The sequence below is a fragment of the Prionailurus viverrinus genome, chromosome E1 (assembly GCF_022837055.1).
Source record: "Prionailurus viverrinus isolate Anna chromosome E1, UM_Priviv_1.0, whole genome shotgun sequence".
Classification (NCBI taxonomy): domain Eukaryota; kingdom Metazoa; phylum Chordata; class Mammalia; order Carnivora; family Felidae; genus Prionailurus; species Prionailurus viverrinus.
In genome coordinates, this window is record NC_062574.1 from 18,706,316 (window position 1) to 18,961,578 (window position 255,263).

Sequence of the window (255,263 nt, forward strand, 5' to 3'; positions counted from 1 at the left end):
ATCCCACTAAACCTAGAGTGAACATATGCCCAACTCAACGACTCTCTCTTAGCCTGACCCCCGAATTGGCTTCTCCAATACCACCCGACTCAAGAGGCAGTATGATAGAGGGGACGCCGGAGGGGAAGGAGACAGTAGTGTTAATCAGTTTGCTTCATACGTCTTAGCTCTCACGGGGCGACTGGACGGCTCAGGAGCTTAAGTGACCTACTCTGGATTTCGGCGCAGGTCATGATCTCGCAGTTCGTGGGATCAAGTCTCACGCTTTGCTGTCAGCACAGAGCCTGCTTGGGACTCTCTCTCTCTCTCTGCCCCTCCCCTGCTCATGCTCTCTCACGCTCAAGAAGTCAACGTTTTTTTAAAAAATACATCTTAGGTCTCTCAAATGTTGCACACACCTCTAGTCATGGAAACCCATTGCCTAGGCAGAGAAGAGCCTTCAAGTTCAAGCTTTTCGGGGACCCCACCTCCGGATTTGGTTCCTAAACCAGCTGGGAAGACAGATGACGGCTGGGGTGCCAGCCGGTGACGCTTGCCAAAGGAAGATGAAGCCTGGTTATACCCTTCCTCTGGAAGGCTTCCCTCTGCCTCCTTCCTTCTCTCCTCTCCTTTCAGGAGCAGAGTCCCTCTTCCTCGACCGTGAACGCTCCCCAGGAAAGGAGCCAGTGTTTACCGACGCCAAATTGCCATCTGCCCGGCACGGGGCCAGGGATTTTACGTCGGTCATCTCTGGCCAAGCTCCCGGCAGCCCTTGCTGGGCTGAATAATCGATGAAGAATCAGAGAAGCGCCCAGCACCACACATGACACGAACAGCCAAAGACAGGTCAGCCGGGCTCCTTGGTCTATGAACTAACCCCCCCCCACTCCGCCCCCAGCGGCCCCTCCCTCCACTCTGGTGTCTGTTGAAGGGATGACCTGGGTAGCTGGCCACCAGCTCCGGGCTGCTGAGCGGATGCCACCAGGTTCATCTAGCCCGTGTTCTGCTTACCTACGGCTGCATAAAATTACCCGAAAACTTAGTAGCTTAAAAGAATGACAGCATTGCTCCGGCTCACAAAGCTGAACTCGAGGAGGGCCAGGTGGGGGCAGCTCATCTCTGCCCCAGAGCGGGGAGCAGAGGGTGGAAGCTGTGTCCTTTTATAACCTAGCCTCAGAGGTCACCATTTCTACCACATTCTGTTGTTGAGGCAGGTTCAAGGAGAGGGGTGAGACCTCACCTCCTGATGGGGAGCAGCGATTCTGGAAGAGCTTGGGGACAGTCAAGAAATAAGTGCTGGGTTCCTCCTGGGACCTGGGGTGCAGGGAGCACTTGATGGGCACAGAGGAGGGAGTACTCAGAGATTTTTTTTAAGTTTATTGAGAGAGAGAGAGAGAGAGAGAGAGAGAGAGAGAGAGAGAGAACGCCTGTGCACATAAAGGGGCAAAGGGAGAGGGAGAAAGAGAATCCCAAGTTGGCTCTGTGCTGTCAGCGCCGAGCCCAACGCCGGGGCTCGTCAACCATGAGATCATGAGATCATGACCTGAGCCGAAACCAAGAGTCAGATGCTTAACCCACTGAGACACCCAGGCACCCCAAGATTCTTTTTCAGTTAACACTTGTTATAGCGTTGATTACATGCTAAGCAACCATTCTGGGTGCCTTACATTTACTTCTCATCAGCTTTACAAAGTAGGTGCAATTGACTATGTCTAGTCTATGTGGGAAGAAACGAAGGCACAGAGAGGTGGAGCAACTTGCTCAAGGTCACACAGCCAGAAAGTATCACAGTGGGGATTCAGCCCAGGCAGTGCCGTACCGAAGCCTGTGCCGCTAACCACCTCACCACCCGCCTCACTTCTCACATGCCTCTTCCTAGGGCTTCCGTTCATGGGACACAACCCCTGCTGCAGGGAACATCGGCCCATGTGACTGCATTTTGTGCCCCCAGGGGCAAGGAGAGCTCTGCCACAACCTGTCTCCTGGTTTCATTTCTGATCTGTATTTTTCTGTGCCTGGGGAGTGAGAAGCCCAGAGCCTCAGGTGCTGCTATGGGTCCTGTCAACACCTTCTCACCCAGGGCTCATTCCAGAGGGGTGGCAGGGACCTGGGGCTGGAGGCTGCTCTGCTGAACAGAGAGGAACAATGAATCTGTTCTTTTGTAGCTGGGGACCTCTGGGGAAGAATGCAATGTGGAATGAAATGGTACTTTCCATGGAGTGGAACATCATCTTATAGGGGACCCCAGGTATCGAAGCAAGAGCCAGAGACTTTAAGAATCAGCCAGATGTGGGGGCGCCTGGGTGGCTCAGTTGGTTAAGCATCTGACTTCGGCTGAGGTCATGATCTCACAGTTTGTGAGTTCGAGTCCCGCGTCGGGCTCTGTGCTGACAGCTCGGAGCCTGGAGCCTGCTTCGGATTCTGTGTCTCCCTCTCTCTCTGCCCCTCCCCTGCTCACGTGCTGTTTCTTTCTCTCAAAAAGAAATAAACATTAAAAAAAAAATTTCAGTGAAGTAACTTGTTATTTGAACATTGTTTTACTCATCACAAAACGCTGATTTACATGAAAACACGTAAAGTCTTCATGATCCTGTGGTATGAACCTGTAGGCTTATATCAAATAAAGGTATATTGACTGAAGACTTGGCAAAGTTAATAACATCAATTCAAGTTAATAGAAATCTCCCAATGTGACTTGGAGGAAAAAAAGGACAAATGTGGCTTATGGAGAAAGATTTAAAAAACCCAGCAGCTAAGGAAAACATGCCGGATAGGGCAGTTAGAAACAAGCCCCCCAACCAAGTCTCCAGAACTGGGGACCCTCAGCTTTACCACTGGATCTTCCAGAACAAGGTCACATTTTTAATTTTCCTTGTTCCCACCCTTACCCATTCATTTCTACAGCAAATTCTTCTTGAAGGCATACTGCCAGGCAAGGTCTCCCTGCCCATGCGGTGCTCACCTGGATGCCCCCAAGCATGACCCTCTCCCCCCTCCTCATCTACAGGCTCACCTTCTCAGCGAACAACCCCATCAATAGGAGGGCAGACGTCTGGGGAGTTACCCTGGACGCTCACCTCTCCGCCACATTCAGTCAAAGCTCAGGTCGTGATCCCCTGGCCTCTAGTTTTAGGCCCACTCCAGTCCGTGCTATGTATCTAAGACATAAATCTAATTATAGCCCTCCCTTGCTCAAGAATCTTCAATGGCTCCCCAGGGCTGCCATGTTAAAGTCTAAACTCCTTGGCTTGGCACCTACAGGATCCCTCCAGCTCCAAACTACTCCCCTGGTTCTACTTTACAACAGCTGGAACACTCGTGATTTCCCAAGCACACCCTGTGTTCCCAGACCTCTGAGCCTTTGCAGATGCTGTTCCTACAGGGCAGAATGACCTGTTCTCGTTTATATGCACCAGACACATTACTCACCCTACAAGTCGGCTCCAAGGCCACTTCCTCCATGAAGCCTGCCGGGCAGACTGAGGGACCTCTTAACGCAAGGGCACTACCCCCTTTTTATCTGTGTTCCAGCACTCGGCGCCATCTTCCGGGCACAGGTGCTCAGCAAATGTCTGACTTGGGACGTTCCTCGGCTTTTGCGGAGAGGAAACTCTGGAGTCAAAGCCGTTGGCTGAGTCCTGGACGAGCCACCTTCCAGCTGTGTCATCTTGGGTGAGTAGTTTAACCTCTCAGGGCCTCAGTTTCCTCGGCTGAAACACCACAATTCCCGCCTCGTGGTGGTGTTGTGAGGGCTAGATTAAGGGAAGAGGATATATGAAGAGTACCTCCCTGGCTCAGAGAGGCCTCACGAATACTGGCTCCTCTTAAAAAAAATTTTTTTTTAATGTTTATTCACTTTTGAGAGAGAGAGAGAGAGAGAGAGAACGAGCAAGGGAGGGGCAGAGAGGGAGTCACAGAATCCAAAGCAGGCTCCAGGCACCGAAATGTCAGCACAGAGATGGACGCGGGGCTCGAACTCACAGACCGCGAGACCATGACCTGAGCCGAAGTCGGACGCTCAACCCACTGAGTCGCCCAGGCGCCTCACGCTGGCTCCTTTTTTCCTCCGCCTGTTCTTACTCCAACCTCCAAAGCACCTCTCTCCATGACCGGCCAAGAGAGGCTCCTACAAATAAGATTCAGGTAGGAGATCACTCCGCTCCCCACCCCGCATGGCTTCCAGGAGGCAAGGCACCCTCAGCCCAGGAGACACTGAGCGGCTCTGGGTCTGTCACGAGCTGTGTCTATTGCTGGCTGGATGACTGTCCTCTGGGCATCGTGGGCTCTGACGCCATTTTGTCTCCACTCCGTCTGTCTTCAAAGTCCATGGGTAACTTCTTTCTCCGGAAGGGGCTCCCAGAGGGGGTCCAACCATCCCAGACCCCCCCCCATTCCTATTCCCCCTCGCCATCCATCTGAGCAGCCCTTCGCACTCATCTGGAGCTGACCCAAGTAGACACGAGCCCCAGACACCTTGGTACAATTTTATTCACAAACTCCAGACACCCAGGCTTGGCCTGGCACAAAGGATGTGTTCTTGCCAGCGGCAAAAAACTGCTAACAGCACGTTCATGAATACTAACCGTTTTAATTTAAATTAATAGCATTTCTGGAAGACAAATGCGGTTGATAGAAAATATAAAAACTTTTACTGTACAAATTTTACATCACATTCAAAAAAAAGCAGGCATGTGCCTGGGGCCACGGAAGACGCTGGCTTTACACACACTGATGAAATCCTGGCTAACACTGCAGCATCGTACGAGCTCCCTAAATGGCTTCACATTTGTGTTTCCACCCCGCCCCCCTCCCCCCCCCCCCCCCAATCAACACAGAACCACGGCAATACAGGCTTACAGGGCGCACAGCTGCCCCCTGTGATCACAAGAAGAAAGGCCACCGACGGGGCAGGATTCCAGCGCCCTGCGCGGATTTGGTGACGCGAGAGAGGTCAACATCGCTACACTGCCCTCAACTAACGGGGAGCTTGCTAGGATTCGGGATCTCGAGCTGGATGGAGACCCAGGGACTGCGGCTTGGGGGAATAAAGGCAGCGGGGACATGGGCCCTAGGGTTTGGGAGGGGACATTGGGGACTGGGGGCCCGCTGTAAAGAAGGACCAAAGCTTGGGCTCCACTCTCAGACCCCGCTGGGGACTCCGCAGCCCCCAGAGCTCTCGCCAAGGAGGCCCTCCCAGCTTCTCCGTCCCCTTCACGGCTGGCCGTGAGGGCTGAATTCACAGTATCTGCCGTCCTTCGTGTGTTTCCATGGCAGACAGGGAGAGCACACAGGAGGGCAAGCACGTGTTCCCAACCTCAATTCACAGTCACTTGAAGAGACGGAAGGAGAAGGGGACCACGTTTTTTTTTTTTTTTTTTTTTAAATGACAGGCAGCACAGAGGCTAGGCCAAGAGCTGGCGGGCCATCCAGGGCCCTGAAGACGAAGGGGGTATCCCCCAGGCCTTCAGCTCTCCTTCAGGGTTCCTGGCAAAGTGTCAATTCCTTAAGGGCAGGGACTGTGACAGCTCCCATCGCGGGTCCCTAAACTTGCATAAGACACCGTAGGTATTCGACGAAAGCTTCTTGAACTGCAACCTGTGGGCGTGATGCCCACGGCGGGGGAGGCCAAGGGATGACAGGATGAGACCAGCAGTCTCATGGAGGAGGGAAAGAGCCACCCGGGGCTGACTCTAGCTGGGTGTCAGCTCCTGTCTTCCCCGGCCAGGAAGGGAAAGGAGCTCGGGTCTGGGGCGCTCATGGGGGGCGGGAGCCTGGATACCTTGCCCGGCTGCACAGCTGCGCTCTCCAAGCGAGTGTGGGTCGGGCCGGTGGGGGCATCTGACCCAGAGACAGGAAGGTGGCCCTACGACTTCGAGGCCGCGGCCCACTTCCCAGGGCATTGTGGCCAGACTCCAGGGAAGGCTCTGAAGATTGGGAGCTTTGCTGGGGGAGTCTAAACGAAAGGGATGGGTGGCCCACACACCTCCCCATCTTGGCTCAGAGCATGGACACAGGTTCTGGGTCTGAATCCAACCACGTCTCCACCCCCGTCACCCTTGGTCAGTTCTGGCTTGGGGCCTAACATGGCGTAACGTCCACTGAAGGCTTCTCTCCCGTTTGGAACTTTTCTCTTTAGGTGACGGCTTCTGACGAAGACAGACAGGATGCTCCCACGTCACCGACTTTCCCCAGTCAAGCCCCTCCTTCTGGCGCAAATGTACGCAAGTGGCCCGGACTCGGTTCACGGAAGGCTCTGAAGACTGGGGGCCGGGTGGGTCCAGATGAAAGGCGTGGGGGGCACGGGCCTCCCGTCCCAGCCGAGAACTCAGACGCGGGCAGTGGAAGAGTCAGGAGTGGCAAGGACTTCGAAAAGGGCTGGGGGAGAAGAGGTGGGCAGTTCCGAACCTTGGCATGACTGCTGACGGGCTCCCAAAGAGCCAGGTCACCCTGTGGCTGGGAGGGTGGGCTCAGGGACCCTACTGCCTGCCACTTCTCTCTCCCCCTACCTTCTTTCTTCTCACCAATCAAGCCTTCATGGTGTCCACAGCTGTGGGGCTGGGCCTTCGCTCTTAGCCTCTTCGCTCACATGTGAGCCAGGGACACGGATGAGTCCCAGCTCCTTAGCGTCTGCCTTCCTGGAAGCCGCGGGAAGAAAAGCTCTCTACAGGCCGTACAAACCCTGGCTACCAACCACTGGGTCAGCCCAGATGTTATTTGGGTTTCAGCCGTCTCTACTTTTCTGGCAGGTAGGGGCTGGATCCCTGGGGCCGAATGAGAACCCCAGCTCGCTGGGAACCCCCGACCCTCATAATCCAGCTTGGTTCCTAGCCAGGGTTTCCTCTGCCGGAGGAAAAAGGGACAGTGTCCTTCCGGTAGGACGGGGGAGAACCCTACAGAGGGAGACTCCCCACGGATGGGGTTTAGGGCCAAAGCAGAGTCCAGGTCGAACCTTGTGGTCCCCATCCTACCCCGAGAACAGCCACAGTCACCGTGCTTTTCTTCCTTCTCACTGCCGACAGGGGCCTCCGGGGAGGGGGGGGGTGGGGTCGCTTCCACCAGCCTGGCAGGTGGTGCCAGCCCGCTTCTGCAGAGCACTTTTTCTTAGTACCTGTTGTAAAACAGCAAGTTCACTCCACAGAGACGTATATGTAAACGTTTGCTCCCTGTCAGGGTGGGTCTGGTTGTTGGTGATGTCACTTTAAGACAAACAGCAGGTGCAGCTCCATGGCCAGCCCGGGTGTTTCCGTGGACGAAAGGTCTGAATCGATGAGTCGCGTTCCTGGTGTGCGGCACTTGGGAGGGTGGACCGATGTCTCGGAGAGGGTTTTTGTTTTCGTCGTTGGCGGTTGTCGGGATGTTTCAGGACCGCGTTTAAGAGAGAAAGAAATCGGCAGAAAAAGTGCACAAGTTGGCTACATCTTTGGATTACTGGGCTCCAGGACGCCCAAGCCAAACCTTTCGAACCGGGGTACAACTTTGCTGCTGTTAATGCTGCAAAGAGGAACAAAAAGAAGGGTTACGGCCACGCTGGTCTCCATTAGAAGTGGGGCGGTGTTAGCTAGGTCAGTCTCAGAAGCTCCGCGGAGGACCCGGCCCCAGCAAGAAGCGAGAGTGACTGCATGCCAACAGCCTCGGCTGAGCTGCTCCTGGCCACACGTGGCCGGGGTGCTAAGACTTGGCCACACACCCTCCCGGGGTGGGGGTGGGGCAGTGGGCTCGTTAGTCTCCGAGTCCTCAGCACCAGTCACTGCCGTGGCCTTGTCCGAACTACTTTCTCACCTGCAGCCCAGCAGAGCTCTGCTCCGAGCACAAGCGGGAGGAGAGAGAAACCTGTCCCCAAGTACCGAGAGGGACATCCCACACTCCTTTCGGACAAGGTCCCCAGGCATCAGAGACCATGTGGGAAGCAAGCTGAAATGCAGATTCTCAGGGCCCACCTCCGGAGACCTGGGCTCAGTTGTGGGAGGGACCCCAGGAATGTGAATTTGGTAAGCGGCACAGCAAGTGCGTGTGGCCTCTCAGCCACACTCTTGATGAACGCTGACCTGGGGTCTGGTACTTTCTGTCCGCACTGGGCGGATGTAAAGGGAGTTAACATCGTGGGGACCGGGGGCAAAAGCTTCGTTCTCATCAGTGAAATCGTCTTGGCGACAGCCCTCCCCCACCCCCCGCTTTGTTTTAGGACAACTTTCCTAAGCGCGCCACTGAGGACAAAGCCCTGGCAGGCTAGTGTCTTTCACGGCAACAGGACTTTTGGTGTCCACCACCCCCCCCCCCGGCCCTCCAGGGGGGCCTGGCCTTCGGCAGCTCTGAAATCCTCCCGCTCCTTGCTGGACGAGACCTCTGCGGTTCAGCAGCCAAGCCAAACCTCTCCGCTGTGCTGTGGGAGCAGTACAGCCGGCGGGAGGCCGAGGTGCTCAGGGGGGCACGAATCTCACTGAGGTGTTAGTAGGGAGACAGCACCACCCAAACACAAACAGTGCCGCCCCACAGAAGAAGAGTTAGACAATGAAGTCCCATCCGGGAGGCAGTTCTGTTAGGGGATCCTCGTGGGCAGCGGTTACTCAGGCACACAGAGGCCGTGGAGAGGGGTGGGGGTCAGTTTCAAAAACAAAGCGAGAGAAGAAGTCTCGGGAGAGACGCTCGGAGCAGCAGAGATCGCATCCCCTGGGTTAGTGCCCGCATCTCAGTTTGCGCTTGAGCAGAAGTCACGGTGCCACGGGTCGATTAGGAGGAAGAAAGCCCCGAGTGCATGCAAGGCAGCCAGGCCTACAACCTACGGGAAGAAAGAGAAGAGGGGAGAACCGAGTCAGAGGCCGAGCCCACAGAGGGGCAGGGGGAGCGGCAGAGGCCTGGCCAGGGCAGGGGGCAGGGGACCCTCTTTCCCTGCAGAGGGGGAAAAAGGCATCCCCACTCCATTCCCAGCTGGGCAGCCCAGAGAGCCTGGAAGGGACCTGGCACGAAGCACCTGTCCAGAGCTCCGCCGGGACAGTCACAGAATGTTTAGACAGAGGTTGGCCAATGGGCCCACTGCCCCTCAGCCCCAGACTATGCAAAGTGACTTCCTAAAAGTTCACTGTTTTTGCTTACTGCTTTCCCTTCTTTGAAGCTCTGGCCAGAGGGCACCCTGGACTTGGGCCACTGATCTGAGATCGCTCCCACCCAGGGACGGGCCATCATCTGCCACAGTGGGTAGACGGAGGCCCTGCCACATGCTGTGGGTCTTCTCGGCCCAGCGAGAGACACACAGGCCTGCGGGTCCCTTGCCAGTGGCCATTTCAGCGACAGGAGTATCACTTCGGTTTATGCGAACAAAACACACAAAAATGGGGAAGCCGGACACAGAGACAGAGCAGGAAGCAGGGTGCAAACAGGCAGAAAGACACACTGTTCCTCCAGAACCGGAAAGGAGTTCTTAAAGTCCAGGTGGCCGTAACGTCCTTTCCCGTAGTAGCGGCTCCGCCAGCGCCTGGGGGGGCCCCGCGGCCATTTTGCCAAGTGTGGGAACAGCGCAGTCCAGTGGGTGACGGGAGTCGGGCACCCGGTGCAGACGGGTGGAGGAGGAGCCCCAGGAATCAGGACGGCAGGGAGGGGAGGGACGACAGAAGGGGCCGGCGCATCCGCCACCCCCCGAAAATAAACAAAGCAGCAAGACGGATGGAAAAGAAAAGAGAAGATGAGAATTAGACACTGAATGTGTTGAAGAACAGATCCTGAGCGGGAAGCTTGGACTGAGACTCATGCGGGGCTGCTGGCATTCTTTCCTCCCAGGGGCTAAAACGGATGGCTCTGGGCACGGAACAACGTCCATGTGGGACTCCCGTTTCCCACCTGTGAAATGAGAAGGTGGGGCTATGTGGTCTTTAGGGAATCTGGAAGTATCTCCGGAATGCCAGACCCACCCGCTGCGGCCTTCTCTTCTGTGGCTGAGAAAACCAGCGTCCAAGACATTAAACAAGTCGCCCAAGGTCTGACAAACCAGATCCTTGAACTTTTTGCAAGTCCAGGGGAACCCCAGTCTCTTGGCCTCTGCCAGGAGAGCTCCTGCTCAAAACCCAGTTCCAGTGACCCCCCCCACCCCACCCCCCCCCCCCCCCCCGCTTCTGGAGACCCTTTCTCAAGCCCCCTGGGTGGGCAGAGAGGCCCCTGCGTGTGTTCCCACAAAGGCTGTTCTCTGTCACAGCCCTTAGCGTGTTATAACCATTCCCTTCTTTATCCAATTACACTATAAACTCCTTGCTGGACGAAACCTGGCCTTGGCCTTCAGTCTCCCCAGGTGTGTAGCAGGTACCCAGCAAAGGCTGGCTACAACCCACACCACCTTTAATGGTCACATTAGGTTATGGAGTCTGACTCATCTTAAGAGCAAAATATCGAAACTACTGTGTCATTCTAACAGACACAGCCCTAAACTGTCATTCCTCTAGACCGTCCCTACAAATGACCTAAATCAGCAGTTCACCGCATTTCTTCACGGACTTCTGCCTGCAACCTCTGGCAGGTCGGGCGACCCTGCCAGGCCTCCCCTCCCCTGCAGCTTGAGACCCCGTCTGGCTTGTTTTCAGATGGGAGGGGCTGGCGAACTATATTGATGCCAAATCCAGCCACTAAAAGATGTGGACCACTTTGAAGCTTTGTCCAAAACAAAAACAGAAAAACCAAGAACATATGAGAGACCACATGACCCACAAGCCTAAAATATTTACCGGCCGCCCTTTCTAGAACCATGGACAGTACAGCTGCCACCAAACACCTGGGCAGCAGACATGGGATCAGGTGCAGCTTCTCCAGGGGCTCAGCGACGTGGCCGCAGGTGCCCCACGAGCCGCTTGGGGGTGCGGACAGGCTTCTGCCCCACAACTAACAAGGGCAGCTCTACTTTATCTGTTATCATCAATGGGGACTTGGTGGGAGATCGTACTTTTACGAAGTGCCCTTGGCCTTCAAAAAGTTTAAAACTGTTCCTGTCACTCAGGGGTCTGGTCACATAGGGCCTGCCCAACCCGTTTCTGTATAATCCATAAACTAAGAATGGTTTTTACCTTTCTGAATGGGTTTGGGGGGGGGGGGGGAATCAAAAGAAGACTTCACAATATGGGAAAGCTGCATGAAGTTCAAGGGTGAGCGTCCCTAAATAAAGCTGTCTTAGAGCACAGCCATCCCCTGATGTAGGTGCTGGGGCTGCTCTTGCATCAGACAGCAGAGCTGAGTCCTTGTGGCGGGGACTGTATATGGTGCTGTCACGGCCTCACACTGCTGCTGGGTGCGCTACCAATCCTGGGGGCCTGCAAAGCCTAACACAGCTCCCTCCGCTAGAAGCCCGTCCCCGTTCACAAGTCGGCCAGTGTCGCTCTGGCCCAACCCTCGCTTGCTAAAGCCGTGGACCGAGGCCCGGAACAAGGAAGGACTTTCCCGGATTCTCACAAAGGGCTCGCAGCAGGGCAGAGGTCCGTTTCTGAGTGTTCTGGCAGAGAGGGCCAGAGGGGCAGAGCACGAAGGGAACGAGACGGAATGGAGGAGTAAAGACCACCCTGTACCAAAGGGGGTACAAAGGACGGTGTGATTAAACAGAAGGGAGCTGGACTTCTCGCGTCAGAGGAGCACACAAACTCAGGCCATGCCGTCCCCGTAATAGGTGGCTGATCTGGGGGCTAGAAACCGGTCTCGAGTCTGCACCCTTTTAATAACAGTCACTTGGCCGATTTTGGTGGTGCTGTAACACCCACGCTGCTCTGGCTTCCTGTCTGGCCCCTTCTATGGTGGAATCTTCCCCAGGCCTAGCCTGGGCCCAGTGTCAGCCCTGTTCTGATAACAGCGATGCTGGGTTTTCACAACAGAGTACCAGAGACGCTCATCTCGCAAAAGGAGTCTCTGAAACAAACAAGACCCTAGTATCACTTGGACAAGGGGACTCGTCGCCTCTGGTGAATCTGCTCTGTATATTCCCCAGATCAAAGTCGTAGGCAGACAGAGCCGACAGGGCCCTTTAAGACACCAGGTCAGGCTGCAAAAGGCCTGCTTGGCGGGTGTGGCCCACGGAGGGGGGACTTACTCAGCGGACTTCCAGAAGTGGCCGGGGTGGGAGAGCCGCCGGTTCAGCTTGGGCAGTTTCTCCAGCATGTCCATCAGCAGGGTGAAGCTGGGCCTCTCCTGCAGGTCGAAAGCCCAGCAGGCAGACAGGATCTCCTGCAAGCAGAGCTGACATTAGTGGCATGAGAGCTGGCGGGGAGCGAGGAAGGCACAGCTGGGCTACGCGGCATAGGACCCCTTTGATGCTCTCAAGCAGCAACCCCCCTTCTGTCCGTGTCCCCTGAACATCCTGCCGATAGTAAGAAGACTGGCCATTTCTGGAGTAGTTATTTCAGGGAAATAATTGAATCTCAGAAGAGCTCATGCTTCTAGTTGAAAACAAAGGGCATGAGCTTGTCTCCCCTCTTTTCTTCTTAGACCGTCCTGGAATAACAGGAATAAAGCTGAATAAACAGGTAATAGGAAAGAGATCAGAAATGGGATTGTAGGGGCACCTGGGTGGCTCAGTCGGTTAAGTGTCCGACTCTTGGTTTTGGCTCAGGTCATGCTCTCACGGTTTCGTGAGCTTGAGACCTGCGTCAGGCTCTGTGCTGATCGTGCAGGGCCTGCTTGGGATTCTCTCTCTCCCCACGGCCCCTCCCCTACTTATGCTGTCTTGGTCTGTCTCCACATAAACACACTTAAAAAAAAAAAAAAAGAAAAAAGAAAGAAAGAAACGGGGTTGTAGATTTTTCGAATGGAAAGCAGAAGAAACACAAGACGCTCAGAATAATTGTGGGGTGGGACCGCAATGGAGGCAGGAGTGACTGCAGCGTTCTAGGAATGGAGGCTGGGAGCGACCAGGATAAAACAGAGGGCAGAACTTGAGAGTTAGCACAGCACCCTTCCCGAATACCCCCTAAGAGTGAAGGCCCTCTGACATGGGTAGTTTGCTGCCTATCTCAGGATCTGCACATCTACAGCACACCCTGCAGCCTTTCAGTTCAGCAGAGCCCCTGTGAGAAAACAGGCCTGTACACACGACCAGGCAGGAAATGCTCACTGACTTAGGCAGCTCGGGCTTCTGTTCTCAACTGAGTGTGTGTGTGTGTGTGTGTGTGTGTGTGTGTGTAGAAGCTACTCTATCCATAAAACAAGAACAAGGTGCAATAAAAAAACACACCAAAAATAAGGGAGTGCTTGAAATTAATAATACAACTTTTGAAATGAAACATTAGGAGTACTGGAAGATAAAATCCAGGAAATTCCCCAGATTGTGTTCTCAATTTTAGGTAGGGAATAGAAAACATTCAAGAAGGTCAAAGAGGAGCGCCTGGGTGGCTCAGTCGGGTGAGTGTCCGACTCTTGATTTTGGCTCAGGTCATGATCCCAGGGTCATGGGATCGAGACTCACGTCAGCCTCTGCGCTGAACGTGCAGCCTGCTTAAGAGTCTCCCTCTCTCTCCCTCTCTCTGCTCCTCTCTCCCACTTGTACTCTCTCTCTCCCTCTCTAAAATAAAAGAAAGAAGGTAAAAGACACAGAAGCTCACCAAGGATCAAATTCTGTCTAATGGGAGTTTCCACAAGAGAAAACAAAGAAACTATAGGGCAGGAAACTATATAAAAAAGAAAAAAAAAACATAATAAAAGTAAATTTCCCAGCAACTTTCAAGGGAAAATTGGAATCTTACTCTGAAAAGGCTCAGTGAAGGGACCCAACTGAAAAAAGAAAATCAAACCAAGAAATAAACTTATTCTAAGGTATATTTTAATAAAATTTCAATATAACAAGGATAAAGAGAAGATCCCAAGAGGTTCCCAGAAAGAATAAAACAGGGCATCTATAAAAGATTGAGAATTAAGATTAATATCAGATTGCTCAGCAATGCACTGGACACTTAGTAGACAGCAGAGCAAAAATGTCACATTCTTAGGCAAGGTTATTGTGAACCTCTGGTGTGAATGTGAAGCAAGGACTTGTTTAGGCATGTACGGATTCAAAGACTCTCTCTCTTATGCATCTACTGGGAAGGAGATCCTTTAGGTTTCACTCTCATTTCGCTGGAGTGCAAATAAAGAAATGGAAAGACATGAGATACAAGAAATTCTAGTATTCACCCAGGAATGAATGAAAAGAAATGAAAAAATGACAACACTACAGTAGGCCTAAAATTCCATCATGCAAATTATAAGAAATCAGTGGGCCCTGAAAAGAATGAAACAAATTCCATTCCATAAGCAGTGTGTAGGAGATGCAAGACCTTAGGAATACAGTAAAGGTGTTTATTACCTCTCTCAATGAGGAAGAAAAGAAAGGCCATTAGAAACTATGGGAAAAACATAAAACCACACAAGAAAACCATGGTCCACACGTGAAGCCAACAAAATCGTGGTGAGCCTTTGAATAACTGATAGAATGGAAGAAAAGAGTTGGACCCACAAAGAAGAAAATGTAATCCCCGTGAACTACTTAACTGGTATCTAATAGCAATTACAATCTATTATAATAGTGCACACATTGTTTACTGTCTTTTCACTTTTAGCCTCTATCTATAGATACAGGATGGAAGATTTAATCATGGCAACACAAAATTAGTCCTGAGAAAAGCATAAAGAGAAAGCGATGCAAGTTGAGCAGAGAAGAAGGGGCAGAGGGTCCTGGAATGAAGACCTGATGGAACAAGAAGTCAGTCTTTTGGAGAGTGACCAGAGGAAAGGGACTGCTGGTTTTCATTAAGAAACCTCTGGCCTTTTGATGTCATCCTGTGCACATTAACTCACCATGGCTGCCTTAACACAGAAAGTAGTGCCTGGTGATAAACTTACAGTAGTGTGGCTGGAGGGACCGAGATAAGGTGCCCTTCCGAGGGTACTTACTACTTTTGACTATGAGTCAAAAATCACTTTTTATTGCCACTGACCAACACCCCTCTACCCTCCAATGGCAATGTATTAAAAAAAAAAAAAAAGAAAAGATCAAACAGGAAAGTCAACTTTCATGAGCCAGAAGCTGACTGCTGGAACGTTTGCTCTCTGCCCCCATTTCCCCACCCCCTGTGCCTAATCGATTCTTAAGAAGCTTCAAAGGTCACATAACCCCACGCTGCTAGAAATCCTTCCAAAACACAACTCTGGCTGTGCACTAGGAGGAGCTTTATTTAAAAATGAAAAATAAAAACAACTAATTATGATCTTAGCCCCAACCCAGGCCAATTAAATCTTTCTGTCCGGTGGAGGCCCTAGACCTGATATTTTTAAGAGCTCGCCGGCTCAGTCGGTTAAGCACCCAACTCTTGATTTCAGCTCAGGTCATGATCTCACAGTCGTGAGATCAAGCCCTGTGGCAGGCTCAGCGCTGGGCATGGAGCCTAACTGAGGCTGATTCTCTCTCTCCCTCTCTCTGCCCTTACCCTGCACATGTGTGCACATCTGTGCATGTACTCTCTCTCTCCCTCAAAATAAATAAACATTAAAGTAAATAAATAAAAGCTCCCAGACGATTCTGACTTGTAGCCAGCATTGAATCCTGACTCCCTTGTAGTCCTCTGATGGGCTCTGCACTCTGTTCCAGGCCCTCACCCACCACTCTGCTCTAAGACTCTAAGTGTGTAGAAATATAATTGTGATTGTTGCTAAGAAGGCAACTAAGGCTATTTTTTCTTTCCAATAAAACATACATGCACGCATACTCTGGCTTATACAAAGTGTCCTTAATAACTTTATTGTAAAGTTATTAGAAATTGGAAATAACCTAAATGTCCAACAACAGAGAAGTAGGTACATTATGGCGTAAGCCATGGGACAGGAGGGTAGACAGACTTAAAAGGATTTGTCAGTGACTTAAAAATAATAAGCACAGGGGCGCCTGGGTGGCGCAGTCGGTTAAGTGCCCGACTTCAGCCAGGTCACGATCTCGCGGTCCGTGAGTTCAAGCCCCGCGTCAGGCTCTGGGCTGATGGCTCAGAGCCTGGAGCCTGTTTCCGATTCTGTGTCTCCCTCTCTCTCTGCCCCTCCCCCGTTCATGCTCTGTCTCTCTCTGTCCCAAAAATAAATAAAAAACGTTGAAAAAAAAATTTAAAAAAAAATAATAAGCACAATAAAAGGTCGTGTGGAAAAAAAGATCATGATTAAGAAAAAATTAGCTATGTGTTAGGAGCTTGATCTTGCTAAAGGTATGTATTTAAAAAAAACTGGGGGGAGATGGGCACCGGGGTGGTTCAGTAGGTTGTGCATCCGACTTGGGCTCAGGTCATGATCTCGCGGTTTGTGAGTTCAAGCCCCACATCCGGATCGCTGCTGTCAGCCTGTCAGCGCAGAGCCCATTTCGGATTCTCTGTCCCTCTCTCTCTGCCCCTCCCCTGCTTGCACTCTCCTCCAAATAAATAAATATTTTTTAAAAAAAGAACTTAAAAGAATTTTTTTAAGACTGTAGGGTAGTAGCTGCTTTAGCTGCGCTCTGAACTACCCAGCAGCCAGGAGCCCGGACCCCTCCTAGCACTACCCTGCTAAGGTGTCCAAGGCCATGTCATGGGAAATGTGGTTCTGCCCGAGGAGCTGGCCAAGAGCATCGGGGAGGCACTCGTCACCCACTCGCCTTGCCTGACACCCCAGCGAGGTGGTATCAGTTGGCCAAAGAGGAGCCTGGTGTCTGTGCTGTAGATTAGCATTTTGGTGTCATTCCTTTTTTTTTTTTTTTTTTTAATGTGTATTTATTTTTGAGAGAGAAAGAAACAGAGGGCGAGTGGGGGAGGGGCAGAGAGACAGAGACGGGGCGGGGGGGGGGGGGGGGGTGGTGGAGGGAGGGAGGGAGGGAGGGAGGGAGGGAGGGAGACACAGAATCCTCCAGGATCCGAGCTGTCAGCACACAGCCTGACGGGGGGTTTGAACCCACGAACTGTGAGATTATAACCTGAGCCAAAGTTGGACGCTTAACCAACTGCGCCCCCATTTTGGTGTCACTCTTGGAGGGGCGTCCCTGTACAAATAGTTTGCACTTCAACCAGATGGCCTGTACTCCTGAGGAAATAAAGTACACCAAGCACAATGTCAAGCGAGTATTCCAAAGATGCCCTACCAACTTGCTACCGGTCCAAGGAGGAAAATACTAAGATCTGTTAAGATCTTGAAAGAAGGGGCACCTGGGTGGCTCCATCAATTAAGCACCCGACTTCGGCTCAGGTCATGATCCCACGGTCCGTGGGTTTGAGCCCCGCATCGGGCTCTGTGCTGACAGCTCAGAGCCTGGATGGAGCCTGCTTCAGATTCTGTGTCTCCCTCTCTCTCTGCCCCTCCCCTGCTCACACTCTGTCTCTGCCTCTCTCTCAAAAACAAACATTAAACAAAATTTTTTTTTTAAAGATCTTCAAGGAAGATTAGGTTGCATTTCTCACTCTGCCTGTCCCAGTTTGCAGATGGGGATTCTGCCAACACTGTCCAGGACTTCAACAAGAAGGTCACAGCCTAGTTAGATCTCAACCCAGACCAGCATGAGGTGGTCCTCCAATGTTATGCCACCCAGATACCTACTGGAGCTTATTAACATCCAGGCTGGCACCTATCTGCTCAAAACGTTGAGCCCTGGGTTCCTTTATGTGTCACTATGCCAGGGTGAGGAAACTTACAAAATGCAATGCAGAGAAACCATTAGAGGTATTCAGAAACACGAGATCAGCACCTGATTTGGCAACCCAAAACGCTGTGGAAACTTCGATTTATTCTTTAACAGTTGAGAAGAACACTTTAGAGAAAGATCCGATACCATGGTAACCCCCCATCCATTTGTGCTCTGTGCATCCATCACCTTCTTTCATGTAAGTAACAGATGGGGTTTTACTATCTTTTCAACTCACAATTCAGTTAAAAGCATTACCTTTATTTTTATTTCTTTCCAGTCTTTTTTTTTTTAACATTTATTTTTGAGCGACAGAGGGAGACAGAGTGCAAGCCAGGGAGGGGCAGAGAGGGAGGGAGACACAGAATCCGAAGCAGGCTCCAGGTTCCGAGCTGTCAGCCCAGAGCCCGACATGGGGCTCGAATCCACGAACCGTGAGATCCTGACCTGAGCTGAAGTCTGATGCTTAACTGACTGAGCCACCCAGATGCCTCCCACCCCCCCTCCCCCGCCACCACCCACTATTTTTTTTAAAGACCATGGTTTTGTATAAAGAAAAACAGTTGGGTAATAAAGGACACAGACCTTTTAGCCAGCAACAAAGAGGCCTGCCCAGCATACTTCTGCCTCCCGGTGGGTCCCCTTTCTCAGGTGAGTAAATGAAGAAGGGTACACCTGCTGTGTGCCCAGCCTCCCTCCCTCTAGCCCTCCGTCCCTCTCTAAGAACAGGGGGCTACTCACAGTGACTTCCTTCCCCAGGCTGACGGAGGCCAGGACGCGCTTCATTCCCTCTCCACTTCCAATCTGCCAGATCAAGGCCTCTGCAGCTTGGTTCTTAAAGGGCCAGTCTCTTGCTTGAAGTTCATACCAAACAGTCCTGTGGGGACCACCCATGCAGCGTGAGCTCCTGAACCGCTCGGCCCAGCTCATGCCCGGGGGAAGGGGCGGGGGGGGGGGGTTCCTTCTGCCACAGTGCGAGGAACCCAGCCAGAGCATCCGGGATCCTCCTCCACCTTTCCCCACCCACCAGGCTCCCAGAGATATCATGACAGCATCCCAGCAGCTCCTTCCAGTCACAAGGGGACCCATGGTCCTACACATCTGTTGTGATGGAAGGTCTGAGGCTGCACAGGCTCCGAACAGATATCCTGGTACAAATGTCTAGCCTCAGTGGGGCTGATGCCTACGTCCAAGGTTGGCTGAGGAGTAACAAAGGCCAAGCCCAGCGCCTGGCACGCACACAGGTGCTCAGGAAGTAAGAGTTCAAGGTAAGGAGAGGAAGAAACTACCCTCAGAGGAAAGGACACCCAGAGACGACAGGGTGAGGCCCTCACTCAGCCTCTCCAAGCTCCCTCACCTTTCCTGACTCATCTTGACCTTCTCCGTTAGACCCCCACTGTTTAGTGCAGGGGCCACTAGCCATGGGGGGCTATCGAGCAACTGAAATGTGGAGAGTGGACCCGAGATGTGCTGCGGGTGCAAAAAGTACTCTCCAAAGTTTGGAAACTTCGTTGGGTAAAATAGCTCCTTAATTTTTAAATTTAAAAAAAAAAATTTTTTTTTTCAACGTTTATTTATTTTTGGGACAGAGACAGAGCATGAACGGGGGAGGGGCAGAGAGAGAGGGAGACACAGAATCGGAAACAGGCTCCAGGCTCCGAGCCATCAGCCCAGAGCCCGACGCGGGGCTCGAACTCCCGGACCGCGAGATCGTGACCTGGCTGAAGTCGGGCGCTTAACCGACTGCGCCACCCAGGCGCCCCCTTAATTTTTAAATTTTGATTACGTGTTGAAATGATAATATTTTGGATATATTGAGCTAAACACATTATCAAAACAGGTTTTATCTATTTTTCTTTTTTTTTTTTTTAGCATGGCTAAGAGAAAACTTAAAATTCTGTATCTGGCTCACGTTATGTGTCTATATTTTTATTTTTCTCTTGGTTAGCTTCATGGGGGCACTAGAGGCCGGCTGGCAGGACCCCCTGGTTCTCCCAGAGGGAACAATTCTTAGCTCTGGTCAGCATCTCCACAGGGCACTGGGTGAGACAGACACCCAGAAATGACCTTAGTCCTCATGAAACCTTAGAGGAGGTACCATTATCCTTCCCATTTTACAGCTGGGGAAAGAGAAGGTCAAGGATGTGGTTCCTTAGCCAACAAGCGGCAGAATCAGGACTTGAAGCATGACATCACCCCCTCCCTGCCCCCAAGGTCAGCCGTGCCCTTTCTTTCGGTCACTCTTGGCCTCAGAGCCCCAAAAGAGGGGGACGCGTGGGTCCTCCTCACCCAAATGCATAGACGTCAGCAGCTTTGGAGAACGGCAGCTGGTCCTCGTCCTTCCCGGGGGTCATCTCGCGGACAATCTCCGGGGCCAAGTAGCACAGCCAGTCATGTGACAGCTTCAGCTGGTTCTCACGCCTGGAGGCCAAGAAGCCAGAACGAGGGCATGGGAGCCTTTCAGCCAGCAGCAAAGAGGCAGCCCGGCACACGGGTGCCCCAGGGCCAGCACCCCACCCATGCGTGGCCCCGAAAACAGCACACTGATCCTGCACTTGGCCAAGGCACCGGTGCTTTGGGGGGACGTTACAGAAGAGGGATAACCCGGTTTTTCTAGGAAAGCAGGTATTAGCAGGGAGCTGATTGATTCTCCAGCCTGGGAGAGTGGAGTGTCTACAAGAAAGGAAATCAGTCTGCCTGTGTATCTTACAACCTGGCCTGGGGCTCGATCTCCAGCCTGACTGCCACTCTCCCTCCTGGAGGTCCCCCAGGTTCTCGAGAAGAGCCTTTCTCCCCACCCCCACCTTTCAAGATTTGGGGAAATAAAACCTGATGCTCTTCCTCGTACTGGGGACGTGAACCCTCGTCCCCTGTCCAAGTCAGTGAGCAAATAGGTTACGTGTGAGCAAGGGGACCCAGCCTCCATGGGGTCAGCCTGAGAATGAAGCGCCACGTATGAGGGACCCAAACGTCACCCGTGCCTGACTCGGGACCAGAACCCTAAGGATAGAACCTGGCCTTTCCTGTAGGGAGGGCAGCTCCTCAGCAACAGATAGCAAGTGCCCAGACCTCAGCTGCACCTCGGAGCCTGGCCGGCACCACCCAGTTCCTCCTCGTTCCGTCCAGACGCCCAAGGCCAACTCACCGTCCCTCTCGGACCACGCCCGAGATCCCAAACAGCCCGAAGTCTGTGATGACCACTTTGCCGTTGTCATAGAAGACGTTCTTGGATTTGAGATCTTTGTGCACAATGCCCTTGGCATGTAGATATCCCATGCCCTGGAAAACAGCGAGCCTCACGTCGGCGGGGCGGGAAGACGAGTGACAAGGATTCACCTTGGGCTGCCCACCTGGGCTGGGCAGTGAGCTGGACACCCTCCCCACGTCCCTGCATGGGATCTTCAAAATCCTATGCGGTCGAATTATCTCCATTTTACAGATGAGGAAACTGAGCCTCAGAGAGGGGAAGTCACTTGCCCCAGGCCACACAGCAGTTAAGCAGCATTGCTGAGGCCTGGTTCAGGCTAGTCCATGGCACTGTGCTGTCCAACGGGCACTGTATGCTTAGCTAAGGTGTGGAGAAGGTGGCGGGTGGGGAGCTGGGGGGTCAGGAAGTGTATAAAGAGCCGTGATATCCCCCACGTTAAGTCATACAGCAATCGGGTGATCTATAGGGTCTCTATCAGGCTTCACACCAACTGGCCTCTACCCGTAAGCTAGGCAAGAGATGAATTCCCAGAGAGGGGGCCCCCAAATTCAGGTGGTCCCAGTGTCTGTATGGGACACAGGCCACCTGACGCAGGCACGCTCTCACCCAAGGTCCAACTGTCTTCTGACACGAAACTCAGGACTCCCGCCTACTCCCCCGATGCCCTCCAGAACGGGGGCAGCTGCCACCGCTGAAGTGGCCATCCCGCCAGCTCAGAAAGAGGCGCACGTAAGGCCACCTCCCAACCGCCCACGTGGAGGACGCCTCCCACATTACGAGAGTCCTTCTGGCTTTAAAGCTACTTGGGGTGGGAAACGGAAAAGTAAACAGACCACGTTTAGGGAACAGAAAGAACGAGCCGCGATACAGAAGCCAGCTGAGGCCAGAGCTCGGTCTGAGGGGGTCTGGAGAGCATCAGAGAAGAATTTACACGAGGCCGGAGATGGGGAGGGCGTGGGGTCTGTGGTAGCACCCCCCCCACCGCCTCCCAAGGCTTATAGGAGAGCTCTCACCCACGCTGTGCAAGCAGAAAGCCCCGGGAAAGACTGACTTGCTCCTTCCCCAAAGTCCATCCTGAACGCAAGAGGGTCATTCCTAGACTATCTGCCCATTTCCCAAACCCAACCAAGGCACAAGCCTTCCTCAGGGACCAAAGACACCACCCGGGGCCAAACAGGGACCAGCTACATGACCGAGGACGAGTGGCTGTGCCACTCTGAGCCTTGTGTACAGAAGAGGTGCCATGGGCTCGAAGGCCAGCTTCAAGAGATGAGATTTAAGTGCCCAGGTCTACAGGGCATCCGGGTGGCTCAGTCAGTTAAGCGTCCAACTTTGGCTCAGGTCACGATCTCGTGGTTTGTGGGTTCGAGCCCCGTGTCGGGCTCTGTGCGGACAGCTCGGAACCTGGAGCCTGCTTCGGATTCTGTGTCTCCTTCTCTCTCTGCCTCTCCCCCACTCGCACACTCTCTCAAAAATAAATAAACATTAAAAAATTTTTTTTCAAATAAAATAAAAAATAAATGCTCAGGTCTGGAGCACAAATCCCCTCCCTTCTCACGCTATCTCAGGGTCTCCAGAGTAGCTCCCCAATCACAAACCTAGCCAAAGGTCAGGACCCTGTTCTCTATTTTGAACCTCAAGACGCCAAAGATGAGAACAAAAGAAAGTGGCTTAGAGAGGACAGCGTTTCAGCAGGTGGAAAACCCAACGAGCCAGCAGAGAGGCGGCTTCCGGCTCTATGGCTCCAAAATCTTTGAGTAGCTTCTTTCGTCTGCGCCTAGAATCTTCCAGATGGCTCCTTCATCTGACCTCAGCTGGTCAGCAACCATACAGACGCCCCAGAGTATGGAGCGTAAGGAGAGAAAAACAGTTTGGTGCAGGGGAGGGAGGCAGAGCAGGGGAGACAGTGGGGAGCAGGGGAGACAGTGGGGAGCAGGGGGGACAGTGGGGAGCAGGGGAGACAGTGGGGAGCAGGGCCCAGCAAGTCGGGGGACAACATGAAGTAGGTGTAACACCCAGCGGCTCCCTCCACCTCCTCCAAGAGGAGACATGCTGCAAACGAAGGCGTAAATGTGGGGTTTTAACGGAGAGGCTTTGAAATTTAATTCATTAATTTAGCCACATGGACATGTCATGTCACGTGGAAATCTTGATGTGCGCATAGAAGTCACTGGTGACTTGTGTCTCTTCCTTGCTAAAGACACGCACGCATGCACACATGCACGGTGGATGGCAGGAGGGAGGGAGGGAGGGAGAAAAAGGAAAGGTGGGAGCGGAGGCGGGAGACAGGGAGCTGCAGGGGGGTCCTGAGAGCAAGCTTTTCAACAAAAACAAGAAAAGAGGAGCTCCTCCCCAGCAGCAATCTGGCTTTTATCCAAGCCTGCTAGGTTGCTGAATGAAGCAACTTATCAATAAGCTTTTCTTTCATTTGTGTTTAATTACTCTAAATAAATAAATAAATAAATAAATAAATAGAATTTAAAGCCACCAATAAACAAAAAACTTAATAAACAAAACAAGGAAGGGAGGGTGGGAGGGTGGGAGGGAGGGAAGGAGGAAGAGAGAGAAAGACAGACAGAAAGACAGGCCAAGAGAGAGGGAGGGAGGGAGGGGAGGGAGGGAGGGAGGCAGGCAGGAAGACAGGAAGGCAGGCAGGCAGGCTGCCTGAGGGCCGGTCCTCACGAAACTTGGATTTGGAAACCTGAAGGCAGAAAAGCGTGGGTGCTTTCACACCGCCCTCAATCAGTTCAAAGGTGCTCACCAAGCGCCATGCCCTGTGCCCAGTGGGCCCTCAGGGGATTATTCCATTCTGCTCCAGCACTAATCCAACGGGGGAGGCTATATTGGAAGCCCCATCTTACTGGCTTACTGAAGAGGAAGTCAAGGCTCAGAGAGACTCAATGACCCGCCCAAAGTCACACAGCTGGTGCGACCAGGATTCAAACCCTTAAAGCCTGCCGTGCTCCAATTCATCCGTCATCACAGACTGGGCGTCTAGCTCCTGGCTCTGAGTGGATGAGACACGGACAGAGGGAAGGAGACGGGGGCCCACCCTTGAGGTGCTCCAGCTACAGGAAGAGACGGAGCAGGAGGAAGGCCAGGAACCCCGGGACCAGCCGGCTCATCCTTTACCTTGATGATCTCCTGAGCAATCTGTCTGGTCTTGTTGATGTCCAGAGACGTCTTGGGGTCCCTCACAAATGAGTGCAATGTCCGTCCTTTGCAGAAGCTGTGGAGAGTGGTGGGGTCAGACAGAGGTGTGGGGCCAGCGCAGCTCGACCCAGCCCTTGCGGCCAGAGTGGTGCCCCCAGCCTCTGGAGGACCCTCTCCATCCCCTGGACTGGTGAGCACCGGGATCCTTGCTCTTACCCAAGCCTGACGTCCATTCCTTCCTGGCCAGGCCTGAGCGTGCAAAATCACACACACATGCACCTTGTTTCCCGAGGCCCAGGGCCTGCCCACCCCAGAACAGGAAACCCAGTGCACCAAGGCTCGTGGCAACCCAGAGAGCAGCCCAGCCTCGGGGGATTCAAGGCGGGAACGTGCCCCCTCAAACTCAGGGAAGAATCTGGCTTTTTAGGACTACAACTGGATGACATTTGGGGCTCTCCATGATGATGCGCACAATCTTTTTGCTGTTTTCTGATCACAGACATTTTATTACCATAAAATGGTAATAAATTACCATATAGGAGTGTGCAGGAGGAGGGTGGCATCATCAGGGGTGTCAGAGTGATTATTGGAAAATGGGCTCACATTTTCAGGCCTCCTCCTGCATTGACTCCTAAAACCTGGGCTGAGCAAGGACCCGGAGAGAATGTAGAGCTCACTCCCCTGTTCCTGGGAAAAGTTCAGTTAAGGCATCTCATGAAGAAGCTAGTTTTAGGAAACTTCTCCAAGGAGATAGGATTCTTAGAGCCTCGGAGACTTGGAGAACCGGCTGAGGGGTCTGGGATAGTGACTGACGGTTCCTCGTCTGTGTTCTAACGCCCTCAGCATAATCTGGTAATGGATGTTTTGTTATGTGTAGTCCCTTTAAGCAGACTCAGATTCTCATGGCGTGGCAGGGGTGAAGAGAGACGGATGGGGTGAATGGAGGGATGGTGCTGAAGGTTCTTTCAAAGCACCGGGTCTGGCTACAGGGGACATCATCAGAATGTTAATGAGTGGGCTCTTGGTTGATAGGATTAGAGTGATTTCTAGTTTCTTCTTGAAACCTCCATGTATATATTCCAAAATGCCTTCACTAACCTCTCGTTACCGTTTCTGGTTTTTTATCTTTCACTTATTTTTATTATTTTTTAATATTTATACATTTACTTATATATTTATATATATTTATTCATTTATTCATTCATTTATAGGCTTCACACCCAGAGCCCAATGTGGGACCTGAACTCACGACCCTGAGGATCAAGACCTGAGCTGAAATCTCAAGAACTGGGTGCCTAACCACCCAGGTGCCCCTTGCAGTTCCTGATTTTAAAAGTAAATGCCCGGGGCGCCGGGGTGGCCCAGTCAGTTAAGCATCCGACTTTAGCTCAGGTCATGACCCCATGGTTTGTGGGTTCGAGCCCCGCGCTGGGCTCTGTGCTGACAGCTCAGAAATGGGAACCTGCTTCGGATTCTGTCTCCCTCTCTCTCTGCCCCTCGCCAGCTTGTAAAATGAATAAATGAATAAATGTAAAATGAAAAATGAAATGTAAATGTAAAATGAAAAAATGAATAAATGTAAAAAAAAAAAAAAGTAAACACCCAACAACAACTGTTTGAATGTCAAAAGGTTTCAGCCTCCCACGCTCAGTGCTGGGGGAATGGACAGTCATGCACCAAAGGCTGGGGGGGACGGGTGAGCACTTTCTGGGATGGAAACAGACAATGCCCATCAGACCACCACATTCGTACACTCTCGCCCAGCACAAGTACTCACAGAAGTTCACCAACATACGGAAACAAAGATGTTCATTACGGCAAAGTGCCCAGCAAAAGAGGGCGGGCTGAATATACTGGGGGTAACCAGGGATCCGTCAGAGCCCAGCCCGCTTTCAGTGAAGTCATGGTGGCAGCTTGAAATCAGCTGTGGGGAGAGTATTTGCACCACAGGAATTGACCCATGCACAAACAAGGGCTTCCTTCCCCACCACCCAGGAATCGAAGGTTCAATGTTTACGAGCACACCACTGGGTTCAACTATGTGCCAGGAATGTGGGGTGAGCATTAAAGATTGCACTCAAGTGGAGAAAGCAGGTGCGAACCAGTGGGACCTGTTTTGTTGTTTTTTTTTTTTTAATATTTATTTATTTAGAGAGAGGGCACAGGCGGGAGAGGAGCAGAGAGGGAGACACAGAATCCGAAGCAGGCTCCAGGCTCTGAGCTGTCGGCACAGAGCCCCGACATGGGGTTCGAACCCACGAACCGTGAGATCATGACCTGAGCCGAAGTCAGAGGATTAACTGACTGAGCCACCCAGGCGCCCCGGACCTGTGCTATCTTTACAAAGGAATGGATACTTGAAAAACCTGAGTGTATACAAATTTCTTTATTTTAACAGAAGGCGTGATAAGCATCTGTTTACAGTATATCCACCTTCGGGGAGAAGCACCCAGGCGGGGTGGGAGGAGACTAGCTTTCATCTTGTACCTTTCTGGAACACCTGATATTCTCTGTCCTTAGGCATCATTTTGTTTCTTTTGTTTTTTAATGTCAATGGGGTTATGTGGTGGGGAAATCAGACCCCGTTTTGGTTTTCCCTGTTGTACCTCTCCACATTAAGACCGCCACACAAATAACAGGGCCCCGGGGCGAGGTTACCTGGTGATGATGGCCAGATGGGGTGGGTTCATGCAGGCCCCCATGAAGAGCACCACGTTCTCATGCCGCGTCTGCCGGTAGTTCATCACCTCTTTCTTGAACAGCTTCAGGTGGTCCTGGTTGTGGCCGTCCATCTCCAGCAGGCGGATGGCCACCTCGCCGTGCCAGCGGCCTCGGTGCACGCGGCCCCAGCGGCCCTGCCCGATGGGCTCGCCCAGCTCCACCTGCTCAAAGGGGATGTCCCACTCCTGCAGGTACACGCTAGTCTGGCTGGCCTTGCGAGAGATGGGGCCCCGCCAGGGCCGGCGGGAGCTCGGCAAGTCGTCCACCTCGTCCTCGTCGTCCTCGGCCTCTGACTTGCCGGCCTCTGTCTCCTCGGCCTGGAAGGAGGGGGAAGGGATAGGGAGGGCCAGCAGAGCTGGGCTCAGCCAACTCGCCCTGCCCAGAGCCCCAACCAGGTAAGGGAAGAAAGAGGCAGGGGCTCTAGCCGCAGCTCTGCTCCGGCTTGCTGTGGCCAGGGGGCAGGTCACTTGGCCCTGTGGATGTCCTCATCCACAAGCTGTGGCACCTGGCCCAGGTGGGCCCCGAGGCCCTTCTCGCGAATCTCCAAGATCGACTGATGAATGACATCTAACCGCTAGGAAAGCAAATTAGCGTCCGCTGGCATAGATGAGTCCACCCCCATTTATCCTTTCTGGGCATTTCTTTGTTTAAACAGAGTTTCTGACTGTCCTCCGGGCAGAAATAAATCGGTCTAAACCCCAGTGCGTTGCTGGGAGCCCGGCTCGGTTGACACTTTGGCTCAAGGATGTAGACGGTGGTTTCTCGGCCCTGGCTCCAATCAGAATCACTTGGAGGGCTTTGACATCGTGGAGATGCCTGGCCCCAAGCCAGACTCACTGAACTAGAGTCTCCCAGGCTGGGCCCCAGGCCTCCGGGCTAGGGGTGGGAATCATGGGGATGAAGGGCTTACTTTAACCTCAAACAAAACAAAACAAAGAAGGTCTGCGCTCATCACTCTTTTAGGCTGTGCACCTGCTGCAGCGGGCTCCTGACGGGGCCCTTCCCAGGGCCCGGCGCCCACGCGCTCCCCACACCCCTAGGTGCGCAGAGACGAGGAGGAGGGGAGAGAGAAGGGACCATCTCCGGGCTGCGCGTCACCCGCACTCACCTCCCCTTCACGATCCTCCAACACGTCTGCTTTTGGCTGGTTGTCGAGCCTGAGAGTAAAACACGGTTTGTCAAGGAGACCCTGGCGGCGGGTCACTCTGCTCTCAACTGGGCAGGGCCCCATCGTGAGGTCCGAGGAAGGGCCACCAGGCCTGCATCCTTACTGTGACCCACTTGGCTGTGGGAAAGGCAGCCTGGAGGTCGTGGAGGCAGACAGGAGGCCAAAGACCAAACCCCATCTCCCTTCTTCGGCCTCAGCCTTCTTTAGACTAACCTGAGGGTGGTGGGGGACAAGGGGTGGGCAGGAACCACTGAGACCCTTTCAAACCTGGTGCCCAGTCAGGGGTTCTGAGCACAACGCGGGACTTGAAATCATACTTGAGAACCGGCTCTGTCACCTCCCGTGGGACTTCGTGCAATTTTTTTTTTTTTGAAAGATTATTTCTTTTGAGGGTGAGAGAGAGAAAACGAGTGGGAGAGGGGCAGAGGGAGAGGGAGAATCCCAAGCAGGACCCTCACTGTCAGCGAGGAGCCCAACGGGGGGCTCGATCCCACGAACAGAGAGATCATGGCCTGAACCCAAATCAAGACTCAGATGCTCAATTGCCGGAGCCACCCAGGCACCCCTAATGTCTTAACCCCTCCGTGGGGGCTTTCTCCTCTGTACAAGGATGACAACTACTTTAATACCTACCTCCACCAGGCTGAGCAGAGGGCTCAGCAGAGCCGGACGTGGAGAAAGGGCTCCATAAACAGGAGCTATTTTTAGTAGGCACCTCTAACTCTGAGTGGCCTCTGCCCACCTGTCTTGGGTTACAAGACTGCTCCAGGTTCACATATGTCCCTACCCAATGTTGACTACACCAACAGGAGACAGACAAAACCCTCTGGCCAAGGTCGGTGGTCCGGGGAGTGGGTGAGCCCAAGGAGTGCCCCCCGCTGGCTGGCCCAGAGCAGGAGCTCAGGGACTTAAAGGTGGAGTGGGAGGTGGTCAGGGATGTGGGTCCCCCTTTACCAGGTCTCCATGGGAAAGAAAGCGAACGCAGTGGGGGGATGCCTACCGGGTACTGTCTGCTGCCTCAGGGGACGGGGCCGCCTGCGGAAATGCGGAAATGTCTGCGGGAAACAAAAAGCAAACACAAAGCATGAGACCCCCTCCCCGCTGCCTCACGGACACGGTGCTTACCAAGTGCACGCAGCAGAACGGTGCCTCCCCGAGCAGCCAGCCCCTCCCAGCGCTGCACCTGTGAGCTCCAGGCCACTTCTCCTAAACCGGAACATGGACACAACCTCCACGGCACGTGGTTTTGCTCCCACAGCTCTGTGCAGGTACGCGATTGGGATTCCCCAGTCAACCCCAATTCCTTGTGGCCAAATGACCCCATATAAGCAAGCGGTAAAAGCAAACTGCGTATTATTTACATGGGGGTCAGACTCTCCATCTTGGCTCAAAGGCAGTAGCTGGTGCAACAATCCTCTGAAAGCAGTGAAACTCCTTCTGGGAGGCCAGCGGAGGCCCAGGGCAGGGCTTGCAGATGGCTCATTAGTGACACCTGGTGTCTGGCTCAGCTGCTGGAAATTTCTGGCAGGAGCCAGAGGCCCTGCCCCCTTGACTTCCGGGTGTGGTGTGGGCCGAGGGTGAAGCAGCTCTCAGGGGAGAGGAAGAAACGCACAGTCCACACCTCCTGGAACCCAAAGGTTGGGCAGGTGGGGCTGACCCTGAGCCTGGGGCTTTCCCAGTTTTAGCACTGAAAGTCCCACATCCGGGAACACCAGACAGACGGTCACCCCAGTGTGGAACCCCAAAAGCGTGGCTACTTCTGTGACCCTTCACTCCCTCCTCTTTTGCTCAGCAAAAGAAGAAAGACCGTAGGTGGCTGTGGCTGAGCTGTCAGCACCCTCTCCCTGCCTTCCAGGACAAAGAGCCCCCCAACTCAGCCATCAACGCCTCCCCCCACTTCAAGCTTTCTCTAAAGCTTTATCCAAGGCTACCTCTGAGGTCATCTGAATCGCCACATTCTGGGAGCTCACACCTGGAGAATCTGATAGAGGCTGTGAGCCTTCCTACCAGGGAAACGCACACATGCACCATTCCTGGGGGATCTGGGTCCTGGAAGCCTCGGCCAAGGCCCCCCAAGATACCACTACACTGTGTCCACAGACTGCCCAGGGCAGCCTGACCTTCCCACCCCTCCAACACAGCTCAAATATTTCCACAGAAGATAACACGTGCATAGGGGATGTCTCCACACCGCACCCCAAGTGGGAGGGAACAGCGTCTCTGAGGCCTCATGCTTTTCCTTAAACATTTAGAGTGTATTTTGCGTTCTGCTCCAAAATGTGTCCATGTTTGTTTTTAACAGGTATATAGTCCCTCTCCTTCCCCAACATATCTTCAAGGCAAGATGGATCCTTCTGGAAAAAGAGCCATGTTTTCCCAATGCTTTTGAGTACTCCCCTGCACACTGGGCCTTGAGCTGGTAACCAGGGAGGCTCTTAGAGAGGAGCCACAACAAAAATGGGGGTGAAACCACAGGGGCAGCTTGGAGAGCCTCCTGGGGGCAGTCTCAGGGCCCTGACCCCTGCCAGCCTGCTCACGCCCAGGCAAAGCCACACTAATAGTTCTGTAAGAACTTCACAAATGTTCCAAATCACTCCCCTAATGGAGCTGGGCTGGCAAACAGAAAAGCCTGGAATAACCAAAAGACCATGACGCCAAGACGGGCCTGTTTAACCTATGAGAAAAACAACTAGCTACAGTCCTTGTCTAAACACAGAGAGACTTCATATGGCTAAATTAAGAATTAAAGTTGCAGATTACTTATATGAATGCTTGTCACCCTCAACTGGAGAAATAAGTACTAACCACATGAATATGTGGGGGCATGAATATGGCCAAATGCGAAGGTTGGCACATAGTAGGTGTACAAAACAGTTTCTGTTGGAAGGGAATCAATTAGAAGAGACTGAAAGTTGTCGCCTTGAAAATTTCTAAAATAAAGCTGCATTCTACTTGATCGCCAGCAGATGGCGCCACGCAGCAACACTCAGGCAGGTGAAGCCCCAGCAAGTGAAGGCTGCAGACTTTCCCCAAATTGGCTTCCCTTTCTGTAAGCAGTTTCCTCTTCACGGTGTAGGAGAAGATATTGTAACAGGTGCCCATAAGGCATCAGCAAGAAGGTCTGTCCCTCCCTTCTGCAAACTGGATTTCCGCCACCTGTCAGTTGTGTGACCCTGGATAAGTTGCCTATAGTCTTTGTGCAACAGGCTGGACAGGATGGAGGCCAAGGTCCCTCCGGGCAAGTCACTGCCCCTGTGAAGGGCCCACCTCAAGCCTACCCACCCCGCTCCCTTTTCCCAGCTGTGATACACAGTCAGCTCTCAAAATAGGTGCATGTGAGGCTCAGGCACCATGGAGGTACCCGGGGGAAGGTATGCCCAGGTGGGCTGAACACAGGGGCCACAGCAAGGGCCAGTTAGTGGAACCATGCAAAGGACTCACCTGGAAAGATAAACTGTTGTCTATGATGAATGAAGTAGGCAGCTTTAAACAGAAGAGGAGGTGAGTCACACACACAGAACAGCAAATGCAGCGAAGGAGGAGGGGGGCCAGGCACGGGCTGCTTACGGGGTGGGGTGGGGCAGAACAGGGTGATCCATGCAGGAAGGAGAAAAAGAACTGGAAGGAAATGGGTGCTGGCAGGAGACCCCAGGAAGGAGCTTTCCCGGGAGGACTGGGGTTGGGAGCTCGTGGCCCCACTGCCGCAGAGACCTGGCTGACGGCATTCACCTCCCAGGCTCACTTCTCTGTGAAACGTGCAGGGGCCCAGAAGGGTGAAATACCGAAAAGGGAACTGTGCCGAGTGCAGAGGAATGGTCTCCACCCCCTTGGCCCCACATTCACCTCCAGAGGTGATGAGGCTTTAGCAAACTTTCTCACCATCCAAAACAGAACAAAAACCCACCTGTCTTCAGGGTCCCCCTGAAGGGGACGCGCTGGGGGGTCTGGACTCTGACACAGCTGTCGTGTTGTAAAACAGGGGTACCGGGCAGCCTTTCCCCATAAACTGATTCGCTCCCCCACAGTGAAAGCTGAGCGGCTCTGACTGACCTCACAAAACGGGCTTTTTCTGTGGCTATTGTTTTTCAAACAGGCCCTTCCTTTTAGAAAAACCCAAACTAGGCATTTAGCAAAAGACCCAGTTTCAGAGCATAATGACGGAGCAGAATGGGAGAGGAGGTCATTCTAATGGGGAGGGCGGGGTGGAGAGGGGTGTGCACAGGATGATGCAGGACAGAGCCAGCCAGCCAGCCAGGTGTGTGTTAAGGCGAAGGCACAGGCAAAAGAGAAGATTCTTACAAAATCTCGGTCTCCCAGCACCCCTAGAAGAAACCCCTGGTGAAACGGGCCCAGAGAGGCTGTCTGGCCTCCTGCAGGCTGCATGAGGGTCCCTCGGCACAGGAAAAGCTGTGCTTCTGTCCCCCCGGGCCTGGAGCCCCAAGGGCGAGGCCTGACCTGACCAGGCCCGGAGCAAACTGGAGTGTCCCAGTGGCTGCTTCCTCCTCTGGGTCTCTGCCATCCGAAATACGCGGAGGGCCAAGGCCAACTGCAAGGAGCTGCCAGGGTGGCCGAGGCCTAGGCTCATCCTGAAACAGGCGAGTGGGCCCCACTCTGCTTCTTGGAGATATGGGACACCCCAGGCCTGGCCGAGAGGAGGGAGACCCCGGCCGAACAGAGCCCGGGGCGGTGGCGGAGTCAGAGGTCAGCTCTAGCATGCACCTCCCCTGAGACTCAGTGTCCTCATCTGCACAGTGGGCATAACCTAACCCTAACTTCACAGGGTCTCTTACTTTATGGAAAAGGGAACAAAAGCTTCCCGTTAAGTAGCTTATTCAGATCACGGAGCAGGTAAGCAGCAGAGTCTGGGGCCTTCTGGGCCTGCCTCAGCTCCCTGGGCTGCCTGCCATGCTTCCTGGGAGCTCAGCAGCCCTGAGTGAACAGTGCCCACGAGAAGCCACCCCACACACGGGACGGCAGCGTGGGCTTGTGTCAAGACCCCAGGCCTTGGGCCAGACAGACTTCGCTTTGATCCTGGCTCTCTCTCACGTGGGCAAGCCACTTCCTCTGAGCCTCAGTGTCCCCATCTGTAACACGGGTACGAAAGCAGCACGTACATCAGAGCGCTCATCAGGTTTAAATACCGGAACGCACTTGAGTTTGGCACAGTGCCTGGCTCCCAGCAAATGCTCTTAGTGGCAGCAGCGTTTGACCTTGAGCCTGCTAGGGCGTGCCGAGAAGGGGTATCCCATCCCATCGTGAACGCACGCAAAGACCTGAGGGTGTGGTACCTGGGAAGTTGAACCTGCTGTCCCGCTGGCCGGGAGACGGGTTGGGGGGCGTCGTGGCACTGGATGGATTGGACGATGTCGGGAAGGGTGCCGGCGAGGAGGGCGTGGAGGACGTGGTGGAAGACGGGTTGCTGCTGGAGTCCAGGTGGTTCATGGCTGGAGGGTGCTCCTGCAGGACCAGAGACGCCAGAAGTGGGCAGGGACTGTCACTGCCCTACCCAGCCTGCTTCCCATCTCCCACGCTGGGGCCTTCCCCTCCCTGCCTAAAAACGAGGAGGTGCGCTCGGGGCATCCTGACGTTTTTACCTCATATTTGAGGGGATGATGGCACAGAGAGTCCCTCACCTCAGTGCCCATCCCCTAGGCGACCCCTGCTCATGCTTCTTCAGCTCAAACATACTTTCCTCCCAGGAGCCTTTCCTGAGCCCAGCGAGGACCACACTCCCCCTCATGCTCCCATAAAAGTTAGCACTTTTCATCAGGGCACTTGAACTACAGTTTGTCAAGGGAAGACATTTTGGATGGTTTTCTGCAGAATGTCCTGTGTGCCCTGTGAAGGCAGGGACCCTATTCATCATACCCCCCAGTGCCTGGCTCTGAGCCAAGCACATAGCAGGGTTTTTAAAATGAATTAAATTCAGCCTCCGATAAGTGTTTATTTAGTGTGTGGTGCACAGTGGTGTCTGATAAATGCTCCCCTCACTCTTCTGCAGACCTACTGGCTAGGACTGCCCAGTGGTTTGGGCCCTAGCAAGGTCAAAGGACCAGCTGAGAGAGGGCTACGGGGGAGTCAGCGTTCGGTGGGACCCTGGCCCCGACCCCTTTCCCAGACCCAAACTCCAATCCCTTGGTGGACAGGGTTGGAACTCCTTGGTCAAAAACACTGGGGCCAGGGTCACCCGGCTGGCTCAGCCAGGAGAACATGTGACTCTTGATCTCAAAGTTCTAAGTTCAAGCCTCATGTTGGAGGTAGAGATTACTTAAAAATAAATCTTAAAAAAAAAAAAAAAGAAAAAAAAAGTTGGGGCCAAGTTAGGTTAAATGCTCGGTTCATCAGGTTTTTCTTCCGCAGGCCCAAAGCGTCTGGGGTGTCCAGAGCACTCCAGAAGCTTCCAAAGCTATGCAGTGGGCCTCACAGTCCAGGGACAGCCGCCACCACTTGGTGCCATACGCGGGATGGGGAGGGAGCTGGGTCCACCGAGGTCCCATCCTATTCCTCAGGGCCAGGCCGGCCAGGGCAGGGGGAGGGACTACGAGGCAGACAATCCCAGCTCCCCCACTCAGCACCTGTGTGACTTCGTTCGAATCCCCCCACCTTCCCGAGCCACAGCGGTTCTCCATAAAATGGGGTACCAGCTGCTGCTTCACACGGTTTTTCACGTGTTCAGTGTTTGATATGAAGTTTTCCTCATGCTCACCGTGTGCCAGGCCCAGTGCAGGCATCAGGGAGCAGACAGGAGCAAGATGATGGCCCCGCCCTCCAGAGCACCCCTCCGCTGGGGAGACAGGCCGTCAGCCAGGGGTCCCTCAGCCCGCACTCGGGCAAGCCCTCCGTGAGGGTTGAGTGGTGTAAACGCCGAGGAGGGGGTCTCGGGCAGAGGGAACGGTGGGCACTGAAGCCCCGCGGTGTGAGCCAGGGCGGCTGGAGAAGAGGGTGGAAAGACAGGCTGGCCCCTGAGAGATACACAGGCCAAACGCACGGCCCTCAGCACAGCACCTCGGCACTCAGTAACAGTTAGCTCGTGTTATGGCCACAAACAGGGAAGGATGAGAGGCGGTCAGTGCCCTTGGTGACATAAGAGAAGGCACCACCCAGAACTCTATGGGGCCGGGGCCAAGCAGGTGCGTGCAGGAGGGCTTCATGCAGGAGGAGGGGCCCTGAGTGGGTTCCGGAAGAACTGACAGGGGGAGAGCGAGGGGGTATGGGGACACGGTGCAAATAGGGGTGCACCTGGTATTGCCGGAGAGCGGAGGGCAGACAAGAAAACAATGCTGGCAGGGTGGGAGTGGCAGGTCAGGGGCCCGGCATCCCTCCCGAGGAAATGCGCCTAATCTGTGACAGGCTGGACAACACACGCTGCTCCTGACAAACGAGTTCATTGCCCTGTTACCCTCACAACACCCTGTGAACGAAGCATTATCATCCCCACTTTACAAACTAGGAAACTGAGGCTCAGAGAGGTACGGGAATTTGCCCAAGGTCACAGAAGCAAGGAAGGGGACTCATCGGGACTGGAGCTCAGGTCTGTGGTCCTTCACCCCCACACCCCTATTCCTAGAGGGAATGTCACGGGCGGGGAAAACGCAATGACAGGTGGAGGGAGGCAGGAGACAAGGACAGGCAAATAAGAGAGGTCACCCCTGAGGCAGTGGCCTCCCTTGTTGGACAAGGAGATGTGGCCATGGTCCCTCCAGAACAGCACCTCCCCCCACCACCACCGTCCCAAGCTGCATCATCAGCCACACCACCTGCTTCTCTTCTTTCACGGCGAAAGATAGGATCCCTGAAGGCCACCCTCTGGTCCTGGACCCCAGATTTCACGCCCCCCTCCCGGCCGGATCTCTGCATTACAGGGAGGAGTCCAGGGCGAGAGGGGGGTTCTCCTGCCGCCCAGCGTACCTTCTTTGTCAGTGCTTTGGGGAGGGTTCCGAAATGGGGCTCAGCTGCTCTGTCCACCGGGTTGTTGATGTCCGAGGGGACAGATTCTGTCCTCCGAAGCCTAGGTTCTATTTAAAAAGAAAAAGGGGAACCATTAATAGAGAACAGACCAGGCAACAGAGGAGATTCCCCCCCAAATCCAGAAAGCAGAGAAGGGCAGAACACTCACGTGGAAGGAAGGATATTCTACAGGCAGGGGCTTCTTTTGTACACTTGTTGTGACACTTCAATCTGGTAAAGAAGGCAGGGTCAGTGCACGGAGGGTCACTCGGGGCTCCCAGGGCATCCACGGGGCCCTGAGCCTTGCCGGGCAGCTCTGCGCAACACCCACTCGTGACCGCCTCGATCGCCACAAATTCCTCAGCAAACATCACTGTCCATCTCACGTGGACAGTGTTAGCACGACCACGTTCCCACCGTTGTCTGCCTGATCTGCACAGCAGACAGTTTAAATCACACCCATTTAAACGCTGTGGGTCCCTAGTCTATCCCTCTCCTCTAAAGAAAGGGAGACCCTCCACCCACATTCAGAAAGCTGAAGACAAATCTGAACTTCCAAAACAAGAGAGAATCATAAGGAGGAGAATGTCTGCATTACCCAAGGATCCCAGAGATGCAAGGGGCGGTCCCTCCCGTTGCAGTCCAGCATGGGCCTCATGGTCAGACGGCCAGCATGGGCCAGAGTGCAAAGACCTCGACCCTCAGTTTGGTCTCACCTGCCCTACCACATCTCGGGGTTCTCAACGACTCAACGGGTTAACAGTTAGGGCCCTACCAACCTCACTCTACAATCGTAGGAGAGCGCGGGGCTGAGAGGGCACTCTGTGCTCTCCGCGTGAAAAGCATTACTTAAAAGGGAGCAGGAGGTCCCCGACTTAAAACCAGGAGCCACAGGAGACCTAGGCTGGCGGAAAGCTCTGGCGTCCTCTTGGTGGTCTGGGAATCATTGGGAAAACACAATTTATCCAACTGACATGCATGAGACCCGTCGCCTCTGGTCCGGCAGGAGCCCAAATGCTTGTACTCCACACACTAGCTCGGAATCTTGGAGCAAGCCCGGTAGACAAAGAGGCCTGGAATCATCTTCCCAGTTGTAAAAATGAGGCCCAGAGAGGGCAAGCATCTTGCCCCAGGTCACAAAGCAATGGAGGGCAGTGATCTGGGAGCAAAGACTCCAGGCCCATGCTCCGTAGGGTGAGGGTAGTTAGACAGTAGAGAACATTCTGCACCCCCCACACTGCTCCCTATCCTTGTCCTTCTGGCCTACCAGAAAGCACAATGGTACGAAACAAGAAAGTGAGATCTGTATACACTCTCCCTTAACTCTCTTCTGTGAATACCACTAGCCATCTCTGTTTTTTCCCACCGCCTGTCCCCTTCTCCCCATCTTGTGTACTAAGGCTAAGGCTAAATTTTGTGTAAGGCTAAACTTCAGAACTCCTTAGAGTTTCCAGAACGGCCTTCCCCTTCCTCGCCGATGTTGTGCAAGGTAAAAAGGCCTGGAATTCTTTCTTCCTGGGTCTCCCTGGTAAACTTCTGCTCATCCTTCAAAGCCCGCGTCAAATGTGCCCTTCTTCTGGGAATGTCTTGCTCGATGCGTCCTTAACCTCCCCCGAAAGGGCTGGTCACACCATGGTGTGCCGAATGGGGTCACAAATAGACCACAAATAGACGTACGAACTCTCAAAGGAGTTCCCTGGAATTCTGACTTAACCTCAGGCTAACAATCGAGTAGTAGCACTGTTACTAGCGCGTGGGGTTTCCACCCTCTCCCACCGCTCCCACCCTCCGCCCCTCACCTGCAGTGCTTGCATTTCACTCCAAACATCATGGTCTTCTGGCACACGTGGCAGACCTGCGACAGCCAAGACTTGGTGGAGAACCTACAAGCGGTGGACACCGGAAAATGTTCACGCGGCTGGGAGACCAGAGCCCGGACAGAACGGGGCCCCGGGGAGACCGGGAGACCGGGTTCCATCCCGGAGCCACCGGAACCCTCTCCCGGGGAGGGCAGGGACGCCCGGGGTCACTGCTCCCCCTGGGCATTCTGATTTCCCAGCCACAAAGTCCTCATTGCCCGACTCGTAAAGCGTGCACGCCAAGCGATTCCAGTCTTAGGAATTTATCCAACAGATACGCCTGCGGGTGTCAAACGATGTGCAGACGAGGTTACTCCTCGCAGCGTGTTTGCAGCAGTAAAAGGCTACAAACGGGGGCGTGTGGGTGGCTCGGTTGGTTGGGTGACTGACTCTTGATGTCAGCTCAGATCGTGATCTCAAGGTTCACGGGATCGAATCCCGCGTCGGGTTCTGCGCGGACAGTGTGGAGCCCGCTTGGGATTCTCTCTCGCGCTCCTCTGTCCCTCTCCCACTTGCTCTCTCTCTCAAAATAAATAATAAGCAAACTTTAAAAAAAAAAAAAAGACTATAAACAACCTATGCTGTTTAGTGTATCGGCGACTGACTGTGTACAGGCCGGTCCGATCACACAATGGGACGCCATGAGGCCAGAAAATAAGAAAGCTCTTTTTTGTGCAAATATGGAATGATCTCCAAATTACATTATCAGGGGGAAAAGTACTACATGACCCCATTTATATGAAATTCAAAGACAGGGGCGCCTGAGTGGCTCAGTTGGTTGAGTGTCTGACTTCGGCTCAGGTCATGATCTCGCGGCCAGTGAGTTCAAGCCCCGCGTCGGGCTCTGGGCTGACAGCTCAGAGCCTGGAGCCTGTTTCGGATTCTGTGTCTCCCTCTCTCTCTCTGACCCTCCCCCGTTCATACTGTCTCTCTCTCTGTCTCAAAAATAAATAAATGTTAAAAAAATTTAAAAAAAATTTCAAATACAGAAAAAGTAACTTATGATGACAAATGAACAGTCGCCTCTGGGTGGTAGTGCTATCAAGGGCCAAAGGTCAATTCTGGAGGGGGCTGGAATGCTCTGAATCTTCACCTGTGTGGTACACATGGGTGTGTGCATATGTAAAAATTTGTGCACTCAGCACTATGGAAATGATGCCTCCGTTAAAAAAGATTTTTTTTTAATATTTATTTTTGAAAGAGAGAGATACAGCATGAACAGGGGAGGGGCAGAGAGAGAGGGAGACACAGAATCCGAAGCAGGCTCCGGGCTCCGAGCCGGCAGCACAGAGCCCGACGCGGGGCTTGAACTCACAAAACAAGATCATATACTGAACCCAAGTTGGACGTTTAACTGACTGAATCACCCAGGCGCCCCCCTTTTTTTAAAAAAAATTTTAACGTTTATTTTTGTGTGAGAGAGAGAGAAAGCATGAACAGGGGAGGGGCAGAGAGAGCGCGAGACATAGAATCTGAAGACGCCTCCATTTTTAAAAGAAAAAAAAAGCGAAGGGTAGAACAGTGTCAATAATATACGTAGTATTTGGTGAAAACAGAAAAAGGAGGCCAAAAAATATACATATGTATTTGCTTGTATAAAAATTATCTCCAACTGCCCAGATCTGCCTACAGGGGGACCTAGAAGGCTGGGGACAGCAGGAGAGGACTGTGTACATAGCCGCCCTTCTCTACCTCTTGAATTCTGAATGTATTTCAATCCAAAGTAAATCAAAACTTAAAAAATTTAAAACCCACAAAAGATAGACCGGAAGGATGGATGGGGGTTGAGCGGGTGGTGTCCTCCGGAGAAAGTCTAAGGCGGTCCACAGGGTGGGGAGGCCTAAGGGTGGAAAGAACTCACTTTTTTTTTTTGGAGGATTTTTCAAAGCGTGGAGTATCATAGGAGCAACAGAACAAACAGCAACAGTATTTGGGGAAGGGTTTGTAATGCATCCATAAAACATGAGCTCACTCAATTCTTACAACTACGCCTGGGGAGTTAGACGGGTCTGAGATTCTCAGTACACAGGCAAGGGAACCAGAGAAGTCAGGGGACTTTCCCGAGGCCACACACCGGGAAGCTACGAGGCAGGGTCTGGACCCCAGGGGCCTCCACATAGAGTGTGAGGGCTCCTCTGAGAGACCACTGGGGCAGAGCAGGAGAGAAAGAGCATGGGCTTTGGGGTCAGCCTGCACTGGAGAATCCTACCACCTATGGGCTGTGGGATGCCTCAGGGCCTCTGCAAATGCGGCCAACATGTGCACCTCGCAGGGACCTGGGGAGATCACATATGCGAATACATAGTGCCCAGAGGGTTACAGTCTCCACCCAGACAAGATGGGTGCTTTCAGGCACTAGAACAAAGGCACCCATGTGCTTAAAGGGCCTTTTTTTTTTTTTTTTTTTTTTAGTTTTTTTAAATTTATTTTGAGAGAGACAGAATCCCAAGCGGGCTCCATCTGCACTGCCAGCATAGAGCCCAACATGGGGCTTGAACTCACGAACTGTGAGACCATGGCCTGAGCTGAAATCGAGAGTCAGATGCTTAACGGACCGAGCCACCCAGGTGCCCCCCTACCCCATGAAGTGCCTTTTAGGGAGCCCTGATCCTGCCTCCCTGGGATCCACATACTCTCTCTGGGCTTTAATCTCCTCTCATGCCAAAAGCAGGGATTAGGGAGCAGCTCAGCGGTATCTGAGACGACCTCCACCAGGGTAATCATGAAAACAGGGCAAAATGGTGGTGAGATCCGGGCCCGAGAAGAGACAAGTGCTAGGAAGGGGTGTGGGGTGTGGGGTAAAAGCCTTCCCAGACCAGGGAAGAGCCACAGACAGCTTCCCCCTCCCCCCACAGGATTAGACCAAAACACTTTAGATCTTCTTAGAGAGGCCTGGAACACAGGTTTAAAAAAACCCAGAAGGTGGGGCAGTGACGTCACCAGGGTGGGGCAGCCTGGCAACATGAGACAAGGGGACTGCTGCTGCCCTAGCTGGAGGGCAGCTTCTGCTGCCCCAGGTGGAAGGAAGCGGCAGCCCGGGAAACACTCAGGGGCGAGCTGACACAGCCCACATCCTCTGTGAAGGCAGGTGCACCCAAAGACAAAAGAAACAGCTGATCCCGGCGTGCCCCAGATCCTGGCCGACACGGGCCCCTCTCGGGCTAAGGCCTGTGCTTGTCCACCAAGTGCTCCCCGGTGCCGGACACGTGAAACCCAGGTGCACATCACCCCACTGTATCCTCATCACAGGACGGGGAGGAAGTCTTGTTTGCGGGGGCGGGGGGAAACTGAGGCTCAGAGAGATTACTGGCGTGCAACCCACGGAGGCAGAATGGGTAGGGTTCTCGTCCTGTGCTGAGCGGCTCTCTCACATCCTGGGAGCCTTGGGTACAGATGAGGGAGGCCCTGGGACCTGCACTCGAAGGGCCTGTCCCGACTGTCAGCCAGGCCCTCTCGTCGGTGGTACTCTAGCGCCTGGGGACCAGCCCTTGACGAGTCTCCGGGTGTCTGGGTGCCATCCAGGGGACACGATCCCTATCTTACTGGCAGCACGACCTCAGGCAAATTGCTCAGGTCCTCGGAGCCACAGCCGGGTCTCCACCTCTGGGCAAGAGTTCCAGGCTGGCCTCCCAGGCTGGACGGTAGCTCACGCTCCCGGGGGAGATGAGAGGCCCTGCGAAGTTGCAAAGCTCTCAACAAGCGTGCCCTGCTGTGCTCACGGCAGGCTTTCGCAAGGGACGGCCAGAGCGCAGGCATCCCGAGGCACCCTTCTGCTGGTTGTCCGGGCTGGGGAGATGCCGTGCACACCTACTGTTGGTGCCACACACCAGCTCCACGAGTGTTGAGGCCACGCCTTCCGGCCAGGCCACGTCACGGGCCCATCTCAGCCTATGCCAGCTCACACCAGCACCAGCGCGACTAGGAGTTGTGAGAAATCCAGACTGCTAAGCAGAGAACTTTAGGGATGGGGCCTGGGGTTTGGAGCTTCAAAGCTCCACGGGCTCTGATGCGTGGCCGGGTGTGGGCCCGACGCGATCAGGTGCTGGACCCGCAGGAAGCTCTCGGCTCCTCCTCCGGGAGACTGTGAGCCTGTTTCTCCTGGGACCCGTGTTCTCCCTCAGCAGGGTGAGGAAGAGACACATAGAGGGGTCGGGGAGGACCCACAAGTCCATACGACCGCTGGTGACAGGCAGGGCTTCCAGGTGGGTGCAGGGCTATGTTCATAGAGGTGATGGACAGACCAGAGGCAAAGAGTCCCGGAGAAACAGGCATCAGGACAGACCGCCCCCCCCCCCCCCCCCCGCAATGAGGAGCATGGTACATGCAGGTCTCAGCCCAGCTGTGCCCCATCCCTGTTCCAGACTGGCTGGACCTACCTGTGAGTCACCGACAGCCCGATGTCCCTTCGTACCATCTGTGGGGATCCGTACGGGAGATCTGCAGGGAAAGAGGCCAGGTCGAGCAGGCTGAGGAAGCTTGTGCCTAGGACCTTCTAGATCAGAGATCACAGGCCGGGTGGGTGCGGGGACTCCCTGAACAGTAGGTAAATGTTTCCCTGAACGTTCAAAACAAGGACAGGCCAGGTAGACCAGGGCAGCGTGGTGACCCTCATGCCCGGCCTTCTTCTCCTATGAACGTTGCTGCCTGGCCCCCACAGATGGTTCAGAAACCACCGCCGTGTGGCTTCTGGCTGCAGTGGAAGGCAGGCTTGAAGGGAGGGCTGCAGGCAGAGCAAAGCTGAGGACAGAAGTCTCCGCCTACACCCCGTCCCACAAGAATCCACAGGTCACTGGCTTGCAAGGGCTAACTTCTGGTCACTTCCTATTTAGTGGGTAGGAGCGGTGCGGCCCTTGGCAGAGGATTTGAGACTGGTTAGCTATACAGCACATCTGGTACCCTTCCAGCCAGAAGCACCTGGAGACTTCTGCTCTGCGGACCACCAGTGCCTGATCTTGGCGGGTAGAGCAAGGACGACGTGGAGTTTTACCATGCTCCCAGGTGGCCCGGCCCCACCAGCCGCTGGGGAAGTCTCAGGCAACGAGCCCTGAGATGAGCATTCTGTCTGCCTTCCCACGGGGCACCCTGGGCTCTCCCTGTCCTAATCCTGGGCTTTCCCCATCAGAGTAGCATCCTCCCAGTGTTTACAGCATTACAGGTTGGGCATCAAGGAGCAGCAGGAAGCAACCACTCCATCCACAGGCAGCCCATGTGTCCCACTGCCCTTCTGCCCCTCCTCCACCAGTGCACCCCCTCTCCTCCCCTCCCCCACCCCTTCCCGCTTCTGCCCCCCTCCACCTATGCATCCCCTCCCCCACCTGTGCACCCCCTCCCCTCCCCCACCCCCTCCTGCTTCTGTCCCCTCTCCACCTGTGCACCCCCCTCCTGCCCCTCCTCCACCTGTGTACCCCTTCCCCTCCCCCCTCCCGCTTCTGCCCCTCCTAAGAGCTGCCTATCTCCTCCTGGGGGTGGTTCTCAGAGACCATGGATGGGCTTCAGGGGTTCTGGGAATCCTCTGGACTGGTAAGCAGAACTTTGTGGGCTTTTCCCTGGAAAGAAGGTCTAAACTTTTATCCAGTTATCAACAGGAACCATACCCCAGAAAGGTCAGGAACATGGCGCTTGAGGGATCTCTAGCTGTCTCCTGTCCTTAGAGTCAGCAACATCCCTGCACCCCCTGTCCCCATGTGCTGGCCTGGCACACACCTCCTCCTCCCACACCAAGGGGAGTTTGATCAGGACCAAAAAGCCCTTTCCTGCTCCCTGATGATTCAGGAACCCACCATCACACCCCTCAGGGCTCTCTCTGGCACGCCTGCCCTGGGGCTGACTTGTCCCAACTCCCTTCTGGGATCCCCTTCACTGTGAGCAGCCAAGGCCATCAAAGCATATGGGTCTAACAGGGGTTAGGCCGCCAACCCAAGAGAAACAGACTATGGAAAAATGAGATTTCAACCATGTATCTTTGAACACAACCCATGACCGACTTGTAATGAGCTGCGGTCGTAGGATAGGAGGGAGGGGAGACAGCACACGAGCTAGGCATCGACCGCCCCTGATCCAGACAAAATACTCACCCTGAAGACCCTGCTCTGCCTCTGGCAAGCTGGGCAGGCAGTCTCCCTGCCGCGGTCCCTGCACTACAACAGCAGCCAGGAGGATGACAGGACCAGGCTGCCCCAGAGATGCAGGGGCTGGATTCTCCTCCAAGGTTCCGGGAGGGGCCCTGAAGTCTGCACCCGTGCCCTGGGGAAGGGGCCTCACTCCTTGCTCACCCCATGCCTCCCTGGTGGTCCCACGGCCAGCTTCATCTTGGTGTAGCTGTGGCCTGCTACCCCTGCCTCATCACTAAGGCCCTGCTGACAGCTTCATCACTCTGCTTCGCCAGCTCAGGACGAAAGTAAGCTATTTTGCTCAGGCAAGACCCAGACGTCTCTGCATTTCCACTGTGCCAATTAAAAGGCTCCAGAGGCATGGCTGGTGCCCTCTGCTCTGACTCAGGAGAGAAGCCCTACAGCACAGCCATGTGCAAGGACCTGCTCCCACCCTGCAGGTGGAGGGGCAGGAAAAGCGATCTGGGGCTGCCCGGGCTTCTTCCTCCCCTCCCAAAGGGGCATTTCTATCCGCACCCCCCAATCTCTCGGGGCTGCATTCAGAGCCAAGCCACATTATTGCCCCTGGGGCTATTCCTCTCCCAAAGTGGGGGGTCCCCTGACATCAGCTGGGTTCTGAGGACGGCTAACATCCACTTGCTACCAGACAGATTGCGTGTCTCTCTGGGCTACCAAAGCAGCTCAGCAGACAAGGCTCCCTGCCAGAGGTCACCTGTGGGGATGGCAGGGTGCAGATGGGGCCTGAGGAGGAACTGCCCACAGCCCATGGCAACGTCAAGGTCCCTGCTTCGCAGAGAGCAGCTCCTGGCTGGGCTGAGACCACCTCGTGACATCCTAAGGCCACCTGTCCTAGAGCTATTTCCTGGGGCGGTTCCCAGCATCTCTGCTTCTGGGTGGTGGAAAGGCTGACTGGACTGAGAGAGGGTCAAAGAAATCCACCCCTGACGGGGACAGCAGCACAAACACGACTCCCGGGTGGCAGAGGGGATGAAAATGAATCACTCTTACCAAACCTGCAGGAGACAAAAAAGAGAAAAAGTGGGATGATGTCACCGTGCTGGCTCAGTGTGTTCCCCAGAACATCACTCACTGGGAGGGAGCGGGCAACGTCCTCAGGTAAGGACATTGAGCCCCTGGGGCATGGGGCCAGACTATGGGCACGGTTCCTCGATGGGAAGGGCTAGAAGTGCCCTCCCTGGGCCCCCTTGTGGGCACAGAAGTTACTCCTGCGCTCCCACGCTGCACGCTCTTGTCCATCAGCTTATCTACGCCTCGCCAGCCACGCAGCACCGTATGGTGTGCTCCGTTTCACAACTGAGGAAACAGGCTCACGGTCTCTGAGATCACCTCCCGCAAGCGGGGACACCTCGGGTGTCCAGAGCCCCGCAGGGAGGGGTGCTCAGGGTCAAGGCAGGAGAAGGGGAAGTGGCTGGAGTAGGAGGGCGAGGAGAACAGAAAGGGGTCCCCAAGGAGGGCCAGGTGGAACGTGTCCTGAGCAAGCTCGTCCCAGGGGATGCCGCTGGCCCAGCGACAAAGAAAGCTGGGGAAGACGCAGGCCACCCGGGGCCGCCCTATGGGCTCACTGAGTGTCCACAGTGCTAGTTCTAGTGGCTCTGTGTGGACTCGACTCAGAATCCCAGGGTGACGCCCAGCTCACCAGCTATGGGATGTGAGTGGCGCCATCTGCCTGAGGCTCAGTTCTGTGCCCAGACCCCTCCGGATGCTCCTCTCAGGGGAAAATGAGACACAGGTGCACTGGGTTTACCCACCGAGATGCCCTCTGATGACCCACTTCCATGTGTCCACATGGTAATCATACTGGGCTCTTTGGGAGAAGAGGACCCAGAAGGGGCGGAAGGCTGCAGTCCCTTCTGGGGAGGGGGCAGGGGACCAGGCCCCAGCAGGATGGGCTGACCGGGGGTGTCTGGGTGGGTCACAGCATGCATTCTTCTCCTTGGGTGACATACTCAAAACCATCAGAGATGTCCAGGGCCCATCCCATACGGGACCCAAGACAGCCTTCACTGGACAGGGGGAGCCAGCCCACCCAAGACCAGAAACGGAGAGCACATGTCAGGAAAAAAAGCCTGGACTCAGAGGTACAGGAAGGTAGGAGGCACCCAGAGAAAGCTCCCTCCTTCCCCTCTGCCCCGCCCACAAGGGTACACTGACAAGGGCAATTTTTGTAACAGCCAAACTGACAAGGACCTGAAGGTCGTCCTTCAGGAGGGGAGGAGTTAAACTATACAATGAAATGATACGAAAAAGTTAAAAAGATGAGGTAGCTCGAATAATTATAGGTATACACAAAAGCGATAACCTGTTTAGCTCTGAAAGGGGAATGGGGGTGGCCAACGAAAAATGGTGGGGGTAACTTCACACTGTCTACCCTACAGTGACAAACAACATGTGCTACAAAGCGTCTGCATCTTGGACCACGCGACACTTAGTACCTATTTAAGTATATAAATTAAGAAAAATTTTTACAGAAAGAGTAAAGTACTTTAAGATGTGGGGACATGACATTCTCAGAGATAAGAAGTTAAAAAAACTAGGTTATAGAACAGAGCCCATAGTATTTGATAATCATCAGAGATTTCAGCCAGATATTCTAGTTCTCTCCATCTGGGCACATGGGAGAATTGACATTGCTAGGTTGCTTTGTTTGAGTAGGGTCACAAATGGTGAGTGGAACTTGTAGGAAAAGAGCGTTTAACTGTTAGTGTTTAACATGTAAAATTCTTTCTTCCTCTGCCCTAGTGGAATGTTCCAGACAATGATCCAGAAAGTGGCTGTTCTGTCAGCCTGGGATCTAGAATGAGGCCAACCCATGATGGACAGGTAGCATAAGCAAGAAAGAAATTTTTGTTGTTTTAAGATGTACAGAGCTAGGGGCTATTTGTTACTGCAGCATAACCCGGTCTATCCTGATACATGGCACCGTGTGTGTGTGTGTGTGTGTGTGTGTGTGTGTGTGTGCGCGCGCACGCGCGTGCGTCCGTTTATATCCAGAAGGAACCTAGCAGGATTCAGTCCCCACTGTTAACGTAGCCTAGAGAGTGGACTTTGCACGCTTCCATGTTGATTTTATTTGTCCTTTTAAAATAAAGCCTGTGTTACCTTTGTAACAAGAAAGCCATAGGCAGAACTGGCAAACTAAGCCCCAGCCTGGCAGGAACACTCACCTCATTGGGGAGACCTCGTCAATGCGGTTCCCCAGCTGAGACTCATGGGACTTGCTCCGGGTGAGCGTGGGGAAGCTGGGCAGCAGCTGAAAGACCTTGCGGCTGGGCGGGGGCGGCGTCCGGGGTGGCTTCAGCTTGGTGTGCCTTCGCAGCTGGGGCGTGGTCGGCGGGGTGATGAAGCTGTGCAGGGCGCGGGGGGTCAGCCGGCCGCTGGCGTGCAGGGGGATACAGGTGTCCGCGAGGCCCTCACAGGGGCCTGGGGTCGGGGAGTCCGAGGTGGGCAGAGCCGACACGGAGATGGAGCGTGGGCCCTGGGCACCGCTGCCCATTCTGCCCAGCTGGGTGCTCCCTGGGGGCCAGGGCGGGCCGGCTGGCGGGAGGGTGTCCGCGGAAGGCCCCGAGCCACTTTCCCGCCGGGCGTCCAATGAACTCCAGCCTGAGTCATCTTTGTGCTCCCCTCCTGTGGGCCAAGAAGTCGAGTCACAGATGACTGGAGCTAGAGAGATTTACAGGTGAGGTGGCCGGGGCCCAGAGAGGGTAACACCTTGTCCAATGCTGCACAGTTCCTTACCAGAAGGCTTCAGCTACCAGCCTTCGTAAAGGCCTTCTCATGCACACATGTCATTGCCCGTGTTATCTGTGACTCAAGGGCACCAGCACAGATGTCACTGTCCCCATTTTATAGAGGGGAAATGAGGCCCAGAGAGAGAATGGCTTGTCCAGGGTTCTTGCTGGCAAGTCTGTGGGGAGTAAGCCAGGACACCCAACCCAAAAATGGGTGACCTCAGAGAGGGAAGTGGTAACTGATCTTTAAGAGTCAGGAAAGGGAAGCTGGGATGTGGGAAAGGGATAACTCCATGTCAAGTAAATTCAGGGGCGCCTGGGTGGCTTAGTTGATTAAGCGTCCGATTTCGGCTCAGCTCATGATGTCACAGTCCGTGGGTTCGAGCCCTGTGTCGGGCTCTGTGCTGACAGCTCAGAACCCGGAGTCTGGTTCAGATTCTGTGTCTCCCTCTCTCTCTGCCCCTCCATAGCTCACACTCTGTCTCTCTCTCAAAAATAAAATATTAAACATTAAAAAATTTTTTTAAAGAAAAAAAAATTCAAACATCAGGAAAGGGGTGTCCCAACCTTCAACAGTAATCTTCCCTGGGAATTTGCTGGGAAAGAGATCCAATGAGGAAAGGGTCAATAGCCACTTCTTTCTGAGAGGCTGTCCTTTTGGCCGCCCACACAGTTGGCCCTGGAGACCTTGGGGCTCTGTGCAGTTCCAGCTCAATGGCACAGTCTGTCTGTTCGTTCAAGCACATGCTGGACGTCAAGGCATGAAAAAGACATTCACTGTGCTTGAAGGGTCCAAAGAGGGGACAGCAGTGTGCTGAGACAGAGCTGTCTGGGCACTGGGGGAATATGAGGAGAACGCTAAACAGCCCGGAGGGCTTCCCAGAGGAGGAGGAGCCTAGGCTGAGCCAGCTAGAGAAGAAGGTGAAGCAGGTGTACTGGGCAGAGGGAACAGCACGTGCAAAGGCAGGGAACACACGGCACCTTCTGGGAACTACAGAGTTCCCTGTGCCTTGAGAGGTCAGGACAAGCCAGGGAGAAGCAAGAGATGAGGTCGGAGGGTCAGTCCCCCCCGGGGCCAGCTCAGGAGGGGTCTCGGAGGGCTCGCTAAGGACTCTAGGTTTGTGCTTACAGGGGATGAGGAGACTCCAGAGGGTTGGGGGCAGAGAGAAAGGAGCCCATAATCAGACACCCTGCTGCGGGGAAGGAAAAGACACCTGCCTCCAGTGAGTGGAAAGTACAGGAAGGCAGATTTTGACTCCAGACAAAATGAACTTCCACACTGGAGTTATTCTACTTTGTGCTTTGTACCCTGACTCAGGCAGGGCCACGTGAGGCCGCGGAGATTCAGAGAGGCCACATGCACTGCCGAGGTCAGGCAGCCCTCGATCCCGACCGCAGCACTAGGCCTCCTCCCACGAGGCCGTCCATTCTGAACAACCTACAAATCCGGCCCAGCCTTGCGAGGTAAAGAGCTCTCGGTCATCAGAGGTGGCCAAGCCCACGCGGCCATTTATCTGGCACAGTGGAGGGAAGCGACCTTCGAGACTCTCAGGGTTTCTTGTACATTCCCTCCGTCTTCAAGGACCCTTCCTCCTACCTTACTACATGGTGACTTTCTCTTCATGAATCAACTCGGCAGAGTGAGATACTCGGCCTGTGTGTGTGCTCCTTGTGTTTGCTCCCAGAGAACCGTAGCCATGACTTACACTGTAACTTACACAGTGGCCTACGGGAGGCGCTGGCATGCCTGTCACTGAAGGGATGAAAAAATGGCCAAGTCCGCCACCCAAGGAAACAAGCCCCAAATTCTTCAGTTTGCCATTTTTTAAATAATTTTTTTTTTAACTTTTTAACTTATTTTTTGAGAGACAGCGGGAGCGGGGTAGGGGCAGAGAGAGGGAGACAGAGGATCCGAAGTGGGCCCTGCACAGACAGGCTGAGAACAGCAAGCCTGATGCGGGGCTGGAACTCACAGACCGCAAGATCATGACCGGAGCCAAAGTCTGATGTTCAACTGACTGAGCCACCCAGGCACCACTGCCCTTTTTCTTTTTTTTAATGTGAGAGAGAGAGGGGGTGGGGGGAGAGGAACAGAGGAAAAGAAAGAGAGAATCTTAAGCAGGCTGCATGCTCGGCATGGAGCCCGACATGGGGCTTGATCCCATGACCCTGGGATCATGACCTGAGCCGCAAGTAAGAGTTGGATGCTCAACTGACTATGCCATCCAGGTGGTCCTAATTTACCCATTTTTAATCACCGCTGCTTTGAGCCAGCTCAGGGATGGCAAATGGGTCTTGACATGCATGCCAACGCCAGTTAACCAGCAGTGGCTCTTGAGAAGGACTCCGGAGTCACTCAGCAGGAAGAACCTGGGTGTGATTAGCAATGTGAGCTACAGACGAAGGATAGGAAGTATCAGCAGGAATGATCTCCCCTGTTCATCAGCCTCTGGCACAGAGAACCATCCTTCACTCACCTTTCTTAAGACCAGTGACCACAAGGCAAGTGGCTTCAACATTTTGTAGGACTCCTCGAGCCTCATACTGAAAAGAACACTAATATATGCCAGGCTCTGGTCTAAGCGCTCGACCTTAACTCAGTTCCTCCTCACAACGCTATGAGAGAATGTTGTTATTACCTCCATTGTACAGATGAGGAAACTGAGGCACGGTGGGGTTAAGAAACAGACCAAGGTCCCACGGATTCTAAGAGTGCTGAGCCCAGGCAGGCAGAATCCACAGTCCACCTTTATGGCAGCTAGACTGCTCTAGGTGCAATCAAGACTGATCGCATGATCTGAGACACTGGGCAATCGTGGTATCCACCTAGGCCCCAGAAGATTCCCTGGAGGTTTGGCCACCACTGGGCAGACCCACTGGGGTGAGGTGTGGCCAGGACCCTCTTGGGGACGTGGGGGTACCACAGCTGAAACCAGACGAGAAGGACACGGAAAAGACCCCCTCCTCCCCATAGGCCTCCTCCGGGGCATGGTAGAAAAAGCACCCTCTGAGGAAGAAACCCGAGTTCGAAGCCCAGCCCTGCCACGTGCCAGCCGTGGGACCCTGGACAATTCACCCAATGCTTCCGATGGTCTAGCTACAACAGGCACTTACCACCACCGCTGAGAAGGGTGTCGCCACATACACGTCAAGCGCCTGACTCAATAAATTTAGGGCCTGAGGAGTCAGTGGTCTCCCTATCTTGGCACCCAGGACGGGCAGACAGGAACCTTCCTAATACAAATGGGTCACCATCCCTCAACGGCTGGTGCCTCCACAGTTCTTTACCATTTGGGCACAGGGAGGGAAGGCTGACGAGTCACCCCACGGTCCCAGCTTGGGTACCAAGGTGTTCTACATTTCCGCAACGCGGAAGCAACCCTGCTGCCAACAAAGACTGAGGCTGGAATTCTGGCTCTGCCACCGACTGCTGTGTGTCCGTGGCTAAGCCTTTGCCTTCTCTGGGCTCAGTCCCCTCTGTGAGTGGGGACGCGAACGCAGGCTACGTCTCTCTCACGTTTATTCTTTGGCACGTGCTGGGAGGCCTGGTACGTGGAGGTCTTCTGAACCGAGGGAAGCTCTCCACGCTAGGCTCTGTGTCAGAGGAGGACTCGGTATAATGGGGCCGAGACAGAAATCAAGCCCAATCCCCTCTGGGAGGAAAAAAAAAAAAAAATCGAGCAGAATATAAACTTCAGTACCTTCCTTGAGCCTCAGGGAGCCAGAAATAAGACAGGTGGCTCCGACAATTAAAAACGGGGCTAATTCCATTCATTAGGCTCACTTTAAAGCCTTACTGGTATGGTAGTGAGCATGTTAAGTCACAGTGTTTGAAGTTGTTTCCAAGGCAAGATTTAGAAAGCCCGCAAATAACTCTCAAGGAACTCATCGTAATACCAGGATTACCCACTTTGCCTGGAGTGGCCACGTCCACACTCACAGCTGAAACACCATAGTTTCTCTCATCTGAGCACACAGCCCCGCAGCCAATGGGGGCAGGAGAAGGCAGGGGGCAGGCTGGGGGTGAGCTCGGGGTGCCGAGGGGGCTGGAATGCAGGGAGCCACTGGGGGTTCTGAGCCCAACAGACGTGCTCAGAAGAGGGAAAATCGCACAGGGCTCACCCAGTGGACCAGTGTGGGGTCTCTAACGATGTGCAAAAGCTTCCCTGGGTTCATACTAGGCTGAGCAGTAGGGATGCAAACCCTCTATCTCAGGTCAGGCCAAGCACGCGCACTCTGGCCTTTCCAAGTTGCCTCAGAAACCCTGGGCCACGCTTGCCCCACCCCCATCACTGGCCTCAGCAAAGGCAGGGGCCCCAGGGAACCAGGACAGGCCTGGGGAGGGAAGGCTGGCATTCAAGCCCAGGCAGAGGGACAGGGAGCCGACGGGGCTGGCCTTAGCACCGGGGAGGCCGGTCCTACCTACCCAGACCTGTCACTTTCCGCAGGCAGGCGAGGGCGTACTGCAGGCGGCCACACTCCTCGGCGTTGGCCCCGTAGCGCCGCAGCGTCTCCTTCACCTTGACCTCGTTCATGTCCAGCAGGGCATCCAGTGTGAGCTCGCTGAGGATCTCCTGAGAAAGCACAGAAAAGACCGGCAGAGAGCCGGTGAGCAGTCAGGCCAGCCCTGGAGCCCTCTTCATCCTCCCCGTGGCCAGGGCTGGGCTCCCCTGCTGAGTGGCAGGGGCCAGGTGCTGGCGGGTCCGCCTCCCAGAAGCCTCCACTTGTCAGAGGACACGGGCAGCCAGCTCTCACCCCCACCCCCAGGGCTACCAGAGACAGCAGCTGAGGTAGACCAAAAGCTTCAGGGCCAGGGTGGGGGAAGGAAGAAAAAAACCCAGAAAAGTTACGATGAGGGCATGGTGCCCGCCTGTTTCTTTTTATTTCTCTGCACAGAAGAATGATGAATCATGACAACTTTTTAGAATGATAAGAACTTCAGATAAAGAAGGCCCTTTACAATTCTGCTAATCTGAATTAGACAAGACAGATTTCAAGTGAAATTGGCTTAACAAGAGAAGGAAGAAATAGAATTAACCCTCAGCAAGCACTGCTAGGCAGTTACTACCCTTGCCTTATTCCTCGGTCAAAACCTTTCAAGGGTTCAAGGTGGCAGAGAGGAAGGGACAGGCCCAAGTGTGAAAAGGGCTCCACGCAGACTTTGACGATGGACGGCCAGGTGACAAGGGACGCAGGGGGCCTCTGGGACAGAGAGTAGCCCCTGGCCGGCCAGCAAGGCAAAGGGAGCCTCAGACCTATAGCTGTAAGGAACTGGCTTCTGCCAGTAACCTGAATGCACGTGGACGTGGCTTCTTACTGAAGCTTCCAGGTAAGAGGCCAGCCTTGCTAACACCTTGACTTTCTCGGCCCGGTGACCCCGCGCAGGGAAGCTGGCTGAGCCCGCCTGAACACAGCCATCTAGTCTTCCTCCTACACAACTGTGAGCTAATAAATTGGGGATGCTTGTGGTTATTTGCTCTGCGGCAACAGAAAACTAATACAGAGAGTGAATATTTGAATCAAGGCCTGACTTCAAAGCTTGTGCTCTTTCTCCTCATCAAGGAGGAAGGAACCCCCTCCGGCACTGATTGCTTTGAGCCAGATGTGATACCAAGCCTGGAGCAGACACACAGAAGGATGGGACAGATCTCTGGCCTCAAATGGCTCACAGGTGACCGACATAAAAACAAGTCACTACAATGGCCTAGCATAGAGAAAGCTCAAAGAGCTACCGAACAGGGTGGGGGGAAGGGAGCTGGGCGCTCTTCCCCTTTGCCTTCCCCTTCTTCTTCTTTGGCCCCTTTCTATAGTTTCCAGATTTTCTATATATCAGGGAAGGCCAGACATCCCACATCAAATGATTCATATAAAACCCGCAGCTCTTGAGAACCTAAGATGATTATCACTGATTTTGGCAAGCTGTGTAATTTTCTTTTAAAAGAGTGATGGTTATTGGGGCACCTGGGTGGCTCAATCGGTTAAGTGTCCAACTCTTGATTTCAGCTCAGGTCTTATAGCTCATGAACTGTGAGATCAAATCCCGGGTCAGGTTCTGCGCTGACAGCACAGAGCCTGCTTGGGATTCTCGCTCTCTCTAAATAAATAAATAAACTTAAATAAGTAAGTAAATAAATAAATAAAAGAGTAAGGTTATTGTCAATTCATGCTGCTGTAAATCTTAGACTTAGGTGTCAAAACTGAATCTGATGGGGGCGCCTGGGTGGCTCAGTCGGGTGAGTGACCGACTTCGGCTCAGGTCATGCATGATCTTTTGGTCTGGGAGTTCGAGCCCCATGTCGGGCTCTGTGCTGACAGCTCAGAGCCTGGAGCCTGCTTCGGATTCTGTCTCCCTCTCTCTCTCTGCCCCTCCCCCACTCATACTCCGTCTCTCTGTGTCTCAGAAATAAACATTAAAAAAAAATTTTTTTTAATTTTTTTTTTCAACGTTTATTTATTTTTGGGACAGAGAGAGACAGAGCATGAACGGGGGAGGGGCAGAGAGAGAGGGAGACACAGAATCGGAAACAGGCTCCAGGCTCTGAGCCATCAGCCCAGAGCCTGACGCGGGGCTCGAACTCACGGACCGCGAGATCGTGACCTGGCTGAAGTCGGACGCTTAACCGACTGCGCCACCCAGGCGCCCCATAAAAAAATTTTTTTTTAAAAAACGGACTCTGACGAAGGTACAGTCTGTGAGTCATCACAGCAATGGTTTGGGGGCTTTGTAATGCTGGTGGTGGGGGCCACAGCTGAGGCCTGGGGTCTGGCCATATCCTCCCCATCCCCACCTTTGTGTCTTGTCTGCATATTCTTCAGTCTCCACAGTTGTGGACAAGACTCTGACGGCTGTTTAGAATGATTCACATCAAAATTTAGAAAAACAGACATACACGAAAAAGCACCAAACCGCCCATCATCGGCTGGGCAAACCCTTGCTTGTCAGAAATCCTTCCAGATGATAAAACTAGAGCCTCACAGGAAACTGCTGATAAGAACAGCACAGACAGCAGGCTGGGGAGATAAAGGGCCCCCGGAGAAGCAGCTTTTGTTCAATCGTGTCTCCCTCCTCCGGCCTCAGGGACACTCTTCAACAAAATGCAGTTTTGACCTCTTTGCCCTTCATTTTACCGCGAAAAGCAATTTGGCAATATTGTCAAGAACGAATCAAAGTGACGTTGACATTTACACAACCGCACAAAACAACGCAAGGTCTTTCCCTGGAGCGTCCTCAGTTCTCACGAAACGCGCACCTTCCCAAGGCTGTGATGACTCAGCAGTTCTCAAGTGGGATTCCTAAACAAGCCTAGAAGCCCAATCCCAGATCGAACTGCCCCGCAAATGAGGATTGTCTTCATTTCTTTCTTTCTGTCTCTCTACTCCTCTCCTCCCCCACACACACCAAGTTTCCAGCTCCCAAACACAGTAAGTGCATTTATTATTACGGACCATCTACCAGTACGATGCGCCCAGTGCTTTGTGTAGGATCTCCAGTCTGGACAAATCAGCAAGGGTCATGCTGTCAAGTGCACCTTCTCTGAGCCTCAGAGACCATTAATGAGTGGCCGGCCAGAACTGAAACCTACATGGCTGGATCCCAGGGCTCCCTCAACTCTTCCCTGCCGTCATTCCCGAACCTGGCAAAGCCTTGGGATGCCATGACTACCTCGGCGGCGGGGGGGGGGGGGGGGGGAATTAATAATTGTTTTCAAAGTAAATTAAAGGAATTAATTTCTACCTGTTTTCTGAAAAGCAAACTACACGGTGAAATGGAAACTCTTTGTTCTCTATCAAGTGAAGTAACCCCCTAGAAAAGAGAAAAGAATATGTTGAAATCCATTCCCTTAAGAAAAAAAAAAAAAAAAATGGGTGGGGGTACTGGGATAGAAGGGTCCGTCCAGGATCGTACTTAAATTGGAGCTGCCCCTGCCTCTCCCAGTGATGAGGGGGCAAAAGGCAGGCTGAGGGCCAGATACAAGCTAGCACAGACCCCCTCCAAGGTGGGATGTGTGAGATACTCCTCAGGTACTGCTGGCTGCCCAAGGGCGAATGAAAGGAGACAAACGGTTAACTGATAGAGACTACAGTCATGTGGGCCAGGAGTCTCCATCAGTGTGCAAATATCTTAGTAAATTACAAGAAAAAGGCGACCTTATCAGTAGCCTTATCTCCAGAAACCCGTAGACTCAGTTTCCTGGAGCCCCAACATCCCCCTTCCATAGTGATGTGGGGAACACAGGCGAGAAGGAAATGGCAGGTAAAATTAAATTTCCTAACCTGCCGCCCATTGACAAACACTTGAGGCAAATACAGGGTAGAACATTTCTCCAGGAACACCCTGACCGTCCTAACGTTAATGTCTTACTACAGGGAAAACCACCTGAGCTAGACAACAGCAAGGCCTCAGGCATCTTAGGAGTCCTTTTTACTGTACCCAAGTCCCTCTGGAGATCTCCCTTTTGATGTTACTTCCCCCCACTTCATAGTATATAAGGAGCCACTCTTTACAACCCCAGCGCAGCTCCTTCCTGCCCACGGGTCCTGTCCCCATGCTTTATTTTATTTTATTTTAATTTTTTTTTCAACGTTTATTTATTTTTGGGACAGAGAGAGACAGAGCATGAACGGGGGAAGGGCAGAGAGAGAGGGAGACACAGAATCAGAAACAGCCTCCAGGCTCTGAGCCATCAGCCCAGAGCCTGACGCGGGGCTCAAACTCACGGACCGCGAGATCGTGACCTGGCTGAAGTCGGACGCTTAACCGACTGCGCCACCCAGGCGCCCCCCCCCCCATGCTTTATTTAATAAAATCACCTTTTTGCACCAAAGAGGTCTTCAAAAAATTCTTTCTTGGCCGTTGGCTCTGGACCCCACGAACCCCCCACCACCCCAAAACTTCATCACCAGGACAAGCATGGCTTTCCAGAAGTGTGAACTGTGTACATCCTTCCGCGAAATGAGAGTGCCGGCATACATCAGCGTCATTTCTGACCGCTCCTTCCATTCCCCCTAATGATGAGGGAGCGTGGGGCAAGCCGAGGGCAAGATACAGGCTGGCGTGCACGCACACACACACACACACCCCAGGTGGAATGTTCCTTGGACACTCCTGGCTACCCAAGAACAAAGCAAAGGGGTTTCAGTGCTTGCCACGGGAACGTGGGCAACTAAGGCAAGCGAAAATTAAATTCCCCTATTGCCTACAGCCCACTGACAAGTCCTTGAAAATGGTAACCGCCCTCTAGGAGCTCAGCTGCCTCGATGATGACACTTTGCTGGGGGCCAAAGGGAAATTGAGTTTAACATTATCCCAACTTCGAGGATCTGGTAAGTCCACTGCCTTTATCTCAACTGCCCCAAGATCTATGCTGGCAATCATGCTCCCAGCTTACTGGCCCCAACATCCATCTGAAGGATCTCATGACTGAGGCTTTATTAAACTGTGATAAATGGTGTTTCCCTAGCAACAGCTAGCCCCTCAGGGTCCTAGAAACCTTGGAGACTTACTCTATCCCCGGCCCCTTCCCAACCTGAAGGTATATAATGAGGACCCCAGCGCAACTCTTTTTGCCCATGGGTCCAGTCCCCGTGCTTTAATAAAATCACCTTTTTGCACCAAGACATCTTCAAGAATTCTTTCTTGGCCATCGGCTCCGGACCACCCCATCATCACCCCAAAACTTCACCTAACCCCTCCTCCCTGCAGGGCTGGATCACTGGAGAGAGGGACTACCCCGCTCTACCTAAAAGCTGCCGTTAACGAAGCGAGCCACCAGTCAGCAAATCACCTGGTAGAGTAAGGGTCTCAAATACACAAGCCTCAGGGCCAGGCCTTGGGAAGAAGTGAGACCAGTGGGGCTGTGGCCCTTTTGATCTATCTTTTAACGGAGACAGAAGTAGAAACACTTCTCTCCTTTACTGTGGCCTTTTTGATCTATCTTTTAACAGAGACAGAAGTAGAAACAAGAAATCCAACAGCAGCAAGGTCCAAGCTAACGGGAAACCTACCCTCTGCTTTCACTCAGTGCAGGGGTGTGAGGGGAGGCTAGGGGAGGCTAGGGGAGGGTTGTCAGATCTTACTCTGAAGAAATCTGGAGTTTTTTCTTTTTTTATTAAAAAAAAATTTTTTTTTTAACATGTATTTATTTTTGAGAAACAGAGACAGAATGTGAGTTGGGGAGGGACAGAGAGAGAGGGAGACACAGAATCCGAAGCAGGCTCCAGGCTCTGAGCTGTCAGCACAGGGTGCGATGCGGGGCTCAAACCCACAAATCATGAGATCATGACCCGAGCCGAAGTCAAACGCTCAACCGACTGAGTCACCCAGGCGCCCCTGGAGTTTTACTTTCTTTTTACATGGTGGCAATTTTTATGTAATGCAAGGCTGTGCAGACCAAACAATCACATCCAGGAGTTACACGTGCCTCCAGACCCCAGCAAGGAGGCCCTGTGCAAAGAACCTGATGCCTCCCAAAGTTCTGATCAGCAACTTCTAAAGCTTTATTTCTGTAGGCAAATGAGGAGGGAGGGCGGCAGCCTAGCAGCAAATGCCCTTAGCAACGTAGGGCGGCAGCCTAGCAGCAAATGCCCTTAGCAACGTAGCACGGGGTGGGGTGGGGGTGGGGGGCAGGGCAGGCCTTCTTAGTGAGGCATCCACCCCAGCTCTGGGACCCCACCACGAAAACAAAGTACCCCGGTCTTTCAACACCTACAAATGATTTCAGACCTGAAGTTCATTCAGTCAAGATGGGAAAGCGCACGAAGCAAGCGGGCCGGAACCAGGGGAACCAGTATACAAAGAGAAGGCATCCGCCCAGCTCTCAGCTGGACTTCCAGTTAGACAAGTCAGGCCAGGGGAGCCTAGGTGCAGGCCCTGGGAGTGGCCCTAAGCAACTGGCACCCCCAAACCTCACCCACGGGTGTGATGTGCCCACCCACAGTGACAGGCACAGCCAAGTGTGTTAGGAAGTTATTCCGGAACGTGTACAACTTCTCTGGATTATCTCTACACTGAAAGCGAATCAGGGAATCAGGTTCACCACTGCTGCAACTGAACTTCTACACCTGCCGACAACCCGGTGGGCAAAGCTGCTTGGAAACCCCTCAGGTGTGAGAGGCTCCAAGGTCCCAGGAGGGCCTCCCACCTGCCAGGAGGCCAGAAGCCATACCCTAGAGTCGGGGTGAGAGCAGAGACTCTGCTGCGGGGAGAATTCTTGCCCACCTCACCCCAGCTTCTGTCTAGGAAGAAAATACGGAACAGGAGGGGCGCCTGGCTGGCTCAGTTGGAAGAGCAGGTGACTCTTGATCTTGGGGTCCTGAGTTCGAGCCCCACGTTGGGTATAGAGATTACCAAAAATAAATAAATAAATAAACTTAAAAAAAAAAAAAAAGGTGGGGGGATATGAACCAGAAACCGAGAAGGGAAGACACGGCCGCCCAGGCATTGCCGGGGATGCAAAGCCTGGTCTCCGGCAAGCCTCCGGTGAGCACGTGAGCACAGAAGTGGGGCAGCAAGGACACGGGACAGAGAAAGAACTCCAGAGAACACTGGCTTCCTGCCTCTCACTGTTCCCTCAAGTCACGGTTCATGTTCTCCAGTAGGTGACGTGAAGTTATTCTTTCTGGTAACAATTAGAGAGGAGGGTTGGTTGAATGCTGAGGTCACTCCCAGTCTATGGTAATTAAGCTGCTGGTTCTGTTCTCTAGAGCGGCAGGCAGGGCCGGGCTAGGCGGAACACAGCTGTCCCCTCCCCTCAGCGGCTGACAACAGCTAGTGTCAGAGGCCAGGCTGAGTATCAGATGGTATCCTGGGACTTACCAGCAGCCACGGGGCTGCCTGGGGTCTATACTTAGAAGCCTGTGCCGGCCGACACTGAGAGCCGTCCACACTCGCCGCGGTCAGTCAGGACTAGAAATGCCAGGGGCTTCGATGCCTGTTTGTGGGCCATGTACAGAAGCTGGGGCAGCTCAAGGCAGAATTCCAGTGAAGTCCTGGATTAAAGGAAGCCCAAGTAGCAAACCCACACTTTGTGTTTCTATTTAGCCTTCTGGGCCAAGAGCACAGGAGGGGTCAGTAAAGGCAGTGACTACCTCATCGGTGGGGCTAGCTCTCCAGGTCCATTTGCAGAACCCGGATTTCTGGTGTGGGGGCACAGGGACATCCGCCAGCTTCCCGGAAAGGGCCAGGATCCTTCACCGCAGACACTTCCCTGGGACTGGTCACACCGGAGGGGCCAGGGGTAGACCCCCAGAGCCCTGTGCATGGTGATTCAGACCCCTGTCCACCCCTCTGAGGCCAGCGGGGCAGGCCGGGGAAAGAGAGGGAGAAGAGCAAGGCAGTTTCTATGGCAGTCCAGGCTAGGAGCCCACGTGCCTCCAGTTGGGAAGGGAAGACCTGCCCCCGTGTCTCTCTCTGCCTTCTGCCCACGGCTGGGGCTCAGGGAGAGGGACAGTGAGGCTTGGGTAACAATAGTTGGAAATTCTGGGAGGCACAAACAGAGCAGAGGCAGCGAGGGCCTGGGTCAGGCAGCCTTCTGGGGTTTCCATGGAGATCAACAGTAGGCTTTGTCCAGGGGTCACTGGCTTCGACAATGGACCGGTTCTTGGCCCAGCCTCCTCCTATCCCAGGGCTGGGAAATGAGAAATAGCAGCTCCTGGGAGAAGTCAGACACTTCCTGGAAGGCTTCTCTCCACCACTCCCCAGCTGGACTGGCATCGTGAAAGAAGGACCAGACTTGGTCGGTGGAATCCCATGACCCTGGACCAGTCCCTATCCCTCTCTCGGGGTTTGGTTTCATCACTTATAAGATGGGTGGGTTTGGCTGGATTAGACCAGTGGCTCTCAACCTTGGCTGCACCCTAGAATTACCGGGGCGGGGGGGGGCTTTTAAAAGGGATCCTGATGCCCCCGCCCCACCTCACTCGGGGTAGGGACCGTGAGAGAAGACAGGCTACAGGGCCTTAAGTCTGGCCAAAGTAGCCCAGGGAAGAAAGTGTCTGAGAATGCCCAGTTCAGAAAGCAGGTCTGGCGGCCAGGGCAGGAAGGGCAGGGCTGTGCCCTGGGGTTGACCCCTGCCTATCTTCTCATGAGCCCCACACTCCTTCAACTCAATCCCAGCCTAGTGCAAGCCCTCAGGTGTCCCATGGGAGGTCTGTGCCTGCCTCCCTCCCTCCCACCAAGGCAGGGTGGGGGCACACAGAGTGGGGGACCAGGCTGGAATCTCCAGGGAGTGGCTGTCTCTGGTCTATGCATTGGTATGTCTGGGCTTGAAAGCCTCAGAACGATGGTGCAGTGACGGCGTAAGGTGTGGACGTAGAGGAATACAGGTCAAAGGAGAAGCACTGAGGAGCAGGTCAAGAACCAAGGCAAGTGATGAGCATTTATTATGCATCTCCTGGGTGCCAGACGAACTACAGAGGTCAGCGCTGCAATCCTCCCAACATCCTGAGATGGGTGATAAGGCTCAGAGAGGGTAGGTGAATTGCTCAAGACCACACAGCCGGATTGGTAAGGCTGAGGCGTGGCCATCTCTACCTGTGCCCAGCCAGCTGGCCCTGCCTGCGCTGGTGCCCGCCTATTCGCTCTAGAAAGTGAGCTCTTTTGCCCAGGGTAGGGTTTACTTGGCATCACAGGTCACATCTGGTTTTCCTGGCTCCATGCACGGCCCTTCCCCTGGGCCCAGCTGGGTGCAGCTCTGGCTTCGGGGATAAAAGCACACAGGAGGGGGCGCCTGGGTGGCTCAGTCGGTTAAGCGTCCGACTTCAGCTCAGGTCACGATCTCGAGGTCCGCGAGTTCGAGCCCCACGTCGGGCTCTGGGGTGATGGCTCAGAGCCTGGAGCCTGCTTCCGATTCTGTGTCTCCCTCTCTCTCTGCCCCTCCCCCATTCATGCTGTGTCTCTCTCTGGCTCAAAAATAAATAAACGTTAAAAAAAAAAAAAAAAAAAAAAGCACACAGGAGGCCTCCCAGGGTCTTCTCTCCACATGTCCTTTCAAGGCCTTACTTTCCCCTGGTGCCCTCTGGATGAAACCGGCGCTTTCTAACTCCGCCTAGGACCAGATCTCCAAGCTGCCACCATCACCCCAGGGGCCGACCCCACCCTCCCGGAGAACCAGTCCTGTGCCTCCCAGGCCCCATTTCTTCTTCCTATAAACCCTGAGGTACCTGGTGCAGGGATTGGCGAGCTTTTTCTCAACAGAGTGAATGATCTTCAGCCTTGCAGGCCACACCGTCTCTGTCAGAAGTACTCAGCTTGGCCATTAGACCACCAACACGGCCGTTGACAACACGTCAACAATATGCACTCCGACACAACGTTAATAACGGACACTGAAATCTGAATTTCACGCAACCGTCAGGTCACCAAACAGTCTTCCCTTTTTTTCTCTCTGTCAAAACTGTGAAAACCATTCTTAGTTTACATGGCGGTACAAAAACCAGTGGGGGGTTGGGCTTGGCCCACGAGGCACAGTCTGGCAAGCCCTGATCCAGTGGGTCACTGAGCCGCTCAACAAACACACGCCAACTATGTTGGGCTCCATCTCCTCGCGGCCCTAAGCCTCACTGCTCCTTCCTTTCCACCTACCTCCCTCTGTGCTGACAGGTCTTCTCCCCGGCCAGCAACCCGACCCCCCGGTCCCCAGCCCCTGCCAGCATACAATCTGCAGAAGGGGACGCAGAGGAGAGGCTTCGAGGTAGGCCCACACCTGCCATCCAGGCCTCCTGCATCTTGTCACCTTTCTCTGAGTCATCAACACACACTTCGCAAACTGCTCCTCCCGGCTGCTGTCTAGAAACAGCCAGACGCGTCCGGCATTAGAGTAACACACAAACACTCACCCCAGCTTCGGGGCTGCAGGGTTACCCCTCAAGACATGCTACTTCCAAAACGGAGACAGGAGACAGGCTCCTACAGGGGGCGGTTCTCTACACCCAGGATGTTTGCTGATTATGGAAAAAAATAAATAAACACGCTATTGTCCACCAGACGCCACGGTAAAACTCAAGTCAGGACTGGAATACTGTCAAAGAATCAGACGGAAGAGAGAACGTTCAAAGATAAGACTGGGGTCAGAGTGGGACAGGGGGAGGGTTTGCCAGCAGCTGAAGAGCTACGCGAACCCTCAGGTGACAGGCTTGACTTCTGGGGAACTGGCAAACAGGAAAGTCCCTCCCCTGCACAAGTAGGGCAGGATGGGGGGGGGGGGGGGCGGGGTACAGAGCTTCCTCGGAGCTGCAGGCCCTCCCTGGTTGACAGAGCAGGTGACAGGAGGACAGGGAGGGTGGCAGAGGGTGGGGATGCGAGCCAGGCCAACGGCTGGGTGAGGAGAGGCTACTGAGTAAGGGTGGGGTGTGTGATGTGCCCTCCCCACAGGGGCACCTCTGAGAGGGGAAGGGGGTGCTGGAACTGCGGAGCAGAGTCTGGTTTGAAATGTGTCTCCTCATGGAAAACCCCAGCTCTCCCAAGGGCAAAGGCACAGACAGAAACCGACAGGGGCTCCGGAAGCGGCCATGCTGCGGCCATCTTTACTGCTTGCTGGTGCCCCTTCAATCTTCCCTGTCCAAACACACCATTAAAAAGAGGATTCACAAAGGGGCACCTGGGTGGCTCAGTTGGTTAAATGGCCAACTTCGGCTCAGGTTATGACCTCACAGTCTTGTGGGCTCGAGCCCCGGGTTGGGCTCTGTGCTGACAGCTCAGAGCCTGGAGCTCCTTTGGATTCTGTCTCCCTCTCTCGCTGCCCCTCCCCCGCTCACGCTCTGTCTCCATCTCTCTAAAAAATGAATAAACATTGAAGAAGAAGAAAAAAAGGATTCAGACAAGTCTACTAGCCTCCTGCTTCTGTCTCCTCTGTATCTGCAGGGCGGGAGCAGAGTTCAGCCAGCACAGAGAGAGGCCCACGGCATCAGAGTGCCCCCAGACTGGCACCAGGGCCTTAGGACACAGCAACTTTGCTTAGGCCCTCGGCACATGTCTGGCCCCAGGCTTGGAATCTAGTAGGCCCCAACTTGGGGCCCCCAGCCGAATCACAGACCCCTCTACCAGAGGGGCACGTGCGAGCGTTCAGTTATGCGGCCTGTCCTTTGGGGTTGTTTGTCTGTCTGTCTGGGTGGGGGATGCACGGGGCCACAGGAAGGGAGCCCAGGCTGGAGACCTGAGAACCAGGTTGCTCTGCTGGAAAACAGGGGCTGCATTGTTTCCAAGCTATCCAACCAGGAGACTAAGATCTGTCAGGAGATCCTGGAGGTAAGCAGAACCTTCTCTGTAGTTTTCCAAAAACCCTGTAAACAACTCCTGCCCCACAGCAACAAAGGGCCTCAAAGTATGGGAACCCAATGGAGCCCAATTGGGTGTCTCAGACTCAAGCCAAGGAGGCCATCACTGGTGCTACCAAGGTCTGAGGGCACGAAAGGAGCTAATGGAGATTCATGAGGTTAAGAAGAAGAGGATAAATCCTTCTTCTGCCAAAGTCAAAGAGCAGAGTTCTAAAGGGACTTCAGAGAGAATCTAGTCCAACTCTCATTTTAGGGAGGAAAAAACGGAGGACCGCAGAGGGGAGGGGACGTGCTTGGGTCACCCTGAACAACAGCCCAAGACCAGGACCCAGATTTCCAGACACCCCTGCCAGTGTGCATCACCAGGCTGTGCTGGGCCCCTAGGAGGGCTCACGGTTTTTCATTACGGGCCTTCCTTGCCCCGATGTAAAGTTTCATGCCTGCCAGCTTTTCTGAGCTGCTCTAAGAGGTGAGCCAAGGGTAAGAGCAACCCTGAGGTCTGCCCTGAGAATCACCTCTAAGGGCGCTAGCCTGAGGAATGCCAAGCCATGTGCTTGCCTCACGGGCCCAGAGCCCTACGGAATCCAGAGGGCTGGCAAGTCCCTTCCGTCTCGGTGGCTTAAAAGACAGCAGGTGTGCAGGAACTCTCAGCTCCATGTTCTTGCCCACCCCTCTCCACACCCACTGAGGACTGTGCACACTTTTCTTCTTTTGGAAAAGAAGAAGCAGGGGCTCCTGGGGGGGGGGGGAGGGGTGCTCAGTTGGTTACGCATCCAATCCTGGCTTTCGGCTTAGGTCATGATCTCGAGTTTGTGAGTTTGAGCCCCGCATCGGGCTCCACACTGACAGTGTGGAGCCTGCTTGGGGTTCTCTGTCTCTCCCTCTCTCTACCCCTCCCCTGCTTGATCTCTAAGTAAATAAATAAACTTAAAAAAAAAAAAAAGCAGCAGCAGCAGAAGCAAATCCCATTATCAGCAGCTACACCCCAACACCCAGGGCCTGAGATGCGGCCTAAGAATGCCCAGGGCCAAGGCACGCTGATTCTTCCTCAGCTTCTCTCCATGCTTCCTCTTTCCACAACCAGTCGCACCCAGTCTAGTCATAAACGTAACAGCTACTGGTACTGCTACTGCTCGTGAAGGGGCCTGGGCACAGCTGCTTGGTAGCTAAGGAGAGCGAGGCTCAGAGAGATTAAGTCACTCACTTAGGCCACAGCAAGTGAGCGCCGGAACCTGGACGGGACCCCGGTCTGTGTAACCCCAAAGCCAGCACTCACAGCCTCTCCCCCCTTTGGCCTTGCTGGCCTGGGTGACCAGAGGCACTGACAGGCAGGGCTGGGGCTGCCTGGACAACTTCAGTTTCTGAAGCCCCCTGCAGAAAGAGCAGGCTCAAAACAAGCACGTATCCTGTTCAAACCGAAAGCAGGAACAAGCCAAAAAATCATTCATTCTCTAGGAGGATGGGGAAGATCTATTTCAGTAAGATCCTGATGGTTCCCCAGCCACTTTCCCTCAAGCAAGTCAGGGAATAAAACAGTGAAATGGAAATCACAACCTAGAACTCTGCAGACGCTTTCTATAGACAGGAGGCATCGCAAGGACTTGGAGCCCAGCCAAACGTCCCCATTCTGGGGACTTGCGGAAGGGCCACCTGATCCCAGACCCCAACGCCTACCTTGCAACCCTCCAGCCTCGGCTGGTCCAGGCTTTGTGCTTCTTGCAAGACCACGGGTGGTGGGGTCCCTGTGCCCCTGGCAACCTTGGCCAGCACCCAGCTCCACAGGCAATGCATGGTGAGGGGCCCAAGCCCAGGGTCCCCGGCAGCCCCAGCCCCTGGTACGGTGTCTCCGAGAAGGACAAGAAAGGGAGAGGAGTTTCTGTTTTCATGACTGTAGTGAACAGTCACTGCAGCCAAAAATAGTTTGTGCCTGGGAGTCGGGGAGTCAGCACATACCTCCCGGAGCAGGTGCTGGTCGTGAGACACACAGGCTCCGGCGGGCCTCGGGGCAGGGGCCTGGGGACGCAGGCACCCAGGATACTCAGGATATCAGGCCACAGACAGAGAAGTTTTATCCGCCTCGCTGCTCACCTCCAGAAAGTTTGACCTGAGTCAACAGGAGCATGATCATCTCCCTCTTCTCGGTGAATCATCTGGGGAACCCCCACCCCCACACGAATTCCAATTACCCCCCCAACCTTCCTGGAGCTCTCACACATTTGTGGCTGGGTGGTTTGGACAACCACAGGAAGAGTCCTATGAACTACAGCGGATGCCCTAGATGGCACACAGGACAACCATTAAAAATGTAGCTCAGCTGTCAAAGCTCTTAGAACGATACCCTGACAACCTGAACTTTACGTACATTTAAAAAAAAAAAAAAATGTACAAGAAGTTAAGGGGCTAGCTATCAGTGGCTGGTAGAGCTGCGGAGGGATTTTGTTTTCTTTTTTGAGCTACTTTTTTATTTTCAAAGTTTTCTGTGATGAACATTTGTAATTCGATTTGGAAAACGTTACTTTGAAATGCAATTCTGAAAAAGGAAGAATGTTCAGGCCTCACAGAGTTCGGAACACATACGTGGTTCTATCTCTGGGAATTTTTTTTTTTTCAACTTTTTATTTATTTATTTTTGAGAGTGCAAGTGGGGGTGGGGTGAGAGAGAGAGAGACAGAGAGAGACAGAGAGAGACAGAGAGAGAATGAATCCCAAACAGGCTCAGCACTGTCAGTGCAGAGCTTGATGAGGGGCTTGAACCCATGACTGAGCCACCCAGGTATGCTTATCTCTGCGAATTTAAGGTAGGTGTGTGTGCGTGTGTGTGTGTGTGTGTGTGTGTGTGTGTGTGTGTGTGTGTGTATTTTGTGACTCCTGCTTTGAAACCAGATATCCTGGATATGAATCCTGGCCATACCATGTACCATCTGGGTGACCTCAGGTAAGTGACACTGTCAGTTTCTCTAGCTCTATTATACGTTGGGGATAAAAGCATTGCCTCCAGCTATAGACTAAATATTCGTGCCCCCCCCCATCCCCATCAAACCTAATCCCCAGTGTGATGGTATTAGGACATGGGGCCTCTGGGATGTGTTTAGATTAAAAGGGTGGAGCCCTCATGATGGGATTAGTGGCCTTTACAAAAAAGACCCCAGAGAGCTGCCCGGCCCCTTCCACCATGTGAAGACATTGCAGAGACAGCCATCTATGAACCAGGAAGTGGTTTCTCACCAGACACTGACTCTGCTGGGTCCTTGATCTTGGACTTTCCAGCCTCCAGACCCATGAAAGAGAAATTCTGTTGTTTATAAGTCACCCACTCCATGCTGTTTTTGTCACTGCGGCCCAAATGCCTTAAGATATCATCTCATAAGGTTACTGGGAGGACTGAATGAGACACTCCATGTAAAGCTCACAGCTCAGTCCCAGACATACTGGGAATACTCACTGAAGAATTCTAACATAGGGGCATGCATAGAGCATGTGACTCTTGGTCTTGGGGTTGTGGGTTCAAGCCCCATGTTGGATGAAGAGATTACTTAAAAATTAAAAAAAATTTTTAAAAATTCTTGGGGCACCTGGGTGGCTTAGTCAGTTAAGCATCCGACTCTTGATTTTGGCTTAGGTCCTGATCTCACGGTTAGGAGATGGAGCCCCAGTGTGGGGCTCTGTGCTGGGCATGGGAGCCTGCTTGGGATTCTTTCTCCCTGTGCCCATGTGCATGTGTGCAGTCTTTCTATGAAAGAAAGAAAGAAAGAAAGAAAGAAAGAAAGAAAGAAAGAGAGAGAGAGAGAGAGAAAGAAAGAAAGAAAGAAAGAAAGGGAGAAAGGAAGAAAAGAAAAAGAATTATAGCATAAATTCATGAATAAGCTACATTAAAAAAAGAAAAAAAAAAAAAAAGGAAACCCAACGAACAAAGAAGGCTGACTGGAAGGAAATGCACCAAGATGTTTAAAGCATTTCCATGGAATAGTACAATTAAGGGGTACACCATCCACAAAGGGTATTATTGTTTTCATTTCCATGCCTTTCACATTTTAAAAATGTACATCCAGGTAAATTACCGGATATTAAGGGGAAAAAAACCTAAAAAGCCAAGAAGCAATGAGTTGCTCTATGAAGGATTACAGATAACTTATTTCTTTGGCTTTTCTATATGTTCCATCCAAAGTAAATATGCATTACTTTCATAGTGAACAAAGTGAGAAATGTTATTAAAAAGCAAAGCCTAGGGGCTAGGTTCACCGATTATATTCTAGAAATGTGATTTCTGCTGGCCCCCGCCAGGGTCTAGGCCTTATGCACCATCTCTGAGCCCGAGGCCTTTGGTCTCCCACAGAGACACAGGAGAGTTCTGCTCACTGATGGAAATGGGGCACAGTGGTCACCCCTGAGACCCTCAGGGGAGAGCCAGATGACCCAGCCCCATGGAGAGTTCCCAGTGAGGGTGGAGATGGCGGGGAGGGGACTACGGTAGTGGCAGTAGCAACAGTTCTTGCCGTCTGCGGAGCGACAGCGTTTATTCACGCCTCTTCTGTCAGCAGGGCTAACTTTCCTCCAGGAATCCACTTCCGGAGTGCACGTGGCCCTGACCCTTCAGACCCCTAGACTCTCCGGCTCGCTGCTAAAGGGCTGAGCCCGTGACCCAGCGCGGACCAACAGGAGTGTTTGGTCTTCCCGGCCCTGTGACTGGTTTTGGCATTAACACGTGACCAAAGCCAGGCCATTCAGGGCCTTCCCTGGGATTTTCCAGCTACGGCTCTGGGGGAAGAAGCACTCCTTCTATGCGGGCAAGGGCTACGACTATGTTGGCAGAAAGAGGCCTAGCTGCTTTGACGGTGCCCTTGATGGCCTGCCCTGTGGAGTGGGCCTGGCTGAGAACTGTACCCTAACAGCATCATCTGAGTGCATCCAGACCATCCTGGACTTCTATCACTTAGGCTGACAAAAGCCTTGAAGCCCGTCGGTACTGGAACTTGCCATGGAAAAGTTCTAACCAGTAGTAGGAGAATATAACAGCTTGTACTCATAAGCACTTACTATGTGCCCTGGTACCATGGAATTCATCTACTCCCCCCCCCGCCCCCCCCCCCCCCCCCCCCCCCCCCCGCTTCATCCATCTCATCAACAGACAGCTACTGGATGCCAACTGTGTGCCAGGGACTCTCTGCTGCGCTAAGAATACAACAGCAAACAAAATATGCCGTCTTTTTCTTTAGGGAGCTTGCATTTTAACAGGAAACGCAGAGTAAAAAACAAATTAGAAAAATCACTAAAATGTGTAATTGAAATTGGTGAGTAAACACTAAAAAGGAAAGAGCACGCTGAAGTAAAGTGGCAGATATAGGAGGCATCTAATTTTAGACAGGGTGGCCTCTCTGAAGAGTGGACTTCTGAAGTTGCTAGCCCTAAAAGTATAGAAATTTCCAGGCAGAGGAAACAGAACATACAAAGGTCCTGGCCATGACAGGAAACCGGACGTGTTCTAACACAAGGTGAAGAGTGAGGAGGGGCGGGAGAAGGAGTGTGGAAGGAGGAGGCAGACGCCAAATATTTCAGAGCCTTGAAGGTATTGGTGAAGGGGCTTGGGTTCTATGCTGAGCGCAAGCCATTAAATGAAGGGCTGTATTCAGAAAAGAAAGACGATCAGAAAAGAAAGATATTTAAGAAAAATCATTCTTGGCTTATGAAAAATGAAATGAAGGAGAGGGCAAGAGTAGATACAGAGAGTGATGTAGGTGCTACTGCACAAGTCCATGCAGTAGCTCAGTAGGGGGGGGGGGGGGGGGGGGGAGGCGGCGGGCAGAGGCAACGGTAATGAAAAAGAGACATGGGTGGATTTGGGATATTCATTTGGAAATGGAGCCAGCCAATCAAATGTGGAGATTAAGGAAGTAGAAGGAATCACAAGTGACTGAGTATCTAGCTAGAGAACTGACAGATAAGGAACCGGAGAGGCTGAGAGGTAAGGGACTTGTCCATTAGCAAGGGGCAAAGTGAAGTTTCTGTCCGCCTCCCCACACCAGGTTCTGAGCTATTTCCAATCTTACTACCTGCCCAAAAACATACAGATGAGAATAGAGCCACCAAAACATGTATGTTGATTTTTTTTTTTTTTAAAGAAGGTTAGTAAGAGAAGGGATTTTTGTTTACAATAATTAAAAACAGTGTGGTTGTTGACACAAGAATTTCCCAATGATATCTGGCTGGTGAGGTCTGCTCTAGAGCAATCTTGCCTTTGAGGCCAGTCCCCAGAGGAGGAGAGACGGAACACAATCTGACAGCCCAGTAGCTGAGTGGCCCCAGAGGCAAAGTCATCTCAGAGTGGGGCTACAGGCACACAGCCTTGCCGAGGCCAGCCCCTCACCAAAGAACAGAGGCAGCTCAGGAACTGGGACCTCAGCGGGCCCTCAGCAGCCTCCAGTCACCTCCCCCAAGAGACCCCTGCAATTCAACCCTCACTAGCCCACATGAGAAAGCTCCTGAGACGCCTCGGCCCAACAGACCACAACTCTTTGGATGATCTGATCGGAATTCATTCATTCAACAAAGACACCTTCGGCATGCCAGGCAGCAGGGACAGAACAGTGAACAAAAGAGCCAGATTTCTGCCCACGTGGCATCTGCAGTCTAATTGCGATCCAAAGGATCAAGGAGATGGGCTCCCCATTCAAAGATGTGAACCAGTACGGGGGCTACCAGAACAGTCCTGCTCTAATCTTTTCAGATTTCTAGAAACCAGGGGCAACTTCACACTTGAAGCTTAAAAGAGGGCACCCTGGCTCAGAATCAGGAAATAAATCACATCATCAATTGGAGAGACAGATGTATGCGAGTTCAGTGAGGACGGGAACTCAAGCGCAGCACCTACTACAGGCCCTGGAACACAGCAGGAGCTAAGATGCACACCAAACGAGTGCATGGCTGGGTGGAGACAAAAAAAAACACAAGGCCGCCCTGCCCTCAGCTCTGTATCATGCCCCATCTCAGCCTTTCTGCCCTTGGGGCCATCAGTCTGCTTCCATGGTGGTTATCTGTAGACTGTTTATCTATAACAGACTGGTTATCTATAGACCACCCTATACGCCCCCAGGGAAGACTGTATTTTGTTCATCAATTAGTCCCCGGCAGTAATTAATATGGGTAAGTGATCAAAGGATGTAGAATGAATGGATATTAAGGAAAGAGGGAAGGAGGGGAGGAAGAAAAGGAGGAGGGATAGAGGGAGGGAGGGAGGGAGGGAGGGAGGGAGGGAGGGAGGGAGGGAGGGAGAGGGAGAAGGAGAGAAGAGAAAGAGATCAATTCAATTATACAAACTACATACAGTAACCCCAGGCTGGGCTATTCTAGATAAGAAACTGAGTCAAGGAGGGAAGACCTGTGTGACACCGCCAGGTCACTCAACTTCTCTGAATCTCAGTTTGCTCAGCTATGAGAGGGGGATCGAGGTGCCTCCCCCTCCCCCCCACCCCAGGTGTAAGGATTACACAGGACGGTACAGACACAAAATGCTGCCTCCCTTCACATCTCAACTCTAGCTCTTGGCTAGGTGACACCGGCACGCCAGCCCACCACCCGGGGCCTCTGTCTCCCCATCCCACTGGGCGGTACTGAGACCTCAAATTCCTCTGGAGCAAGACCGCCGGGGGCCGCCGGGGCCCACACGCTGGCGCAGATCCCTCCACGCGGCCTGATGAGGGTGTGTGCTGCCTTCAGAGGCGGCTCCCAGCTGCCAAAGAGCAAGGCTGTTGGAACAGTGGGGCCTCTGGCTCCCCCAGGGAGAGGGTGGGGATGACGGGAAGAGGGAACAGGAGGAGAGGCCGGGCAGAAGGGCAGCAGGACTCACAAGGATTAAAGCTGAACCCAGGAGCCAAATACCAGCTCACTTTTCTGGTTTAATCTTCCACAGCCTCCTGCTTCTTACAGCCCACCCGCCCGAGCCCACACGGAGCTATGGCCAACTCCCCGCCAGTGGGAAACCAAGATGGCGGCAGGCGGCAGGTAGCCTTCTTCCCCATCCCCAAGAGAAGGCCTGACCGGACTTAATTTTTTTTTAAGTTTACTTATTTATTCTGAGAGAGACAGCACGAGTGGGGGGAGGGACAGAGAGAGAGAGAGACACATACACACACACACACACACATACACACAATCTCAAGCAAACTCTGTATTGACAATGCAGCCTAACACAAGGCTCAAAACCATGGACCATGAGGTCATGACCTGAGCCGAAATCAAGACTCAGGCGCTTAACCAACCGACCGAGCCACGCAGGCGTCCCGAGAAGGCTGGACTTAAACACAGGAATGCGAGGGTAGTAGAGGAAAGAGAAATTTGCCCAGTGGGGGCCAGAACAAAAACCCCTTACCGAACTCACCTCCATCTTCACTTCAGAAAGCGCCACCAGCAAGGGCTCACCCCGGGGACCCTGTGGCCCGGGACTCCGGGCCTGCGGTCTTGGCCTCTGCAGCACCCACCGCTCACGGCTGGGACTGATCCCAGCCAGCGCTCGCCACTTCCTTTAACAACTTCCAACGGGGAAATTGCTGCAGAAAAAAAATGGCTCCACGCCAGCAGGCTCTGAAATCATTTCCCCCCAGCTGCAGCCAGAACATGGAGCTGAGATTTTTAACCTGTGGAAGGTTTGGGGGTGAGGGTGGAAATAGAGTGTAGGACTGCAGGTGGCTGGGGAGGAGGAGGGGCCCCCGCCTCTGAACCCATCCACATGCTGGTCCCCAGGGCCCTGCCTCCACGCGGCACCCCGAATTCCCACACCAGCACGGACTCACCTTTCACTGTCCTCAGGGTGAACCCAGCCTTCTCACTGGCAGGGGTTTTAATTTCCCTAAAACAATTCTAATGTCCTCTCTCTCCCTCTCTCTCTCACACACATACTGCAATGATCTCTAGGTAAGACCCCAACCCCTACTCGCCACCTGCCAAGACCTCCAGGAGCCAACTATTTCCTCACGAGTCTCCTCCCAGGCCAAGCTCTTTGCAAACACTTTCTGCGAGTCTCCACCACAGCTCTCTCAGACCTCAGGGTCTCTGCAGGTACTGTTCCCTCCATCTTGCCTTTCCAGCCAGCCTAGGTCCCGGCTCTCAGGGAAGCCCTCACTGGTGCTGGTCCTTCTCCGAGTTTGCCCGCTTGCCCCCACAGACCCCAGGCTGCCTTCTGTCAGGACTCTAGGTGCCCGCTCTCGGCAAGTGTCACGCACCCTGTGAGCTCCTGGGGCCAAAGGGAGTGTCTCCAGCATCTCAGCTGTGAGCACAAGGTCCCGCCAGAGACGGCCCCAGACCCGCAGGCTCAGTACAGCAAGGGCCATTCGGCTCCTTACATTATTAAAAGTCATCACAATAAAATAAAATTTTAATTTTGGTTTCTTAGTCGCCCTAACCATATTTCGAGTGGTCCATGGCCACGTGTAGTTGGCGGCTACCACGGTGGATAGGGCAGCACAGAATGCTTCTATCAACACAGAAAGTTCTATTGGGACAGTGTCGCTCTAAATGAAGCTCTGATGGTTTGGGTTAGCATTCCAAAGTGTCTCCCGAGCTGTCCATCCCCGACATCCGTGGTGCAAGAGTTAGAATCAAAGGCCATGCATGTCAGAAGCACCCACAGCAGGCTCTGGCACTCGGATTCGGGAAGGGAAGGAGGAGAGCCGAACCCCTCCATCCACCCCAGAAACCAGGAAGTGCAGCCACCACCGAGGCCACTGCCATATCCGTCCCCTCTCTTCGTCCACTATTTCCTGGGAGGGTCAAGATACGCAGAGAACTCAGAAGCCAAAGGGACAAGTGCCACCAGCCAAAGGCCACGCCCAGAGGCCTCGGGGAACAGCTCTGCCAGCACCGAAGGTTCAGCAAAGGAAACAGCCAGACTTCATGGTTTAGATCTCTTCTCCAAAAAAACCCAACAAAACATAAAAAGGACACAGAGAGAGGAGGACCGTGTTGTAAAGTCTTCGTCTCCAGCCTCCATCCTGTGAAGAAGACTTTCGTGCATTCCTCAGTCACTCTCTCTCCCAGCAAATACTTGCCAAGGGTTTCCACAGGCTTGCGACTGGGCACATGGGCCCTTCTGGGCACAAGCTGATGCCTTCTGTGTGTGCCTCTCTGTGCGTAGATGGGCACCCCTCAGTTGTTGCTAAGATAGCTTGAAGATACCTTATCTCTTAACTAGTCTAGTGTTAGAGAGGAATGAGATGATTTGTAGGACTCACACAGAGATGAGATTAAGACTAAAAAAAATACTGTAGGAGCCCATTTTAGCAACCGTAAAAAATAAAAAGGAAACAAATTTGTATGTAAATGGGAACAATGTGCTACCCTGGACTGGATCCTAGAACTGGAAGGAGACACTAGTGGAAAGACGGGTGAAAAATCCAAAGAGAGTCTGGCATTCAGTTAGCAGTAACGTACCAACGTCGTTTTCTTGGTTTCGACAAATGTACCGTGGTAACGTAGGATGTTAATGATGGGGCAGACTGGGTGAGGGCCACAGACAGAAACTCTGTGCAACCTCTACAAATCTAGAACTATTCCCAAATAAAACGTTTATTTAAGAAAATAAGCTGGCACAAACACAGACCCTCGGATCAATGGAACAGAATAGAGAACCCAGAAATGGACCCACAAACGTACGGCCAGCTACTCTTTGACAAAGCAGGAAAGAATATCCAGTGGAATAAGGACAGTCTCTTCAGCAAGCGGAGACAGCCTCCTTCCCACTCAGCAGGGCCTGGGGTTGCTAATGGAAACGGCCCTTCTTTCCACCCTTCAGAAAACTCTGGCCTGGGCCTAAGAACCAATCGGAGATGTGAAGGGAAGAAACAGAACAATCGAGAAAAGGGGTCTGGAGAGCTTGGGGAAGACATACTGAAACCCAGCCAATGGTTCCTTGGGATTCTTAAAACCCATGTGGAGAGCTGCCAGCCAGGCACTCTGGGGCAGCCTGGCCCACCCTCCTCTTGCTCCCCATGCGCTCAGGCCCCACTTCCTCCACCCTCCTGGTGAGGATGCCCAGGAGTGGCCTTTGGGATCAGCAGCGGGGTTGGGGGGGGGGGGGGGGGGAGGCTGACACTGGGGGCGGGCCCAGCTTCAGTCCCCTGCGCTGCCCTTCTTGGGCCTTGAGCTGACGCCCACTGCCTCTTGATTCAGAAAACCACCCCCAGGGGCCCCTGGGTGGCACAGGCGGTAATCAGCCAGCTCTTGATTTCAGCTCAGGTCATGATGTCATGGTTCTGGGAGATCAAGCCCCGCATGGGGCTCCATGCTAGCAACACGGAGTCTACTTGGGATGCTCTCTCCCCCTCTTTCCCCGCCCCTCCCCCACTAGCTCTCTTGCTCTTTTTCTCTCTCAAAAACAAATAAATAAATATTAAAAAAGAAAAGAAAAGAAACCTGCCTCTCATGAGCCCCTGCTCCTAGCCTTCCATTCTCTCCCCTTCTCTTCACTCCCCGTATGGCTATCTCGAGCTACCTGTGTGCAAACCTCCAGCCGCCTCTTTGGGTCTGGCTCTCACTCGGGAATAACAGCAGCTGAGGAGGAAAGGTGAGGAAACTGCCTGAATTTTCCCTCCTCCACCCCGGCGAACACCACAGTGCCTCTTAGCACTTGCCCCTCGCACCTGCTCATGGTAGTTGTGCAGAGCTGGGAAGGTGGATCTTTGGGGCTGGGAGATCCCAAAGTGGCTTCCCCTGCAGAGCATGAAAAGCCCGACCCTGGAGTAACCTGTGTCACCACCCACTCAGGACCAAACCCTCGACTCCCAGGACATCCACCACATAACGATGAGATCCACCCTTCCTCCCTCTCGATTGTCACATCAGGCCCAACACTCAGTGGGTTGTCCTGGAGCTTGTATTCCAGTGGGAGACAGCAGACATCCTGTACAACAAATAAGTTAGGGCCACCCCAGAAAGCGGTCAGCGTCCTTGAGAAAAATCAGCCAAGATGCACTGGTATAGAATAAAGGGTAGGAGTGATCTTTCGCTCAGATTATCAGGGAAGACTGCTCAGGGGAGGTGGCAGTGGTCCTGATGACACAGTGATGTCCACAGGATGAGGCAAGGAGAGAGAGCACTCCAGGGAGAGAAAGAGCGAGTGCAAAGGTCAGACCAGAGGGAGCAAAGAGGAGGGTGAGGGTGAGAGGAGGTCGGAGAGGCCGAAGCATGTGAGGAATCTGCCGTTTATTTGGCCAGAGAGGATGACGGCCTAGACCGCGCCACTGGTGGTGGGGATGGAGGGAGGAGGACGGGTCTGCAGATCTCGAAGCAGGGCGCACAGGGCTCGCTCAGGGCTTGCCCACATGAGGGCGGCAAGGGAGGACTCAGGGATGTGAGTCCTGGGGCTTGAGTAACTGGGTGGATAAGGCCACCATTCTCTGAGCTGGGCAGCGTGGGAAGAAAACATGTCTATGTAACTAGATGAGGGAGAACGAGAGCTCAGCCTGAAACATGCTGGTTTCTGAGCCGCCTCATGATCTCCAAGTCATGGGAGAGGTCACTGGGCAGCCGGAGACACTCTTGCTCTCTCACCCCGGCCCCTCCATCCCCACGGAGCTCTCCGTTCCGTTCTGACTCTACCCCAGTCCCCCAGGCCAGGTAGCATCCTGGTACCCAAACCACACCTGGCTCTTGGGCTCTCCCGCCTGCCTGAGTGATCCCTACATACAAAGGAGCCGGTTCTGAGGCGTCTGGGTGGCTCGGTCGGTTAAGCTTCTAACTTCAGCTCAGCTCATGATCTCAAGGTCCGTGAGTTCGAGCCCCGCGTAGGGCTCTGTGCTGACCGCTCAGAGCCTGGAGCCTGTTTCGGATTCTGTGTCTCCCTCTCTCTGACCCTTCCCCGTTCATGCTCTGTCTCGCTCTGTCTCAAAAATAAATAAACGTTAAAAAAAAAATTAAAAGAAAACAAAGGAGCCGGCTCCCCGTTTACCACCAGTTCTGATGCATCGCTCACGACCCTGTGATTCAAACATCACCCAACTCGGTATCTGTCTGCCACACCTCCGGGCTGGGCTGGAAGACGCTGTCCTGGCTGCCACCACAGGGTTCTCCGGGGGCCTACGCCCCTGCAGCCAGCCTCCATGGTACTGGCTTCTGCCCCGGGCACGCCTGGCTCCTCTCTCAGACAGACAGACACGGGTGCAACAGGGCGTCCGGTGCACTTCAGAACTGTGCAGATCCGAGGAAAATGCCTTGAGGAGCTAAGCCATCTGCCAGAGGTGGCTCAGGCCCTAGAAAGGCAGTCAGAAGGCACAGGTTGGAACCAGCAGTCCCGGGTCTGAACCTCAGGAGTGTCCCTGTTACCAGCTCTGGATCGTCACAGGGCCCCTCAGCCTCCCTGAACCGTGGTCTTTGTCTGTGAAGTAGGGGTGACACCGGGGAGACGCTGGGCAAGTCACTGCCTCTGTGGGGGGCCTGGCACCCGCCACCACAAGCTACAGACACGGGTGTGAGGAGAAGCCGCTTTCTACCTCCGAGACCGGGGAAGGGGAGGGGTAGAGGTTTGGGGCGGGCTGGGGGACGGGGGCGACTATTCAACTCTTCCTCGTTCCCAAGTCCAGGATTTTAAACACGTCGCCACAGACAGACATTACATGTTCAGATCTCCTTCCTACGTGGCAGGAAGCCGTTACACAGGTGGGTGGGCACAGAGACGTCGCTCATTACACACATGTGCGTGTGCAGGCGTTAATAACACCACTCACAGACGAGCTTCCCTAACCTTCACACAGCAGCTCCTTCCCGCCAGCTTCGTAACCGCTGGTGTGTGCCACAAATAGGAGAGTCGCCGGGGCCAGACCAAGCCAAGAGCCTGTGACGTGCTGAGAGCACCCCGTGGGCCCCCCATTCACCCTCACCCCTCCCTTTCCCCCGCCATGGCAGGAAACTTTTATGTTCATATCACTGCCTCTCCAGGCCTCTCCCCTAGGGAAAGTTCCTAAGTCTACAAATAGGTGCATAAATCCTATTAACCGCTAAATTATATGGAACAGCCGATGACTGGCATGAACCACTGCCTGATAAATTGCATCACATACACTCAAACATTATGCAGCTATGTTAAAAAGGGAGGGGGGTTACTAAGTACGAACCTATGAAGAAAACAGGCTGCTTAGCATATCAAATGAGAAGAGCAAAACAGAGAACCGTTTATGCAGTATGATTTAAACCAGCGCTGCCCAACAGAAATATAATGCAAGCCACATACTTAAATTTTAATTTTTGAATTGCCGCATTTAAAAAAGTGAACATATATGAAATTCATTTCTAAAAAATAATTTTTTTTTAATGTTATTTACTTTTGAGAGAGACAGAGACAGAATGAGAGCGGGTTAGGGGCAGAGAGAGAGGGAGACACAGAATTCAAAGCAGACTCCAGGCTCTGAGCTGTCAGCACAGAGCCTGACGCAGGGCTCGACCTCACGTGAGATAATGACCTGAGCCGAAGTCAGACGCTTAACCAACTGAGCCACCCAGGCACCCCTCATTTTTTTTTTTTTAAAGTAGACTTCACACCAGGTGCTGAGCCTAATGCGGGGCTTGAACTCACGAACCTGAGGTAAGAGTCCAACGCTTAACGGACCAAGCCACCCAGGTGCCCCTGAAGTTCATTTTATTTATTTTTGAAAAAAATTTTTTTACACTTACTTATTTTTTGAGAGACATATAGAGACAGAGCACAAGTTGGGGAGGGGCAGAGAGAGAAGGAGACCCAGAATCTGAAGCAGGCTCCAGGCTCCGAGCTGTCAGCACAGAGCCTAAAGCGGGGCTCGAACTCACAAACTGTGAGATCATGACCTGAGCCGAAGTCGGACGCTTAACCGACTGAACCACCCAGGTGCCCCTGAAGTTCATTTTAATTAACATTTTATTTAGCTTAATAGATCCGAAATAGTGTCATCTCAATAGATACTAAATACGAAAAGTTATTGATATTTTACTTTTTTTTCTACAAGTCTTCAGAATTCAGCACAACTTTGGATTTCTACCTTTAAAATTACAGCACACCTCAATATGGATTTGCCATGTTCCAAGTAGATAATGGCCACATTGGCTAGTAACTACCTTACTAGAGAGCACAGGTCTAACCCATTAGAAATTAAAAAAAAAAATTGGGGGGGCACCTGGGTGGCTCAGTCAGTTAAGCCCCTGGCTTTGGCTCAGGTCATGATCTCGCAGTTTGTAGGTCCGAGCCCCACATCAGGCTCTGTGCGGACAGCTCAGAGTCTGGAGCCTGCTTCGGATTCTGTGTCTCCCTCTCTCTGCTTCTCCCCTGCTCATGCTGTCTCTCTCTTTCTCAAAAATAAACAAACATTAAAAAAATTTTAAAAAAAAATTTTTTTTAACATTTATTCATTTTTGAGAGACAGAGAGTGAACAGGGGAGGGGCAGAAAGAGGGAGGCACAGAATCCGAAGCAGGCTCCAGGATCTGAGCTGTCCACACAGAGCCCAACGCGGGGCTCAAACCCACAAACCGTGAGATTATGACCTGAGCTGAAGTCGGATGTTCAACCAACTGAGCCACTCAGGCACCCCTAACCCATTAGAAATTTTAAAAAAGACTTAGGTATTGGGGGGAAAATCTAGAAGGAAGTATCAAAATCTTCATGATTACAGATTTTTGCTGAGTAGTGGAAATAGGTATGTGATTTTTTCCCCCTCTGTTTTCCAAAGTGTCTATATATAATCAATTCATATTGCTTTTAAAACAATAGCAAAAGTTGGGCACCTGGGTGTCTCGGTCGAGCGTCCAACTTGGGCTCAAGTAATGATCTCGCAGTTCATGAGTTTGAGCCCCACATTGGGCTCTCTGTTGTCAGCATGGAGCCTGCTTTGGATCCTCTCTCCCCCTCTCTGCCTCTCTCTCTCTCAAAAAGTAAATAAACATTCAAAAAAAATTGGGGCGCCTGGGTGGCTCAGTCAGTTAAGCGGCCGACTTCGGCGCCCCGCGTCGGGCTCTGTGCTGACAGCTCAGAGCCTGGAGCCTGTTTCAGATTCTGTGTCTCCCTCTCTCTCTGACCCTCCCCCGTTCATGCTCTGTCTCAAAAATAAATAAACGTTAAAAAAAAAAAAAAATTAAAAAAAACCAGCCAAAGTCAACTTTTTAATTTTAGAATCAAAGGGATTTAAAAGACCTGACTGGGTGAATTGCACCTGCCACACACTGATTTATTGATCCCCCACAAGAGATGTCCTGTACCCCTACGACCTGGCAGAGGGTATACTCTTCAAGCTCACCTGCTAATTAGTTGGTTGGTGGGTGGGGAGGTTGGAGGAAAGGGAAGAGGGCAGCAAGGAGGGAAAACAGTACCGTACAGCAGATATAAGAGAACACTAAACTCAGACCCTTGTTTCCAAACTCCAAAGCTATCACTTACTGGCTGTACGACTTAAAGCGAGTTACGTAACCACCCTGTGCTTTAATTTCCTCAAATATAAAAAGGCAGCAACGACAGTAATTCCTTCACGGGGTTTTGGGAGAATTAAGGGAGATTATCCAGACAAAGTATTTAACACGGTGCCTGTCACGCAGCCAATGTTTCCAGACGTGTTGGCTGTTGTCCTTATGGTGAATCAAGGAACGATCCCTGGGGTCAGGCTGTGTAGCTCATACGGCAGTGGCACCCAGGACACATGCCAGAGCCACATTTACCCTGGGTCCCTCCCGCTCCTGCTGTCCTCCCAAGTCCCCTTTGTGAGAGGACAGAGCATGGCTTTTCAGTCACAGTCACGGCGGAGCCAGTCCCCGGGTTTGTGTGGGGTCCCTTCGCTTGACAATCCCTCCCCTCACCCCCTGACCCGAGTTCCCGCAACCTGCTTACCTGCACCACCTCCGGCCTCACATTGAAGGTACACAGCCAGTCACTGAAGCGAGGGTAGCTGTTGAGTTCGGAGGTCCTCTCGCCAGGAGCCACACTCAGCTTGCATTGCTGCTGCTTGCAAATGTACCGAACCAGCTTCGCCTGCGGGGAGCCCAGGAAAGAAAAAGCCGGTTCATTCGGGGCTCATGCACATGGCGGCCCCGTACACGGGAACTCTGGCAAACACAGCAGTCGGCGGGATTCCCCAGCAGTGAAGGAGGACACGGGAAGGAGGAGGAGAGGAGAAGGGTCTGAGAAGGCCAGCGGGAAACCGGGACGACCACCCATCGGCCCCTCCTCACCCCAAAGCTGGCTGACACTGCCTCACCCTCGGGACTACGCTCCTCAGAGAGCGATGGGCAACACTGTTCAGAACAGAGAACGGGGTTAAAACAGAAGAAGGGCTTCCTGCCTGGGGAGGGGTGCGGGACTGGTTGGTAACTGAGGATAGAGAAGATATGGGGATTTGGAGAGAACAAGGAACCTTCCATTTAGGATGCTTCCAGCCTAGACTCGCACTGCGCGAGTTGAGATCCGGGGACTCGGGCGCACTTTAGCCCGGTGACCTTGGACAAGTTACTGAACCCCACCCCCAGAAAAAGCCTCCGTTTCCTCCTCCAGGAAACGGGATAATAACAGAACCTCCCTCTCGGGGAGGCTGAGAAGAAATGAGGCGCTCGGTGCATGACACGCAAGCACACCCAGAGCAGGCCATGCCTTTGGGGATGTGGCCTTACTGGCAAAGGTCCTTGACTCGGGTTCACCAATGGGCGGAACGTATGCAAATTTCAGATGCGTTTTCCAGGGGAAGAGGGTCCACGGTTTTCAAAAGCCTCTCAAAAGGCTAAAACTTCAATGAAGGAAGCTTAAATAAGGACGGCCTGGCTGAGGTCGGCCTGGAGCTCTCTCTGACAAACGCTGGGCTCCAACAGGCTAGCCCGCACGGTCCTGAGGAATGTAGAGGGGGGCGGGGTGGGGGCGGGGAGCAGGTCACGGCCTGGGGCTGATTAAAAAAAGAAGGGCTAGCTGACTGGAACAGATGGAAATGACCTCACGGCCCCCAAGAAGAGGGACGAGGGAGCTGCCCGGCTCGGCTGAGAGCCAGCGACCCAGGGACCCCATGAGGGCTGCCGTCAGGCTGACGAGACTCCAGCCACCTCCTCTTGGTGACTTTCAAGCTTCCTGGAAGGCATGCATCACCTTCAAAGTCCTGTGCAGGTGCCTTGCCATTTGGGGCCACCTTCCAGTTCTACCTCTCTTCGAGGGTTTATGTTGTTAATTCACATTCCTTTCTTCCTCCTCTGTAAGTACCTCAGTGTATTTCTCTAAAGGCTACGCACTGTTTTTGTCAACACGGTCACTATACTAAGAAGTAATACTAATTAATGACAACATTTCAAATATCTAGAAAGGATCCTAAATTCCAAACAGGAGCTCTTGACCATTTTGGGACCATGGGTAGCTCTGGCCTTCTAGAGAGGTAGCCCTGGTCCCTTTCTAAGAATACAGCTTCAGACAAAGCACTTGGGATTATAAAGGAGATCAGTTAGATCTAAAGACATTTCTCAAAATATTATTTAGAATGGTGGTAGAGTACTAAAAGCCTTCTTCATTAAAGCATCAAATGAAAGCTGCCCGTGGCTCTCACAACTATGATAGCTTTGAGGCTGCGACGTGTCAACTACTTTTTTAGATATGGCCACAACTGTAACGTGATATGCACACAGCTGTGCTTTTCGCTGGTGACTGAGTCGCACATATTTGCTCAGATGATTGGGCCTTGTTGCCTACATCCAAACTGAGTAACATATTAAATTTCAGTTAAGGTTAATGAAAATAAAGGCTCCATGTATTCCCCCTCCAAATTCACGGACTCCCTGAATTCTATGCACAGACCCCAGGTAAAGAATCCTTGTGGTCAGAGGGATGTGGGGCGTGAAATGAGACCCAAAATGACAAGAAAACCACTGCTTCTCCATCAGCCTCTCTGAAATGTGCCCCCAGCAACTTGTTTGGCCCCAGGCTCACAATCTGCTAGACTCAAGGGCACTGCCCCTCCACCCCCCCCCCCCTCCCGTGTGGCCCTGAGCACCGTGAAGTCCTGCTGTCTTCCGAGGGCTCCGCGGCCACCAGGCACAAGTGCTCGGGAGGGAACACTGAGGCAGGACAAAAACAATGCCACTCGATTTAGTTTCTTTCTTTTTTTTTTTTTTAATTTTTTTTTCAACGTTTTTTATTTATTTTTGGGACAGAGAGAGACAGAGCATGAACGGGGGAGGGGCAGAGAGAGAGGGAGACACAGAATCGGAAACAGGCTCCAGGCTCTGAGCCATCCGCCCAGAGCCTGACGCGGGGCTCGAACTCACGGACCGCGAGATCGTGACCTGGCTGAAGTCGGACGCTTAACCGACTGCGCCACCCAGGCGTCCCGATTTACAGTTTCGACGTTGAGTGAAACCTACAGAGAGGCAAACCCCTGGCCCCTCTGTACCACGTGCCCCTCAGGTACCCAAAGCAGACACTGTTAATCGAACATTCTCTGCAGAGGCCGGCAACCCCAACAAGAAGCACATTTGCTGTCCTATTATGGAGCCTAAGTCCCCTGGGGAACATCTTCAGAGCACAGTTAACAAGAAGGTGTGAGTGCCCCTTTCATCCTGCAGGGTTCAGTAGAGGCACCCATGTGCCCAGCCTCACCCCACAACGATCTATCCCTCCCAGTGTGACCAGAGGCCTATTCCAAAATCAGGGCCCTCTATGTTCCTTCCCAGGCTCATCTCCACTCCACTCCACTCCCTGCCCCCCGACCCTGTCCCGCAGGCACACACTCACCTAGGAGGTATTCCTCAAATACTTCTTGTGCTTTCCTACCCCTGGGCCTTTGCTCAAACTGCCTGCAGTGGCTAATTGCGCCTCCCTCCTCCCGCACCACGGGGCTGGGCAGACTTCCCAGGCCTAGTTACAATCCTGTCTCCCCGTCTGCACCTCTTACAGCAGCCCCTGATCACGGCCGCTTCATGTTCGAGCTTTGGCCCCAGTTGCCCCCGACACAGGTGAGTTCCCAGACACAGCACAGGCTTCGGGGTTGAACTGAAATCTGGATTCAAATGCAGGTTTGCCGTTTTAACAGTTATGTGACCTTGGGGAAGTTTGTTCATTTTTCTGAGTTTTGGTTCTCTCATCTATACAGTAGGCATGACGTTATCTAGCCCACGGTCTGTCGGGGGGATTGAACGATAGTACGGAAACCCCCCCAAGGCTACGTAAGTCCCCCTATTATTACATGTCAGGCCAGGGACTGTGTCCACCTCATTCATGACTGTCCCCACACACCTATTACTGCACCTGGCACATAACATGTGCTCAAACGGCCTGGAAAAGGAAGGTGGGAAGGAAACCCACAGGCCTCATCCCCACGTTAGGGCACTTCTTACAGCCGCTTCTTCCGTCCATCCAAGCTGCTCTCCAACCACAGCTTCGAAGAGCTGACCGAAGAGGGGGCCAGACATCAAGTTAACTGTACAGAGTCAAAACCATTCTGTTCCACATGAACCAAAACGGTCGGGCCACAGGCGCTCAGAGCAGCAGCAAGGAGGGCCATCCACCACTGGCATTGGGAACTGAGGACCAGACCCCTGGGAGCCAGTTAAGAACATGTCCACCCTACATACGACTTTGGCCATCCCAGGTCAACTTCAAGACCGGCCAACCTGGCCTCAGCAGTGAGCCAGGGGCTTTCTCGACCTCAGCCCCCAACATATCCGGCCCCTTTCAGCCTCGAGGACCTCTGCCCAAAAGGCTCTTCCCCGTGACCCCTGAGCCACAACTCAGCTTAGATACCCTGCCCAACCCCTTCAGCCCCGTTCCTTAGCCCGCTGTCCGTCTCCCCCACCAGATCTCACATCCAAGTTTTAATTCTAACATTTTACTTGTCTGCTTCCTTTTTGAGGCTGTACACTCCATAAGGTCAGGTGCCTGGTCTGGGTTCTGGGTCCCCACTGGGAACCGGCATCGCTCCTGGGACGCACAGTTTGCTACCGTAAAACCTTTGCTGGATGAACGGACGAACGAACACGCAATCCATCTTGGAGCCCTGACAGGCACACGTTTACCAGAGCGACAGTAAAAATACCAACCGCGTAAGTGTTAGCTCAGGAGCTTGAGAGTCTCGAAAACCAAGGCAAATTCCCAGAAGAGGAATGAGCAGCTTTTCTTAAAGGCTGCGAGAGATCCCCACTAGACAGCACAAAGCAGGGCCGTGGGTAGGACGGTGCAGAACTTGAAGTGACTCCTCACTGCACCCCATTAACAACCCATACGCCTGACCAGCTGCGGGAAAGGAAAGGGGGAGACACGCAGTGCGTCGTGACCTGTTTGCGGGCAGGTCTGGTGTCCTGGAGGCTTCTAGCCCCCCAGAGCTTGCAAAGAAACAGCATCTGTGGGCTTGGCTTCTGCTGAAGTAGCAAAGCTAGCCTCATTCACAAAGGATGGAGCTCCCTGGCCTGCAGCAGCCTCCCTCCATCTGAGCAAAACAAGCCTGCTCTCACTTTTTGGAAGGCTGGTCACAGTCACAGAAGCACCCAAAGGGCTATTTTCCCAGACAAACCACAGCGGGGCCTGCCAGCCCGGCCCTGGGGGCCTACAAGGGTACTGTTCATAGGGAGTATCATTTTTTCTCAACCACAAAACCACGAGACATAAATTTTCCGGAATAGAAAAAGCACCTGGGGTTTCAGCAAAGGGACCGACAGCAGGAGGGAAAGAGTCATTGGCTCTCTGGCCACCAGGGAGGGCCCTGGGCTGGAACTGAAGTCTCAAACCCCGCCCCCAATATTCTTTTGCTTCGCTGCATGTGTGCCCCACCCCTGTCCTGACACTCAGCCTGCCTTACAGAAAGTGCAGAAGACCTTCAAGGGAGCCGCAAACAGCTGGCAGGGAGTACCAGACACGAGGCACACAGCAGGCACTAAGTGTCCTAGGCCGAAAGATCTAGGCCCTGGTCCCGGCCCTCACATTCAGATCAAGGATCTTGGGGAAAGTCCCCCTTAGCTTGGCTCCAATCTCACCACCTATAAAAAGGGTCTCGTGTCATGGAAGTTGGGGCCAGAGGAGTCACCGTATACAAAATGGCCTGGAATGAGGGGGAAAAGAAAGACAAAAATGACAGGTCTTCATCTTACTACATTACTCTTGGTTACTCCAACCATATCCAAGAGGCAGCACTCTGGCTCCAGACAGATGGACCTGGCCCCTAACCCCCTTGCCACCACTCTGCCTCTGCGAGTGGATGCAGATTTCGCCTGTCAGACTCAGTTTCCCTGGCTGTTAAAATGGGGTTGATCTACCTCAAAAGGCTGCTGTGAAGATTTACATGAGAAAACACGGATGTAAGGTGTTCAGCAAAATGCCTGGGTGTGCACAGGGAGCAGTGACCTCACCTAGCCAAGCCTTCAGGTGCTCTTACAGCCTCCCTGGGCAACAGGGCAGATGTGGGTGAGATCGTACCCATTTCAGAGATGGGGTAAAGATGACCCTGAAGGCTGGCATTGGTTGTCCTCAGGGCAATGCTGGTGGAACCCACAGATTAGGTCCATTTCTCTTTTTGTATACATTTTTTTTTTTTAATGTTTATTTTTGAGACAGAGGGCATAAGCTTGAGCACAGAAAGGGCAGAGAGAGAGGATCCGAAGCAGGCTCTGCTCTGACAGCAGAAGGCCTGACACGGGGCTCAAACTCACAAACCGTGAGATCACGCTCTGAACCGAAGTCAGACGCTCAACTGACTGAGCCACCCAAGCACCCTCAGGCATGAGGGCCAAGACCTGGCTTACACACTGTGAGCAGGAGCCCTCCTGCTCACATAGCCCCTGGCAACACCAGAGGGCACGGAGGGAGTGGAGTGACATCCACTCCAGATCACCTCCTGCAGCTCTAGCGGGACTCCAAAGCAGGCCTCCCTGGTGGAGGCTGCCCTGGGCACGGCTCCCATGGAGGGGAGGCTGATCACATATCCCTGAAGAGCACACACCCGTCGAGCTCCCAAAGCACGTGCCACCGAGAGAAAGAAGCTTCCACAGGGGCAGGAAGCAGCTCCCAGAATGGCAAGGGGCCCAGGAACCCGAGAGGCCTCTCGTGTCTGCTCTGCTCAAAGCTTGTCCAAACCTCCCTCCGTGTAGGTGTCCATGGCTCCCAAATCCACCCTTCAGAGATCATCACAGCTGTCACGGGCGACCCACGGACCCAGTCATCTGGGACACGTGCTCCCCTGCGGCCACACTACCAACATCCATCGGAGGCGGCCGTGGTGGGGGGCAGCGGTCACGGCCGTGCCTCCAGAAGAGAGAGAGGGCGACACTGGCTGGAATGGTCGTCCAGCAGTGACCTCCCGGAGGCTTCCCCAGGGCGGTGGGACGGGGCCAGCCATTGGGCCTGACTGGCGGGCGGTGCGGTGGTAATGACCCGGGAAACATTCCAGTGGGGATAACTCGTGTGCCCACGCCTGCCGTGTACCACTGCCACCTGTTCCAGCTGGCCGGGGGCCACACCTCCCATTGTTCACTGTTCCATCACCGGGAGAGGGAAGCACAGGCTTAGCAGTCACCCAGACCTGAAGTTCCACCCCCTGGTATGCCTCACTTACCAGAGGCGCGGCCATCGTTAGTTTACTTCATCTCAGTGTCCCTGCCTGTAAAGTGGAGAAAGTGACACATGCCCCCTAGCACCGCTGAAAATTTACTGTAGGATTCACGGACGCAAAGCGCAGAGTCCGATGTCCAAAATACAGGAAGCATTCACTAAACAGGATGCTCTCGGTATTAGCCCTGCTCAGCCTGCAAGCATGGCCTTGAGGAAGAGTGTGAAGACTGTTGGCCAGTGCCACCTGGATTATACGTTATGCAGGCTTTTGCACCTTTGCAGAAAACACGCAAATCAACTGGCTTTGCAAAAAAAAAAGTCAGCCACATCCTAACACCGCAGGGCCCGGGATGGGGAGGTCCCCATTTGGTGACCCCCAAGTCTGTGATCCAGGCTATGCAAGTGGCCAGATGCCAAGACATCTGTAACCTTAACTCTGACTCAGACATCGGCTGCTCAAGCAGATAGATGCTTGCCCTTCCCAGTATCCCGGGTCTTCATGTCTCAAGCAGGGCAGGCTGTTTGGTCTATGGGAGAGATATGACAGATGCTGAAATATAAACGGACAAATGAACCCCACGCAAAGACAGAGATGGACACCAGATTCCTGAGAACAACAACACGCTCTCTCAATTATGCATATCATGTCAGTATTCAATTATCAGACCTAGTAGTTATAACGTCTCTTCTACTTATGTAGCAACTTATCACTTTCTCTCCCTTTTTACGGATTCTCAATCAAAATTCCAGGAGGAAGGAACTGCAGTAGACCCCTGGAGTGCACAGGAGTGATGTCCCAACCTTCACATAACCCCAAAGCTGGCAGGGTCCCCATGCATATCATTCTCCCCACAAAACACAGTCGAGCCTAAATGAAGACACCACAGACCTTTCTGGACTCTTGGTGGGAGGTCCTATGCGTGCAACATCAAGTCAAGAGAGAGAGAGAGTGTGTTGAGATGCGGACGCTGTTCGGCCTGCTGGGATCGCTCGCTAGCTAAAGGATGTCCACTCACCCTGCAGACAGCATCGTGCAATTCTAAGCCCAGCCTCAGCACGATGGTAAGGATGGCTCCTCACTGAGGGTCACTCACAAAGAGTCAAACCACATATGCCAAACCCACGCGACTTAAAGATGTGTTTTATGATTCCTGTCTTACAAATGAGGAAACAGGGGCACTGAGAGCTTTCTAACTTTCCCGAATCACATAATTAAGGAAGGTATTCAGACCTTGACCCAATGCTCTGTTTCTTACCATATCCTCTCCCAAAATAATGGGTCCTGCTACCCACCCACTTAGCTCATCAAGCGGTCCTAACCAGCACAAGCAAGATGCCAGTGGGCAGGTAACTCTCTCGTGGTCAGAAGCCCCAAATCCGGCAATGCCCAGATTGTTGCAGACGGTGAATCCTCTGAATAAAAGCCATAGACTTTCCCACTCTCCAAATGTGTCCAGTCACCCAAGTGGGCCACCGCTTCTGATCCAGATTTGCAAAACCTATCATCTGGGCTACACCCCATCCCTGGCTCCAAACCAGCTCTGAATTCATTACAACTAGCCACCACCCGCCTACTACCTGGAGCCACCCCTGTCAAGGAAGTCCTAGCATGCTTTGCAGAGTGAAGTGAGGCACTTGGATGGCCACTCCCTCCCACCTCCACCCCCTTCCCCGGGCTCACTCGGTCCTCCAGCCAGCAGACTCCCTCCTCCGAGGTGGGCAACACTGTACTTTAAGACGACACGGACAGCAGTCTTTGCTAATGCCAAGCCCCTGCCTATCCCATCCCAAACTTCAGGGAGTTATGAAAGCTCTTGAGACTTACTCCGGCCTTCCCTAGACGGTTCCTGACACTGTGGCTCCTTCCCAGGTACCTCCGGCCCTGCCCAGGCCTTAACGCTGTTCCTCTTACTTTTCCTACCCCTTCCCCACAGCTAGAGAACACTTCTGGGGACTTCCTGCCAGCCCAAGCCAGCTAAAGCTGTCTGCTCTGGCTGCCATGGCCAGCGTATTGCAAAATGATTTCTGAGAACATAAGAAGGCCTCTGAAGGTCGTGACGCAGCTGACGGCTCTTCACAGAGTCACGGGCCGACCACAGCACTCTGCTCCAAGAATACCAGAGGCAGCAGCCCTTGGCCCCCAGCACTGCTGAGCCTCCCAGAGCCCTCAAGGGGACCCAGAGGCTCCAGGGGACCAGGTCGGGGCTGTTCTTGGCGAGCAAGGGGCAGAGAAAGCAAGAGTGCCAAGCAAGTGGGGCAAGGAGAAGAGAAAGTGACCTCAATCCCCAAGCCGGTCATTTTGCAATCAGTCATCCTTCGCCCAGCTCTGTCCCGCGACGGTGCTCTCCTGGGGAAGCTGCCAGCCGTGTGCATTTGTGCGGAGACAATCTCCCCGCCAAGCCTCCCACTAGCAACCCCGTCCTGACGTCAAACTCAGAGCCGGGGAACTTCAAATACAAACAAACAAGTCTGCCCCAGACCACAAGTGGAGCCATTCCCAAGGAGGCCAGGGGTGACAGGGCCACAGCTGGGAACTCAGGGCTTTCTGCCCTTCCTGGACTCCCCTGGAGATATGGACTCCGAGGTCTCACAACAGGCTGCAGATGTGAGTCTCAAGGCCAGGCTGAGACAAACTGGGATCCATCTTTGGCCTCCATGGTGGGTGTGAATGCCCACCTGGGGCCCAGCACAGCAGTGGTGACCCCGTCCAGAAGCACAGGTCCCCATTAGATAACATCACCTGTTGTAACTGCCCCGGAGCTAAGTATGAGCAGGCAGGGTAAGGAGAGACTGAGGTGATTTAGAAGCACTTACAAAGCTTCCTGGGAAAGACGGAGCCGGAGCCGGGGCCAGGATGGATGGCCACGGGCTGGAGTTTTCTCGCCAACCCCCGCTCTCCCATCTCAGGCTCCACTGTGGTCATGAGACTTGATGGGAAAGATTTTCAAGAGTAAGGCATTTATTTCCCTGACCTAAATATCCTAAGATAGCTTCCACCTGAGAAGCCACGGGTGAGTCAAAGAAATGTGCTCTTCAGAAAGCAATCTTTAGCTTGAAAAGCTGGTGAATAAATGATCCCGGGGCCACGTTTCCAGTTTCACTTTGTGCCTCAATTCAAAACTATAAACCGGCCCCACCCTCCCCATCCCAGTACTCTGTGTGTTTTTTAGAACCAGAAGTCCCGGGGGGAGTGGGATGGCAGCGGGACGAACCAGACTAAAGCATGAGAAATCAAGATACCTGCTTCACCTCCTAACTGCCCTGGGCCTCAGGTGATTGCCAGATTCCTAACTGACGCAGCCTTGGTCTCAGTTCTCACACACCCCATAGGCCTGTCTGAAGTTCACCAGGCCCACAGAGGCTGGCTTAGCCTGTAACCCCTCAAGTACAAGAGGTAATCCCAGAGAAGTCCGGACACTGCAGGCTGCAGCAGACCTGGGTGCGAATTACTAAGCGGGTGGGGGGGGCTAGAAAGAAAGGCAGAAGGCATATCTAATGCAAAGGTGGAGTCCTGCCAATGGGACCACGCCCTTAACTATCCCTGAAGACCTGGTCCCCTGGAAGCTTCTAGAAGGGATGGGGGTAGGGGAGGCACTTCAAATTCTGATCTGAAAGCACCTGCCATGTGTAGATTGTGCCGGATGCTGGGGATATACTGTTTGCCTAGCAACTCGGGTCACCACAGAAAAGAATAAAGGGTTATGCAGGGGGCAAGGGTCAAGAGCAGGTGAGTGGCTCAGGTACCAGAGATGACCTAATGTGATGGCAAACTCCCCCAAAGTGATAACAGCCATCGCATCAGGCGTTGCTCCTTACCTACCCAATGTCCATTCCTGATTTGCTCCTCACTCACAGACCGATTTTGTCTTGTCACAGTGCCCAGTGATGAACCGGTCAGAGTCAGCGGTGCTCTACCCTGACTTCGTATCACAGGAACATGAGCCCCGGCCTAGATTCCCATGGGATGGGGTTCCAGCATGGCTGTCGTGATGAGCCCGTCCCCACTTCTGGCCTCCGTTGTAGCTATGTGTGACATGTGGCACTTCTGGCCCATGAGACAGGAAGACCCGTCTGCCGAACCTGCTGGGAAGTGTTTTCTTTCCTTACAGGTCGGGCGGGCTCTGGGGCTGTCCCCCGCCTCCTTCCTGCTTTCAAGACCTCAAGTGCCAAGAGTCGTCCGGAGAATCAGATACACCGGCACTGTTGAGCTGCAGCAACACGTAAGCCAGCTGACTGCAAACTTCTCACCATAGGAGGAGCCTAACAGCCTATTTGTTGAGTCACATTCTCTGTCACTTGCAAAGGAAAGCTGTCCTTTTGGCTGACACTTTTTTTTAAGTTTTATTTATTTTTGAGAGAGAGAGAGAGAGAGAGAGAGTGTGTGTGTGTGTGTGTGTGTGTGTGCGCGCGCACACACAAGTTGGGGGGGGGGGGGGGGCCGAGGATCCCAGGTGAGCTCTGCCCTGACAGCAGTGAGCCCAATGTGGGACTCAAACTCACGAACCACGAGATCCTGACCTGAGCCGAAAGTCAGATGCTCAACGGACTGAGCCCCCAGGTGCCCCTCTGCTAACACTTTTTAAGCCCATACTATTTCAAACCTCCTTCTAAACCTTCTAAGGCTAATGTTTCTAAGCCTAAGGCTTCCTGTTGGCTTCCAGAAAACCTACAAAAGGGAAAAGTATCCCTTCATCCTTCTTGGGACCACGTGGTGTCCAAAAACATTCCTTCAAAAGTCCTTTCAAATTTCAAAGGGCAGCTATGTTTTCATGAAGACCAGTTTGTCAATGTTTTTCTTTTTTGGTTTGTGCTTTTCATTTCCTAAAAAATTTTTGCCAAACCCACATTCACAAAGATGTACTCGTGTGCTCTATAAGTTTTGCAGTTTAATCTTTTTTGTTTAGGTGAGTCTATGATCTACAGAATTTGAAGTAATTTTTGTATTCCAAGACTGTTTTTAAGTTGAATGTTTTAAAACTGGATCTTCCTTTGTGCCCGGCACAAAGTGGAGGGCCTTCTTGGATCCTCCAACCAGGACAGCTGATGCCACATGGAGCATGTCAGCTCTGCCACAACATAGGTTTATGTACTTGCTGTGGGATCCCAAGGGGACTGGGTCTAACTATGGGGTGAGGTGCTAAGATCCTTGGGAAGGCATCAGCAAGCTGGGGTGGGCCATGAGGTATGGCACACAGACACAGGGTAAGGGGCTGAACCTGCACTTCAGGTAGGGGGCACAGCATGAGCAAAAGACCAGAGTAATGACAGAGCCTTTAAAAAAAAAAAAAAAAAAAAAAGACACAGCAAATAGCCAAAGAGTACAGAGGAGGGGGAAAAACAGGAGACCAAAGTCAGCCCACTCATGCAGGTCCAGGAAGGTTCTGGAAGGTCCCAGAAGGCCACACTAAAACATCTGCACGCAATCTCACAGGCATGGAGAGGGAAGCAAAGGAAAAAAACGTGATCAGATTTGCATTTTTGAACGATCATCATTCTGGAAACCATGTGGAGGACAGATTGAAGTGGGTGTGGAGAAACCAGAGAGACAGGAGAATCAATTAAAAAGCCACCGCAATTCAGCAAATGATGAGAACAAAAGGTAATTTAGTTAGTGGCAATGTGGGTGTAAGGGAAGGAGCAGATTCTAGAGAGGTTTTATTAGCATTTTTACTATAAAGAGAAGACTTCCCTGTTTGTCCAGGGAATTTCTGGCACGCCAACACCCTGGAATGCAGGAAGCTGAAGGGCTGAGTTTCTCCAGCAAAAAAGCTAACAGAGCAGAGAGCCCATGTGTCTGATTTACTGGGACTTGGTGCTTCACATGGGGGAGGGGGCCTGCTACCTGTTGGCAAAGCCACCCGTCCACGGGTAGCTCCCAGCCCAGGTATCTCCCCACCCCTGAGCGCTACCCCTTCCCCTCATCCTGGGCAGAGGAGAACCCTGTACCTGCCGAGAGCAAAAGCCACTCCTCCAACAGTTCCATCTCCAACGTCCCTGCAGCCGGAGAGGGGGGTCAGACAGACAGAGGCTACACAGGGGCGGCATTTGCCCAGGGGGGCCAGACCTAAGAGAAGCTTTCTCCAGCCAGCCTAGGGCTACTGGTTCTGTCTGGCCCTCCCCAACCCATACGTGCAGGAAACATGCTACCCTATTAAGGGCAGTGGGTCCAGCTGGTCATGGGGATTAGCACCAGATAGATCCAAGTTCAAATCTCACCCCCACCCCCTGGGTGGCTCAGTTGGTTGAGCCTCTGATTTCGGCTCAGGTCATGATCTCACAGTTCGTGGGTTCAAGTCCCACATCAGGCTCTGTGCTGACAGCTCAGAGCCTGGGGCCACTTCAGATTCTGTGTCTCCCTTGCTCTCTGCCCCTCTCCCGCTAGCATGCTCCCTCTCTCCCTCTCTCTCTGAAAAGTGAATACACATTAAAAACTAATAATAAAAAAAATCTCACCCCCATGCTAAGCTAAGGGACCATGGGCAATTGACAGAATGTCTCTGAGCCTTTATTTCCTCTTTTGTAAAGGATGTGGGGAGGGGGGGGGGCTCAAAAGGTGGCTGTGAGGACAAAAATGATATAATACATGCCCAGCAGCTGGACTGCTATAAGTGCCCAGCACATATCTGTCCCCATCTACCTTCTCTGCGGCCTCATTCGTGGGAAAGCCTGGGATCTGACAGCTGACGGGCAGACTGGGATTGGAGGTTGGGAGAAAGCCTCAAAAGGCAAGTGTCCCAGTGCAGGTGTCGATGATTGATCTGTTGACACACGTGCAGTCTCCCCGCGGGAAAAGGGAGCACCGAGCGACAGAAACAAACAGCTCAGAGCGCGAGGTATTCTCCTCCAACCGCAACCCGGGAGGGGACAGCATGATTTTCAGTCAGTAGATTAAAACCAAGCACCCCTAAACCACGGAGTCTCACTAGGGCCACTGCCCAGACGCCTCGTAGGGAGTCTGGGGGTCAGCTTGACAACACCGTCCACACACCTCTTTTCATAAGCGATCTGTGAAGGCCACGACCTTCCTCATTATAAAATCTTCATAGCTCTCGTTTTATCTGGGCAGAGGAAGGTGTAAAATGTATGTATATATATGGGGTTTGAGATGGAAATGCAGTGGGGCTGATGTGACGTCAGCTCTGGGAGACAAAGAGCAGTGGAAGACCACCCTCTCTAATGACTGGCCAAAGACCACCGGATTTCTCCGCCGAGCCCTGTGTGCCACAGCTGACAGGGCGCGAAGTGGGCTCACATCCTCCATAAGACCACTAGCGGAGAGGGAGAACGGGCTCAGATAACAGAAAGCCACTGACGAACCAGCCCAGGAATGCCAGCCAGCGGCAGTATGGTGAGGGATGGCCGGGCGCTCGGGCTTAAAGCCTAACAGACCCGAGTTCCAATCCCAGCCCTACCTCATGTCCAGTTGCCTTAACATGAGCAGCTGAAGTGAACCTCTGTACGCCTCCATTTTCTTTTTCTTTTTTTTAATTCTTTTTAATGTTTGTTTATTTTTGAGACAGCGAGAGACAGAGCATGAATGGGGGAGGGTCAGAGAGAGGGAGACACAGAATCTAAGCAGGCTCCAGGCTCTGAGCTGTCAGCACAGAGCCCAACGCGGGGCTCGAACTCACAGACCGTGAGATCGTGACCTGAGCCGAAGTCAGATGCTTAATCAACTGAGCCACCCAGGTGCCCCTGTACGCCTCCATTTTCTTGTCTCTAACATGGGGTAATAACAGTACTGCCTTCACAGGAGGGAAATATAAAGTGCTTGGCTCTAGGCCTGGAACACTGTTAACACTCATCACCAGCCACCTTTATAATAAAAATTCGAGTTCCGTGTTATCGTTGAAAGCAGCTAAACTGACATGTTTATTGCTCTAAGATTCTTAGACATGTTCCCGGGGCGCCTGGGGTGGCTCGGCGTCTGGCTCTTGACTTTGGCTCAGGTCATGATCTCACGGTTTGCTTGGGATCCTGTCTCTCCCTCTCTCTCTGCCCCTCCTCCGTCTGCTCTCTCTTGTCTCTGTCTCAAAACAAATTAAAATAAACTTTAAAAAAAGATTCCTTAAACATGTTCCTGAATGACTCCATTTACATGGCAAATCCCAAGCTACTCCCACGTGTTCCTTGAAAGGGGGCAGATGAAGACAAGGCCAGGTAAGGCAAGAGCACGCCAAAGGGCAGGGCCTTCCTGACCCTCTCTTTATTTCCAGGAAGTCAAGAGCAGGTCAACAACCGTACTACGTGAACCCCTGCGAGGGGACGGAGCAGAAGAGCGAGCCAACCAGGACCACTATTAAGATGCACACAACTGGGGGCACCCGGCTGGCTCAGTCGGTAGAGCAGGAGGCTCTTGATCTCGGGGTCGTGAGTTTGAGCCCCTCACTGCAGGTAGAGATAACTTTAAAAAATTAAAAAATAAACTTTTTTTTTTTTTTTTAAGACGCACACAACTTGAGGAAGCAAGGCAAGGAGAGCAGGGGAGGGGCGGGCAGAGCAACCACCGGGGCCTGGCACACAGGCTGTTAACGGGCGCTATTCTTTGACACAGCTTAAAGACACATGCTCGAGCACACCTGCCACCCTGGACGAGCTCCAGCTGGGCAGAGAGGACCCATTTCCAAGCAAACAGAGCAGGTGGCCTGCCAACCTCCCAGGAAATCAACTGACCACAACTTATTGCAGAAATTAGGTAAATCACACCGACACGACGTTTAACATGCGCCAGACACCCTTTAAGTGCTTCGTATATATTGTCACTTACTCCTCAGAACAAACCTGTGAGGCAGGCCCTAACACCAACCCCGTGTCACAGAGGGGTAAACTGAGGCCAAGGAGCAGTCCCAAGTCACATAGCTAGTAAATGGCAGAGGGAAAATTTGAACCCAGGCAGTTTACCTGCTGAGTCCACGCTCTAAGCACAGGCTCTATGACATCCTTGATTGACTGGCGTGTTTGGGGCACCTACTGGGAGCCAGGCCAGCGCGGAACATCTTTGTATGAGGATCCTCATTTATAAACAAGGACTCAGAGAACCCAGAGTCTTGGGTTGAGAGCCAACTTAAACCCAGGAGGACCTAATGCCCCTCCGCTGCCCCTCCTGACTCAACGCACTGGGTTTCATCTTATCCTAGGCCGCCCTACACCAAGCTCTACCCACTGTGCTCTACCGGCATTGGCACAGGTAGGCACAACACTTGTGCTGCGCCCAGACCCAGGTGAGACTCTGCCACCTGGCCAGTAGGAGGCCAGAACCTTCTAGAAGGCCTAGAGGACCAGCGGAACCTGGAAGAAAATCTCCCAGCCTTAACCCCCTTCCTCCACACACAGTCCTTCCCTCCTCAGCGGCCTACTCCTTCCTACCCGTCCACAGAGAGACACAGAGCAAGACCCTACTGCTGGGTCTCCGACTGCAAGAGCTGTGCATATTTAGCCGTCTGACGTAATAGCTCGAGGTAGAGAGATGCACCCAGGCTCTTGCATCAGACCCGATTTCACTCACACACAGACCTCAGGGCAAGCAGTGAGCCCTGTGGGCAGAGCTGGCCACACCTCAGCCCCACTCTGCCGTGCAAGACGGCACCTGCCTCACATCCCCAAGGAGGCCGGTTCTCTGAAAGTCCCTTTCCCGGTGACCCAAATACTTGAATTCACCCTCCAGATGCAGAGAAAACTCCAGACAAACCCTGAAGGGCTCCGGATCTCCTGCCTGCCTGTCTTTGCAGTCACCCCTGGCCGAGGACCGTGCCAACCAGGAGGAGCTGTTGGCAGGATTCGACCCTTCTTGACATCTCTGAAATATCTTTAAACCACAAAATCCTACAGTGTTCTAAAATTAGAAGAGCCTTTAAGGTCACTTCACATATGTAATGAACGAGGAAACTAAGGCCCAGGGCAGGACAGAGACCTAGTCATACAGAAAGTCAAAAGGCAGTGCCAGGACAGACTTCCCGGTCTCCTGGGTCCCGTCCAACGCTCTTCCCTCATTGCTGGATGGCCGAAGGCCTGGGTTCAACCTGCTGCGTGAACAAGAAGCTTAGCTGGGCCTCTGGTTCCCTATTCTTACTTAGCAAATTCAGGACTATTTACAGAAGTGTATAAATGCTAACTCATGTCATTGGAGGAGGTGTTATTATACCCACATGGGGACGAAAGTATGACACTGAGACAAACAACTGTCCAGGGCAGGGTGTGAGCCCAGGCAGTGTGCCTCCATAGCCCAAGCCCTGGGCTTTCGGGGCCTTTGTAACTGCAGCCCCTCAAGCGGGATCTTGGCGTCAGGACCTCAATGGCATGCCCCGAGCAGCTCTTCAAGCAGTGGGCTGAAGACAATTCGAGAACTGCTCCCATCCTGGCAGCTCTATAGGACTAATCCAGGACTGATCTGCCACACAGGACCCAAGTCTGGGACCAGCCAGGAAATGGACCCGGGTGTTCACGACAAACTCCTACGGGGACTTAGGAGAGAGACCTGAGCTTACTACCGGGGAGAGCATCTCTGCCGGGTCTGAGGCCTGTGGCCCCTGCAAAGGCTAAGCCTTTCCTCCCCTGCGTCCTCTGCACCCCGGCGCCTAGGAGGGCAGGAGGGGCTGGCCAGGCGACACTGAGGTCCCAACGCCCACAGGCCATGATTCTGCACTCCTGTGCGGCCTCCTCAAGGTGAGCATTTGAGTTTTCCTCCTACAAAGGAAGCCATTTCTCAACACGTTGCTACACGCGGATACTAAGAAACATGAACCAAGAGGCAAATGGGGCACCAGCCACAAAGGGAACAGAACGGAACAGAACGAGGGGAAGGGCTGGTACAGCTCTCTTACCCTGGGAGCGCAGCTTAGAGAAGCTAGAGAAACACTGTGCACAACCTGTACATCCCTGTTCACAAGAGTGACACAGTGGGAACAACCCAGAGACCCACCTGGGAAGCAGCGCCGAGTGGGTTACGGCAAAACCACTTACAATATTAAACGGTTGAACAAGTTTACAAAAACACAGGGAGCTTTTCTGTGTTACTCTACTGAGTGACGAAGGCGGGCCCAAAGAATCGCAGGAGAGATGCTTACAACACGTTGGCCTCGAAGCTGCAGCTAAAAGAAAACATGGCAGAATGTCAGCCACGAGCAAGACGCGTCTCAGTGGGAGGGCTACAGGTAATCATTTTCGCCCTTCCACTTCTCTGTTTTCCAAATGTTCTAGAATGACCGCATACTGATTTTTGTAAGGTGATTAGCGGTAATTCTACAGTTTAAATTGTCAAACGAGGAACATGGAGGCTGATGGTGATTCTGTTCCAGGAAGGGGACAGAAGTCTGGGCAGGCAGCCAGCCTACCTGATGCAGAGCTGTGCTGGGGCCACCGCGGCCAGCCTTCCCACGAAAGCCCTGAAAGGATCAGATGGAGCAAAACCTCACTGATTCAGAAGGGAAAGAGGAAGAAAGGAAGAAAACGATGCGACAAGATGACATTAGATTCATTTTTGCTGATTTTTTTTTTTTTTTTTTTTTTTTTAAGAACCATGTGTATCCATCCATCCATATCGAGCACCTGCTAGTCACCCAGCACTGTGCCAGGCCCTCCAGGTAATACAGAAACGCGTAAGACCCAGGGCGCCTGGGTGGCTCAGCTGGTTAAGCCTCCGACTTCAGCTCAGGTCATGATTTCAGGGTTCATGAGTTCGAGCCCCACATCGGGCTCTGCGCTGACAGCTCAGAGCCTGGAGCCTGCTTCGGATTTTATGTCTCCTTCCCTCTCTGTCCCTCCCCTGCTCACACTCTGTATCTCTCTCTCAAAAACAAACTAAATTAAAACAAACTTCCAGCTTCAGAGAAATGGCAGGTAGCAGGAGAGGGGTCATGAAAAAGGCGGGCTCTGGAATGGGTCTTGAAGAACGAGGCAGAGCCCACAACAGGGTCTGTAAAATAGCCAAGGAAACATACTCACTCCTCTCAAAGGAAAGTTCTAGACCCGGGCGATCCTAACAAACCCTTCCACCATAATCACAAGCAAGGAAACATGACATGAAAACAAATGGGAGTTGTGGCAATGCCGTAGAGCCACTCCAAATGGTCCCCGGCGGGCGCGGTGGCGGGAGCACAGAGCTGGACAGCCAGCCTTCCAGGAAGAGAGTGGAGAAGCAGGCGGTGGCCTTACAAAGTGGCGCTGATTCCGCTTCTAGGAATATGTCCTAAAGAAACAAATTAAGCATGCGCGCAGGGCTATTCACAGAAGTGGATCTTAAAATAGCCACCCATGGGGAAGTGGGGAACTACATTTTGGTGTGTTTCTATAGCAGAAAACTGCAGCAACTTAAAATTCCCATTTTTTAAAGAACATTTGGGGCACCTGGGTGGCTCAGTCAGTTAAGCGTCCGACTTCAGCTCAGGTCACGATCTCACAGCTCGTGAGTTCGAGCCCCACGTCGGGCTCTGTGCTGACAGCTCAGAGCCTGGAGCCTGCTTCGGATTCTGTGACTTCCTCTCTCTCTCTCTCTCTCTCTCTCTGTCCCCCTCCCCTGCTCATGCTCTATCCCTCTCAGTCTCTCCAAAAATAAATAAACGTTAAAAAAAAAACAACACATTTTTTGTAATTAAAAAAAAAAAAGAATATTTGATGACATGGGCGATGCCTGTGATATTACAGCCAGGTAACAACTCAAGGGAAGAAAACTACATTTACGCTACAATCCCAATCTATCCTTAAGCCATTTTAAAAGCATTCATTTTTCTTTTTTCAGCTTTGCTGAGGTCAATTTAGTTTCTAGCAAAATAAATGTATCAAAATTTAAACACTGGAAATACAGAATCTTATTTTGAGATTTTTTTTTTTTTGCATTTTCTCTAAGAACATGTGTTCTTTTCATAAACACGTAACGTTATTCAAAAATGAAAGAATGATGGAAGGGATTTTAGTGGGAGGAGAAGGGGGCATTGCAGACAGAAAACAGCAGAAGTCAGAAATAAAGACCAGGCCTATCTGTGGAGGAGAAAGGACCAAACTTTGGGGTCAGACAGAGCGGGGCTCAAATTCTGGATCCATTATTTTCTGGCCATGTGTGAAGGCCACCGCCTGCTTCTCCGCAGGCGTGGGGGGAGTGAGGGGAGATGAGGGGAGGGGAGGGGAGGGGAGGGGGGGTGAGGGGGGGTGAGGGGGGGCGAGGGGGGGGCGAGGGGGGGTATCAACTCTCTCTCAGAAGTCAACAAAGTCAGATCCCTTTCTACTGACCAAACAAAATCCACTCTGGATGCACACAGGTGAGGGAGGAATACTCATTTATGAAACACACCATGGATATTAAGAAGGGAATTTGGGGAAAACAAAAAGTGTCCCATTAAGCCAGCGTACAATGCACCCCCATTTCAGAAACATCACACTCTGAAAAGGTATCTGTCCTAAAATCTAGAAAACATGAACGTTTCTTGTAAGGATGGTGACAACCAGGATTAGACCTGGTCTAATGTTGTTCTTAATGTTTCTTGGGTGGTCTGACTTGTGTCCAAAATGAGGAAATGGGCAAGAAGTCAGTTTCTTCAACGTTTTTTTTTTTTTTTTTTTTTTTTTTTTTTTTTGGGGGGGACAGAGAGAGACAGAGCATGAACGGGGGAGGGGCAGAGAGAGAGGGAGACACAGAATCGGAAACAGGCTCCAGACTCTGAGCCATCAGCCCAGAGCCCGACGCGGGGCTCGAACTCACGGAGTACGAGATCGTGACCTGGCTGAAGTCGGACGCTCAACCGACTGCGCCACCCAGGTGCCCCCAAGAAGTCAGTTTCTAGTTCCTAAGCAGACCTGTTAGGCTATAGGGGGGAGGCCCCACCTTCCACAGTTCTGGATTAGAGAGTACGGCTCTCATTCTCCCTGGAACCCATCTCTCTCTCTCTCTCTCTCTCTCTCTCTCTCTCTCTCTCTCGTCTTACATTTAGGAAGAGAATTTAGGCAAAATTCTCAACAGCAAGTTTTGCCAGCATACCTGGGGTGTGTCCTTGGCCCCGACCACTCCATCATCTTTTCAGATGAAGAAAGTACCAGAAATGCCAAGGTCAGCTGCCTTAAGAGCAAGCAGACACGCTCCGGGAAAGCTTAAGATTTGGAAGGGATCCTCAGAAAGAAATGGCAAACTATGAGCAATCAAGAGCCCCATCCCCCCCCCCAAATGCCATGCTTTGGCAAACCCAACAAGATAAATCTTCAGAAGAGGAGACGGAAGCTCAGATCAGTCCCCAATTAAATTTAATCACAGCGGCTAATCCTACGGTGCCTACCATGTGCCAAGCACAGGTCTGAGCACTTAACATGTGATAACTCACTTATCCTCACAACAGAAGAAGAAATATGCACAGAGAGGTTACACAACTTGCCCAAGGTCAGGGCCAGAACTAGTCCTTTATCTCAGTTGAAAGAGGGTGCCTCTGCCTTTAGGGAGACACAGCACAGCTGTGCACAGGGCACATGCCTGGCAAAAGGGGGAGGCCTGGATTTCAGCATCTCTCAGCCCCTTGTGCAGTACACAACCTGGTTGACTATAGCCTGCCCCATCCAAAGTAGTAAGTGGTAAGTGGATACAGTTTACTATTAAATAAGTGGTATGCAAATTAACGAAAGCCAGGATTTTTGAAGCACTGATTTGGGTGACTGAGAGCATTCAATTCTGTGTATCTAGAATGATCAGATTTTCAGCCGTGCTAGGAATGCCCCGACATTTACAACTTCATGGGCCGAGACTTTAACTCTTTCATCATTTCTAACGAGCATATTCTAGAATATATCCCATCTATCTCTGCAGCTTAGGAAAGAGCACCAAATACAATTTAGCCTTGTCTGAACTCCACTATCACCCCTGCCCAGGACCCCACAGCCCCTGCCTTTTCCTGACACCCAGCCTGTGCCTCCTGATCTCGGATAACCAATCTCTCTCTGCTTCATTAATTGCTCTTGGAGAAAACTAAACGTGCAAGTGGGTTGAATCTCCTCAAAGTTCTGGGTTTGAACCTCCTTCCCGTGGCTTAGCAGTTCTCTTATTTGCTTCTACCTAACTGCTTGTCCTTGATCCCGGGGTCTCGCTGCTTCCCGCTGTATGAGACCCGACACAGAGCAGTTTGCCTCCCTGCATCCCTTGGAATTCATCGTCTCCCATGGTCACCTCCTTCCTTCTGAAGGCAGCTGGGGGTAGGAGAAGTGGGGTCTAGCTGTCCTTCGGCCTCTCAACCCTCATTCAAGTCTTTCTGACTTTAAGAAAACACGTTCCCAGTTAAGTGTCCGACTTCAGCTCAGGTCGTGATCTGGCTGTTTGCGGGTTCGAGCCGCACGTCGGGCTCTGTGCGGACGGCTCAGAGCCTAGAGCCTAGAGCCTGCTTCAGGTTCCGTGTCTCCCTCTCCCTCTGCCCCTCCCTGACTCACACTGTCTCTCAAAAAATGAATAAACATTTTTCAAAGTTTAAACAAAACAAAACACCTTCCCTCCTCTTCCTTCAGGCCCAAAGGTCCTGACACCATCCCTCAGCTGTTCGTTTCTTAGTATTCCATCTGTCTCGGGCTCTCCACCTCACCTGCTCTTGCAGATGCCCCCAGGCTTCGTCTTACTTCCACGTGCATCTTCTTGACCTCACTAGGGCATCTGGCACAGGGAGCCCCTCCTCCTCCACGACATGCCTGCCCCCCCGGCTTCCTGGTTGTCCTTCTCCTCTGACGGCTCAGCAGGCTCCTTCCCAGGACGCCCACCACCACCTGTATACCGACACCGCCTTAACCCTTAACCGGAAACTCTGGACCCCACCCCCCTCCCGAGCTCCAGGCCCATCTGTGTAACTCGTGAATGGACAGCTTGCCTGCGTGGCCCAGAGGCACCTCGCACTCGGCAGGTCTGAGCCACCCTCATTCTCTCTTGCCTTTCGTCATCTAGTTGCCTCCCACTTCCCACTTTCCACTCTTCCTACCAGAACGCTGAGCATTTGTTGGCCCGTTTCCAGCCTCTCGTGCAGGTAGGCGCAGCTGTATGACTAACGTCTGGCCAATGACATCTAAATGGAAGCGTCATATGGTAATTGCAAAAAGAATAAAGAACACATCCTTCCCCACTTCACCCACCCACTCCCTGGAAAGATGATGTGATAGCTGGAGCTCCAGCAGCTATCCTGGGACATGAGGACAAGGAATGGCAGAGGGGGTGAGCTGGAAGGAATGTGACTTCCCGATGTCTTTGCGGATCCACTACACCAACCCAGGGCTACCTACCTCCAGACCTCTTTTATGTGTAAGAAAATTAACCTGTTTGAATCACTGTGGTTTTACTTTGCTGATGTCACTGTGAATAAAGCTGAATATAATTTTACTAATATTCCATCCAAAGTGGTCTTCTTTTGCATTCCTTGTCTTGGTCAATAACATCAACATTCGTATCTGGGGGCTCCTGGCTATTGATTTGCAAATTTTCCCTACTAGGTTATAAGCAACTAACTGACAGGGAAGGTCTCTCACTTTTTAAATAAAATACTTCAAACATCCAAAAACAGAGAGGGATATAATATATATTCACCACTAGATTTAACAAATGTTAACATTGTATCATATTTGCTTCAGGCATTTTTAATAAGAAATGAAACATTACAGGGGCCCCTGGGTGGCTCAGTTAAGAGTCCGACTTCGGCTCAGGTCATGATCTCACAGTTCGTGGGTCGTGTCAGGCTCGTGCTGACAGCTTAGAGCCTGAAGCGTGCTTCAGATTCTGTCTCCCTCTCTCTCTGCCCTCCCCTGCTTGCTCGCGCACTCTCTCTCAAAAATAAATAAAAACATTAAATTTTTTTTTTTTTTTAAAGAAATGAAACATTACAGTAAGGTTAAAATTCCCCTTACGGTCCTCCCAGAACCTTCTACTTCCTCTCCCTCCCCACAGGCAGCCACAACAGTGAAACTGGCAGGTATCTTGCCTCTCTAGGATTTTATATTTTTTTTGCTACATTGTCTTGATTGTTTTAACTTTACAGAAACGGCTATCATTCCTACACAGATTCTGCAACTTGACTTTCTACCAATCTTCTCTTAAACGTAGCTGGCGACGGCTGATTCATGTACGTCGATCTCTGAACAGCTCTACATTATGTAAATACGCCATCATTGATTGACCTATTTCCCTGCTGACAGGCATTTAGTTGTTCCCAGCTTTTCATAATCAAAAGCACTGTGATGTGCATCTTTGAGCGCCTGCTTGGTAGTTTTTCTAACACAGACGCTAGAGTCGCGAAATTTCTGGCTACCGGGCACGTGCATCCCCCTAACTTTATGAAATATAGTCAACTTCCTTTTTAGAGTAGCTGTGCCCACTCGCAGGCCCGGTGTGAGAGAGGGGCCTTTCCCCCCCAGCCATACCACATTTATTTCCGAACCACCAATTCCTACCTAACATGATGGTGGCAGGAAATACTCCCATTTGCCTCCATATCCATCCTCCCCACCAGGAACATGCCCCTGAATACTCTGAATTAGCTACAGCAGACACCCAGGAACAGCCTCAGCCCGTGCTCCTCTCCCCAAAAGGCTGCCTGGCTGCTATGTGGGGATAGACCCCTTTTACAGACAGCAACCGAGCCGGGCAGCCAATATTCAGAATGGGTGTCTACATTATTCTCCCCGTATCAGATCTCCCTGCAAGGTGGATACAGACTCTTTTCCTTCCTGCAGCATTTGGTGCAAAAAAAGTCCTCTGAATCCACTCCCCCACAATCACTTCATACGAAACCCACACCCTCAAGGCCTTCCCCCCAAGCCAACGTGAATACAGAAAAGGACAGTTTGGGGGTGTCTGACCCACCGCGAGCCCTCCGTGTCTTCCCCAGAGTTCTCCAACCGCTGGAAAGAAGCAATCGCATCTTGGGTGGTGGCCTGTATCTCCTGATAAAGGAAAGTCCCAGGCAGAGAGAGGGGCCAACTTGTTTATTTCCAAACACAAGCCAGAGATTCCAGCTGCGACAAGTATCCTGGATCTTTGCCGCTGCCAAAGGGAGCTGAGTGGGAGGGCCAGGGGGAGGGAGGGCTGGGGCTGCACAGGAGGAGCTGCGGTTGTCACTTTAGGTAAGCCAGTCTTCCTGAGACCAAGGACACAGCCCCTTCCCAGTCTTGTTTGTCCTGACTCTGCCTGGCCATGCGTTTTTCATCTGGACTCGCTTCAGACGCAGAAGGGTAGATGGGAGGACGACAGAACCCCCCGGACAGGCATCCACCCCCCCCCCCCCCCACGCCACCAACATTTACTGAACGCCTGCTCTGTCCAGGCACTGGTTTATAACAATGGCCATAACCCCAGGAAGCTCACGGCCCAGAAAATAAATAACTGCGCTATGTGAAAGGATGCAATGTAAACAATGTGCAAGATAAAGAGAGCGCGGAGAACAGCGGGAAGACTAAACACTAATTGGGAGCTGCTGGCAAGCCTTCCGGGACAAAGCGACGCTAAGCTTGGTCTCCCTACCAGCATGGGTGACAAGCAGACAATTTATTAGCAACATCATCCCAAACAACCGTGCTCCTTTCCCACCACCATGAACACAAGGAGTAACAAGGCAGCAGTCGGTGCTTGGGGGAAAGGCTGAGTCCCACAACGGAGTCCCGGTTCTAACCCAGTCTGCCCCTACCAGGGTAGCGCCGGCCACCTCGTCATCCTCCTTGTAGGCAAACCCAAGGGCGGGACAAGTGACTGGAACAGTCTTCTCGGCTCTGGTGTTGTGACGATGTTCTCGTCCCTCATCATGTATAGGATCACCAGGAGAGGGTACAGACATAGCGGTGCCTGGGACCCACCCCAGAGGTGTGAAGTCAATCTGTCCGCGGCTGTGCCCCCAACCGCAGGTTTTAAAAGCATCCCAGGTGGGGGCGCCTGGGTGGTTCAGTCAGTCAAGTGTCTGACTCTGGATTTCAGCTCAGGTCATGATTTCACGGTTCCTGCGTCAGGCTCTGCGCCGAGGTCACGGAGCCTGCTTGGGATTCTCTCTCTCCCTCTCTCTCTGCCCCTCCCCTGCCCGTTCACTCTCTCTCTCTCTCAAAATAAACTTCAAAAAATACACATTTATAAAAGCGTCCCAGGTGATTTAAATGTGCAGACAAGGGGGCGCCTGGGTGGCTCAGTCAGTTGAGCGGCCAACTTCGGCTCAGGTCATGATCTCGCGGTCCGTGGGTTCGAGCCCCGCGTCAGGCTCTGTGCCGACAGCTCAGAGCCTGGAGCCTGCTTCGGATTCTGTGTCTCCCTCTCTCTGACCCTCCCCCATTCATGCTCTGTCTCTCTCTGTCTCAAAAATAAATAAACGTTAAAAAAAAAAAATGTGCAGACAAGGTTAAGAGCCACTGTGGCAAACAATGTTCTGGGAGGGCAGCGGCCACCAGTGCTGGAAGGCTGAGAAGCCCATTTCACAAGACTGACTTGTCCACGGCACTTCCCGCATCAGAAAGCTGACGGAGGCCACCGGCACCTCGGTCCTGGTGCCGTTCTCACAAAGATGTAATGATTTAAGGTCCAATCCTCCAAGAGTCCAGTTAGGAAGACAGGCAAATGGAAAATACTACACCGTCTCCAAAGCTCACCTGCCCTCTACCTGCTCTCGGCCGGCTAGATACCCTCTCGTGGGGGTGGGTCTCCCCCTCTCCTTTCGTCTCCTGGGGAAACAGGTAACCACAGGCTAAAGGCAGCCTTCCCTGCTGTCCGCGGAGCAGAGGGTCCCTTCCCTGTCAGGGAGCCCCTGAGGGAACACAGAAGGAGTTGCAGGCGGCTGGGGGTCGGGTGAAGGCTGGGAATCTCGGGCAAGCACAGCCTGGCCTCCTGCCTCTGAGTCAGCAGGCCTCTTTCAGACAAAGGGGCAGAAGAACAAAGCTCTATTGTGCTCGGCATGGAGAAGCCAACGAGACAAGGAGACTTCAGGGCCAACAGGGGCGTTATTAGCATTTTATTTATCTATCTATCTATCTATCTATCTATCTGCATTTTATGTAACTGTGACACTTAGTGGACACAGCACTTTGCGTGTGTCGGGCACAGTCCAAAGCCCTTCCACAATATATTAACTCGTTCAGTTTCTGGCCACACGTTCGGAGGTTTATGCTTTCCAAGGTCCCTGCCCAGGGAAGGGAGGCATGTAACCCTCCCTCGTGCACAGGCACCCGAACCATCACCGAAGGGTGCCGTCTACCTCCCGTGCTCGGCTACCGTCCGGCCTGCGGCAAGGTCCACGCGCCACCCGGATCTAGGGGCACACCCCAGATGGGAACGGGCACTTTGTCACGGCAAGGGAGAAAGAATCTGGGCGCCACACTCCACTTGCTACATGAACTTGGGCAAGTTCTGGCCTCAGTCAAGTGCCTAAGGAAAGGCTATATAGTGAAGGGAGGCGTCACTCCAGAGACAGCTGGAGCCCTGCGACCTTCAGTGTGCCACAGACTAGCCATCACCATCTGGCTTCTCGTTCCCGGCACCATGCCACCTCGGGCCAGGAAGTCAGAGAGGACACCGTGCCGACACCCCAGAGGCACCCGATGCTTTGCGTTACTGAGACTCAGTTTCCTCAGCTGTAAAATGGGTATGAGGAAGATTGTGGCTGAGCTAAACACCCGTGAAGGGACTTCCTGTCCTTCCGCCTCTGGGAGCCCTAAGAGAGTGGTTGATTGAACTCCAACAGTGCCCCACGCTTGAGCCCCAGGGCAGGCCTGGACCTGTGTTTGGACGGTGGAAAACTAGAAGGGCAGAGGCACCCAGATGCGCACATCTGAGGGCTGCAGACTCACTGGGGGATGTTAAGGGGTGGGGCCGCTCACGTAATTTACTACGCTCATTAGTCAAAAGCCTCATTTCCAAATCATCAGGACTGCCCCCTCTGCGGGGGAACCACAGCCGGGGTTTCAATTTGCTGACCACCACAAGCCACTGTCTGTGGAGGCCTCTGCTCAGGCATCACCCCGCCCACCCCACCCCTCACCAGCAGCAGCCTGCAAGGCCCAGAAGGGAGTTCTGCAGCCCAAAGTGGCTTCAGGGCCAAGCCATGCCACCACGGGGCAACGTGACCTGGACAGATCACCCAGTATCTGAGCCACAATATCCTCGCTCAGGGTTACTGATAGATACGTGTATCCTACCACAGTGTCCAACCAGGGCAGGCCGCGTGAACGTCCGTTCCCTTGAAGGCTCTTTCCAGTCTTTTAGCCACTGAAGCACAACTGAGGGATGTGGAACCTTCCCGCGCTACTGAGATCATGTCCTTCGTCGGGGTAGGGGGTGCTGCTGCACCTTCTCTCCCCTGTTACCATCACAGCGTTCAGCTCTCCCCACTCTTGCCAAAAGCTTCCTGCTCCCACTTGTGCTTTCCCACAGGACTCGTCAGCACAGAACATCGGTGGTTAACGCGCACGTCCACCCCCCTCAACACACCCTGAGGGCCCGGCAAGGACAGGCTCCGGGTCCCCGGCGGTCCCCTGGTAGGGAGTAGGCCCTCAGATGACAGACGGACAGGTGGGTGGACCAGGATGGCCAGAAACTGGGGAACGTCAACGCTTCCCAGAGAAAATATGGAAAGAAAACCTTCAAAGTACCTTCGGCCTTTTCTTTTCCCTTTAAGAATATTAAAGCTCGTGCCAAATTTCACAAGTGCAGCTTCCCCGCCCAGCATGAAATGCTTTAGAAATGAAAAGGCAGAGTTATTGCTTCACCTTGCTGCTAACCTAATCCATCCAAGCGGTTCCACACCTCCAGAGCCTTGCTAAGCAGGCCCCCCTGCTTCCCCCTCCAAAGCCTTTGATGTGGTGGCACCTCGCAGGTCCTCGGTAATGACTCAATGAATGCGTGCTTTGAATTGTCTGACTGCTTTAGCTCACAATGGTCCCTCCGCCTTAAATACGCACCTGCCTGCGTCTGAAATCGTTCCAGGCCCCCAATCTTCTACTCACGATCCCAGCTTACAATTATCCGCGGTTATAGCTCATAGGAACCCAACCACAATCCACTCAGTCCCGCAGCTGGACAAAAGCAGCATTTACAATTCGGGAGCGGGCCGAGGGAATTTTCCCGAAGATCACCCAGGAAAGCCAGTCAGTCTGGATTCTCAGTGGTCTCTTCCAACTCTGGGTAAAAAAAAAACCCACCTGATGGAATGCTGTGCAGGTGTACTTAACACAAGGAACATCCCCTCATGGGTCACGGTGCCATGAAAATGGGAGGTGACAGAGCAAGAAACACAGAATGGACCCAGCTTTCCAAAGTATTTTCTCTCTCCCCTCCACCCCACACACATGCACACACACAGGTAGAGGGTTTGTTTTTTTTTTTTTTAATTAAAATTATTTTAAGTTTATTTATTTATTTTGAGAGAGACAGAGACAGAGCAAGTGGGGAGAGGGGCAGAGAGAGGCAGACACAGAATCCCAAGCAGGCTGTGCACTGTCGGCTCAGAGCCCGACGCGGGTCGAACTCATGAAACTGTGAGATCATGACCTGAACCAAAATCAAGAGTCGAATGCTTAACCAACTGAGCCACCCAGGTACCCCCACAGGTGTTTTTTAAAAGTGATTTTAAATTTCTCTTTGGGGAGGGGAGAGGAGAGGGGGGAGGAGAAGAGGGGAAGAGAAAAGGAATAGAAGGAAGGAGAGGGAAGGAACTCGGGGCACCTAGGTGGCTCAGTCAGGTTAAGCCTCCAGCTCTTGATTTCAGCTCAAGTCATGATCAAGCCCCACGTCGGGCTCCATGCTTGGAGCCTGCTTGAGATTCTCTCACTCTGCCCCTGCCCCTCCCCCTCTCATGCTCGCTCTATTTCTCAAAATAAATAAACTTTAAAAAGAAACCCTTCACTCTGCACGGTCATAGGAAGGGAACAAGGGCAAAGACACACTAAGACATCTGTTCTTGGTTCCCCAGTGTTGTCCAAACAATAGATTTATCTCTGTCATCCGGTAAATATGCTCAGATTGGCATCTGTCCAAATACTTTCCCAAGCAGCCCAATCCCACACTCAACACACCCTATCTATAATAATGATGACAATATTAATCGTTTTTATTGTGCACTTACTATGTGCTAGGCACTATTCCGTTTTTTAACTCATTCTTCCTTACTTCTTTAAATGACTCCACAGCAATGAATGTTACCCTCCTTTTATAGATAAGGAAATAGACCCAGAGGGATTGGGTAACTGAAGTCACACAGCTAATTTTTCTTGATTTTCTCCTTTGTTTACTGCCTGAGTGTGATAGGTCTCTCAATCAGAAAGAAAACAGGTTTTATTAGATGTTGTGCTTATAAAATGGGGTTTTACATTCCCAGGGAAAGATGAAGCAAGGAGGAAGTTATATGACTGGTGATGGGAAAATGAGCATTAAGTTAGCCACGTGAAACAGATTATCTAGCATCGCCTTGATATGACTGGAAACTGCCCTTGGTTTTTTTTCTTTTTTAAGTTTGTTTACTTATTTTGAGAGCGAGAGTGTGCACGCGAGGAGAGGGGCAGAGGGAGAGAGAATCCCAAGCAGGCTCTGCACCCTCAGTGGGCAGCGTGATGGGGGGAGGCGCTCAAACTCACGAACCGTAAGATCATGACCCGAGCTGCCATCAAGAGTTGGATGCTCAACAGACCGAGCCACCCAGGCGCCCCACTGCCCTTGGTTTTTGTTTTTGTCTGGAAGCATAATAATTAATTCTCTTATCTGGCAGGCCAGAAGAGAACAAACGCCTCTGAGCTGCTAAAACAGACTGTACAGCCCGTGCAGGCAGGCTCTGCCTAACCTGGAGTCCATGCTGTCCCCAGAGCCGCTGCCTCCATCCGTGCGTGCTTCTGTCGCATTTGGTACCCGGGGGCCCCCCATGCACGGAATTGAGAAAGCAGAAAACGTGAAGGTGGGAAGGACCGCGGCATCTAGACGCAGGTGCACAGAGACCACATGATGGGGCTGCAGTGATGGAACAAGTGAGAGAAACTACAGAGTGGGCGGGCCCAAGATTCACAAAGCCTGCTTTCCTCGGACCTCGTACGAGGGGCAAAGCAGCCCTTCAGACGACACCTCAACGGAGGTACTGAGGCTCCCAGCCACAGCGAAGGGAACAGATATCATTAGATGGTTTCAAAAAACGTGTCTGATGTCTGCGTCTTGGTGAGCTTTTTAAAATTATTAAAGTAGAGGCGACCGGGTAGCGCAGTCCTTAAGCATCTGACTTTGGCTCAGTCCGTGATCTCATGTTTTGTGGGTTCGAGTCCCACGTTGGGCTCTGTGCTGACAGCTCAGAGTCTGGAGCCTGCTTCAGATTCTGTGTCTTCCTCTCTCTCTGCCCCTCCCCCACTCGCTCTCGGTCTCTCTCTCTCTCTCTCTCAAAACTAAATAAGCATTAAAAATTATTATTTTTTTTTTTAATTTTTTTTTCAACGTTTATTTATTTTTGGGACAGAGAGAGACAGAGCATGAACGGGGGAGGGGCAGAGAGAGAGGGAGACACAGAATCGGAAACAGGCTCCAGGCTCTGAGCCATCAGCCCAGAGCCTGACGCGGGGCTCGAACTCACGGACCGCGAGATCGTGACCTGGCTGAAGTCAGATGCTTAACTGACTGCGCCACCCAGGCGCCCCTAAAAATTATTTTTTTAATTAAAATACATTTTGATGCTCACAGGAATAAGTCTGTTACCAAGGAAATTGACTTTATGTAACATGACTTGCTCCCTAGCTATCTAGCAAATCATGTCACCTGCTGTTAGCTGCCTTCCCATATCCCTTCTCCCCTCTTCCTGAACTTTGGGGACGCTTGACTTTGTTCACAGTAACAGAGTGCTTGGCTCCCAGGCTCCCTTGCAACCAGTGGTTGCCACGTGACCCAGTCTGACCAGTGAAATGTAAAGGGAAGCCTACTGCTTGGTGCTTCCAAGAAGTTAGCTTTCCTCCTTAAAATGGGGAAGAGTCAGTTGGCCAAAACCAGCTTCCAGCTTCCCTCTCCCCTTCGTCCCGCCTGGAATGCAGCTGTGAAGCCAAGAGATAGAGCAGCCATTTTGAGGGTGAGGGGAAAGGGGACAGGCTAAGGATGATACAGCAAAGAGATACAAGGGGTCAACAGAAACCCTCAGGACTCGCTGCCTTTGGACTTCTTGTTTCATGAGAAAAATAACTCCTTTACTTGTTTACCCAGTGTTACTTGGGCTTTCTAAACATGGATCCAAGTGAACCCTCACGGACACATTACCATCGGGTCGTGATTCCAGGAGGATAAAAACGACTTCTAAATATCTTACTGCCTTCCTCCAAGCAGCCTGCGGAGGATTTTTGTGTCTCTGGGGGCCTCACTGAAACAGGCTGGCCGACCGTCATTTACTAGGAGCTTGCCTAGCTACTGCAAGTGGCAAATGGCCATTCATTGGTACTGTGCCTTTGCTAAGCTGACTTGCTTCTGCAACGTGGAATTTTGTTAGGGAACAAAAAGCGCTTTATGGCAAAGGCGTTAGTGCCACAATGGGACCTTTCTGCTTTGATTGTGAAAACACATTAAGAGCTTAGCTGCACCACAAGCAGAGGCCAGGAGACTCGGTTGAGGCCTGGGCCTCCCTGACCATTCTCCACGCAGCAGGCTGGAGGGGCGCCAAAGCCACTCAGGAGGCAACACCGCGGGCAGACGCCAAAGCTCGAAGGGGCCGGGCACTGGGGCCCACCCGGAGGGCTGTGACAAACAGGCTGCACCCCCAAAACTGCCTATCCACCCTCCTGACCAGCCTGCCACACACCATTCACCCAGCCCACCTGCAGTGGGACCCAGGCTCAGAACGCAAGCCTTACGAGTGTTAACTCCAACACCGGAAAGGTGATGTGGCCCCATGGGGACCTCACAGACAACCCGAGGGGTACAGAGACAGGACAGGAGCCAAGTTCCTCACTGGCTGAGCCGTCCCCACCTGCCGACATGGCTGATCAAGATGGCATGATTCCACCACCAGAAAGCAACAGAGAGCAGGGCGACTCACGCCCGGGCACGCACACACACAGGCGTGTCCAAAAGATAGGTCCCACGATGATCACAGCAGTTTGGGGAAACGTTTCTAAACTGTAAACAAACCAAATGTCCATCAACAGGAGAATGGATCCAAAACCTGTGCTAATCATTCAGTGGAATAATACACTGCAATGAAAATGAGTATAGGAGCTACACACAATAAGAACGCATACATTTCACAAATATAACGAGCAAAGGAAGCCAAATGCTAAAGAACACATGCGGGATTCTTATAGGAAGTCCAAAGAACAGGCCAAACTCAATCACAGTGCTTAGGAATGCAGATTAGTGGTGAACTGTTTTTGTTTTTTAATTTTTTTTTAATGTTCATTTATTTTTGAGAGACAGAGCCCAAGTGGGGGAGGAGCAGACAGAGAGGGAGGGAGGCACAGAATCAGAAGCAGGCTCCAGGTCTGAGCTGTCAGCACGGAGCCCGACGCAGGGCTCGAACCCACGAACTGGGACGTCATGACCTGAGCCGAAGTCGGACACTCAGCCAACTGAGCCACCCAAGAGCCCCATTTTCAAAAGTTTTGTTAATGTTTATTTATTTTTTAGAGAGCGGTAAAATAATTGTTTTAAGCAGCAAGGAAGTGACTACCGTAAAAGCCGGGCCAACGTTACTTTTGGTAGTTAAGGGAAGGGGTTACGATCAGGGAGACCTCTGGGGTACTGGCAAGGTTCCACTTCTTGATTTGGGCAGCACTTATAAGGGTGATTTGTGATCATTCATGGAGTTGCACCTTTAGGTTTCTGTACTTTTCTGTTATAGTCCACAATATAAACAGCTAAAAAGAAAAATGAAGGGGCACCTAGATGGCTCACTTGGTTAAAGTCCAACTCTTGATTGCAGTTCAGGCCACGATCCCAGCATTGTGGGACCGAGCCCCACATCGGGCTCCGCACTGGACCCGGGGCCTGCTTGGGATTCTCTCTCTCCCCCTCAGCCCCTCTGCCCAGCTTGTGCGCACTCTAAAAAAAATAAATAATAGAAATTTAAAAAACCAAGATGAAGACTGCTGTCTGGATAACAAACCCAGCCCACTTGGGTACTCAATTCATCCGACTTGAACCTGAACCTCCTGCTACCATATTACCGCCCCACCCCCACCCAGCCAGGGAGCCTCCCACCCTTCTCTTCAGAGAAAGAGGGGTCCTCACATTCGTGTGCAGCCAGAAACTGGCAGAGGTGGTGCGTTTCACCCTTCCCTGGACGCTCCAAGTATATTCACCGCTATCTCCCAAAACCAGAATCGTGAGCTCCGTGGAGAAAGCAAACAGTTTGGGACATTACCCATTTACTCCACAGATTAAGTGACGAAGGCCCAAAACAGGAGAGGCTCAGAAAGCACTAGAAAAGTCAGCACGGCAGGAGGAGGTGGAGGTTTTGCTGAGCCATCAGAGCAAAAGCTAGAGTGCGGTCCATAGCCAGGACCCCTCAGAGGAGACAGCGGGTCCAGGGTCTAGCCCACTCCCAGCCCTGAGGATGGGCCCAAGCTACGGGAACACACACAACATGGCCAGAGACTCTGCAAAGCCGCTTCCTTGTTTTTTTTACGGTGAAAAATTGCTGTCTCCGGTTCTGCTACCCTGCAAAGTCTGTGTGGATCAGTATATTCCCGCCTGGTGAGCTGGTGAGCCTGAAGCAGACGTTTGCCCGGCGAGTTTGTCCATACCCAACACCTAGTTTGAAGACTGCCAGGTTTGGTAGCATGGAGAAAAAAACAAAAACAAAAACAAAAAAACCTGGACGCTTGCAGCTAACCACAATGACGGAACGCACAGAGGTCTAATGGCTGGGCTGCCCTCTCCCCTAGGCAACCTTCCTAGGGCACTGCCAAGGCTCCCTGAGGGCCCCCCCCTTCCCTAAGCTTTCATGGCTGACCAAGCCCACCTTTAAATCACACATTCTCGGGGCACCTGAGTGGCTCTGTCGGTTAAGTGTTTGACTCTTGGTTTTGCCTCAGGTCATGATCTCATAGTTCATGACAGGGAGCCCCGTGTCGGGGCTCTGCACCGACAGCAACAGAGCCTGCTTGGGATTCTCTCTCTCTGCCCTTCCCCTGCTCGTGCTCTCTCTCTCTCAAAATACATAAAATTAAAAAAAAAACAAAAACCAAAAAACTGGGGGGCACCTGGGTGGCTCAGTCGGTTAAGAGTCCGACTCGGTTTTGGCTCAGGTCATGATCTCATGATTCAGGAGATCGAGCCCTGTGTTGGGCTCTGTGCTAACAGTGTGGAGCCTGCCTGAGATTCCCTCTCCCTGTCCTTCTGCCCCTCCCCTGGTCATGTTCTTGCTCTCTCAAAAATAATAAACATTTAAAACACACACACACACACACACACACACACACACACACACACACCCCTTTAAATCATATTTTCTCCATAGAGATGCTCAACCAAGCCACAGCCAACCCCTGCAGCCCCAGCGCTCTGCCACGGTCCTTCAGGGAACTGCCCAATCGCCCACAGGCCCATCCCCAGTGGAATCTCACAGATCCAGGCTCTGTCGTCCTTCCTTTCCAAGTTCTCGTCCCCAAGTGCCCACTGATGCCCCCACCCTTTTCTGTGTGTTAAACTCCTTCCCCGCAGGGTACAGGCGGCCTGCGCACGAGACCCCCTCACTCCCAGACACTCGCTTTACCACCCCGGAACCCCCAGAACACTCAGACTGGCAGGGAGACAAAAGCAGAGACCCTTCCTGGCTCTAAGTGACCGTGATGCTGCCAACACCCAACAGTCAGCTCCCTACAGGTGCCAAAGGGTTTCTCAAAGGCCAGTTTCCAGCCCCGGCCGCCCGTCCCCACAACAGGCTTTCTGTCCACCTCTTCACAGGCACCCACTCTGCAAGACCAACGTGCACTACAAATCTCTACCCCACCCTTGGAACTTTTCTTCTAACAAAGTGAACGGCAAAGAACCTGAAAACGAGGGTTTCTTTTAGAACTTCTAGATTGTTCTTCCAAGTGTGCACAGACATGCTCGCCCCGCCTCCTGAGACCCCGTCTTCTAAGATGGGACAGTGGCGGTGCAGCCCATGCTCGCCCCGCCTTCTGAGACCCGGTCTTCTAAGATGGGACAGTGGCGGTCCAGGCCGGGCTGCAGGGAGAGGTGTGAGGATGGGCGACGTGAAGGCACTCCGTGCCACGTGGTTACTGGAGCAGAGCAGCTGGCGGTACTGACAGAACGCCGGCCCAGAGGTGCCCCTGCGAGGCCGCGGCACGCCCCGAGGATTCAAACTCAGCCACTGCAGAGAACTAAGCCAGAAGTGGTATCTGTACACTTTCAAAAGGAGCTAGGCAAGCACTCCCCCAACAGCCTTCAGCCCAGCAGACCATAGCTCTTTGCCCGAGTATTCGGGAAAAGAGGGGCGACTACGCATCTGTTCTGCACAAGCCAGGCACACGACATCTCATTTAAACCCTCTTCGGCGACCCCACTTTACAGACCAGAACACGGGGGCTTGGGAGGGTATGTTAGCTAGGTGACCCTAAGCTAAGGCCACTCAGCTATTCGGTGTTAGGGTTCAGATTTCTCTGGCTCTGGTGTTCTTTCCAGGTCTTTCGTGTCCGAAGAATATCCATCAAACTACACAAACGACCAGGCGTCGTGGCACCACGTGCTTACCAAGCCTTCTCACGTGTTCTAAACCCTTACATCTCTCTTCAAGGTGTGTCTTATCGTGACCAACATTCCCCTTTTACTGATGAGGAAATGGAGGCTGAGGGAGGCAAGGTGACTTCCTTCCACAAGGTCGCTGAGACCAAGGACAGCGGCCGTGGAGGACAACCCCTGGACCATCCCTCCCACCTTCACCGGCTGGTCATCAATACGAATGGCATTTCCCAGCTCAGTTCTTTTCTAATTTTTTTTTTTTTTTAATGATTATTTATTTTTGAGACAGAGACAGAGCATGAACGGGGGAGGGTCAGAGAGAGGGAGACACAGAATCCGAAACAGGCTCCAGGCTCTGAGCCGTCAGCCCAGAGCCCGACGCGGGGCTCGGACTCACGGACCGCGAGATCATGACCTGAGCCGAAGTCGGCCGCTTAACCGACTGAGCCACCCAGGCGCCCCTTTAATTTTTTTTTTAATGTTTATTTATTTTTGACAGAGTGTGAGTGGGGGAGGAACAGAGAGACAGGGAGACACAGAATGGGAAGCAGGCTCCAGGCTCCCAGCTGTCAGCACGGGGCCCGATGCAGGTCTCAAACTCACGAACCGTGAGATCATGACCTGAGCTAAAGTCGGGCGCTTACTGACTGAGCCACCTAGGCGCCCCTCCCAGCTCAGTTCTGCCTCGGCTCACAGCCCTCAGGAGGAAGGAACGGGAGTCCATGGAAAAAGAGAAAACCACAGTGTTATCTCAGGTCAGGGTGGAGCAAGCAGGAGGAAGTGGCCCAGGTGGATTTGGGTGGAGGTAGGGATTGCCCAATTCCCTGGACACTTGGCGGGGGGGGGGGGGGGGGGGGGCTGCACGTCAGGCTCCCGAGCTAGGATTAGACAGTGACCCCCACTACCTGTGGGCAAAATCTGCCCCACCCCTGGCCCAGAGGGTTGAAGCCAAGGCCTCCTCAGCACACACCTACGAGAGGGCTCTGGCCTCTTCAACCAATATTTATTCAGTGTTTAAAAGGCACTTAGGAAGCAGGTTAGTACCCAAATGCCAGAAACACAGAAACCCACACTTCCCCGCCCCCCCACCCCAGCTCTGCAGAGGATCCGTTAGGGCATCAGGACTGGCTACCCAGCCTCGGGGCACCTGGGTTCTAGGACGGGTCTGTTCAAAATTCAGGCCAAAACTCGGTTCACACAGGAAAGAAGAGCCCAGTGGAGACACATGCACGTGTTCTCTCTCCAGGACGGGCACCCTGATCTAAAGCCTGCATTCAACCCCTGCCCCTCCTGTGCCTCCTGTGCACAAGAGGCCAGCCCGCCTTGCTTTCATCAGGCCCCTGAGAGTCAGACGGAAAAGAGGGACTGAGCCTCGAGAGGAGAGGTGTGGAGCAAAGAGCCTGAGTCAGACAGACAGGTTTCACCGTAAGCTCTGGCACTTACCAAACAGCAGGACTTTGGGCCAATACTTAGGCCCTACTTAGGCCCTGGGATTCTCATCTGCAAAATGGGCATCATGGAACCTCCCCACCAGGTGGAGGATTCAGGGGGACGATGCAGTGCCCGGCACAGGGCTTGAGGTGTCACAGGCACCCAATCGATAGTAGCCATTATTCTAACTGCTCTGTGTCAGGACTCCAGCTCGTGAAATCGTGTCTAGCAGGACACCCTTGACGTCCACACCCTCAGAGTCCACCCTAAGCCAGCCACTCCACCCCACAAGAAGTTCGAGAAGTTCCCTCAAGGAGCTGACCTCCTGTGCCCAAGACCCCAGAGATATTACCAGAGTGGCTGCCAAACAGGGCACTCGCTCCTTCTTTACCCAGCCGGCAGGTCTGGGAGCAGGCGGCACTGGGGCACACAGAGGGACTGGGGGTGCCCAGGTGGGTTTCACCTCTCCCCTCTCCAGGGCGTCAGCCCTTCATGGGGCAAGACAGCAGCTGTCAGTCTACACCCAAGAACAGTGTTGTCCAGCAAAAGTATAACGTTAGCTCCCGTGGAAATTCATATTGTCTAATAGCCGCGTTAGAAAAAGAAACAGATGATACCAGTTGCACAATCTATTTAACCAACAATATCCAAAAACATCATTTCAACGTGTCGTATAAAGTACACAAAATATTCAAAAGAAATAAGATCTGTTAGATTCTTTGGTTCACACGGTCTCCTAAATCTGCATGCATTTTTATAGTGAGAGCACATCCTCGGATGGACTAGCCACGTTTTTAGGGGCTCAACAGCCAGAAGTGGCTAATGGCTACCATATTGGAAAGAGCAGAATGAACGCTTCCGGTATTGCATAAAGTTCTATTGGACAGTGCAGACATCTGCGTTCATTACATTCTGGGAGTTTCTGACCCTGGGCCAGTAGGGAGTGGCATGGGTGGGGCTCCTCTTCTGAATTACCAAGGGGGCTGAGCCCTCTGCCAGCTGGGGGCTGACAGGAAATACCTGTTTGTCCGCTCTGAAAAAGTTTTCCCCTTCTTGGTCTTCAGGCCTGGGCAGGGCTGGGGGGTTTCCATGCCACCTGTAGGACCTAAAGCACCGTCCCCCAGGGAGTTAAACTTACACCCAGACCACAGTAGAGAAAAATCCAGCCTGGGGGCACACAGGGGTGGGGGGACCGAACAGATTAAAAAAAAAAAAAATGACCTTCAGCAGGACTCCTGGGGCAGGCTCTCAGCTGAGCAAACCCCTAAGAACACCAAGTTACCAACTTCAAAGGGTAAAGTCTGACTCCAGGGGCTCCCAGCTGCCAGCCCCTAAGACTGCTGCTTCCAGAAATACAATCAAAAAGGAATAATGTCCAACGTCACACGCAGGTTGGAAAAATCTGGCTATATGCATACAACCAAATATCAGACAGCCACTAAAAACTCTACCGTGTACATGAACAGCTTTTCTAATAAAAAGTACGCTTTGTCAAACAACTACACTAAGCTAGAATTTTTACCTATACTACCTCTTTTTATTATTACAAAGTCAGGAGTTAGGACAGTATTATTCCACAAAGTCCAATTAACTTGCCCAAGATGGCCCAGCCAGCAAGGGCTAAGGCCACACTGAGCCAAAGCCTACCAGACCCCAGGCCCCAAATTTACTACTAGTCTATTGCTTTCCGGTGTGTTTTATTTGGGGCGGTGGGGGACATAACATTGTCCAAACATGTGTCTTTGTTCTTTAATTATAAGATGTCTATCTGCCTGCAGACAAGGACAGGGAGATACAAAAGGTTAAGTTAGGTCAGGGGCAGTAAGCCAATTTTTTTAACCTTATTATGCTGTTTATGCAATGCCTTTTTTTTTTTTTTTTTTAAAGGCGGCTATCTTCTGGGAAGAGAAAAAAATGAGAGAAATACCAAGAAAACCAAGCATACACAAAGCTGACCCCAGGGCTGGAGTCCCATAGCCCCCACAGCAGGGTGGGGCTGAGACCTCAACTATGGATGTGTGTGTGCATGGTGCTCCCGGTAAGAGTGAGAACACCCTGTTTACATCAAAGAACTGGGAAGGGGCATGGCTGATGGCAACGTGGTGGTGACACCACTACCTGGCACAAAATGAGGGGAACAGCAATAAAAACATGAACAGAGGCCACGTTTCCGGAGGACTGGCACTGTTGTAAGCATCTTGCCCGTACCACACACACAACTGCCCTGCTCAGGTAGGTGCTATTATCATTTGCACTTTGCTGATGAGGCAACTGAGTCACAGGCAGATCGATAACTTGCTCAAGATCACACAGGTAGGGAATGACAAGGCTGGGATTCAAACCCAGGCAGTCTGGCTCCAGAGCGGGGCTCTTGGCCTCTACATCGCCTCTCTTAACAATAAAACCCCGCTGCCTGAGTCTGAATGAATCATCCAGCTGAGGTGGAGGCCGCTGGCACCTTCCTGGGTTAAGAACTAATCTCTCCTGGATTAATGAAGGCAGTGTGAAGGGGGAGGAGCCCATAGGAAGCCCACCCAGGCACCTGCAGGCCCACAGGCATTGTGGGAAAGGCAGGCTTGCTGGGCAGGTGGGGTGCACTGTGGAGCCCACACGGTGAAGACCAACTCTGAGGCTGGGAGCATCTAGAATGGGGAAGCCAGGGCTGCAGGGGGGACAACAGACCCCTCTAGCCAGCAACCTGAGGATTTAAGCAGTCCCACTGACAAGTGTTCCCAGCTCAGTCCCTGTCCACAGCCAGCATGGCCCATTCAGCGGTACCGTCTGAGCTGTCCCAAGGCTCCCGTCCTGTCCCCTCCAAGCCAAGAGTTCCTAAGATGTGAAAAGAGTGGCAAGGGATGAACAGGCCATTCCTCCCTTTCTGACTTGTAAGGGCATTTGTCCCTGGCTTTATAGGACTACTTCGGCGAAAGGCAGGCAGGGTAGGCTCTCCTGATTATGCCCCTTTGGTCGATGGGAACACTGAGACACTTGGGAACGTGAGTCAAGCTAACTCCGTTCTGTGCTGCTGGGAAGGGTGCTGGCTCTGTGCCAGGACAGGCCTGCTCCTGGCACCAAGTGATCATTCCCCGAGCCTCTGAGGGAGATGAGCACAATTTATGAGCCTCTGGAGCAATTCCTCTACAGCGACACCCCCTCCAAGGGCATGTGCTGTTCACGTCAGGCAGTACCTGCTCGGGCAGGGCCAGGGAGGTCAGAGGTCCTCTCCGGGGCCAACTACAGGAGGGCACCCCACCTTACAGGACTGCTTCTTCCCGGAGACCCTGGGATGGGGGGCTTCCCACACTACTGAAACCCAGAGAAAGGGAGAAACGCTCAGCCCCTCCTTCCTCCCTGCCCAGGCCCCACCCCTGAAAGCAGGCTGTGGGTCCCCGCGGGCCCTGAGGTCACCTCTCCCCGCAGAACCCTCAAAGCCCTCCAGCTGCACACCATCTGGCATTGCCCACTTTCTATCCTGTCCCCCCCACCACCCTCCAACTCACTTAACAAGGAATATCGTGCCAGATGCTGCAAGAGGCCCTAGGCAGGTAGAGGTGGACTTTGCCCTCGGAGCATTCCCACACCAGTAAACTGATTTAAGATCATTCACTGGGTGGGGTGAGCATCCCAGACAGGGACTCACAGACGGCTGGGTAAGTCACTTAACCTCTTTCGACCTCACAGAGGTCTGGATGGGCCTGACAAATCTTCCGAACTCCCATTTCTCCTATGAAGCCATCTGCCAGCATCCCTAAACCTCCCATGGGTTGAGCACGGTACCTTCAGAGTATACAATCCTCAAATCCTGGATACCTGAGCCTTCATCCACAGTATCCAGATGGATCTAAAACAGACCGCCTGCCCAATCCAAATCCTAGCTTATTTCTGTTCTACTTAGAATACACCAGTCAGGATCGGATTGGCTACGTCATAACAAACCACCTTGAAGTCTCAGCGGTGTCAGTAACACAGGCTAGCGCTCATTCATACGATATGCACGCAAGAGTTGACCGGGAGCTCTGCCTCGGGCCTCCTTACTCCAGGACACGGGCTGGCTCCACCATCGGGAGCTCTGGCGGTTGCCATAGTGAGGAGGAAGCAATGTGGCAATTGCACCTGAGCTCTTGAAGGTTTCCATGTGGGTCACGTCGCTTCCTGCTCGCACGTCATTGGCCCACACAAGCCACATCTCCACCCAGCTCTAGGAAGGCAGCAAGTGCAATCCCACCACGTGTTCAGGGGGAGGACCAGAAGTAGACGGTGAACTGCACGAGTGACCACAGCGGGGTTTGAGCAGAAGTTAAGGCTATCACACTGGGTGAAAGGCTGAATACTGTTTCTTGTTCTCTTTCGATCAGTTTCCCAGGCTCCCACGATTGACATCTAGGTTGGATAATTCGTGTCTGAGGGGCTGTCCTGTGCGTTGCAGGATGTCTAGTGGCATCCCTGGCCTCTACCCACAAGAGGACAGTAGCAAACCCAAACTGTGGCAACCAAAACTATCTGCCAACATTGCCAACGTCCCCTGGAAGGCAAGATGGCCCCCGGCTGAGAACCTCTGCTTTAGACTTCGAGGAAAGCATAACCTCTCCTATACAGAAAACAATAGCATCCTCCTCCCTCAAGATATCCTGCTCAGAACCACCCTGAGAGACAGCTTTTCTCATGTGTGAAACAGGTATAATCATCGTCCCCACCTCAGACGGTCCTTGTGAGGATTAAACCAGCAAACGCTCGTGAAGCACCCAGCCTGGGGCCTGGCACGCAGGGAGGGTGGGCCGGCGTGACAATGCTCGCACGTAATAAGGGACTCGCCATGTTACTGTCCCCGCAGGAGCTGCTGCTAGCACCACAGTCCCAGAGAAGACACGGGAAGGGCCAGGCACAGATTCTTCCCTGACACAGCTGCACGGCCACTCACTCAGCCCAAGGTCACCCCTGCCTGCCCTGCTCCCCGCACCCGGCCCCCAACCAAGTCCAAGGTTGGGAGACTGCTGCACAATTCTTGCCATTTGCTCTCCAGCTCCCAAGGCCTGAAGTCAGACATCTCGGTCACGATAATGCTGACTGTTGAGGTAAAATGTGCTGATGCTCAAGTGTGGGCAAGTGAAGGATGATAACTGAGCGTCTGCCCAGAAAGGGGCCCTGACCAGCGATGTGGTCACCCACCGGCTACAACGACCATCTGCTGAGGCCTCACAAGGCTGGAGGCCAGCCACCCCTTCCACACCCCTGCCCCACGAGTCAAGTAGCCCTTTCTCCGTGGCTGGAGGGCAGGGGAGGGGAGCAGAAGGTGCAGCTGACTTTAAATGAACAAAGGGAAAAGGAAAGGAATGTGAAGAAATGTCAGATTCTAAGACGGTTAAGTGTTCCCAGATGCCTCAGTTGGGTCACAGGCTCTCAGAATACGCAGAGAGGCCCGTCTCACAGTACCCCTTCCGAGGGCCAGCCCTGGGATGGTCCAGTCCACACTGGAAGGCTCCCATGGGTCTATGGTTCTCTCACTTGGGTGCTGGTTAGCAACACCAGCTCCCGAATCGGCAGACTAGCCTCAGAATTCCGGCTCTGCCATTTCCCTGCTCTGTGGCTTTGACAAGCTCCTCAGCCTCGCTCATCTTCAGGGCCGTGTAGTCTGGGCCCCGCCCTAAGGTACCAGGCCAGAAAGCAGGCATGGTGGCAGGAATCCAGCCCACACCATCCTCACTAAAGCCGGTACCCTGGACCAGTCCAACCCCGGAGACACCCTTTACGCATCTGCATGAAATCTTCATGCATAGTGACATCTGTAAGAATGACTACAATCAACACAAGAAACAGCAGGTATTGGCAAGGACGTGGACACAAAGGAACACTCACATGCACTATTGGTGGGAGGGCGAACTGGTGTGCCACTGTGGAAAATAGTATGGAGGTTCCTCAAAAAGTTAAAAATACAACTATCCTAGGGGCACCTGGGTGGCTCAATTGGTTAAGCATCGACTCTTGACTTCAGCTCAGGTCATGACTGATGATTTCAGCTCAGGTCATGATTATGGGATCGAGCCCTGCAATGGGCTGACAGCTCAGAACCTGCTTGGGATTCATTCTCTCTCCTCTCGGAGCCACCCCCCCCCCCAAACTTGTGTGCATGCACACACGTGCACACACACTCTCTCAAAAACTAAAAAAAAAAAAAAAAAACTATCCTACGATCCAGCAATCACACCACCAGGTATTTACCTAAAGAATACAAAAACACTAATTCAAAGGGATATATGCACCCTATGTTTATAGGAATATTATCTACAAGGGCCAAACTATGGAAGTAGTCCAAGTGTCCATCAACTGATGAACGGATAAAGAGCGTGTGGTATATACACAATGGACTATCATTCAGCCATTAAAAAAGAATGAAATCTTGCCATTTGCAATGACATGGGAGCTAGGGAGTGTAATGTTAAGCAAAGTCAGTTAGAGGAAGACAAATACCATATGATTTCACTCATATGTGGAATTTAAGAAACAAAACCAGTGAACCAAGGGGGGGGGGAAAAAGAGAGAGAGAAGCAAACCAAGAAACAGACGCTTAACTCTAGAGAACAAACTGATGGTTACTAGAGGGGAGGTGCGTGGGGGGGGATGGACGAAATAGGGGATAGGGATTAAGGAGTGCACTTGTGATGAGCACTGAGTGATGTATGAAATGTTGAATCACTATATTGTATACCTGAAACTAATATAACACTGTATGTTAACTGGAATTAAAATAAAAACTTAAAAAAAAAAAATTGCACACATAGGCCACAGTGGCCTGGCTGATCTTCAGTTCCTCCACCTCTAAATAAGGAAAATAATCCCTGAATCTCCATAAGGTTATTATGAGGGATTAATGGCAATGCACGCAAAGTACTTAGCAGTGGCTGGCATACAGGAAGTACTCAGTGATCGCTGTGATGAAAATTATGATAAATCCCAATGATGAGGATGATGACGACAATTTATAGCCTTGGTCAATGTCCTGTCTCCAAAGCGACCAGGACAAACCTAAATGCTGCCTTGTGGAGCTGCCAAGAGGATTAAATGAGATAACATAAGGAAGGGCTCAATAAACGCCAGCATTTAGGGGTGCCTGGGGGGCTCAGCCGGTTAAGTGTCCAATTCTTCATTTCGTCTCAGGTCATGATCTCAAGGTTCATGGTTTGAGGCCCAAATCGGGTCTGTGCTGACAGTGCAGAGCCTGCTTGGGATTCTCTCTCTGACCTTCCCCTGCCTGCTCGTTCGCTCTCTCAAAAAAGATAAACTACAAAAAAAAAAATTTTTTTTTGTAAATAAGCGTCAGCAATTATTATTATAGACTTGCACAGCTTTTGGTCTGAACTCTGCATCCTGGAGCTTCGCCCAAGTGTGATCTCCTGGTAAGGCTGTGCCAAGGATTCAGAGTTAACGCTCGTGAAGGGGCTGGTGCCAGGCCTGGCGGGGTCAGACCCAGGCAGGCCTCCTTGCCCTCCCCCCCCCTTGGAAGGCCTCCAGATCCCTTCAGGTGGAGATCACCATCTGCCCTCTACAGGCTCCCCTTTCTGCTTCTCTGTACCCTAATCGCAAGTTGGTCAACATCCTTCTAGAATGCAACCCCCAATTTTCCCCAAATTCTCAGGTGTTGCAATATTACTTTTAGAACAAAGGCTTCTAATTTAACTAAGTTAAAAATGAAACGTGGTACCGAGAACATGAACATCCAGGTGAGGTCCAGGGGGATGGAACACCAAACCTCCGCTTTGCCGCCAGGCACACCTCCTCTCTGGAGCACCAGCGTGGGTGAAGTCAGAGTCCTTTCCACACTGTCAAACCCAGACTGTTCCATGTATACTTTCATAGCCGCCACTTACTGGCTGGGTGGCCTTGGGAATGTCGCTGCACCTGTCCAGCCTCAGCTCTCCATCACCTAAGATCACCATGGCCACTTCTAACTCTAATGCTACAGGGCAAGCTTCAAGAGTGTCCCTTCTGGGAGCCTTCTGACCAGGTGCACAGCTTTGCTTATGTGGTTACGGGAAATTGCCTATGCAGGTCAGCCCAGAGACCCTGTACTCTAGAAGCTCAGACGTTGCCCATCCTGGCCCAATCTCCCCAGCCTTGGGCTTTTGCAAGCACGTGCTGCGGGGATACAGAATGGGGAAAGGCCAAACATGCCTTTCTGTAGACGGACATAGATCCACACTGTGGAGGTGAGGGTAGAGGGGGTACAGACATGGCAGATGGCTTCGGCCCCTCTCTGATCCCTGCCAGTCCTCCCGGGCTCCCCTCAAACAACAGGTAACTTCGACTGTCTGCTCACCACACTGTCACATCCCCTTTGCCCCCCTTCCAAGCAGAAAGTCTCACCAGACCCCTTCTACATCAAATTTCAGGGGCCCCTCTGCTTTGGTGGGGGAGCTGATGAATTGGCTCCAAAGCCACACAGCTGTATCCCTCCCACCCAGTCCCCATTTCTGAATCTTTGCCCGAGGATTTTCACAGGTGCATTGCCAAGTGCCCACCTGAGCCAGATCTGGCTTCGCTCTGGGGCAGGGGGCACGAAGACGATGTCACAAGGGCTCCTGCCAAATACTTTGCTGGGAGGCCTGAGGCACTCCCCAATCTGGCGGTGTGGGCTACCTACCACAATAGGAAAGGTTACCCTAACATGCTTTGTTCTGAGAAAAGAAAGTGGTCATCACCCTGGCCCAGACTGAACCCACACCTGCTCTGTAACACTTTCTGGGAGCTTCTTAGAGATGGAGTCCCAGCTCACCAGACTAAGGTTTCACTTCTAACTTCTTAAAAGCTGGGACAACTTCTGCAGCCCTCCCGTGTCCAGGAGACTGGCTCTCCCTTCGTAGCTCCATGACCTGATCGGTTAACGATGGAATGGCCACGTTCCCACATGCCCAGAAAACAGAAAATCCCTCCCGTGGGTGAGACAAGGAGGCCTCACTGAGAAGGTACGGCACCCCCCCCCCCCCCCCCCCCCCCAGCTATCTCTGTCTCGGTTCCCTCCTCCTGGTCGGCTTACCCTGCTGCCCAGGGGCCTAAAAGAGAACAGAGCAGTCCCATAGCTGCCCCTCACTTCTGTCCTCCTGCCGGGGGTTCCCCTCGCACTGCCCTGGGTGGGCTGCGGGCTTACTGCGACCTTATTCTCCCTCCCAACAAATCTGCAAGAGCCATTTTGATGACCTTAGCGTTCCTGCAAGCTGTTAACCCTCCTGACCCTGGTCTAATGGGTCAGCGCCCCTCTCACCCTGAGCTACTTGCCTGTCTCCATTTTCCCACGGAAGTCCTCCAGAACCTGAACTCGGACCTAAGGTTTCCTCTGCAGCCACACTAGTTTGCTTTTTTTTGTTTTTTTTTTAAATTTTTTTTTTTAACCTTTATTTATTTTTGAGACAGAGAGAGACAGAGCATGAGCAGGGAAGGGGCAGAGAGAGAGGGAGACCCAGAATCTGAAACAGGCTCCAGGCTCTGAGCTGTCAGCACAGAGCCCGACGCGGGACTCGAACTCACGGACTGCGAGATCATGACCTGAGCCGACGTCGGCCGCTTAACTGACTGAGCCACCCAGGCGCAACCCCCCCCCTTTTTTTTTTTTTTTTTTTTTTTACACACTAGTTTTTTTGTTTTTTTTTTTTTTTAATTTTTTTTTCAACGTTTATTTATTTTTGGGACAGAGAGAGACAGAGCATGAACGGGGGAGGGGCAGAGAGAAGGAGACACAGAATTGGAAACAGGCTCCAGGCTCTGAGCCATCAGCCCAGAGCCTGACGCGGGGCTCGAACCCACGGACCGCAAGATCGTGACCTGGCTGAAGTCGGACGCTTAACCGACTGCGCCACCCAGGCGCCCCCACACTAGTTTTTTTAAACACCTCATGGGTCCCTCTGCTTCATGGTGAGCACTCCCAGGTGTGAGTCGTTTCTCCAGGAGCCTCTATCAAGGCCAAGGGGTCTCCACCTGCCCGCACAACGAATCACCTGACAGTTTTTAAGTACCAGTGCTAGGCCCCACCCCACAGATCCTAGCGGGGCTGGCTTCTCCGGGGTGGGGTTCAGGCCTCAAAATCCTCCACTGCTCTCTCTCCGGGTGGTTCTCATGGGCAGCCAGAGCTGGGACCCACAGCCTAGCCCACGAGCTCACTGCTATGTATCGGGATCACCTGGGGCACACAGAGGCCCTGCTGCATGGCGTAGGGCACGTCCCAAGCCTTTGTCCCCCAGGAAGGTCCCCAGGCAATTCTGGGAACGACTCAAATTTGAGAGCCACCAGACTGTCTGGAAAACAGGACATCAGACACAGTTTAAGAAAGATATGGCTGGGTCATCTGGGTGGCTCAGTTGGTAAGCATCCAACTTCGGCTCAGGTCATGATCTCAGAGTTTGTGGGTTCAAGCCCCACATCAGGCTCTGTGCGGACAGTTCGGAGGCTGGAGCCTGCTTCAGATTCTGTGTCTCCCTCTCTCTCTGCCCTTCCCCCATTCATGCTCTGTCTCTGTCTGTCTCTGTCTTTTAAAAATAAATAAACCTTAAAAAAAATTTTTTAAAAACAAAAAACAAAAAAACCACCTCAACGGAATCATCACAGCAAGCTAGGGAGAAGTAGCGCCAGTCAGTCAGGAGGTAACGCTATGGGCAAAGCACCACTTTTGCTGAAGGGGGAAAAAAAAAAAATCAAAAAAAAAAAAAAAACCACGCACGCGCACACACTTGCAAGCAAGTACATGCGTGCACATTCATACCACACGTGTGCACGTGCACAAGTACCCACACGTACACATGACCATATGTACACACTCTCCCGATCTTTGCAGCAAAACCTGTTCAAGCGTGTCTGCCCATCCGGGAAAGAAACTACAGCCCTGACAGTCTCTTGTGCGCGCGCACATGCACCGACCTTCCGAGACTTCCCAGGACGATATAATTCTCGCTGGGTCGCTTGCTGAGCTTCCTTGTGGCATGCATGTTCCTGTGGCCTAGCAGTGTCACGAATGGTGATGGTTCACTTTGGGGGTAGGTCACCAGGGCTATTATTTATTGCTTTTTCTTAAATCTCCTCACTTTTTAAAAAAGTAACATCATTTATGCAAAGGGGGCATTTATCTGTGGCCAGACAGAGAAGATTTCCAGAAAAACAAGTATAACTGAAACGAAACAATGTTATTAAATCAGCCAACCCCATTCCCTGCAGAAGCCTGGATCCTGAAGTCCATTTCCTCCTGGTCCTGTGCTCCTTGCTCTATTTTTTTTTTTTTAAGGGAGATGGCCCTCAGACCTTCTCCTCAAGGCCACAGAAGGGCAGGGGGCTGGAGGGAGATGGCTTCTCATGGGACTCCAGGTAAGCAACACCACATCTGGGCATTCACCTAAAATTGTCTGGGGTGCCCACCCTGCCTGCATTTTGTCCCCGGCCGAGTTTTCTAGAAAGGACAGCAATACCAAGAAGTGAAAGATGCTGGGATTGCTCATCCCATGATGGAAAGGGGACAAATCCCACCCACGGCCACAGCGGCCCACCGCCCACCCCTGTGCAGGTTACTCAACCTACCCCAGATTCGGAGCCTGCCGGCCCCTCCGGCGGGTGTCAAGGGGTGGGGTGGGACCACGGAGAATGCACACAACAAGCCCGGATGCGTGGCCGCTGTCCCCCATGTAAAACCAAAGGTGCGACTGAGAGCAGACCGAACGTCTGTCCACCCGCTGACCTCAGTGAGCAGCCCCGCAGCCCCTTCTCCCAAGGGGGAGGGAGGAAAAGACCACTTACTGCTAACCCCCCTTGAAAATACCTGAACCGTGAGGACCTAATGCTTCCTGTTTACAGAACAATGAAAACAAATACGGACTTTTAAAATGATCTGAACTGAAGAACTTGCAGGGTAGGTCTGGGAGGGCCACGGTGGGGGACTCAGGCATCCTCACCCTGCGTGTTCCCACCTTCACCTCGAGAAGATGATGTGGCCTGGCCGTGGCTCTGGCAAATTCACTTGCCCTACAGCCACATTCCCGACCTCCACCCTGCTAGCCCCTCCAAGATATTTTTCATCCTCACTCCGTTGGAAAGACTAACATGAGGAAAAGGCACCCACATTTGGCTGGGGGGTTGGGAATCCTGAGGGCCACGAAGTCATCTCAAAAGCATGAAGGACTTAATCATTAACTTGAGGACCCCAGGCCTCCTGTGCTGGTTATCACGGCACCCAGGAAGTTTCGATCTGGATTCTTTCGGGCCCTGTCAACCATGCCAGCGGCACACCAGGGCCTCCCTCTTGTCCAGGGGCGCAAGGAAAGACGACCGGGAAATCTGGCTGTGACAGATTTCAAAGACTCAGAATCAGCCACAGGCTGGACAAAACAGAGAAAAGAGGGCAGCCAATTATGTGGGTTTTTCTATTCAACTCATAGGTTTTGGGGTTTCTAATTTTAAGGGAAATTGGGATTTCATTAACTAGAAGGATTTCTCATATACACCCTTCTCCTTCCACCCATCTTATTAAGCATAATTGGAGACAAACAAAAGAGGCAGCAAGGCTGTCTCTTTCTGGTCACATTTGGGTGGTTGGAGACAAGACGTCCCCTCAGGCCAACAGTAACCACCATCTGTGGGCCTCAATCTCTTACCCAGGATAAGACCTGTTCACACTGTGGTTGATGGAGAGACAGGCCTATCCTTGGAGCTTGGCCAAAGTAGATTCAAAATGTCAAGCCTGACCACTGGCCCCAAGAGGTCCCAACAAGCCAAAGGCTGGCGGTCCTCATGGGGCGGTGGGCAGGGCCCAGAAGGTTCCAGAAACATTTACTATCTGTTCATATAAGACCCAGCCATAAAATCAGGCTTACAGGCAGTAGTATCCCATCCCCAAAAAGGATGCATTTTCCAAACTGTTCCCTCTGGGCTCCCAGGAGCAACAATGGGAAACAAAATTTTACAAACCGTTAACAGGCAAATACAATCTCCCCGAAAACCAAATAAAAAGCACCATTTTAGGTTTTGAAGAGAATGTCTGTGCCTGATGGGGGACTCACTACAGACCCACCATCAACTCTGGTTCCGTGGGGACTGCAGGATGGACAAGGCAATGAACCCCCTTGTGAGAACCAGCTCTGGCATTCTGAAATTGCAGCGATTAAAAATACCCACTTAGCAGTCAGGTGTTACCTGGTAGACAGTCTTACTGTCGTTCAGAGAGAGAGAATCGTTCAGAGAATTTCAGAGCTGGAGGGGGCATCAGAAATGATCGCCAAGCCTCTCTCATTACCTGTCTCCACCCCTGGGGCCAGATGAGGGGGCTGTGTCCCAGGGAGATACAGGAAACAGGCCTAAGTCACCATCCAGGCAGATCCCGCGACCTTGTCCTGGAGCTCAGGCTCAGGCTGTGCTCTGCACCTCACCCCCCTGTGCTGAGGGGACCCTCCTCTTGGGTTAGCACAGACACAAACACAGGCACATATAGCCACACGGGGACAAACGCACACACTACTTTTCTGCCAAGACACTGGCTGAGGCCAAGGGCATGAGATACACCCCCCCAGCCCCTCTGCCTCTAAGACTCTCATTCTCAAACACCTCCAAGCTCCTGCCCTGCTGAGACCAAGCTCCCCACAGACACCTTCTCCAAAACCGAGCTCAGCTTTTCCAGCTGCTTCCCCTGCCCAACACATAAAGGTGACGGCCAGAAAACCACCCTGGCCTCCTGCTCTGAGCAAAACTCACACCCGGTCTGCACGCCCCAGGCCTCCACCCCCAGGAAGCCCTCCCTCACTTCACTCCCTGCCTCATCACCGTCCTCACTGGCTGTACCCACCTGGGATCTGTGTTACCAGAGAGCCCCTTCCCAGTGTCTCGCAGGCCGCAGCGTCAAAGCTGTATCACCTGGGGCACCTGCTCATGGGCTGGGCCAAGGGACACTGCCAGGGCCACCTCCCAGGCACAGGGAGCCACCCAGCAGGCTACACTGAGTCAGAGGCCAGGGTCCAAAATCGGCTTCCTGGAGGACTTGGAAGGGACGCCGTCCAATGGTGCTCTTGGGGAAGGAGCCTCCATTATCCGCTTATCAAGACAGAGGGGGCTGCCAACCCATTTATCAGAAAGCAGCTCCTGCAGAGAGCTGTTTTAGCTCCTCGGTTTTTAAATAACACAAATGCTGGTAATCTCCTTCCTGCTCTTTACTGCTTTTAAATGTAAATTAAAAGACCTGTTCATTCACGTCTTTGGAATCCATGTCCCCTGACTGGTCTGGAAGAAAACATTAACCCTGTGGAGTCACGGCAGGCTGAACTGGCGATGAACCCGGGTCCAATTAAGGCACTGACCAGGCACGTGACCCCAGGCACGTGACATTCAACCTTTTCGCTTGCTTTAACACCTGATAGATGCCTTCTCCTTAACCTCACTCAGAGGCGGGGCTTCCAAATTACTGCCACCTGCTGTCACCTGCCCACCTTCCCTTTCCTCCCGTTGGACCCACGGTGCACACCTGCTTGGCTGGCCAGGCAAAATGCACGTCCTACATCTCATCTTGGCACACGCCTGCTTCCGCAGGGATAATCCTATACACTCGCTGCCCAAAACCCCGTGGCAAGTTCACTCTCAAATTTCAAGTCTTTGTTTAAAGGGCCTTAAAAAAAAAAAAATCTCTAGGGGTGCCTGGGTGGTTCAGTCAGTCACGCATTAGACTTTGGCTCAAGTCGTGATCTCACGGCTCATGAGTTCAAGCCCCGCGGTGGGCTCTGGGCTGACAGCTTGGAGCCTGGAGCCTGGAGCCTGCTTCAGCGTCTGTGTCTCCCTCTCGCGCAGCCCCTCCCCAGCTCATGGTCTGTTTCCGTCTCACAAATAAAAAAATAAACATTAAAAAAAAAAAAATTTTTTTTTTAATAAATAAACTTCAAATAAAAAATAAAAAAATAAAATCTCTACTTGTTCCCGGAAGCTTGCTGTACTTCCCACCCCCACCGTCAGACAGAGGAGGGGGGAGAGGAATCCAGTTCCCAGCGACCAGCGAGCACTTCCGGGCCTCTGCTCCAAATGCTGGCGGACATCAAAGGCCGACATTGACAACAGCTGCCCAAGAACCCAAACCACCTCAGGAGCCCCAAGTTTCTCTCGGGTCAGGCGGAACAAGAGGCCGGGAGAGCCCAGCCAGCCCATCACACCACAGAATGGGAGCCTCAGGTGCCCCAGATTAAAGGGAGGCCATTCAACGGCCAAACCTCTTGGCTGAAGCAGGGGCTGTTTTGCTCTGTAACTTTTCCAGAAACAGGCACAAGCCTTCAACCCTGCTACCGAATATAAAACCAGCACAGCTTAGAATGCCCTGCCGATCGCATTATTTCCTATTCAGTGCCCCTCCCTCTCCGCCCTACCCCGTAATTACCGAGACTTTAGGGTTGGGATTTTTTATGATGCTGCTTTTTAAGCGTGTGACAACACAGAAGGAAGGGCTATTTAAATCTGAACCAGAGGGGGGGAAATCGGCATTGTTAAAAGGGCAAATTAAGAACACATTTCCCTGGGTTTTAGGTAATTCAAGGTCACTTGCAATAAACAAGACGGAATCATCGGGCCTAAATGTGCCGTGGGGCTCCCCCACCCTGCAGGGTCTGGCAAGCTGTAAGCACTGTAGGGAGCTAGTCATTCATGACTCTTAGACGTCCACCACATTAAAGAATTCAAGTGAATGATGTCCTGTCTGACTCAGGTGTTTCACTGCTTTTCTTGGTCCCCTGATACATCCCCCCACCCCGTTCTGAAAAGCAGACATTGATGGCTAAGGATGGGGGCTCTAAAGAAAGATGTGCTCCAATCCTCCCTTCACCATTTACTGACCGTGTGACCTTGGGCACATCACTTAACTCCCCAGAGCCTCGATTTCTTAATTTATAAAACAAGGACAAGAGTTCCTATTACTTCGCAGGGTTTCCTGAGGAGTAAAGGAGATAAGAGTTGTCACGGGCATTACACAGTTAACGCTCCATGAATGCCAGCCTTGACGAGAACAATGAAGGAACACACGTCGCTTTGGGAAAGGGTAGGAAGGCCCTGCGTCAATGCTTTCTATGAAGCAGCATCTCTGAAGCAACAGAATGTCCATTTCCCTCCTTACATGGCACACGTTTTCCAACTAAGACAAAAAGCAGGGTTGGGAATGCCGAATGTTAAGCATATAATGCCGTTTGACGAGCACCTACCATGCGCCAGGAATTTAACCGTATATTCACAAATCTTCATCGTCCTGCATGGCAAGTGGTGGTTAGTCCCATCTCACAGGTGGGGAGCTCAGGCTCAAAACACGCCCCGCCCCCTCCTGGCTCCAGGCGGGTGTCCACACAGCTGTGGTAGATCGGGATCCACACCCAGGGCCTGGCAACAAGCAGTAAAGCATGGTACGTCCATTTCTGAGCCTCTGTCTAGCTCATACTCTCTCCCTGCAAACAGCACACACATGTGTATTATTCACCGAATGTTCTAGAGCCGAGAGACCACGGGACTCGCCTCATCCAATCCCCTGATTTAGGAGTGTTAGAAATTCAGCCCGAGGAAGGAGACGTGGTCCGTCCAAGGTCACATGATGGTGCAGAAGCAGGGCTGGTATTCAGCCTCAGGTCTACAGACTCTGGAGAAGGATCTTGCTTGCCCAGGGACGCCCGGCGGTTCCTAGACGCATAAGCCGGCACCGGGAACAAGCAGGTGTACCTTTGAACAGCTTTCAAAGCAACGCAAAGGTGAGCTAAGCAGACCCACCTCCCTCTCCAGGCTGCTGGGAAAGCAAAGGTGGCCAGATGTGTGCTGGGCCGGCGGTCTTCAGCTTGGTCCACCCCTGAACCACAACCTCGAGATTATCAGTGCGTAAAATCACCTTCCTAGATGCTTCCTGAACTTCTTTTTTGAGGCCGCCCGCCCTTGGCTGTTGCACGCACCCTCCTGGTCCCGCCTCCCCTCCCAACGTGGAACTAATCTGCCTCTCAGTACCGTCCGTCTCCAGCAAGGGAGTTCCGTCAGGTGGCTGACCCCTGTAAATAATTAAAGGGTGATCCCGCCGCCTCCAGGAGGCCTCGTGAGAGCTGGGTGGCTTGTTAAATGAGACAGGCGGGGAGGCACTGCTAACAGCCTGACAACTGCTTCAACAGATGGAGAGCAGAGCGTACTGGGAACACAGCCCACGGAGCCAGCCTGCCGAGGGCACAAACAAGGCAGGAGGCAGGGGCCTCCGTTTAGCAGGCTAGCTTTAAGAACATCAGAGAGGCTGCACCCACGGCCCGGCTCTTCCCGCCAAGACCTGCGGGACCCTGGGCAAATCCACCACCCGCTGCCAAGCTGTTTTCTTAGCCCGAAGATGGCCTTTTTCTTAATTTGGAGGAAAACGTTCAGAACCGGAAAAGAAAGGAGAGAACAGCCAGAACTCTGGCACACCTGGACACAGGAATCAGCCAGCTTCCCAGGGATTTTAGTTCAGAGGGATAGGTGTGGGGATAAAGAAAGAGAAAGGGAAGAACAAGAAGGGAAAGGAAATAAGGAAGGAGCAGATGAAGCCGGCTCCAAAGAACTCGTCTTTCTTGGGCAGGGAAAGACTCCGTAAAGCGAGAAATGCCAACTTCCCCCTCCATCGCCTGAAAGTCAAGCCCTGTTAGCAGTTTGACAGGTACCCTTTCCACCTGGTTCCAATACTTAGTGAGCGATGGAGTGCTGTGTGCATCTATACACGGAGGTACGGACACATACACGTGTGCTTTTTAAAAACAGGAATACGCCATATATGTCCTTCTGTTTCTAATGTTTTTTACACTTTAGATCATGAAAATAATTCCAAGATAATCCATAGACCTATCTTGTCAGTTTCACAGACATAGTCTTTCATAATCGATTCAATTTTTCTTTTACTGCTGGACACTTAGGAGTCTCTACCTTTTTACTTTTTTTTTTTTTTTTTTTTGATTTACAACTAGAGTAACTTGTTACGATTTTTCCAATTGCCAGTGACAGAAATGGCAACTCAACCTAGCTTGAGCACAAAATTTAATACATTGCTTTACAAATGGAAAATCTGGTAATACACCTGACTTCAGGCATGGCTGGATCCAGATGTTCTACTGATGTTGGAAATCTGTCTCTTAGCAACTTTTCGTTTTTCCTTTTTTAAAAGTTTAATTTATTTATTATTATTTTTTTTTAATTTACATCCAAGTTAGCATATAGTGCAACAGTGATTTCAGGAGTAGATTCCTTAATGCCCCTTACCCATTTAGCCCATCCCCCCTCCATGGCCCCCTAACTTTTTACTTACACAGACAATGCTACAATGAACATATACCTGTATGTACATACACAAGCATGGTTTCTATAGGTGTCAGATTCCCAGGAGTTGGAATGCTGAATCCTAAGGAATGAACATTTTCAGGGTTTTTTTAATGATTTTTTTTAATGTTTATTTACTTTTTTGAGAGAGAGAGACAGTGTGTGAGTGGGGGGACAGGGGCAGTCCCTGGGGGGCAGAAAGAGGGGGACACAGAATCCAACGTAGGCTCCACTGGAGCCTGACAGCACAGAGCCCAACATGGGGCTCGAACCTACGAACCGTGAGATCACGACCTGAGCTGAAGTCGGATGCTCAACTGACTGAGCCACCCAGGTTTGTTTTATTTTGAGAGAGAGAGAGAGAGTTTGAGCCGGGGAAGGGAAAAGAGAGAAAGAACCCCAAGCAGGCTCCACACGGTCAGCGCAGAGCCAGATGCAGGGCTAGAACACACGAACCGTGAGGTCATAACCTGAGCCGAAATCAAGAGTCAGACGCTTAACTGACTGAGCCACCCAGGCGCTCCTACGTTTTCAGTTTTAATAAGAACTGTCAAAGTACGACGCAAAAAAGTAGTACCAATTTGCACAACTCGATTACGTCTAAGAGTTGCAACCTGCTCTCTTAGCACAGGCAAGGGGTTCAAGGATACATCGGAAAGACCCCTGAGCCTCCGCTGCCCACACCCTACCACTCCCATCCTGCCCTTTCAACCAGTGCCACTCTCGTTTCATCCTCCCTGTTTATTGGCTTTTCACTAGGGGAGAAAAGGAGGATCGCTCTGCCTGGAATGTTTGCAAACCACCTAAAAGATACTAATAACTGCTAACACTTATACAGCATTTACTATGTGTTTCACACTTTATAAGGTAACCTCCCTTCATGCTTCAACAGCCCCATTGCACGGATGCAGAAACTGCGATGTAGTCCTTCCTATAAGGTCCCTCCGGCGTGCTGACAAGCGGTGGGGCCTGGACAGACCTAGGCGACCCGATTCGGGAGACACTGGCTAAGCACTTTACTGCCTTCTGGCGAGGGGACTGAGCACACAGGCCCATGAAGACCCGCAACTATGACAATGCTTCCAGACCTAGGCCCGCTGTCCTCTCTGAACCAACTCTGACAAGCTTCCAGGTCCCCACCTTTCTGGCCCAGACGCGTGAACCAAAGGAGCACTGTCACTTTGAGAAGGTACCTGCACCTCCTTTTCTCCCTGAGAACACCCCCGCCTCCCAGTCCCTCACCCTCCAAAACCCAGAGGCCATCGTCCCTATTGCTTCCTGTTCATGACCTCCTGGGCAGGTCTGTCCTCCCCACGTCACAGCCACACACCCTGAAGGAGGAAGTAAAGAGACCAGTCTCAGAAGATCCGCTCAAAAGGAGAAAGAAGAAACAAAAGAGAGCCAAGGCCCTGATACCGCAGATTCACTGCCCTCGGACCTTAGTGCCCACCACCCCACGATTTCTTTTCCTTTTTTTTTTTTTTTTTTAACGTTTATTTATTTTTGAGAGAGAGAATGCAAGCAGGGGAGGGGCAGAGAGAGAGAGAGAGAGTGCAAGCAGGGGAGGGGCAGAGGAGGGACAGAGGATCCAAGGCTGACTGTGCTGACAGCAGGGAGCCCAATGTAGGGCTTGGACTCTCTCGAACCGCAAGCTCCTGACCTGAGCTGAAGACAGACGCTTAACCGACTGAGCCACGCAGGTGCCCCCCACCCCACAACGTCTAGGCCAGGACTGTCCACGTTCAGAACCAGAAGAGAAAGGAGAGAATAGCCAGAACTTTGGCACAGGTGGATGCCAGACTCAGCCAGCTTCCCCGGGGATTTTAGTTCAAAGGGGTAGGTGTGGGAGAAGAAAAAGGAAGAACAAGAAGGGTAAGAGGAAAATGAGGAAGGAGCAGACGAAGCAGGAAAGAAAAAGTGGGCGGGGAGGCTCAAAAGCACAGTGGCCTGGGCTTAAACACCCAAACCATCCCCCTGCCTCATTCCTGTCTGCAGAAAGATGAAGAAAAGCAAAAGAGCACATCCAGGCCCCTCACGGGGACATTGCATAATCAAAAGAAAAGGAACTTTCCTGCCTGGAGGGAAGCCTGCAGCTGTGGTCCCATCTGCGCCCACCTCACATGCCCAACTGGGGAGCCCACTCTCTTGAAGACCCAGCCCCGAGGGGCATCCGGGAGTGGGAGGCATCAGACAGGCGACACGGGTTCCAGGAAGGTGCAAGGAGAGTGGCACAGGACATCCAAGCGTGAGGGGACCAGAGCCACGCAGCGCTTCCTGCTAGAGCGTTCCCATGTTGTTCGAGAAATGACTGGCAGGTCAGGGAGGCTGGTGCAAGAGGACCGCTTACAGCCTATTTTGGTTCATGTCAGTTCCTGGAAGCCAGAAAAATTATTGCAGCATTGTTGGTGAAGACAAGATTGGAAACACCCTGAATGTCCAGCAAGAGGAGATTGGTACATCATCATCATCATAACGGCACATCCATATAGAAGAAATGTTATGCAGCTATTAAAAAGAACAAGACAGGGGCGCCTGGGTGGCTCAGTCGGTTAAACGTCCAGCTCCAACTCAGGTCATGATCTCGCAGTCTGTGAGTTCGAGCCCCAGGTGCTCTGTGCGAACAGCTCAGAGCCTAGAGCCTGCTTCGGATTCTGTGTGTGTGTGTGTGTGTGTGTGTGTGTGTGTGTGTGTGTGTGTGTCTCTCTCTCTGCTCCTCCCCTGCTCACACTCTATATCTCTCTCTCAAACATAAACATTAATTGAAAAAAAAAAAAAAGACAGCTCAGGGTGTATGGGTGGCTCAGTCAGTTAAGGGTCCGACTTCGGCTCATGTCATGATCTCGTGTTTCAGGGGTTCGAGCCCCGCATTGGGCTCGCTGCTGTCGGCATGGAGCCAGCTTCAGATCCTCTGTCCGCCCTCCCCTTCTCTGCCCCTCCCCTACTCACGTGCACGCTCTCTCACTCTTTCCCAAAAATGAACATTAAAAAATTAAAAAAATAATAAAAAGAACAAGACAGCTCTACGTGCACTGATGTGAGCCAATCTCCCAGGTATAACAAGTGAGGAAGAAAGTACAGAAGAGCGTAACCAGCACACTCATGCAAGTAAACGGGATGAGGAACATAGGGAACAGGATGATTCCCGCCTAAGGCGCTGGGCTTTGTCTATTTCTCAACCTAAGTAACAGGCACACAGGTGCTCAGTTTATGGTTCTTTAAACTGCACATGTTTTGTGCATGCTATTGTGGGTTTTCTTATGTTTATTTGAGAGAACACACATGCACGCACGTGCACACAAGCGAGGGAGGGGCAGAGAGGGAGAGCGAGAATCCCTCCCAAGCAGGCTCCGTGCGATCAGTGCAGAGCCCACACAGGGCTCTGTCCCACGAACTGTGAGGTCATGACCTGAGCCAAGATCAAGAGTCAGACGCTTCCCCAACGGAGCCACCCGGGTGCCCCTTGTGCATGCTTTTTGATATGTTAATATTTCATAATTCAAAAATTGTAAGGGTGGATGCATATGCATACCAAAAAATCTCTAAAAACTTCAAAGTAAAAGCCTCTGAAAATGGAAACTGGGGGGCCGTGGGGGGCAGTATGGGGGAGGTTTACTTTGACTCTATATCCTCTTATAACTTTCAATATCTTTTACCACATGCATGAATTGCCTACTAAAAAAAAAAAGGAAGAAAAAAAAAAAGGTCCCTGGCAATTCTCCAGGGTGTTTTGGCATCATAGATCGGGAAAGTACCCAAGGGGCCAGTTTCCCCATTTTGCAGCTGAAGGAAGAAGCTGCAGCCCAGAGCATCTGAGTGTCCTATCTGCAGTCACACAGCAAGTGAGCAGCAGACTCGGGAGGAGAAGCCAAGTCTCCGGGTGAGACCACCTTCAGCTCTCTCAACCAAGGGTGCCCAGGCTGCTCAAACCCCAGGACCACAGAGAGGGCAGGGAGAATCAGGGCAGGCGCCCCCCAGGTCCCAGGGTGGCAGTCACAGGGCACGGTTAAGGTTGGAGTCTCCAAATCTAGAGCCTCTGGACCCCGGGTCCCCCGGGGCTGCTGCCTCCAGCCCGTGGGAGCACAGACAGACAGACGGAAGGACAGGCAGGCGGGTAGGTTCCAGGGTTCCCAACCCAGCGCTCCAGGCGCTGTCCGCTGCACGGCCACTCCTGCGTCCTCAGCAGGCACCCTCCTAGCAAACCACTGCCCAGCAAACCCACTGGATGAGTTCCACATTCTGGCCACTCTGCAGTCATAACCACATGTGGGGGGTAGAAAGCACTTACTCTGGTGTCTTCATGCCAGAGACCAGGCACCAGACCCACCAGATCAACAGCCTTAGATCCCAGCCCCAAGCCAGCGGGTAGGCACCAGGAGCCAAACCAGACTCCGGTTGTAAAATACCACCCTCCTCACTGTGTTTACATTGAAGCAAATCCTTACGGGCTGTGCAGAAGAATCATAAAACCTCAGAGCCGGGGGAGTTTAAGAAAACCGGACGGTTTTCCCTGCAGTAAAAATCTACCGTGCCTGCTTCATTTATTGGAGGCCAGAAACCACTCAATCTCAATTTTAATACTTCCTTATTTAACAAATGCTAACAAACCCGGGTTCCTATATTCTTTTCAACAAACAGCACCCCACTGTGAGCCAGGCACCCTGGGAGCATGGAAGGTAATCACGACAGCTAACACTTAATTTGGAGAACGTTTACCGTTAAGATAAATACACGCCGGGCATGCTGGTAAGCTCTTTGCACATGGGACCTGTGAGCCAGCAGTCCTATGGGAAAAGTCTGTTGCTATCGCATTGTATAGAGGGGGAAACCAAGGCTCTGGGGGTAACTTGTCCAATGCTACAGAGCTAGCAAATGGCAAACCGAGGTCTGTCTGGCTCCAAAGCCCATTCCCGCCCACTGAGCAAGACGCAGCCCTGTCCACAGGAACTCGCCCTCTAGCAAGGGTCTGGACTTCCTCTAAATCTACTCTGCCCGCAAGAGGCCAATCGGGCCTGTTACTTCCCACTCCCTCCCAGACTCTGAAGCAGGGGCATTTCCCCAGGAGTTCCAAAGAAATCGAGAGCCCCAGGACCCATCCATGACGCTGCCTTCTCGGCTTCAGCTCCAGACCAAGGGCCCCGGTAATCTACACGCTGACACCAAGCCAGGGTGCTGGCCTGGACGAGAAGGGACCTGACACACTCACCCCCACTGACAAGAGAGCTAGGTCTGCAAGGGCCCAAGGGTGGCAGCGGACCCTTTCCCCACTTACCTTGCAGGGAAGGCCAAGCCAGCCCCTCCTGCAGGCAGGGGTGGTGCTCAGGGGTGGGGAGGTGGGCTGGGCATGAGGAGGGGACTGTAATCTAGGCTCAGCCCCTGGCCCTCTTTGGGAAGGTCCCTAAACCTCTCTGGGATGTGTCCGCATCTACAAACATGGGGATAAATCGTTAAATCCCATAGGGAGGAGAGTGTTAGTAAAGTGACTCAGTCACGTAAACTTCTTAAAACATCTTGAGTGAGAGACAGACGCATGTGACAGATTACCACTCCTGGTGTGCCGCCGCCACATTAAACAGCATGCGGCTCAGGGGAGGCCCACCCTCTGCCTGGAATGTTCTCTGTGATCTTCTGACTGGGAAGGTTCAAGGTTCAGATCAAGCACCACCTCCTCTGAGAAGTAGTCCTTGACCGCCCACCCCCTCACTCACAGGTACCCCGTGCTCTTCGGGCCCCTCCCCATCACGCTGGACAGGACTAGTGCACCTACTGGTCAGTTTTTCCCGAGGGCAGGGCTCCTCGACGTGAGGTCTTCTCTAGCACCAATTTGTGCTATCGTGTCCGGCCTCCGTGAGGTGATCAGTAAATGTTTGTCACATAAAAGCGTTAGTATCGTTATTATCACCCCATGGAACTTGTGAACAGATAGAACGTTCCTGGGGAGATAGCTCCCCACGGGGACCCCCAAGCACTGGGACTGACCCAGACCATCAGAACACCCCAACTTCCCCCTACTGTCTGCTTCCTGGCCGATGCTTCTCAGACCCGAAGACGAAATCCCCTTCAAGAGGCAAAGTCCACCTGATCTGTGCCAGGCACTGAGGAGGCAGGGGAGACACAATCCCTGACCACCTTCCCCCCCCCCTCAAGTAAGTTCTCAATTCAGGAATTCTAGTTCAGAGGCCCTCAGAGGGGGCCGCGTGAAGAAACCAGAACTCTCCTTATCACAGCCTCTCAAATGCCTAGTTGTGTAGATGTAGAACTTTAATGGACGAGCTAGGGGAGCACAGCAGCACATGTATGTAATTTGAAGGTGAAAATACCCCTGTTGGGAACATATGATCAAAATCTCTTTCCGGATAGGTAGGCAAGAGCGAGTCTAGAGGTCAGAGGGCCAGCTAGGAAATGCACCACACCAACACGGGGAGGAAAGGGCAGGAGAGAAGTTTCCAGCATTCATAGGGCAGGGGGCCACGAAGGAACAACGACAGGGGGAGTCTAGAAAACAAGAGGCTCGGGGGCCCAGGGCCCAGCACGTTCCCTGCTGGGGAAGATAGGACAGGAAAGAGAAAGGAAACAGATGAGAGAGGCCCTCCAGTGATACAAGGGGGGATTCCAAGCATTCCAGGGAGAGGAAGCTTGAAGGCCCAGCAGCAGGGCCCAGGGGAGATCAATGTGGCTCAAGGGAAGGGGAGAGGTAGCCAGACAGGGAGGCTCCACTTGAGAGGCAGGCAAAGTGTCGCACTGAAGAAGTGCAACTCTGTCCTGCAGGCATGAGCAGTGGTCCCCAACCAAACGCTAAGGAGCTACTGTCCCCCAGGAGTCCAACTACTTATCAACAAAAGGCCAGGGGCGCCTGGGTGGCTCAGTCCGTCGAGCATCCAACTTTGGCTCAGGTCATGATCTCGCAGTTGGTGAGTTCGAGCCCCACATGAGGCTCTGTGCTGACAGCTCAGAGCCTGGAGCCTGCTTCGGATTCTGTGTCTCCCTCTCTCTCTCCGCCCCCCCTCCAACCTCTCAAAAATAAACAAACATTAAAAAAAAATTTTTTTTTAAACAGAAGACCACCTGGTTTGGTAACATGTTGATACCTGGAAGGAGAGCAGGCAAACCCAGTGCTTGGACAACAGAAAGCAAAAGCTTGCCACAGATTCTGGCCTCAGAATGACAGACCTGCTTGGGCACAGGTAGAGACCTTTCAGGTCCAGACCCACAAAGCCTCGGAAGGCACGGCTTGTGGCAGGCAGCCTGTCCCCAGCGGTCAGGGACAGTCTCTGGGAGCAGCCACAGGAGGTGGATAGGGGGGCAGACACAGCCGGAGAGGCAGGCAGGCCAACGTCTGCGGCCGTCGGTTTTTACTGAGGACCCCGAGAATCGAAGCCGCTTGCTCTGAATGGGTCAAGAGGGCCAGGAGCCACCAGATGGCAATCCCTGACAGTCAATCTCCCTGCTTTCGCACCAGGAGTGCCAGAGCCTGGGAGAAGGGTTCCACTTTCTTCTCCACAACCCACTCACCGGAAGGTCCGGGTGTGAGGTACGGTGTCCCATGAAGTAGACTCTGAATGGAGGTCTGCCTGAAGGAGCAGTCCTGGCAGGGGGGCGGCTGGGCAAGGACATCGGTCTCCAGACCCATGGGGAACTCTGAGCTGGGATGGTGTCCCAAATGGAGGCCAGGGGTCAGCCTCCACACCCCATCTTTGGGTGGGGGGGTTACCAAAGGAGTTTCCTTTAGCAGAAGGCAATCCCCAGGAAGGGGCTCAGCTATAGGCCGTGAGTAGCCAACGCTCACGGGAGCTGGGATGGGGAGTGGACTCTGAAAGGGGTTTGGGCAGCACACCCCAGCCTTTCCGGCGCACCTCAGCCTTTTCATTGCTTTTTTTTTTTTTTAATTTTTTTTAATGTTTATTTATTTTTGAGAGAGAGAGACAGAGAGAGACACAGCTGGGGAGGAGCAGAGAGAGAGGGAGACACAGAATCCGAAGCAGGCTCCAGGCTCTGAGCTGTCAGCACAGGGCCCGATGCGGGGCTCGAACTCACGAACCACAAAATCATGACCTGAGCCGAAGCCGGATGCTCAACCGACTGAGCCACCCAGGTGCCCTGCACCTCAGCCTTTTCAAATGGTTCCCTCGACAAGAGTTCTGTCTAGAAGAGAAGCTCGGTGTAATGATCTCAGGATGAAATGGCACGTAAAGTCACGGAGGAAAAGCAGTCGTCTGTTATTTTTATGTCACTCGTAACTGATAGGATCTAACGTTCTCTTACTGGTCTTAGATCATTTTTAAGCATGCGTAATTTCACCTTAAAGAACCCGTCCATGAGTTGCTCTGTGAATTTTCCAATTTATTCCTTCTCATGCTCAAGCTCCTAGTTTACACATTGGAAAAAAAATATAAATATGTATATATATTTTATATATATATGTGTGTGTGTGTGTGTGTGTGTGTGTGTGTGTGTGTGTGTGTGTGTGTTTTGATCTGGAGACTCAAGCCAGAGCATATAAGCAGATATTTGCATTAACTTGGGGACAAGGTCTGGGTAATCGGATGGTTAAAGCATTACAGTAGGCATAAAAATAAAACATGAGACGGGCACCTGGGTGGCTCAGTCAGTTAAACATCCAACTCTTGATTTGGGCTCCGGTCATGCTCTCACGGTTCATGAGTTCAAGCCCCACATCGGACTCTGTGCTGACAGTGTGGAGCCTGCTTGGGATTCTCTGTCTCCCCCTCTCTCTCTTCCCCTTCCCTGCTCACTCTCTCCCTCTCTCAAAAAAATAAACTAAAAAAAACTTAAAAAATTTTTTTATGTTTATTTTTTTTTGAGAGAGAGGGAGAGACAGAGTGTGAGCAGGAGAGGGGCAGAGAGAGAGAGGGATACACAGATCTGAAGCAAGCTCTAGGCTCTGAGCTGTCAGCTCAGAGCCCGACACGGGACTCAAACTCAGGAACGGTGAGATCATGACCTCAGCCAAAGTCGGACGTTCAACTGACTGAGCCACCCAGGTGCCCCTAAAATAAAACCTTTTTTAAAAAAAAATAAAACAGGGGCGCCTGGGTGGCTCAGTCAGTTGAGCGTCCAGCTTCAGCTCAGGTCATGATCTTGCAGTTCGTGAGTTCGAGCCCCACATTGGGCTCTGTGCTGACAGCTCAGAGCCTGGAGCCTGTTTCGGATTCTGTGTCTCCCTCTCTCTCTGCTCCTCCCCCACTCGTGCTCTCTCTCTCTCTCTCTCTCTCTCTCTCTCTCAAAAAATAAAAATAAACGTTAAAAAATTGTTTTAATAAAAAAATAAAACATGAGAAACATCTGTCATGTTTTAAAGCAGGTGAAAATCTATCCAAAATACTTTTACATTTATAACATGATTTTTTTCCCTAGTACGTGAGAAATACATATTATTGAGGAAAAACTAGGAAAGAAAAACATGAAGAAGAAAATAAATGATTATTCTACTATTCAGGGACAAGCCACCCACCATTAACAAGTGTATGCATAACCTCTTTTTCCTCTATGTATTTCTTTTTTTTTTAATTAATCAGTGTCATACTGTTTTAGTAGCCGATTTTTTTCTATTAATGGTATATTATGAACAGTTTCTCCATTGAAGCAGTAATTCCTTAGCAAGTTTTTTTTTTTTTTTAAGTAGGTTCATGCCCAGCACAAAGCCCGATGTGGGGCTTGAACTCACGACCCTGGATCAAGACCTGAGCCGAGATCAAGAGTCGGATGCTTAACGAACTGAGCCACACAGGTGCCCCTTGGTGTTTTTAAAGGCCAACAGACCTAAACATGCTCCAGTTTAACTTATGCAACATCCCAAGTTTGCATGTTTAGGATATTGGATACTTAGGTTATTTGCAATTCTTTGTCAGTAGAAATAATGCTGCAATTAACATCCTTGTGACCAAATTCTTTTTAAATCCTAGTTGGTCCTTAACCCAAATTCTCAGTGCCTACACTCACTTTATTGTGCTTGCATCTCAGGAATCTAAATAAGGGGTTCCTCGTCCATGCAAGATAGAGCCACGACCTTAGTCACAGAAGCCTGGGACACACCCAGCATCCTCCTGGCAGACACCAAAGGACAAACACACACAAACACACACACTCACATATATAACTAACAGACAGTTCCCACCCAGACCCCACTGGAGGCTTGACTGGTGTTATAACAACTCCAAGTTTCCAAGATTGGAAAATTACTCAATGGGTCCCCCTGGGCTCCAACAGCCAAATCACATTAGGCACTGGCCATTATATCAGTTCCTTTCTTCTGTCTTTTATTCATTTGAACTGTACTGAAGAGTCTGCTGTTTAGGTGTTGAGGATCTATGAGTGAATAAAACGATAGAGATCCATCCCCTTCTAGAGCTTTCATTCTAGCGAGGAAAGACGGCAATCACGAGAAAAACCACATGGCACATGTGGATGGCGGAAAGCGTGGGGGAACATGGAGCCGGCGAGGGAGAGACAGCAGCGAGGGGCTTGCTTTTACCCACGGTGGTCAGAGAAGACCTCATTCACTCAGGAGGGGAGCGGGCCCTGCGGGTGCCTGGAGGAAGAGCATTCCACGAGTGACAAAGGCTCCAAGGTGGGATGTCTGGTGTGTTCAAGGAACAGGAAGGAGGTCAAGGGGGTTGGGGCCGAGTGAGAATGGAAAAGAGGAGAGAAACCCTCGCCTTGACTTTGGCTTTCACACCAAGTGGACTGGGAGTCACAGAAGGGCTCTCTCAGTAGTGAGCTGACTTCCATTTTTATTTTATTCATTTATTTTCTTAGAGAGAGGGGGATGGGGGCAGAAGGAGAGAGAGAGTCTCAAGCAGGCTCTATGCGAAGCACAGAGCCCCACACAGGGCTTGATCCCACAACCGTGAGATCATGACCTGAGCCGAACTCAAGAGTCGGACGCCTGACTCAGACACCCAGGTGCCCGGAGCTGACTCACATTTTTAAAGGAATTCTTCATCATTAAATCTTTCCCTCAAGCTCAACGAGATCCTATTTACATTCAGACTTCCCCACACACGGGCGTGTGCACAGACACACACACACACACACAGACACACACACACACACACACACACACACACACAAATTCTCTAGATTCCTCTCCACAACACTCCCCACCACCCTTACTGGCACGACCAGCTGCGCTGCAGAGAGTATCATTGAACCCTGATGCCCCCAGCAGCACAGGTCACCCCTAATGCCAGCAGTCACCCCAACCATCAGTCTGTGTGGTGCAGCTCCCCATTGTTAGTGATCCTCATACCCCCAACTGAGCAGGGGGTCTCACCCCACCTGTGCTTGCAGAGCCCGGGGAACAACCCTCCTTTCACCAGTTTGGATCCATGCTTGCAACTCTCTCCTGCACCCGCAGCTCACGGCCCTCTGAAGCCCTTCCTCCTTCCGGCCAGAACCCAGCCCCACCCCTCCCCCGCTCCCCGCCCCCCCCATCCCACCCCTGCCCAGGAAACCCAGCAGGGGAAAGAAACCCCCAGCAGAGGTGTGGGGTGACCACCTGGGAAGAGAAGCCTGAACCACGATCCAAGTGTCTGCCCTCGTGCCTGACAGGGAAGGAGGGGACTGGGGTCTGAGCAGGGAAAGCAGGGTGAAAGTCAGTGAGGCTCACAACGGCCCATCTCTGTCACCTGCACTGGGGAAGACACCTTCCTCACCTTGGTGCACCTGCCTCAGGCAAACAGAAGGAAGATCACAGTCGGGTGGGTGAGGAGAGGTGGCCCAGCTGCCGTGCCACAGCTGTGGCCCCGGCTCATCCTCTCCTCGTTTGCTGGTACAGGTTGTGGGGGACTCGCACAGGTGTGACACTCGCCCCCCAGGATGGGACAGGCAGGTCAGCTGAGTGCCTGCCATGCCCTGTCTTTTGGCATGGATCCTATTCTTGTCATCCCAGCAATGACCCCATGAAGTGGCTATGACTGTTCTCACCTCCCATGTTAGGAAACGGGTTCCCGGAAACCAAGAGGGCCTATCCAGGGTCACAGAGGGTCACTGCTAGGCCTCAGGCCTGGCTCCACCCCAGACATACCCCGCCTCCGCCACCCCCAACGTGCATCCAGGCTTCCTGGGGAAATGACCTTCCCACCCACCCCACCAGCAGAGCTCCACGACAGGTGGAGAGCGGGCAGGGAGGTTGGTGGCATTCGCCGGGACATTGCCGGGACTCTGCAGCCACAGACCCACACCTGGGAGGTGGCGAGATTCCTGGGAAGTCCGACTTTGCTCATTCTTCTGCGTAACAGCGAAGAACGACAAGTTACGTGTATCAAGCACTTGTTACGGCAAAGCTCTGTACGTGTTTACTCATTTACTCCTCGCGGCAGCCCCAGCCGCGCCAGGATTGTCCCCACTGTACAGACAGGGAAACGGACACCCAGGAAAATGATAACTTCACCAAGCTTAGATACAGCTGATGGCACGGGCACAAGGCAAACCCAGGCTGTCTGGGTCTGATTCCGGAGGCCAATTTCCCCCAGCTTCTGCACTGATTGACATTATTTCTCCGGGAATGCGGTGAGGTTCATTTCGCACTGATTATAACACAACCTCATTTAATGACTCAGCACTTACAATGTGCCAAGCACTGTACCAGGTCCTAAAGCTTCTGGATGAAGAGGTCACGCACAGTCTTTGTCCTTTAAAGAGACAGGAAACCCTTCCTTTAGCGCAAAAGGTCTCTAATCACCCTTCTTAGTGGAAAGAAGGCTGGCCCGGAAGCATGTGGTGTGCCAAGCGGAGGGGCCTCCACGGGGAGAGGCAATGGCCATCTGGGAGGGACGGACGGAAGTAGAAGTAGGAGGGAGAGAGGGGTCCACCGGTGACACCTTTCTCGGTGTAACCAAAGCGTGCTGTGACACAGAAATGCACCGCGTGGGGGCTCGGTAATCAGCCAGATCCTGATTTGGATCTCACCCCCGTCCCCCTCCGTGTGGCGTCAGGAGGCCAGCCCACCTGTCTGGGCCTCAGTTCCCTCCTAGGCAATGGCAGAGAGAGCTGCACCGGCCTCCCAGGGTGGCTGCAAGGACCGCGGGGTGTGGTATTCGGGGTACCAGCCAAGAGCCCAGAATCAAGAGCATTCAATACATGTTTGCTCTCGTCATAAACGTCCTCCTCATCACTTCCATCCACTGTCCAAACACCCAAAGCACTTAAAGTGTGGGCAGCAAGAACCATAAGTGGTTGTCCGGCATTTCCACAAGAGTGTCTCTGAGCCAACCGCCAGCCTCCCGGGACAGCGTCCCAGGCCGGGTTTACCCTGTGCGCGTGTGGCACCGAGACACAGAGCCTCCTTCAGCGGTTCTCCTTTTTCTGGGACAGCCCCTCACACAGACGGCCGGGCGGTCGCAAGGACAGGGGTGCAGCCTGTCTTGGGGGGGCCTTCTCGGTGCCAAGCAGGCTCTGTTCCCGCAGGACCGCTTGCGAGGAACGGTTTCACTCCCCTCGGGAGGGGTGGAGGCTCTGGAAACTTCTCTGCCTGGCAGCCAAAGCCAGGACCGGCTCAACAGAGGCCCAAACACCCCAGGGGAAAGCGGCAGGACCACATCTCACTTTTGATCCCGGCAGGTGTGAGCTCAGCATCACACCGCACTGCCAGCCTTCAGTCCTGGGATGCTGAGAAGGGAAGGGGGCTGAGCAAAACGGGGCCTCGGGCAGGGGTCTCTGGTCAGGCCCACCACTGTGTCTGAGCACCCAGCTTGCAAGGGTGACAGGCACTCGAATATTCATTACCTTAATAAATGAATGAATGATGGGGCGACTGGGTGGCTCAGTCGGTTAAGGGTCTGACTCTTGGTTCTGGCTCAAGTCACCATCTCACAGTTCGTAGGTTCTAGCCCCGTGTCCGGCTCTGTGCTGAGAGCGTGGAACCTGCTTGAGATTCCCCGCCCCACCTCTGCTCCTGCCCCTGCCCTACTCTTGCACTCTCTCTCTCTCTCTCTCAGATAAAAAAATAAACTTACAATAAATGAATGAATGAAAATAATAATAAAGGAATTTTTCCAAGAACAGTCCTCCCCGCCCAGAATGCATTTCTCTCCTAGATTTTTCCACATGCAGACATATTTTTACATATTCACACAACTACAAATGCTATGCACATGCAGGTTTGCACTGTGTATGCTCTCACTTAATGCAATAGCATAGACATGGTCCTGCTGTCACCCAGTCTTCCAAAAGCACAGACGTGCACCTAATAACCCATCATAGGCCACACCACGGTATGTTTAACCATCCCCTCGCCGGTGGGCACCTGTTTCGTGGGGGGGGGGGTTCTTTTGTATTGCAGATGATGCACATATCCTCTGCTTTCTGCCGAATAACTGCCTTAGAATAAGCTCCCTTGGGGGGAAGAACCAAGTCAGAGAGTATCTACTGTCCTGGTGTAACAGACGAGGATAAGAGAGACACCTGCCCGCATTATCCACCCTCACGGGTGCCCCAGGAAGGCTTGTCTCGCCCAGGCCAGGACTCGGCCACCCGCCCTTGCACTCAGAAACAGGACCCACTTCCAAGTACACTTTCAGGAAGTCAACAACAGGGATTCTGGTCGCTCCAGGCTCCCCTGAGAGGGACACCTCCTTGGCCGTCACCCGGGGCTCCAGCCCGAGTTGCGGGAGGACTTCCCACTAACCCCCTTGGGCCTCTGCCCTTGCTAATGCTTGGCTTCCAAAGCTCTTCTCCAGATACATCCCCATGGTGTCCCTCTCCACCTTTCTGAGGTCTTTATTCAAATATTACCTTCTCTGCAAAGCCATCCTGACCCGTCATTTAAAATCATACCACCCCTTGGGGCGCCTGGGTGGCACAGTCGGTTAAGCGTCCGACTTCAGCCAGGTCACGATCTCGCGGTCCGTGAGTTCGAGCCCCGTGTCGGGCTCTGGGCTGATGGCTCAGAGCCTGGAGCCTGTTTCCGATTCTGTGTCTCCCTCTCTCTCTGCCCCTCCCCCGTTCATGCTCTGTCTCTCTCTGTCCCAAAAAATAAATAAATGTTGAAAAAAAAAAATTAAAAAAAAAATAAAATCATACCACCCCTTGCCCCTGGCGCTCTTCCCGGTTTCATCGTTGCCCTCAGTGAGGGTGAGCACCCTCACCATTGAACGAACAACCTATTCTACCTACTCACTTACTGCCTTACCATCTCCCGACACCGAAACCTAACTTCTACAAAGCCGGTATTTTTATCCATTTTGTTACCTGTTATTTCCCCCAGTTTAGAATAGTGCCCAGCCCACAGTGGGTGCCCAACCCACTACTTAACTACTTGTTGAAAAAACAAATCTAAAAAGACTCTGACTGTGTGCCAGGCATTGTGCTTTCCATGGCTCATCTCACTTACTAGGGACACCAGTCCTATTATAATCCCCATTTTGCAGATGAGGAAACTGTTGTTCAGACAGGTTAAGCAACTTGCCCAAATACGCACAGCCGGCCAGGAAGGGAGTGGAGCTTGAACCTAGCCCATCGAGTGCCAGAATCTGTCCATGTACCCTCCTGACCTTTTATCCGAATACGGGAGCAGGCCATTGGCCAGCAGAGCTTTCCGGAATAAGACCAAGAATCCACCCTGTGGGGGCGCCTGGCTGGCTCAGTGGTAGAGCATGCAAGTCTTGATCTTGTGGTCATGAGTTCGAGCCCCATATTGGGAGAATTTACTTTAAAAAAAAAAAAAAAGAATCCAGCCTATGATGAAAATAGGGAAGAGAAGGCAGGAGGGGCAAACCCAGGCAGTGGACCCCAGGAACCTCTCCTGCTCCACTTCCTCAGGGGAAGAGCAAGTGTGACTTTTACAACATAAGCCCAACCTAGTTTGGCAGCCACAGGGTGACAGAGGCCAGTTAGCTGTGACCAGTGGGATTGGGGCTTTGACAAGTAGGGTGTTAAGAAAACAAATCATGCCAGACCAGGAAACTGCTTAAACTAAACAGGGCCGGAGAGGAAGTTTGGTTTACACTGTTAGATGCCCAAGACAAGGTCTGGACATTTGGGGCCACCTAAGTCTTTTTCTAAGGATGGTCAGGAGTCTCCTCTGGTTTAGGGACCAAAGGTGGGGGAGGGTGTGAATGAACCAGTGCATAGGGACCAGTTTCCACTAGTCACACGGCCGATCGTAGCCTGCATGGCTGTCCACACACAGGTATCAGGACTAAACGAAATCTTTGGCTTTTGGTTTCTTTTTACTTTTTTTTTTTTTAACTACTTCCTAAAACTCTCAAAATTTTCAAAGATGCAGTTGCAAAACTGGCCCAGTGCTATGTCTCTACTGCTCACCTCTCCTCCTAAACCACCAGACCAACCACACATAAAAAGTTTCCTGTCCCCTGAAGAGGCAAGTTTCCATTTGCTGATGGATTCTTCCTTCCTCGGTTTGGTCCCCTCGGCCAGGGTGCATGAGGGCCACCAAAGGGAATCTCCCCAGGGACTTTCTTTCTCCTGAAGTTTTGCCACCAACATTTATTTATTTATTTTTTTAATTTTTTTTTCAACTTTTTTTTTTTGGGGGGGACAGAGAGAGACAGAGCATGAACGGGGGAGGGACAGAGAGAGAGGGAGACACAGAATCGGAAACAGGCTCCAGGCTCTGAGCCATCAGCCCAGAGCCTGACGCAGGGCTCTGGGCTCACGGACCGCAAGATTGTGACCTGGCTGAAGTCGGACGCTTAACTGACTGCGCCACCCAGGTGCCCCTGCCACCAACATTTAAAAAACAACTATGTCTCGAAGCCATCCCTACAAGGCCCAAGTGCTACCCGTTATGTCGCCTTTCTAACCAGAGCGCTTTGAAACAGAAGCCAAGTTCTTTCAGACGCAGTCAGGTAAGAGCCTTGGCTCTGAACCCACCTGCCTCCCAACCCCCACTCCCACAGTCAAGGATGCTTCGCTCCCCTTCCCTCCCCTTCCCAAGCCTTCACCCCGGGAGACTTCCACCTCTCACTGTGCCTTTCTTATGCAAATGGCACCTGCAGATCTGGACTCCAAAGCTCCGGTCATCTCATCTTCTTTACAAATTGGAGGCAATCCCATTCAAACGGTATGGAAAAAGGAGAAATTTTCAAACCCTCTTCCACCTAGCATAGCGTTACTTCTTCCAAAATGCTGAACGTAAGTCACCAAAGCCTTTTTCAGACCTCTCTGCTCTAGACAAGACCCAAGGTCAAAGAGATTTCTGAGGGGTGCAGAGAAATGAACACAAATGTGGCCTCAGGCAATTCTAGATTTGAACCCCAGCCCTACCAATGACTGTGTGACTTTGGGTCTTACTTCCTCATCCACCAAGTGGGCTAGTGAAGTCATCATTATTGAGGAAGCAACACAGAGAACACCTGTGAAAAGCCTGATCTATTAAAAGTGGGCAAGTCTACCTCTAGTTAGCTGTAACTGAGGGGAGAGGACGGGGGAGCCCAAGATACTACATTCCTAGGATCTGGCATTCCCTTCCCATTTGCCAAGAAGCTCATACTAGAAACCCAAGGAGCTTGTCAAAGCTGGCCCCCGACTCAATGGTATCAGAGCACCCTGTAGCTTATGAGTCATCTGGCCTGCTCCAAACAAAATGGCAGCCAACATCTTCCACGGGCCCAGTTCCTGGAACTGCCACGGGGTCACAGCTCACTAGGTGAATACATCCTAGGCTGCCCCAAGGTTGAGTATGTTGAACCCTCTGCTCAGACCTCACCCCCCATCTCTTTGCTCTACCTTAAGGAAAGACAACATTGAAAAGCACGGTGTCCTCTAGTCTGCATTCCCAAAAAGACGCACAAATCAGAGTCCCTGGTCGGGAAGAATGGGGCAGGGCAGGGCAGCTCAGCCAAGAAGGGGGTTTCCCGCATCTACTTCTCAGGCTCATTTCCCATAAGTGGCACCTAGATACTCATACCTGGTAGTAGCAGCCCCACTTCTGAGCTGGCAACCTCAGTTCTCAGGGCCCCTTCCTTGCAAGAGGCCCAGGGTTCCCCCCCACCACCACCACCCCCAACCCGGCAGACTGCAGCTGCCAGGCCTCACAGGAGAGAAGAGAGTTTCAGTTAGCATGGGGAAGGCCGGTGACAGAGAGCACAGCTTGGTTCAAATCAAAAACCTATTTCCCAAGTCCCCGCACACCTCAGGATGTAGAGATGAGTCACTATGCGGCCTGATGGGCTTTCATTCACACCCTCGCCAGCACCTTCTAGTGGTTTACTCATCTACAAACTCCTCCGCTAAGCTGACTTGCGTATTTACTGTTCTATCCCAGAACAGGGCCTGGCACGTCACCGGGGGGGGGGGGGGGGGGGGGGGGGGGGCGTCACTACGGGGCAACACTATCTGCTGGATTGCTGCATTCATTTTTTACCACAGCCCAACTTTAGGGAAACAGTCCCAAATGCCCGCCTACATCCTTGACCTCACGGCACGTGACGCACGGCCAACCACAACCACGGTCCTCATGGACCACCGCTTCCTGCTGACCTCGAGGCACGCTGGCCTGCACAAGTTGGCCCGTCGACCTCAAATACTCTTCACCCAGGTCTTCATAAGGCTGCTGTCTTCTCATCTGTCAACACTTGGCTCAAACATCACCTCTAAGAAGGAGGCCTTTCCTGGTCGCAGCATCTAAAGTAGCGGCCTTCTCCCCGCCCCCATCACTCTACCAGACTTCCAGGTTTCTTTCTCCCAGGCCACCTTCTCTGTCTGCTGGCCTTTGATCTTCCTCTTTCCACCAAAGGAGCCTCTCTGTCTTCTCACTGCTCTTTCTTAGCACCTAACACAGTGCCTGGCACGTAGTAGCTATACAGTAGTCACTGAATGAATGGACAGAAGAGAGAAATATTCAGCCAAGATGGGAAAGATTTCCCCACTTTAAGTATCTTACCATTTTACTTGTCAATTACACCTATTTTTAAAAAACATAATCTCTCTCTGTCCCAAGAATAAATAAACGTTGAAAAAAAAAATTAAAAAAAAAAACTTTAAAGGGGCGCCTGGGTGGCGCAGTCGGTTAAGCGTCCGACTTCGGCCAGGTCACGATCTCGCGGTCCGGGAGTTCGAGCCCCGCGTCGGGCTCTGGGCTGATGGCTCAGAGCCTGGAGCCTGTTTCCGATTCTGTGTCTCCCTCTCTCTCTGCCCCTCCCCCGTTCATGCTCTGTCTCTCTCTGTCCCAAGAATAAATAAACGTTGAAAAAAAAAAAATGAAAAAAAAAATGAAAAAAAAAACAAAAACATAATTAACAGACAGAAAGGAAGGGAATGATTTAACAAGGCCAAAAAAATAAAAAATAAAAATAAAAGAAGAGGTTGGGGAGGGAGGAGAACAGAGGCCAAGAAGACTGTAAAGAAAAGGGAAGGAATTTACCCAGGAGTACCATTTTTAAGAAAGCTATCATTCAAAAAGCATAAAATGGAGAACAGCGTAGCAATCCCCATCACACACACAAAAAAATATCCATGCCCTTTGACTCGATAATTCCATTCCTGGGAATTATCCCAAGGAAATGAATCCAGAATTGGAACAAAAATAAAGAGGCGTCTGTAGAAAGACGATTCCAGTCATGTTTATCACAGCAGAGACCTGGAAACAACCGAAATGTCCAGTAACAGGGGAAATGCTTTGGCAAGTTACGGCCCATCCACTGGATGAAATATCATGCAGCGATTAAAATGGCCAAATGGAAGAGAAGAGAGAATCATGAACAGCTGTTTTAGAATAATGCTGACAGGAGGTCAAAAAGCACTGTAATCCTGGGGCACCTGGGTGGCTCAGTCGGGTAAACTCTGACTCTTGATTTCGGCTCAGGTCATGATCATGATCTCACAGTTTATGAGCTTGAGCCCTATGTTGGGCTCTACACCCTGACAGCACGGAGCCTGCTTGGGATTCTCTTTCCCCCTCCCTCTCTGCCCCTCCCCTGCTTGCACACGGCCTCTCTCTCTCTCTCTCTCTCAAAATTAATAAACATTTGGGGCGTCTGGGTGGCTCAGTCGGTTGAGCGTCCGACTTCGGCTCAGGTCATGATCTCACGGTCTGTGGGTTCGAGCCCCGCGTCGGGCTCTGTGCCGACAGCTCAGAGCCTGGAGCCTGCTTCAGATTCTGTGTCTCCCTCTCTCTCTGCCCCTCCCCCGTTCATGCTTTGTCTCTCTCTGTCTCAAAAATAAATAAACGTTAAAATAAATAAATAAACATTTAAAAATTTTTTTTTAATTTTTTTTTTTAACATTTATTTTTGAGAGAAAGAGAGGTGCAGCACCAGCAGGGGGGCGGGGGGAGGGGTAGACACAGAGTCTGAAGCAGGCTCCAGGTTCTGAGCTATTAGCACAGGGCCCGATGTGGGGCTCAAACCCACAAACTGCAAAATCATGACCTGAGCTGAAGTCAACTGACTAAGCCACCCAGGTGCCTCCCAAAAACTTTATTTTAATAAAAGTATTGAATGACCAGGCACTGCCCAACATGCCTTCCACATCTCTGCAACACCTCACAAGAGTCCAAAAGAAACCTATGCCTATTTCCTTTTAGCGAACGAGAAAACAGGTTCCGAAAGCCAAAGAAGTTGCCCAAAGTCACAGAGCAAGCAGGGAGTAGAGTCCTGCTGTGCATGTGACCTCCCCACAGAACCCATGCGCAACCCCAGGTCCTCACTGTATGCTCAAGGCCGTCCTTCTCCGTGATGCCACCATGACTGTGTGCAGAAGGCCACTACACGATAGGAAGCAGCTAGCAAAAAGTGACGGACGCCTGTGGGAATTCAGCAAAAAGCGAAGAAAGCGAAGAAACAACAAAGGAAACCACCTTTGTTGAGGGCAAGAAACCACAGAGGAAAGAAGCCGGAGGGCGGTCAGCAAGACCAGGTGTCAGAAGGGACAGAGCAGAGCGTGAGACAAGACACACGCAGGGCCGGGAGCTCCTGGAGAACGGGGTCTGCGTTGCCCTCACCCACTGTCCCCCCAGGGTTCACACGCGGTAGCGCTCAATAAATGTCAGCTGACATCTGACACCTCGTGGGGTACGGATAAAGCAAGAAGCAAGAGAAAAGGCAGAAGAGGGGACACAGAACCAGGGAAATGAGTGGACTGGGAATCGGGACTGCCGTAGCGTGACCGTGGGTTCTGGGGGCCCACAGCGGGACAGGAGACTCAGGGAGGCGATGCACCGGCCCTCAGGCTCTGAAAACAGGACCCAGGTGCAGCGGGAGATCTGAGTTAGCCAGTGGGACAGCCTCCCTGCAATGGATGGGCGCCCAGCAGCCAGGGCAAGCTTCTGGAGAAATCGAGACCGTCATTTCATGGGAAAAGGCATAGAGATTCCTCCCGCCTGCTAGGATAGGTATGGCTCTGCCTGGAGGCAGAGGACTGGACTAGAAGACCTTCTCAGGTCACTCTGCTCCCTTAAGACCAACCGCCTAGCCCCACGATCCTCCAAACCAGGCTTACTCAGAGGGGAAATGCCATAGATGACCCAAGACTGGTAGACCTGGTTACCCCTGAAGCTGGGGGATCACTACGTGGGGGCTCATCATACGATTCTCTCTACTCTCGCACTTTTGAACATTTCCATAATAGAGTGTTCGAAACATGTAAACTCAGGCCCAGACATTGTACCTAAAAATCACCAGGGCCTGGCCCAGGCTGGGGGCTGCCCTCTGGATCCCAGACAAAACCCACCAGAGTCAAACAATGATTCTACGCTAACAGAGTCTTCGGGTGGAAGAGAGGGGAGTTTGCAAAGGCAAGTCAGGCAGTACAGGCGGGTCATTAAGACTGTCCGTGTTCACGGCACGGCTTGGTCTCTCCTTAGCTGTGTGTCCCTGGGCAAGTCGCTTAACCTCTCTGCACCTCGGTTTCTTTCTCGGTAAAATGGGGATCGCAATGGGACCTTCCTCACAAGGTCGCTGGGAGGAGTAAATGCCACATAAAACTCCTCATGGGGGGGGGAGGGGAGGCATGGAATAAGCTTGCAGTAAAAATCAGCTAGTAGGATACATTCCATTTTGTAATGTGTACAGATAGTTATTTTGGAAACCATGCATCCATCTGATCAGTCATCTGGAGAAAATGAAAAAGAGTGAATCCAGTCCATTTCTGAAAGCTCAGGCAGTGGTGTGGGGTCAGCACATCCAGCGCACCTAGAGTGGCCCCACACACCCAGGCCCCCATTGGCCAAGGGGCTACAGAGAGCTCCTCCCTTCAAAAAAGCCAGAAACAGGAAGCAGCTTCCTTTCCTTTCCATTCTGAGCCAGCATTTCCTTTTTTGTTTTAAAAAGCATTCCTTGTCTGCAGCCCAGCCCTTCCCCTGCCCTCAGCAGCCCCAGGCTCAAACACACCCGCAGCCATCTGCATTTCTCTTGGACTGTTCTCTGCCCCCCAGCTGGGTCATGGGGTTCCCGGTAAACTCTGAGTGAGCGTGCCCTTGACACGAGGCTAACTGGCATGCAGAGACAGGAGGAGCAGAAGCAGGGACCCCAGGCACCCGGAGTCTCTGGGCAAGCCTTGCTTCGCCTAGTTGGAAGGAGTAAGTGAAACGGGTCACTCTGCCTCCCTTTGTGAAGCATCTCCCTTGACAACAGGCGACCTCACAAGGCTTGGTAAGTCTATGGACTCACCAGCCTCTCCTCAACCCACCTGATTCAAATTGGAATCTTAAATGGGACCCCAGCATCATAAAAACATAAAGCTTGGCTGACACTAAGCCTACAATTTCTTGTTTTTCCCGTTCACGGCTTAAGGTGGTATTTCCCCCAACTATGTTCAGTGGAAGAAAGATCCCTGGATCAACAAGTTTGGGAACACGTGCTGCAGGGCATCTCAGAGCCTTAAAGACACTAATCATCTTCAGGAATCTCCAGAGGGGGAGAGGGCTGATGTGGCACATTCTCAACCACCAGAAGGCCTCTTTCGCAGATACAGTAGAGGAAAGGCTGCGCTAAGCCCTTTCGAGGGTCCCACGCGGGGGGGGGGGGGGGGGGCTCTCAAGACAGTGCCCAATGATGGAGAACTCCCAAGTCACTTTTGAAATATGCCTATAATTTTTTTCCCAGCCAGCGAAACTCTGAACGCACCGTGAATAAAGCTGGTCCTGCTTTATCCATGCCAAGATCAAACCCAAATGAACTGGCTAAATTGGGACTCCAAACCTCAAGGTGTCATGCTGAAGAAAGCCTCACCTCTCCATAAGCGGCTTCTCTTGACAGATTTGCAGAAAGCAAAACCCTCACGATCAATGTTACAGACGGGGGTCTGTAGTTTATTCTGTACAAAAAGTTATTTTTCCTCACCATAAAGGCCGAGCCCACGGACTGCCGTAAGCTTTCTTTCGCCCTCTTTTTTTAAAATTTCAAACGCAAGTCTTGATTTATTCTTGCAATTATTCTGTGGGTGGAAAAATGAAAGGGGGGGGAAGGCGAGGAGAAAAATGGCAAACAAACAGGATACTTCAGCTCCGTTATTGTGAAAGGCAATCTGCCCAGTTAAAACACACTGCTGCCCACCAAGGCCAGACTGGCAGAAAATTACACATGCATATAAATACATAGGTTTTATATGTGGCGGCAGCTTGAACTGAGGCTTTTTCAAGGCAGGTGAGGAACAATCACGCCTAAGAACAAATGGCAAAGCATTTCCGATCCCAACGTCTGTCCCCAGTGGATGCACAGGTATGTGCATCTCTACCTGGGATCTGCAACAGGGGACAAAGACAAGACAAGACGGACACAAAGATGTTGGATTAAAAGGCTGTATTTTCTGGCAGTGTTAGTAAGTGATTTATAACGTTCTCTTGACATTAAAACCAACAACAGCGTTTCGTGGAATATAATGCAAACTCTGCACAAATTTAAGACAAATGCTAGGCCTACAGGAGTAAAGGTTCACCCACCCAGGTCCCAGGGGATCTTTCAGTAGCAGGACGAGAAGCCCTTGAAAGTATAGTCAGGTTCAAAGCCCATTGGCTAGACTGGTTTTCAAAAAAGGCCCCGCACACAGGATACCCCAAGTTGCTCCCCAAGAATCTCTCCACTGCCTGGGGTCCCCAAGCCATGGAGAGGGGGCTGGGAAGGCCAATCCATTTGCTTCCTCTTGCAGCAAACTCCTTGAGGCCGAGGACCCCACCAACACAGGAGGGTGAAATGGCAGGCTGCTGTTGGCCATTAGTCTAGATAGATGGTTTCATGTCTCTCTCTTCAGGGCACCTCAGGTCTGCATCCCAGCTCAGTGCTCAGTCTCTCCTCCCGCCCTCTGGCAATGTTAACTCTCTAACAGGCATTCCCACCAAGTCCCTTCACCGACGGGACCTAAGTATCCTCACCTGCAAGATGAGAGGGCTGGACCAGATGGAAAGCCCGAGATCCTCTGAAACCCCCTACCAAGGCACCCCAAACAGCCATCTGATCAGTATCTGTGGCTGGTGAAGGAAAAGAGTCTACAGTTCAAGGGATAAAGACGTCGCCGCATGGCTGTGCCCTGCCCAGAGGCAACCAGTCCCCTGGACACAGAAAGCCCTGACCCCCAGCACCCCCTCTGCTGTCTTGGAGAAGACCACGCTCTTCTAACTGGTCAACCCAAGCCCCCTCCTAACTTTGCTGCAGGCAACCAAAAACCACAGCTCACAATCTTCGACACATACCCCAGAACATCAGCCTCAGGGACCCTGTCCTATCTCCTGTTTACACTTCCCGAACTCAGGGGAGATGTGGATGCAGTGGCAGAGGGGTAAATGCATACAGGCTGCCGTTTTAGAAATCCTGGCATTCATGCTGGGGAAGGAGGAACATATCATGCCCTAAAGATTTTAAAGAATAGGATTACGATTGCATGTTGTTGCTATACTTTGGCCCAGCAAATTCCCCTTCTAGGAAAAGACTCTGCAGCATGATTTATAATAGCAGGGCTTGGAAACAGCCTGGATGGCTAACACAGGGAGGACTGGTTCAATGAATTTATGGTATGACCACACGATGCAGCCACCGACGGCGCTGAGGTATATCCACGCGTATCAACGTAAACAGAAGACACTTACAAGGCAATGCACACGGTATGCGCCGCAAGTATCTATGTGTACATCCGTCTGCAAATGCAGAGGATAAAAACCCTGGGAGGACATACAGCAAACCGTTAAGAAGAATTAACCAGATCCGAGAGCTGGCATTAGGGGTGTGGGTTTTTTTCTTTTGTTCATCAGTGTTTTCTTTCTCACACTGAACACAGATCATTACGTGTATTCGGAAATATATTTTACAAAGTGGAAAGCTAGGGGACAGAGTGCTTCTCGGAAGGATTAGTCAGAAAGAATAAGGCAGGTGTCCATTAAAAAAATTATGAGCAAGTTGATCTCTAGGCAGCTTCTCGTTTCTCAGAGGGACACCGACACAGACCTGGTTGCATCAGAGTTTGTTGACAGAGGCCTATCTTTGAGGATGTGCCGGGCTGCATGTTAGGGAAGCAGCCCCAAGCTCAAGTTCGGAGGCTGCACGGCCTGGAGTGGGCCACCAGCCATCGGGAACTGAGCCACCGAATAACCACCCCCAGGCTGCCCTTTTCTGTTACTGCCGCCTCCTTGGCCTCAGCAGCCAGGATCCTGCCCCGAATTCCCACCAGGGCTGCTAGAGGCGGCTGCAAGGTTCAGGACGTAGTTCTGAAGACCAGTGCACCCCGGTTCGGTCACCTACTCATGGAGTCCTCTCCATCCCTCGGGGCCACAGGGTCTTCATTGGCAAAATGAGGATAAGGTTCTTGTGAGAGTTAAACAGGGCGACATAGGCCGGGGGCCTACCAGCGTGCAAGACACAGAACAGGTGAACACGAAAAAGTGTGCGTCCCACAACCGCCCTCACTGTGCCCGAAGGCCATTCCCATAACCCCAAAGGCACCTACGCGGCTTTCTCTTCGGAACTGAATGTGAGAGAAGATTCCGAGCCATCTATTCTGAAAAGACATATACTTTTTATTTATTTATTTTTTTTTATTTTGTAATGTTTATTTATTTTTGAGAGAGACAGCATGCAAGCAGAAAAGGGGCAGAGCGAGGGAGACGCAGAACCCGAAGCAGGCTCCAGGCTCCGAGCTGTCAGCACAGAGCCCGACATGGGGCTCGAACTCATGAGCCATGAGATCATGACCTGAGCCAAAGGCGGACACTTAACCGACTGAGCCACCCAGGCGCCCCAAAAGATGTATACTCTTTAAAAAGCACAGCTTAGAGAGACTTGGTGGCAGGTTCTGCTACATCCCCCCACCACCACAGACACGGCCAAGGGCCAAGGCCTTCGCAGTCTCTCTCCCGGCCACAGCCAGCAGGCGGGGAGAGAATACCTGCGGTGGGGAGTGCAGCCCCCTGGACATGGGGCCAACCCAGAGGGGAAGGAGGCCTTCCCGTTGTCCCCGGCAGCATACCAGCAGCCCTCTGGCACTCACACTAACTTGGGCCGAGGCTGCGATGAGGCCTTCCTCCAGCACCACCCGCCCCTCCCCAGCGTCCTCTCCCGGGCAGGACACAGTGGCTTTCTTGGCGAGAAAGGAGTAAAGAGGAGGAGACACGCAGGACCCTCTCCAGGCCACCACGGAGGAATGCGGGTGGCAAGTTCCAGCAGGGATAAAGCTGCCAAGGCAAAAGCAGACACCAAAGGGGGCAGTGCCCCATCTCTGCATCCCCTCAGGGACGGCTGGAGTTAAAACCTCCGGCTGGAGTTAAAACCTCCAGCAGGAGGTTGGAGCCATGGCAATGGAGCAGAAGGAGAGATGCCCCCACTCTGAAGCGACGGCCAGTGGGGAAAGGGAAACCAGCTCGTGCTCTCTGTTCTGCCAGGGACGTAACGTGGGACACCAGGACTGTGGGAATAGTTCCCACCAAAACAGAAGGCTAGAATGGCCAACCCGTTCCGGCACATTCCCCATCCCTGAGTACTTGGCAAGCCACGCTCCTGGAGTCACTACGGTTCACCTGCCTGGTTCCCCGTTAGAATTCAAGTTTCCCCGAAGACCAGGAAGGCATCCCGCGTACCTCAGAATCCTTGCCAGGGTGGCTGCAGCTAGCCCAGCAGGCAAAGGAATAATGATGGAAGTTGAGTGAATGGATGTTCATGCAAGCCTGGAGGGCCTGATGTTGGGGGAGTGGCGGGGGCAGATAAGGGACCATGGGGCCTGGAGCTCGGTAATCCACACAGCAGGGTTCTGACCTCCGTCACAATCAAGCTGGGCAAAAGGCAAGCCCTGCTGACCTTCCGAGTGGCACCTCCTGGCCCCAGGGCAACTCAGAGACTGTACCTACCACAGCTCCCCAAGGTCCCCTCCTGGGCAAGTCCCATGGGCAAGGTCCACGGGGCCTTCTTTCTCCAGATCAGCTTGCATAGGAAGGAATTTCTCTCTATAAGAGCATAAGGTAGAGGGGGCGGGGCACCTGGTCAGTTCAGGTCATGATCTCATAGTTCATGGTTCAAGCCCCGCATCAGGTTCTGTGCTGACAGCTCGGAGCTTGGAGCCTGCTTCAGATTCTTTGTCTCCCTCTCTCTCTGCCCCTCCCCGGCTCGTGCTCTGTCTGTCTGTCTCTCAAAAATTAATAAACATTACCAAAAAAAATGTTTTTTAAAAGAGCGCAAGGTGGAGAGACTCGGTATGCCTTGGCCTGTTCTGGAAAGTACTAGCAGGCCGGCAGAAAAGGGCAATGTTACGATACCACTAAACGTGAACCTGCACGAGGCACTGTTTTCTCCCCAGAGCTCAGCACAGACTCGGCCCACAAAGCATGAATAAATGAGGGAATGACCTGGCATGGGGCTCCAGGCCCAGCTGTGAGGCCAGCCAGGTGTCCCTGTGTGAGCCCATGTGGGAACGAGAACATTCCGTCCTGCCTGGGTGGAGTTCTCAGACCCCCTAGGAGGGTCTGCTGGAGGCAGGGCACGGGGCTCTTCTAGGATGAAGAAGCCTCACAACTTTGTTTACAAATTCAGGCTCTTGAGTTCTAGATTCTGTCACCCTCCCTCCCCATCTAGAGAGAAAAAATTGCGTGGTGAAGGTTGGTGGATTTCCGGGAAATATGAGGAGCCTGAGAAGATTCCAGCACACTTGCCGGCAGGTAGGAGGCAAACGTTGAACCCCGGCTCCTTGCACTCTTTTGAATCCAAACTGGACCACTACACAGAGAAAAAGTCATCACAAGGGCAGCCAGACGCGTTGCGCCCGCCCCGCCCCCCCACAACCCCGCACACCATCACGACCTGTGATCTGGGGCACCAGCAGCTGCGCCCAGGTCAGGGGCTTCCGGGGGCATCCCACGTGCTGTTTCTCCCAGCGAGTGCTCATTGGATGGAGGCCAGGGGTGCCTGGATGGCTCAGTCGGTTAAGCGTCCGACTTCAGCTCAGGTCGTGAACTCGCAGTCCGTGAGTTCGAGCCCCACAACGGGCTCTGTGCTGACAGCTCAGAGCCTGGAGCTTGCTTCGGATTGTGTCTCCTTCTCTCTCTGCCCCTCCCCCACTCATGCTCTGTCTCTCTCACTCTCAAAAATGAATAAATGTTAAAAAAAATTTTTTTTAAGGAAGGCCAGACTGGGCTGGGGTTCCTAAGATTCTGGGAGAAGTCTGGCGCAGTTGCATAAGCCAAGACCTCTGGGGAACCCCTTTCTTCAAAAGCCCGGAATCCAACGTTGCAAAGCATTCTCTCTAGGGGCCCTGGCCTGGAATATGATGGGAGAGGAGCCTGCAGAACAGAAAAGAAAGCCAGAGCGGACAGCTGGACCACTGTCCTGCCTCCCTCACTACATGCTGGCGGGATGGTCTCCTGGCCCGTGTCACCCACCTCTAGGAGACAAGAGCCAGCTGTAGAGAAGTACCTTCCCCTAAAGGTGGCCTGTGGCATGAATGCCACTAGACCCTCACCAGCGAAAGTTTATAGGCAGAATCTTTCAGTGGTAGGACACAAACTTATAGGCTCACAGCACTGTAGGTTTATGCCATCTTGTCCCCATTTTACAGATGGGAAAGTTGAGGTTCAGAAGTCATGGGACAGACACCCCTCCCCACCCCAGACCTGAATTCAAAGCTGTCCGCCACACTGTCCCCCTCAGCAGAATTCTTTCACTAATACACTTCCCCCCTATTTTATCAGTTTCGTAAATCTGGATTTTACAACTGTTTTCTAAACAGAGGCATGTGCAACAAACGTTTGGTTCAACCCAACAGAGGCCCCTTCACCAAACCACAGAATGTAGAGCCTTGTCAAGGGCCTACAGAGATACACCCCAATCTCCCTTGTGCAGGTTAGGAGGCTGAGGCCTCCAGGGCAAAGAGATTCATTCAAATTAGCTGGAGGCAGCTTTAGGGAGCCAGTTCCTGAGGTCTCAATTCCCATTCCCAAGAAACAAGCCAGGTCCTGCCTTTTCTCGGAGTAGGGTGAACCCAAATCCCACACCACAATGGAGAGAATGGGGAGCTGGGTATTGGTTCCTGTTTACAACGCAAATTTCCTTTGGGTGGGTTTTCTGGCTGTCAGAGGCCATCACCCAATAAACACGCAGGAGGGAGGCCACTGACACACAGCTCACAGACCTAAATAGCGATGCTTGGGGGTGTCACGATGCCATATCTTTGTTAAAATGAATGACTCTAGAAATCAGGGTATCTAGAGGGCAAAGTACCATTTCCAGAGAATGAACAATACACAGTCCTCCTGTATCTACTCCAGGAACCAGGAGCTCTTCAGAGCAACATGGGGACAATCCGAGAGAGGTCAACACAGAGAACTTTCTCTCATCTCGATAACATAGCAGTCCAAGCAGACACATGCTGCAGGACGATGATCCCGCCTCCCACAACTAAGCCACACAGGCCCCCTATTGTGTCAGTTCAAACACCGAACTTTGCTGGGCAAACACATTCGGCTGTGTTCAAGAAGAGACCAGTTTCCCTCACCCCGTGGAAAACAGCAGCATGCATGCACGAAGGGACAGCTTGGGGGCAGGGGGCTGTTGTGGTTGGTTGGTTTTTAGAGCAAAGCCCCGGTCAGTACTGCTAGAGCAACTGTAATGAAAATAATAATAGCCAGCACTCACGAGATGCTCCCAACGTCCCTGGTTTTGTAGCTTTGAAGGAAACAAACCTGCAGGAGAGAAGTCACCCTCGAACATTGTGGATCAAACAGGGATTCAGGCTGCTGATTGGCCTATGACAGCTGGCAGAGGCAGTTTGCAATAAAGGGCTGGGGAGGGGGCTGTTAGGTTGAGAAATTAAGGTTCTCCCACAACAAAACATCCCCAGATCGGCAGAAGGCCAGATGTGCTGACGCAAGGTGGAAAGAAGCCACTTCAAGTTGGGGTAGCAACTAAGTGGTCCCTGGAATTTTACGGCCTTTCCAGTGTCAGGACAAAAGCTAGTTGGGAATGCACTAGTTTCCCTCTATTGTGTATGGGGGAGGGGGAGACCCCCCCCTTCTGAGAACCCAACCACCCTTTTGACTTGTTCTTCCAAATCCTTTAATACTGCACGTCCTGGCTATAATTTGAGGGAGGAGGGCCTGCAGATCTTATTTCTTCTTTACACTGGAGACTGTCTCCCCCATAACCCTTTAAATAGTGTCATCTTCCTACCAAAGGCCTGGTGCCCCAGCATAAACCTTCCTAAACCAAAATCCAGTGTCTGAGGAGGAGTGGGGGAGTCGGGGGGTAATTATATTTTGAGCAGTGAAATGCTGTGGCTGTGCGAAAGGAAAGCATCAAATGCCTGAGCAATAAATATGCAGTTTCAGCAAACACGTTTTGAAAAGCGGCAGACAAAAATCCTGGAGGAAAGGAAAGAAAGGAACAGGCAGGGAGTCTGGGGCGTGAGAGAAAGAGAATGGCGGGCCTGTGATCACACTTCAGGGGGACCTCCCCCTCCCCGTCACCCCGGCCCACGGCTGCTCGCCTCAGTCACACAGGGAAAAGTCCAGCGTGTGACTCAGTGGGAGAATGAGTCCTGCGGCCCCGCAAACTGGGCGGGGGCGAAGATGGGGAGGCAGGGGATGCCCGCGCGCAGCCCACCCCGCCCACGGGCTCCTCGAGCCTCCACCCCAGTTCCCACTCCGCCCCTCCCCCCAAATCCCGCCCAAGGTGACGGGCTGGTCCTGGGTCCCCAAGCTGCCGCAACAGCGACTGAAGGAGGGAGAGGAAGCCTCAAAGGGGCGACACCGGCTCCAGGATGCATCTGGGAAGGAGTGCCCTGGGGCATCGAGGGAGGTGCCGGGGCCGCTCCCCGGGCCGCGCGGCCCCCTTACCTCCAGGGTCCGGATCTCCTGCTGGGTGAGGTCGTTGGACACGGCGCACTTGGTGCGCAGCCCGCGCAGGCTGCCGATGGAGATGTCGATGAGCTTCTGGAGCTGCCCGCACTGCTGCAGCGCCCGACTGGCCGCGGCCCCGGGGCCCCCGTCCGCGGCCGCCGCGTCCCCCCCGCCGCGGCCCTCCTTCTTCTCTCCCATCGCCGCCGCGCGCAGCGCCGCTCTATCCATGCCTCGGCATCGGGGCCGCGGGGTGGGCGAGGCGGGGAGCCCGGGGGCGCGGGCGCCTCGGGAGGGATTCCGCGCGCGGGGAGGGCCGGACGAAGAGCGCCCCTCGGCGCAGCCGGAGCCCGGACGCTAGGACTGCCGGCCGCCAAGCCCGCCGCTCCCGCCCGCCCAGCCGCGGCTGCAAAGCGAAAGCCGCGGCGACCCGACGGCTGCGGCTCCCGAAGCTTTTAAGTGGCAGCGGGGGCCGGGTCAGGGTAGCTGGGCATGCTGGGACTTGTAGTCCGCGCCGCGCACCTGCCGCTCGGCCCGCGCCCTCGGGGCCCGCGTCCGCGCCCAGCGCCGGGCGGTCCAGGCCTTCCCCTTGGCGACGGGCTCCGGCAGTGCGGGAGCGCCCCGCCTCCTCGCTCCGGGAGTGGCCGCTGCGCACCAGCTCCTCCCTCCGGCGCCCAGAGCGGGGAGGGAGGGGGAGGGGGGTGGGCTCGTCTCCCCGCCCCCTCCACTCCTGCCTCCAGCCTGGGGGCTTCCCACGACCCCCGGATGGGGCGGGGCAGGGGCCGGTAGCCCCTGGGTGGGAGGAGGGTGCGCTTCCTGCAATTCTGCGGCAGAGCCTAACCCTGGAAGGTGGGGACAGTGGAGGTTCCAGAATTTCTATGTTGGTTTAGGGGCCGCCATCTAGTGGGAAGGGGCCTAAAGTACTTGTCCTCTGGCTGGTTCGCGGAGCATCGACTCTCGATTGTCTATGCCAAAGGGAATGTTCGGGCATGGAGAAAGACGTCAGAGCTTTCTTCAGGATCGTATTTACCCATCAAAATAAGCATCCCATCCCTCCGCCACCCCTACCCAGCAGGCCAGTCCAGACGCTTGGGGTGGCACATTGATTTGTCACTTGAAGCGCTCTAGAACAGACAGCCTGGGTTCAAATTCACACTCTACCTAGCTGTGACAGCTGAGCTGTGAGCTCCCCCTCTGACCGTCTTCCGTCTTGAGTTTTCTAATTAATAAAAATGGGGTGATAATAGTATCTATTTTCTAGGGTTCATATAAAGAATGAGTTAATGTGTGGACCTAAATTGATTACTGACACGTGTAATCACTGGATAAATGCTAGTAATTGTTACTGACCAACCTCAGATTTCCTGACCATGGCCCCAGATGCCAGCAGTGGCACGGGCACAATACCGCTACTGGCCTGTGTGTGCAGGGCCTTTCTATCTTCTTTGCCTCTTAACTCGGCATTCAAGCCGCAACCCATGCCCCCACTCTCCCCTCCCACCTCCTGCCGCTTCACTTGCGCCCTGTTACTTGGCTAAACTGAAACGCCGGGACTCTTAATCAAAAGCGCACCATCTATACTTCCAACATCTGCTAACTAGAAGAAATAGCTCTCAGAATGTAAGCGCCTTGGCTGCAGAAGTGGCTGAATAATTTATCTTTGGTTCCTCTTCCTAGAGCCAAATACAACGCAGGGCCCACAGTAGGAGCTCAATAAAGTTGTGCGACCCATTTCATGAATTCTTTGGGCACATCCTATGCTGAGTTTCTCCTATCTTTCAGGCCATTTCAGGGAAATTGGGACTTTCTTTGTGTGTCTGTCTCTCTCCCCATCTCCCCCCCCCCCCTTTTTATGAAGAAGGAGAAGTGAACAGGAGATAGTGTCCAAGCATTGTATTCCTACCTGAAGTCTACACACAGTAGTGGGTGGCAATTTATATTAAACCTTCCTTGGGGCATCTGGGTGGCTCAGTCGGTTAAGTGTCCGACGTCAGCTCAGGTCATGATCTGGTTGGATCTTGAGTTCCAGCCCTGTCTTGGGCTCTGTGCTAACAGCTCAGAGCCCGGAGCCTGCTTCGGATTCTGTCTCCCTCTCTCTCTGCTCTTCCCCCGCTCATGCTCTGTCTCTCTCTCCTTCAAAGATAAATAAACATTTAAGAAAATGTTTAAATCTTCCTTTAATGTCATTTGAAATTTCAAAACTAAAACACAAAACTATAACTTTAAAATGTGCTTTTGCAAACTAACCCCTCTTGTGAAGATTTTCTGAAACACAAGGGGCTTCCTCCCTAACTCTTGACCCTTCCCACTAAGAGTCACTACTCCATTCCTTACTTAATTTAAAACAGGACCCTCAGTTCTGTGTCTGTGAAGCCCCCAACCCTGTTACTTTAGCCCAGCCCACCGCCCCTGCAGGAATAGTTAACTGCCCCGATTGAAACTGTGTAACCGTTATTCTCAAACTGTGAATCAGAATCTCCTGCAGGGCTTGTGAACAGGCAGAGCGAGGGACCCCACATTCAGGGCTTCTGGTTCAGTGGCTGGAGAATTTGCATTTTCTAACAAGTTCTGGGTGAGGCTGATGCTGTGGGGTCCGGGAGCCTGAACTTTAAAAAGGTTGGTGTAGGAGTGCCTGGGTGGCTCAGTTGGTAAAGCACCCTGATCTGATGGTCATGATTCGGCTTATGTCATGATCTCTCCGTTCCTGAGTTCGAGCCTTGGGTTCGAGCCCCACATCCAGCTCTGTGCTAACAGCTCAGACCCTGGAACTTGTTCAGTTTCTGTCTCCCTCTCTCTCTGCCCCTCCCCCGTGAGCACACACTCTGTCAAAAATAAATAAACATTACAAGAAATAATAAAATAAAAAATTAAAAGGTTGGTGCAAAGGAAGGTCAGCGGGCCCAGGGAGCTATCTCAAGGGACCGTCCATTGTGTGTCCTGGGTGGCTCAGGATCTCTGTCTGTTCAGCAGCTGGAGCAGCCAGGCTTGAGTGAATGACTCACTTCTAACTCAATTCACAAGAGGTTTCCTGGTAAGTGCCTATTTATGCATTTACATCAAGCTGTAATTGCCACTGGGGCCTGGTTGACACATCCCCCCACCCCCACCCCCCCAGGGCCATTTTATGTGGGAAGCTGTATCCTGAGAAGGGTAACTGCCACCCTGGCAGCGGTGTGAGGGTTGGAGACTGGACAAAGCCCTGTTCCCCGGCTTCTCTCCCGCCAGGCTCCGTGTGGCCAGTCAGCCCCTCTTCTGTGGACACGGTCTGCCTACTGACCTGCCAGCCACAGCGCTCCTCTCCTGCGTTACACCCCTGCCTCCCAGAGATGCAGAAAGCAAGGCTTTACAAATAATCCCTTCATTCATCCCTTTAACATTCAGAATTCCTCAAGTGTTGAGTCTGTGGCAAGCCCTATTCTGGGCTCTGGGAAACAGGAGTGGGCAAAACAAAAACAAAACAAAAAATCCTTACCCTCCGGGAGTTTATATTCTGGTGAGCGAAGACAGACCATAAATAATTCAGTAGAATGCCCAGCATGGCTGGCGGTAACAGGTGCAAGGGCACAGGAAAGAGCAGGCCAAGGGACAGGGAGCGTGGCGTGTACGACCTTCCCCGGAGCTGTTTCAGGGAGTGGGGTTCTCCGTCTTGTCTCTGAACCCTGAGCAAGCCTTCTCTTATCTCAGAGTCTTTCTCCTCATTTGCAAGATGGAGGGCACGTGTCGTGAGCAGGAACCGGGAACATTCTGCAAAGTGATGGTCACAGAGTCCTTACTCTCGATGTATTTATTCATATTTATTGGTGAAATACTGCATCGCAGGCCCTGTTTTCAAGCACCTTCGGTGACTCAACTAATGTTACTTAGTTTCCTTCCTCACCCTCCCGAGTGAGTCTCTCCTGGTTCGGTGAGTCTCTCCTGGTTCGGTGAATTCATCCATTACGTGGTGATTCTTGGGCGGAACTTCATCTCCAGACTCTTGAGACTTTTTCTGTGGCATCCTCAGGACAAGAGGGTTCGCTCCTTCCTTCCGCCCTCCCCTCTGCCTCGGGCACCTGCATTGCTGGCGCGTGAAGCCTTCGAAGCTTGCACAGGCTGCGAGCATCTCGGCACCACAGCAGCCGCGCAGGAATGTTCGTGCCTAGACCCAGAAAACACGAGAGGGGCACCTGCCGTGCGCTAGCCTCTGGGATAGGCCAAGGGAAGGAAACCATGTCCTTATTCACGTGGAACAAACCTGGGCATGGAGACAAGAAGTTAAATATACACCCAGAGTAAATTCAATGAAGGATAAGTGTTGTGAAGGGAGAGAAGTTTATAGCTGATAGCAAGTCCCCAGGGTATGGGGTGCTTCTTCAGCTAAAGTGGTCAGAGAAGTACTCTCTGACTGATCTTGAATTAAGATCTAAAGAAAGAGAAGGAACAAGCCATGTGGAGCTCCAGGGAGAAGGCATTCTAGGCAGCGGGAACATCACGTGCAAATGCCCTGCGGCAGGAACAACTCAGCTTGCTCCAGGAATAGCATGAAGGCCAGTGTGGCTACAGCACAGGGAGAGAAGAGCAGGGGTTGCAGAGAATGGAGGATTTCTGGAAAGGGGCCCGATGAAGTAGGACTTGGGCAGGAAGTTTGGATTTTTCTCTAAGTCGTCGTTACTCCTTAATGTAGTCCAAGATTCCCGCGTCGCCCGGGAGCTCCTTAGAAATTCAAGGTCTCCGGCCCTGCCCCGGATCAGCTGAATCACAGCCTGGATTTTTAGCAAGATCCCCATGTGACTTGAACTATGTTGAAGTTTTAGAAGCACAGCTCTCTAAGTACATTGAAAGAAAGCCACATTCCTGACAATTTTAAGTGTCCTAAAGATCTTTCTGGCCACCACATGAAGAGTGGAGGTTAGAAAGGTGGGGCAAAAGCAGGGCCACTGGTTTTGAGACTGCTTGCAGGGCCCAGGTGAGATCACAGGAGTAGGAGCAAGCACTTGGGGGTGAGGAGGAGACAGAGGAAATAGAGTGGATGCCCGACAGCCAACGGGTTGACTGTGGAAGGAAGAAAGACATGATTTGGGCCATCTTGGCCTCTGCTCCTCCAAAGAGACTGCAGGGCACGGTCAGAAGCACCCTACCCTGTGGTCAGGTGCAGCCACGCCTCCCCTCCCCACCTCCACCCCCAGCATCACCACAGGACTGACAGGTCACATGTTTAGGGGCAGTACAGGAGAAGCCTTGGTTTCCTGGATTTCCTCTTCAGTTACATTATCCAGGAAATGCATGGAGTCGCCCTGGGGAGACGAACCCTATTATCTGTTACCTGTGCTCATTCATTCATTCATTCATTCATCCATTCATCAACTATGCACTGAGCCCCCGATATGTGCTTGGCATTGTGCTAGACTCTGGGAACAGAGCAGTAAATGATATATCACTTTATAGTTTATGAAAAGACTTTTGAAGTATGAATTCCTGAAACAAGGCCTACAAAACCCTTCATTCCCAGGCCCTGCTGACTTGTCCAGGTTCACGTGCCACTCGAGGCTTTTTTTCAGTCAATGTCCCAATTTTAAGAATCTGATGAAAATAAAAAGCGTGTCTCCGGGAAAGAATGGGGCTGTGGACAAGCTTAGGAACCCTGCCTAGCTGTTGATCCTGACCACTTTTACTCAATACTCGTGGGTCACGCTGGGCAGTATCATGTCACGGTGACCTTGCTCAAGCTGTCACTTCTGCCTCCAGTCCTTCCTGTCCATCTCCCCTACACACATTTCCACTCATCCTGTGTGTAGGTGGAGCTGACGTGCCCCTCACCCCCTCCCACAATAGAATCAATCTTTTTTTATTTTTTGACGGTGGGGGAGCAGAGAGGGAAAGCGAGAGGATCCCAAGCAGGCTCCACACCATCAGTGCAGAGCCCGACGTGGGGCTGGAACTGACGACCCTCGAGATCACGACCTGAGCTGAAACCAAGAGTTGGATGATTAACCAACTGAGCCATCCGGGTGCCCTCCCCCTGCCCCAGAATCAATCTTTCTAACTCCCTCATGCCCACAGACCTTTGCACACACCACGTATTTTTGGTTCTTCCCTTGCCTGTTTCCCTGACTAGGTAATGAGCCTTCTTGGACTCAAATAGATCCTATATGACCTTGGGAAAGCGTTTCACCTCCCTGAGTTTATATTCCCTCATCAATAAAAATGAGCATAATAACCTCTCCCTCCAGGGTGGCTGAGAGGTAAAGGAAATAGATAGGCCTACGGGTGCCTGGCTGGCTCAGTCAGTTAAGCGTCCAACTCTTGATTTCGGCTCCACTCATGATCTCAGTCATGAGATCGAGCCCCGTGGAGTTGGGCATGGAGCCTGCTTAAGATCCTGTTTCTTACTCCTTCTGCCCCTCCCCCACTCACACATCCCCATGCCTGAGCTCTCTCTTTCTCTCTCTGTCCCTCAAAATAAATAAATAGGGGCGCCTGGGTGGTTCAGTCAGTTGCGCGTCTGACATCGGCTCAGGTCGTGATCTCGTGGTCTGTGAGTTCGAGCCCCTGATCGCTGCTGTCAGCCTGTCGGAGCAGAGCCAGCTTTGGATCCTCTGTCTCCCTCTCTCTGCCCCTCTCCTGCTTGTGCTCTCCCACATAAATAAACATAAAATAAATAAATTAGATACATAAATTAAATTAAATTAAGTGGATAGTCCTGGCGCACAATGTGTCATTTAGTAAACAAATGACAGATTGCATTTTGTAGGCAAAGAAACCAGGGCCTCTCTCTGGAATATTGACCCCTGTGTGGCCTCAGGTGCTCCCTCTAGAAGAAATCCCCACCACCTGAGAAGTGTCCTCAGAACCCGCTCTGGGTCAGGTCACAAGAAGGAGCCAAGTTGAAAAAGGTCCTTCTCAGCCCTGAAACAGAAGTCACTCAAGCTGCCGAGTGCCTTTTCCGGCAACCCGGAAAAGAGAAACCCATCCACAGGAAGGCAGGAGGTGATGTGGGTATCATCTTCATTCCCATTTACCTCTTCCAAACCTTGAACTCTCCTCCACTTTCTTTTAATTTTTTTTTAGGCTTATTTATTTTGAGAGAGAGAGAGAGAGAGAGCAAGTAGGGGAGGGGCAGGGAGAGAGAGAATCCCAAGCAGGCTCTGCACTGTCAGCACAGAGCCCAATGCAGGGCTCGAACCCGTGAACTGTGAGATCGTGACCAGAGTCCAAACCAAGAGTCGGACGCTTAACCAACTGAGCCACTCAGGCGGCCCACTGCTCCCCTCCACTTTCGAATCCTTGCCCTTCCGAGGTCCCCAGGGCATGCTCCCTCTCCTCTGGGGTCTGGGACCAATCCCCTGCACACTTCAACTCTTCCACTGTGGGCTCCAGCTTCCGCCCCGTCCCCTGTGCCTCATCACAACCTCCTATCGGCTTTCAGTACCACCTTTCCCACTATCCCCTGCTCGTGGCCTTCCTTCCCTCCTTACCCTACATAGATTCCACACTCCACCTTGACTATCGCTCCCCAGCAGGCCCCCTCCATGAGCTTGTACTCTCTTTCCCCCATAGGAACCTGGCGAAGTCCCAGCCCTTGTAAAACCAACCCTCCACCTTCCCCAGGCCTGTGCCAGAGCGGCTGAGCGATATTGGAGAAAAACACAGCTCTGCCGACGGGTTGCCCTTTAAATTCAAGACCGCAAACCTCAAATTGGCACTTCTCACGCCTGGCAAGCCTACCAACCTTTCCTAGAAAGTTCCTTTTCCTATTCTCAGAGATGGCTATTTCGTGCTTTCTTCTGTCTCTACAAATTACCTTGCACTCCTCAGCTAATGTTCTTGGCTCATCCTTCATTGAGAAACTGGAAGCCGTCAGACCAAGTCTACCAGCCCTCCTGCCCTGTGTCTGTGCTTCCTGCCCTTCCTTCCGTAACCATAGAGGAGGTGCCTTGGGATCCACCCCCTCCAGCCTGCTTGAGGCCTCCACTCCAGCGAGTACCCTGCTTCTTTCTGAATCATCATTTTCTCCTTTAACCTGGCTGGTTATTCCCATTTGTGCACAAACGTGTATCTCTTTTGGGAAGGAAGGATGGAAGGAAGGAGGAAGGAAGGAAGAAAGGAAGAAAGGAGAGAGAAAGGAAGAAAGAAGAGAAGGAAGGAAGGAAGAGAAGAAGGAGAGAGAAAGAAAGAAAGAGAAGAAGGAGGGAGGAAGGAGAGAAAGAGAAAGAAAGAAAGAAAAGAAAGAAAAGAAAGAAAAGAAAGAAGGGAAGAAGGAAGGAAGAGAGGAAGAGAAGAGAAGAGAAAGAAAGAAAGAAAGAAAGAAAAGAAGGAATTGAAGAAGGAAGGGAGGAAGGAGAGAAAGAGAAAGAAAAGAAAGAAAGAAAAGAAAGAAGGAAGGGAAGAAGGAAGAAAGGGAGAAAGAGAAAGAAAGAAAGAAAGAAAGAAAGAAAGAAAGAAAGAAGGGGTGCCTGGGTGGTTCAGTTGGTTGGGGGTCCGACTTCGGCTCAGGTCATGATCTCGCGGTCCGTGAGTTTGAGCCCTGCATTGGGCTCTGTGCTGACAGCTCAGAGCCTGGAGCCTGCTTCCGATTCTGTGTCTCCCTCTCTCTCTGCCCCTTCCCTGCTCATGCTCTGTCTCTCTCTGTCTCAAAAATAAATAAAAACATTAAAAAATTTTTAAGAAAGAAAAAAAGAAAGAGAAGAAGGAAGGAAGGGAGGGAGGAAGGAGAGAAAGAAAGAAAGAAAGAAGAGAAGGAGAAAGAAAGAAAGAGAAAGAAAGAAAAAAAGGGAGGAAGGAAGGAAGGAAGAGAAGGAGAAAGAAAGAAAGAAAGAAAAGAAAGAAAGAAAGAAAGAAAGAAAAAAAAGAAGGGAGGAAGAGAAGGAGAAAGAAAGAAAGAAGAGAAGAAGGAGAAAGAAAGAAAGAAAGAAAGAAAGAAAAGAAAAAATGGGGGCAGGAAAAGCACATCCCTGTACCGCACCTGGCAAGAAGCAAACTTCACTCAGATGGTTCAACTGACAGCAAAGAAGGGGCCACTTACAAAGTGAAGGGGCAAACAAGGATGTTGGGGCGCCCAGAGACAAGCAGTGCTAAGTAGGGGTGAGGACTCCCGTGCAGAAAGAGTGAGAGGGAGAAAGAGTGCACCCTGAGGCATGCGAGAGGGGACAGCCCGGAAGGGCTTGCCAGCATAGAACGCGCGGCTCCTGCTAGGGACAAGGTGCCCAGGGGGTGAGGCAGAGGGGAAGAACACCCGGCCTCTCTTCCTCCCCGGCTTCACCTCTGCTGCCTTTGCCTCCTCTGGGCTGAACCTGCCTGGGAGCATTCTGGCGGAGAGTCCAAGATGCAGGACAGAGGGGTCACCCTCTCAGAGCCCAGAGCGGAACACACACGGGCAAAGAACAGATTTTAGAGGGGAGGCCAGCCAGCACACCTTGCTTTTACTCCCAAATGCCCTTCCAGCTTCTGCCCTGTGTCTCTGCTTTCCAAACTCCTTGGAAGAGTTGTCTACACTCAACTTCTTTACTGCACCTGCTTTCTCCAACCTACTGGCCTAGCTTTGTCTCCATGACAAGGCCTGACAAGCTTCCTACTGAAATTCCTCATTTCCAGCTCTCCAGTGGCCCCCATGTTCCCAAATCTGAGAGACAACCCCTCAAGCAGTCACCACATCTTCCTTCTTTTTTAAACAATTAAAAAAGTTTTTTTCACGTTTATTCGTTTTTGAGAGACGGAAAGAGACAGTGCATGAGCAGGGAAGGAGCAGAGAGAGAGGGAGACACAGAATCTGAAGCAGGCTCCAGGCTCTGAGCTGTCAGCACAGAGTCCGACGCGGGGCTTGAACTCACGAACTGTGAGATCATGACCTGAGCGAAAGTCGGACGCTCAACTGACTGAGCCACCCAGGTGCCCCTTTTTTTTTTTTAATTTTTTAACGTTTATTTATTTTTGAGAGACAGAGACAGAGCATGAGTGGGGAAGGGGCAGTAAACAATTTTAAATATTTTTATTTATTTTTGAGGGAGGGAGCGGCAGAGAGAGGGCACAGAGGATCTGAAGCAGGCACCGCCCTGACAGCGGAGAGCTGGACGCAGGGCTCAAACCTACAAACCGTGAGATTGTAACCTGAGCTGAAGTCAGACGCTTAACCGACTGAGCCACTCAGGCGCCCCCACATCCTCCTTGAAACAGTTCTCTTGGCTTCCTTGCCCCTAAGACCTTTGCGTTTCCTCCTACCTCTCCGAATGCTATTTTTTGGTCTTCCTTTTGCCGGCCTCTCATCCTCTACATCGGCTTGCTCCAGATCTCTGTCCAGGACCTGGGAGGACTGTCACCTTCGTGCCTGCTCTCCAGCTGTCCAGACGCATGGCATCTCTTACCCTTCAGCTCTCAGCTCAGATGCCACTTGCCCACAGAGGCTTCCCCTGGCCACACTCTCCAGAGCCGCCCCCTCCCACCCCTTGCCACTGTGTCCCGCTGCCCTGTTTGTGTCCTTCCTTGGCCTTATCGCTATTTGTCAACCTGGCTGGTTTATGGATTTGTTTCCTTCTTTATCCAGCAGTGTGCCCGTCCTTAAATCCTTAGCACTTACAACAGTACATGCATGGTACATAGTAGGTGCTAAGTAAATCGCTGTTGCACGAATCACCGGGAACTTTGCAAACGTCACAAAACAAGGAAAGGTCAATAATTTAAGAATACTGTTTTGCTTTGCAAGACTGAATTTCCTGATAGGCGCTTAAATACCCTATTGGATCCTTTGAAAGAAACTCCCCTTCCTATTAAATGTATACTCACGTATATTACACGTCTATGTGAAAATAACCTGAGTAGAGAATCTGGCAATGCAGATTGGGAAGTAGAGGAGGCCCCATATTATTGACATCTAGTTCCAGAAAGGGAAGACTCAGAATGAGATCATCTCTTTGCCCCGAGTCTGGCTGTCGCCTGCGTGAGGCAGCATGAGGAACGGTCAAGGGCCAGGTCAAGGGCCAGCACTGTGGGATGAGGCTAACCTGAGGTTAAATTCCATTTCTACCCCTCATTCATAATGTGACCTTAGCCAAGTCACTTTATCTCTCTGAGTTCCTAACTTCTCCTGTGTAAATGGCCCGGGTAGGGCTGTCACAGGGATTAAGTGATCAGAGCATGTAAAGCCTTCGGCCTCTGAGTCTGGCATGTGGGAGCACTCTGTATTAGTTCCAATCATTCCCACAGCTTCTCTGATACGATTTTCCAATTCCAGAATCCTCTCACCCATCGCCCCCTGCAAAAGGGAGCAATGAACATGAAATGAGGAGGCGAGGGCTGGCAGCGGTTTCTGGCGGGTCGTTTGAAAGGTGGTGGGAAATATGGGACGCCTGGGTGGCTCGGTCGGTGGAGCATCAGACTCCGGCTCAGGTCATGAGCTCGCAGTTTGTGAGTTCAAGCCCTGTATCAGGCTGTCTGCTGGCAGCTCAGAGTGTGCTTTGGGTCCCCTGTCCCCCTGTCTCTCTGCTCCTCCCCTACTCATGCTCTCTCTCTCTCTCAAAAAAAAAAAGGTGGCAGGAAATGACTAGAAATTAAAGATAATGTAATATCCTTTCTGGGGTCAAAGCATTGAAAGATCATGGTGCCCATGCCCACTAATATGAGCCAAAATAAAAATAAGACCCCAAAACATAAAATCTGCACGTATGCTAAAATGAAAATGGCTTTTTTTCTCCTAGATATTGTTTTCTTTTCTTTTTTTTAAATTTTTTTTTTTTAACGTTTATTTATTTTTGAGACAGAGAGAGACAGAGCATGAACGGGGGAGGGTCAGCGAGAGGGAGACACAGAATCTGAAACAGGCTCCGGGCTCTGAGCTGTCAGCACAGGGGCCCGATGCGGGGCTCGAACTCACGGACCGCGAGATCGTGACCTGAGCCGAAGTCGGCGCTCAACCGACTGAGCCACCCAGGCGCCCGTCTTTTCTTTTTAATTTAAGTGAGAGAGAGAGAGAATGTGAGCAGGAGACAGGGACAGAGGGGAAAAGAGAGAGAGAGAGAACCTTAAGCAGGCTCCACACTCAGCGAGGAGCTCGATCCCACGACCCTGGGATCATGACCCGAGCCGAAATCAGGCGTCTGATGCTCAACTGACTGAGCCACCCAGGCGCCCCTCCTTAGATTTTTTAATTGCGCAATTCTAGATAAATTCCATGAAGCTGAGCTCTTCATTTTCCAATGCCCTTGCTGCGTCGCCTGCCTCCAGGTAATCCAGCACAAAGCTGATGCCAGGGTCAAAGATTCCTAGGACCCGAGTGCCACGAGATATCACCCACACCCGTGATAGAATTAAGGGTAATGATAATGCACTGCCTTTTCTATTGCCCCATTGTTTTTGAAGAGCCTCAGGGTCCTTTCACCTAATATTAGCTTGCTTGAAGTCCACATCTTCCAGATGGGGTTGGTAGCTTCTTGGGTTTAAACCCAGAGAAATTAAGTGACTGTCAGGGGTCGCCCCCACAGTCACAGAATAACCAAAATGTATGTAGCCTCGGCTCTTGGACCTACCAAATCACAAGCCAAATGATCTTCAAATGACTCTTCGCCTAGCGACCACCCACTCACCTTTTACTCATACAGTCCTGCTCACAACTCAGGACTCAGGACTCCGGTGTGACCTCTTACCAGAAGGCCCCCCCCCCCCTCCCCTCCAGGCTGGCCCTGCTCACTTCCTCCAAGCTGCCGAAGTCCTGTGCCAGGCATCATAGGGCATCCCGGCCTCAAAACACTGTTTCCACATCTGTTTCCGCATCTGCCTCCCGCCCTGGGCCGTGAGCAACCTGAGGGAAGCCATCTTTGCTCGTGACTCGGCCCTCCAAAAGGTTTGGGGTTCCTCACTGAACCAAATGAGCCAATTTAATTAGTATAAAGATATGTGTCGAGCTGGATTTCATAGCCTGGGAGGACTTGTTTCATCAGAAATTGAGGCGGCGCTAACCTAGTCCCAGGCAGAAGACGGACTTGGAAAGGGTTCCTTTGCCACCTGCACCCACCCACCCTGGTAACTGTGGTCCCTGAAATACCACAGTTTGAGAAGAATCCATTGTCTTTGACTGATATTCCCCTAGATGGGTGGCTGGGTGGATAAGGGCCTAGAGGGAAGGGGGCTGCTGAGAGGTATAGTTCCCACAGTTATTTACATACTTTCAATACTCTCCCCATTCTATGGAGGCTAGCCCACACCTGTTCCCTATGGCCTTAGCATCTGAGGAGGCTTTAAGGCTCAACAGTATAAAATGAGGTCACATTTCTATCGAACAGCACAATTACAAGGACTTGAAACACTCACCCTCCTCAGTTTTTTTTTAATGTTTACTTGTTGGGAGAAAGAGGGAGAGAGGGAATCCCACACAGGCTCCACGCGGTCAGCACAGAGCCCGACATAGGGCTCAGTCTCACAAACGGTGAGATCCTGACCTGAGTGGAAATCAAGAGTCAGATGCTTAACTGACTGAGCCACCCTGGTGCCCCTGCACTTACTCTCCCTACAGTTATTCTCACAGTCTTCAGCCAGGCCCTGTCCCTAAGGGTGTCTAGGCCTCCCCTTTGGGAGCTAAGCCTGTCGACAAAGCCACTGGGTCTGTGATGTATCTCCATCAGCCCCGGGTGCCAGGAGCGCAGACGACCTAGTGGAGACAGGCTCCAGACCTCCCCCCATCAATGCTCTCACCTCCTAGCTCAGACCAGTGGGTCAGGTTTAGCAATTCTTTACAAGGTTCAGAGATAAGGTGCAGATTTTTAGCTAACCCTTACGGAGCACTTACACACACACACACACACACACACACACACACACACACACCAGTATGACATGAGAAAAGAAAAAATTTGACACATTTGGCTTCTTTAAAATTCAAAAGTTTTGAGCCCCCCCCGCCAAAGACAGCGTTAAGAAAAGACAAGCCCTAAACTGGGAGAAAATATTTGCATTTACTTTTACTCCCTTGCCCAAATCTGCTAGAACTACAGTAAAGGGATGTTTTCTCCCCCTCCAGTAAAGAAGACAACAGCTATAAAATCTTGGAAGCTGGGAAGCTGATAGAGCAGTGGTAAGGGATTTAGGGAAGCTGAGAAGCAACCAGACAGAAAAAAAAAATGAGGCAATAATGAACTCCAGAGAAAACAAAATGGCTCAGGAAAGGAAACATAATCGTAATTTGCTACCATTCAGCTATGATCAGCATGTCACCACAGTCATAACAGTGTAAGTACTGACAGTTAATCTAAGGAAAATTAGAATATAGTGGGACTGGGAGGATGGAAAGAGCTGTCTTCGTGGTGGACAATGAGGGAAAGATACACGGCCAAGTCCTCATTTTGCACAGTGTAAAGTCAATAAATGATCCTAAAACTGAAAAATCATGCAGCAGCCACACAAGCTTGTTGTTTTAAGCTGTAGAGGAAAAAAAATCCAAAAAATCAATTACAAAGGTAAAATATTTGCGACAGGGGACCCGGGCAATAGTTAGGAAACCTCAGTTTTTCATATTGACTCTTGTTTATTATTTGGGCAAATACGTTTATAGTCTGGGCAATTTAAAACTCTGCAGGGGTACCTGGGTGGCTCAGTCGGTTAAACGTCCAACTCTTGATCTGGGCTCGGGTCATGATCTCATGGTTCATGGGTTTGAGCTCCGAGTTGGGCTCTGCACCGATAGCTTGGAACCTGCTTGGGATTCTCTCTCTCTCTCTCTCTCTCTCTCTCTCTCTCTTTCTCTCTCTCTTTCTGCCCCTCCTCAATTTGCTCTCTTTCTTTCTCAAAATAAATAAACTTAAAAAAAAAAACAAAAGACGCTAAATCAGAAATGTCTCTGCTTCCGTTTTTTGAGGCTAAAGTGTCCCTGAAGGACTTGTATCAGAACAAACGAATAGGCCCCCCAGAGATGACTTTAAGTCCCCTTTTGCAAAACAGGGACCCCGTCTGACCCTGCAGTTAGTTGACTTCTTCAGCAAGATTTCTGAGTTCTTAGGTGAGATGTGGCCACAGTTGTGGCCTGATATGCTGTGTGTCCCTGAGATTAGAACAAGAGGACACAGGTCATGTCTCCAAGGCTGTCTGCCTTTGCCCCATTCATTCATTCATTCATTCGGTCAACAGATTTATATTAAGTATTTAGCACGTTTCACTCTCAGCACAGGGCTGGGCCCCCTGTGTGGAAAGGGACAGATGTGGTCCCTGCCCTCCTGGAGATAACGTTCTCGTGGGAGAAGACAGACAATAAATAAGGCAACAATAGAGCACCAGACACACTCAGATAGAGAGAAGTGCTTTGGAGAAAAGAATACACAAGGATTCGGGAGATTTACGTGGGCGTGAATTCAGACAGGACCGCCCAACAGGTGGTGTTTGATCTGAGCAGTGCGGGACAAGGGGCCACCCCGTGGAAAGTATGGGGATGGGGGGGGGGGGGGGTGGGTAGCACACGCACAGCCTCTGAGGCAGGAACCAGCTGGGCACGCGGGGACTTCTTGGAGTCCAGAAGCGAGGGCATTGCGGGAGACTGGATTTTCGAGTGCAGTGGGCAGTGTGGGAGGAGGGCTGTGAGCAGGGGTGGGGAGCCCTCCCACAGCTTGGTCCCCACAGAGGCGAGCGTTCTTGAAACAGGAAAACAGAGTCCTAACAGCAAGAATAGAAGGCGGGGGCAGTTGGAAGGTGACTGAGAGAGAGGAGATGGTCACTTTGAGGCACCGGCTATTCTAACAGACACCGGCCGGGCCGTCTACAAAAACAGAGCTCTGACCTACTGCCTGCAGCGACCAGCCCAAGAAGGGAAACCACAACCCCTGCAGCAATCAGCCCCAAATGGCCGGGACTTGATCAGCAACTGCCAGCTTCCCTCATTCTCACCCCTGCTTCCGATTTAGGACCAAACACTGAAAGCCAGATAGCCACCCCTCACCCGTCACACGGGATGCCCCACGTCTATCAGCCCCCGGCCAGCTTCCCCTGCCAACAGCTTCCCTTCTGGGCTCCCCCTTTCCTCTCGAAGCCGTCCCTCCGCCCCCGTCCCACCCCACCCCTCCCCCCCCCGCCCCACCCCCCCTCCACCCCCCCGCCCCACCCCCCCCTCCACCCCCCCCGCCCCACCCCCCCTCCACCCCCCCCGCCCCACCCCCCCCTCCACCCCCCCCTCCACCCCCCCGCCCCACCCCGCCACCCTCCACCCCCCCCCGCCCCCGCGCGCCCCCCCCCCCCGCCCCCCGAGGTTCTCCCGAACACGTGGGCTGGCTCCCTGTGGAAAGCTCTGAATGTGTTTGTTCTTCACTCATTTCTGAACTTCAGACAAGGGGCAGCAAGGGTCACTGGAGACAAGGTACAATCCGAGGTGGATTTTGGAGAAGACACAGGCCCACGTGGCTGAGGAACCCGAAGGGGTGGAGGGCTCCCGGGAAGGAAAGAGGGAAGTCGAGGAGACTCCCTGGGCGGCTGGGGCACCATTTACCGAGATGAAGGCTGGAGGAGGAGCTGGAGAGTGTGGTTGGCTACAAGTCGGAAGTTGGGGTTTCGATGTGTTGAGTCCGAGATGCCCATCAGACGTTGGTGCCCGGAATTCTGCATCTGCGCCCGTGGCCCGAGGGGACCCAGCAAGAGGGAAGATGTGAGAAGGGGCCCCAGGAAGATGGTTTTTATAGCCAGGAGCGTGGATGAGATCACAGAGGGAGACAGGAAGAGACCAGAAGCAGGGCTGAGCCCCGGAGACTCCCATGGTCAGAAGTGGTTGGAGGACGGGGGTCCGTGGAGACCGGGAGGAGCTACCAGTGTGAACCCCAGAGTGAACCCCGCACTGCTCGGCACGGTGCTGGCGCCCTGGGCCACTTGCCGCCGCCTTCCCCCGGGGCCTCATCTCATCCCGCCGGCCTCCTTTGGACCAATGTATTTCTCCAGGTGCGCCTTCTTGCTCCGGACCTTTGCATGTGCTAGTTCGTCTCTAGGATCTCAAAAATAAGGTAGATTCATTATCAATAACTCAAACACAGTGGCCACGTACGACGTAGAAAGTAAAAGCTGCCCATCGATCCCGCGTTAATGAACTTTTGGGCTAAATCCTTCAGGATGTGTTTTCTGTTCAATCACTAGCGTCCTCTCTCTCGTACACACATACGGGCAATATCCCCACCACCCCCGAAAATGGGAAATGCTTGTTTAAAACGTGCTTTTTCGGGGTCCATGGGTGGCTCGGTGGGTTAAGTGTCTTGACTCTTGATTTCAGCTCGGGTCACGACCTCACGGTTTGTGAGTTCAAGCCCTGCATCGGGCTCCTGTGCTAACAGTTGGGAGCCTGCTTGGGATTCTCTCTCTCTCTCTCTCTCTCTCTCTCTCTCTCTCTCCCCCCTCCCTCTCTCCCTCTCTCTGCCCCTTCTCTCTCTCCCAAAATAAAGAAATTAAATAAATACACAAAACTTGTTTTTTCCTCTTAATACATCATGACTCTTCCCACATCAGCACCTAGAGAGATGGCTCATTCCTCAAAACAGGTGTTTAGATTTCATTGTATGGATTGATCACAATTTAACCATTTCCCACTGATGAAGCCTTGCCCCCTTTCTTTTTCGAAATTACAAGGTGACAAAGCTCTACTTTGTGCATGCTGTGCAAACTCGTGCCCTTGGACAAATTCCTAGAAGTGAGACTGTGAGGTCAAAAGAGGTGAACACTGTTAATTTAATAGATGTTACCAAACTGCTGTACAAAGAGCTCATGACAATTCTTGCCAATAAATGTGAATGAAATTCCTGTTTATTCACATTCTTGCCAAGACTGGGTATTGCCAATCATTTTAACTTGGTCAAGTCTGATAGAAAGATTATATTGTATTGTTGTTTAATTTGCATTTCCTAGAATATAAATAAGGTTTCTCGTAGTTTATCATATTCTTTTGCCCATTTCTCTGTGGGTTTTTTGTCCTTTTGATTTGTAAGCCTTCTTGGTATAGTCCAAGAATCAGCCTCCTGTCTTATATAGATGTTACAAATATTCTGTATTGATTTGTTTTTCTTTGTTTATCTTTATTTTTGCTTAATAGAGGTTTAAGAATTTTATGTGGGGGTGCCTGAGTGGCTCAGTCACATGGGCATCTGACTCATGGTTTCAGGTCATGATCCCAGGGTCACGGATCGAGCCTGGAGTCAGGCTCCTCGCTGAGCGTTGAGCCTGCTTGGGATTCTCTCTCTTTCTTCCTCTGCCCCTCCCCCTCCTCTAAAAAAAAAAAAATAAAAGGAAGAACTTTATGTGATGACGTGTAGTAACTTCTTTTTTCATATATTGTGTGTTATGCTTTTAGCGGCCCCCAACAGTCCAAAATTATTTTCTAAAACCTCTTTTTTTCTAGAGCTTTCTTGGTTTTATTTACTTGCATGCAAACATCTTTGAAACATCTGGAATTATTTTGGTGTTGAGAAGCAGGGACCTGGTTTCTCTCAGTAAATATTTATTGAATGAATGTATGAGCAGGAGGGACATCCTTCAGCCCTAAGTAAAGTTGATGGCCTCCTAAGGGTTTAGATCAGATGGTTAATAAAGTTACTTATTCAACAAATGTTTCTAAACCATGCTCCCGTGTGGTGGCATGTGTGCGACTCTCGCAGTCCATGGAGGAAACAGACATCCGCCTGATAGCACAGATGGATGTAAAACTTACAAAGGAGACATGCGCTCTCGGAGAGCATGTGATCAAGAAGGCTGCCCTAGCCTGGGAGGTCAAGGAAGGTGTCTCCGGTTAGGGAAGCTTCTTGGGACACTCTCGGGACCGGCACCCAAGGGCGGGTGAAAACAGTGGGACCAGACAGAGGGAGAAAACTACGTTGCAGCCTCAGCAAAGGTCTCAGCTGCCCCCAGGGAGCTCTGGGGTGGAGATGCCTCTTCAGAGGCGCTCTGAATGAAGACAAAGTATCTGAGTCTTCATTCCCCATTCCTCCTTTCCTCCAATGCGCTAGGCAGTGAACGAAGGCTGCCCCCAGGCAGCTCCCGGAGAGACCCCTCCGTGAGTGTTGGCCTCCAGCCCTCCCGGCGGCTGGCAGAATGAGGGCCTGGGTCCTGAAAAGAACTTATGGGTGACACACCACACCACCCACTCCAGAAGTCCTCCCTAAGAAGTGGAGGTGACGCTTGGGTACTGACGGATGAATAGGAGTTCGCCAGGCACAGAGAATGGGGGCTTCCTCCAGGGGACGCATGCTTTCTCCAGCACGGTGCCCTGCCACCAAAGAGGGGAGACCGATTAGATGGCTAGTGGGTGAACAGGTTCGTCAAATACATTCAAATCTAGACATGCACATACAAAAAATTAGGAAGACAGAAAAGGCAAGACTAACAGCGCCAGCCAGCCCTCAGAGACAACTCCTATTAAGTTTTAACGTATATCTTCTCTGTCTTGCTCCTCTGCATAGTTTATTAAAATGCTAGGATTTTACTGTAGTTGTGATTTGATTTTCTGCTTTGTTTCCTACAAAGTTTTTCCTATGCCTTTACTCTTTCTAATCACAAAAGCAGTAGCTGCCAATGACACACAACTCAGAAAGCACAACTTTTAAAAAGAAAATCAAGAATGTCCAAGGTCTCTCCTCCCCAGCTTCACCCATCTGTTGATATCATCCAGATTCTTTGTTAAGCTGTATTTGTAGCTTGCTTCTTAAAGAATGAGCCTTTAAACCATCACTTATCTGTCTCCTTTGAGATCCCTAGGCCAAGAGTCAGGAGCCCAGGGTTCAGTTCCTGGTCAGTCATTAACAGTTGTTAAATCTCTCCTCTCCCCTCCCCTTCTCCCCTGCTGAATTGTGCCTAAGGGTTAAATCTTTCCAGTCTAGACTTAACTGTAATCAGCAAGGGTGGTGGCCAGCAGGCCCCAGGACTGAAGGTTGCGGGTGGGGGTGGGGTGGGAGAGAAGGCCATGAAAAGAGGCCTGGCCACCCTGGAAAGGTTTTGCAGAGCATCCTCTAGCCTGGGGAAGGGGCAAGGCCCCAGAGCTGTTTATGTTCCCTGGAGGTTCCCATTACCTCCTTGCAATTCCCCCAGTGTCCCAGGCTGTCTTTGGCCCAACCCAGTCCGCTGCCTGGGTCTCTTCCCTTCTCCTGATCCAGCTTGGTTAACTCTTACTGATCCTCCAGAATTCAGCTCCAGGACACCTCTTCCTGGGAGCCTTCCCGGTTTGCCCAGGAGGAATTGGACTCCCCTCTGGCCTCTCAGAACCTTGCACACTTCACAGCACTTATCACAGTTTGGGCACTTGTTTGGTGGCCTCCCACCTAGGCTTCCCCCTAAATGGTGGGCTCTGTGAGGGCAGGGACCCAGCCTCACTCATCGTGTATCCCAGGTGCCAGGCTGCCTTCAAAGAAGTCAGTTCACAAGGCCTCTGAGAGGGAAGTCCCTGGGTGTCCCCAAATTATTCCTCATTGGCAGAGCAACTTCTTCTAGAATGGCAGGCTCCCTCACTTTGTCCTCAGAAAAGCACCCCAACCCCTTCTGGGTCCTTCCTTTCCTCGCTTCACCTGCTTCTGTTTCCCATTTCCTGGAGCAGGGCTTCAGAGAAGCAGAGGAAGGATTAGTTTTCTCTGAGTTGGGGGATGGCCTATATCTGTAGGGTGAAAGTCAAGGCCTCTTTCAAAGGATGGAGAAGCTGCATTAGACTCTGGGCTAGGCAGCTACCTCTCCCCCTGCCGTATCTTGGAAGGACTTCGAAAAATGAGTTTAGTTGGCAATGAAGGTGAGCCAGCCACAGTAACACCCAGACAGACAGATGGCCGGAGGGGTGCTGTCCTCTCTCTTGTAAAAGCTTTGCATCCAAGACCAGCCTACAAGTGTAGTAGGGAGTGAGCTCCCCCTGCCCCCCCTCCCCCCGGGAAGGGTAACAGTCACACAGAGGTTGGGTGGACCCATGTTAGGAATGCCTTTACGGGATCTCCAGAAAGAACTGGACCAGATATCCTTTGACAGTCCTCTAACTCACAGAGTTGATGATTCAGGTAGGAGGAGAGTCTGAAACAGAGGGAGGTTTAAAGAACACCAATCCTAAGGCGCCCCGGTGGCTCAGTTGGATGCGCCTCTGACCGTTGGTTTTGGCTCAGATCGTGATCTCACGGTAATGGAATTGAGCCCTCTCAGCTGGGAGCCTGCTTGGGATTCTCTCTCTCTCTCTCTCTCTCTCTGTCTGTCTCCTCTCTCTCTCTCTGCCCCTGCCCCACTTATGCGTGCTCACTCTCTCTCTCACTCTCTGTCTCAAAATGAATAAACACACCAATCCCTTGGGTTCTAGGGGGTAAAATTAGGAGAAAACAGAGCAGAGATAAGAGGGACCTGACTGGGGCCCCAGTAAAGCCATGCAGAGTTGGGAGCAGAGGGGTCCCCTTCCACAACCTCTTGGTGAGGCCCAAGGATCCGGGGGCAGGGCAGGGGGAGGGCACAGACACCAGCAGGCCACAGCTGGCGGGGGCGGGGACGGAGGCAGGGGCTCCCAAGGTAGAGTCCAGGGAAAACAGACAAGGGCAGAGTGCACGCTGCATCCTAACGCTCTCTGCTCAATGACTGCAAACAACGGACAGTCAATCAAGCTGGAAATTACAAACAAAACCTTGAAGTGCCGCTTCCTGGAAAGAGCTCCCACTTCCCACCAGAGTGCAGTCCTCGAACGATTGCAGTTCCGTCGCTCTTGAATTAAGACCACAAACCTTAGTGTAGCTTTCAGGCCCCGCGTGATCTGGCCCGTGGCCACTCCCCGTTCTAAAGTTGCTCGGCTGAGGGCCCGGCTTCCTCCAGACCCCAGATGTTTTTAAATGACTATGTCACTTAACATCTAAGTCCCCTGCTAGACTGTAAGCTCTGTGGAGGTAGGGGATGTGTCCGTCTTGTTCAGCACCATCCCCCCCCCGGCATCTAACCCAGAGCCTGGCATGGAAGAAAGGAAGGAAAGAAGGAACGGAGGGAAGGAAGAAGAAAAGTCCCTGAGAAACACAGCATTCTCAGCAATTGAAAAATGATGGAACACGAAACACGATTAATTAAATCAGGCACATAAACAGAGGGCCATATGTCAAGGTTCTATTTGTTCTATGACAGCGTAAAACCTGCACATTTTTCATCAGGATGGAAATAACAAACACAAAACCACACGCGCCATCTCCTAGTGAGACCTTCTGCTTTTTCCATTGGAGTCAGTCCCTCCCTGAATTCAGTCCAGGCAGGAGGAGCAGGCGGTCCCCACCTACAGCCCGACTTGGTCTGGATCCAGGAGCCGGGACCCAGACGCCAAGCTGAAGGCCTGCAACCAAAGGCAAGATCAGGTGTAGCTTCATCATCTCCTCCATGCCAAGTACGGGACTTGGCGGTTGACTTGTTTAGTCCTCAAAGTCTGTGAGGTAGGAACTGTTACCCTCCCTTTACAGGTGAGAAAACTGAGCTTCCAATGGGTTGAGGAATCTGATTAATGTCACACAGTTCTGGGGGTGCCTGGCTGTCTCAGTCGGTGGAGTATGTGACTCTTGATCTTGGGGGTTGTGAGTTCAAGCCCCACACTGGGCCAGGAGCCTACTTTAAAAATAAAAAATATTGTAAAAAAAAAAAAAAAATATATATATATATATATCACACAGTTCTGTCCCTGGATCCACCTGACCCCAACAGCCACGCTCTTTTCTCCCTGTAGATTCTCTGACCAAGAGGCAGAGGCACCGGCAGCGGCTGCGGGCACAGTAACTAAGGCTTCAGAAGTCTAAGCTTCCATGGGCCACATTTGCTGGTTCGGTCTGCATTGTAGCCTCCCCCTTTCTGGAACGCAGCCCTCTTTCCAGCAGGAAGTTCCTTCTGTGTGCCGCTGGTGAGCTGGCCCTGCCCTTTCTTCGCCCAGCTTCCAAAGGTAGACATTCCCCAGTTAGAATATTCATTCCCACCTTCAGAACTACCGGTTCTGGAACACACACGTGATCCGACAGGGCCCGTCAGAGGTTCTTCCTGAGTCTGGGGGCTGAATCTACCGGGAAAGAGCGTCTTTTTCACGGAGGTGCCAAGTAAGGAGGAAAACAGAATTGGGGCTGCCCTGGGACATCTGTCTTGCCACATGAAGAGGGTCTGCTGAGGACTCCAACTAACAGAGGGAGGGAAGCAGAAAAGAGACGTGAGACAGAGAATGCCCTGAAGACCTTGTTGGAGCTCTGGATCCAGCCACGCCTGGGCTGCCCTTGGAATTCCCAGATACATTCTTTTTCTCTTGAGCAGGTGCAAACTGGAGAAGAGTAGACACGCCAGGATGGAGAAGGTAAGAGGGTGGACCAGGAACCCAGCGAGGCCCGGAACCATCCAAACAGGACAGAAGAGTCTTCCAACCGAATGTGGCTCCCCCCTTGCCACCCATGTGACAAGCCTGCCATGTGACTCTGTACCCACGCTGTCCTTCTCTGATCTCGGGCATGCCATCTGCAGAGGGATGTACCAATGAGCAGAACCACACCAGAGACTGCTTGTTCCTGGGAAAACACAGAGAAATGGGAAATTTTCCAGTGAAATCAATACAAAGAGATCTTTCCTGGTCTGGAGAGGGAGGAGGGACCGAGCTTTTACCGCATACCACGTGGGTGTCAGGCCTTACCTGCTTCACTGCAAGCTAGCGGGGCGCCCGGGTGGTTCAGTCGGTTGAGCGTCCGACTCTTGATTTCGGCTCGGGTCATGATCTCACGGTTCGTGAGATTGTGCCCCGCATTGGGCTCTGTGCTGACAGCACAGAGAATGCTTGGGATTGTCTCCCCTCCTCTCTCTCTGCCCCTCCCCGGCTCTCGTGCTCTTTCTTAAAATAAATAAACTTAAAAAAAAAATGCAAGCTACTAAACTGAAGGTAGGGATTCTATGCTTAAGACTCAGTGCACATCACTCACTCAAATAGGAAGTATTTACGAATGAATGAAATATATTTCCCAGTTAATTCTCAGAGTGGACCAGGATGGCCATAAAAGACTGCCTTGAATGTACAGAGAATGGTGTTATCTTTAGGAACCAGATCCCCCACCCTGCTTGGTATATAGACCTGGACTGGACTGCTTTGAAAATTGTTTGTTTGTTTTAAATGTTTATTTATTTTTTAGAGAGAGAGCCCGCGCATGAGTGGGGGAGGGGCAGAGAGGGGAAAAGAAAGAATCCCAAGCAGGCTCCACACTGTCAGTGCAGAGCCTGATGCAGGGCTTGAACTCACAAACTGTGGGATCATGACCTGAGCCCAAGTTGGATGCTTAACCGACTGAGCCACCCAGGCGCCCCGAAAATTGTTTGTTTTGGGGGAGAAGAATCTACAGCGTATATGCGTGTGTGAGTGTGTAAGCATGTGGGCGTGGCATGCATGTGGTGCAAACAATGTGTGTTTGTGTGTGTTTACTGTCTAGGAGAGTCCCCAGGGATCAGGCCCATATCTGCAGGTAGGAGGCTGAGGCCTATCTTCATTTCCTGTTGGTGACAAAGCCTTCAGGACTGGGTGGGGAGCGCTGAGTACTCCCTAGCCTATCGTACTGGGCCTTTCTCATACCATTCCAGAAAAAGGGAGCCTTCAGGCTTTGGTCACATATGGTTACAGACACCTGGATTCCCCTACCTTATCATGGGAGGAGTAGAGCTTTGTTTCTTTTCTCCTTCTTCTTCTTCTTTTAATGTTTATTCATTTTTGAGAGACAGAGCATTAGCAGAGAAGGGACAGAGAGAAAGGGAGACACAGAATCTGAATCAGGCTCCAGGCTCTGAGCTGTCAGCACAGAGCCTGACACGGGGCTCGAACCCACGAACCGCGAGATCATGACCTGAGCCAAAGTCAGACGCTTAACCAACTGAGTCACCCAGGCGCCCCCGAGTTTCATTTCTTCAAGCAGCCAGGCAGCCCCTCCACTTGCCATCCTAGACAAGGGCACATCTATGGGTAGATAATGTAGATCCGGGGCAGAGAGAGGTTAGAGGTTCTACGTCTCTATCTGGGGAGGAGGGAAAAGGGCAGATGCCCAAGAGGATGACAGAGGCTAACAGCAGGGCTGGGGCTGGCACTCTGGCAAGGCTCCCCCTGGAGCGGTCATTGTCAGCGTCAGGGTTTAAGTATGTTTCTCCAACCTGCAGTTCCCTCCCACTCTTGACAAGCCTCAGTAATGCTGAGTTGACCAGCCTAGTGGTTGCTGTGGGACAGTAAAGGGCAACCAGTGTCCATGGTTGGAACAGACCCCCAGGGGAGCTGATGGCCTTCCCCACACTGCCTCCTTCTTGAGGCCTGTGGGACAGCACAGCACCATTTCCAGGGACGCTAGCAGCCAAGTGAGAGAAGTCCGCGTGAAGGAGAAAGTGACCGTAGGGGGCCAGGTGTCGGTGCAGTCACAGCCTCCGGCATTGATGGATGGGAACCAGGCAGAGATCACGCCCCTTTCTCCCTAATACTTCAGGCAAACAAGCCTTGAAAGCTGGAGCCTAGATCCCATAACATAAAACCACAGATGAGTCGACCATAAGCTATTTAGCATATTGATCAGGACTCCTTCGGTTGCGGGGGACCTGATTCCCATTACCCTTAGACAAAAAAGAAACATATTGGCTCATGTCACCAAGAAATTCAAGGGATTTAGGCATGGCTAGATCTGGTGGTGTCATGGGACCCTATATGTCTCCCCTCTCACGTCACCTTGCCTCTGCTTGACTCCATGCCCCAACAGGATCTTACTCAGTAATAGAAAAATGGCTCCCAGTGGCTCCAGGTTTACAGGGTCTGAAAAGCTGCCATTCCAGAGAGAGACTCTGTTTCTGAGTCCATGATAAAACTTTCAAAAGGTATAAACTCATGGTGTTCAATATGGAGAGGGTGTGTGTGTGTCCCCCAACCACAATGAACACACCGAGGGCATAGAGCTTGGTTTATAAATGCACTCTGCACAAAATGGACTTAGAATTCCATAGAGAAATGGCTGGTCCCAAGGCTGAGCCTGGGAAAGTACATGAGGAACCGAAAATATCTTCTTAAACCAGAAGGCGAGGAGGCACTTAAAGAATGATGGGGGCTTGTCAAAAGACCACAGACACAGGCTAGGAGGAGCTCTCACAAGCCAAAATTGGGGAAATTTTGAGCATCAGAATAAATGGTGAGAATAAGAGATTATAACCCATTGGAAAAAATAAGAAGCAATGAGTCCATGCCGATATAAACAGATAAGTAAACAACTTGATTTAAGGCTTAGTGATTTCGTGCTTAATGAGAGGTGGGGATATTTACATTGTCACAAAAATACTTGTTAGTTACAAAGAAAGAAAGTGTGACTTCCCAGTGGACAATCCTGGCCGACACCACCTTAATCGAGTGACAATGAACATCACCAGTCACAGGACAAATCAAAATTGTACCACCTGGTAGGATGCCACAAAAGGAAAACAGCTGGGGGCGCCTGGCTGGCTCAGCCAGTAGAGGATGCGACTCTTGATCTCAGGGTTGTGAGTTCGAGCCCCACCCTAGGTGTAGAGATTACTTAAAAATAAATTAAAATCTTAAAAAAAAAAAAAGACAACAGCTGCTCTTCTGGAATTTTCCCACCAAAGATGCCTAATCTAATCCAAACATAAAGAAACATCAGGCAAGCCCTAATTGAGGAACATTCTACAAAACAAGTGGCCAGTAATCTCAAAGGGATCAAGGTTGTGATAGTCAAGGGAAGGCTAAAGAACTCTTCCGGATTGAAGGAGACTGAATAGTCATGGCCAGTAATTCAATGCGTGATGCAGTTGAAGGGCCTGACTATGCAATGGAAAACAGAGGTGTGAACAGGGGACTAATATGCTGACCACTAAGAGATACTAGCCCAGAAGACTCTCCCTGCTCCCTTTCCCACCCTGGATACATATAACTCTCCATGAACTTTGCTGGGGAGGAGGGAGGCATGTTGACGATGTAGTGAGGGTGTAGCTAAGCTAAGGGTCCCACGCATTTGACATCTGAACACATCACTTGTTTTCCTTTGACAGCACACATACCTTCCCAATCACATAGGAAATTACATTCACATGCAATTTCATGTCAAGGCCACGTACTCCATGTGTTTAGGGCAGTGGAATTAGATCAGAGGAAGGTGCTCATCTTTTTTTAAACGTATTTATTTATTTAAAAATATTTTCTTTCAATGTTTACTTACTTTTGAGGGGGGGGGGGGAGGGACGAAGAGGGAGACACAGAATCCAAAGCAGGCTCCAAGCTCCGAGTTGTCAGCACAGAGGCCGACGCGGGGCTCGAACTCACAAACCGCGAGATTGTGACCTGTGCCGAAGTCAGACGCTCAACCGACTGAGCCACCCAGGCGCCCAGGAAGGTGCTCATCTGATTTAAAGCAACGCACAGGAGAATAAATGTGTGCCATGAAGTCTAAAGTGCAAGTTCCCCGGGATGGAAAATGGCAAATCACTGTGAGCGGAGTAAATGAAAGCGAGTGGACAGACCAACGCCGCTTGGCCCTTCCAATGCTGATATTGGACCCATCTCGGTGTCTGATTTAGCTGGTCTGATCCCAGCTGGCCTCTTGTTACCTCCTCTTATCACCCTCTTCATCCTGAATCACTCACCCTGACCCACCTGACCTACTCCCCAGGTTCCACCCATGACACCAATACCCTCCAGATGGAAGGCTCCACACTTCTCTCCACCTCCACCGGACCTAGGATTGTCCTCCCAATAGTCCTATTTCAGCATGTCCAACCTGACTCGGGCTCCAGGCTTTCGCTCCCAGTGCAGATCCCGAGAAGACATCTCATATCTAATCATGGACACCCCAAAGTGGGGGGAGGACTCTACAGTGCAATACAGGTGCAAGGTGGCCATCTTTTACTAAATCTGTAATTTTGAGCAGGAGCCATGAACCCCTCTGCGAATCTGAGAAAAGCTATGGACTCTTTGCCCAGGTAAAAGCACATTCACGTAAGAATTTGGGGGGTTCCTGCATCTCGTGGAGCCCATCCACAGGAACTAGATGAAGTACATCTGCTTTAAGTAGGAAAGCATCCTATTTTTCAGAGCCTTTGTTATAGTCCTTGAAACATTCCAATGAGCTGGTGTTTTTCAACCTTAGGCTGATTGGGGGTGTATTCCCCCTTAATTACAGAGGAGTTTGTGTTGGGAGAAGACAGATGTAGTGGTAAATAAAGCTTAGGACTTGTCTGGGAGAATAAAGATAAAAAGAATAGCTCAAGTCTCGTGTTTTGCCAGAAGGAGAAGGAACACGGCGTCCTCACGCTCAAGGCTTGTTCTAAACTTAGCCGGCTCCCGTGGTTCCAAAGTTGGCAAAATGAGCCCCCACCATCCTAATAAACACGTCGCGGTGCAGTGACTCACTGAGACGACAGCCGTGTGCGGGACGGGGCTGCTTCCGGTCGGCCACGCAAGGGACCATGGTGGGCTGGGACCCCCAATGCAGCAGGGCGTCCGTCCGATGCAGGGGCGAGGATGGCCTGGGGACCAGCTGCCCTGAAGAGTCAGGCTTGCCAGTGGTAGAGCCCAACTTCTCATCCCAGAGAGAAATGAAGACCCAGGGGTTAGGGATCGAGGGGAGGACACACAGCAAGGGAGGGAGCATCATCCTGGGGGCTTCCTCTGATGGCCCTTCACGCCCAGTGAGGGCATAGAAGGAGGCAAACAAGGAGGATGGCATTCCTAGATGCCAAGGGACTTCCCTGTGACCTCAGACTTCTTCTGGACACTAACAGAAAGTGGCTTCTAGAAGGAGAGGCAGGCAGTACTCCTCTGCTCTGCCTGGCCCTGCCGTGGTCAAGCCGACCTGATCAGGCTGTGCTGGAGGTGTGTGGTCAGCTCAAGGTGGCCGCGCTCCTGGAGAGGGTGGCCACTTTGGAAGAGACAGATGGACTTGGGCTTCACAGACGGGCACAGTCACCATCTCCAAAGACCCAGTGGGCTGTCCAGTGTGTCTGACTCCTTCCGCAGAGGCCGAACACCCAGCCCCGGGCTCAGTGGGGTGGGAAGGGGCTCCTGGGGGCCAGCTGGGTGCTGAAGGGGTTCTTGTAGAGGTCAGAAGAGGGTTCACAGAGCAGCCAGGAGAAGTTGCATCTGGGAAGCGGAGCAGCCGAAGGGGCCACTCAGCAGCAGGTCTGACCGAAGGCTGGGACAGATGGCCCAGGCCAGGGAGGTGAGGGGCAGGCTGGGAGGCTGGGGATCCAATGGTGCGGGATATCGGACCCGTGTCAGGCAGGGATGTGCAAGCTTGCTCTGGGTGGGGAGTGGCCTCCTGGCACCCGGGGAGGTCAGAGGGCCCAATGAGGTGGGCTCTGCAGGGCAAGGTAACAGAGGCATTAGTCACATTCCATGATGCCCTCGGGAGAGAACGAAGGCTAGCGGAAGGAGCTGGCAGAAGTCAGTCCAATATGAGGAAGGGCTTCTGCCAGCCACAGACAGAGCTATTGAGCAATGAAATGGGAGGCGGTGAGCCCCTTGGCACTGGGACGCTTCTAACAGGTCGGCCTGGCGGGGAGAGTAGACGGCAGATTCAAGCGTCCAAGTCCCTTGCAGCCTTAACAGTCTTCAGCCTGGATTCTTCCAGAAGTCTTGTTGGGGGAGAAGAGCAGAACTTGATTTCTCCTTTCCCAAAGTGGGAAAGTGGAAGCCCAGACAGAACGCCGCACCCAAGGTTGCACAGGAAGGCGGCAGAACTGGGAGTGAAACCCTTATCTGCTCCTTCCCAAGCCCCAGACTGTCCCATCTGCTTTCCCAACTGGTGTCCCAGCCTGTGCTATTTTGGGCTGGCTCCCCTGCCAGGACAGAGGGTGCCCATGGGACCAGCGCAGCACTGACAGCTGGCTCCCAAGCAAAGCTGGTAACTGAGCACCCCAGGGCCTGTTACCTGGGGCACTGAGTCTGTCCCTGTGCCACCAGGAGGGAACATAACTGTGCAGGGCATCACTCTGACCCTGGCTCTCTGGGCAAAGAAAATCAAATTGACTTCCTCAAGTGGGGAAAAGTTGAAGAATCGCAAGTGAACTTTGTCCTCCAGTCCACCAGGGGGACCCAGTGGGCCTGGCTTAGATCTTTGTTTCCCAAGTAAGTTCCTTAGAACACTAGTTTTTCAAAAAGCAACTCGAGGAAAGACTTTTGTGCTTTGTTTGTGGTAATAGCTTTACTGAGGTAACACTTCTATATCGTACCATCCACACGCGTAAAGTGCACTGTACAATTCAATGGCTTTTAGTGTGTTCAGAGAGTTGTGTAACCATCACAACTGATTCTGGAACATTTTCATCACGTCTGGAAGAAAGGCTGAGCCCTTCGGCTCTAATTCCCTACTTCTCTTAGCCGTAGGCAACCGCGATTCTACTTTCTGTCCCTATAGATTTGCCTATTCTGGGCATTTCATATACGTAGATTCGTGAAATGTGTGCTGTTTTTGTGTCTGGCTTCCTCACAGCATAGTGTTTGCAAAGTTGAGCCATGTGGATAAATGTGTCATTCCTTTTTATGGCTGAATAAGAACCCAGTGTGTGTGGATGTGCCACATTTTGATTGTGTATTCATCCGTTGATGGACATTTGAGTTATTTCTACCTTTTGGCTATCACGATTGAGGAAAAATTTTGTATTCAAATCAACTCGGAGAATGATGCCAGCTCTGTCTCCCTCATGGAGACTCAGAACATCCCTTAGCATATTAAAGGCTCTGAGAAGTCCTGCGATAAATTTGCATTTACCTTTCCTTGACCTAGCGCTTCCCAGCCTTCCCTCACAGTTCTCTACACGGAGAAATCCCAGGGATTTTTTGCATCAGATGTACACTTGGTGAAACAGCGACCTGACTGAGAGCATCTGCCAGCTGGGAGTCTCAACTGAAAGGAGGCCACGAAAAGTGTTCCAGCCCCTTCCTGCAGCTGCCACTGCAGGCACTGGAAATGCTATGAATCTGAGAAATCCAGCAGATTGGGAGACCTTCCCAAGCCATGGCCAGTCCATTCATTTGCTCCTTTGGTCATTAAACATACGTAGTTTGAGCACCTATGGGGCTAGAGCAGAGGCTTTCGAAATTTATGACGACGAGAAGGAATACATTTCACTTTATGATGCCGTGTTACACACACACACACACACACTCATGCAAGTATGCACACATACAGCTGAAAGCGTGTGAAGCAATGCTTTGCCTTCCTGTGTGCAATGCTTCCATAAGTGACGATTCTATTCTACTTTATTCAAAAAATATACATTAGTCCTGAACCACTAAATTGATTTCATGACTCATTGATGGATCATAATCTGCGGTTTATTTTTTTTTAATTTTTTTTCTTAACGTTTTATTTATTTTTGAGACAGGGAAAGACAGAGCATGAACAGGGGAGGGTCAGAGAGAGGGGGAGACACAGAATCTGAAACGGGCTCCAGGCTCTGAGCTGTCAGCACAGAGCCCGACGCGGGGCTCGAACTCACGGACCGCGAGATCATGACCTGAGCCGAAGTCGGCCGCTCAACTGACGGAGCCACCCAGGCGCCCCTAATCTGCGGTTTAAAAGCCACTTAAGGTGACAGACTGGAAGGAATATTTGCAAAACATATCTGACAAAGAGCTGTGGATATACAGATCTGTTAGGGCTTAAAGAAAAGAAACCAAAAAAAAAAAAAAAAAAAAAAAAAAAAAAAAAAAAAAAAAGGAAGAAGAGGAAAAAGGTGCCAGACCAAGAATCCAATAAAAAACGGGAAAGGGGCACCTGGCTGGCTCAGTCAGTAGAGTGCATGTGACTCTTGAGCTTAGGGTTGTAGGTTCGAGCCCCACATTAGACACAGAGATTACTTAAAAAATAAAATCTTGTTTAAAAATGGGCAAAGGAGTTTAACAGGCACTCCCAAAAGAAGAGGGATGAACAGCCAATATGCACATGAGAAGGCAGTGAACATGAGTAGTCATCAGGAGGTGATATGCCATTGCACACCCACGAGAATGGCTAATGTGTAAAAGAAGTGACAATATCAAATGTCAGAGAGGATGCGGAGGAACAGCGTTCGTGTGCTGTTGGTGGGGATGTAAAATACTCCAGCCACTTTGGAAACAATATGACAGTGCCCTATAAAATTAAACACACACGCACCATATGCCCCAACCATTTCACGTCTAGGTATTTACCCAAGAGAAATTAGCACGTATGTCTACACAAAGACTAGTACAGTGATGTTCATAGCACCATTATGCATATTAGCCAAAAATGATAATGCAGGGGCGCCTGGGTGGCTCAGTCGGTGAAGCATCCGATTCTTGACTTCGGCTCAGGTCATGATCTCATGGTTCATGAGTTCGGCCCCACATCGGGCTCTGTGCTGACAGCTCAGAGCCTGGAGCCTGCTTCGGATTCTGTGTCTTCCCCTCTCTCAACTCCTCCCTCTCTCTCTCAAACATAAATAAACACTAAAAAATTCCAAGAAAATAAGAAACGAACATGGTAATGTCAATGTCCACCGACAGATGAATGGATAAACCAGTTGTAGTACATTGGCATGAAGGAATACTGCTCAGCGATAAAAAGAATGAAATATTAACACATGCAACAATATATATAAATCTGTTACACATTATGCTGAGTATAGTAAATCAAACATGAGAGATTACAAACAGTAATTTTATTTATATAAAATTATGGAAAAGACAAAGCGATAGTGACATAAGGCAAATCAGTGGCTGCCTGGGGCTAGGAGAGTGACTGCAAAGGGACTCAGGGGACCTTTAGGGTAACAGCCATGTGCCTATAACTGTACATAATTATCCACATCCATCAAGCTCTACACCTAGGATGAGTGAGTTTTATTACCTATAAATTACACTTCAATGAAACTATTTTGAAAACCTGGAAGACAGACTAGATAGGGGAGAGTTGGAAGGGGTGGGAGACGGAGGGGCAGAGGAGGGCTCCGTGGTGAGTCCACGGGCTAAGTAAGGGATGTGCACTGCACCAGAGAGTCATGCGGAGCTGTGCAGGGTTTCGAGCAGGTGGTGTCTTGATCCAATTTGTGTTTAAAGCCGTCACTCGGGCCACTCGGTGGAGAAAGGGTCTGGTGAGAGGAAATTAGGGCCGGAACTGAGGAGGGGTGGGGCTGCTCTGGGAGAGAGCCGTGTAAGTGGTAGGAGAGGCTCCAGAGACAGGTTAGAAGGTCTTGGGAGGGAGGCTGGGAAGCCGTGGGGGGCATCTGAATGCATCGGACACTTCTGCCTTAGCAACCAGGGGGACGGGGATGCCTGGGGAGAAAGAGGATGACATCGGGCTGTGACATCTGGCGTCTGAGGAAGTGTTGGGAGGTCAGGGCTTTTATTGGTCCAGGACTCAGAAGAGTGTTCGCTGAATGCAGTCTTGGGCGTCCTGGTTAAGTCCTGGGAGAGAAAGGGCAGCTGGGGGAGGGTGGGAAGGACGGAGAGTTGAAAGCGTGGTCTGGGAGAGTGAGTGGAGGGTGTTGGAAGGGTGAGTGGGAAGGGCTGGAGAGAATATGTCAGCGAGACCAGAGGAAGACAGAGGGGGTGTTAGATAGTGGTCAGAAAGGTCAGCTGCCACAGAGCAGAGCCGTCATGGTCACACGGTCGTGGTCACGGGGGAGGAAGCCTGAGATCGGACAGAAGAGCTGGGGCAGGAGCTCGCCTGCAAGAAAGAAGGGGTAGATGGTGAGGAGATGGCAAGGGAACAGGGGAGGAAGTGAGAGGCAGGCAGCAGAGAGGGTGAGGAGTCCCAGCTCTGGTCTCTCGGTGCGGGCTCCCCTCCCAAACCTTCACGCTGCTGGGAGCAGCAGCAGCTTCTTCTTGGCAACCGGCTCGCCCTTACTCGTGCTTGGATTAACAGCAAATTCTAGTTTCCTTGCCGACTCATTTCCCACCCTTCAGGGAGTCTGGCAGGAGGCCCTGGCTCCTTCCCTGCCCCCTCCTTCCAGGCAAGAGTGAGCTGCAGAAGGTGTGCAGCAGGCTCAGGGAGGCAGCGCCCAGGAAGCAGAGGGAGACCTGGAAGCCGTCCCCACACCACTGCACAGACCTCCGGTGGCCGACCCCCGGAAGGTTTGGGGGGGCTGCCCAGTCAGTCTTGAGGCCCCAGGGGACACCTCTGCAGCCAGCAGGAACTCCCAGCCCTGCAGCTGGAAGAACCGCCTGAGAAAAGGGGGAGCTAAGAAAAATGACTCTCTGTTAGCCTTGACTGCTTGCGTGGGGAGGGGCAGGGCCCAGCCCTGGGCCTCCGCCAGGCTCCCTGGAGGGTGGGAAAGGAGTTGGCCTGGAAATTGGAATCTACCATTATCCCAGACGCCAGTAAGGGCAAAACGGTTGCCAAGAAGAGGCTGCTTCTGCTCCAAGCATCAAGAAGGTTTGGAAGGGGAGCCCGCACCGAGAGACCAGAGCCGGGACTCTTCACCCTCTCTGCTGCTGTCTGGCGCTGTGACCTTGAACAACCTGCTTACCCAGTCAGGGCTTGGAAATTCCACCCACCGACTCCGGCAGACACACGTTCACTCATGCATTCATTCGTGTTCATTCATTCACTCATTCGCGTTCGTTCGTTCATTCATTGGCCCAACAGGCATTTCTCCACGTCAGCTCCCTTGGACAGAGATGTGCTCTGGGAAGAGTTAAGGCTTTGGAGCGAGAGACCTGAATTCAAATCTCCACCTGCCGCTTGCTAGCCAGGTGACTTTAGGCAAGCTATTTCATTGCTGTGTGCCTCAGTTTTCTCTTCTGCAAAATGGCGGTAAGGATGCCTACCTCAAGGAATCCCACTGTTTTCCCATCTCATGACCAGCCAAGTACCATCTTCACACGTATCTCTTCAAGTTCAGGGGAGTTAACACACATACATTAGACATTAAAAAAAAAAAGGAGGGGGGTGCGCCTGGGTGGCTCCGTCGGTTAAGCATCCGACTTCAGCTCAGGTCATGATCTCGCGGTGTGTGGGTTCGAGCCCCGCGTCGGGCTCTGTGCTGACAGCTCAGAGCCTGGAGCCTGTTTCAAATTCTGTGCCTACCTCTCTCTCTGACCCTCCCCCGTTCATGCTCTGTCTCTCTCCGTCTCAAAAATAAATAAAGGTTTAAAAAAAAAAAAAAGAACACCAACCTCACAAGGTAGGTACAGGGTCAGGGGTCAGGTTAAACTAGACAAATAAGTCTTTAATAAACACTGAACACAGCAGCTATAGGTACACAGCAAGAGTCAGCCTGATGATGACGACGACGACAATGATGATGGGGACCGTGACAACAATGATGATGATGATCTGTGAAGCCCAAGCCTGAGCCTGAAGCATGGAAGGCGTTCAAGAAATTACAGTGATATGGTAGTTACCGTTACCGTGTGTCATTGTGTTCTTACGTTACTGTTATTGCGTCGTTGGGTTACTGACATTAACAATCATAACACAACAATATCATCATACATAAGGTGCTTAAGGGCTTCCTGAGGTAGCAGCTACTCAAGAAGGCTTTGCTTTTAATGCGTTTATTTCAGTGATGGCATCACCATGTGCCCAGCGCCTGACATCTGGTAGGTGCTCAATGCATGTGAGTTTCCTCCCCATCGGCGGAGACCTCAGAGCATCCGGACCCTGGTGAGGGGTCCCTGGTCATCTAGGATGGACTTGGGCACCCCCGGATATCCAGACCAGGGTGTGTGTGAATCTCAGGGTCCTGTGGAGGTCTCTACCCTGGGGCAGCTCAGGATCTGGATGTCTCTCACAGCTGCTATCGCTAGAGGAGATGGATCTTTCCAGAAAACCTCAGGTCTAGTTCCAGACCAACCACTGTCCTCTTACCCCCAACTCCACGTTTCTCAGCCTGGGAGCTGGCTAGACTCTGCTCTGCCTGCCCAATATTTATATTCCCAGCTATTTATAACCCAGCCTTAGTGCAGCCATGGTGGGGCTGAATGGACAGTGAGGAATCGGGCCTCCCATCATGTGGGCAGCCCCAGAGGCCCCCGGCACCCAGCAGAACATTTCATTTCCCAAACCATCTCTGTAGCTTTCTTTCTCCTCCCCTGGCTCTGGTCCAGCATCCCTGCGGCTTGGATGACATGGTTCAGTGAGAGGACATTTCACGTGTCCCGATAACTGGTTTGGAGTCGCCTGGGCCGTGGGGTCCTGGTCTGATTGTGGCCTCAAGGTGCTGTGCTTCTCTTCCAAAGCCTCCCCAGCACCAAGGAGGAAGGCGCCCCCTGACGGCTTGCTGTGATGTGGAGGAGTCCCAGATCTGCTACTTACTAGCTGTGTGTCCTTGAACAAGTTACTTAACCTCTCTGAGTCTCCATTTCCTACCCCGTACAATACAAAGAGAGTCCCACCGCAGAGTCCCCATCAGGGCCGAGAAAGTGTTTGAGGAGCTCCTGTAGCACAGTGCCTGGCACACAATCGCTGTGTCTCTCTCTTCCTTTTACCTCTCCCCAAACGCTGAACCCTGGATCACCCCCAGCCTGGAAACTCTGAATCCGCTCACTGCTCTTCACGCTTTTCCAGGGGTCTGCCATTGAAAAGGGGATCAACGTGAGGAACAGAGCCTTGGCCTCATCTCCGGCTGTCTGGGGGCTCCCTACCTACATTGTCTGAATCGGAGCTGGTCAAGGACAGTAGCACTTCCAGCCGGAGCCTGAGTGACCGCAGAAACTCAGGCCCGAGGGGAGGAGGGATGATGGACGGGGCAGAGTGTGGCTGCGTGAGGAACTCTGGAAGCTCACAGCAGAAAATGAGTTCTAAGCGGAGAGTTGGGGCCAGGCCCCATCCAAGGACCTCCTGGCCGCTCTGCTGAGATGCGGCCTCCGAGCGGCTTTGTGGCGGCACTGAGACCTGGCATCGTGAACGCGGATGGGTCTCCCACACGGGGCTCGAGCAGCACCCAAGAGCCTGAGGCTCAGCTGAGGAGCCCAGAAATCCCTGAGGGGCACGGTGAACACAGCACCTGCCATTACCAATGGGGCCGGAACCTGAGAAATCCTGCTCACAGGGCCCGGTCATGGCTGGGTGGCCTGGGAGAGAAGCTTGGCCCAGGCTAAGGGCTAGTGTGTGTTAGGTTTTTCATCACACTTGAACAGGTGGACGCTGTGTGCGTGGCGATACAGGCATGGGTGTGGGGGGGGGGGGGTGGGAGCAGGGGTATGGGATTAAAATTTACTCCAGATCACTCTGAATCTCCTTAGAGACTCCCACTAGCCTGTGAGCTTTGGAAGGAAAGGACTGTATCTAGCCTGTTCGATGCAGTCCCCCAGGGTCCAGTATACAGCCTGGGATGCTCACGAATGAGTGAAAGGACAAAGGAATGAATAAATGATGAGAGGCGAAGAGCCGGCCAGATCTGGGCAGAGGAACAAGGCTCAGGAGCCCTTGGCCAGTTGTCCCCACTCCTCCCCACCCCTGGCCAAGCCACACCTTGGGATAGTAGAGGCAGCTGGTGCAGGGCAAGGAGCTTCCCAGCTCTGCTGCCTACAAGCTGGGTGACCCCCGGCTCGTTTACCGTCTCTGAGCTTCGTGATCCTTAAGGCTGTCTGGGCAGAGAGGTTTTTTCAGGTAAGTGAGTCAGATGGGTAAAAGGGCGTAGCATGGCCAGCGCTCGCTGCACGGGCGTTTTCCTTGGCCAGGCAGGGGTGGGTGGGCAGAGACTCACCCTCCCACCGCAACACCCTGCCCTGCTTTCTCTTCCTGTCGCAAGGCAGCCCCAGCTCCCCAGGACTGGCCGGCAGCCACTGAGCTGCCTGCCGCCTGCTGGCCCGCAGCCAGGCCCAGAGCAGAACCGAGGGCCGACCCCGCCCCCCCCATCCCTGTCATCCCTGCAACAGCCACTTGCTCTCTTCCTGCCTCCCCAGCCCCCACTGCCACCCTCCCTCTGTCCCTACCCTCCTTCCTTCAGTGACTTCCCCGCCTCTCTCTGCCTTCCTTCCAGACACCGTTCCAGCCCACTGGAGAAGAACAGAACAGAAACAAACCTCCTCCTCATCCCTCTTCTATTGTGGCAGTGCTCATGGCCCCCTCCTCATGGGCTCCTGGACGCCTGTCCCCACCACCCCCACCCCCTTCGCTCACAAGGCTCAGCCGGTGAGGGGAATGGGCCTTTCACCTGAGTGAAAATACCACTGATTCAGGGAGCAGAGCTCGGGGGGCTGGCCTGACCTCCCGGGCCTGCTCCGCATCTCAGGTAGGAGCTAACTCCTTCCGGGATTTGGCTGCCTTTTCCCACAAACATGGACCCACTCACCCATCTCTAGGCTCTGTGCCGCTCAGGCTGAGATGACCAGAGCCCGACCAGGGAGGTCAGCAGTGGCTTCTCAGTAGTACCCTGCGCCCAGGCACCTGTGGCACTCTCTCCAGAAAATACATCACAGAGCATCCCACTGGGGCCAACCCCCCTAACTTCAAAGCCGATGCCGAAAATGTGCAGACAAATAAACATACGAAGAGACAACAAACAAAATCCTCTTCTTCATTTAGATAGAGTTTGTGTGCAAAGGGCGGGTCAGAGACTCTGGAAGGCCCCAGCATCGTCGCTTGAACAATAAGAAGTTCGGGGATTCTGGGCTGGTGGCTAGGGGAAGAAGGACAGATCAGAATAGTACAAAATACAGGCAGGGGCTAGAGCTGGTGAGGCCTGGGTTTGAATGCCAGTTCTTCAATTTGCTAGCTGGGTGGCCGGGAGCTGGGGATGTTGCCTCTCTACGGTCTGGAGCGTTTTCTTCCAGTAGAATAAAGTGAGATCTTCCCGAGCTGACCCTCCCACAGAAAACAACTCTAGACAACACACACACACACCCTCAAAGTACTGGAGAATGAATAAAACCAAGTCGACACTGGAAGAAGGGAATGACAGGGAGGAAGTTACCCATTTTTTATGGCTTTGATCTCGAGAGCAGGCCGCACTTAGCACAGCACAGATTGAAAACCTGTCTCTCCGGCCTAAAGAAACAGAGGACAAATTCAGATCAACCACGGCCACTGGGAAGCAGAGGGGGCAACCCCAGAAAGAAGAGGTGCAAAGGGGGAGACCCCCAGATCCTGTGTATAACCGTGGCTCAAACCTCTGGCTGATCCCCAAACCACATATGCACGGGAGCAACTTCAGCGGGGGGAGAATGTAAACAAATAAACAAACCCCAAACTGAGCTGAGATTTGGGCTGCCATCCAAGAGCAGAGTTTGAAGGTAATGGCCTAATAAAACAAAAATTCAACACATTTTGAGAATATTACAGAACCCAGAGTCCCTTCAAAGTGACATCAACGATGTCCAGGATATAGTCTGTTCCTCTAAAGTCATGCCCTCAGGCCTCAATGGAATTAAAGTAGAAATCGATACCAGGAAGATAGCTGGAAAATTCCAAAGTATTTGGAGATGAGACAACGCACTTCTAAGTAACACATAAATCAAAGAAGAAGCCTTGGGAGACATTTTTTAATATTTTGAACTATATGAAAATGGCAGTTTTCACTTTGGCAATTGCCAAAACTGGCAATCAGAGGTTGAATCAGCCAGTGGCCAATTGCTTCGTCAATCATGACTACGTAATGAAGCCCCCATAAACCCCAAAGGGACAGCGTGTTGGTCCTCTTCTTTCTTTTCAGAAAGCTTGGGGAACCAGGATGCTTTCACGTGCGGTAACTGGGCCCCACGCTCCACAAGGACAGAAGCTCCTTTGTTCAGGACTTTGCCCCGTGTATCTCTTTATCCAGTATTCTTTGTCACCATCCTTTAATAAACTTGTAAATGAAACTGAGTGTTTCCCTGAGTTCCGTGAGTCACTCTAGCAAATGAGTCCATAGTGCAGGTGCCTGGGGCTTGTGACAGGTGTCTGAAGGGGTGAGGGGAGCCGTCGTGGCGGACCGAGTCCTTAAGCTGTGGAATCTGATGTCACCTCTAGGTACACCTTGTCCGAATTGCTTGGTGTTGTGTGTGGGGACCCGACCCCCAGGTACACATTAAAATCAGGTCAAAGAACTCTAAAAGACCCCCCCCCCCATACCAAATGTGGTGGATGTTAATTCAGCACGTGGAAGCTGAACAGACACTGTGTGGGGAGGAGACTGTTCATTCTCAGGGTGTGATGGAGGGCCGGCGGGGCCCCACGGAGAAGGCCCGGCTGCCCTAAGCACAGGGACAGAGGCCCAGACAGGATCCTGATTTGTGCTTGGTCACCAGACTGTCTTGTGCTTTTCCTGTCTGCTCCGTCTGCCTTCCAGCCTATAGGAGGGACAGCAGTGCAGGCAGAGGAGGGAGCCCAGGAGGGAGGCCAGCAGCTTCCGGGCCTGTCCCGACCACTTGCACTGAACCCTGGGCTGGTCATGGCATTGCTCTGCAAGGCGTTCTGGACCCCAGCTGCCACCGAATTGACCTCATCTATAAAGCAGCGACTCAATCTAGGGCCGAAAATCCCAGGCAAGGGCTGGAAGGACTGGAAGGGAGAGGAATTTTACTTACAAGAACAAAGCTAGAGGAAGACTCCCGGGGCAAAAAGCACAGCGTTTCCTTTTACAGAGCCGTGACCAAAGCCCCGTCTGTGGAAAGAACAGCCTTACCGCCTTATGATTTAAAAGAAAGGCCTCCGAGTAGGCACTCTGGGCTCCTTCCCGTGTCTAAGCCTATCCCTGGGGCAGGACGCCTTTGTAGAAAGAGCTCCTTGAAACCAAGCAGACTGGGATTCGAGCCGTGGCTCTGCCAGGTACCAAGAGTGTGGCCTCGGGCGTCACCTCACCCCTCTGTGTGCCTTGTGTCTACCTCTGCTGCAGAGAGGCTGGTGAGCAATTGTTGTACATCTCTCTCTCCCTCCGGCTTCCCCACCCCCTTCTTACAGCGACACCTTTGATCTTCACTTGGAAGGTGTATCCCTCCCTGGCTCGCAAGTCTGTGAGGTCGAGGAAAGACCCATACCTCATTTAGGTGGTACCTTAGGATGGGGCCTGGAGCAGTTGGTAGGAGCCTCCACCCCTGTGACATTGCCCTCCTCTGGTGGAGTGAGAAGCTCGGGAACAGACCAGTGACCTGAGCTGATCCTAGTGTGAATGGCTGGGCTTCTGCAAGACTGTCCGGAAAAGAGGTTTCTGCTCTCCCACTGGCCTCAGAGCTCTAGAGAGTGAACCTGCAGCCATATGGAGACTGGGAGTGGAGACCCAGGGCTGCTGGGGCGGCTCCATGGTGCCAGCCTCAAGGAGGGAAGAGCCGAGAGACAGGGGGCCTGGGAGACATCACTGCCTCAGGATCCAGCCATGCCTGAACTCTACCCATCTTGGACTTTCGGTCACAGAACCAGTACATTTCCTCTATTGCTCAAGCCTATTCGAGTTGGGGCCTGTGTCACCTGGAACAAAAATGTCCTAATCAACTCAGATTAATAATACTTGTTTCAGCAGGTTACGATAGTACTCAACAGAATTCTGTCCTTAGGTTATGAGCTTTTTGAGGACCGGCACTGTTTGATCCACATGCGTGTTCTCAGTGGCTGACCCATAGCAGGTGCTCAAATGTTTGTAGAATGAGTAAATGTGTTTAAATGCCCCTAAAGCTTATAAGATTGTTGTTACTTTATTTTGTTTTTAAGTTTTAAGTTAATTTAATTATCTTGAGAGAGAGACAGAGAGAGCTTGAGCAGGGAAGGGACAGAGAGAGGAGGGAGAGAGGATCCCAAGCAGGCTCCACACTGTTAGTGCAGAGCCCGATGCGGGGAATCGAACTCATGAACCATGAGATCGTGACCTGAGCAGAAATCAAGCGTCATCGGGTACTTAACCAACTGAGCCATTTAGATGCCCCATCTTTTTTTTTTTTTTTTTAGAGAGAGAGTGAGTAGGGGAGGAACAGAGAGAGAAAGAAGGAGACAGAATGAGAATCTCAAGCAGGCTCCACATCCAGTGTGGATGGAGCCTGACACAGGGCTCGATCTCACTATCCTGGGATCTTGACCTGAGTCGAAATCAAGAGTTAGGCACTTCACTTAGGACATTTTTGACTGAGCCATACAGGTGCCCCAAAGATTCTTAACAAATATTAGCTCATATTATGATCCCATCAAAGTTAACCTTATCTTCTCTTGTTCCACATTGCCCTTCTAAATGTGGAAAATGAGTCAACAATCCCATGCCTGGGTGCCCCAATTCATTAAATGACGAAGTTAGCAGCATCTGTTGACTGCCTGGTACATTCCAGTGCTGGGCAGAAGTCCGGTGATTAACAAGAATGACCCATAAAGCTGCTCCCATATAGTCCCAGCCACTACACGTAGTGTATGATAGGGGCACCTCGGTGGCTCTGTCAGTTAAGCATCTGACTTCAGCTCAGGTCATGATCTCACGGTTCGTGAGTTCAAGCACCGCATTGGGCAGTCTGCTGTCAGCACAGAGCCCGCTTCGGATCCTCGGTCCCCCTCCCTCTGCTCCTCCCCCGCTCTCTCTCAACCATAAATAAATATTTGAAAATAAATAACTAGGGGTGACTGGGTAACTCAGTCGGTTAAGCCTCTGACTTTGGCTCAGGCCATGATCTCGCGGTTCATGAGTTCAAGCCCTGTGTTGGGCTCTGTGCTCTGTGTCTCCCTCTCTTGCTCTGCCCCTCCCCCATTCCCTCCCTCCCTCCGTCTCTGAATAAACATTAAAAAACCTTTTTAGGGGCACCTGGGTGGCTCAGTCGGTTAAGCATCCGACTTCGGCTCAGGTCATGATCTCGCAGTCCATGAGTTCGAGCCCCACATCAGGTTCTGTGCTGACCGCTCAGAGCCTGGAGCCTGTTTCAGATTCTGTGTCTCCCTCTCTCTCTGACCCTCCCCCGTTCATGCTCTGTCTCTGTCTCAAAAATAAATAAACGTTAAAATAAATAAATAAATAAATAAATAAATAAATAAAATACAAAACCTTTTTAAAAAATAAATGATATAAGTAAGTAAATAAATAAATACAGAGTGTATGATAGGTGACTGTGGAGATGAACAGCAGTGCTGTGGGGACACAGAGCAGGAGCAGCTCACCCTGACCTAGACGGTTAGACAAGGTTCCTCTGAGGAAGTGCTTACAGGGGCCCAAGGCTGGGGAGTGGGGGTGGGGTGGGAGAGGGGGCAGGAAAAGGAAGCAGCCAGTGCAGGAGCACGGAGAGAGAGAGAGGAGTGTGGCCCTGAGGAGGCCGGGAGGATGGAGGAGGAGGCCCTCTGAAGCCATGCTGAAGACTCTGGACACAGGCTTAGAGCAGAGCGTGACACATGCTCAGACTGGCACCGTTGGCCGCTCTCCGTGGCCGAAGCGTGAAGGATGGTGCTACCCACCCAGCGTTTGCGTCCCCACCCCCAAATTCATGTGGTGAAATCCTAACCCCCCCCCAGGTGATGGTATCAGGAGGCGGGGCCTTACGGAGGTGATTTGGTCCAGGGCTGTGGGATCAGCGCCCTTAGAGAAGAGACCCCAGACAGCCTTTGCCTCTTTCACCACTGAGGACGCAGTGAGAATACGGTCCTCCGTGAACCGGGACGAAGGCCTCACCAGACGCAGAATCTGCCAGCGCCCCAGAAGTGTGAGAAGTACATTTCTGTTTAGAAGCTACCCAGTCCATCGTATTTCATCACAGCAGCCGGAGCGGACCGAGACAGATGGTGGGGGGGGGGGGGGGGGGACAGGACACCAGACACAGGGCAGTGGTCCCCAGGGAGATGCCGGGGGCCTGAGCCCAAAGGAGAGGCAAAGGGATGGAGAGAAGTGGGCTGGATCCAGGGGTGTTTCAGAGAGCAAACAGTGATGAGGACGACGTTGGGAAAGAGGGAAAGGGAGAGATCACAGGGCAGCTGGGAGGACGATGTGGCTATTCCCTGGAAAGGTCTGGACAGGGAAAGGCAAGATGGGCAGTCACATCCTCCTCCTCCTTCCACCACTTAAGGAAAGCTCAGCGCAGGCCATGTTGTTCCCGGGCTTTCGGGGCAGGCAGAACAGCTGTGACCCCAGCTGGATGTCTGAGGGCAACGCTGAAGTTGGGAGGAGGGAGGAGGAGACTGACAGCAGCTGTCCCCCATGCAAGAACAGGAGGACAGAGGCACAGAGACACAGCGAGAGAGAAGGAGAGACACTGGGGGAAGTGGACTTTTAAAAGTGTTGCTGCAGGGGTGCCTGGGTGGCTCAGTCCGTTAAGCTTCCGACTCTTGGTGTCGGCTCAGGTCACAATCTCACGGTTCGTGAGATTGAGCCCCACGTCAGGCTCTGTGCTGACAGTGCGGAGCCTGCTTGGGATTCTCTCTCTCCGTCTCTCTGCCCCTCCCCTGCTCTCTCTCTCTCCCTCTCAAAATAAATAAATAAACATTTAAAAAAAAAAAAGTGTTGCTGGGTTATCATTTATTCTCCGTGCTGGTTTCCTAGGGCTGTACCAAATCACCACAGACTTAATGGCTTAAGACGATCAAAATTCATTCGCTCACAGTTCCGGGGGCCAGGAAGTCTGAAATCAGGATGTTGTCTCCATATGGCCTTCTCTTCTCCCTCTCCTCTGTGTATCTCTTATAAGGACACTTGTCATTGGATTTAGGGCCCACCTGGATAATCCAAAATGATCTGCTCTTTAGATGCTTAAAATTACAACTGCAAAGACCCTTCCTCCAAATCAGGTCACATTCATGGGTTCTGGGGCTTAGGAGGTGGACATATTTTTTGAGGGGGCCAGGGCGGGGGGTACCATGTAATCGACACATTCCCTTTTAGCATTTTCTTAAGGGATGACAGTGAAAATTTCAATCACTTAAGAAAAAATTGTTTAATGTTTATTTTTGAGAGAGAGAGAGAGACAGAGCTCGAGTGGGGGAGGGGCAGAGAGAGGGAGGGAGACACAGAATTGGAAGTAGGCTCCAGGCTCTGAGCCATCAGCACAGAGCCCAACTTGAGGCTTGAACCCATGAGCTGTGAGATCATGACCTGAGCCGAAGTTGGACGCTTAACCAAACTGAGCCACCCAGGCACGCTCAACTTTGTAATTATTTTCGTTATAACAGCTTTATTGGGATATAATTCACATGCCATAAAATTCAACACATTCAAGTATGCAATTCGGCGGTTTTTAGTATATTCACAGAGTTATGCGGATGTCGCCACACTTTTAGAACATTTTTATCATCCCCCAAATGGTTTTTAGTACCCATTAGCTGTCACTGTCATTCCTGCCATCTCCCACAGCCCTAGGTAACCACTGTTCTATTTTCTGTCTCTGTAAGTTAGCCAATTCTGGACGTTTCATATAAATGGAAGCACATGTGTTCTTTTGTGACTGGTTTCTTTCACTTAAGTATAACGTTTGCAAGGTGCATCCATGTGATGGCATGTTTCAGTATTTCATTCAGTATTTCATAAGGACAAATGATATTCCACTGTATGGATATACCATATTTTGCTTATCCATTCAGCAGTTGATAGACATTTGAGTTGTTTCTACCTTTTGGCTATAATGAATAATATGGCTGTTATGAACGGCCATGTACAAGTATCTGGATGGTCCTACGGTTTCATTTCTCTTGAGTGTATATACCTAGAAATGGAATTGCTGGATCAAACAGTAACCCTGTGTTTCACTTTTTGAAGAACACCCACTTTGTTTCCCAAAGTGGCTGCACCATTTTACGTTCCCACTAGAAGTAGACGAGGGCTCCAATTTCTTCACATCCTTACCAACACTTATTATCTGTCTTTTCCATTATAGCCATCCTGGTGGGTGTGAAGCATTATCTCATTGTGGTTTTGATTTGCATTCCCCTGATGGCTAATGGTCTCCAACATCTTTTGATGTGCTTCTTGGCCGTTTGTATAGCTCCTTGGAGACATGTCTATTTAGATGCTACTTCCCATTCTTAACTGAGTTATTTGTCTTTTTATTATCGAGTTCCAAGAGTTCTTTATGTATTCTAGGTACAAGCCTGTTAACTGATAAATGATTTGCAGATGTTTTCTCCCGTTTGTGGGTCATTTTTTTTTTCTCTCATGATAGTGTCCTTTGAAAAACAAGTTTTTGATCGTGATGATGTCCAGGTTATCTACTGTTTCGTTTGATTGTGCTTTCATAGTCACATCTAACCAATGACAAGTCCAAGGTCATGAATCTTTACCCCACGTTTTCTTCTAAGAGTTTTACAATTTTAGCTCTTATATCTATTTTATAAATGTATATTTATTTATTTATGTTTTTGAGAGAAATAGAAAGGGAGCACAAGCGAGGTAGGGACAGAGAGACGGAAACACAGAATCCGAAGCAGGCTCCAGGCCCTGAGCTGTCAGCACAGAGCCCAACGCAGGGCTTGAACCCACGAACTGTGAAGTCATCACCTGAGCCAAAGTCAGATGCTTAACCCACTGAGCCACCCAGGTGCCCCTCTAATTTTTTTAAGTAAGCTTTATGCAAATGTGGGGCTTAAACTTGTGACCCCAAGATCAAGAGTCGCATGCTCTACCGACTGAGCCAGCCAGGCGCTGTTTGATTATTTTTGATCCCTACGCAACGTTTTGAGAGTGATAACGCCTGGAAAAGGTCCACAGGTGGCAGCTGAGGAAGCTGTGGTCGTGAGAAGGTCTGTGTGGCCTTTGAAGAAGACCTTCCCCATGCCTTTCCTCCCCCTTCCCATTACTGGTGGTCCACACTCAATGGGATGCTGTCATCCGAGGGTGGGATGCTCCTCATGGAAGGGAGTCCTCCAACCCAGCTGAGAGGCCCGTTACAGATCTGCAGGGGTGGACACAAGCTATAGATCAAAACTGCAGGGAGAGAGTCGAGGACCAGAGAAGCCGGTTTTCCGGAATCCTCCCCAAACTGAGGGAGCTGGAGCAGACCACCAGTGAGACGGAACATGTGGTCAAAACAAAAGAATCCGCCCACCAGATTTATCTAGATGTGGGAAGACAGATAATGCCAAGCATGGGTGAGAATGTGAAGCAACTAGAACTCTCATACCCCGCTGGTGGGGGTGGAAACTGCCACAGCCACTTTGGAAGGTGGCAAGTCGCTGCTAAAATAGAGTACACGCCTCGCCTGCGACTCAGCTTTTCCCAGACAGAGGTGTGCACATGCTTTCCACGATGTGGACAAGGAATGCTCGCAAAAGCACTAGCCTGAAAAAGCCAAACCTGGAAACAACCCCAAAGTCCACCAACAGCATAATAAATGAATGGATAAATGAATAAATAAACTGTGGCACGTTATATCATGAAATTTTATACAGCAGTGAGGATGAATAAGCCACAACATGCATAAATCTCTGGAATGCAGCATTAAGGAAAAGAAGTCAGGTTCAAAGGGCATGTATTACATTATCATATTTATATAAATTAAAAGGCAGGAAAATTTTTTTAAAAATCCTTAATGTTCATTTTTGAGAGAGAGAGACAAAGAGATAGAGAGACAGAGCATGAGCAGGAGAGGGGCAGAGAGAGAGGGAGACAGAAACCAAAGCAGGCTGCAGGCTCTGAGCTGTCACCACAGAGCCTGACGTGGGGCTTGAACTCACGAACGGTGAGATCATGGCCTGAGCCGAAGTCAGGTGCTTCACTGACTGGGCCACCCAGGTGCCCCAAAGGCAGGAAAATTTTTTTTTAAAAAAAGCAGGAAAACTAATGGTGATAAGAACCAGAATAATGGTCACCCTTGGGGAGAGCAGTGACTAGAAGGGGGGCTATTTACATTTTCTTTTTTTTTTTAAGTTTATTTTTTTATTTTGAGAGACAGAGCAGAGGAGGGGAAGTGACAGGGGGAAAGAGAGGATCCCAAGTAGGCTCTGCACTGTCAGCACAGAGTCCTGATGTGGGACTCAATCCCATAACCATGAGATGATGACCTGAGCCGAAATCAAGAGCCGGACGCTTAACCGACTGAGCCACCCAGGCCACCCCTGCGTTTTCTTTCTTTATCTGGGTGCTCCTTGTAAGTCTTGGATGTGTTCACTTTGAAAATTCACCCAAATGTACACTGATTATTAGTCTTTTTTCTGGCATATTTGTTAAATCATAAAATTTACAGAAAAAAAAAAAACACAGAAGGAACAGAAGCTGGATGTGACACAGTGGTCAGGGGTGGGGTGGGATGATTGTCATGTACGGCTGGCCCAGGGTCACGGTTCCTCTTTGATCGTTGTTGTTGGGGTTCTTTTGTTTTTAATTTTTGTAAGTTTTTTTTTTTTTTCAACGTTTATTTATTTTTGGGACAGAGAGAGACAGAGCATGAACGGGGGAGGGGCAGAGAGAGAGGGAGACACAGAATCGGAAACAGGCTCCAGGCTCCGAGCCATCAGCCCAGAGCCCGACGCGGGGCTCGAACTCACAGACCGCGAGATCGTGACCTGGCTGAAGTCGGACGCTTAACCGACTGCGCCACCCAGGCGCCCCAGTTTTTTTTTTTTTTAAGTAGGCTCAACACACAACATGGGGCTCAAACTCACGAGGCTGAGATCAAGAGTTGCATGCTGTACTGACTGAGCCAGCCAGGTGTCCCCCGGGGTTCCTCTTACGTCTGGTCGACACACTCTCAGCAGACGGGGGCAGGTGCTCACAAGCGGCAGAGCCCTGGCACGCGGATGTGCGGAAGGTGGAGAGCAAATTAGTTAATGAATCTCTTCCTTCCTTCCTCCACTCCCTTCCTTCCTTCTTCCTTCCTTCCTTCCTTCCTTCCTTCCTCCCTCCCTCCCTCCTTCCTTCCTTCCTTCCTTCCTTCCTTCCTTCCTTCCCTTATTACAGTTTCAGGACCCATTTATTGAATATTATTGAATATTCACATCAGCCAAGCACGAAGTACACAAAGCTAAGTAATTTACAATCCCTGTCCTCTAGGAGCTCATGGTCCAGTGGGGAGAGCAGATCTAAAAAGAAATGAGTGCAGGGTGCCTGGGTGACTCAGTCTGTTAAGTGTCCGACTTTGGCTCAGGTCGTGATCTCAGCATTTGTAAGTTCAAGCCCGTATCAGGTTCTCTGCTGCCAGTGCACAGCCCACTTTGGATCCTCTGTCTCCTCTCTGCCCCTCCCCACTAACACTCACTGTCTCTCTCTCTTTCTCAAAAACAAATAAACATTTTAAAAAAATAAATAAAAGTAAAAAGAAGTCAGTGCAATCTAGAGGGAAAGAGGCCCTGAGAGGAATCCATACCGACAGTATGGCCAGATTAGGCTGGTTGGGGATCAGGACAGGAATGGGCGACAGTCAGGGAAATATTCTCAAAGGAGGTGACACAGGACCGAGGACCTTAAGCAGGTGCCAGTGTGGCAGGCTGCAGAAGGATGTCCTGGTAGACAGAACAGCCAGCTTGGCTCCCCTCCTCTTGGAACTAGATAGGATCAGGAGGTGGGAATGAAAATGAGGGGAGGGGGGCAGGTCAAGAAGCAAGGAGGGGGGGCCTGGAGGTGACTCCACGGTGTTGGAGGATACGGACGACTGTGCTCTTGACTGCTGGCTAGAGAGGAATCCAAAACGATCCCAGTAGCAAGAGGCTGAGATGATTTTCGGAGTTGTGGAGTCTCACCTGTTAAGTGCACAGATGGCCTTCTCCTCGGCGGTCCAGGCCAGCAGAGCAAATGTGCAAATCCGGCCGGGTGTGAGGCAGTACGGAGTGGTGGGGTCTGTGGACCTTGACTCTCCTCAACCGCTCACAGCTGTTCAGATTTTGTTCTTTTCTTTTTTTGCTTTTGATGTTTATTTGTTTTTACGCGCGAGAGAGACAAATGCACCTGGGGGAGGGGCAGAGAGAGAGGGAGACACAGAATCCGAAGCAGGCTCCAGGCTCTGAGCTGTCAGCACATTTCCTGACGCAGGGCTTGAACTCACGTACCTCGAGATCACGACCTGAGCAGAAGTCAGATGCTCAACTGACTGAGCCACCCAGGCGCCCCGGGATTTTGTTGTTTTCAACATGTGGTGCAGGCCCCACAGAACAATCTGGTCGCTGAGTCCCATCCAGCACTCGGCTGCCCGTTTGCAGCCTCTGGACAAACTTATCTCCAAGGCATTTCCAGTTACAGCGAGTGATTTCTGTAATCGAGGGTGTGAATGATGAGGGCATTGCTGAACATCTGTGGTCACACAAGGTGAAGTGTCCTCCGAGTTTCTTCCTTTCCTGACAGCATCTCTCAGTGCACAGGGCTACCCTGGGAGCCCTTCACAGCTTTCCATGTCTGTCAGGGGCAGAACTTGGAGAAGTCGGTTTTTCACTGTGGAAAAATACTGGCAACCCTAACAGGTCTGGATCCAGGTTCTGGAAAATCCCGCGGCCAAGGGCCTTGGATGCACAGATGTCCTGTGACCAGGGCGGGAAGACTTTTGGAGTCTGCAGGACGAGGCGCCTTCTTCTCTGGGAAGACCTACTATGTGCCAAGTAATGGGCTGGTCCCTAAGCTCATGGCAGCCGCATAATGGTACCTTGGGATATTTATTTTGCTTAACCCTCTTTCAGAGGGATGCTGTGTTTTAGAGAAGTTAAGTGACTTGCCCAAGGCCTCACCATGGCAAGCAACAGAGCCACTGAAGCTAGAACTCCAAGCCACTGGAGAATGGTCTACGACAACCATACCCTTGAGGATGAGCCCGTGTCTGGTCCTAGATTCAGAGAGGGGAGGTGACCCCTTTCAGGCCATATAGCTAGCGGGTAGTATATTAATTGTTATTCACCCTCCATTTATTTATTTATGTATAACATTTTATTTATTTATCTTGAGAGAGAGAGTACAAGCAGGGGAGGGGCAGAGAGAGAGGGAGAGAGAGAGAAGCCAAGCAGGCTCCGTGCTGGCAGCGCTGAGCCCCACTCAGGGCTCAATCCCACGAACCATGTGATCATGACCTGAGCTAAAATCAAGAGTCGGACGCTTGCCCGGCTGAACCCCCCAGGTGCCCCCACCCTCCATTTATTTATTCTTTCAAAAATTGTCCTTGAGGGTCTGCTCTTTATTCAGGTACTTTCTGAGCACCTGCCAGCCACTGCTCTAGGCTCTGTGGACACAGCAGTGGACAAAACAGACAACGACCCAGGCCTCACTCGGTTCATGTTCCAAAGGGGGAAAGAGGTGGTGAACAGATAAACAACTAAGCTAGGGAATCGATGGGGAAATGGGAAGTCCTGCGAGAGAAAAGAAATGGGGGAAGACAGATGGGGTGTGTAGGGGGTGTTGCTGGGTTCAAGAGGGGGGTGAGGCAAGACCCCACCGACAAGGCGACGTTTGAGATAAAACCGGAGGAAGCGAGGAAGGGAGCCCTGGCCGTTTCTGAGGAAGTGTACTAGATGAAGGGAACAGCGGAGGCGCTAAGGTGGCATGGGTCTGACGTGTGGCGGAGGCCAGTGTGGCGGGAGCAGGAGGGGGAGGGGGAGAGGGGACAGGTGAGGTCGGTGAGGGCACGAAGGTGGGGGATCTGGGGGCCAGATGATGCCGGGGCCTTGCAGGCCACTGTGCAGACTGGCTTTTACTCTGAGTCAGTGGGAGCCATTGCGGGGTTCTGAGCAGAGGAGTGATATGACCTTACCTGCTTCTCCTAGGATCACTCTGGTAGCCGGGTGGGGAGACAGACTTCACGGGGCAGGAGCCGGGCCACCGGTCGGGAGGCAATCACAGTGACCCAGGCAGGAGAGAATGGGGCGCAGGCCAGGGGGCAACGGCAGAGGTGGTGAGAAGTAGGCAGACCCCAGATCTGCTTGAAAGTAGATCTGGTGTTTTCGATACAGCAAATGAGGCAAGGGGAAGAGGAATGATAATATCAGAGTTTTGGACGGAGTTACTGGAAGGATGGGGTTGCCACTTCTGTCACGAGAAAAAGCATGCGAGGAGAAGGTTTGGGGAGATTCAGAAGTTCGGCGTTGGGCATGGTAGTTGGGGATGCCTCTTGGGTTTCCAAGTGGGGATCCTGAGGCAGTACCCTGCAGGGAGTATGGGGAGAAGTCAGGACATGGGAGCCTGTCCGTGAACTTAAAGAGCCCTCTGGCTGGCTGGGAAGGGATCACTGACACTGGATAGCCTGTGGGAGTCCTTGGCACTTAGGCGCTATCCGCTATCCGTTAAATGGCGGTGATTATTATGATGTGGCCTTGCGGCTCCAGGCTGACCGGGGCTTGGAAGGGGAAACCCCAGCACTTTCCACATCTTTCCAGTTCCCCTTGGTGAAATCGAGTGACTAATATCTATTCCTACCACCCCTTCCGGGCCGTTGGAAGAACAGAAATAGGAGTTTTTGCACGTAAATGTCTTAAAAGATGCTTCCACAAAGGAAGGGTCTCCAGTGATGACAGCTGGATGGATGGTTTGAGCTGGGACCTTCTCTTTCAATATCTTCAACCTCTTTGTGAAGAAGAACCATCTTTCATAGCCCCCAAACCTTGAATTCATGGGTGTGGCCAGAGGAAGTGGGGGCCAGAACTGGGAGGGGCAGACGTTGGCCAAGAAGTTTTCAGAAGAGTGGGAGGTATAGGAAGGGAAGGGCTTGACCTAGCTGCTCTCTCTGTATCTATGATGCGTCTATCTATTGACATATGTCTGTTTTAATCTACCTATATTTCTAGTGAATTAGTAAACATTTATGTAGCACTCGCTATTCAACTCTCCCAGCAACCCTGCAAAGCCGCTGTCATTGTCCTTCTGAGGTGAGAAAACTGTGGCTCAGAGACTTTTCAAGGTCACAAAGTAAGCAAATAGTGGAGGAAGGATTCTGCGTTTTGGGAGATGCCAAAGGCCACTGCCTCCCACCATACTAGAAATCCAGGTGGGGCTCAGGGGTGGAAAGACTCAACTGGTCTGGACAGCTAAGCTGACATGTGACCCTCAGCATTCGTGGTTTGCAGTGCTCTCCCACATCTAGGAAAGTCTGCAGAACATGCCAGCTGGAATTTGAGAATCCCTTTCCCACTTTCCTCATAGACCAGGGGTGCCTGGCTGGCTAAGTCAGTAGAGCATATGACTCTTAATCTCAGGCTTGTGAGTTCAAGTTCCACACTGGGTGTAAAGATTACTTAAAAATAAAATCTTTAAAAAATAATAATAAAAGGGAATAGACTGGAACCAGGGAAGTTAAGGGAGTTGCCCAAGATCCCACTTGACCCATTCAACATTCAACATTCTTTTCAAGAATGATCTCATCTCTCCACAAAGGGCAAAGCCTGGCCCCTGGGCTGAAGGAAGCCAGAGAGAATGGATGTTCTTGAAGCTCCTATGCTATGTGCTAGGCATTGTGAACACATCATCTTGCAACAACTCTGAGAAGTAAATATTTTTATCTTCATTTTATAGCTGAAGAAATCGAGGTTCAGAGAAGTAAGATGATTGGCTGAGGACGTGGTGGAGGTGGGATATGAACCCAGATATGGCTGACTCCTGACTCTGCTAGGTTCCCTCCACTGCAGTTCACTGTCTCATCAGGCACAGCCAGGCCACTGGGTGGAAGGCAGGGTTAGGTCAAAGCTATTCTGCCCCTCAGGAGGAAGTGCAGACTAGCTAGGAATAATTCATGGCAGACTCCATTTGCCATGAGCTTCTCCTCCCAAGGCATCATGGTGGCAGAACCAGGAATAGGTGGTCTCAGAGATGCCCTGTGCTTCGTTCACTATTTCTTTCTTTTCTTTCCTTTTCTTTTTCCTTTTCTTCCTCCCTTCCTTTCCTTCCTTCTTTCTTTCTTTCTTTCTTTCTTTCTTTTCTTTTCTTTCTTTCTTTCAAGTTCCATGCCCAACATAGGGCTTGAACTCACAGCCCTGAGATCAAGAGTCACATGCTCTACCAAATGAGCCAGCCAGGTGCCCTTCTTTTTCACTATTTCTGCTTCAGAGCAGCAACCTTGAGGTCCATCTAGCTCAAGCTCTCATCCTATGGTGGACCCCCATTATGCTATCCCCTAGAGTGGTATTTGAGCCCCTGCTTACGCACCTCCACAGACAGCAAGCCCACTCCCCACAAAGGCAGCTCTGCCATGGCTACCATTCCAAGCTGTGTTGGCCCAGGTCCTCCAAGCCCCCATCAGTCTATTGATAGAAATACAGCCCCATATAACAGTAATTGGCTTTCTCTGGCTCTGTCCCCAGCATTCCTGCAGACATTCCTAGGGATGCCCTGAAGGTGTCTCACAGGTGCTCTACCTTTGGAGCTACGCTTCCCAGAATGAAACCACCTGCATTAAAAATGCTGAGTTTTGGGGCGCCTGGGTGGCGCAGTGGGTTAAGCGTCCGACTTCAGCCAGGTCACGATCTCGCGGTCCGTGAGTTCGAGCCCCACGTCGGGCTCTGGGCTGATGGCTCAGAGCCTGGAGCCTGTTTCCGATTCTGTGTCTCCCTCTCTCTCTGCCCCTCCCCCGTTCATGCTCTGTCTCTCTCTGTCCCAAAAATAAATAAACGTTGAAAAAAAAATTAAAAATGCTGAGTTTTTATTAAAAAAATGTATAACATTTATTTATTTTTCAAGGGAAACAAATGCAAAAATGAACTATTGGGACCTCATCAAAATAAAAAGCTTCTGCACAGCGAAGGAAACCATCAACAACACTAAAAGGCAACCGGAAGAATGGGAGAAGATATTTGCAAATGACATATCAGATAAAGGGTTAGTATCCAAAATCTATAAAGAACTTATCAAACTCAACACCCAAAAAACAAATAACCAACTGAAGAAATGGGCAAAAGACATGAATAGACACTTCTCCAAAGAAGACATCCAGATGGCCAACCGACACATGAAAAAATGCCCAACATCATTCATCACCAGAGAAATACAAATCAAAACCACAGTGAGATACTACCTCACACCTGTCAGAATGGCTCACGTTAACAACTCAGGCAACAACAGATGTTGGCGAGGATGCGGAGAAAGAGGATCTCTTTTGCACTGCTGGTGGGAATGCAAACTGGTGCAGCCACTCTGGAAAACAGGATGGAGGTTCTCAAAAAATTAAAAATAGAACTATCCTATGACTCAGCAAGTGCACTACTAGGTATTTATCCAAGGGATACAGGTGTGCTGTTTCGAAGGGACACATGCACCCCCATGTTTATAGCAGCACTATCGACAATAGCCACAGTATGGAAAGAGCCCAAATGTCCATCGATGGATGAATGGATAAAGAAGATGTGGTATATATATATATACAATGGAGTATTACTCGACAATCAAAATGAATGAAATCTTGCCATTTGCAACAACATGGATGGAACTGGAGGGTATTATGCTAAGTGAAATTAGTCAGAGAAAGACAAAAATCCTATGACTTCACTCATATGAGGACTTTAAGACACAGAACAGATGAACATAAGGGAAGGGAAGCAAAAACAATATAAAAACAGGGAGGGGGACAAAACATATTTCTCTTAAATATGGAGAACAAACAGGGTTACTGGAGGGGTTGTGGGAGGGGGGATGGGTTAAATGGATAGGGGGCATTAGGGAATCTACTCCTGAAATCATTGTTGCACTATGTGCTAACTAATTTGGATGTAAATTAAAAAAATAAAATTAAATAAATAAACAAACATTAAAAAACATTAACAATTTTCGCAACTGGTGCTGACAAGTACAAAGGAAATTCTGAAAATTTATATTATGGATATCTTGCAGTGAAATCTCAAGAAGAACATAGAGATTAATAGGATTATTCTGCAAAGTGAAAACAGTCTGCATCTGAGGCATGTTATGTATTTTAATAAAACTATGCAGTGTATGAATGTAAAAAAAAATGTTTATTTATTTTTGAGAGAGAACGAGCAGGGGAGGGGCAGAGAGAGAGGCAGAGAGAATCTGAAGCAGACTCTGCACTGACAGCAGCAAGCCCAGTGTGGGGCTCAAACCCAAAAAGCATGAGATCATGACCTGAGCTGAAATCAGACACTCAATCAAGCCACCCAGGTGCTCCCCAACTGCTGACTTTTTAAAAAACCAATCCTCAGTGTCCATAGGAGGTATGCAGCCAAATTGTCAAGAAGCCACGGCTGATAAACCGTGCTGATGCTCCTTCTGGCATCTTCACAAAACTGTCCCCTCCTTTTTGCAGTACTCCTGGGACTCAGAGGTGGACACCAAGGATCCCCTCCCTAAATCATCCTTTTCCCCTTGCCCTGTCATCAAACCTCTTTTATCTTCTTCAACTCTCTTTCCTTAGCATGACTTTTTCCCAGGGAGCCCTCTATGGCTTGTGCAAACAGACCCTCAAGAACCTTCCGCCTCCAGTCCTCCAGGCCTGTTCTGATAGACCTAAATCCTAGATTCAAATCAACCTCGGCAAAAATAATAATAGCTAACATTCTTTCATTGGACAAGTATTTACTGGGTTCCTACTTTGTTCCCAATAGCGTTCTAGGCTATAAGTTCTTATCACGCACTGGGCAGCATTATAAGGACCTTCCACATATGAGCTCATTTAATCCTACAATAGATCCGGTGAGGAAACGCAGGCACCAAGAGGTAGGTAAGTTGCCGAGTAATAACCACAACCACCATTTATTGAGTCTTCTCTCTAGGTCAGATACCAGACCAGGCACGATGCATTCATTCCCCGGGGCCGCACAGAAGGAAGTGGAGAGGTCTGGGGTAGGCCAGGTGCGGTGTGAGCCCCAGCTCACTGGGCGGCCCTCACTTTACTCCTTCCGTTTGTCCTAAAGGAAAGCACCCTTCGATGGCTGAAATGCCCAGACTGCAGTGAGTTTCCCTGCCTCCCTAGAACCTGGAGGGAAAGCAGAGGGGAGAGGACCGGGTCCAGAGGTGCCTGCACTGCGTGCAGAGGGGCAACCGGTGACAAGGTCAGTCAGCGAACGGAATGGGGAGATCCGCCCCAAACAGTGGACTCCAATTGCTTCCCAGGAGGAGCCCAAGCTGCAGGGGGCGCCCGCGAGCCGATATCCCCCGCCCAGTTCTCGGCCACCCCTGGCCGCCGGGACCCGCCGCCCAACTCTCAGACGCCGGGAGCCAGAGCCTGGCTGGAGCGGAGGGAGGGGGTCTCCTGCAGGTTCCAGGGGTGACTATGTTTCGGGGCCCACAAATAATCAGAATCGGGAATATTTCTGCCTGCTTTGTACTGGAAACAGCAGTACACGACGTGGGGTGGCGAAGAGGATAAATGTAACACCTGCGGGTCTGTGGCAAACCCACGAGCCTGGGGCGGGGCGGACAGGGCTGGCTGCGCCGCCTTGGTCAAGACACACCCCTGCCCCAGGTCTCAGTTTCCCCATCCGTGACTGTCAGCGTGTAGCTCCCTCGAGCCGGGCAGGTGGTGGGGAAGAGCAGGGTCAGAGGCATTCCCCGGTCCCCTCCCTCGGCGCTGGTTCCGGACGGGCACAGGTGGCGGGGATGGAGGAAATCGGCTCGCGGGCGCGGGGGGGAAAGCGTTGCGGGCTCTGGCGCCCCCTGCAGGTCGAGAAACGCCGCGCCGCCCGGAGCCCTCCGGGGAGGGCGGGCTCGGCTGCGCGCGCGCTTGTGTCACTGCGGGGGACGGAAATGACTCACCGCTCCTCCGGGCCAAGGGGCGGCCGGGGCGAGTGCTGAGACGCGGCCACAGGAACCCGGGACAATGGCGGGAAGCGAGAGGAATGTGGGCCTGGCTGCCGAAGCGCAGCCACTGGGTGCCCCAGACCCGGGCCCTGCGGAGGGGCGGAGCGAGGCGAGGCGGGGCGGGGCGGGGCGGGGCGGCCCAACCTGTAGAACCGACCCGGGTTCTCTTTCCCGCGCGCTACCCCGACGCCGCGGTGGCTCTCCGTTGCCCTCACTACAGGGCTCAAACTTGACCGGACGACAGAAATATCCCAGGGTTTGTTAAAACCCACATCCCGGGCCCCCACCCCAGAGGTAGGTCAGAGCTGGGGCGACACCAACGTGCGTGTTGAACAAACTCCTAGGAGGTGCTGCGAGGCAGGGGTCCTGGGACCACTCCTTGAAGCAGCACCACGTTAGAATGAAGCTCAAGCTACTCAGCTTAGAAAAAAGTTCAGGCTCCTGTTACGGGGTTGCCCCAGCCTCACCTCTTCCCCACTTCCTGCCCCCTCCACACATGTTGTAGCACAACACGATTTAAAAATGAGCAAAGAACTTGAACATTTCTCCAAAGAAGCTATATGAATGGCCAATGAGCCCATAGAAAATGTGCCATCACCAATCATTAAAGAAATGCAAATCAGGGGCGCCTGGGTGGCTCAGTCGGTTGAGCGGCTGACTTCGGCTCAGGTCATGATCTCGAGGTCCGTGAGTTCGAGCCCCGCGTCGGGCTCTGTGCTGACAGCTCAGAGCCTGGAGCCTGTTTCGGATTCTGTGTCTCCCTCTCTCTCTGACCCTCCCCTGTTCATGCTCTGTCTCTCTCTGTCTCAAAAATAAATAAACGTTAAAAATTAAAAAAAAAAAAAGAAATGCAAATCAAAACCACAGACACCAGCTTACCTATTAGAATGGCTACTGTCAAAAAAACAAAAACAAAAACAAAAAACAGGGGCACATGGCTGGCTCAGGAGGAAGAGTAGGTGACTCTTGATCTCAGGGTCATGAGTTTGAGCCTCAAATTGGGTGTAGAGGTTACTTAAATAAATAAGTACTTAAAACAAAAAACAAGTGTTGATAAGGATGTGGAGAAAGTGCAACCCTTGTGCACCATTGGTGGGAATGTAAAAGAGTGGCTTTTGTAAAAAAAAAAAAAAAACAACATGGCAGTCCCTCAAAATATTAAAAATAGAATTACCATATGATCCAGCAATATACCAGAAAGAATTGAAAGCAGAAACTCAGGGGCACCGAGGTGGCTCAGTCGGTTAAGTGTCTGACTCTTGATTTTAGCTTAGGTCATGGTCTTACTGTAGTGAGGTCTCTGTGCTGACCATGTAGAGCCTGTTTGGGATTCTCTCTCTGCCCCTCCACTTCTCTTCCTCTCTCTCTCTCTCTCTCTGTCTCTCTCTCTCAAAATAAATAAATTTTAAAAGTGAGGGGGGGCCTAGGTGGCTCATGTGGTTCAGCATCTGACTCTTGATTTTGGCTCAGATCATGATCTCACAGTTCATGGGATCAAGCCCCACGTCAGGCTCTGTATTGAGAGCACAGAACGTGCTTGGGATTCTCTCTCTCCCTCTTCCTCTGCCCTTCCCCGGCTCAAGCATGTGCTCTGTCAAAATAAATAAATATTTTAAAATTTAAAAAAAAAAGCAGAAACTCAAAAAGAGACTTGTATGCCTGTGTTCATAGCACCATTATTCACATCACCAAATAATGGAAGCAAATGTCTATCAACAGACGAATGGATAACAAAATGTGGGATATACATACAATGGAACATTATTCAGCCTTAAAAAGGAAGGAAATTCAGACATAGGCTACAACACGGATGAACCTTGAAAACATTGTGCTAAGGGAAATAAGTCAGTCACCAAAGGACAAATACTGTACATTTGCACTTACGTGAGGAAACTAGAGTAGTAAACTCATCAAGACAGAAGATTTGCCAGGGTTGAAATAGGGAAGGGAGGCAGGGGAGTTATTATTCAATGGGTATAGAGTTTCAGTTTATTTTATTAAAAAAATTTTTTTTAAGTTTCTTCTTGAGAGGGAGAGACAATGTAAGTAAGTGGGGGAATGGCAGAGAGAGAGAGAGGGAGACACAGAATCTGAAGCAGGCTCCAGGTTCTGAGCTGTCAGCACAGAGCCCGATGCAGGGCTTGAGCCCACAAACTGTGAGATCGTGACCTGAGCTGAAGTCAGACGCTCAACCGACTGAGCCACCCGGGCGCCCCTGTTTGTTTCTTTTAATTCACACATTTATTATGCTAATGGACAGTGGGCTCCTTGAGGGTGGGACATCACTCAATTCTGTGCCCTCTGCACAAAAACAAGTAGGGTGAGTCCCCGGAAAGGTTTGGCCCATGAATGGATGGGGGATGAGAGTCAAAGAAAGGGTGAGTGGATGTGTAGATGGGTGGATGGACGAGTTACTAGATGTGTGAGTAGATGGATGAATGTCCCCAGGGTGTAAAGGGGCCCCTGCAGTCACCTGGGCTTTTTGCCATCGAGTAGGAGCCTGTCCTAAGAGGCTGTGCCCACCGACCTGGCCCAGCATGGTGAACAGCTCGGCAGTTTTCCAAATCTGGACGTGAGTTTTGGGCATGAGCCCTAGGCCAGGGGTACTGCACATACCCTTTGGCAAATGTCATGGTGAAACTGCATGAGTCTGGAGACCTGAGTTCTTTTCCCAACTCTGCACTCATTCTGTGACCTTGGTCAAATGGCTTGCTCTTTCTGGGCCTCTATTTCCCGCCTACAAAGTAGGGAAGGGGCAAGGTGCTAAGGTTTGCCTGGGTCTAAATCTTTGTCCATTTGTTTTTCTTTAAATGATTTTTTTGTCTATTTTGAGAGAGAGAGAGACAGAGACAGCGTGAGTGGGGGAGGGGCAGAGAGCGAGAGGGACAGAGAGGATCCCAAGCAGGCTCTGCGCTGTCAGCACAGAGCCCTATGTGGGGCTCAAATTCATGAAACCATGAGATCAGGATCTGAGCTGAAACCAAGAGTCAGACGCTTAACCGACTGAGCCACCCAGGCACCCCCTTTTATTATTTTTTTAAATGCTTATTTTATTTATTTTGTGTGAGAGAGAGAGAGTATGAGAGGGTGAGAGACCGAGAGAAATGGAAAGAGGGAACCCCAAGCAGGTTCAGCGCTGTTAGCGCAGAGCCTGACACGGGACTTGATCTAATGAACCGTGAGATCATGACCAGAGCCGAAATCAAGAGTTGGACACTTAACCAACTGAGCCACCCAGGCATCCCAATCCATTTTTAAAAAAATATTTATTTATTTTTGAGAGAGAGAGACAGAGCGTGAGCACGGGAGGGGCAGAGAAGAGGGAGACACAATCTGAAACAGGCTCCAGGCTCTGAGCTGTCAGCACAGAGCCTGACGCGGGCCAAACCCATGAGCCACAAGGTCATGACCTGAGCCGAAGTCAGAGGCTCAACTGACTGAGCCACCCAGGTGCCCCTGGATCCATTCTTTTAAAATGCTATTTGTATAGTTTTGAATTAGACGAATAAACCTCAGTTTATTGCTCCATTCTCTTACTGATAGACTGGTTGCTGCTTCCCTTTCTGTTATTATGCAGAGCACTGCAATGAAGCTTTTGGTACATGTCCCTAGTGCAAACATGTGGGGAGGTTTCCATGCAAATAGTCGCATATCTTCTGCTCTCACAAATCCCTCAGAAACACTTGGGACCATAGCATTTCCAATTTTAGAATGGTTCTGATCTTAAAAATGTAATATGCTGAACGATTCTATTTCTTGAAAAGACAAAATTCAAGTGGATGGAAAACAGATCAATGGCTGCCAGGGGCAGGGGTGACTGTGGGGGAGAGTGTGATTATAAAGGGGAGAAATCAGGGTTGTTTGGGGTTGTTCTGTATCTTTTTTTTTTTTTTAATTTTTTTTTTTCAACGTTTATTTATTTTTGGGACAGAGAGAGACAGAGCATGAACGGGGGAGGGGCAGAGAGAGAGGGAGACACAGAATCGGAAACAGGCTCCAGGCTCTGAGCCATCAGCCCAGAGCCCGACGCGGGGCTCGAACTCACGGACCGCGAGATTGTGACCTGGCTGAAGTCGGACGCTTAACCGACTGCGCCACCCAGGCGCCCCGGGGTTGTTCTGTATCTTGATTGTGGTGGTAGTTGCACAAATCCACACGTGTTAATATTCTTAGAACTGTACAAAAAGGGGGTTGCCTGGGTGGATTAGTCAGTAAAGTGTGCAACTCTTGATTTTGGCTCAGGTCATGATCTCGTGGTTCATGAGTTCAAGCCCCACATCGGGCTCAGCACTGACAGTGCTTGGGATTTTGCTTGGGATTCTACCTCTCTCCCTCTCTCTTTGCCCTTCCCATGCTCTCTCTTTCTCTCTAAGTAAATAAATAGAGTTAAAAAAAGGACTGTTGGGGCGCCTGGGTGGCTCAGTCGGTTAAGCGTCCGACTTCGGCTCAGGTCATGATCTCACTGCTCGTGAGTTCGAGCCCTGCCTCGGGCTCTCTGCTGACAGTTCAGAGCCTGGAGCCTGCTTCCGATTCTGTGTCTCCCTCTCTATGCCCCTCCCCTGCTCATGCTCTCTCTCTCTCTCTCTCTCTCTCTCTCAAATATAAAATAAAACATTAAAAAATAAAGGACTGTACAAAAAAAGAGAGAAAAATCTATTCTAAATTTAAAACTATTTAAAAAATAAAAATGTTTCAATGTAATGTGGTGGATATATCACATATTACCTAAAACTCCCAGTGGGGCATCCCATAATCAAACAATAATGTTTCTTCAGCAAAATTCCCATATGGACAATCACGTTACATGGAACTATGTACATGAAGATTATTAAATGAAGACTATAAATAACTCAAATTAATTTAGTGTTTTCTTTTTTTTTATTGTGATAAAATACACGTAACAAAATTTACCATCTTACCCATTTTTAAGTGCACTGCTGGTTCATTGGTAGGAAATACAATCACAGTGTCATGCAGCCATCATTATCCTCCATCCAGAGAATGATTTTCATCTTCTAAAACTGCAGTTCTGTACCACATCCTGTCCCCCTCCCAGCCCCCGGAGAACACCATACAATTTCCATCTTTATGATTCTGACAGCCCTAAGTACCCCATGTAAGTGGAATTATATACAATATTTGTCTCTTTGTCATTGGCTCACTTCACTTAGTACAATATCCTCAAGATTCATCCATGTTGCAGCACGTGTCCAAATTTCCTTCTTTTTCCAGGCCGAATAATATTCCATTGTGTGTGTGTGTGTGTGTGTGTGTGTGCACATCACATTTTCTTATCCATTCATCTGTGGACCCTTAGGTTGCTTCCATGTTTTAGCTGTTAGGAATAATGCTGTCATGTACGTAGGGGTACAAATTTCTCTTCGAGATCCTGCTTTCAATTCTAGATCAGGTTTTGTCCTGAAGTGCACTTAAGGCAAACTTAGGGGTGAAAAAAACTTGCAGTTTTCAGAGTTTTCTTGCATTTGGGCATTGAAGATAGGGAACTGTAGGCTTGTACCGATTCATATTCCCACCAGAAATATACGACTTCTCCTTTCCCCCATCTTCATCAACATGGTGTTATCAGGCTTTTCAATTTTGGCCAATCTAGGGGCGCCTGGGTGGCTCGGTCGGTTAAGCGTCTGACTTCGGCTCAGGTCATGATCTCGCGGTCCGTGAGTTCGAGCCCCGCGTCGGGCTCTGTGCTGACAGCTCAGAGCCTGGAGCCTGTTTCGGATTCTGTGTCTCCCTCTCTCTTTGCCCCTCCCCTGTTCATGCTCTGTCTCTCTCTGTCTCAAAAATAAATAAACGTTAAAAAAAAAATTAAAAAAAAAATTTTTGGCCAATCTGATCAGCCTGAAATGAGGTCTCATTTTTTTTTTTAATTTTTTTTTTCAACATTTATTTATTTTTGGGACAGAGAGAGACAGAGCATGAACAGGGGAGGGGCAGAGAGAGAGGGAGACACAGAATCGGAAACAGGCTCCAGGCTCTGAGCCGTCAGCCCAGAGCCTGACGTGGGGCTCGAACTCACGGGCTGCGAGATCATGACCTGGCTGAAGTCGGACGCTTAACCGACTGCGCCACCCAGGCGCCCCAAGGTCTCATTATTTTTATTTGAATTCCCATGATTACTCGTGAGGTTGAGCATTTTTTGTTTCTCTCTGGGTTTCCTCTTCTGTGAATTCCATGCTTCTCCTAAATTCTCCTTTTTTTATTGATTTATAGGGATTTAAAAATATATCCTGGATATGAACAAGTAGCAATGGATTGCAAATATCTTGCCTTTTCTTTTTTATGGTTCCTTTTGTCATAACAGAATGTAAAAAGATTGTCAAATTCATCAATATTGTCCTTCAGGATGTGGGTGGGCCCTTTGTGTCTTATTTAAGAAACTCTTATTTGCTTAACTCTGTTAAGAAACTCTTAAACTTCATGTTCATGAACTTATTCTCTTGTAGTTTTTTTTTTTTTAAGTTTTAAAGTTTGGCTTTTTATATTTAATTTTTTTTTTAATTTGAGAGAGAGGGAGGAGCGTCTGGGTGGCTCAGTCGCTTAGGCGTCTGACTTTGGCTCAGGTCACGATCTCACGGTTTGTGAGTTCCAGCCTTACGTTGGGCTCTGTGCTGACAGCTCAGAGCCTGGAGCCTCTTCGGATTCTGTGTCTCCCTCTCTCTCTGTTCCTCCCCTGCTCACGCTCTGTCTCTCTCTGTCTCTTAAAAATAACTAAACATTAAAAAATAATAATAATAAGTGAGAGAGAGAAGAGAGAGCCTGAGCAGGGGAGGGGGCAGTGGGAAGGGGAGAATTTTAAGCAGGCTCCAGGCTCAGCGCAGAGCCCGATGCAGGGCTTGATGTGATCACCCTGAGAGTACGACCTGAGCCGAAATCAAGAGTTGACCTGCTCAGCTGACTGAGCCAGCCAGGAGCCCCACCGGATATATTTTTTAAACTAAATATGGGGCGCCTGGCTGGCTCAGTTGGTAGAGCATGTGACTCTTGATCTCTGAGTTGCGAGTTCGATCCCCACCTTGGGTGTAGAGATCACTGAAAAATAAAGTCTTGCAAAAATAAATAGAAAATATATCTGGACTCTTTGAGCGGAGTCTGAGGAAGGGATGTAATATTATATTTTGCATTTTAGCCACTTGTTCTAACATCGTGCTCCATCAGTCTCTTCTTTACCCACTGATTTGTAGTAACCACCCCTGCGGTGGCCCGAGTTCCCATCAGCCCACGACCTGTCTTTGCGTCCTCCCTCCACTCAGTTCCATGCTGCTTGTCCACCTTTGCTAATAATAAATCTTTATACAGGCAGGACAACCCGCTCCCTCCTTATTCTTCTGCAATAGTGTCTTAACGATGCTTGACCCTTTAGTCCTTCCCTTTTTTGTTACAAAAGTTCAAGGAAAAGGTGTCCATTTCTATAGAAAAAAAATGGGGGCGCCTGGGTGGCTCAGTCGGTTGAGCGTCCGACTTCGGCTCAGGTCACAATCTCGCGGTTCGTGAGTTCGAGCCCCGCGTCGGGCTCTGGGCTGATGGCCCAGAGCCTGGAGCCTGCTTCTGATTCTGTGTCTCCCTCTCTCTCTGCCCCTCCCCCGTTCATGCTCTGTCTCTTTCTGTCTCAAAAATAAATTAAAAAAAAAAAAATTAAAAAAAATTAAAAAAAAAATGTTGGATTTTGGTTAGTGTTGTCCATGGGCCACAATTTCCGTTAGTAAGGAGTGAAGAGAACATTTTCTTCCTCAGAAGAGAGAGGGCAGTTACACCTCACTCATTCCGAGGTTATTTTTCAGCAACCTCCGATGTCTAGAAAACAAGAGAAAACAAGAAGAGGGCGAAAGGTCTCTGAGAAGCTCCAGACAACCCAGAGCCTATGCACTAAATCACACCCCTTCTCACAGGAAACCTCCTCGGGCCTCCCTCAGCACCTAGTTATTCACATTTACCTTGGTCCCCACTCTAAGAAACTTGATCATCTGGTTTCCTAGCCAGATTTGGAAAAGTCCAGAAGATAAGAGGCCAGCAGAGTGCGAACACTGACTTCTGGAACCTTGGTGGCACTGCTGGGCACTCAGGTCGTGATCTCACGGTTCATGAGTTCGAGCCCCGTGTCCGTGCTCTGTGCTGACAGCTCAGAGCCTGGAGCCTGTTTTGGATTCTGTCTCTCCCTCTCTCTCTCTCGGCCCCTCCCCGGTTTGCACGCTCTCTCTTTCTCAAAATAAATAAACATTAAAAAAAAAAAAAAGGCAGATCCGTTCCACGTTGTCAGTCATTCATTCAGGAGCCACCATCACCTGGTGGCTTCCAGCTGTGGCCATTCCAGTTGGAGGTGAGAAGGGAAAGTGAAGAAACTCGAGTTCAGCAGTTCCTCTTAGGCAAGTGAGGTGGGATATGCACTGACTCCCTGGAGTCCTGTCCCACGGGGAGAGGTTGGCCCTGTGGCCCTACCGGGCTGCATAGGGACTGGGAGACAGAATCCTGAGGAGGCAGGTCACAAAGGGCCGTTGTAGAACTTTGACTCCCATTCTGAGTGAGACAGGGAGCCATTGGTGGGTTCGAACCCGACAACGACTTGATCTGATCTGTGAAACCTCTCTCCAGCTGCCACGTGGAGAAAGCTTAGGTGAGGAGAGCGTGGGGTCAAGGGCAAAAGCAGGGAACTTGGTTTGGATAAGCCACCCCTCGGGCGGAGCTGACCTCTCCCTCCCTTGCTCAGTTTCCACGACATTGCTCACGCTTTCGCACTTATCCCTTGTTCATCTATCGTCTTCCGGGTCAGCGTGTCCACAGTATCTGGCTCAGAACAGGTGCTCGCCACGTCTGTTCCAAGCATGTGAGACGCACCTGAAATAACATGTAGAACCTGGCATGTTGGCTGGCGTCCTTTGACTGCAAGCAGAACAGACCAGTTCTGGCTGTCAAAAGGGAAGGGAAGAGAAGAGAAGGGAAGGAAATTTGGGAGAAGCCCAGCACCCACAGGAAGCCTGGAGCACCAGGCTTGGAAGAAGCACCGGAAACAGAAGAGAAGGTCCTCTGCAGTCAGGTTCCCCTGTGGAGCTCAAGAAGCCACCGGATCTGGGACCCCCCAAGTCCTGGGAGGGGCTGACTTGGAAGGACTTCGGTCACGTGGTCAGGCTTTGGTCTCACTGGAGTGGAGGAAGAACTGTGGTCGAGAAAAAACCTCCAGATACCCCTTTGGCTTCCACGAGGGGAGGGTAAGTTGCCCTGATTCATTGTCTCCGCGAGGCCTCGCTCTTGAAGGCCAGGTCATGGGAAAGGAAACCAGGGAGCTGTCAGGGGAAATGAATGCTGGGTGGCCGAGAGCCAGCAAATGTCCATTATGACTTCCTAGGGCTAGCAAAGCACAGAGGCACGACCTGTGACCCACAGGACCTAGCACTCACTAGGTGCTCACCTAATGCTCATCCAGTGACTGAACGACAGACTGACTGGCCATGGACCCCCAAGGGCTATCAGTGTCTCCTGAAACATCAATTTTATGAATAAAAGAGGACGGGATGAAATGGCAGCAGCTTCAATGAAAAGATCTGCCAAAAAGAAAAAAAGAAACGTCTCGGGAGAAATTATAGCCCTGTTCTTTCCAGCCCTTCCCAAAGGCCCTGTCAATCTAGCTCTGAGCAGGATTAATGTCTATTTAAAGCAATTGGCCCCGTGCAGCCTGGCCGATCGTGTTGGATGCAGTGGAGAGATTGGGCAGCAGGGGGTGGGCTGGTCTCCAAACCCTCTCGGAAGCCAAGGATCTGGCTCTGACATGGCATCGAGGAATGAAACCCAGCAGCCTCAAGGGGAGAGCCAAGCTGTTGTGTGATGTGAAGTCAGTGTCTTCCAGGGAAATCCACCGGACCAGGCACCAAGAAGTGTCCCCACAGGTGCTCCTGGGCCTGGGACATCGCAGAAACGCCCTGAGATGCATTGCAGGGATGAGTGTTTGGGGGGGGGGGGGTGAGGCGGGGGGCTGCACCCTGAGCACTCAGCCCAGGTGCCTGCAACCAGAGCGGAAACACACTTTCAGCTTTTCCACGGAAGACTCTGTTCGAGGAAAGGATTCTTCCGCGTAATAACAAGTCTAGTTCACTAACCCAGTGCACACCCATTTTACAAAGCGGCTTGACTTTGTGTGTGGGAAGGACACTTGTTAGTTATGTGACGTCATTAAGCCTTAGTTTCCTCATCCATAAAATGAGGGTAACATCAGGAGACTGTGGCGAGATAAAATGGGACAGGGCATGTGACTTGATACTATTTTGGTATACTCATCGACGTTCATTTCTCGCCCTGTATTTTTCATCCCCTTTCCCTCCTTCAGTGGTTTTGAGGGTTGAGGCAGGGTGGAGAGGAAGAGGGAGGGAAGCAGGAAAACCTTAGGGCTCTTTTGCCAACTACACTTCATTCAGTAGTAAGAAAAGTTTTTTTCATTAAAAATGTTTAAAAGGGACACCTGGGTGGCTCAGTCGGTTAAGCGTCTGACTTCGGCTCAGGTCATGATCTCGTGGTTCATGAGTCTGAGCCTTGCATCAAGCTCTGTGCTGACAGCTTGGAGCCTGGAGCCTGCTTTGGATTCTGTGTCCCCTCTCTCTCTGCCCTTCCCCCACTCACGCTGTTTATGTCTCTCTCTCTCTAAACAAATAAACTTAAAAAAAAAGAGAGAGAGCCTAGCCCTCAGGAGAACTGAGATGGTTTCTGGAGGTGATAAAGGGAGAAAAGAGGATGCATGCAAGGGTTCAAAGCACCTTGGCCAGAAGCAGGGGGGAGAGGAGACCCCTTTCCAAAAGCAGGAGCACAGTCCCCTGGCCTGAAGAAGAATGACAAAGGGCAAGAGACCTGTGGCTCTTAGGGAGGCAGCAGGAGTGGGGGGCTAATGGTTTGAGGATGCATCTAGGCTGGGCCAGTGACCATGAACAGGGAAACATCGGACCTAGGGGGGCCCTGCGGACCACGTAAGGGCAGCCTCAGAAGTGACTTGGGGATTGTTGTATGAGGACCACAGTGCCAGCCTCCCACCACACAGCATTGCATTAAGAGCTCGGAACCACAGAAACTCCTGGAACAGGTTGTATACTTACCCCCCCCCCCGGGGCCCCCCCCCCCTAGTCAACGCCAGCCTGATGGAAAGAGACTGGAAGTAAAAAATGAGGCATAGTTATAGAAGACAAAGAAGATTCTATTTCTTGCCTCCCCGAGGTGCCTGGGCACTGAGAGATGGAAGGCTGGGATCCGGAGGGGACTGCACACGCACTTTGTTCCTCCTCGGCTTTCCTCCCTGTCTCTGCATGGAATGCCGTCTCCTCCCCAGACCCCAGTTGCCTCCTCCGTTAAATCCAACTTTGGCTTCCTCTGCAGGGTGGAGCCACATTTTCTGACCGCTGTAAAACACTGGGGCTGTTTACTTCATCCTGTGGGTCCGTTAGACCCTTGCAGGAGCAGGGGAGAGGGCCGTGAGGAAAGAACGGTACAAGCTGGTCTTTCAAGGCTCCCCATGCCCCCACCCACCTCCAACCCAGCCCTCGAGAGGGCCATGTGGCCTGATCCCAAGACTTGGCAAGACAGCCACAGACATCTGCAAAGTGACAAAAGGGGAGGCGGAGCCTAAGAAGAAAACAGCATTCACACGTGGAAATGCCTGGAAATGTTTTCCAGACACATCATTCTTCTCTGGGCTGATTTTCAAGGCCAACAGGTCCTGGGGCCCAAGGCTCCTGGAGGTGACTCAAGTGGCCTGAGCAATACGCAGCCACTTCCTCTCTGGAACGTGTGTGTGAGCATGTGCACATATGTAGGATGTGTCTGGACACATGTATGTGAGTGACTGTCGGCGTGCGTGGAAGCGTGGGTGTGTGTCCTTCCCAGGACGGGGCCTCTCCCTGGACCTCTGGAGCCGGGCATTTAGCAATCCCCTAGACCCAACCACTTCTTTCCAGGGATGTGGGGACCAAGGCTCAAGGGACGTGGCCTTGCCTGAGGGCACACCCTTCTTCCAGAGGTAAAGGAGGAAGTGGCCTGGGACTCTGACGTGGTCTCACCTGCACTTCAGCACTGGGCCCTCTTGCTTCGTGGAGGTCACAGCCACTGGGCGAAGATGGAACAGTTGATGTGCCCTGTGCTGGCCGTCCCCTCAGGCAGGCCCCATGCTTTTGTAGTTTACCTAGATGACGTCATTGCGTTTACCTCTCACGGTCAACTTCCAAAGGGGCGTTTTAACCTGTACTTCACAGAGAAGCAAACCCGGGGCCAGATGTGTTTTACCTCCCACGGCCAATGCTCATTTTGTTTTTGAAATCTAATTGACATATCTTTTTTTTTTGAATGTTTATTTATTTTGAGAGAGAGAGTGTGCGCGTGTGCGAGTAGGGGATGGGCAGAGAGAGAGACAGAGAGAGAGAGAGACAGAGAGAGAGAGAGAGGGTGCGCAGCACCCGAGGCGGGGCTCAAACTCACGACGGTGAGATCGTGACCGGGGCCGAAATCAAGAGTCAGACACTTAGCCGACTGAGCCGCCCAGGAGCCCCCTGATGGACATCTCTGGGCACATACTATGTGCCAGACAGTTGTAAACACTTCACACGTGTTAGCTCATTTTGTCCTAATGGTGGCAGGTACTATGATTAGCACGTCAGAAAGGAGGGCCCTGAGGCACAGGGTTTAAGTAATTCACAAAGATAGGGGGAAAAAAAAAAAAAGCAAGGGGAGGAGTCAGGGAGGAGTCAGAAAGCCGACATTCACTGAGGGAGGGGAGAAGTGAGCAGGGAAGGGAGGAACGCCACTGAGGGCTCCATTAATAAGCCAGGTTAGCACAGTGGGCAGCTGGGTTCGTCCCCACCAGGGCCAGCTGAGAGGCTGCAGAGAACCCACATCGGGATTCAGCAGGGGAGTGAGAACGGTCCTCATTGGTTGGTCTCACCTAGGGTCTTGGCAAACCCTTGGCACTTCTCAGCTGCCCCTGCGTGGGCTTCACATCCAGGGAATATCCTGGGGGTAGAGATGCATGAAGCCACCCTCATGAGGTACTGTCCCCAGGTGGCTCCAGGTGGCCCAGGGGACACAGGCATGGCAGTATCTGTTACCTGGAATGAGGCCTACCACACACGTGCTCAACAAATGCTCAGTTTTCTTCCCTACTCTCTACAGATACTTCGTCCCCACCCCCGCCAGACATTCCTGAAAACCAATAGAATCGGTTCCATTAAATGTCTGTCAAAATGTGATGTGCCTTTACCACACCATGGAATTTTCATATGTCAAAAACTCACAGGTTAGACAACTTGCTTTATCAGATCACTACCCAAGTGCTACTTCACAAAAATCAGTCGCTGTGAATGTTCATAGCAGCAGAACTCGTGATAGTCAACCGGTGGAGGCAACCCAAATGTCCATCGGTGGATGAACGGATTCAAAATTGTGGTATATCCATACAGTGGGATATTATCCAGTCATAAAAAGGACCGAAGTATTTTTTTTAACTTTTTTTTTTAACGTTTATTTATTTTTGAGACAGAGAGAGACAGAGCATGAACGGGGGAGGGTCAGAGAGAGGGAGACACAGAATCCGAAACAGGCTCCAGGCTCCGAGCTGTCAGCACAGAGCCCGACGCGGGGCTCGAACTCACGGACCGCGAGATCATGACCTGAGCCGAAGTTGGACGCTCAACCGACTGAGCCACCCAGGCGCCCCAAAAGGACCGAAGTATTGATACATGCTATAGCATGGATGAACCTCAAAACATATCGCTAAATGAAAGAAGCCAGACACAAAAGGTCATATAATATATGATTCCACTTATATGACGTTCCCTGAATAGTTAAATCACAGAAAGCGTATGTGTCATTGCCAGGCTGTGGGGTAGGGTGGGGAGGAGGAACGAAGAGTGATTGCTTCATGGGTATGGGCTCTCCTTTGGGGGCAATGAAAATGCTTTGGGACTAGATAGAGCTGATGGTTGCACAACATTGTGAAGATACTAAACACCAGTGAAATATTTTGCTTTAAGTGGTTAATTGTACATTATGCGAATTTCACTTCAATTTAAAACAGTATCTCACGGTCACATTGTCCATAAGGAATAGAGAGAAGAGTCAAAGGCAGGTCTCAGGTGAGCCGCACAGGAAACAGGAAAGCGACCTCCCCTGCCCAGAAAGTCCTGCCAAAGGGATTCCCAGTGTCAACCACAAATGAAGAGAGAACAATAAAGCGGCATTTTTTGTCTTTCAAATTGGGACGTGTTTTCACAAATAATACTCCACTTTGGCATGAGTATAGCAAAAAGGCATTCTCATACACTTCTGGTGGGATAAAAATGAGTCTAGGGGGCACCTGGGTGGTTCGGTCGGTTAAGCATCTGACTTTGGCCTAGGTCATGATCTCATGGTTCATGGGCTTGAGCCCCGCATCGGGCTCTGTGCTGTCAGCAGAGCCCGCTTCAGATCCTCTGTTTTCCTCTCTCTTTGCTCTTTCCCCTTTCACACACACACTTTCTCTCCCAAATTAAATAAACATTAAAGAAAAAAAAAAAGGGGCGCCTGGGTGGCGCAGTCGGTTAAGCGTCCGACTTCAGCCAGGTCACGATCTCGCGGTCCGTGGGTTCGAGCCCCGCGTCAGGCTCTGGGCTGATGGCTCAGAGCCTGGAGCCTGTTTCTGATTCTGTGTCTCCCTCTCTCTTTGCCCCTCTCCCGTTCATGCTCTGTTTCTCTCTGTCCCAAAAATAAATAAACGTTGGAAAAAAAAAAAAATTAAAAAAAAAAAAAGAAAAAAAAAAAGAAAAAAGAAGTCTTCCTTATTTAAAAAAAAAATGAGTCTAGCCATTTTGGAGGTAGGTTTGGCATTTTGTACTATAAGGCTTTACATGGTTCAAGCCTTTAAAAAATATTTTTTTAAATGTTTATTTATTTTAAAGAGGGACAGAGTGCAAGCAGGGGAGTGTCAGAGAGAGAGGGAGACACAGGCTCCAGGCTCTGAGCTGTCAGCACGGAGCCTGATGCGGGGCTTGAACCCACGAACAGCGAGATCATGACCTGGGCGGAAGTTGGCTGCGTGACCGACTGAGCCACCCAGGCGCCCCTGGTTCAAGTCTTTTTAAATGAAACATTTCCCTTCCAGTTTTTATGTGCAGGTGTTTTACCAAAGACTGCATTTTTAGCTGGACCTTAAAGAAGGATGTGGATATGTCCTAAGTCCATGATCAGTGGTCTGATATTTTTTTTAAGAAGAAAAAGTCCCTACCCTTTGACTCAGTGTACCCTGTTAGGGTCCTGGCCAGAAACAGGCCCAAGCATTTAGTCTATAACTGAGGTGGAATTTCAAATCAGTGAGGGAATATTCTTATAAAGGAGAAAGGCTGAATGATGGAATTTGGACAGTTGGCTATTTGGAAAAAAAACAAGTTTAGATCTTTACCTCATACTTTATGTCCAAATAAATTCCAGACGGGTTTAAAAACTACATGAAGAAGGAGGGAAGGAGGAGGAGGATGAAGAAGACGAGGGGGGCTAGAGAAAAGAAAAATAGAGTTCTAGGAGAAAATTAGGAAAATCTATGTCTGATACTCAAATGGGAACAGTCCTACAAGCAAAAAGCAAAAGGAAGAATATAATAAAACAACGAAAGCTTGGAAAACATAAAAATGTAAAGTGTACATGTTAAAAATCACCCAAAACGGGGCTGCCCGGCTGGTTCAGTCAGTAGAGCAGATGACTCTGGTGTTAGGGTCTGAGTTCAAGCCCCGTGTTGACCATGGAGCCTCCTTAATTAAAAAAAAAAAAAAAAAAAAAATCACCAAAAACAAAATCAAGAGGTCATTTCTTTTTTTTTTTTTTTTAATTTTTTTTAACGTTTTATTTATTTTTGAGACAGGGAGAGACAGAGCATGAACAGGGGAGGGTCAGAGAGAGGGAGACACAGAATCTGAAACAGGTTCCAGGCTCTGAGCGGTCAGCCCAGAGCCCGACGCGGGGCTCGAACTCACGGACCGCGAGATCATGACCTGAGCCGAAGTCGGCCGCTCAACTGACTGAGCCACCCAGGTGCCCCAAGAGGTCATTTCTAAGATTACAAGAATACTTGCAACACTCATGACAGACTAGACATTTTCAAGTGCTTCTAAAATTCAACAAGGGAGGGGCGCCTGGGTGGCTCAGTCGCTTAAACTTCAACTCCAGCTTAGGTCATGATGTCCAGTTGGGTTTGTGAGTTCCAGTCCCTCACAGGGCTCTGTGCTGACAGCTGGGAGCCCGGAGCCTGCTTCCGATTCTGTGTCTCCCTCTCTCTCTCTCTCTCTGCCCCTCTCGTGCTCTGTCTCTGTCTCTCTCAAAAATAAACATTAAAAAATTTTTGTTTTAATCCTTAAAAAGAAATCAAGAGAAAAAAAGCTAAAAGTAGGAAAACGGACACATAGGGGAAGGGTAGATGTTGGCATCTATTTTTAAAACGCAGCAGGCACGTGGTCGGGGGACTGCGGGGAGCAGGAACAGAAGGCAGGCTTTCCGCGGAAAGGGCAGTCCCTTTTTCCAGCCAGGGACAGTGGCCCGCTGGCCCCTGTGTGCGCCAGGCCTCCAGGGAGCAGGGGGCTGGGATGCCTGAGCTCGCCCTTTCCCCGGGGCGGGAGGAACAATTCCATCCTTTGTTGAGGCTGCACCCGGGGCGGGCCCCCGGGGAGGCGGTGCGTCCTCTCCCAGTTTTCCGGGGCGGACGCCGGCCTGCGGGCGCTGGGAGTTGGGCGCGGGGCCGCCTCCCGCGCGCTCCACCCGGGCTCCCGGCCGGGGCGCCGGCCACCGGGGGGCAGTGCTGCCCAGCGGACGGCCGGCCTGGGCCCGCGCGGGGAGCCCACAGAGGCCCCGTTCTTCTCCGCGGGGAGATGAGTCACAGCCCAGGCAAGTGTCCGGAAGGGCCTCGGATCCGGTGCGGCTGCGGACCCCGGGAGGGGGGCGGCGGGGGCGAGCGCCGGAGTCAGCCGGCTCTCTCCGGCTCCCGGGTTCCTGGGGCTTGGCAGGCCGCGCCCGCCGCGAAACTGGGTCAGGCCGGTGGCCTAGTTTGTGGTTTAGCAACAGTGGCCAGTGGCAGGAGGTGAGTAGGCAGGGCATCTCGATTTCCTCTCTGGCTCGTTCATGTGACAAACATCTCAAGAGCCCCAACTAAGTGCCGGGCAGGTCAGGGGACACTCTGACGGGCAGTTTCTAGTGAACTTCTGACGCCCGGGCCATGTGAGTTCACAATGTGTAATCTCAGGACCCTGGAGGCTGGGCTTGCCTGGGCAGGTCCCCAAGTCACTGGGCTCCCTGTCACATATCAAACTCAGCTGCTCAAATTGGAAAGCCTCATCCTGGCATTAGATTCCCTTGGGATCTAACCCCACCGTCTCTGCACTCCACCACGTGTCCTCACTCTGGGGTCCCATACACCTGCCCCTCCTTCCAGCTCATCTGGGCCTGGGGCCTGTGTTTTTATCCCAGCTGGCAATGGCCACCTGCCTCCTGCTACCTCCAGCCCGCCCTGTCGTCTCTCTGCTTCTGACCCTGCCCTGGGATGTCCCAGGACTGCATTTCTTTTTCTCTCGTTAAGAAACAAAATTCAGGGGTGCGTGGGTGGCTGAGTTGGTTAAGCGTCTGACTCTGGATTCTGGCTCAGGTCACAGTCTCTCGGTTGGTGAGATGGAGCCCCAAGTCCGGCTCCGTGCTGGCAGCGTGGAAACTGGTTGGGATTTGCTCTCTCCCTCTCTGCCCCTCCCCTGCTTGTGCTTGCTCTCTCTCTTCAAAGAAATAAACATTAAAAAAAAGTTCAGCTGAGTAAATTTGAAAATCGAATTGGCCTTGTTAAATGAGTCATGAATCAGGCAGCACCCCCTCTAGCAAACAGAGGGGACCTCGGAGCAGTTGTACAAAATGGAAGGTTTTTATAGGGTGGGGCAAGAAAGTTATTAGCCAGAAAAGAAAGAAAGAGAAAGAAAGAAAGAAAGAAAGAAAGAGGAAAGAAAGGAAGAAAAGAAAGAAAAGAAAGAAAGAAAGAAAGAGAAAAGAAAGGAAGGAAAGAAAGAAAAGAAAGAAAGAAAGAAAAGAAAGGAAAGAAAGGAAGGAAGAAAGGAAAAATGGAAAGAAAGAAAGAAAGAAAGAAAGAAAGAAAGAAAGAAAAAAGAAAAAAAAGGAATGTTCCAGGTGAGGTCTCTTTCCCTTAGGGGGAAGGGTTGGGGGTCCTATAAGCAGCTGACCTCATCTTCCTTTAGAGGATGGGGAGCCCCTGTGGCAGACTCCTTGGCCCTGGTAGGAAAATTCTTGACTGACTGGTTACGACTGCATTTCTCAGGGAGGTTGAAACTGCAGTTAGATTCCGTATTAAGCCCTTGTTTGGGGACTCTGCCGAAGTGACACCATTTGGGGCCTGTGGTTTTTATTTTTTATTTTTTTAACACTTCCCAAAATTTTCACTTATTGCAAATAAAGAGGATTCTCTTGTCACCTGATCCTAAAATGTGAGCTCCTGGACCTCAGGGAAGCTAGAAGCCACCTGTAGAGACCAGGGCTGTGAGCTGGAGGCGGGGTGGCCGGGGGGGGGGGGGGGGGGGGGGGCAGGTTGGGGAGGCAGCTGGAGACCCGGAAAGGAAGGGCCTCTCTGGCCGAGGAGGAGGAAGCATCGGGGAAGGAAGAAGCAGCGAACTTGAGCAGCACAAAGACCTTATGTACCAGGAGGAAGGTCAGCGAGAGAGTCAAATGGAGGAGGGGCTGAGTCTCGAGGAAACTGGCTGTTTCTCCCCTCTTTTTCCTTCCTCTTTCCTGCAGCCCCCAGGTCCCCACTTGAGGTCGAGTCTGGCACTGAAGTGACACGGCCACTGGTGCCGCTTACACTGAGTTTTGCTGACAATGGCGGCTCACCCCGCCCCCGCCCAGCCCCCCTCCCTGCTTCCGGACAGCTTCCAGAATATCAGAGTCCGCTCTGCCTGCGTTGCAGGTGGACATACTGAGGCTCAGAAGGGCTAAATGACTTGCCAGGAAACACTGCAGAGGGGTGGGGGGGAGGAGGTGGGGGAAGAGAGGGGCAGGTAACTCCAGGCCCCAAGCTTTCCACTCTGGAGGCCGGACCAAGTGGGAAGTAGGTGCCCTGGGCCTTTGCTGGATGACTGTTCATAGCTTTGAAGGTGTCCGTTTGTCTTTAGCCTTTTTTAAATTATTTTTTTAATGTTTGCTGTAGAATGTCCAAGCCATACAGAAGTATATAAAATAGAAGCTCCATGAAAGTCTGATTCTCTTCCAGGTCACATCTCGCTGTTAACAGTTTGGTATAAATCCTTCCAAGCCTTTCCAAACAGACGACCAAATAAATAGATTTGAGCATACCACTCTAGAACTTACTCGGTTCTCTTGCTTTGTCCCTTTCTTAGAAGGCTCCTAATATCCCACCATATGGTTAACCTCTCCCTCTCAGATGGATGACTAGGGAGTTTTCTGGTTTTATCTTTACAGGTACACATCCCTGGTGCCCTGGGGCAACATCTCTGGGGGAGTAACTTTCTAAAAGTCAACTTGTGAGACAAGGGAAATTTGTGTGTCTGCTAGTTTCTTTAAAAGCTTGTGACTGGTCTGGGGCGCCTGGGTGGCTCAGTGCATTGAGCATCCGACTTTGGCTCAGGTCATGATCTCATGGGGATCATGAGTTCGAGCGCCACGTCTGCCTCTCAGATGTCAGTGCAGAGACCCCTTCAAATCCTGTCTTCCTTTCTCTCTGCCCCTCTGCCTGATGGCGCTATCTCAAAAATAAATATTAAAAAAAAAAGCTGCTGATTTGGGGTACCTAGGTGGTTCATTCAGTCAGTTAAGCGTCCAACTCTTTAAAAAAAATTTTTTTTACATTTTATTTTTTTCATAGAGGGAGACAGAGCACAAGCGGGGGAGGGGCAGAGAGAGAGGGAGACACAGAATCCGAAGCAGGCTGCAGGCTCTGAGCTGTTAGCACAGAGCCCAACGCGGGGCTCGAACTCACAAACCGCAAGATCATGACCTGAGCCAAAGTCTGATGCTTAACCGACTGAGCCACCCAGGCGCCCCATAGGGTCCAACTCTTGATGTCGGCTGGGGTCATGATCTCAAGGTTCATGGGATCAAGCCCCACATCTGGCTCCGCGCTGAGCATGGGTCCCGCTTGGGATTCTCTCTCTCCCTCTCCCTCTCCCTCTCTGTCCCTCCCTACCCACGCCCTCTCCAAATAAATAAAACATTAAAAAGAAAACATAAAATAAAAGCTCGTGATTGCAAGGGACTGTCAGGCCCTGGCAGGGCAGGCTGCATGGAGCCACCCCGCGAAGTTCCAGGTGTTGGCTTCCAGTGATCCCTCCCTCACCACCTGCTTCCCTGCTCCCTGGCCTGGCCCTCACCCCCAGCCAGGAAGCAGCTCAGTCTAAAGCTTCTAGAAGCCCTTGTGCACGAGTCTCTGGGGTGCTTCTCTCAACCCTGACCCATCCCCCCAACACACACACAGGGCACAACCTCCTTATTTGCCATCAACTGGGCTGATGCTGCCCAGTCAGCCATGGACTCCCAGAGTCTCCCTTTTGCAGCCTAGCAGCTCTGTGCACTAGCTTTGGTAACAAATCCTCCTTTCCCCTCCTTTTAAGGCAGTGACAAAGGCAGAGAAACTGTTTCTCTCCAAAAGCAAATCAGGCCGTCTCCACTACCTCAGAGCTGGGCCTAGATCTGCTTGTAGGGTGTCTGCTTGTCTTAATGTGGGGTCTGGGGTCCATTCTGGGGGTGTCTGGTGAGTGGTGTGGGCCAGTCGAGCAGTGGAGTTTCATGGCACCTGTCTACACACACAGCTCTGAGCCAGGCACTGGGGGGTGCCCAGTCTACCTTCTTTCCTTCAAGGAAACATTTAAAAAAAAATTTTTTTTTTAATTTTTGAGAGACAGAGACAGAGCATGAGCAGGGGAGGGGGAGAGAGAGAGAGGGAGACACAGAATCCGAAGCAGACTCCAGGCTCTGAGCTGTCAGCACAGAGCCGGACGCAGGGCTCGAACCCACAAGCCGTGAGTGAGATCATGACCTGAGCCGAAGTCGGACATTCAACCGACTGAGCCACCCAGGCACCCCTCAAGGAAACAATTTTATATTAGGCAGCAGAAAGACTGTAACCAGCCCAGTCGAAATGCTGAAACCCCGGGACTCTGGCCTGCTTCACAGGCCTGCACGAATCCTCTGTCCTTTCCATACCCTAATAAGTCATCCACCTTTCACGAGCTTTTCCTTCATTCAGGGACTAGTTTGGAGATGGGAACCCACAGCAGCAGCAACTGCCTCTTTTACAAGCTATGTGCTGATGTGGTTTGGAGTGTTGGGGTTCGGAGCCAATGGCCAAGAAAGAATTCTTGAGATGTCTTTGGAGCAGAGAGAGAGGGGGTTTTCTTAAAGCATGGGGACAGGACCCATGGGCAGAAAGAGCTGCACTGGGGGCGCCTGGGTGGCCCAGTCAGTTAAGCATGTGACTTCTGTGAGTTAAGCCCCTCCCCCACCCACACTCTCTCAAAAAATGAATAAACGTTAAAAAAAATTAAAAAAAAAAAAAGAGCTGCACTGACTGGGGTTGTGAAGAGTGACTGATCATATATCTTCAAGTTGGGAGGGGGTTAAGAAATAGCGGAAGTCTCTAAGGTATTTTGGAAGCAAGGTTTCCAGGACCTTGAAGGGGCTAGCTGCTGTTAGGAAAAGGTCGTTTATTACTGTTTAGTAAAAACCCGGTCATGAGACCCTTCAGATGTACATCAGGGGCCATAAGCTTGGAGGATGATTGTCAACATATATCTTTGCGGGGGGAGAGAGAAAGGAAGTTTCCAAAGGAATTTTTATATGTTAAAATAGATTTACAGGCTCCCGGGGGGTCACGATGATGTTAAGCTAAGATTTTCTTTTGCCCCTAGCACAGTGTCATCATCGAGGCAGGAGAGTTCCTGGAGGGACGTCACTCCACGTCTCTGTGTCTCTTAAGGACTTGTCAGTGGGCTGTAAGTTATAAGGAAACTTATTTTCTTTTTCTTCTGCCTTTGGTTGCTCCCATCAAGTGCCAAATCGTTTTTGGTAAGATAATACCAGTGCTGAGGAGGCTGTGGGGAACTTGTTACACCGGCATGTGTGGCTGACTATGGTTTAGATGGACTCTACACTTCAGGAAAGCAATCAGGCCAAGTGCACAAGAGCTACAAGGTGTAACTTTTGACCCACTAACCCATCTTTGGCATTACAAAAGCTTCCTCCTTCCGGGACCTTTTTTTTTTTTTCTTTTTTTAATGTTTTTATTTATTTATTTTGAGAGAGAGAGAGGAAGCAGGGGAGGGGCAGAGAGAGAGAGGGAGACAGAGAATCCCAAGCAGGTTCCACACTCAGTGCAGAGATCCCATGAACCGTGAGATCATGACCTGAGCCGAAATCAAGAGTTGGACACTTAAGCGACTGAGCCACCCAGGTGCCCTTGGGGAGCTATTTTTAATAGGAGAAAAGAGGGAGCAACCTTATTTAAATGTCTAACCAGCGAGAGCTTGTTCACTAGATGGAAAGCTCCTTGGACCCAGGGCCCTTTCCTTGGGCCTATGGGCTGCCAGAGGCTGCCGCCCAGAGTAGGCTAACTGTTTGCAAACCAGGGGGCCAAGAGATGCAGGGTGGTGTGGTGGTCAGAGAGCCAGCCTGCCTGATTCAAGGCCCATCTCTGCCACTAAGCCGTGTGGCCTTAAAAGTTGTATCACCTCCCTGTGCCTCAGTTTCTTCCAGTAAAACGAGGATGCTGACTAGAGCGGGACCAAGCGCATGGGATTATTATAAGCATAAAAGGGTAAACTATGTGAAGCAGAAGTGTGTAGAAATATCAGCTGTTACTATCACCGAACAAACCAAAACCTTCTGAAATGCCATGGGGCGATTATGAATGGTACCTAAGGGCACGTGTGACTGCTGATCTCTGGGTCGTGAGTTTTAGCCCCACATTAGGTGTAGAGACTGCTTCAATAAATATTAAAAAAAAAAAAGAAAAAGAAAAAAAAAGGTAACTAATACTATGCAGCAAAGTGGAGAAGATATGAAGGATGGAATCACTCCTCTCTGTTCTCCCTGTCTCTTACCTTGCCCTCTCTAGTATGTTCTTTCTGAGCTGTCATGTAGCCGAAAAGCAAAACTAACCCTGTTCTGCGCAACAGCACACATTCCTTCCCTGCTTGTGTCCTTTCTACTGATAGCTCCCTCCTACGGATAGCTTTCAGCCCTCCTGATTGGAATAACTTCCCCTTGCATCCTAGCTAACAGAACGAATGCACAAAGGCAGGCATGAATGAATGAATGAGTGCATGAATGACAAGTGCTGGAGTAGAGGGAAGCCCCGGATGCCAAGGAAGCCAGGGTAGGCTGGCCACTGCCTGGGCAGAGGTGGGCAGGCCTGAGAGGCTGGTTATGCGTCCTGATGGGTGCACACCCAAGGGGCAGCTAAACAGTGTCCTCTGACACAATGCCTGCACACAGCCCAGGTCAGGGAGGTGGCCCTTGTACTGGTTCCGGCAAAAACCTCTGCCCACCCTGGGCTGCAGCCTCTGTGCCTTCCCCTCCGGTGGAAGGACCCTGCGCTGCAAGGCTTGCATTTTGGGGGCAGGAAGCGGGGCTCAGTTCCATCCAGTTCTCCGCCTCCCTATTCATCCTTCCCTGATCATCTGCCTGCTCACAGGAGGCTGTGTCTGTTTTTAAGGCCTTTGGCATCTATTTCAGAAATTAAACACTGAAACAATGGCTGATACACTAAAAAGTTTTTCTCTGGTTTGCCTCAAATTTGTTTGGGGTAGGGGATGATGATAAACACCCCTGTTGCTATAGAGATGTGCTCCCCTTAGGCAGAGTACTAACAGCTCCCTACTTTAGGCTAGGCCTTATGCTAAGTGGTTCTGGGGTTTGATCTCTCATTCATTCATTCATTCATTCATTCATTTTGAGATGGCATGAACAGGGGAGGGGCGGAGAGAGAGGATCCCCAAGCAGGCTCCACGCTTTCAGCGCACAACCCCACGTGGTTATCGATCCCACGGTTCGTGAGATCATGACCTGAGTCAAGATCAAGAATCAGACGCTTAACTGCTTGAGCCACCCAGGTGCCCTGGCTTCATCTCATTTAATCCTGATAACCCTAGGCCTTACATACTAGGATGATGTCTAACTTCACAGGTGAGGAAGAGGAGTTTCTGGAGGTGAAAGGGACTTGTTCAAGATCACACAGCTACAAAGCAGAGTAAATCTTTTATGTTATTTAAAGTTTCATTTATTTAAATAATCTCTACACCCAACATGGGGCTTGAACTCATGACTCTGAGATCAAAAGTCACACACTCCACCAACTGAGCCAGCCAGGTGCCTAAGTAGAGCAAAGATTTTAAACCAAGTATTTCTCGACTCTGAAGCTAACGGCCTTACAAGTGTGTAACTGGACTCCGCCTTGGCCTTGTCTGAGGATGTGTCTTTGGCCTCTCAGTATTTATTTAGTGCCTAGAAAATAAGCTAGAGTGACCCAGAAGAGCTCCAGAGAGGCACTCTACCTCTCTCTCTTTCCCTCTTTTCCTCCCTTTCATTTGCAAAGTAAGATATCAGAGATGGGATCGCCTCTGTTGTTTCTGGGGAAGGAATAGTATGCAGTTTTTTGTACTTTTCCATATGGCTTGACTTTAAAAAGCCATGAGCATTTATCTTTAAAAACAATAAAATCATGAAGACATTACTTTAAAAATACATGTGGAGATTTATATTTATTAAGCATGTGTTTACTTTTAATTATTTCTAAGATTTTATTTATTTGATGTTTATTTTTGAGAGAGAGAGACACAGTGCAAGTGGGCGAGGGGCAGAGAGAGGGAGACACAGAATCCGCAGCAGGCTCCAGGCTCCGAGCTGTCAGCACAGAGCCCGACACGGGGCTCAAACTCACGAACTGTGAGATCAAGACCTAAGTCGAAGTTGGACACTTAACTGACTGAGCCACCCAGGCGGCCCTAAGATTTTATTTAAGTAATCTCTACACCAACATAGGGCTCAGACTCACAACTCTGAGATCAAAAGTTGCACACTCTACCGACAGAACCAGCCGGGCGCCCTAGGCATGTATTTACTTCTAGATCCTACTTTGCTCTGCCAGCCAGGAAGCTCCAAGTCGAACTCTGCTCAACTGCAGGCTGAGCAACTGTTTTGCTGGCCTGAATCCTGACTCCATCCTTTACTATCAGGTGGCTTTTTGGCAAGTTAGTTAAGCCCTCTATGCCTCAGTTTCCTCATCTATAAAATGGGGATAACAATACTTGGTTCATAGGGTTGTTGCGAGGATTATACAGCTTAAACACTTAGGACAGGGGCGCCTGGGTGGCTCAGTCGGTTGAGCGTCCGACTTCGGCTCAGGTCACGATCTTGCAGTCCGTGAGTTCGAGCCCCGCGACGGGCTCTGGGCTGATGGCCCAGAGGCTGGAACCTGCTTCCAATTTTGTGTCTCCCTCTCTCTCTGCCCCTCCCCTGTTCATGCTCTGTCTTCCTCTGTCTCAAAAATAAATAAATGTTAAAAAAAAAAACACTTAGGACAGTGGCTACATCACAGTGTCTGTAAATGTTAGACATTTTTCCATTGGAATAGATTTTCATTGGCTGGATTTTTACTGTCAAACCGTTTTTCAGTAAGGGCTCACAACTGTTAGACCCTTTCACCTGTGTCCTCTTACTTTGCACCCCGTTCATCTGTCGCCAATGTCTTCTTCTTTTTTTTTTTTTTTTAAGGTTTATTCATTTTTCAGAGACAGAGACAAAGCGTGAGTGGGGAAGGGCAGAGAGAGGGAGACACAGAATCTGAAACAGGCTCCAGGCTCTGAGCTGACGACAGCACAGAGCCCGACGCGGGGCTCGAACTCACAGACCGCGAGATCATGACCTGAGCTGAAGTCGGACGCTTAACCGACTGAGCCACCCAGGCGCCCCTAATGTCTTCTACTCTTGACGTGATCAATAACATCCCATTGAACTCTTAAATTATAGATGCCACTGCTTATAATCTGTACCATGAGTGTATACCACTTAAAAAAAATTGAAAGTGTTGATTCTAAAGTACATGCTAATTTCAGAGTTGTTCAAATGTGGAGGGATAAGAGTGTTAGCTTTTAATCCAGGGGTATGTTAGGGATGTTCTGGTCCTTTATTTCTGACTTGGCCCCTTCCTGCCTATGAACTGCCCCTCCTCCTTTGATGGCATCTATATCGGTTGACCTGGAGAAGTCTCCAGACTCTGGAGAAGTCTCTAGAGCCACTCTTGTGGCTGTTCCTGTTGGGTCTCCAGGCAAGTGAGTCTAACCCTGGTGCTCAGCTGGTGCAAGAGGTTCAAGCTTCCTCTAGGTTTGGCACCTGGTAACCAGACCTGGTGTTATCTCCCAAGCCAGTGGCTGTCGGGTCAGCTGACCTTGTCATCTCCAGTGACTGCTCTGCTGCTTCCTGTTTCGGCCTGTGCGTTCGATTGTTCACGTGGGTAATAAAAGTGATTCGTTTGAGAGAAGTTCCTAAGGAGAGCGGTGCGGAAGAAAAAAACTTGACCAACGTCCAGTGTAATTTCCCCAGGCAGCACGCAAAGGGCAGAGCTCAGCAGTCATTTCCTGGTCTGTGTATGTTTCCATCTCCAAATGAAATTTGGAGTCATTCCTTGTAAGTTCATGTCTTCTGTGATTCAGGGAAAAGCGGGGCGTGTTGGGGAAAAGTTAGGCCTGACAGCATGCTGACCCCAGGGCTTGGAGGCACAGACAGGGACTAGCATAGGTGTCTATGTTGACCGAATGCCTTACCTAAAGAAGAGTGCTCATCCATGGCCCTGGAGACAGAGGAAATAGAATTCAAATCCTGGATGTCATTTCTTAGTTGTATGGCCTTGACCAGTAAGTCGGTCTCTCTGAAACTCCACAGCTCTGTAATAATACTTGAGTTGCTGGAAAGTACCAGGAATAGCATTGAGCACTTGGCCAATGCTCAAGGAATGGTAGTAACAAATGCTGAATGCCTACTGGGTACCTGACACTGTACAGATACAAAATAAACACTACTTGTGTAGGGGAGGCATTATTACAGCATTTATAGATAGATAGATCTCAAAGCCCCCAAAGTTACAAGCTGTTAAGTGGCAGGGTCTGCAATCAACCTTGGGACTACTGCAGCCTCAGTCAACACTTCTGCAAAGTCCTCTGGGCAACAGGCCCTGGGGTGAGAAACCAGGCCAATCTGCTGTATGAACACCCTCCTGATGGGCCAGATGGGGCCAAGCCTAGAAGGCTGGGTCTTTGCCAGGTGCTGAGCAGCGTGGCCCAGACATTCTGAAGGAGGTGCTCTCTCCACATCGCACAAGCTGGGTCAGTTGGCTCTGGGCCTCTCATCCAAATTCCCCAACACAGGGGTACTTCCATGCCTGCGACCCAAGGGCTAGTCTTTCATCTCTCCATGGTTCCAAGGAGCTGTCACTGTGACCCACAGGCCAGCCAGGGGCAGAGCCCCGAGGCTACAGGACCCCCTCAGAGGGAGGCATTTGCCTTCTTAATGAGGCGGCAACACCTAAGGAGCAGTGACAGGCAACAGGGCATAGGCCAAGGAAGTGGTGTAGAAATTAAGACTGATGATTTGAGAAAGAGAAAGGGGCAAGACCACTTTGTGCTGGGGCAGCATATCTGTGACCACCAAAAAGAGGCCATCGACGTAAGGGTCAGAGACTCAAATATCTGCAAGAATTGGAATGTCATGAAATTCAGTAAAACCAGTGAAACAGGCTCATGTCCCAAAGCAGGTGATGGTAGAGACACCCTGATGTGGGGCTGCGGGCGCTTGGAGCACAGGCCCACAGGGGTGTTTGCTTCCTCTTCTAAGCTCAACTGGTATCATTCAAGCCTGAAACCTAGAATTTCTGCCAAATTGTCTTAGGGGCCTTAGACGTCAGGGAGACAGTTGGGGAATACAAGGAAATGGATACCTGTGTGCTCTGGCAGTTTCCATCTGTTTAAGAAGCATGAAGGAAGTGGGGGGCCTGGGTGGCTCAGTTAGTTAAGTGTCCAACTCTTGGTTTCAGCTCAGGTGATGATCTCACGGTTTGTGGGATTGAGCCCATGTCAGGCTCTGCACTTGCAGCATGGAGCCTGCTTGGGATTCTCCCTCTCTCTATCTCTGCCCCTGCTCACACCGTCTCTCTCAAAATAAATAAATAAACTTAAAAAAAAGCATTTAGGAAGTATTCCTGCTGGTCCTATAGAAAGCTTTAACTGTGCTTTCTTCAAGAATAAAGCATTGAATGATGGTATAAGACAGACCCAGTGCATCACATGACTTACTGGGTGAACTTCCCATTTTGCATTTGAGCCAATTAGGCTGAGTGCAAACATGTTTGTTTTTGTTTTTTAACATTCTACATCTTTTTTTTTTTTTTTTAATTTTTTTTTTTCAACGTTTATTTATTTTTGGGACAGAGAGAGACAGAGCATGAACGGGGGAGGGGCAGAGAGAGAGGGAGACACAGAATCGGAAACAGGCTCCAAGCCATCAGCCCAGAGCCCGACGCGGGGCTCGAACTCACGGACCGCGAGATCGTGACCTGGCTGAAGTCGGACGCTTAACCGACTGCGCCACCCAGGCGCCCCACATTCTACATCTTTTTAAGTAATCTCTACACCCAATGTGGCTCAACCTCATGACCTCGAGATCAAAAGTCACATGCTCTTCTGAACTGAGCCAGCCAGGTGCCCCAAAGCTGAGTGCAAACTTAGGTCTTTATGGTTTCCATTTTATAGTAGCCTCACTCCTTGCTGTATTTCATAGCATTATCTCTTTCTCAGCTATCTTTTAATATTCATCCTTATTTTTCTGTAAGAACATTCCATTATTAATCAATTGGAAGATCTACACAAAACAATTTACTGGGGTCACCGCTTCACCTGTCTTCAGAGGACAGTCCTTGGTCATCACTGTATTACACGTTTTCCTAGCCAAAGTCTAGGGTTTATTTTCAGAACAGAAAAACGACTTCCCATGGTAGTACAGGTAAAGAAAGTTCCTAGCTTTCGATCATCTCTAAAAGAGAAACCACAAGCGTCATCAGAGTTGTAGGCTCTAATAGGGAGAATAATGCCAGAGTTGGTAAAAGTGGAATTAAAATTGACCTTCTTTCCTCAATCCCTCAATCTTTTTCTCCGACTCAACTATTAAACCCACAAAAATGCCAAATCACAACCACACAAAGCTACCCAGCTACCTGTAATATAAATAAATCAATTTACACCCTGCTCAAGCCAGCTTTTTGCTTTTGGCTAAAAGCAAGCTTTACAGAGCCAAGCACAGGATGAAATTGCCTACAAATCTTCACTTCTAAACATCTTATCATAAACAGAAGCTACAGTTATGATGACCATTTCTCCAGGTTGCATTTTATTGCTGACAGCTCTTCCAAGGGGATTTAAAAACAAAAAAAACCAGTATACTCCAAATGGATGCTTTACCTGATTTTGAAACTGACATACAATTAACTATATTTAACTCTATCGTAGATATTACTTGTATATTATAATCTATACATTCTATAGTTAAAATGCATTGTTAGGCCAGAACCTGGTCAGAATTTTATCACCCGCAAACCTTCATTCTGATGAATCTGATGGCTGGATTCACTCTCCGGTTTTTGGCTTGAGAGGTGATATTTGGCTTCTCAGTCTTTCTCATCCCTGTGCTGGCTGGCTAAGAGCCAAGTCCTCTGTACCCATCGGCCACTGCCTCAACCCAGAAGCATGCTCCTGCCGTAATGCTGTCTTGTTGCCCTTGAGGGCAGTACAAACCAACTGAATCCAACTTTACTTTGTCACAAGTAGGCAGAGGACATCAAGCATCATAAAGTCAAGATTTGCAGACCTAAGATCAAGTTACAGGTCTTCAAGTGTCGCTTTAAATCATTTGAAATTGTGAAAAGATAGCATGGCTGCTAACTGCGAGGCAGCACCCCTGTGGGCACCAAGATAGGAAACCACATCTGAACATAAATGATCTCTTGCCAGTTCTCCGAATGGCACG

The 255,263-nt window shown here is 51.6% G+C and overlaps 1 protein-coding gene across 6 annotated transcripts; it reads right to left on the reverse strand.

The window, feature by feature from the left end:
* Positions 1 to 4,449: 4,449 nt before the first annotated feature.
* KSR1 (kinase suppressor of ras 1) lies at positions 4,450 to 168,341 on the reverse strand. 6 transcript variants are annotated; one of them, XM_047832108.1, is made up of 20 exons: positions 167,832 to 168,341; positions 80,614 to 80,754; positions 51,941 to 52,088; positions 46,951 to 47,410; positions 44,774 to 44,778; positions 42,032 to 42,092; positions 37,596 to 37,679; positions 35,966 to 36,027; positions 35,758 to 35,864; positions 33,138 to 33,306; positions 28,850 to 28,904; positions 27,790 to 27,838; positions 26,619 to 26,998; positions 23,940 to 24,036; positions 20,745 to 20,878; positions 19,889 to 20,020; positions 18,341 to 18,476; positions 12,032 to 12,165; positions 9,368 to 9,448; positions 4,450 to 7,470 (listed from the first exon to the last, which is right to left on the reverse strand). In XM_047832108.1, exons 1-20 carry the CDS (start codon positions 168,060 to 168,062, stop codon positions 7,392 to 7,394), a joined length of 2,745 nt encoding a protein of 914 aa, XP_047688064.1. In that variant the 5' UTR covers positions 168,063 to 168,341; the 3' UTR covers positions 4,450 to 7,391. The 6 variants fall into 6 exon arrangements, with proteins under 6 accessions (XP_047688064.1, XP_047688059.1, XP_047688063.1 ...); XM_047832103.1 differs by lacking the exon at positions 9,368 to 9,448 and having other exon boundaries at positions 167,832 to 168,335; XM_047832107.1 differs by lacking the exons at positions 9,368 to 9,448; positions 167,832 to 168,341 and adding an exon at positions 132,126 to 132,487.
* Positions 168,342 to 255,263: the final 86,922 nt, after the last annotated feature.

What these genes read in the sequence shown, in the direction of transcription:
- KSR1 (XM_047832108.1), bottom strand. Translation starts at nt 168,062, where the DNA reads ATGGATAGAGCGGCGCTGCGCGCGGCGGCGATGGGAGAGAAGAAGGAG. An exon ending in TAGAATATCCTTCCTTCCAC is followed by an intron (nt 35,865 to 35,965) that starts GTGAGTGTTCTG and finishes CTTTTTAAATAG; the next exon opens with AACCTAGGCTTCGGAGGACA. An exon ending in CACTTCTGGAAGTCCGCTGA is followed by an intron (nt 9,449 to 12,031) that starts GTAAGTCCCCCC and finishes GGGCCCCCCCAG; the next exon opens with GCGCTGGCGGAGCCGCTACT.